This window comes from Tachyglossus aculeatus, chromosome 11 (genome assembly GCF_015852505.1).
Source record: "Tachyglossus aculeatus isolate mTacAcu1 chromosome 11, mTacAcu1.pri, whole genome shotgun sequence".
Lineage (NCBI taxonomy): Eukaryota > Metazoa > Chordata > Mammalia > Monotremata > Tachyglossidae > Tachyglossus > Tachyglossus aculeatus.
The window spans coordinates 32,024,085-32,256,230 of record NC_052076.1 but is presented as its reverse complement, the minus strand read 5'-3'; the positions used below and the strand labels follow the sequence as shown (position 1 = coordinate 32,256,230).

Genomic DNA, 232,146 nt, shown 5'->3' with positions numbered 1-232,146 from the left:
CTCTCCTTTTCTCCCTTCACTTCCCCTCCTCTCCTTTTCTCCCTTCCTTCCTCTCCTTTTCTCCCTTCCCCTTCCCTTCTCTCCTCTTCTCCCTTTCCCTCCCCTTTCATTCATTCATTCATTCATATTTATTGAACGCCTACTGTGTGCAGAGCACTGTACTAAGCGCTTGGGAAGTACAAGTCGGCAACATATGGAGACGGTCCCTACCCAACGGGCTCACAGTCTAGAAGGGGGAGACAGACAACAAAACAAAACATGTAGACAGGTGTCAAAATCGTCAGAACAAATAGAATTAAAGCTATATCATCATCATCAATCGTATTTATTGAGCGCTTACTGTGTGCAAAGCACTGTACTAAGCGCTTGGGAAGTACAAATTGGCAACATATAGAGACAGTCCCTACCCAACAGTGGGCTCACGGTCTAAAAGGGGGAGACAGAGAACAAAACCAAACATACTAACAAAATAAAATAAATAGAGTAGATAAAAAAAGATGAGATAAAAAAATAGACAAAAAAATACCATAAAAAAGGGGGCTTTGATGATAATGATGATGATGGCATATAGAGAAGTGGCGCGGCTCATTGGAAGGCGCCCGTGCTTTGGATTCCGAGGTCATGGGTTCAAATCCCGGATCCACCAGCTGGGTGACTTTGGGCAAGTCGCTTTACTTCTCTGGGCCTCAGTGCCCACTATATGCACATCGTTAACAAAGTAAATAGAATAATAAATATGTACAAGTAAAATAAATAAAGTAATAAATCTATACAAATGTATGCAAGTGCTGTGGGGAGGGGAAGGAGGTAGGGTGGGGGGGATGGGGAGGAGGAGAGGAAAAAGGGGGCTCAGTCTGGGAAGGCCTCCTGGAGGAGGTGAGCTCTCAGCAGGGCTTTGAAGGGAGGAAGAGAGCTAGCTTGGCGGATGGGCAGAGGGATTGGGGACATTCCAGGCCAGGGGGAGGACGTGGGCCGGGGGTCGACGGCGGGACAGGCGAGAACGAGGTACAGTGAGGAGGTGAGCGGCGGCAGAGGAACAGAGGGTGCGGGCTGGGCTGGAGAAGGAGAGAAGGGAGGTGAGGTAGGAGGGGGCGAGGGGATGGACAGCCTTGAAGCCGAGAGGAGGAGTTTTTGCTTGATTCGTAGGTTGACAGGGAGTCAGTGGAGATCCCCTCCCCTCCTCTGCCTTTTTCTTCCTTCCCTTTCCCTCCTCTCCTTTTCTCCCTTCACCTCCCCTCTCCTTCCCTCCTCTCCTTTTCCCGCTTCCCCTTCCCTTCTTTCCTCTTCTCCCTTCCCTTTCCCTTCTCTCCTCCTCCCCCTTTCCTTCCCTTCCCCTTCCCTTTCCTTCCCTTCCCCTTCCCTTCTCTCCTCCTCTCCCTTTCCCTCCCCCTTCCTTCCCCTCCCCTTTCCTTTCTCGCCTTCCTTCCTCTCCTTTTCTCCCTTCCCCTCATCTTTTTCTCCTTTCCCCTCCCCATCTTTCCCTCCTCTCCTCCCTTCACCTGCCCTCTTCTCCTTTTCTCCCTTCCCTTCCCCTCCCCTTTCCTCCTCTCATCTTCTCCCTTCACCTTCCTTCCTCTCCTTTTCTCACCTCTCCCCTCTCCCTTCCCTCCTCCCCTCTTTTCCCTAACCCTCCCCTTTCCTTCCTTCCTCTGTTCTCCCTTCCCCTCCCCTTTCCTTCTTCTCCTCTTCTCTCTTCCCCTCCCCTTCCTTCCTCTGCTCTTCTCCCTTCCACTCCACTCTACTTCCCTCCACTCCCTTTCCCCAGGAGTCTTTCAGTCTTTCAGTGTCCTTCAGTCTTTCAGTGTCCCCCAAACACATACACGTGTACACACAAACATACACACACTTGCCTCTGAGCTGCACCTGCCTACACCAAACTCATTGAAACCTACAAGACATCTGGACATCGTCGAGTTCCTCTGGTCTAACCTAAATCCCTCTTGTATTGAGGCCCCATTCCACCAGTCTTCAAGGAAATTGCTCTCCCCATCCAGAGGCCTGAAGCCCTTCTGTACACTGCACGAAGAGCAGCCCGGGCGCTCTACTAGGCACACAATGTACTGTGCTGATGTTATCACCCTCCATCTGGGTAAGAATGCCAATTTATTGAGCGCTTACCATGTGCAAAGCACTGCACTAAACACTTGGAAGGGTAAAATACACCAGAATTGGTAAACAGTTTCCTTGCCTACAAGTCACTTACAGTCCAGAGGGAGAGACGGACGTTAAAATAATTTACAGTTAGGGACAAATGCTGTGGGTGCTCAAAGGGGACAGATCGAAGTGCATAGGCAGTGCAGAAGGGAGAGAGAGTAGAGGAAATGAGGGCTCAGTTGGGGAAGGCCTCTTGGAGGAGATGTGATTTTAATAAGGTTTTGGATGTGGGGAGAGTAGAGCTGCGGGACTTGGACTTCACACAGGTGTGCTAGTGTGGAGTTCACCTGTACCCCACATTTAGGCACTGGAAGCCAGAGCCCAACACAAACAGCCTAGCTGGGGTTCTCCTCATTCATTCATTCATTCATTCATTCATTCATCCATTCATTCGTATTTATTGAGCATTTACTATGTGCAGAGCACTGTACTAAGCACTTGGGAAGTACAAGTTGAGCCATGAGCCTCAGGAGAGAAGGCTGGGGAGGCCCAGGATCATAGAATATATATATATATATATAATATATATTTGTGAAAAGTTCTCAGGAAAAGAATTCCATGTGCACACACAGAAATTCATTCATTCGATCGTGTTCATTCATTCATTCACTCATATTTATTTTTTAGACTGTGAGCCCACTGTTGGGTAGGGACTGTCTCTATATGTTGCCGACTTGTACTTCCCAAGCGCTTAGTACAGTGCTCTGCACACAGTAAGCGCTCAATAAATACGATTGATTGATTGATTGATTGAGCGCTTACTGTGTGCAGAGCACTGTTCTATGTGCTTGGGAAGTACAAGTCGGCAACACATAGAGACGGTCCCTAGCGCTTACTGTGTGCAGAGTACTAAGCGCTTGGAAAGTACATACTTGTGTATATTGGTACATATTCATTATTCTACTTATTTTATTAATAATGTGTCTATATCTATTATTTTATTTATTTATTTTGATGCTATTGATGCCTGTCTACTTGTTTTGTTGTCTGTCTCCCCCCTTCTAGACCGTGAGCCCGTTGTTTGGTAGGGATTGTCTCTACCTGTTGCCAAATTGAACTTTCCAAGTGCTTAGTACAGTGCTCTGCACACAGTAGGAGCTCAATAAATACGACTGAATGAATGAATGAATGAATACACACACAAACACAACATCCTCCCCATCAAGCCACATCTGACCCTTCTCCATGGGAGAAGAACACCAGGCCACTGGAACTAGCTCTCTTCCTCCCTTCCAAGCCCTACTGAGAGCTCACCTCCTCCAGGAGGCCTTCCCACACTGAGCCCCCCATTCCCTCTGCTCCTCCTCCCCTCCCCATTGCCCCACTCCCTCCCTCTGCTCTACCCCCCTCCCCACCCCACCGCACTGGGTGTACATTTGTACATATTTATTATTCTATTTATTTTATTAATGATGTGTATATATCAGCACTTAGAACAGTGCTCAGCGCTTAGAACAGTGCTTGACACATAATAATAATAATGATCAATCAATCAATCAATCGTATTTATTGAGCGCTTACTGTGTGCAGAGCACTGTACTAAGCGCTTGGGAGGTACAAGTTGGCAACATATAGAGACAGTCCCTACCCAACAGTGGGCTCACAGTCTAGAAGGGGGAGACAGAGAACAAAACCAAACATATTAACAAAATAAAATAAATAGAATAGATATGTACAAGTAAAATAAATAAATAAATAGAGTAATAAATATGTACAAACATATGTACATAATGATGGCATTTGTTAAGTGCTTACTATGTGCAAAGCACTGTTTTAAGGATAGTAAGCACTTAACAAACACCATCATTATCATTATTATCTATAATTCTATTTATCTAGTTTGATGCTATTGACGCCTGTCTACTTGTTTTGTTTTGTTGTCTGTCTCCCCCTTCTAGACTGTGAGCCCGTTATTGGGTAGGGATTGTCTCTATCTGTTGCCAAATTGTACTTTCCAAGCGCATAGTACAGTGCTCTGCACACAGTAAGCGCTCAATAAATACGATTGAATGAGTGAACTACAGGCCACTGGGCCACCGGGCCACTGGAACAGCCTCTCCCAACTCAGTAAGCTACACATGCCGGGAAGATTTCCTTACTGCATCAGCCTCCTCTCTGATCTCCCATCCTCCTGTCTCTCCTCACGTCAATCTATACTTCACGGTGCTGTCCGGATCATCTTTGTGCAGTCACGCTCTGGGCATGTTACTCCCCTCCTCAAAAATCTCCAGTGGCTACCAATCAACCTACGCATCAGGCAAAAACTCCTCACCCTGGGCTTCAAGGCTGTCCATCTCCTTGCCCCCTCCTACCTCACCTCCCTTCTCTCCTTCTACAGCCCAGCCTGCACCCTCCGCTCCTCTGCCACCGCTCACCTCCTCACTGGGCCTCATTCTTGCCTGTCTCGCCGTCGACCCCCGGCCCACGTCCTCCCCCTGGCCCGAAATGCCCTCCCTCCCCACATCCACCAAGTTAACTCTCTTCCTCCCTTCAAAGCCCTACTGAGAGCTCACCTCCTCCAGGAGGCCTTCCCACACTGAGCCCCCTCCTTCCTCTCCCCCTCCTCCCCCTCCCCACAGCACCTGTATATATGTTTGTACATATTTACTACTCTATTTTACTTGTACATATTTACTATTCTATTTATTTTATTTTGTTAATATGTTTTGTTTTGTCGTCTGTCTCCCCCTTCTAGACTGTGAGCCCGCTGTTGGGTAGGGACCGTCTCTATATGTTGCCAACTTGTATTTTCCAAGTGCTTAGTACAGTGCTCTGCACACAGTAAGCGCTCAATAAATATGATTGAATGAATGAATGAAGCCCTGGGGAGGTTGCCCGCAAGTCTGTAAGTAAGGACTCCTCCACTTGTCAGCTGTGTGACTTTGGGCAAGTCACTTCACTTCTCTGTGCCTCAGTGACCTCATCTGTAAAATGGGGATTAAGACGGTGAGCCCCCCGTGGGACAACCTGATCACCTTGTAACCTCCCCAGCGCTTAGAACAGTGCTTTGCACATAGTAAGAGCTTAATAAATGCCATTATTATTATTATTATTACATGGGTGACTTCCATATCTACCTGTTCTGACCTCTCACTTACACTACAATCTCTCCTAGACATCACACACATGGCTGTCCCATCGGCACCTTGAGCTCAGTGTGACTAAAACCTAACTCCTCATCTTCCCTCTGGAATCTTCTCTATCAGTCAATCCATTGTATTTATTGAGCACTTTCTGCGTGCTGAGCACTGTACTAAATGCTTGTGAGTAACCTGAGGGAGAGAGACCATGTCGAATTGCCCCCTGTGTAATAATAATAATAAGAATATTTATGGTATTTGTTAAGCGCTTATTATGTGCCAAGCACCATTCTAAGTGCTGGGGTAGATACAAGGTAATCAGTTTGTCCCACGTGGGCTCACCGTCTTAATCCCCATTTTACAGATGAAGAAACTGAGGGACAGAGAAGTTAAGTGACTTGCCCAAAATCACATTCATTCATTCAAGTGCATTTATTGAGTGCTTACTGTGTGCAGAACATTGTACTAATCAATCAATCAATCAATCAATCGTATTTATTGAGCACTTACTGTGTGCAGAGCACTGTACTAAGCACTTGTAAAGTACAATTCAGCAACTAATAGAGACAATCCCTACCCAACAATGGGCTCACAGTCTAGAAGGGGGAGACAACAAAACAAAACAAGTAGACGGGCGCCGATACCATCAAAATAGATAAATTGAGCTATAGATATAAACACAATATAGATATATACACACAGCTGATAAGTGGCAGAGCCAGGATTGGAACCCACAACCTCTGACTCTCAAGCCTGTGCTCTTTCCACTAAGCCACGCTAATTACACTAAGCCATTCTAATTACAATCTCACCCAGTGTTTATTACAATAAAGGCTTAGTAAATTCTCTTACTACTGCTACAACTACTACTACTACTACTACAACTATTATCTAGTTTTCTCACCACAGTTGATGGGAAGCAGCATGGCCTGGTGGAAATAGCCTGGAGTCACGGGACCTGGGTTCAAATGCTGTCTCCTCCACTTGTCTGCTGTGTGACAATGGGCAAGTCGCTTCACTTCTCTGGGGCTCAGATACCTCATCTGTAACATGGGAATTGAGACCGTGAGCCCCAGGTGGAACACGGACTTGTCCAACCTGATTAGCTTGTGTCTACCCCAGTGCTAAATAGAGTGCCAGGCACACAGTAAGTGCTTAACAAATACCACAAAAAAAAATTCCTTCGTTCACTCATATTTTTGAATGCTTACTGTGTGTAAAGCAGTGTACTAAGCGCTTGGGAGAGTACAATATAACAATAATCAGACACATTCCGTGCCCACATGAGCTTACAGTCTAGAGGGGGGAGACAATTGATATAAATAAATTACAGTTAGGTACATAAAAAGTTCATAAAAAATACAACCCCCACCCACCCAAAAACCATACAACCTTGGTATTACCCCTGACTGCTCCCTCTCTTAATAATAATAATAATAATGATATTTGTTAAGAGCTAACAATATGCCCAAGCACTGTTCTAAAGCGCTGTGGTAGATACGAGGTAATCAGGTTGTCTCACGTGGGGCTCACAATCTTAATCCCTATTTTACAGATGAAGTAACTGAGGCAAAGAGAAGTTAAATGGCTTCCCAAGGTCACACAGCAGACAAGTGGCGGAGCCAGGATTAGAACCCACATCCTCTGATTCCCAAGCCCGTGCTCTTGCCATTAAGCAACGCTGCTTCTCTCTTTCAACTCTCATCTCCAGTCTGTAGCTAAATCCTGCTAGTAATTGTATTTATTGAATGCTTACTGTGTGCAAAGCAGTGTACTAAGCGCTTGAGCGAGTACAATATAACAATACAGACACATTCCTGCCCACAGCAAGCTCACAGTCTAGAGGGGGAGACATTCGTATAAATAAATAGATAAATGAATAAATTACATATATATATATATATATATATATATTTTGCTCCACAACATTTTCCAGCTCCAGCTCTTCCTCTCCATCCAAAAGATGGAGAAGCAGCGTGGCTCAGTGGAAAAAGCCCAGGCTTTGGAGTCAGTGGTCATTGGTTTGAATCCCGGCTCCACCGCAAGTCTGCTGTGTGACCTTGGGCAAGTCACTTAACTTCTCTGAGCCTCAGTTACCTCATCTGTAAAAATGGGGATTAAGACTGTGAGCACTACGTGGGACAACTTGATCACATTGTATCTCCCCCAGAGTTTAGAACAGTGCTTTTCACGTAGTAAGCACTTAACAAATGCCATTATTATTATTATTATTGTTTAAGGATCACCACCCTGGTTCAGTCCCTTGTCATATCCTGGCTGGATTACTTTATTCACCTCCTCCCTGCCTTCGGCCTTTCCCTTCTCCAGACCATACTTCATTCTGCTGCCTGGAACTTTATTCTACAGTGTCATTTTGGGCACTTTTTGCTATTCCTCAAAAACCTTCAGTGACAATTCATCCTCTCCGTATCAAGCAGAAACTCCTGGCTGCCAGCTTTATAGCATTCGGTCTGTTCTCCGTTGCGGGTAGGGAATGTGCCTACCAACTCTGTTGTTTTGGACTCTCCCGAGCGTTTAGTACCGCACTTTTCACACAGTAAGAGCTTAATAAATACCATCGATTGATTTTGTTATCTCTTTTCCTCTTCCACCATACCCCAGCTCAGATAAGCACTTAGTACAGTGCTCTGCACACAGTAAGCACTCAATAAATACAATTGAATGAACTATTCTCTCAAACCTACCTACACACCATGCCTCCTTGATCTCTTCCATCCCAATGAACCCGTTGCTGGGTAGGGACTGTCTCTATACGTTGCCAACTTGTACTTCCTAAGCGCTTAGTACAGTGCTCTGCACATAGTAAGTGCTCAATAAATACGATTGAATGAATGAATGAATGGACCCCTTCCTCAGCACCTTTCCTCCTACCTCCACCTGCCTCCCCCTTCAAATAGCAAACAAAAGACCTGAGGTGCCCTACTACTACTAATAATAATTGTATTTATTATTATTATTACTACTACTACTACTACTGATAATAATAATGATGGTATTTGTTAAGCACTTACTATGTGCCAAGCACCGTTCTAAGTCCTGGAGGAGATACAAGTTTATCAGGTTGTCCTATGTGGGGCTCACAGTCTTAATCGTCAATCGTATTTATTGAGCGCTTACTGTGTGCAGAGCACTGTACTAAGCACTTGAATCCCCATTTTACAGATGAGGTAACAGAATAATAATAATAATAATAATAATGATAATAGTGGCATTTGTTAAGCGCTTACTATATGCCAAGCACTGTTCTAAGCGCTGAAGTAGATATAAGGTAATCAGGTTGTCCCATGCGGGGCTCACAGTCTTAATCCCCATATTACATATTAGGTAACTGAGGCACAGAGAAGTCAAGTGAGGTGCCGAAAGTCACACAGCTGACAAGTGGCAGAGCCAGGATTAGAACCCATGACCTCTGACTCTCAAGCCCGTGTTCTTTCCACTAAGCCAAGCTCCTTCTCGATGATGATGATGCTGCTGATGGTATTTGTTAAGCGCTTACTATGTGCCAAGCACTGTTCTAAGCACTGGGGGGATACAAGGTGATCAGGTTGTCCCACGTGGGGCTCACAGTCTTAATCCCCCTTTTACAGATGAGGTAACTGAGGCACAGAGAAGTTAAGTGACTTGCCCAAAGTCACACAGCTGACAATTGGCGGAGCCGGGATTTGAACCTGTGACCTCTGACTCCAAAGCCCGGGCTCTTTCCACTGAGCCACGCTGCTTCTCAAGCTAAGTGCTTCTATGTGGCAGGCATTGCACTAAGCGCTGGGGTGGATACAAGCAAATGGGGTTGGACACAATTCCTGCCCCACATAGGGCGCACAGTCATAATCCCCATTTTTACAGATGAGGTAACTGAGGCCCAGAGAAGTGAAGTGATTCTCCCAAGGGCACACAGCAGCACTTACTCAATGCACACTTTTCTTCTTCCTCATCTTCTAGCCATAACATTTGTGTGTGTCTGTCTCCAGCTCTAGATTGCAAATTCCTTGAGGGATCTTCTGGGAAGGGGAATTGTCTTTCCCTCTGGCCTGCAGTTTGTAGTCATTCATTCATTCATTCATTCAGTCAGTCGTATTTATTGAGCGCCTACTGTGTGCAGAGCACTGTACTAAGCGCTTGGGAAGTACAAGTTGGCAACATATAGAGACAGTCCCTACCCAACAACGGGCTCACAGCCTAGAAGGGGGAGACACACAACAAAACAAAACATGTGGACAGGTGTCAAGTCATCGGAACACATCATTAACAAACCAAATAGAATAGTAAAAATGTACAAGTAAAATAAATAGAGTAATAAAACCGTACAAACATATGTACAGGTGCTGTGGGGAGGGGAAGGAGGTAGGACGGGGGGATGGGGAGGGGGAGAGAAAGGAGGGGGCTCAGTTTGGGAAGGCCTCCTGGAGGAGGTGAGCTCTCAGTAGGGCTTTGAAGGGAGGAAGAGAGCTAGTTTGGTTGTCCCCAAGCTATGTCCTGTAAACTTGTTACAGACAATGTGTAATTCTGTTGTGTTGTATTCTCTCAAGCTCTTAGTACAGTGCTCTGCACATAATAAGTGCTCAATAAATAGCAATGATTGATTGATATGTGGTACTCTCTGAAGGGCTAGTGATCAAGGAATATTATCTACTGAACTCGTATTGAGGGTAATTCATTTATTCAATCGTATTTATTGAGCGCTTACTGTGTGCACAGCACTGTACTAAGGTGATATGTTGTACAAAATATTTGGGCAAGGACAACTTAAGTAAGGGACGCGGTCCTGGCACTTTAATGCAGGAGGCAAACATAAAAGCATTTGTCAGAAGTGGGGGCAGAATATAAAATTGAGTGAATAATTAAATGCATAGAAACACAAGTGTGGCAGATGGGTACAAATGAATTCATATGTGTGAAAGTAGCTGCTGTTGGCTTGATAAAGACATGGACTGTTAGGAATAGATTGGGGAATTTAAAATAATAATAACAATAATAATAGTAATACTAATCATCCCCCGGGCCTGGAATGCCCTCCCTCTGCCCATCCGCCAAGCTAGCTCTCTTCCTCCCTTCGAGGCCCTGCTGAGAGCTCACCTCCTCCAGGAGGCCTTCCCAGACTGAGCCCCTTCCTTCCTCTCCCCCTCGTCCCCCTCTCCATCCCCCCCTTCTTACCCCCTTCCCTTCCCCACAGCACCTGTATATATGTATATATGTTTGTACATATTTATTACTCTATTTATTTATTCATTTATTTATTTATTTATTTATTTATTTTACTTGTACATATCTATCCTATTTATTTTATTTTGTTTGCATGTTTGGTTTTGTTCTCTGTCTCCCCCTTTTAGACTGTGAGCCCACTGTTGGGTAGGGACTGTCTCTATGTGTTGCCAATTTGTACTTCCCAAGCGCTTAGTACAGTGCTCTGCACATAGTAAGCGCTCAATAAATATGATTGATGATGATAGTAAGCGCTCAATAAATACGATTGATGATGATGATGATAATAATGGCATTTTTAAAGTGCTTACTATGTGCCAAGCCTGCTCTAAGCGTTGAGGGGAGACAAGGTTGTCCCACGGGGGGCTCACAGTCTTAATCCCCATTTTACAGATGAGGTAACTGAGGCACAGCGAAGTTATGGAGCCAGGATTAGAACCCCTGACCTCTGACTCCCAAGCCTGGGCTCGTTCCACTGAGCCACGCTGCTCCTCTTTAAGCACTTACTATGTGCCAGGCACTGTTCTAAGCGCTGGGAAAGATACAAGATAATCAGGTTGGACACTGTCACAGTCTTAACCCCCATTTTACAGATGAGGTACCTAAGGCAAAGCGAAGTGGAGTGACTTGCCCAAGGTAACACAGAGGGCAAGTGGCAGAATGGGAATTGGAACGCGGGTCCTTCTGACTCTCAGGCCCCCGCTCTAGCAGAATGATCTTTTTCTCTCTTTTAAAAAATGGTGTTAAGCACTTCCTTCATTCAATCATATATATAGAGTGCTTATTGTGTGCAAAGCACTGTACTAAGCACTTGGGAGAGTACAATACAACAATAAACAGACACAATCCCTCAGGGGAAAAGAGCCCGGGCTTTGGAGTCAGAGGTCATGGGTTCGAATCCCGGCTCCACCACATGTCTGCTGTGTGACCTTAGGCAAGTCACTTCTCTGAGCCTCAGTTACCTCATCTGGAAAATGGGGATAAGACTGGGAGCCCTACGTGGGACGACTTAATCACCTTGTATCCCCCCCAGTGCTTAGAAGAGTGCTCTGCACATAGTAAGCGCTTAACAAATGCCATTATTATTATTATTATTATTATTATTATTATTATTTACAGTCTGTGCCAGGCACTGTACTAAGCACTGGGTAGATACAAGAAAATCAAGGTGGACACAGTCCCCGCTCTACATGGGGCTCACAATCTTGCATAACTTAGTGGAAAGAGCCCGGGCTTGGGAGTCAGAGGACCTGGGTTCTAATCCTGTCTCTGCCACTTGCCTTCTGTGTGACCTTGGGCAAGTCACTTCACTTCTCTGTGCCTCAGTCCTTCATCTGCAAACTGGGGATGCAACATCTGTTCGCCCTCCTACTTAGACCGCGAACCTGCAGCGTGGCTCAGTGGAAAGAGCCCGGGCTTTGGAGTCAGAGGTCATGGGTTCGAAACCTGGCTCTGCCAATTGTCAGCTGTGTGACTTTGGGCAAGTCACTTCACTTCTCTGTGCCTCAGTTCCCTCATCTGTAAAATGGAGATTAAGATTGTGAGCCCCCTGTGGGACAACCTGATCACCTTGTAACCTCCCCGGTGCTTAGAACAGTGCTACGCACCTAGTAAGCACTTAATAAATCCCATTATTATCATTATTATTGTTATTATTAACTTTAGCCCAGAGCTCAGTATGGAGCTTGGCATATGATGATGATAGCATTTGTCAAGCGCTTACTATATGCTGAGCACTGTTCTAAGCACTGGGGGTAGTTACAAGGTAAGTAGGTTGTCCCACTTGGGGCTAACAGTCTTAATCCCCATTTTACAGATGAGGTAACTGAGGCACAGAGAAGTGAAGTGACTTGCCCTAAATCACACAGCTGATCAGTGGCGGAGCTGGGATTAGAACCCATGACCTCTGACTCCCAAGCCCAGGCTCTTTCCACTAAGCCACGGTGCTTCTCTATATAGTAAGCGCTTAACAAATACCACCACTCTGATTATTATTAATCCTCATTTTATAGGTGAGGTAACTGGGAACAGAGAAGTGAAGCGACTTGCCCAAGGTCACACAGCAGACAAGTGGCAGAGCTGGGATTAGAACTGAGGTCCTCCAACTCCCAGGTCTGTGCTCTTTCCATTTATTCATCCAATCGTATCTATCAGACGCTTACTGTGTGCAGAGCACTGTACTAAGCTCTTGGGAGAATACAATATAACAATAAACACATTCCCTTCCCGCAACAAGCTTCCAGATTAGAGTGGGAGACATGCATTAATATAGATAAATAAATTACAGATACGTCCATAAGTACTGTGAAGATGGAAGGGATGAATAAAGAGTAGAGAAGCAGCGTGGCTCAGTGGAAAGAGCCCGGGCTTTGGAGTCAGAGGTCATGGGTTCAAATCCCGGCTCCGCCAATTGTCAGCTGTGTGACTTTGGGCAAGTCACTTCACTTCTCTGTGCCCCAGTTACCTCATCTGTAAAATGGGGATGAAGACTGTGAGCGCTTATCATTATTATTATTATCATTATTATTATAAAGGCAGCAAGTCAGGGGGACGCAGAAGGGAGTGGGAGAAGAGGAAAGGAGGGCTTAATTAGGGAAGGAGGAGGTGATATGCCTTCAATAAGGCTTTGAAGAGGGTGGGTAGTAATTGGGTGTCGGATTTAAGGAGGGGGGGCTTTCCAGGCCAGGGGCAGGACTGGGATGAGAGATAGATGAGATTGAGGTAAGGCAACCAACATGCCTGGAGCAGTAGCTGGCCAGTGCCCTATAGAATAAGCTAGCCCACTGCGGAGGGGAGAAGCAGCCTAACAGTGTGTTAGTGTTCGATCAATCAATCAATCAATCAATCAATCGTATTTATTGAGCGCTTACTGTGTGCAGAGCACTGTACTAAGCACTTGGGAAGTCCAAGTTGGCAACATATAGAGACGGTCCCTGCCCAACAGTGGGCTCGCAGTCTAGAAGACCGCGTTCAAGTGCTCGCTGGGTCGGCTGGAAACCCGTTTGCCGTTGGGCTGGAGAATTTCCAGCCGACAAGCCTGAGTGACATCACTGGAAAAATCAAAGACAAGTCGGAGAGTGGGTCCTCGGTGTGAAACTCTGGGTTCGGTGCTTAATACAGTGCTCTGCACACAGTAAGCTCTCAATAAATACGATTGAATGAATGAATGGAACTCGCACTTGGAACCAGGAGGCAACTCTGTTCATCCAGCTGTTCATTCCCCTCGAACAGTACTTGGCACATAGTAAGTGCTTAGCAAATGCCATCATCATCATCATCATTATTATTATTGTTACTATTATTATTTCCCTCCACTGGGATGGAGAGTGCGAGGCTGCTCCCAGGAACAGGCACTGTAGGGACAATCACTCTCCCCGACTTCGAAGCCTTACCAAAGGCTCATCTCCTCCAAGAGATGAGACTAAATCCCACTTTTCCTTATCGCCCACTCCCTCCTGCGTCGCCCTGACTTGCTCCCTTTACTCTTCCCCCAACCCCCAGTCCCACAACACTTACGTATATGATCTGTCATTTTATTTGTTTGTATTCACTCATTCAATCGTATGTACTGAGCGCTTACTGTGTGCAGTATACTCAGTGCTTGGAAAGTCCAATTTAGCAATAGAGGCAATCCCTGCCTACACAGGGCTTACACTCTAGAAGGGGGGAGGCAGACACCAAAATAAGTAAATAGGCATCAATATAAATAAATAGAATTATAGAAAGATTTATATACTCATCAATATAAAATAAACAGATATATATATATATATATATATGAGTGCTGTGGGGAGGGGGAGCTGAGGAAAAGTGGAGCTTAGTCTGGGAAGACGTCTTGGAGGTGCGCCTTCATTAAGGTTTTGAAGGGGGGAAGAGGGATTATTTGGAGGATTTGAGGAGGGAGGGTGTTTCAGGCCAGAGGTAGGACGTGGGCCAGGGGTCGGGGGTGAGATAGGCGAGATGGAGGCACAGTGAGAAGGTTAGCATCAGAGGAACGGAGTGTGTGGGCTGGGATGGAGAAGGAGAGAAGGGAGGTGAGGTAAGAAGGGGCAAGGTGATGGAGAGTTTTGAAGCCAATGGTGAGGAGTTTTTATTTGTCACAGAGGGTGATAGGCAAACACTAGAGATTTTCGAGGAGGGGGTGACATGCCCTGAATGTTTCTGTAGAAAGATAACCTGGGCAGCGGAGTGAAGTATGGACTGAAGCAGGGAGAGGCAAGAGGCTGGAAGGTCAGCGAGGAGGCTCTTGCAGTAATCCAGTCGGGATAGGATGATCAATCAATCAATCAATCGTATTTATTGAGCGCTTACCGTGTGCAGAGCACTGTAGTAAGCACTTGGGAAGTACAAGTTGGCGACATATAGAGACGGTCCCTACCCTACAGTGGGCTCACAGTCTAGAAGGGGGAGACAGAGAACGAAACCAAACATATTAACAAAATAAAATAAATAGAATAGATATGTACAAGTAAAGTAAATAAATAAATAAGTAGAGTAATAAATATGTACAAACATATATACATAGATACAGGTGCTGTGGGGAAGGGAAGGAGGTAAGACGGGGATGAGTGATTGTATTAACGTGGTAGAGGTTTGGGTGGAGAGGAAAGGGTGGATATTGGCGATGTTGAATTGATGTCGGTTCCGCCACTTGTCTGCTGTGTGACCTTGGGCAGGCCATCTATCTTCTCTGTGCCTCAGTTACCTCATCTGTAAAATGGGGATTAAGACTGTGAGCCCCACGTGGGACAACCTGATTACCTTGTATCTACCCCAGCGCTTAGAACAGTGCTTGGCACATAGTAAGAGTCTAACAAATTCCAGAAGAATAATGTCTGTATTTGTATTGATGTCGGTCTCCCCCCACCAGGCTGTAAGCTCATTGTGGGCAGGGAGTGTGTCCGTTTATTGTTGCATTGTAGTCTCCCAAGCGCTTAGTACAGTGCTCTGCACCCAGTAAGTGCTCAATAAATACTGTCCCACCATTGACCCCTGGCCCACGTCCTCCCCCTGGCCTGGAATGCCCTCCCTCCACACATCTGCCAAGCTAGCTCTCCTCCTCCCTTCAAAGCCCTACTGAGAGTTCACCTCCTCCAAGATGCCTTCAGAGATTGAGCCCCCTTTTTCCTCTCCTCCTGCCCAACCCCCCCGCCCTACCTCCTTCCCCTCCCCACAGCACCTGTATATATGCTTGTACAGATTTATTACTCTATTTTACTTGTACATATTTACTATTCTATTTATTTTGTTAATGATGTGCATTTAGCCTTAATTCTATTTGTTCTGACGACTTGACACCTGTCCACATGTTTTGTTTCGTTGTCTGTCTCCCCGTTCTAGACTGTGAGCCCATTGTTGGGTAGGGACCGTCTATGTATGTTGCCAACTTGTACTTCCCAAGCGCTTAGTCCAGTGCTCTGCACACAGTAAGCGCTCAATAAATACGATTGAATGAATGAAATACGATTGAATGAGCTCTCTTCCCCCACTTCAAAGCCTTACTGAGAGCTCACCTCCTCCAAGAGGCCTTCTCAGACTGAGCCCCCCTTTTCCACTGCTCCTCTGCTCTACCCCCTTCTCCGCCCCACAGCACTTGTGTATATATTTGTACATATTCATTAGTCTATTAATTTTATTAATGATGTGTATAGATCTATGAGAAGCAGCGTGGCTCAGTAGGAAAGAGCACGGGCTTTGGAGTCAGAGGTCATGGGTTCAAATCCCAGCTCCACCAATTGTCAGCTGTGTGACTTTGGGCAAGTCACTTAACTTCTCCGGGCCTCAGTTCCCTCATCTGGAAAATGGGGATTAAATCTGTGAGCCCCACGAGGGACAACCTGATCACCTTGTAACCTCCCCAGCGCTTAGAACAATGCTTTGCACATAGTAAGCGCTTAATAAATGCCATCATTATTATTATTATTATTATCTATACACATAGATATGTGTATAGATCCTTCCTCTCCTTCCTCTCCCCCTCCTCCCCCTCCCCATCCCCTCCGCCTTACCTCCTTCCCCTCCCCACAGCACCTGTATATATGTATATATGTTTGTATGTATTTATTACTCTATTTATTTATTTGTTTTTATTTGTACATATTTATTCTATTTATTTTATTTTGTTAATATGTTTTGTTTTTTTCTCTGTCTCCCCCTTCTCGACTGTGAGCCCACTGTTGGGTAGGGACCGTCTCTATAAGTTGCCAACTTGTACTTCCCAAGCGCTTAGTACAGGGCTCTGCACACAGTAAGCACTCAATAAAAACGATTGAATGAATGAATGAATCTATAGCGCTCAATAAATACGAATGAATGAATGAATCTCTAATTCTATTTATCTATTTTGATGGTATTGTTTTGTTTTGTTGTCTGTCTCCCCCTTCTAGACTGTGAGCCCGTTGTTAGGTAGGGAGTGTCTCTATCTGTGGCTGAATTGTACTTCCCAAGCGCTTAGTCCAGTGCTCTGCACACAGTAAGTGCCCAATAAATACGATTGAATGAATGAATGAATGAATGAATGAATGAATGAATGGGACGGGAGGGAGGTGTGAGTGAAGGGCTTTGAGAGCCGGCAGTGACCCCATAGGGCCACGAGGGGGCGCTAGAGGTCCATCAACCGGGCGGCGTTGTGCCCCCTGGTGGCTTGGAGCAGCCTCTGCAGCCCTCATTTCCAGGTGATTCATTTCCTTCAATCGTCATTCATTCATTCATTCATTCATTCATCCATCCATCCATCCATCCATTCAATCGTATTTATTGAGCGCTTACTGTGTGCAGAGCACTGGACTAAGCGCTTGGAAACTACAGTTCGGCCACAGACAGAGACAATCCCCACCCAACAACGGGCTCACGGTCTAGAAGGGGGAGACAGACAACAAAACAAGAAGACAGGCATCAACACCGTCAAAATAGGTAACCAAGAATTGTAGCTATATACACATCACTGATCAAATAAATAGAGTGATAAATATGTACAAATATACACAAATGCTGTAGGGGGGAAGGGGGTAGAGCAGAGGGAGGGAGTAGGGGCGATGGGGAGGGGAGGAGCAGAGGAATTAAATAAATAGACAGATAAATAAATTACAGCTACACATTTGGGCTATGGGGATTGGAGGGAGGATGAATGAAGGAGCAAGTAAGAGCAGTACAGAACGGAGTAGGAGAAGAGGAGAGGAGGGCTTAGTCTGGGAAGGCCTCCTGGAGGAAGTGAGCTTTCATGCCCATCATACCCATCAGCTCTTCTGTACATTTAACTCCCTTCTCAGGTCCCCTGTTCCTCCCCCTCCTCCCTCCCTCACCCACAACGACCTGGCCTCCTACTTCATTAGTAAAATTAACTCCATCAGGTCTGAGCTCCCTAAAGTCACTCCCCCCGTTCTCCAACCCCCCCAGCTCTCAACCCTCTCGGCTACTCTCCCATCCTTCCCAGCAGTATCCTCAGATGAGCTCTCCTCCCTCCTCTCAAGTGCTACTCCGGCCATCTGTGCTTCTGACCCCATTCCCTCTCATCTTATGAAATCTCTCGCTCCGTCCCTCCTCCCCTCCTTAACTTCCATCTTCAACCGCTCACTCTCCACTGGTTCCTTCCCCTCTGCCTTCAAACATGCCCATGTCTCTCCCATCCTAAAAAAACCCTCTCTTGACCCCACCTCATCTGCTAGTTATCGCCCTATCTCCCTCCTACCATTCCTTTCCAAACTCCTTGAACGAGTCGTCTACACGCGCTGCCTCGAATTCCTCAACACCAACTCTCTCCTCGACCCCCTCCAATCTGGCTTCCATCCCCTACATTCCACGGAAACTGCCCTCTCAAAGGTCACCAATGACCTCCTGCTTGCCAAATCCAATGGCTATCCTAATCCTCCTTGACCTCTCAGCTGCCTTCGACACTGTGGACCACCCCCTTCTCCTCAACACACTATCCAACCTTGGCTTCACAGACTCTGCTCCTCTAGTGCTAACCTTCTCACTGTGCCTCCCTCCATCTCACCTGTCCCGCCGTCGACCCGTGGCCCACGTCCTACCTCTGGCCTGGAACGCCCTCCCTCCTCAAATCCGCCAATCCCGCTTCCTTCTTTCAAAGCTCTACTGAAGGCTCACCTCCTCCAGAAGGCTTTCCCAAACTAGGCCCTCCGTTTTCCTCAGCTCCCCCAACTCTCCGCCCTGCCACCTCATATCCAACAGACCACCTCTCTCTCCACCTTCAAAGCCTTAAAATCTCATCCCTTCCAAGAGGCCTTTCCCAGCTAAACCCTAATTTTCCCTACCCTCTTCCTCTCTGTGTCATCTATGCACTGGGATGTAGAAGGAGAGAAGGGAGGTGAGGTTAAGAAGGGGCAAGGTGATGGAGAAGCAGCGTGGCTCAATGGAAAGAGCCCGGGCTTGGGAGTCAGAAGTCATGGGTTCTAATCCCGGCTCCGCCAATTGTCGGCTGTGTGACTTTGGGCAAGTCACTTAACTTCTCTGTGCCTCAGTTCCCTCATCTGTAAAATGAGGATTAAGACTGTGAGTCCCCCATGGGACAACCTGATCACCTTGTAGCCTCCCCAGCACTTAGAACAGTGCTTTGCACATAGTAAGGGCTTAATAAATGCCATCATTATTATTATTATTATGGAGCGCTTTGAAGCCAATGGTGAGGAGCTTTTGTTTGATAAGGAGGTTGATAGGCAACCACTAGAGATTTTTGAGGAGTGGGGTGACATGCCCTGAACGTTTCTGTAGAATGATAATCCGGGCCGCAGAGTGAAGTATGGACTGAAGCGGGGAGAGACAGGAGGATGAGAGATCAGAAAGGAGGCTGATGCAGATTGTTTGACTGATGAGATACACACTGGTCCCTACTCTTCAGAGCTGGCAGCCTGTTGGGGAGGTGGTCAATCAACCAATCCATGGTATTTATTGAGCGCTTACTATATACTGAGCGTTGTACTAAGCACTCGGGAGAGTGCAGTACAACAGAATTAGCAGACGTGTTCCCTGTCTATAACGAGCTTACAGGGCAGGGCCCGATGGAAGCAGAGCTGGAGCCATGAACTCCCAAACTTGCCAAATCTAGCCCATGCCAGCCAACTGAGGAGTGTCTCCCTGGGGAGGCTTTCAGCATCATGTGGGGCCATCAAGAGAGGCAGTGTGGCCCAGTGGAAAGAGCCCGGGTTTGGGAGTCAGAAGTCATGGGTTCTAATCCCGGCTCCTCCAAATGTCGGCTGTGTGACTTTGGGCAAGTCACTTCACCTCTCTGTGCCTCAGTTACCTCATCTGTAAAATGGGGATTAAGACTGTGAGCCCCCCGTGGGACAACCGGACCACCATGTATCCTCCCCAGCGCATAGAACGGTGCTTTTGCACATAGTAAGCACTTAAAAAATGGCATCATCATTATTATTATCAAGGCATAGCGGATAAAGCATGAGCCTGGGAATCAGAAGGTCATGGGTTCTAATACCCGCTCTGCTACTTGTCTGCTGTGTGACCTTGGGCTAGTCACTTCACTTCTCTGTGCCTCAGTTCCCTCATCTGCAAATTCTGTAAATCTGTTCATTCTCGGTCTCCTTCGTGGGCTCTTCCTCTGCCTCCCTCCCCATCAGTGTGGGGGGTCCCTCAGAGTCCAATTCTGGGTCCCCTTCTATTCTCCACGTACACCCATCCCCCTGGAGGAGGACTCATTCACCCCTGTGGCTTCAACTACCACCTCTACACAGACGATCTCCAAATCTCCATCTCCAGCCCTCCCTCTTTCCAGTCTTGCGTCTCCTCCTGCCTTCAGGACATCTCTACTCGGATGTCCTCCCGTCACCTCAAACTTAACATGTCTAAAACAGAACTCCTTATCTTCCCACCCAAACCCTGTCCTCCCCCTGACTTTCCCGTCACTGTAGACAGCACTAAGCCCGTAACCTTGGCGTTCTCCTTGACTTCTCTCTCTCATTCAGCCCACGTATTCAATCCATCACTAAAGCCTGTCGGTCCCACCTTCACAACATCGCTAAAATCCACCCTTTCTCTCCATCCAAACCATGTTAACACAGTCTCTCATCCTGTCCTGCCTGGATTACTGCATTAGCCTCTTTGCTGACCTCCCAGCCTCCTGTCTCTCCCTAGACCTGTCCATACTTCACTCTGCTGCCCCAGACAGTTTTCTTCAGAAACATTCAGGACATGTCACCCCGCTCCTCAAAAAACTCCAGTGGTTGCCCATCCACCTCTGCATCAAACAAAAACTCCTCACCATTGGTTTTAAAGCACTCAAATCACCTTGCCTTTGCTCCTCTAGTGCTAACCTTCTCACTTTGCCTCCATCTCACCTATCTCGCCGCCGACCCCTCGCTCACGTCCTGCCTCTGGCCTGAAAAGCCCTCCCTTTTCAAATCTGAAAGACAGTGGCTCTCCCCTCCTCCCAAAGCCTTACTGAAGGTCCATCTCCTCCAAGAAGCCTTCCCTGACTAAGCCCTCCTTTCCTCTTCTCCCATTCCTTTCATGTTTGTACATATTTATTACTCTATCTATTTATTTATTTATTTTACTTGTACATATCTGTTCTATTTATTTTATTTTGTTAGTATGTTTGGTTTTGTTCTCTGTCTCCCGCTTCTAGACTGTGAGCCCACTGTTGGGTAGGGACCGTCTCTATATGTTGCCAACTTGTACTTCCCAAGCGCTTAGTACAGTGCTCTGCACACAGTAAGCGCTCAATAAATATGATTAATTGATTGCCTCGCCCTGACTTCTTCCCTTTGTTCTCCCCCCCCAGTCCCACAGCATTTACCTACAAATCTGCAATTTATTTCTTGGCATTGATGTCTGTCTCCCTGCCCGCCCCACCGCGTGTAAGCTCGTTAGAGGCAGGGAATGTATCTGTTTATTGTTGTATTGTACTCTCCCAAGCGCTCAGCACAGTGCTCTGCACACAGTAAGCGCTCAATAAATACGATTGATGATGATGATGCTCTGCACACAGTAAGCGCTCAGCGTGGCTTCGTGGAAAGAGTTCGTGCTTGGGAGTCAGAGGTCGTGGGTTCTAATCCCGGCTCGGCCACTTGTCAACTGTGTGACTTTGGGCAGGTCACCTAACTTCTCTGGGCCTCAGTTACCTCACCTGGAAAATGGGGATGAAGACTGTGAGCCCCACGTGGGGCAACCTGCTCACCTTGTAAACTCCCCAGCCCTTAGAACAGTGCTTTGCACATAGTAAGCACTTAATAAATGCCAGCATTATTATTATTAATAAATATGATCGAATGAAGGAAGGAATGAATAAAATGGGGATGAAGAGCGTGTGCCCCGTGTGGGACAGGGACTGTGTCCAACCTGGTTAATTTGTACCTACCCCAGGGCTTTGAACACTGCTCAGCACATAGTAAGGTATATATTCATTCATTGATTCATTCAAATCATATTTATTGAGCGCTTACTGCGTGCAGAGCACTGTACTAAACGCTTGGAATGTACATCGGCAACAGATTGAGACAATCCTTACCCAACAATGGGTTCGCAGTCTAGAAGGGAAATCAGAGGTTGTGGGTTCTAATCCCGGCTGTGCCACTACCTATAATTCTATTTATTCTGATGGTATTGATGGTGGTCTGTCTCCCCACTTCTAGACTGTGAGCCCGTTGTTTGGGTGGGGACCGTCTCTATCTGTTGCCAAATTGTACTTTTCAAGCGCTTAGTGCAGTGTTCTGCACACAGTAAGCGCTCAATAAATACGATTGAATGGATGAATGAATAATAATAATAATTGTGGTATTTGTTAAGCGCTTACTGTGTGCAAAGCACTGTTCTAAGCGCTGGGGAGTATACAACGTCATCAGGTTGTCCCCCGTGGGGCTCACAATCCTATTCCCCATTTTACAGATGAGGGAACTGAGGTCCAGAGAAGTGAAATGACTTGTCCAAAGTCACACAGCTGACAATAATAATGTTGGCATTTGTTAAGCACTTACTATGTTCTGAGCACTGTTCTAAGCACGAGGGTAAATACAAGGTAGAGAAGCAGCATGGCTCAGTGGAAAGAGCCTGGGCTTTGGAGTCAGAGGTCATGGGTTCGAATCTCGGCTCCACCACTTGTCAGCTGTTTGACTGTGGGCAAGTCACTTTACCTCTCTGGGCCGTTGTTGCCTCATCTGTAAAATGGGGACTAAGACTGTGATCCCCACTTGGGACAGCCTGATAACCTTGCATTCATTCATTCAATCGTATTTATTGAGCGCTTATTGTGTGCAGAGCACTGTACTAAGCGCTTGGGAAGTACAAGTCGGCAGCATATAGAGACGGTCCCTACCCAACAACGGGCTTACGATCTAGAAGGGGGAGACAGACAACAAAACAAAACATGAAGACAGGTGTCAAAGTCGTCAGAACAAATAGAATTAAAGCTATAACATCGTTAAAATAAATAGAATAGTAAATATGTTGCTTAGAACAGTGCTTGGCACATAGTAAGCCCTTAACAAATATCATCTTTATTATTATCGCCAAAATCCGCCCTTTCCTCTCCATCCAAACCGCTTCCATGCTGGTTCAATCTCTTATCCTATGTTTGTTTTTGTTCTCTGTCTCCCCCTTCTAGACTGTGAGCCCACTGTTGGGTAGGGACCGTCTCTATATGTTGCCAACTTGGACTTCCCAAGCGCTTGGTACAGTGCTCTGCACACAGTAAGCGCTCAATAAATACGACTGATTGATTGATTATCCTATCCCGACTGGATTACTGCATCAGCCTCTTCTCTGATCTCCCATCCTCCTGTCTCTCCCCACTTCAGTCTATACTTCACTCTGCTGCCCGGATCATCTTTGGGCAGAAACGCTCGGGGCATGTTACTCCCCTCCTCAAAAATCTCCAGTGGCTACCAATCAACCTAGGCATCGGGCAAAAACTCCTAACCCTGGGCTTCAAGGCTGTCCATCCCCTCGCCCCCTCCTACCTCACCTCCCTTCTCTCCTTCTCCAGCCCAGCCATCACCCTCCGCTCCTCTGCCTCTATTCTCCTCACCGGGCCTCGTTCTCGCCTGTCCCACCGTCGACCCCCGGCCCACGTCCTTCCCCTGGCCCGGAATGGCCTCCCTCCACACATCCACCAAGCTAGCTCTCTTCCTCCCTTCAAAGCCCTACTGAGAGCTCACCTCCTCCAGGAGGCCTTCCCAGACTTATCCCCCTTTTTCCTCTCCTCCTGCCCTACCTCCTTCCCCTCCCCACAGCACCTGTCTATATGTTTGTACAGATTTATTACTCTATTTTACTTGTACATATTTACTATTCTATTTATTTTGTTAATGATGTGCATCTAATCAATCAATCAATCGTATTTATTGAGCGCTTACTGTGTGCAGAGCTCTGTACTAAGCCCTTGGGAAGTCCAAGTTGGCAACATATAGAGACAGTCCCTACCCAACAGTGGGCTCACAGTCTAAAAGGGGGAGACAGAGAACAAAACCAAACATACTAACAAAATAAAATAAATAGGATAGATATGTACAAGTAAAATAAATAGAGTAATAAATATGTACAAACACATATACATATATACAGGTGCTGTGGGGAAGCATTTAACAGATACCACAATTATTAATACGATTATGAGTACATCCACACAGACCCCCACTCTTCCTACTTCCAAAGCCTTTTTAAATTAATTATCTAGCTATAATTCTCTATGTTCTGATGATGTTGACACCAGTCTCCATGTTTTGTTTTGTTGTCCGTCTCCCCCTTCTAGACTGTGAGCCCGTTGTTGGGTAGGGACCGTCTCTATCTGTTGACGACTTGTACTTCCCAAACGCTTAGTGCAGTGCTCTGCACACAGTAAGCGCTCAATAAATAAAGAGAAGCAGCGTGGCTCAGTGGAAAGAGCCCGGGCTTTGGAGTCAGAGGTCATGGGTTCAAATCCCCACTCCGCCACTCGTCAGCTGTGTGACTCTTGGCAAGCCACTTAACTTCTCTGGGCCTCAGTGATCTGATCTGTAAAATGGGGATTAAGACTGTGAGCCCCCCGTGGGACAACCTGATCACCTTGTATCCCCCCAGCGCTTAGAACAGTGCTTTGCACATAGTAAGCGCTTAATAAATGCTATCATTGTTATTATTATTTTTATTCACTGTGCCTCAGTTCCCTTATCTGTAAAATGGAGATTAAGACTGTGAGCACCATGTGGGACAACCCGATCACTTTGTATCCCCCCAGCGCTTAGAACAGTGCTTTGCATGTAGTAAGCGCTTAATAAATGCTATTATTATTATTATTATTATTATTATTATTTGCTGTGCCTCAGTTACCTCATCTGTAAAATGGGGATGAAGACTGTGAGCCCCCCGTGGGACAACCCGATCACCTTGTATCCCCCCAGCGCTTAGAACAGTGCTTTGCACATAGCAAGCACTTAATAAATGCGATCACTATTATTATTATTTTTATTCGCTGTGCCTCAGTTCCCTCATCGGTCAAATGGGGATGAAGACTGTGAGCCCACGTGGAACAACCTGATGACCTTGTTTCCCCCCAGTGCTTAGAACAATGCTTTGCACATAGTAAGTGCTTAATAAATGCTATTATTATTATTATTATTATTATTATTATTATTATTATTATTCGCTGATCACCTTGTATCCTCCACAGCGCTTAGAACAGTGCTCTGCACGTAGAAAGTGCTTAACAGATGCTATCATTATCCCCTTCTACACTGTGAGCCCGCTGTTGGGAAGGGACCGTCTCTATATTTTGCCAACTTGTACTTTCCAAGCGCTTAGTCCAGTGCTCTGCACACAGTAAGCGCTCAATAAATACGATTGAGTGAATGAATTCGCTGTGCCTCAGTGATCTCATCTGTCAAATGGGGATGAAGACTGTGAGCCCCACGTGGGACAACCTGATCACCTTGTATCCCCCCAGCACTTAGAAAAGTGCTTTGCACATAGTTAGCACTTAATAAATGCTATGATGATGATGATTATTTGCTGTGCCTCAGTTACCTCATCTGTTAAATGGGGATGAAGACTGTGATCCCCACGTGGGACAACCCGATCACCTTGTATCCCCCCCGGCGCTTAGAACAGTGCTTTGCACATAGTAAGAGCTTAATAAATGCTATCATTATTATTATTATTATTATTCGCTGTGCCTCAGTTACCTCATCTAAACTGTGAGCCCGCTGTTGGGTAGAGACCGTCTCTATGTGTTGCCAACTTGTACTTCCCAAGCGCTTAGTACAGTGCTCTGCACATAGTAAGCGCTCAATAAATACGATTGAATGAATGAATGAATGAATCTGTAAAATGGGGATTCAGACTGTGAGCCCCCCGTGGGACAACCTGATCACCTTGTAACCCCCCAGCGCTTAGAACAGTGCTTTGCACATAGTAAGTGCTTAATAAATGCTATCATATTATTATTATTATTATTATTCGCTGTGCCTCAGTTCCTTCATCTGTAGCGTGGCTCAGTGGAAAGAGTGAGGGCTTGGGAGTCAGAAGTCATGGGTTCGAATCCCAGCTCTGCCTCTTGTCAGCTGTGTGACCTTGGGCAAGCCACTTAACTTCTCTGTGCCTCAGTTCCCTCATCTGTAAAATGGGGATTAAGACTGTGAGCCCCCCCACCGTGGGACAGCCTGATCACCTTGTAACCTCCCCAGCGCTTAGAACAGTGCTTTGCACATTGTAAGCACTTAATAAATGCCAACAGTATTATTATTATTAAAATGGGGATGAAGACTGTGAGCCCCCCGTGGGACAACCCGATCACCTTGTATCCCCCCCGAGCGCTTAGAACAGTGCTTTGCACATAGTAAGCACTTAATAAATGCTATCATTATTATTATTATTATTATTTGCTGTGCCTCAGTTCCCTCATCTGTCAAATGGGGATGAAGACTGTGAGCCAACCGTGGGACAACCCGATCACCTTGTACCCCCTCCCAGCGCTTAGAACATTGCTTTGCACATAGCAAACGCTTAATAAATGCTATCATCATTATTATTATTATTCGCTGGGCCTCAGTTCCCTCATCGGTCAAATGGGGATGAAGACTGTGAGCCCCACGTGGGACAGCCCGATCACGTTGTATCCCCCCCGGCGCTTAGAACAGTGCTTTGCACGTAGTAAGCGCTTAATAAATGCTACCATTATTATTATTATTCTCTGTACCTCAGTTCCCTCGTCTGTCAAATGGGGATGAAGACTGTGAGCCCCACGTGGGACAACCCGATCACCTTGTATTCCCCCCGGGCGCTTAAACAGTGCTTTGCACATAGTAAGTGCTTAATAAATGCTATTATTATTATTATTATTATTCACTGTGCCTCAGTTACCTATTTATTTGATTTTGTTAATATGTTTTATTTTGTTCTCTGTCTCCCCCTTCTAGACTGCGAGCCCACTGTTGGGTGGGGACCGTCTCTAGATGTTGACAACTTGGACTTCCCAAGCGCTTAGTCCAGTGCTCTGCACACAGTAAGCGCTCAATAAATACGATTGAATGAATGAATGAATGAATACCTCATCTGTCAAATGGGAATGAAGACTGTGAGCCCCCCGTGGGACAACCTGATCACCTTGTATCCCCCCCAGCGCACGTAGTAAGCACTTAATAAATGCTATCACTATTATTATTATTGTTATTCGCTGTACCTCAGTGACCTCATCTGTCAAATGGGGATGAAGACTGTGAGCCCCCCGTGGGACAACCCGATCACCTTGTATCCCCCCCGACGTTTAGACAGTGCTTTGCACATAGTAAGCGCTTAATAAATGCTATCATTATTATTATTATTTGCTGTGCCTCAGTTCCCTCATCGGTCAAATGGGGATGAAGACTGTGAGCCCCCCGTGGGACAACCCGATCATCTTGTATCCCCCCCGGCGCATAGACAGTGCTTTGCGCATAGTAAGCGCTTAATAAATGCTATTATCATTATTATTATTATTATTATTATTATTATTATTCATCAATCGTATTTATTGAGCGCTTACTATGTGCAGAGCACTGTACTAAGCGCTTGGGAAGTACAAATTAGCAACATATAGAGAGAGTCCCTACCCAACAGTGGGCTCACAGTCTAAAAGGGGGAGACAGAGAACAAGACCAAACATACTAACAAAATAAAATAGAATAGATATGTACAAATAAAATAAATAAATAAATAAATAGAGTAATAAATATGTACAACCATATATACATATATACAGGTGCTGTGGGGAAGGGAAGGAGGGAAGATGGGGGGGATGGAGGGGGGGACGAGGGGGAGAGGAAGGAAGGGGCTCAGTCTGGGAAGGCCTCCTGGAGGAGGTGAGCTCTCAGCAGGGCCTTGAAGGGAGGAAGAGAGCTAGCTTGGCGGGTGGGCAGAGGGAGGGCGTTCCAGGCCCGGGGGATGACGTGGGCCGGGGGTCGATGGCGGGACGTTCCCTCATCTGTCAAATGGGGATGAGGACTGTGAGCCCCCCGTGGGACAACCCTATCACCTTGTATCCCCCCCCAGCGCTTAGAACAGTGCTTTGCACATAGTAAGCACTTAATAAATGCTATTATTATTATTATTATTATTCGCTGTGCCTCAGTTCCCTCATCGGTCAAATGGGGATGAAGACTGTGAGCCCCACGTGGGACAACCCGATCACCTTGTATCCCCCCCGGCGCTTAGAACAGTGCTTTGCACATAGTAAGCGCTTAATAAATGCTACCATTATTATTATTATTCGCTGTGCCTCAGTTCCCTCATCTGTCAAATACGGATGATGACTGTGAGCCCCCCGTGGGACAACCCGATCACCTTGTATTCCCCCCGGCGCTTAGAACAGTGCTTTGCACATAGTAAGTGCTTAATAAATGCTACCATTATTATTATTATTATTATTCGCTGTGCCTCAGTTCCCTCATCTGTCAAATACGGATGAAGACTGTGAGCCCCCCGTGGGACAACCCGATCACCTTGTATCCCCCCCGGCGCTTAGAACAGTGCTTTGCACATAGTAAGTGCTTAATAAATGCTGTCATTATTATTATTATTATTCGCTGTGCCTCAGTTCCCTCATCGGTCAAATAGGGATGAATCAATCAATCAATCAATCAATCGTATTGATTGAGCGCTTACTGTGTGCAGAGCACTGGACTAAGCGCTTGGGAAGTATAAGTTGGCAACATCTAGAGACGGTCCCTACCCAACAGCGGGCTCACAGTCTAGAAGGGGGAGACAGACAACAAATTAAAGCATATTAACAAAATAAAATAAATAGAATAGACATGTACAAGTAAAATAAATAAATAGAGTAATAACCGCTGAATAAATGCCATTATCATTAACTTCTCGGAGCCTCAGTTTCCTCATCTGTAAAATGGGGATGATGACTGTGAGCCCCGCGTGGGACAACCTGATCACCTTGAATCCCCCGGCGCTTAGAACAGTGCTTTGCACATAGTGAGCGCTTAACAAATGCCATTATATATTATATTATCTATCTATATATATATATTATCAAGGCCCTACTGAGAGCTCACCTCCTCCAGGAGGCCTTCCCAGATATTATATTATCTCTCTCTATATATATATTATCAAGGCCCTACTGAGAGCTCACCTCCTCCAGGAGGCCTTCCCAGACTGAGCCCCTTCCTTCCTCTCCCCCTCGCCCCCCTCTCCATCCCCCCCAACTTACCTCCTTCCCTTCCCCACAGCACCTGTATATATGTCTGTACATATTTATTACTCTATTTATTTATTGATTGATTTTACCTGTACCTATCTATTCTATTTATTTTATTTTGTTAGTCTGTTTGGTTTTGTTCTCTGTCTCCCCCTTTTAGACTGTGAGCCCACTGTTGGGTAGGGACCGTCTCTATGTGTTGCCAATTTGTGCTTCCCAAGCGCTTAGTACAGTGCCCTGCACACGGTAAGCGCTCAATCAATACGATTGAGGATGATGATGAAATACGACTGAGGGACCGAAGGGATGATTACGGCTATGCCCCGCCGGGGGGCGCCCGCGAGCGGCCCGGCGGTCGGCGCGGCTGACGTCACGGTCGCCATGGCGGCGGGCGGTGACGCGCGTCGGGCACGTGACGCGGCGTTGCCATGGCGGCTGCCGGCCCCGCCCCCGTGCGGGTGACGCGCTCCCCCTGCGGCCCCGCCCCGCCCCGCCCCCTGGCGGCCCGGACCCGGCTGTGCACAACAAGATGGCGGCAGCGGCGGCGGCGGCGGCGGCGGCGGCAGCGGCGGGAGGAGGAGCGGCGGGAGGAGCGGGCACGGCGGCCGGCGGGGGCACGGCGGCGGGGGGGCGGCGGCGGCGGCGGCACGGCGGCCGGGGGGGGCACCGCCGCCGGCCCGGCCGGGGCGCCCGGGAGGCTGCTGCCCCCGGTGCCCGCCGCCGCCGCCTCCGCCGCCGCCGCCGCCGGGCAGCCCCCCGGCCCGGCCCCCGGCCCGGCCCCCCGCGGGCCCCTGCCCGCCCGCATCGGCTACTACGAGATCGACCGCACCATCGGCAAGGGAAACTTCGCCGTCGTCAAGCGCGCCACGCACCTCGTCACCAAGGCCAAGGTCGGGGGGCGGCACCGGGGGGGGGGGGGGCACCGGGAGGGGGGCGGCGAAGGACCCGGGGTCACCCGGGGTCATCCGGGGTCAGCGGGCCGGGCCGGGCCGGGCAGGGCAGGGCAGGCGACAGCTGGAGCTGGGGGCTGGGGGGGAGCAGGAGATGGGCAGGGGCCATCAGGAGGTGGACCGGGGGGTGAGCAGGAGGCAGGAGGTGGGCAAGGGGCGATCAGGAGGTGGACCGGGGGGTGATCAGGAGGCAGGAGGTGGGCAGGGGGGCAGGGGGTGATCAGGAGGTGGACCGGGCAGTGATCAGGAGGTGGGCAGGGGGCCACCAGGAGGGGGACAGGGGGTAGGCAGGAGGCAGGAGGTGGGCAGGGGGCAATCAGATGGTGGACCGGGCAGTGATCAGGAGGCAGGAGGTGGGCAGGGGGCCACCAGGAGGGGGACAGGGGGTAGGCAGGAGGCAGGAGGTGGGCAGGGGGCAATCAGATGGTGGACCGGGGGGTGATCAGGAGGCAGGGGGTGGGCAGGGGGGCAGGGGGTGAGCAGGAGGTGGACAAGGGGGAACAGGGGGCCACCAGGAGGGGGACGGGGGGGCGATCAGAAGGTGGGCCAGGGGGTGATCAGGAGGCAAGAGGTGGGCAGGGGGCGATCAGAAGGTGGACCGGGGGGTGATCAGGAGGCAGGGGGTGGGCAGGGGGGCAGGGGGTGATCAGGAGGTGGACAAGGGGGAACAGGGGGCCACCAGGAGGAGGACGGGGGGCGATCAGGAGGTGGACCGGGGAGTGATCAGGAGGCAGGAGGTGGGCAGGGGGGGATCAGGAGGTGGACGGGGGGGAGCAGGAGGCAGGAGGTGGGCAGGGGGCGATCAGGAGGTGGACCGGGGGGTGATCAGGAGGCAGGGGGTGGGCAGGGGGGCAGGGGGTGATCAGGAGGTGGACAAGGGGGAACGGGGGCCACCAGGAGGGGGACAGGGGGCGATCAGAAGGTGGACCAGGGGGTGAGCAGGAGGCAAGAGGTGGGCAGGGGGCGATCAGAAGGTGGACCGGGAGGTGATCAGGAGGCAGGGGGTGGGCAGGGGGTGATCAGGAAGTGGACAAGGGGGAACAGGGGGCCACCAGGAGGAGGACGGGGGGCGATCAGGAGGTGGACCGGGGAGTGATCAGGAGGCAGGAGGTGGGCAGGGGGGGATCAGGAGGTGGACCGGGCAGTGATCAGGAGGCAGGAGGTGGGCAGGGGGCCACCAGGAGGGGGACGGGGGGGAGCAGGAGGCAGGAGGTGGGCAGGGGGTGAGCAGGAGGTGGACCAGGGGGTGATCAGGAGGCAGGAGGTGGGCAGGGGGCGAGCAGGAGGTGGACCAGGGGGTGATCAGGAGTTAGTTAGGAGGTGGGCAAGGGGCGATCAGAAGGTGGATTGGGGTGATCAGGAGTTAGTTAGGAGGTGGGCAAGGGGCGATCAGAAGGTGGACCGGGGGTAATCAGAAGGCAGGAGGTGGGCTGGGTGGGGGGGGGGGCAGGGGGCGATCAGGAGGTGGACCAGGGGGTGATCAGCAGGTAGACTGTGGTGGGGGAAGACAAGGGCTGATGAGGAGGGGGGGGCAGGGGGGCACCAGGAGGCAGGAGCTGGACCCGAGGGACAGGCGGTGATCAGGAGGCAGGAGCCCGGCCGAGGGACCGGGGAGAGGGGGCGGTCAGACGATGGACAGGGGGGTGATCAGGAGGCAGGAGCCCGACCTGAGGGACGGGGGCGATCAGGAGGTGGACTGGGAGGGACAGGGGCTGATCAGGAGGCAGGAGCCGGACCGAGGCGGGGTGAGGGGGCCATCAGGAGGTGGACCGGGGGGTGATCAGGAGGCAACAGGTGGGCCGGGGGGGACAGAGTGTGATCAGGAGGGACAGGGGGCCACCAGGAGGTAGGAGCCTGACCCCAAGGACGGGGGTGATCAGGTGGCAGGAGGTGGGCCAGGAGCACCGGGTGCTCAGGAGGTGGGCCCGGGGTGGACGGGGAGGTGATCAGAAAGTGGACCAGGGGGTGATCAGGAGGCATGAGCTGGACCCAAGGGATAGGGGGTGATCAGGAGGTGGCCCAGGGGAGACGGGGCCACAGGGACAGGGGGCCACCAGGAGGCAGGAGCCGGATCGAGGGGGCAGGGGGTGATCAGAAGGTGGACCAGGGGGTGATCAGGAGGCAGGAGGTGGACCAGGGGGTGATCAGGAGGTGGGCCAGGGGGAACAGAGTGTGACCAGGAGGGACAAGGGGGTCAGCAGGAGGCAGGAGCCGGACCGAGGTGGGCAGGGGGCGATCAGAAGGTGGACCAGGGGGTGATCAGGAGGCAGGAGGTGGGCCGGGGGCACAGGGGACGATCAGAAGGCAAGAACCGGACCCAGGGGACAGGGGGCAATCAGGAGGTGGGCCCCGGGGATGGGGCCATCAGGAGGCAGGAGCTGGACCCCGGAGACGGGATGATCAGGAGGCAAGAGCAGAAAGGCTGACGAGAGGGCAGCTGTGGAGAAACCTTAGCCCCAGGGTCTTGGAGGAGGGGGAGTACCGGAGGCTGACACACTTGGTACAGAGTAGCTGCTGACCTGAAGAGAGGTCTCAGGCTCTGAGCAGCTTCAGGCTGGGCCAGATCGGGGGCCGGGCAGCGTGGGGTTCTGGCTGATGGCACCCCCAGAGCAGGCTGCGGGGGCCTGGAGGTGACAGGGCCGGGGCTGTCGGGGGTACTGATGACCAGTGTGGTGTTTGGGGAGTCATAGGGCCTGAAGGAACTGGGTCTGTTGGCTGGGAGCAGAGCTGAGGGAGGGCCAGGTGTCTCTAAGCCCTTGGTGGCAAACAGAGGGAGGGTCTGGGGAAGGGCAGAGATGACCACCGCCAGGCAGCGAGGCCGATCCGTGGGCCAGGATGCCAGGCGGGTGAGGTGCCCCCAGCCAGAATCCTTGTGTCTCCCTGGAAGGGAGGTGGACAATGCCTTCCTTTGGCTGACTCTGTCGAGCCCCCGGAAAGGGCCTGAAAAGGGACTTTTGAGTTTGCCCGGACCCAGGGCCAGTGTCTCCCTCACAGGAACCGCATCTCTGAGGGGTTCGGGCCCACCCAAAAGTTCAGTTCCTGGGCGACAGCTCCCGCTGGGCTATTGGGTGGCCAGAGCTGCTGCTAGTCCCAGGGCTTTCTCGTCTTTCTTCTCTGTCTCCCTCTCCTTCTCCTCTCGTTCCCTGGCCGCAGTGAAGCCGTTCAGTCCGCAGGAGCTGGTGGCTTCTGTGAACTTCTGTCTGCTTCAGTGCAAAAGGAAGTTCCTTTCTTTTTTTCCAGTCAAAGAATCCAAGGGGCCTTTGACCCCAGGGCATGCGGCCAGAAGAGGGTGGACGGTCAGTTTTCCTACACCCCCTTCCCCTCCTCTCTCTGCACATGGGTCTCGGGACTCAGGCCCCGTGGGTCTCAGGGCTCAGAGCCCGCTGCTCTTGACCGGACTTGGCTCGCTTCCCCGGCTTTTGGGGAGATGCAGCACCCCCGTGCGAGTGTCCGATCGAGGCACCGCCCTGTGGAAGACTCCCAGCTCCCGGCCGCTCCAGTGGCCCCACCATCTGCACCCCTGAGGGCTCACCCTCTGTACCTGGGGCACGCTGGGCTGCCTGGTCAGCAAGGACACTAGGCTCCTGGGCTCCTGACCCCCCGGGGGGGTGGACCCTTGGTGCCGCTGTACTGTGGAAGGCAGAGTTGTGGACTGGCTCTGTCCCGACAGCTGGGCGTGTGTCAAAGAGTTGACTCTTCACCCTCGGTGAAGCAGCCTTGTCTGAGGAGGCAGCCCAGCCAGGGACCCATTCCGGCCGCTCGCCGTGCTCCCCAAAGTCCCGGGAGGGTTCGAGGTTTCCAGGGAGAGTCTGAGGTTCCCGCAACAATCGAAGCCGGGTTCTCCGCGTAGGTGGGCTTTCATCCTGGCCGCCCCGTGCCGTGTGGTTGTACCGCTCCCCGGAATGGGAATTTCCCAAGCCCCGTGGGAAGTCGAATTGGCTCGCTCGAGCGGGGAGGGCGCCCCGGGCAGAAGTACCGGCCGATCGGCCAGCTCAGGGGTTCCTGGGCTCGGCAGCCTCCCTCAGAGACGGTGATCAGGCTCACGTGACTGGCCCTCGGCTAACGAACGCGACCGAAAGCAGCGACCGGCAGGCTTGGCATCGGACGTGCTGAGCTCCCGGTGCCACCGCGCTTTGTCGAGTGGCCAGGTTTTCCCCTCTGTGAGCTTCCGTTTCGAGCGGTGAGTGCCGGCTTGCCTTGATCGTTCTCTGTGGGTGGAGCCGGAGGAAAGCGAAGCACCCCTGGGTCTGACGGGCACAGGACCGTGCCCCATCCCGCAGCCCATCCCTCCTCTCCGTCGAAGGGGGCTTGTCCCGCACGGGGGCGAGGGGCGGGAGGCGAAAGTCACCTCTTCACCCGCTGACCGAACCGATGACCGGCAAGCAGAGGGCCGATTGACTTTCTGGGGGTTCCATCTGGGTGGACACAGGACCCCTCCATCGATCGATGGAGGAGAGGGGTTGGGTTTTCCACTGGTCACCGCTCCCCCAGCTTGAAGGTCGATCGGTCTGGGGTCTGGGCCCAGGTCGCCTCTGCATTCCCACCTCCTCCCGGGTTTTCCCCAAGACCTGTCCAGCCTAGGGGGAGAACCTGTGGCCGGTTGCCAGCTGGGCTGGCTGGGGAGCCAGGGGCAGGGAGTGGGGGGCCAGGGGGCGGGGAGGGGGTCGCTTGCCGGCTTTTGAGAGCCTTGTGTGTTTTGGTCGTCTGGATTGCATAGCTGCAGAAGCTGAGGCTCAGGCTGTGGTTGTGTGAATGACTGGAAATCCACATCCCTTGCTGGCGGCCCTGGGGAAGGTGTGAAGAAACCTCTCACGGGGGTGTATTGTAACAGCTTTAAGAACACATTTCCACCGGGGCATCACTCAGTGCATATCTTTCTAGACTGTCAGGGAGCTGAGTGACAGAGTGATGAATGGCCTAGCTCCCTTTGGGCCGGCAGCCCTTTCTTCTGGCTTGTTAATTGTTGGTTGGGCAAAGTCTCCGCCCGACTCCTGACCCCTTCCTTCCCAGCTGCCTGAGCTGGGGCCCCCCGGGGGGAGCTGTGCCTTCCTCTCCCCCCCGCCGCCCCCCCAACAGTCCTGGAGCCATTCCCCTCCCAGAGAAAGGAAGATCCGGGCCAGCGTAAACGCAGTCCTGGTGGAGGATGCCTCCGGATAACGGACACAGGGCCAGCTTGGTTGGGGCAAGGGGTACCCACTCCCGTCCCAACATCGCTTCTTGTGCCTGTTGGGCTGAGCCTTGGTTCTTCAGTCCTGGGTTCGACTCCAGGCTGGTCCAAGGCTCTCAGCCTGGGCAGTCTCCCCGGGGGAGCCTCGGGGGCTTCTGTTTGGAGAGGAGAGGGGCTGCCCATCTCCCTGCCGTGCAGCAATCAATCAGCAACGGTATTGAGCAGAGGTGGCTGCCCCCCGAGGAGACTGGTGTCAGCTTGCCGTGGGGGTGAGAGATGGTCTTGGGGGGGGTCATTGGCCCTTTTGATGGATTAAAGGGGCCACCACCTGCTATACACTGTGCTTGGGCCCTGGGGGAGATGCACCGCAAATGAGCGGATACCATCCCCGCCCCCAAGGAGCTCAAAATCTAAATCAGGTCTGAGGAACACATGTAGAAAAATCCAACCTTCCGATGTTACCAGCAACCTCCATGTGCTAATGATGATGATGATGGTATTTGTTAAGGGTTTAATATATGCCAAGGACTGTGCTAAGCGTTGGGGTGAATAAAGATAATCATATCAGACATGGATCCCTGCCCCATATGGAGCTCCAACGGGGCTCACTGACAAATAAGGAGAGTGTAGGCGGGCATTTTACCCCTACTTTACAGATGAGGAAACTGAGGTACAGAGAGGTGAAATGACTTGCGCAAGGTCACACAGCCAGATTAACGTGGCGACTGCCATCATCAGGGTACAGCAGAAGCAGCTCAAACAGGCCGCAGGCCCTCGGGGCCAGTCGAGATACCCGTTGTCGGTGCCCGGGCAGGTGAGATAGATGGGAGGCGAGGGAAAAATTCCTTAGATCTTCCTTGTGAAATGAACGATGAAGAGACACGTCCCTTGCCCAGAAGGGGCTTACGGTCCAGAGGGACTCCCAACAGTCCAGGGAGCCCACTTAGTGTGTGCCCAATGGGAGGGGCAGCTGGCCGGCCCCCCGAGCCTGGAGCTGGCCCGATCCTAGTCCTCACGAGGGACGATGTGCGGAGCCCAGGACAGAGGGCAGGATCTGAGCCGGGTCTCCGGGGAAGCCAGGCGCTCTGCAGGCTGTCCTGCCCCTTCGCGGGGCTCTAAGCGAGGAGCCCCTGATCAGTGAGGAGAGGGTTTCCTCCCTGAGATTCTGATGAGTTAAGGAAGACGATGCAGACAGCGAACGTGAACCGAACCCTCCTTTCCAAGAAAGCAAAACAAAGAAACAAGCCACTCTCCCGTCCCTGCTCGGGGAAAGGCCGGGCCCTCACTCCGTGGCGGCTTTTGGCCAGTGATCTCTGGCTAAATTTAGACCGGGATTAGGAAGCGTAGCCCTAGCCCAGTTGCCGCCCAGCCCGGTGGCCTCAGCGGGGGCTCTCCTTCCCGCTCTCCTTCCCCTGGCCTCTCCCCCACGGATCGTGCTCCGGGAAGGCTCACGTGAGCCAATGGGGGAACCGTTGGACGCTCGGAATAAACCTGACTCTTTGACCCTCTTTTTTGGAAGACGGCATATTTGTTTCTTGGTAATGCTTTGACTAAGTGTGTCCTCTTCCAAGAAACATTAATCACATTGGGGGAAAAGGAAGAAAACCCAAAAAGTAGAAGGAACACCCTTTTCTGCTCTTCAAGAAAGATCCACCCGGAAAGGAATTTCAGGGTCCTTTCACTTGTCGTCCATGGAGGCCAAACCAGAAAGGTCGCCCTTCACGTTTTTCTCCCCCACCTCTGGAAAAGCAGCTCCCCCATCCCAAGCGTCTTTATGACGTTAAACGGCCAATCCAGAGAGGTTCATATCAGTCTTAGTTCTGACTCTCAGGAAATTCTTCCTGGCGTCTAAACCAAGTTCCTTTCATCGTATTGCCTCTTGCTCTGCTCTGGAGGGTGGCCAGTTTCCATCCTCCCCTGCCCTCGAGGCTTAGTTCACTGCCAATGTCACCCTTTGGAAAACAGGGCAGCGGCTATCACCCTCTCCATCATTATCATCCTCCACTCTCAGGGGCAGGTACCGCGTGTCATCCGAGGAGGGTTTGGGAATGAGGAATGACTGCGAAAATCAGAATGAGGCTGGTCATTTTTTCCTTCCCAATACTCCTTTTTCGGTCATTCAGTCAATCGATACGTGGTATTCTTTGAGCGGTTACAGGGCACCGTCGTGCTTGGGAGAGTACAACGCAATAGAGTTGGTAGGTATGATCCTTGCCCTTGAGGAGCTTACAGTCTAGAGGCGGATCATCTCATCAACAGCAACATTTATTGAGCAGGTGCTGTATACAGGCTACTGTTCTAAGAGATTGGGCGTTAACAATAGACGTAAAAGATGCAATTCCTGCCCTCAAAGAGTTTGTAGTTCAATGAGGGGAAAAAAGCGGGCCTAGGTTGCCAGAAGTTCAACAGATAAAAGAGCAAGAGCATAGGCAGAAGTAATAAAAAAATTATCCGTGTGGCCTAGGGGAAAATGCACGGGCCTGGGAAGTAAAGAGACTAGGGTTCTAACTCCGCTACTTGCCTGCTATGTGACGTTGGGCAAATCATTTCACCTCCCTGGGCTTCAGTTGGCAGAATACGGATTAAACACTTGCTCTCTCCCTCCTCCATAGACTGGGTCCCGGGTGGGACGGTGAGATGTCTGATCTGATTATTCTGCATCTACCCCCGCGCTGAACACAGTGCTTGGCACGGGGTAAGCACTGAGCAAATGTCACAATTGTAATGATTGAATCAAGCAATGAAGTCACTAGGAAAGAAGCGGGTGTTGCACTCGAGGGCTAAGATGGCCGATGGGGTGACCTGGCCAATAAGGAGGAGGGTTAGTGGCGGGTCGTCTTTAGAGGGCTCTGGAGACCGCGCCGTCCCCGGGAGCCGGGGTGGCGGTCACGGGATGCTCTCAGAATCAGAAGTTTCTGCCAGACGTAACGGACGGCACGGAGAGCTGTGAAGTCACGGCCCGGAATTAGCTCCAAGCCTGCCCACCCGTCAGCTCCGCGTCCAGAGTCTATTTGTTCTTCCCATTGCCCGCCCCGGGTCCATTAGGTCAGTGCCGGCGAAAACAAAGCGATTCCAGCCGTCTGGGGGAACTCGGGCCTCACTTGCCACGGGGCTCGATGACCCGGAGGGAGGAACTGCGGCCGGGTGGAAGCAACGGGCCTTTCCCGGCTGTACCGAGTCCATCGCGCTGAGCGACTTGGTCAGCGGCCACTCTGCCGCCTGGGGCTGTCCCCTCGGCCCAGAGAAGTATTGTGGGGACACCCCCTACCACTCAGCTCCACTGTTTGGAAACGTATGATGCGAGTGGCGCCAACTTGGATCAGCCCTATAGTCAATCCAACCCCAGATTCTGGCTTGGATAGGGGCCAGATTCATTCATTCGTTCATTCAGTCGTATTTATTGAGTACTTACTGTGTCTAGAGCACCTTAATAAACACTTGGGACAGTACAATAAAGAGTGACAATAAAGAGACAATTGTCTCTTGGGAAAGTGCAATAAAGAGCGGCAATAAAAAGCGACATCAATATAAATAAAGTTGCAGATATATACAAAGTGCTGTGGAGCTGGGAGAGATGGGAAGAGCAGGTGATTCCCCTTGGAAAAGTGTAAGAGTGGCCCTCCCTGACATCCATCCTAAGGGTTAGGGATGGATTCATTCATTCATTCATTCAGTCGTATTTATTGAGCGCTTACTGTGTGCAGAGCACTGGACTAAGCGCTTGGGAAGTACAAGTTGGCGACATATAGAGACGGTCCTTACCCAGCAGCGGGCTCACAGTCTAGAAGGGGGAGGCAGACAACAAAAGAAAACATATGGACAGGTGTCAAGTCGTCAGAACAAATAGAATTAAAGCTAAATGCACATCATTAACAAAATAAATGGAATAGTAAATATGTACAAGTAAAATAGAGTAATAAATCCGTACAAATGTATATACAGGTGATGTGGGGAGGGGAAGGAGGTAGGGTGGGGGGGATCTCTGGACAGTAAGCTCACTGTGGGCAGGGAATGTGCCTGCTAACTCCGTTGTATATGTTCTCTCAAGTGCTTAGTACAGTACCCCGCTCATAGTAAGCACTTAATAAATGTCAGTGATTGATCGATCAATTGATTGGAAAGCCCAAAGGAGGGGGTCGCTGTTTGGGAGGCTTTGAGGGGAGACTGTGGGGGAAGGCACGGTTTGGCGGATTTGAAGGTGTTTGTTCCCCACAGAGGGAATGGCGAGGGCAGGTGGGAGAGTCGGGGGCAATTAAGGCGCAATGAGAATACTTGTTTAGAAAGACTAATAATAATAGTATTCGTTAAGCACATACTATGTACCAACCACTTACGAAGCACTGGGGAGGTACAGGATAATCTCTGTCCCATGCGGGGTTCACAGTTTAGCGGGATGAGGAACAGATATTGCCTCCCCATTTGACAGCTGAGGAAACGGAGACCCAGAGAAATGAAGTGACTTGCCTAAGGTCACACAGCAGGCAAGTGCCAGAGCTGGGAGTAAAATCCCGGTCCCCTGGCTTTGAGGTTTGGGCTGTTTCCACTAGGTCACACGGCTTCCCAGAACAGCTCGAGTTGGGGCATCAAGGGAGAGAAGAGCCCGTTATGGAAGCCGATCATTAGAAAGGTGTGTTTTATGCCAGGAGAGGTGGGGAGACCTTGGGGGTTTTTGAGGAAGAGAGTGCTGATTTTCAAATGGTGCCTTAAAAGGACAAGAATTGGAAGTTGTGTTGTGTGCTAGACCAAAGCAGGAGGAAGCCTGAGGTGGAGGGACTGGAGGGGGAGTTACTGCGTCTCTCTTCATCTTCTCTTCTCTGGCTACCTAACCCCAGATACTGCTACTGCTATTAATAATAATAATAATGATGGCATTTATTAAGCGCTTACTATGTGCAAAGCACTGTTCTAAGTGTTGGGGAGTTTACAAGGTGATCAGGTTGTCCCACGGGGGGCTCACAATCCTAATCCCCATTTTACAGATGAGGCAGCTGAGGCACAGAGAAGGCAAGTGACCTGCCCAAAGTCACACAGCTGACAAGTGGCGGAGCTGGGATTTGAACCCATGACCTCTGACTCCAAATCCCGGGCTCTTTCCACTGAACCATTCTGCTTCTTGTTAATAAGACTTTTAGACTGTGAGCCCGCTGTTGGGTAGGGACTGTCTCTATATGTTGCCAATTTGTACTTCCCAAGCGCTTAGTACAGTGCTGTGCACACAGTAAGCGCTCAATAAGTATGATTGATGATGATAATAATAACAAGAACAACAACAACGGTATTTGTTAAGCACTTTCTCTGTGTCAAGCCCTGTTCTGAACACTCAGACAGATACAAGACAATAGGGTCGGACCCAATCCCTGTCCTCAGTAGGCCTTACAGTCAAAGTAGAATAATAATAATAATGATGATGGTATTTGTTAAGCGCGTACTATGTGCAAAGCACTGTTCTAAATGCTGGGGTAGATACAAGGTCATCAGGTTGTCCCATGTAGGGCTCACAGTCTTCATCCCCATTTTACAGATGAGGTAACTGAGGCCCAGAGAAGTGAAGTGACTTGCCCAAAGTCACACAGGTGACAAATGGCAGAGCCGGGATTAGAACCCGTGACCTCTGACTCCCAAGCCCGGGCTCTTTCCACTGAGCCACACTGCTTCTCCTGAAGGGAGAACAGACCTTGAATCCCTGTTTTACAGTTGAGGAAACTGAAGTGCAGAGAAGTAAAGTCACATGGCCAAGGTCACCAGCCAGCAATCAATCAATCAATCAGTCAATCGTATTTATTGAGCGATTACTGTGTGCAGGGCACTGCACTAAGCGTTTGGGAAGTACAAGTTGGCAACATATAGAGACGGTCCCTACCCTAGAGTGGGCTCACAGTCTAGAAGGGACTGTGAAGCAGTGACTGTGGAGGGACTGTGAAGCAGCAGAAGCAGCCGGCAGAGTTGGGATTAGAACCCAAGTCCTCTGACTCCCAAGCCTGGTCTCTTTCCAGTAGGCCACACTGCTTGTCTAGTCCTGAATTCTCCCCCTTTTAGACTGTGAGCCCACTGTTGGGTAGGGACTGTCTCTATATGTTGCCAACTTGTTCTTCCCAAGCGCTTAGTACAGTGCTCTGCACACAGTAAGCGCTCAATAAATACGATTGATGATGATGATGATGATGAATTAAAATGCCTCTGGGCCCTCTGCATCGTCTCCACAGTACTGATTGGTTCCAGGTAGTTTCCAGGTACCGAATCAATCAATCCATGGTACTTATTGAACGCGTAAGCACTGCCCTGAGCGCTTGGGAGAGTACAAGAGAACAGAGTTGCTAGACACGTTCCCTGCCCACAAGGAGCTCACAGTCTAGAAGGGGATCATCATCAACAGCGACATCAGGGTGTCCCTTCAACTGAATAGATTGTTCCTGTTCTGTCTCCATCTTTCCCTGACAGATTTTCCCAGGCCTCTACCATTCCTTCTCGAGAACACAAGCGTGGGTGACTGGGTCACCCAGTGGTTCAGGAACTCACGGTCGGTCTGCCAATCCACTAGACTGGAAGCTCCTCAAGGGCAGGGATCATGTCTACCAACTCTGTCGTATTGTACCCTCCCAAGCACTTAGTACAGTGCCCTCTCCGTGCGCAAAAAGCGCTCAAATCAATACCATCGATCGATCGATTTGTTTCTCTCCATCCCCCCCATCTTACCTCCTTCCCTTCCCCACAGCACCTGTATATATGTATATATGTTTGTACATATTTATTACTCTATTTATTTATTTTACTTGTACATATCTATTCTATTTATTTTATTTTGGTAATATGTTTGGTTTTGTTCTCTGTCTCCCCCTTTTAGACTGTGAGCCCACAGTTGGGTAGGGACTGTCTCTATATGTTGCCAACGCGTACTTCCCAAGTGCTTAGTACAGTGCTCTGCACACAGTAATCGCTCAATAAATACGATTGATTGATTGATTGATTTTAGAGCAGAACAAAAGGGGTCCCGATTCTAGTTTGTGTGGGGCAGAGCTTCTCTGAATGGGAAATGTCTGTTTCAGAGACCCTAGTGGGTAGGGAGTCGGGGGGACAGCCAGCCCCCCGGGATTTAGGTGGGTTTGATCTGCACACTCTCCGGGTAGAAATCTACGGAACAATTTGACATTCTCTTGGAGTAAGCTGTTTTCCGTTACTGGCAGCCAAAGGCTTGTTTTTTTTTCTGCCCGAGGAACAGAATTGTTTTGATTGTGGAGGACAGGAGCGGAGCTGTGTGTTTCTTCTTCGGATTAGTCGGGCCCCTGCGGGATAGAGCTTGTTACTTTTCTCCCTCCCTTTCTGTTTCCTGGCTCCTGTGGTCTCTTCCTTCTGTCAAAATGTTTTGGTGCCACACAAGCCGCCCTGGGCTGGAGCAGACTTTTCTAGTGGCCGCCCCTCATCCTCCTCTGGTTTTTCTTTTTCGGGGTCTTGAGAGACCGGGAGCCCTTTGCCTGCCGTGCGATCTCGGGTAAGTCATTTAACTTCTCTGAGCCTCCGTTTCCTCATCGGTTAAACGGGGCTAAATAGCCATTCTCCGTCCTCCTTCGACCGTGAGCCCCGAGTGGGCGGGAATTGGGCCTGTTATGCCGCTCTTGTATCAACCCCAGTGCTTAGTGCAGTGCTTGGCACCTAGGAGGCGCTTAGTACAGTGCTTTAGACTATGATCTAGTCCCTCTAGACTCCAAGCTCATTGTGGGTCAGGGAATGGGTCCATTTCACTGTTATTTTGTACTGTCCCGAGCGCTTAGTACAGGGCTCTGCACACAGTAAGTGCTCAATAAATATGCCTGATTGACTGACTTGCCCTGCACCCAGTAAGTGCTCAACAAATGCCATTAAGGGATTGATTGGGTAGCTAATACCACAACTGTCATATTTCTGATCACCAGCCTGCCATCAGGCTTTTCCCTGACAAGCAGTGATCCCGCCAGCCCGGTCCTGTTCCCCAGTCACGGCTCCTCCACGGTTCTGGGTCACTCGGCCTCTCGGGGGTCAGTCTCGGGGCTGGTGCTAGATGCTCCCGCCCACCCCCCAAATCGCCCTGAGCCTCCCGTGGAGCGGAGATGGTTCCCTGGGGGCCAAGCAGAGCGCCCAACGGCTGCCGGCCTCCTCGCGCCGTCCCCCGGCGTCCAGCTAAGTCAGCAGCGGGGAACGGGGACCTGCTCTGTTACTGGACTGGTCCTGTTCCTCCGAGGCACAGGGAATTGTTCCCGCCTGCCTGCCTGCCTGTCTGTCTGTCTGTCTGACTGACTGACTGCCTGTCTACCCATCATCATCAATCGTATTTATTGAGCGCTTACTATGTGCAGAGCACTGTACTAAGCACTTGGGAAGTACAAATTGGCAACATATAGAAACAGTCCCTACCCAACAGTGGGCTCACAGTCTAAAAAACCCACTTGTCTTTCCGTTGCTTTCAGAGCTTGCCTGCCAAGGTCCCGCATCAACTTGAGATGGTAGACTGTAGATAGACTGTAAAGCTCATTGTGGACAGAGAATGTGTCTCCCAACCCTGTTATCTTGTTGTATCGTACTCTCCCAAGCGCTTGGTACCGTACTGTGCACACAGTGCACAATAAATGCGATTGATCGAGACTCAGTCCAAGGACCCCACGGTCAGCTCCAGTCGTAAATTTGCCCTCCACTCACTCTTGATTCAAGGCAGCCTCCAGGCTCTCCTGGAGCTGACTTCAGTCAGTGGTATTTATCGAGTGCTTACAGTGAGCACTGTTCTAAGCGCTTGGAAGAGTACAGTACAAGAGAATTAGCAGACCTCTTCCCTGCCCATAATGACATTACAAGTCTACAGGAATGTACAATCTACAGTCTTTGCCCCTCTCCTCTCTCTTCAGGATATATCCTCTCTGGCGCTTCCTTCTTCTTGTCCCTCGCTCCTTCCCCCCTCCTCCACCTTTCCCCACAACAATGCCTGAAAATGCCCAGGCTTTGGAGTCAGAAGTCATGGGTTCAAATCCTGGCCCCGCCACTTGTCAGCTGTGTGACTTTGGGCAAGTCACTTCACTTCTCTGGGCCTCAGTTCCCTCATCTGTAAAATGGGGATGAAGACTGTGAGCCCCCCGTGGGACAACCTGATCGCCTTGTAACCTCCCTAGTGCTTAGAACAGTGCTTTGCATATAGTAAGCGCTTAATAAATGCTATCATTATTATAAGACCCCCAACTCACCTCACCAAGACTGGTTTTCTCTGATTATTGTCTTGGAAGGTGTCTCAGGGGAGCGGCTTTCTGCTTTTGGAATCTAGTACCATGGGCCACCCCCACAGGTTCCTTTCCCTACCCCAGTTAACGCAGGGACACCGAGGTCAGGAGCTCTTAGTAATAAAAATAATAATAATAATTACGGTATTTGTTAAGTGCTGCTATGTGTCAAGCACTATTCTAAGTGCTGGGGTGGAAACAAGGTAATCAAGTTGGACACTGTCCCTGTCCCATATGGGGCTCACAGTCTCAATCCCCATTTTACAGATGAGGTAACTGAGGCACAGAGAAGTGAAGTGACTTGCCCAAGGTCACACAGCAGACAAGGGGCAGAGCTGAGATTAGAACCCATGACCTCCAACTCCCAAGCCTGTGCTCTTGCCACTAGGCCATGCTGCCCTTGGAGTTGAAGGGCATTTGGAGGGGGTGGGAGGACATCAGTCAGTCAATCCATGGTATTTATTCAGCGTGGCTCAGTGGAAAGAGCACAAGCTTTGGAGTTAGAGGACATGGGTTCTAATCCCGGCTCCGCCACTTGTCAGCTGTGTGACTTTGGGCAAGTCACTTCACTTCTCTGTGCCTCAGTTACCTCATCTGTAAAATGGGGATTAAGACTGCGAGCCCCCCCGTGGGACAACCTGATCACCTTGTCACCTCCCCAGCGCTTAGAACAGTACTTTGCACATAGTAAGCGCTTAATAAATGCCATCATCATTATTATTGTTATTATTTGGGCAAGTCAGCTTCTCTGTGCCTCAGTTAACTCATCTGTAAAATGGGGATTAAGACTGTGAGCCCCCCGTGGGGCAACCTGATCACCTTGTCACCTCCCCAGCGCTTAGAACAGTGCTTTGCACATAGTAAGTGCTTAATAAATGCCATAATTATTATTATCATTATTATTGAGCACTTACTATCTGCAGAGCGCTGTGCTAAGCACTTGGGAGAGCACAGTATAACAGAGTTGGTAGAAATTCCCTGCCCACAAAAAGGTTGCTGTCAGGAGCTTACATAAGCCCCTGGAAGAGGGGCTGGGAAAAATAATAATAATAATGGTATTTGTTAAGCTCTGACTGTATGCCAAGCACTGTTCTAAGCGCTGGGGTAGATACAAGGTAGTCAGGTTGTCCCACGTGGGGCTCACAGTCTTCATCCCATTTTACAGATGAGGTAACTGAGGCCCAGAGAAGTTAAGTGACTTGCCCGAAGTCACACAGCTGACAAGAGGCAGAGCCGGGATTTGAACCCATGACCTCTGACTCCCAAGCCCGGGCTCTTTCCACTAAGCCACGCTGCTTCTCATGGGAATGAACCTAGGGCTTGGGGGTGCCCTGAAGCCCCATCCTGTGTAGCCTCGAGGTCTGAGCCAGTGGAGAAGGCGAGGAGAAGGGTAGAAATGGCCTGCTGGGCCCTGCCTTAGCCTGGGGCAGAGCTCAAGCTCAGACTCCAGAGAATCCGGAGAGGGAGGGAGAGGGAGCGGGAGCCCAGAGCCACTGGGGGGGTGGACAGGGCCTAACTTCCCACAGGAATTCTCTCCAGGCCCACCCCCTGGACAGGTTGCAGCTTACTACTGGCGTGTTTCTTCTCCCGCGGCTGGCAACGCGGGAATCGCGGGCAGGGCGGCCAAGCAGAATCTGACCCTTCCTCTGCATCCGGATTCTGCGCCTGCTCTTTGAGCCGGCTCTTCTCTCAGCTGAGCCCAAGGAAGTGCTTAAACCCTGCAGGTCAGAGCATTCCTTTGGCCTTGACAGGAATGCCAGCGGAGGAGCGGAGCCCGGCCCGACCTGGCATTGTGGGAGCAGCCTGGGGAGGGACTGAGGGCTAGAGAGCCGGGAAGAGGCCCCTTGGCCGGAATCTGTTACCCTGGTGACCTCTGCTTGCCCTGCTGGCCAGAGGCATCCCGGAATAGAGAAGCAGTGTGGTCTAGTGGTTAGAGCAAGGGCTTGGGAGTCAGAAGCACCTGGGTTCTAATCCTGGCTCCGCTACTTGTCTGCTGTGTGATCTTGTGCAAGATCACTTCTCTGTGCTTCAGTTACCTCCTCCGGAAAATGGGGATTATGACTGAGAGCCCCATGGACCGCGTCTAACCTGCTTAGCTTGTATAATAACTAATAATAATAATAATGATACTTGTTAAACACTGTGTGCCGAGCACTATTCAAAACACTGGGGTAGATGCAAGTTCATTCATTCATTCAATCATATTTATTGAGCGCTTAATGTGTGCAGAGCCTTTTCATTCATTCATTCAGTCGTATTTATTGAGCACTTACTGTGTGCAGAGCACTGTACTAAGCGCTTGGGAAGTACAAGTTGGCAACATATAGGGACGGTCCCTACCCAACATCATAGTCCCTGTCACACCTGGGACTCACACTCTTAATCCCCATTTTACAAATGAGGTCTTTAAGGCCCAGAGAAGTTAAGTGACCTGCCCAAGGTGACATAGCAGACATGTGGCAGACAATTATCTGTCTCAGCACTTAGTACAGTGCCTGGCACATAGTAAGTGCTTAACACATGGCATTAAAAAAACCCCAAAACTGCCCCCACCCCCGGTCACCTGGAGAATGGGATAAATTCCTCAGAACCTGCTTCCAGATGGTGACTCCCGGGCTCCTACTGTTGGCATACTAGCCAAGGGTTCCTCCTTCACATGATCCAGGCCTCTTGGAAGCTTCTCACGATGAGTGGAGCTGGACTTTATCAGCGCTCTTATGAAAAAATATCCGCTTAAATTTCCACTGAGCTCTCTTCCTCCTCCGCCGAATAACTGGCTCTCGTCTGCTGAATGCTGTGCACACAGTAAGCGCTCAGTAAATACGACTGAATGAATGACTCAATCTCTGCACCACCTTGGGTCTGACCCAGGAAAATTCCCTTATGAGGGTCCGGTCCCCCACAGCTGCTGATTGGACCAGGAGCCCAAGCCCAGTCCTGCCTCTGCCCCCACCCGAGGTCGAGGACCTGTTTCTCCTCATCCCCCCATTATCGATCAATCAATTGGTGGTATTTATTGAGTACTTACTATGTACAGAGCACTGTGCTAAGCACTTGGGGGACTCCAACAGAATTCATTCATTAATTCATTCCATCGTATTTATTGAGCGCTTACTGTGTGCAGAGCACTGTACTAAGCACTTGGGAAGTACAAGTTGGCAACATATAATCCCTACCCAAAAGTGGGCTCACAGTCTAGAAGGGGGAGGCAGAGAACAAAACAAAACATAGTAACAAAATAAAATAAATAGAATATGTACAAATAAAATAGAGTAATAAATACATACAAACATATATACATATATACAGGTGCTGTGGGGAGGGGGAGGAGGGGGAGAGGAAGAAGGGGGCTCAGTCTGGGAAGGCCTCCCGGAGGAGGTGAGCTCTCAGTAGGGCTTTGAATTAGCAGGCACAATCCCTGCACATACCGAGCTTACAAATAAATCAAGGTCACACAGCAGACAAGTGGCGGGATTAGAACTCACACCCTCTGATTCCCAAGCCCGTGCTCTTTCCCCTAAACCACGCTGCTTCTTAATCCATCCCAGTCGCTGTCTGACCGCCAGTGTGGCACTCTCACGGCCAGAAGCTCTCGCCTACGGGTTCATTCCTTGATTCTAGACTGTGAGCCCGCTGTTGGGTAGGGACCGTCTCTATATGTTGCCAACTTGTACTTCCCAAGCGCTTAGTACAGTGCTCTGCACACAGTAAGCGCTCAATAAATACGATTGAATGAATTCACTCATTCAGTCATTTATTGAGCGCTTACTGTGTGCAGAGCAGTGTACTAAGCACTAGGGAGAGTATGCTGCAACAATAAGCCGACACATTCCCTGCCCACAATAAGTCTACAGTCTAGGGGGGAAACAGACATTAATATCAATGAATAAATCAATTGCAGTTATGGACATAAGTGCTGTGGGGCTGGGCTGGGGGATGAATAAAGGGAGCGGGTCCGGGCAGTGCAGGAGGGAGTGGGAGAAGAGGAAATGAGGGCTTAGCAGGGAAGGCCTCTTGAAGGAGGTGTGCCTTCAATAAGCTTTGAAGAGGGGGAGAGTCGTTGTGCCCCTCTCCACCCTCCGACTGGACAGCTACTCAGATGGAAACGTGTGTCCAGGGGGAGGTTTGCCAGAAGGGAAGTTGGCCCTAGGAGAGCGCACCATGATGCCCCGGAATTTCCCAGTGAGAGAGCTCTTTTCTCCTTGACCTCTTAGCCCTAAAGTCTCCCGGCATTTCGCGACGGATTCCGTTGAGGTTTTGGAGCCGAGCGCCAGCGAGCGAGAACCCAGGTTGAATGTGAAAAGGGGTATTCAGAGGGGTGGGGGAAGGGGGGAAGCCGACCCGGCCAACAAAGCGCCGTCTCATAGACCCCGTCCAGAAATAACCGACGTGCGGCCGGAAGGCCGGCCGGCCGGCCAGCGGAGACCGCTGCCCCCAGCACCCGACTTTCTGGGCTTTGCTTTCACGGAAGACGGAGTTTATCCAGGGGGAAGCAGTGTGGCTCAGTGGAAAGAGCACGGGTCAGAGGCTATGACCTGGGGTTCTAATCCCGGCTCCCCCCGTATATCTGCTGTGTGACCTTGGGCAAGTCACTTCACTTATTTATTACTCTATTTTACTTATCTATTCTATTTATTTTATTTTGTTAATATGTTTGGTTTTGTTCTCTGTCTCCCCCTTCTAGACTGTGAGCCCACTGTTGGGTAGGGACCGTCTCTATATGTTGCCAACTTGTACTTCCCAAGCGCTTTGTACAGTGCTGTGCACACAGTAAGCGCTCAATAAATACGATTGATTGATTCACTTCTCTGTGTCTCAGTTCCCTCATCTGCAAAATGGGGATTCAAAACCTGTTCTCCCTCTTACTTAAACTTTGAGTCCCTTGTGGAACCTGATTATCTGTATCTGCTCCAGCATTACTACAGGGTTTGGCACATAGTAAGCACTTAATACGTACTATTATTATTATTAATAATATTAAGAAATTCCAGCAGAAAGAGCACTGGCCTGGCTTTAAGAGACTTTAACTGTAATCCAAGCTCACTGGCCTGCCGAGTGACCTTGGGCAAGTCTCTCTGACTGTGGGTTCCCCACCTGGAAAATGGGCATGAAAGACCTGTTCTCCCTCTCCCTTAAACCGCGAGCCCCACGGAGGACAAAGACTGCGATCTGATTGAATTGTGTCTAGCACAGTGCCTGGCACAGAATAAGCGTTTAGCAAATGGCATCGCCATCTCCCCCGAACTGGCAGTGGCGTCCCAGTGCCCGCCCTCCGAAGCTGGGCTGTGGTCACCGCTGCAGTTAGTTTGGGGCCAGGGGGAATTAGTGGAAGCAGCTTGGCTCAGTGGAAAGAGCATGGGCTTTGGAGTCAGAGTTCATGAGTTCGAATCCTGGCTCCGCCAATTGTCAGCTGTGTGACTTTGGGCAAGTCACTTGTCTATGCCTCAGTTACCTCATCTGTAAAATGGGGACTAAGATTGTGAGCCCCCCGTGGGACAACCTGATCACCTTGTAACCTCCCCAGCGCTTAGAACAGTGCTTTGCACATAGTAAGCGCTTAATAAATACCATCATCATCATCATTATTATTATTATTAGTCCAAAGTCCTCTTGGGCATCGGAGGGGGTCTCCAGGTGTGGCTCCCGGAAGCCCTCTCAACCCAGGAGGTGCATTGGAGAGTTGTAAATAGCATGGACCGTGGAAGAGCAGAGCAAATAGACACATCATTAACCAGCCAGGAAGTTTGACTAGAAGGAATATATTAACTGGAGTCATTTGACAGAATGAGATCATGCGAGGAAGCGCAGTTGTTTGTGTTTGGTGGTGGTGGGGTGGTGGTTGGAGTTCCGAGGCCATCCTGGGATTTGCGTTCGTTGCCACCCGCTCCTGCCAGTGGCCCAGGTTGTCCCTTCATCCCTGGTTCGTGGCTTCTCCCGGCTTCCCTCTGGTTTCCAGGGAGCCCTGTCACGGCAGTTGGGGGTAAAGGGGGAGGTGTGACCCACTCCTCAGGGCTGATCCTGGCATCCCCGGGCTAGGCTTCGACTGTCCTGACCAGCCCCTCTCCTCCCGTGAAGTTGGCCAAAGGAAAGGTCTCCTGAGTCCTTCAGTCAGTCAATTGTATTTATTGAGTGCCTACCGTGGGCAGAGTGCTGTATTGAGTACCTGGGAGAGTCCAATAGAACAATATAAGGAGGTATAAGGAGGAGCAGTGTGGCCTAATGGATAGAGCCCGGGCCTGGGAATCAGAAGGACAGGGTTCTAGTTCCGACTCCACCACTGGTCTGCTCTGTGACCTTGAGCAAGTCACTCGACTTCTCTGTGCCACATCTGTAAAATGGGGATTACGACTGTGAGCCCCACGTGGGACGTGGGCTGCGTCCAACCTGATCACCGTGTATCTACCCCAGCGCTCAGAACAGTGCCTGGCACAAAGTAAGCGCTTAACAAATACCATAAAAAAAAGAACACATTCCCTGCCCACAGTGACCTTACAGTCGTTTCCTCCAGGTTTTGGTGCTGGCATCAGCTCCGTGGTTGGGGGCGGATCTTCAAATGTGAGGTCCTAACACTTTGGGGAACCTACCACCTGGAAACTGGTATCCTCCTGATGGGCCGCCGTGCCTCCCCTCCTCCACAAAGCCTCCTGGCTCCTTTTCCACACTCGAGGCCGAGCCTCAGCCCTCTTCTCGGTAGGCTGGGAGCTGCAGGCTGCCCTTGCCTGGTTTCCAAGTGGCGAAAAGATCATCCAAACATTTTGGCCAAGTGCCTACCCCGTGCCCCCCGGGACATTAGCACACTTCCCGGCCGGGCCCCCAAAATAGCACTGGGTTGAAGGGCTTTCCCAGAAAAAGCGGCTTCTCGCCTCTCTCTTGCAGACGGCTGTCTAGGGGGAGAGGTGGCCGGGGATATTTCGGGGAAGGTCACCGGGCTTCCCCAAAATGTAAAGGTGGGGTGAGCATTCAGGGTGGTGGCCAGGGCAGCGATGGGGTGGTTCTGGAGGGTGGAGTGTTCTCCTGTTGCCGGGGCCACTGCCTTGTGGGTGGCATCTGAACCGGGGGACAACAGGGCTCAGCGAATTGGGAAGCAGCGTGGTCTAGTGGATAGAGCACGAGCTTGGGAGTCAGAAGGACCTGTGGGCTAATCCCAGCTCCGCCCCTGGTCTGCTTCATGACCTTGGGCAAGTCACTTCACTTCTCTGGGCCTCGGTTACCTCATCTGTAAAATGGGGATTGAGACCGAGCCCTATGAGGGTCAGAAACTGTGTCCAACCCAGTTTGCTTAAATTACCATTAAATACCATTGATTAACCGACTGATGGATTGCCATGTGGCGTGTCAGTGGCGGCTGATTTGGCCGCACGATTTGAAGTGACAACAGCTGGTTCCTCGGGGCCTCCTAGTGCCCTTGGCGTGGGGAGGAGTGGGGCCGGCAGAGTTTGCCGCTCTCCTTCCCCAGATGGTGAATCTGAAACTTTCTTTTCTCTTTGGTATTTGCTAAGCGCTTACTATGTGTCAAGCACTGTTCTAAGCGCTGGGGAAGATAAAAGGCAATCAGGTGGGACACGGTCCTTGTCCCACATGGGGCTCATAGTCCAAGTAGGAGGGAGAAGAAGCATTCAATTTATATTTTACAAATGAGGCACTGAGAAGTTGAGTGACTTGTCCAAGGTCATATAGCAGGCAGTTGGCGGAGTCAAGATTAGAACCCAGCTCCTTTGACTCGCAGATCCGTGCTCTTTCCCCATGGCCACACTACTTCTCAGCCTTCCTCCCTGGTCTCCCAGCCTCCTGCCTCTCTTCCTTTCAGTCTATACTAGGTCCTGCTGCCCAGATCATCTTCCAATCCATGCCTCCCCCTCCTCTAATGCCATCTGTCCTCCTCATTAAGCAGAAGCTCCTGACCATTGACTTGGAGTCTTTTCACCAGCTTTTGTTATCTTTTATAATAATTACGGTATTTGTTAAGCGCTTACTATGTGCCAAACGCGGTTTTAAGCACTGGGGTACGTACAAGGTGGTCGGACTGGCCGCAGTCCCCGTCCAACATGGGGCTCACAGTCTTAATCCCCGGTTTACAGGTGAGGTACCTGAGGCACAGAGAAGTTAAGTGACTTGCCCAAAAGAAAGCTTCACCCAGCAAACAAGTGGCGGAGCCGGGATTAGAACCCACTTCCTCTGAATCCCAAGTAGGCCATGCTGCTTCTCATCTTATTTTCCATTCTCTTTACCTGCTACTGTTCACTTCTACACCCGTCTTCCAGCTCTTGACTCTCTAGCTTCCAAACCCTTGGTCACACCATGATTTCTTCCGGGAACTCGCATCTGTCTTTAAATCTTCCAGGCCACTCTTCTCCCCATTGTCAGAGATCTCCTTAAGTCCCTTCTCCCCCAAGCAGCTCTCCCAAATCAGTTAATCCCTCAGCGGTATTTATCAAGTACTCCCTATATGCAGAGCACTGTACTAAGTGTTTGGGAGAGTACACTACAGTAAGGTGGGAAGACACGATTCTGTCTCCCCGCCACCATCCCCCAACACGAGAAGCAGCGTGGCTCAGTGGAAAGAGCACAGGCTTGGGAGTCAGAGATCATGGGTTCAAATCCTGGTTCTGCCAGTTGTCAGCTGGGGCAAGTCACTTAACTTCTCTGTGACTCACTTACCTCATCTGTAAAATGGGGATTAAGACTGTGAGGCCCACATGGGTCAACCTGATCACCTTGTATCCTCCCCAGCGCTTAGAACAGTGCCTTGCACATAGCAAGCGCTTAACAAATCCCGTCATTATTATTATTATAATATTTTTATGATATTTGTTAAGCCCTTTCTTAGGTGCCAGGCACTGTACTAAATCCTGGGTTAGAGACAGGATAATCAGGTTGTACAGAATCCCTGTCCCACCTAGGGCTCCCAGTCTTAACCCCCATTTTACAGATGAGGTAACTGAGGCCTAGAGAAGCTAAATGACTTGCCCAAGGTCACCTGCAGACAAGTGATGGAGCTGGGATTAGAACCCAGGTCCTTTCGACTCCCCAGGCCTATGCCCTATCCACTAGGCCATGCTGCTTCCCCTGCTTCTTGATCTCTGCCCTCAAGGAGCTTACATTCCCAACACTCCCGAGTCACGTTAACCCGACAGCCATCCCCAGAACTTATGTACAGTGCCTGTCCTCAAGACTTCCACGTATGTCCATTCACTCACAGAGTCCTTGATTTATTTGTAAATCATTACGGGCAGGGATCTTGTCTGCTAATTCTGTTGCATTGTAGTCTCCCAAGCGCTTAATACAGTGTTCTGCATATAGTAAGTGCCCAATAAATGCCACTGACTGATTGATTTAGATATCTCATACTGATCTATTTGTTCTTCTCACTGTCCTTTGCTTGTTCTCCCTCCCGATTTCACTGTTAATAATGAAATAATCATAATCATAGAGAAGCAGCGTGGCTCAGTGAAAAGAGCACGGGCTTTGGAGTCAGAGGTCATGGGTTCAAATCCCGGCTCCGCCAATTGTCAGCTGTGTGACTTTGGGCAAGTCACTTCACTTTTCTGGGCCTCAGTTACCTCATCTGTAAAATGGGGATTAAGACTGTGAGCCCCACGTGGGACAACCTTATCACTTTGTAACCTCCCCAGCGCTTGGAACAGTGCTTTGCCCATAATAAGCGCTTAATAAATGCCATTATTATTATTATTATAGTCTGTTTGTCTCCCCGATTAGATTGCAAGCACCTTGAGAGCAGGAAAAGTCATGTGGCCTACTGGATAAAGCACGGGCCTGGGAGTCAGAAGGACTTGGGTTCTAATCCTGGCTCTGCCACCTGTCTGCTGTGTGACCATGGGCCAGTCACCTAACTTCTCTGTGCCCCAGTTTCCTCATCTGTAAAATGGGGATTAAGATTGCGAGCCCCATGCGAACGTGTCAATTTATTGTTATGTTGTACTCTCCCAAGCACTTAGTACAGTGCTTTGCACACAGTAAGCACTCAATAAATACGATTGAAAAATGAGTGAATGAATGAATATGGACATGGACTGTGTCCAACCTGATTATCTTGTACCTACTCCAGCGACTCCAGCGATTAGTAAAGTGCCTGGGACTTAGTAAATCGAATATTCTATTTAAAAGCAATAACAACAACCTTGAGTTTGTGGTGTCCTCGCCAAAGCGTCTAACTGAGTGCTCGTCAACTCAGTAGGCACTCAATAAATAACCCCGATGATGACGGCGTTTTCTTTGAAACTTTTCCGCCAGTTTGTTAAGAGAGCCCAGATTGGCATTCTCCTCAGTGTCCCTGGAATGAGGACAAGTTGGGAAACTATTGTGTATTTAGTTAACTCCTGGAGTCGCCGCGCGACAGTGACGGGTGGGAACAGTAACGTTGCCCATGCGCGTGTTTCCTTGGGGATTTGTGTTTTGAGCCCCTGCCCCCTCATTGTCGTGAGGAAGTTCTACAGGATTGGAAAGCCCATCCTTTCCGAGGGCTGCCGCCATGTTCTTGGTAAGTCACAATTTTGGCTTTGTCTTTTTGAGGAAAAAAAAAATAAAACGCCTGTAAATCTGCAGAGGCGGGCGATCTTACGAATGTGGGACCAGTGCTTAGGTTCCTCCAGATTCCAGGCCTGGTTCGTGTGACCCTTTTCTGGTCTCTTGAAGAAAGCAGCGAGAGCTGACCCACTCGTGACGTTTGCTGAGGCCCAGGGCCCAGGAGCCTTTCGAGTCGGGGAGAATCGAAACATTTTTGCAGAGAGGGGAAAGCGTTTTTCATAGGGAAAGCGCAGCTCGTCGGGTGGAGGCGACTGGTGCCTGCTCATTTAATTAGGCGCAGTAATACGGGGCCCGACGCTCTTGAGAGTCCTCCTAATTAATTGGTCACCTTGGGAGTCTCGACAGTCGACAGAAGTGATTATTTTTGAAAGGGATCTGATAGAGATCCCGGTGGGAAGGAAAACCCTTCAGACACTTGAGTATTAGCTGGTCAGTGGATTCATAAATGGCATTTTAGCCCAAGAAATCCCTTCGAGGGGTTGGTTGGCTTGGACTCCGTAGATAAAAATAGGCTTGAAGTGTGGGTCCCCCTGTCCCCCCAAAGAAGTCACCAACCTGCCCAATCCAGAAGGACTCCCCCACTTTCCTGCTTCCCTCAAACAGTCAGGCGTCCCCAGTGTTGAGTGCGCATGTACTAAGTGATGTGCATTACACCAGGTGCTCAAATCCACAGAATATAATAATACAGTGATATTAGTATTTGTTAAGCGCTTACCTATGTGCCAAGCACTGTACTAAGCGCTGGGGAAGATACAAAATAATTAGGTAGGATACAGACCCTGTCCCAGTTTAAGTTGGAGGGAGAACCAGTTTCCAACACCCATTTTACAGATGAGGACACTTGTTATCATCAATCGTATTTATTGAGCGCTTACTGTGTGCAGAGCACTGTACTAAGCGCTTGTTATGAGCAGGGAAGCTTGTTTTGATCAGGGAACAAGTCTGCATACTCTCTTTGTACTCTCCCAAGTGCTTAGTACAGTACTCTGCACACAGTAAACACTCAATACATATCATTGGTTGATTGAGGCACAGAGAAGTCAAGTGACTTGCCCAAGGACACACAGCAGGCAAGTAGCAGAGCCGGAATTAGAACCTCAGGTCAGGTCCTGTGGTTCCCAGCTTGGGATGTTTCCCCTGGGCCACACTCCTTCCCTAAAAGCAGACGAGGTCCCTAGTCACACTAGCATTTATCCAACTCCCACTCGGTGCTCATGCAGCCACTGTACCCAGCATGCGGAAAGTACAAAATAAAGTGACACATTTCCTGTCCACAGGGAGTTACACTCTAATGGGGGGAGACAGACCCCCCGCCCAAATATTTACAACCCATGTAGTCAGTCAGTCATATTTATTGCGCGCTTACTGTGTGCAGAGCACAGTACTAAGTACTTGGGAGAGTCCAAATCAGTCCCTTCAAGGCCCTACTGAGAGCTCACCTCCTCCAGGAGGCCTTCCCAGACTGAGCCCCTTCCTTCCTCTTCCCCTCGTCCCCCTCTCCATCCCCCCATCTTACCTCCTTCCCTTCCCCACAGTACCTGTATATATGTATATACGTTTGTACATATTTATTACTCTATTTATTTTACTTGTACATATCTATTCTATTTATTTTATTTTGTTAGTATGTTTGGTTTTGTTCTCTGTCTCCCCCTTTGAGACTGTGAGCCCACTGTTGGGTAGGGACTGTCTCTATATGTTGCCAACTTGTACTTCCCAAGCACTTAGTACAGTGCTCTGCACACAGTAAGCACTCAATAAATACGATTGATGATGATAGTTTGGATGTGGGCCACCCTCAGGAAAGCTTTCATTCTAGTGGGGAGGACAGGCTGTCCAAAGAGGGACGTATTCATTCATTCAATCGTATTTAATGAGCACTTACTGTGTGCAGAGCACTGTACTAAGCTCTTGGAAAGTACAATACAGCAATAGAGACAATCCCTGCCCACAGTGGGCTTATAGTCGAGAGGGGGGGAGGTTGGGTTCTGCCATTCTAGTCGATTTCAGAGGAAGACTCAGCAGGCCTGGGAGACAGAGTCAGTGTTGCGGGGAGAGAGAGAGTGGAGAGACACAGAGTCAGACAGTGAGAGGGTCAAGATGACACCAAGGTTGTGAGCTTGAGGGACAAGGTAATTCAGGGTCAGGGGAGGTGGTGGGGATTTCAGAGGGAAGATCAATCAATCAATCAATCGTATTTATTGAGCGCTTACTGTGTGCAGAGCACTGTACTAAGCGCTTGGGAAGTACAAGTTGGCAACATATAGAGACAGTCCCTACCCAACGGTGGGCTCACAGTCTAAAAGGGGGAAGATGAGTCGAGGCGCTAGAGAGGGAGTCAGCCAAACCCAGTCACCCCACCTGGCTTGGCTGTAGGAAACCCCATTACAGTGCTGAGTCCTGGAGGTGTTTAAGATCTTATCTTCCTCAACTGCAACAAAGCCGCTTGCTGTGCTTTTAGGGAGACCCCCGTGTCTCCCCCAGAAGGTGGCCAGCGTGGGGAAAGGTCCACGTTGGGGTTGTGGGGTTATGGGGCAGCCCTTAGGCGGTCATTGTGGCCAAAGCAGGGCTGTCCTCCGCCTCCTCTTCCTGCCTTCTTTCCCCCCCTCACCCCTCCGGCCTTCACGGTTTAGTGATGTTGAGGTGGGGTGGGGGTGGGGGTGTGTGGGGGAGGTGGGGGCGCGTCTTCAGCTGCTTCTTGAATGTACCTGTCGCTGCAGCGTGTTCTTCAGTAATTACCGGGTTCGGAAAATCATTTAGGAGGAAAAGAATTTGCGTAGGCTGCCAGCAGGCATCAGGGGGACTAGGGGAACAGCAAACATGGTTTGTCAGAACCCTTTGTCACTCCCCCTTGATAAGGCGAGCTCATTCTGGGGGCTTCGGGCCGTCCCACAGGGTGAAGCTTCAGGTATCTGAAGCAGCATGGCTCAGTGGAAAGAGCCCGGGCTTGGGAGTCAGAGGCCATGGGTTCGAATCCCGGCTCTGCCACATGTCTGCTGTGTGATCTTGGGCAAGTCACTTCACTTCTCTAAGCCTCAGTTACCTCATCTGTAAAATGGGGATTAAGATTGTGAGCCCCATGTGGGACAACCTGATCACCTTGTATCCCTCCCAGCGCTTAGAACAGTGCTTTGCACATAGTAAGCACTTAACAAATGCCATTATTATTATTATTATTAAGGGTGAATGAAAGTCCTCTTGTCTCTTGGGGTTGATTGGGGAAGGTTGTGTCCAAACTTCTGGCATAGAGATGGGCCCTCCCTCATCTCCTCTGTTGGCCGGGCGAAGGGAGGAGGGAATCCAGCCTGTGGGCAACTCCCACCCCATCCCTGCACTCCCCCATCCCCGGGAAAACTGGCCTGGAGCTAAAGGAGTTGTTTTCCAGGCCATTACCAAGGGGTAGAGAGGTCTGCATGAGCCAGGAGTCCTGGCACCAGGATGCCAAACCGGTTTCTTCCCTTAACTCTGTCCATGGCCGAATTGGGGGTGGCTGGTGGCTGACTATCCCCCAGTGAATGGAGATGATGGAACCAATCAATCAATCAGTCGCATTTACTGAGCGTTTACTGTGTGCAGAGCACTGTACTAAGCGCTTGGGAAGTACAAGATAGCAACATATGGAGACAGTCCCTCCCCAACAGTGGGCTCACAGTCTAGAAGGGGGAGACAGAGAACAAAACCAAACATATTAACAAAATCAATCAATTGCATTTATTGAGCGCTTATTGTGTGCAGAGCACTGTACTAAGCACTTGGGAAGTACAAGATGGCAACATATAGAGACAGTCCCTCCCCAACAGTGGGCTCACAGTCTAAAAGGGGGAGACAGAGAACAAAACCAAACATATTAACAAAATAAAATAGAATAGATATGTACAAGTAAAATAAATTGAGTAAAAATATGTACAAACATATGTACAGGTGCTGTGGGGAAGGGAAGGAGGTGAGATGGGGAGGATGGAGAGGGGGACAAGGGGGAGAGGAAGGAGGGGGCTCAGTGTGGGAAGGCCTCCTGGAGGAGGGGAGCTCTCAGTAGGGCCTTGAAGGGAGGAATCAATCAATCGTATTTATTGAGTGCTTACTGTGTGCAGAGCACTGTACTAAGCCCTTGGGAAGAGAGCTAGCCAGCTGGTGGGAGGGAGGGAGGGCCGGAGAGGAGCAGGCGGCTGCGGCTGTTGTGGGGGTTTTAACCAGCAGAGAAGCAGCATGGCTCAGTGGAAAGAGCCCGGGCTTTGGAGTCAGAGGTCATGGGTTCAGATCCCAGCTCCGCCAATTGTCAGCTGTGTGACTTTGGGCAAGTCACTTTACTTCTCTGTGCCTCAGTTCCCTCATCTGTAAAATGGGGATTAAGACTGTGAGCCCCATGTGGGACAACCTGATCACCTTGTACACCCCAGTGCTTAGAGCAGTGCTTTTGCACATAGTAAGCGCTTAACAAATGCTATTATTATTGTTATTAACCCTGATAATTCTTTTTTTTTTTAGCCGGGGGGGGTATTTGGTAAGCACTTGCTATGTATCAGGTACTGTATTCAGCACTGGGGTAGATACAAGTTAATCAGGTTGAACACAGTCCCTCTTACGCAGAGGACTCACAGTCTTAATCCCCATTTTACAGATGAGGGAATTGAGGCCCAGAGAAGTAAATTGCCCAAGGTCATAGGCAAACTTGTGGTGGAGCTGGGATTAGAACCCAGGTCTTTCTGAATCCCAAGCCCACGCTCTATCCGCTAGGCCATGCTGCTTCTCATTCATTCGTTCTCCAACGTGAAGTCGGGTACTGGGAAATCAGTCAGTCAGTCAGTCAATTGTATTTATTGAGGGTTTGCAATGTGCAGAGCACTATTCTGAGCACTTGGGAGAGTACAGTAGAACACTGTAATAGACATATTCTCTGCCCCCAATGAGCTTGCAGTCTAGAGGGGGGCAGGGTCAGAAGGCTGGACATAAATAGGCTTCCCCTCGGGTAGCCACCACCCGGCCCTTCAAGAACGGTCGTGTGGGAAAGGCAGTTGTGTGGCCGGCCTCTCCTGGGAGTCTACCTTGGTAGGGATTGGAGTTGGGGAAATCCAGGCTAGACCCTTGCACTGGCCTCCAAAGCAATAATAACCGTAATAATCGTGGTACTTGTTAAGTGCTTACTATGTGTCGGGCACTGTAGTAAGCTCTGGGATAGAGCCTAGATAATCAGTTTTGGACACAGTCCCTGTCCCACATTGGAGTCTACAGTGTAAGGGGGAGAGAGAGCAGGTATCAAATCCCCATTTTACAGCTATGGAAACTGAGGCCCTGAGAAGTGAAGCTACTTGCCCAGGTTCACCCAGCCGGCAAGTGGCAGAGCTGGGAGTAGAACCCAGGTCCCTGACCTTTAGGCCTGTATTTATAAGCAGTGTGGCTCAGTGGAAAGAGCCTGGGCTTTGGAGTCAGAGGTCATGGGTTCAAATTTCGCCTCTGTCAGCTATGTGATTTGGGGCAAGTCACTTGACTTCTCTGGGCCTCAGTTCCCTCATCTGTAAAATGGGGGTGAAGACTGTGAGCCCCCCGTGGGACAACCTGATCACCTTGTCACCTCCCCAGTGCTTAGAACAGTGCTTTGCACATAGTAAGTGCTTAATAAATGCCATTATTATTATTATAATAATAACTGTGGTATTTAAGTGCTTACTATGTGCCAGGCACCGTACTAAGCGCTGGGGTAGATACAAGAGAATTGGATTGGACACAGTCTCTGTCCCACATGGGGCTCACAGTCCTAATCCCCATTTTACAGATGAGGTAACTGAGGCCCAGAGAGGTAAAGTGACTTGCCCAAGATCACCCAGCAGACACAGGCAGAGCCGAGATTAGAGCCCATCCCCCTCTCCACCCCCCCATCTTACCTCCTTCCCTTCCCCACAGCACCTGTATATATGTATATATGTTTGTACATATTTGTTACTATTTATTTATTTTACTTGTACATATCTATTCTATTTATTTTATTGTGTTAGTATGTTTGGTTTTGTTCTCTGTCTCCCCCTTTTAGACTGTGAGCCCACTGTTGGGTAGGGACTGTCTCTAGATGTTGCCAACGTGTACTTCCCAAGCGCTTAGTACAGTGCTCTGCACACAGTAAGCGCTCAGTAAATACGATTGATGATGATGATGATGAGCCCAGGTACTTATGACGTCCAGGCCTGTGCTCTATCCACTAAGCCGTGCAGCTTCCCATAGCCCACGGTGCTTCTCTGGGAACTGTGGACACCGCCAACACCCCTCTGCCTCCACCTCCCTAGCCTCCTCGTTCCCTCTACTCCCACCCCTCGCCTTCCAGAGCGAGCACCAAGACTCTCAGGGACTAGAGCCGCTCACTGGCTCACACTGCCTGACGCGGGCCCCGGCACTACCAGTCATGAATCCAGTCTGGGGCAGATTTCCAAATGGGCTCTCAGAAGACTCACAGTTGACAAAGGAAGATCGGGAGAGCAGCAGGTAATTACGTACTAAGTATAAAGTCTGGAAAGCTAATGTGCTAAATTGCAGTGTTAATTCTAATTTGTGGCAGGGCTTACCGGGAGAAAAGAAATGGGATCTGTGTGGAAACCCCCCGTTACGACCGAAGGTAAAATACGTCTCGAGGGTGAACGGAGTGAAATCGAACCACTCTTTATCCCCCAGCCGGGAGAGGAGAGAGAGCGTGTTCGCTCCCTGGGAATAGCACCCAAGGAGGTGCAAGCCAAGTCGGGGAGATTTCTCTCAATATCTTTCTGTCTCTCTGCATCCTTCACTTTTCTCCACCGAGAACTCTTGACAATCAATCAATCAATCAATCAGTCGTATTTATTGAGCGCTTACTATGTGCAGAGCACTGTACTAAGCGCTTGGGAAGTACAAATTGGCAACACATAGAGACAGTCCCTACCCAACAGTGGGCTCACAGTCTAAAAGGGGGAGACAGAGAACAGAACCAAACATACCAACAAAATAAAATAAATAGGATAGAAATGTACAAGCAAAATAAATAAATAAATAAATAAATAAATAAATAGAGTAATAAATATGTACAACCATATATACATATATACAGGTGCTGTGGGGAAGGGAAGGAGGTAAGATGGGGGGAAGGAGAGGGGGACGAGGGGGAGAGGAAGGAAGGGGCTCAGTCTGGGAAGGCCTCCTGGAGGAGGTGAGCTCTCAGCAGGGCCTTGAAGGGAGGAAGAGAGCTAGCTTGGCGGAGGGGCAGAGGGAGGGCATTCCAGGCCCGGGGGATGACGTGGGCCGGGGGTCGACGGCGGGACAGGCGAGAATGAGGTACGGTGAGGAGATTAGCGGTGGAGGAGCGGAGGTTGCGGGCTGGGCAGTAGAAGGAGAGAAGGGAGGTGAGGTAGGAGGGGGCGAGGTGATGGAGAGCCTTGAAGCCCAGGGTGAGGAGTTTCTGCCTGATGTGTAGATTGATTGGTAGCCACTGGAGATTTTTGAGGAGGGGAGTAATTTTTGAGGAGGGGAGTAATATGCCCTGAGCGTTTCTGGACAAAGATAATCCGGGCAGCAGCATGAAGTATGGATTGAAGTGGAGAGAGACACGAGGATGGGAGATCAGAGAGAAGGCTGGTGCAGTAGACCAGACGGGATAAGATGAGAGCTTGAATGAGCAGGGTAGCAGTTTGGATGGAGAGGAAAGGGCGGATCTTGGCAATGTTGCAGAGCTGAGACCGGCAGGTTTTGGTGACGGATTGGATGTGAGGGGTGAATGAGAGAGCGGAGTCGAGGATGACACCAAGGTTGCGGGCTTGTGAGACGGGAAGGATGGTAGTGCCGTCAACAGAGATTGATGATGATGATGATGACAAGGAATGTCTGCACCCCAGATGAAGCGGGCATTGCATTCATTCATCCATTCATTCATTCATTCAGTCGTATTTATTGAGCGCTTACTGTGTGCAGAGCACTGTACTAAGCGCTTGGGAAGTACAAGTTGGTAACATATAGAGACGGTCCCTACCCAACAGTGGGCTTACAGTCTAGAATTCAAAGAATAAACCTTACTTACCTCTTGGTAATTATGATCCAACTGACCAGTTCTTCTCAGGAGCAAGTGGAGAGCGGGGGGCCTGGGATTCAGGAAAACCCAGCTCCGCCACTTGCCTGCTTATCCAGGGTGACCCTGGATAAGTCACTTCACTTCTCTGGACCTAAGTTTCCTGATCTGTAAAATGGGGATTCCATACCCATCCTCCCTCCTACTTAGACTATATTGGACAGAGACTGTGTCCTACCGGATTATCTATTAGTTACCCCAGTATTTAGTACAGTGCTTGGCACATAGTAAGCACTTAACAGATACCATACTTATCATCATCATCGTTATTATTATTATTACCGTTTGAGGCTCCAGTTTCAAGCACTACTGGATAGAGCCTGGGAGTCAGAAGGTCAAGGGTTCTAATCCCGGCTCCACCACTTGCCTGCTGTGTGACCTTGGGCAAGTCACTTAACTTCTCTGTGCCTCAGTTACTTCATCTGTAAAATGGGGATTAAGACTGTGAGCCCCACATGGGACAGTATGATTACCTTGTATCTACCCCAGTGCTTAGAACAGTGCTTGGCACATGGTGCTTAACAAATATCATAATTATTATTACCCCAGCCACACAATACTTTCGTAAATATTCTTATACTTTACTATTTCCCCTACCCATAATCTATTTTAATGACTGTAGATTAGCTCCTTGTGAGCAGAGATCGTGTCTGCAAACCTGTTTTAGTCTTCCAAAAGCTTAGCGCTGAGTGCGCCACATACAGTAAGTGCTCAATAATATCAATGATTAATTGTTGATAGGTTCATTCATTCATTCATTCATTCAGTTGTATTTATTGAGCGCTTACTGTGTGCAGAGCACTGTATTAAGTGCTTGGGAAGTACAAGTTGGCAACATATGGAGACGGTCCTAGCCAACAACGGGCTCACAGTCTAGAAGGGGGAGACAGACAAAAAAACAAAACATGTGGACAGGTTTCAAGTCACCAGAATAAATAGAAGTAAAGCTAGATGTACATCATTAACAAAATAAATAGAATAGTAAATATGTACAAGTAAAATAAATAGAGTAATAAATCTGTACAAACATATATACAGGTGCTGTGGAGAGGGGAAGGAAGTAGGGCGGGGGGATGGAGAGGAGGAGAGGAAAAAGGGGGCTCAGTCTGGGAAGGCCTCCTGGAGGAGGTGAGCTCTCAGTAGGGCTTTGAAGGGAGGAAGAGAGCTAGCTTGGCGCATGTGCGAAGGGAGGGCATTCCAGGCCAGCGGGAGGATGTGGGCCGGGGGTCGAAGGCCGGACGGGCGAGAACGAGGTACAGTGAGGGAGGTTGATTGGAGGAGTCAGCCCCAGGCTGCCCTTGAAAGTGGGGAATATGGCTGCCAGACTCTCTTGACCAAAAGAAGTGATGGGCAGACTGAGGGATATTTGCCAGTTCAGTTGCGTATTCACATATTCATGTCGATGACCCGATTTGTAAATATTTTTTATGTCCGTCTCTCCCTTTAGAGTGGACATTCCTTGTGGGCAGAGAACGTGGCCCTTCTTTATTTTATAATAATAATAATTGTGGTATTTGTTAAGTGCTTACTGTGTGCTGGCCACCATACTAAGCACTGGGGTGGATACAAGCAAATCAGGTTGGACACAGTCCCCGTCCCACATGGGGCTCACAATCTCAATCCCCGTTTTACAGATGAGGTCACTGAGGACCAGAAAAGTGAAGTGACTTGCCTAAGGTCACATAGCAGACAAGTGGTGAGGCCGCGATTAAAACCACGACCTTCTGATTCCCAAGCCTGTGCTCTCTCCATTATGCCATACTGCTGTACTTCCTGAGTGCTTAGTCCAGTGAATTGTATCTGGTGTCACCCTAAGGCTTATTTCAGTGCTTAGTGTGGTGCATATGTGTTGCACGCAACACATCTGGTGTCTACCCTAGTGCTTAGTAAAACGCTTGGCACACAGTACTACTTTTTAAAAAAGCGCTTACTCTGTGCCAGGCACTGTACTAAGTGCAGTGGTAGATTGAGAAGCAGCGTGGCTTAGTGGAAAGAGCACGGGCTTGGGAGTCAGAGGATGTGGGTTCTAGTCCCTTCATCCACCACTCGTCTGCTGTGTGACCTTGGGCAAGCCACTTAACTTCTCTTTGCCTCAGTTACCTCATCCGTAAAATGGGGATTAAGACTGTGAGCCCCACGTGGGACAACCTGATTACCTTGTATCTGTCCCATTGCTTAGAACAGTGCTTGGCACATAGTAAGAGCTTAACAAATACCATTATTATTATTGTTATTATACACAGCTGTCAATCAATCAATCAATCAATCGTATTTATTGAGCGCTTACTGTGTGCAGAGCACTGTACTAAGCGCTTGGGAAGTACAAGTTGGCAACATCTAGAGACAGTCCCTACCCAACAGTGGGCTCACAGTCTGAAAGGGGGAGACAGAGAACAAAACCAAACATACTAACAAAATAAAATAAATAGAATAGATATGTACAAGTAAAATAATTAAATAGAGTAATAAATATGTGCAAACATATATACATATATACAGGTGCTGTGGGGAAGGGAAGGAGATAAAATGGGGGGATAGGGGGACAAGGGGGAGAGGAAGGAAGGGGCTCAGTCTGGGAAGGCCTCCTGGAGGAGCTGTCAGGTTGGACACAGTCCCTGTCACAAATGGGGCTCAGTCTTAATCCCCATTTGACAGGTGAGGTAACTGAGGCCCAGGGAAGTGAAGTTACTTGCCCAGGGTCACACAGCAGACAAGTGGCAGGGCTGCGATTTGAACCCAGGTCCTTTTGACTCCTACACCTGTGCTCTATCCATTAGGCCCAGCTGCTTCTCTAATATTAGTATTATTATCATCATTATTCTTAGCGAGCACTCCCTCGGTAAATGCTCTTCCGGCCAAGGCTCATCCAGCGGGCATTTCCCCTCTGAACCGAACGCTCGATCTCCCAGCCCCACGGGAGCGTTCCAAGCCCGGAACCCGTGCCTGCCAAGCCCGGAGCCGAGGGTGGGGGGCGGGAGGGAAGTGGGAAGTGGGCTGGGGGACGGCGCATGTATTGAAAAAGAGAAACCAGGTCCCAAAGCTTCATTTCTGCGGTAAACATCCTGCCAGCTGACGTTTGAACCAGAGTCCGCGGGTTGGCGGGGGTGGGGATAGGGGCTGGGGGTGGGTCGAGGAAGCAGTCCGGCTTACCACAGAAACGTGGGCACGCCGGGCACCGATGCAGGAGAAGCCTGGCCCTATGCTGGGAATGCTTTCCTCCTCCCCGGGCGGTCGCCTTTCCAGTGTAGCGGGGAGCCGGGGGTTGGGGGGCAGCCCACCGCAGACCCCCAAAGCCCGTGGATCATTCCGCCGTTTGAAGATTTAGCCTAGGCCCTCGTCCTCAGCCAGCCCGTTTGGGTCTGAGATAAATCAGTTGATCAGTCGGTGGTATTCAACGCTCATCGTGTGCAGATCCCAATATATTAAATATTGGGGAAAAGACAGTACAATGGAGACATGTTCCCTGCCTGTGAGGAGCTGACAAGCTGGGATGTTTCAGGGGAACGGGAGTCAGAGGACCAGGGTTTGAATCCTGGCTCCACCATTTGCCTGCTGCGTGACCTTGGACAAGTCACTTCTCTGTACTTCAGTTTCCTCAACTGTAATATAGGGATTGAATACCTGTTCTCCCTCCTGCTTGAACTGTGAACCCCTTGTGGGACAAAGGACTATGTTGGCACCTGATCTGCCCTAGTGCTTAGAACAATGCTTGACACATAGTAAGTGCTGAACAAATACCATAATAATAGTAATGATAATGGGAGTGTCAGGATGCAATAATAATAATAATAATGATGGTATTTATTCAGCGCTTACTATGTGCCAAGCACTGTTTGAAGCGCTGGATTATATACAAGATAATCAGGTTGCCCCATGTGGGGCTCACAGTCTTGATCCCCATTTTACAGATGAGGTAACTGAGGCACAGAGAAGTTAAGTGACTTGCCCAAGGTCACACAGCAGACAAATGGCAGAGCTGGGGTTAGAACCCATGACCTTTGACTCCCAAGTCAGTTCTCTTCCCACTAAGCTATGCTGCTTCATGTAGCAGGGCAACCTTGCCTCAATCAATCAGTAAGTCCATCAATGGTATTTATTTTACTTTATTTACTAAGTTACTTTTTAAGGTATTGGTTAAGCCCTTACTATGTGCCAGGGACTGTATTAAATGCTGGGGTAGGTACAAACACAGTTTCTTTCTCCCATGGAGATCACAGTCCTAATCTCCATTTTACAGATGAGGTAACTGAGGCCCAGAGCAGTGAAGTGACTTGCTCAAGGTCATACGCTTACTGTACTGTAGTAAGCACTGGCAAAAAGGACATGGACAGGAACATGGGCAATAAAATGTAATATTTTTTTTTTAATTGTATTTGTTAAGTGCTGACCTGTGCCAGGCACTGTCCTAAACTGTGGACAACACAATTTAATAGTTTTTTTTTTAAATGGTATTTGAAGAAGCAGCATGGCTTAATGGAACGAGCACGGGCTTGGGAGTCAGAGATCGTGGGTTCTAATCCCACCTAGGCCACTTGTCTGTTGTGTGACTTTGGGCAAGCCACTTAACTTCTCTGTGCCTCAGTTACCTCATCTGTAAAATGGGGATTAAGACTGTGACCCCCTTGTCGGACAACCTGATTACCTTGCATTTACCCCAGCACTTAGAAGAGTGCTTGGCACATAGTCAGCGCTTAACAAATACCATGATTATTATTCAGTGCTGACTGTGTGCCAGGAACTGTACTAAGCTGTGGACAATACAATTTGACAGTTTGCTTTTTATTAATGGTATTAGTTAAGCACATACTATGTTCTAAGCGCTGGTGAGCCCACTGTTGGGTAGGGACTGTCTCTATATGTTGCCAACTTGTACTTCCCAAGCGCTTAGTACAGTGCTCTGCACACAGTAAGTGCTCAATAAATATGATTAATTGATTGATTGATTGGTGTAGTTACTAGCTAATCAGTCGGGTTGGACACAGCCCCTGTTCCACAGGGACTCACCGTCTTAATCTCCATTTTACAATTGAGGTACCAGGTCCAGAGAAATGAAGTGACTTGCCCCAGGTCACGCAGCAGACGAGTGGTGGAGGCAGGATTAGAACCCAGGTCCTTTTGACTCCCAGGCCTGTTCTCTGTCCACTAGGCCACACTGCCAGTCCAGTTGGACAGTACAATCCAATGGAGTGGGTAGACGTGATCCCTGTCCTCCAGGGGCTCCTAACCCTTGGTAAAACCAAGGAAGTCCATTTAATCCTTACGCCTTCAGGGCACTCTGCCCTTTAGATCGTAAACTCACTGTGAGGAGGGAATGTGTCTGTTATATTGTTAAATTAGTAGTCTCCTAAGTGCTTAGTACAGTGTTCAAGGCCCTACTGAGAGCTCACCTCCTCCAGGAGGCCTTCCCAGACTGAACCCCTTCCTTCCTCTCCATCCCCCCATCTTACCTCCTTCCCTTCCCCACAGCACCTGTATATATGTATATATGCTTGTACATATTTATTACTCTATTTTACTTGTACATATCTATTCTATTTATTTTATTTTGTTAGTATGTTTGGTTTTGTTCTCTGTCTCCTCACTTTTAGACTGTGAGCCCACTGTTGGGTAGGGACTGTCTCTATATGTTGCCAACTTGGACTTCCCAAGCGCTTAGTACAGTGCTCTGCACACAGTAAGCTCTCAATAAATACAATTGATTGATTGATTGATTGTTCTGCACACAGTAAATGCTCAACGAATATGATTGCCTGACACTGCCCTCAAACTTAACGTGTCCAAAACAGAACTCCTCCTCTTCCCACCCAAACCCTCCCCTCCCCAACCCCCGACCTTTCCCATTCCCATAGACAGCACCACTGTCGTCCCACTCTCACAGGGCTTTGAGAGTGGGCTTTGATCTGTGCCCTTTGGATATTTGATGTTTGCTCCACTCTCAGCTCCACAGCACTTAGGTACATATCTATCAATTATTTATTTTCGTGTCTGTCTCCTCTAGACTGTGGGCTCGTCGTGGGCAGAGACTGTTCCTACCAACTATGTTGTGTTGTAATAATAACAGCAGTGTGGCTCAGTGGAAAGAGCCTGGGCTTTGGAGTCAGAGGTCGTGGGTTCAAATCCCGCCTCCTCCAATTGTCAACTGTGTGACCTTGGGCAAGTCACTTAACTTCTCTGGGCCTGTTACCTCAACTGTAAAATGGGGATGAATACTGTGAGCCCCCTGTGGGACAACCTGATCACCTTGTAACCTTCCCAGCGCTTAGAATGGTGCTTTGCACATAGTAAGCACTTAAGAAATGCCATCATTCTTATTACTAATAATGATGGCATTGGTTAAGCACTTATTATGTGCCAGGCACCTTACTAAGTGCTGGGGTGGTTACAAGCAAATGGAGTTGGACACAGTCCCTGTCCCATGTGGGGCTCACAGTCTCAATCCCCATTTTCCAGATGAGGTAACGGAGGCACAGAGAAGTGAAGTGACTTGCCCACAATCACGTGGCAGAAAAGTGGCCTATCCACTGCGCCATGCTGCTTCTCTACTACGTCCTGCTGCTTCTCTGATGTACTCTCCCAATCTCTTAATACACTGCTTTGCACGCAGTAAGTACTCAGTAAATACCATCGACTGATCGATTATCCTCATCTCATCTTTCTCGTTCAATCCACATATTCAATCTGTCACCAAATCCTTTCCATTCTACCTTTACACCACAGGTAAAATTCACCATTTCCTCTCCATCCAAACTGCTACGATACTGATCGAAGCAACTCTCATATCCGGCCTCAACTACCGCATCAGTCTCCTCGTTGCTCTCCCTGCCCCCTGCTCTCCCCATTCCGGTCCTTATTTCACTTTTCTGCCCTGATCATTTTTCTGAAAAAGATTTTCACTTCACATCATCCCACTCCTCAGGAACCTCCAGCGGTTGCTCATCCACCTCCGCATCAAACAGAAACTCCTCACCACCAGCTTTAAGGCACTCAGTCAGCCCTCCCCGTCCCTCCTTATCTCACCAATTTCTTACTACAACCCAGGCCTCCAACAGAGAAGCAGCATGGCCTAGTGGAAAAAGCAGAGGCCCGGGAGTCAGAGGACCTGGGTTCTAATCCCAGCTCCTCCACTCGTCTGCTGTATGACCTTGGGCAGGTCGCTTGACTTCTCTGTATCTCAGTTACCGCATTTGTAAAATGGGGATTAAGACTGTGAGCCCCAATTGGGACATGGATTGGGTCTAACCTGATTAGCTTGTATCCATCCCAGGACTTAGTACAGTGCCTGGCACATAGTAAGCGCTTAACAAAAATCATTAGAAGGCAAAAAAAGCCGACCCACTCTCCGTACCTCGATCTTGCCTGCCTTGTCAATAATCCCTTGTCCAGGTCTACTCTCTGACCTGGAACTCCCTCCCTACTTCATATCTGACAGACTGTGCACACAGTAAGCGCTCAATAAATATGATTGATTGATTGATTGATCACCACTCTTCCCACCTTCAGAGCCCTACACATCTCCTCCAAAAGGCCTTCCCTGACTAATTCTACATTTCCCTTACTCCCTCTCTCTTCTGTGACATCTGCAGACTTGGATATGTGCTGTTTAAATCCTTGATACTTATTCATTCATTAATTAATTCATTCAATCATATTTATTGAGCGCTTGCTGTTTACAGAACACTGTATAATAATAATAATAATAATAATGGCATTTATTAAGCGCTTACTACGTGCAAAGCACTGTTCTAAGCGCCGGGGAGTTTACAAGATGATCAGGTTGTCCCACATGGGGCTCACAGTCTTCATCCCCATTTTACAGATGAGGGAACTGAGGCACAGAGAAGTGAAGTGACTTGCCCAAAGTCACACAGCTGACAAGTGGTGGAGCCGGGATTTGAAATGATGACCTCAAAGCCCGGGCTCTTTCCACTGAGCCACGCTACAATTCAGCAGTAGAGACAGTCCCTGGCCACAACAGGCTTACAGTCTAGAAGGGGGGAGACAGACATCAAAACAAGTAAACAGGCATCAGTATAAATAAATAGAATTATAGATATGTACACATCAAAAGTAAACAGGCATTAATATATATAAATAGAATTATAGATATGTACATATATAAGGGCTGTGGGGCGGGGAGAAGGAGGTAGATCAAAGGGAGTGAGTTGGGATGACGCAGAGGGGAGGGGAAGCTGAGGAAAATGGGGAACTTAGTCTGGGAAGGCCTCTTAGAGGAGGTGAGCCTTCAGAAGGGCTTTGAAGGGGGGAAGGGTGATTGGCGGATTTGATGGGGGAGGGCATTCCAGGTCAGAGATGCTCACCCCTCCCTTAGCCCCAGACCACTCCTGTTTTTATCTGTAATTTATTTTAATGTCTGTCTCCCCTTCTAAACTGTGAAGCTCCTCGTGGGCAGGAATTGCATCTGCCTATCCTGTTGTGTTGTACTCTCCCAAGCATTCAGTTCAGTCCCTTGCATGCAGTAAGTGCTCAATAAATGCCACTGATTGACTGATTGATAGGGCTCTTAATGGATTCCAAATGTCATTATATGGGAAACCCAGGCAGTTCACTTCTGATTCAGCCTCAGTCCAAGAATTTCATTTTCCAACGGCAACAGAAAGCTGGGCTTTTTCTTTCCTTTTTAACTTCAACTATTCTGTGGTCTTCCGATAAATGTGTGATTTTTTTTTTCTTCATTCTGGGTCTCATACTTCAGCTCTGAGTCACAGGACTTCCAATCATTTCCCAACCGATGGAGGGAATTCAAGTAACAGCCAAGTTACCTCCCCGGGGTTCCCTGCCATGGGGGAGCACCCTCCATGCCGGAGATACCCCCTTTCCGGCTGGCTCCCCGGGGGGATGTGCCCACTTCTCCCACCCTCTTCCATGTGGAAGGTGGGAGACTTGACGTTTAGTCAGCAGTGCCACATGGCAGATATTATTCTTCAGGATGGCAGGGTGCCAAGGCACAATTCTCGGTTGGAGCTGAAGCAAAATTATGGTCGTTGGAGGCGTCATTAAAGGCACTAGTCAGTCGGTTGTACTTGTCGAGTGCTTACTGTGTGCAGAGCACTGTATTAATTGCTTGGGAGAGTACAATATAGCAATATAACAGATACATTCCCTGCCCACAACGAGCTTTCAGTCTAGGGGGAGGTGGGATTAAAGACCTCAGCTTTATCAGGGAAGCAGCATAGCCTAGTGGATACAGCACAGGCCTAGGAGAACCTGGGTTCCAATCCCGTCTCCGCCATTGTCTGCTGTGTTACCTTGGGCAAGTCAGTCATTCATTCATTCATTCAATCGTATTTATTGAGCACTTACTGTGTGCAGAACACTGTACTAAGCACTTGGGAAGTACAAGTTGGCAACATATATAGATGGTCCCTACCCAACAACGGGCTCAAAGTCTAGAAGGGGGAGACAAACAACAAAACAAAACATGTGGACGGGTGTCAAAGTCGTCAGAATAAATAGAAGTAAAGCTAAATGCACATCATTCACAAAATAAATAGAATAGTAAATATGTACAGGAAAATAAATAGAGTAATAAATCTGTACAAACATATACAGGTTCTCTGGGGAGGGGAAGGAGGTAAGGCGGGGGGATGGGGAGGAGGAGAGGAAAAAGGGAGCTCAGTCTGGGAAGGCCTCCTGGAGGAGGTGAGCTCTCAGGGCTTTGAAGGGAGGAAGAGAGCTAGCTTGGCGGGTGTGGGGAGGGAGGGCATTCCAGGCCGGGGGAGGACGTGGGCTGGGGGTCGAAGGCGCGACAGGCGAGAACGAGGCACAGTGAGGAGGTTAGCGGCAGAGGAGCGGAGGGTGCGGGCTGGGCTGGAGAAGGAGAGAAGGGAGGTGAGGTAGGAGGGGGCGAGGTGATGGACAGCCTTGAAGCCCAGGGTGAGGAGTTTCTGCCTGATGCGCAGATTGATTGGTAGCCACTGGAGATTTCTGAGGAGGGGAGTAACATGCCCAGAGCATTTCTGCACAAAGATGATCCGGGCAGCAGCGTGAAGTATAGACTGAAGTGGGGAGAAACAGGAGGATGGAAGATCAGAGAGGAGGCTGATGCAGTAATCCATTCGGGATAGGATGAGAGATTGAACCAGCAAGGTAGTGGTTTGGATGGAGACGAAAGAGAGGATCTTGGCGATGTTGCGGAGGTGAGACCGGCAGGTTTTGGTGATGGATTGGATGTGGGGTGAACGGGAGAGCGGAGTCGAGGATGACACCAAGATTGCGGGCTTGTGAGATGGGAAGGATGGTAGTTCCGTCTATAGTGACAGGAAAGTCAGGGAGAGGGCAGGGTTTGGGAGGGAAGATAAGGAGTTCAGTTGTGGACATATTGAGTTTTAGATGGCGGGCAGACATCCAGATGGAGATGTCCTGAAGGCAAGAGGAGACCTGAGCCTGAAGAGAGGGAGAGAGAGCAGGGGCAGAGATGTAGACTTGAGTGTCATCAGCATAGAGATGATAGTTGAAGTCGTAGGAGCAAATGAGTTCACCAAGGGAGTGAGTGTAGATAGAGAACAGAAGGGGACCAAGAACTGACCCTTGAGGAACCCCTACAGTAAGGGGATGGGAGGGGGAGGAGGAGCCTGCAGAGGAGACTGAGAATGAGCAGCCGGAGAGATAAGAAGAAAACCAGGAGAGGATGGCCTCTGTGAAGCCAAGGTTGGATAGTGTGTTGAGGAGAAGGGGGCTCAGTATCTCTATGCCTCAGTTACCTCATTTGTTAAAATGGGGACTAAGACTGTGAGCCCCATGTGGGATAGGGACAGTGCCCAACTTGATTAGCTTGTAGCAGTATGGCATATTCGATAGAACTCGGGCTTGGGAGTCAGAGGTCATGGGTTCTAATCCCAGCTCCGCCACTTGTCAGCTGTGTGACTTTGGGCAAGTCACTTCACTTCTCTGTGCCTCAGTTACCTCATCTGTAAAATGGGGATTAAGACTGTGAGCCCCACGTGGGACAACCTGATCCCCCTTGTATCCTCTCCAGCGCTTAGAACAGTGTAAGCACTTAACAAATGCCATCATCATTATTATTATTGTACTGTCCCAAGTGCTTAGTACAGAGCTCTGCACACAGTAAGCGCTTAATAAATATGATTGAATGAAGACCGTGAGCCCCCATGTGGGACTGGGGACAAGGACTGTGTCCGACCTAATTAACTCGTACCTTCCCCAGCGCTTTGAACAGTGTGACAGAGAATAAGCGCTTAACAAGTACCCTAAAACAAACCGTAAAACAAAACCAACCCACCTTGCCACCAGCCTGCCCTGACTCTGGCTCCTGACTTGGCCCTCCTCCATCCCCAACTCTCGAATCTCTCCAAGCCAGCCAAAATGGCAGCGGGATGGGAGGTTAGGATTACGGGATGGGAAAGCCTGAGCGATTGTCGTCTCTGCTGACATTTCCCGGATGTTTTTTTCCGGCACTGGGCCCGAGAAACAACAGGGCCAGACCAGAATCGTCAGCCACACCTGCCTTGAGGAGTTCTGCTTCAGAGGGTGTGATTGAGGGTGAGAAGCAGCATGGCATAGTGGATAGAAGCCCGGGATTCAGAAGCTCATGGCTTCTAATCCTGGCTCTGCTACTTGTCTGCTGTGTGACCGTGGTCAAGTCACTTCACTTCTCTGTGCCTCAGTCACCTCATCTGTGAAATGGGGATTGAGACTGTGAGCCCCACGTGGGACAGGGACTGTGTCCAACCCGATTTGCTTGTATCCTCCTCAGTGCTTAGTGCAGTGCCTGGCACGTAACGGATGCCACAATCATCATTAATTATTAGAACTTGGGGGACCTGGGCTGGCCAGACCCGCTAATGTTGTTGTTCGGCTTCGGGGAGAATTGGGCTGGGCCTCCAACAACTGCTCTGCCCACAGCGTGGTCCGACCCCGGAGTGTGAGTGGAAAGTAGGACGGGTTCCCTTTGGCGCGACTCCACGCCAGTACTCAAGGGCTTCGCGCTTTCACATCAGGCTGAGAGAGAAGAATGGTGGTTGCGAAAGGGCCGCAACCCTGTCGTCGACGGATAATAATAATAAAAATAATGGCATTTATTAAGTGCTTACTATGTGCAAAGCACTGTTCTAAGCGCTGACAGCTGGCGTCCAATGTGGGAGGCCACTGTTGGGAAGGTGCAGGCTCCGCGCTTGATCCATCATCCCCAGGAGGTCCTAGCATTCCTTGGGTGCTCCAAGTTCATTCATTCATTGTATATGTTAAGCGCTTAGTAGTTGCTAAACACTGGGGTAGTTACAAGATAATCAGGACGGACCCCCCCCACAACCCCCCGGGGGGTCACAGTCTAAGGGGGAGAGGGGATTGGTTTCGAAACCCTGTTTGGCAGATGAGGAAACTGAGGCACAGAGAAGTCAAGTGACTTGCCTAAGGTCACTCAGCAGGCAAGTGGCAGGGCTGGGCTAAGAGCCCAGATCTCCTGACACCCCTGGGTTTCCAGGGACTCCTTGCCTTCCCCTGCCCCAGACGGGATGAGAGGTCAGAGGAAGGAGTTCAGTCGGGTCACCCTTCCCCACGCTCCACAGGAGAATAGTAATAATTGTGGTATTTGTTAAGCATTTACTGTGTGCCAAGTGCTGTTCGAAGCACTGAGGTAGATGCAAGATAATCAGGTTGGACACCATCCCCACCCCACATGGGGCCCACAGTTTTAATTCCCATTTTACAGATGAGGTAAATGAGGCCCAGAGAAGTGAAGCGACTGGCTCAAGGTCACACAGCAGACAAGTGGCGGAGCTGGGATTAAAGAACTCAGGTTTAATGACTCCTAGGCCTGTGTTGCCGCTGCAGCATGGCCTAGTAGAAAAAGCACAGGACTGGGGGTCAGGAGACATGGGTTCTTTAATCCTGACTCCACCAGTTGTCTGCTGGGTGACCTTTTTTATGATGGCATTTATTAAGCGCTTACTATGTGCAAAGCACTGTGTAGGTCACTTATCCTCTGTTCCTCAACTCCCTCATCCGTCAAATGGGAATTCAGTGTCTGTTTCCCCTTAGACCATGAGTCCTGTGGGGCAGGGATGGTGTCCAATCTGACTCTCCCGTATCCACCGCAGCGCTCATCACAGTACTTTGGTACTCAGTGAATACTGGTGATGGTGGGGATGGCTCCCTTGGTCCTCTCAGAAACATGTGGCTTTAAGATGGCTTATGTTTTTCAGAGAAGCACCAGCTTTGTCCCAGCGTTGTGAGTTGAAAAGGTAACAGGGCATAAAAATGATTTTATAATCCCAAGGGCTCTGTTGACATAGAGAAGCAGCATGGCTCAGTGGAAAGAGCATGGGTTTGGGAGTCAGAGGTCATGGGTTCTAATCCCGGCGCCGCCGCTTGTCAGATGTGTGACTTTGGACAAGTCACTTAACTTCTCTACAGAAGCGGCATGGTTCAGTGGAAAGAGCATGGGCTTTGGAGTCAGTGGTCATGGGTTCAAATTCCAGCTCCGCCCATTGTCAGCTGTGTGACTTTGGGCAAGTCACTTAACTTCTCTATGCCTCAGTTACCTCATCTGTAAAATGGGAATTGACTGTGAGCTCTCCGTGGAACAGCATGATCATCTCGTAGCCTCCTCAGCGTGTAGAACAGTGCTTTGCACATAGTGAGCACTTAATAAATTCCCCTTCCAGACTGTCAGCCTGTTGTTGGGTAGGGACCGTCTCTATATATCGCCAACTTGTACTTCCCAAGCGCTTAGTAGAGTGCTCTGCACACAGTAAGCATTCAATAAATATGATTGAATGAATGAATAAATGCCGTCATTATTCTCTGGGCCTCAGGTACCTCATCTGTAAAATGGGGATTAAGACTGTGAGCCCCATGTGGGACAACCTGATCACCTTGTATTCCCACAGCGCTTAGAGCAGTGCTTTGCACATAGTAAGCGCTTAACAGATACCATCATTATTATTACTTGATCACTGAGAAAGCAGGAACACATTGAAAATGAAGCAGGCCACAGCCCTCCCTCCCCGCCCTCATCAGCTCTCAGTTCGGCTCAGCTCTCCGCATTCTGAATCGGACAGGGCACTTTCCAGAGCCTCGCTGAAGGAGACTCACCTGCTGAGAAGCGGTGTGGCCTAGTGGCTAGAGCACAGGCTTCGGAGTCAGAAGGACCTGGGTTCTAATCTCGGCTCTGCCACTTGTCTTTTGGGTGACCTCGGGCAAGTCAATTCACATCTCTGGGCCTCAGTTCTCTCATCTGTCAAATGGGGATTAAGACTGTGAGCCCCAAGTGGGACAGGAACTGTGTCCAACCTGATTAAATTTTTTAGTCAGAAGGACCTGGGTTCTAATCTCGGCTCCGCCACTTGTCTTTTGGGTGACCTTGGGCAAGTCACTTCACTTCTCTGGGCCTCAGTTCTCTCATCTGTCAAATGGGGATTAAGAATGTGAGCCCCAAGTGGGACAGAGACTAATTAAATTTGTGTGTGTGTGGTATCTGTTAAGCAGTTACTGCGTGCCAGGCACTGTACTAAGCGTTGGGGTAGACCCAGGCTAATCAGGTTGGACACAGTCCATGTCCCACATAGGGCTGACAGTCTGTATCCCCATTTTACAGATGAGGTAACTGAGGCATGAAGAAGTGAAGTGATTTTCCCAGTGCTTCCCTGGTATCTACCCCAGCACTTAGAACAATGTCTGGCACATAGTAATAACTTAACAAATACCATTAAAAAAAAAACCTGGCAGCAGAACATGTGGGGCAGGGTGTAGTGAAGCAAATTGAATCCCATTCCCGCAACGTGGAATGCACTTTGTCATTGACATCCAGAGTCTAAGAGTTGAGCGTTGGTTATGTTGGAAAACTGGCAAGGGTTGGAAGACATATCCCTCTGGCCTGATACTGTTTTAGAGGGAGGATAAATCCTTGCTTTCAGTACTTTTAAATAATAATAATTATAATAACACTGGTGGTATTTGTTAAGCACTTGCTATGGACCAAGCTCACGGTGCTTATGATATAAGGGGGAGAGGAAACAGATATTTAATCCCCATTTTATAGATGAGGAAACCGAGTCCAAGGGAAGTTAAGTGACTCACCCAAGGTCACCAAGCAATCTGTTTATACAGCATTCATTCATTCAGTCGTATTTATTGAGCGCTTACTGTGTGCAGAGCACTGTACTAAGCACTTGGGACGTACAAGATTTAACAGCAGATTTAACAGCCTTCCTCCCCCGCTTTCTTCCACTATCTCCCTCTCCACGCTGTGGGCTACAGGACCGCTTGTTTCAGTTCAAGAAATGGGAATCTGTACAAGCGGCTTTGGAATTGTGTTGACTTTGGAATTCCAGCACCGGGGCTGGCAGCAGTTCTTCCCAGGGATGGAAGTGGAAGGAGCCCGACAGCAGAGGCCTCCAGCCAGAGCTCTTTCTCGCACTCCCGTCGCCAGACGTGGAAGCAGATTAGGGTTTGCAGACGGCGCTAGGCCCTGGCCAGAGCAGGCCAGAGGTGGAAACCGATACGGCAATTACCGTTAGTTCTTGTCCCGGACCGGGCCTCTTCCAGGCTTTATGGAACTGATGGAGTGAAACCCTCTGGAACGATTCCACAGGCAGGGGTTTCTGGAGCTTACGAGGCTTACGTTTTGAAAACGATACCACTGTCACGCGGGGAGAAACTCCATACAGGAGGGGAGTTGGGGGCCTGAGAGGGCACGGGACTCCTGCAAACTCATATTCTTGCGAGCTTTTGGCAGGCAAACAGGGATTTCTTCCCCCCGTTGGCGTGCCATATTTGGTAAGCCATCAACTAATCCGTTTCCAACATCGGTAGCTCAGGATGTGAGAATGGGCTCCTGCCTTGCGCTTTTTGAGGGGTTGAGAATAATAATAAGAATAATTGTGATATTTGTTAAGTGCTACGTGCCAGGCGCTGTTCTAAGCCTTGGGGTAGATACAAGGTAACCAGGTTGGACACAGTCCTGTCCCACATGGGGCTCACAGTCTTAGTCCCCGTTTTTCAGATGAGGGAACTGAGGCACAGAAAAGTGAAGTGACTTGCCCAAGAACACCCAGCGGACAAGTGGCGGAGCCAGAATTAGGACCCAGGTCCTTGTAACTTCCAGGCCTGTGCTCTATCCACTAGCTTCTCTAGGAGAAGAAAACCCAACTGGGAAGCTTGGAAAAATTTGATGACTCAATCAGTCATATTTCAATCATACTTAATGAGCGCTTACAGTGGGCAGAGCACTGTAATAAGCGCTTGGGAGAGCAAAGTGTAACAGTATTGCCCACAATGTGCTTACAGTCTAGAGCCTGTTGGGTAGGGGCCTTCTCTATATGTTGCTGACTTGTATTTCCCAAGAGCTTAGTACGGTGCTCTGCACACAGTAAGTGCTCAATAAATACGATTGAATGAATGAATGCTCCTCTTACCAATAGAGTGTGTGCATGTGTGTGTGTGTGTGTGTGTTTAGACTCTGCTCTTCTTACCATTCATTCGGGTGTGTGTGTGTTTATGTGTGTATATGTAGCTTCCATCTTTAACTCTCCATTTCCAGAGGCCGGCTAACCTAACTCTCGATGACTCTCTGTGGCTACCTTGGAGATGCTATCAACAATGCTGAGTAGCCCCTCGCTGATGGCCTTAGTTAGATTTAGGCAGCTTGGACTCTCTTTCCCAGCTTTTATCATCATCATCATCATCAATCGTATTTATTGAGCGCTTACTGTGTGCAGAGCACTGTACTAAGCGCTTGGGAAGTACAAGTTGGCAACATATAGAGACAGTCCCTACCCAACAGTGGGCTCACAGTCTAATTTTATTTTATTTATATTTATTTATATTTTATGGTGTTTGTTAAGCGCTTACTATGCACCAGACACTGTTCTAAGCACAGGGGCAGATGCGTAATAATCAGGTTGGACACAGTCCCGGTCCCTCGTGGGGCTCACGGTCTTCATTCCCATTTTACAGATGAAGGGACTGAGGTACAGAAAAGTGACTCGCTCAGAGTCACACAGCAGACGAGTGGTGGAGCCGGGATGAGAGCTCAGGTCCTTCTGACTACCATTCATTCATTAATTCATTCAATTGTATTTATTGAGGCGCTTACTGTGTGCAGAGCACTGTACTAAGCGCTTGGGAAGTACAAGTTGGCAACATAAAGAGACAGTCCCTACCCAACAGCGGGCTCACTGGCCCGTGCTCTATCCACTAGGCCACACTGCTTCCCGTGTGGAAGGAACAAACTCAGATTTGGTGCCCTGGGGCACGAAGAAGATCCCGAGACAGAGGGTGAGCTCTTTCTGTGGGCGCCGGTGCCCGCGCCTGGTGATGTTCGACACCGAGGAGGGAAACACTGTTTCCTGGCAGACTTTATTATGTTTTTGTATCACCAGATCTCTAAGTCAGCAGTTTACTTTTTGTCTAGCAGAGTGCCCTGGCTTGCCGGAGTGAGTCATACTTAAAATACAGTCACTAGGGCAAAACATTCTTGTCTAAACAGGAGTTGCAGAAGAGAGACACCCCGGCCCGTGTCGAGGCGACGATCAGCTCCGATTAGCGAGGTGGCATTTGGAAAAATGACTTATCTCGGTTACAGGTGTGTCAGAGGGCATTTTAACTGCCTCAGAACGAGATCCAGAAAGGGCCGTGGTTTCCGTTAAAGCAAAAAAAAAATCGGTGGAGGCTGGAGTGACAGTCCCAAGTTGAGCATTTGTGGCGGCTTAACCTTTTTGCTTCAGGCTTATTATATGAGCACGCGAGGCGTGAACCCCAAGTGGGGCATGGACTGTGTCCAACCTAATCATGTTGGATCTACCCCTGCGCTTAGTACAGTGCCTGGGACATAGTAAGCGCTTAAGAAATAGCATTAAAAAAGAAGAAAAAAAAGGTGCTGTCTAGTGGATAGAGCACGGGCCTGGGAATCAGAAGGCCGTGGGTTCTAATCCCGGCTCCGCCGCTTCTCAGCTGAGTGACTTTGGGCAAGTCACTTCACTTCTCTGTGCCTCAGTTACCTCATCTATAAAATGGGGATTAAGACTGTGAGCTCCACGAGGGACAACCTGATCACCTTGTATCTGCCCCAGCACTTAGAACAGCGCTCGGCACATAGTGAGTGCTTAACAAATGCCATCGTTCTTATTGTCTGCCGTGTGACCTTGGGCAAGTCACTTCACTTCTCTGGGCCTCAGTTACTTCATCTGTAAAATGGGGGTTGAGACTACGAGCCGCATGTGGAGCAGGGGCTGTCTCCAACCCGATTTGCTTATATTCACCCCAGTACTTAGCCTGGCACATAGTAAGCACTAAACTAATACCACACTAATGAGGCCTGAGCTTCCTGGGGTCCAGACGGGGCCAGGTTGATCTCCAGGGGAAAGCCAAGGAGCCAGAGTTGGGTCGGCTGTCTCTACAGGCTGTTGGCTCCTTCTAGGAATGCGGTGGAGGGAAGAAGGCATGAAGAAGAACAGTGTCACACCTCATTCACTGAGCCCAGTCCCACTGGGATCAAGGTCCCGGGACTGTTGACAACCAGAATCTTGAACCACTAGGCCACACTGCTTTCCCCGTCTGACCTGACGGTCAACCTGACGGTTCAGCCTACGCATCAGGCAGAAACTCCTCACCCTCGGCTTCAAGGCTGTCCATCCCCTCGCCCCCTTCTACCTCACCTCCCTTCTCTCCTTCTCCAGCCCAGCCCGCACCCTCCACTCCTCTGCCGCTAATCTCCTCACCGTGCCTCGTTCTAGCCTGTCCCGCTGTCAACCCCTGGCCCACATCATCCCCCTGGCCTGGAATGCCCTCCCTCCCCACATCCACCAAGCTAGCTCTCTTCCTCCCTTCAAGGCCCTACTGAGAGCTCACCTCCTCCAGTAGGCCTTCCCAGACTGAGCCTCCTCTTTCCTCTCCCCGTCCTCCCCCCTCCTCCCCCCTCCATCCCCCCTGCCTTACCTCCTTCCCTTCCCCACAGCACCTGTATATATATATGTATATATGTTTGCACATATTTATTACTCTATTTATTTTACTTGTACATATCTATTCTATTCTATTTTGTTAATATGTTTGGTTTTGTTCTCTGTCTCCCCCTTCTAGACTGTGAGCCCACTGTTGGGTAGGGACCGTCTCTATATGTTGCCAACTTGTACTTCCCAAGCGCTTAGTACAGTGCTCTGCACACAGTAAGCGCTCAATAAATATGATTGATTGATTGATTGGTTAACTTAGAATAATAATAGTGGTATTCGTTAAGTGCTTAGTATGTGCCAAAATTCTGCTAAGCACTGGGGTAGATACAAGATAATCAGATCCCACATGGGGCTCACAGTCTAAGGAAGACAAATTTTTGACTCCCCGTTTTTCAGATTAGGGAACTGAGGAACCGAGAAACGAAATGACTTCTTCAAAGTCAACAGCAGGTATGTGGCAAAGTCAGGATTGGAACCCAGGTCCTGATTCCCAGGCCCATGCTTTTTCCACTAGGCCATGCTGCTTCTCTATTACTCCATGTATTTATTTATTTTATTTGTACATGTTTATTCTATTTATTTTATTTTGTTAATATGTTTTGTTTTGTTCTCTGTCTCCCCCTTCTAGACTGTGAGCCCGCTGTTGGGTAGGGACCGTCTCTATATGTTGCCAACTGTACTTCCCAAGCACTTAGTACAGTGCTGTGCACACAATAAGCGCTCAATCAATATGATTGAATGGAATGAATGGAATGGAAAGTGCTTAATAAATACCATAATAATAATAATAGTAAATAACTGCCTTGATAAAATGGAAAACTCCCTTTGGGGCAAAAACCGTGCCATTCCCTCTGTCATCAGCAATGCACTTGATTCTGTACCCTTTCAGCCCTTGATATTCACCCCAACCTCAGCCCCAAAGCACTTATGTAATTTATTTAAACGTTTGTCCCTGTAGACTGTGAACTCCTTGTGGGCAGGAAATGTGTCAACCAACTCTATTGCATTGTCCTCCTCCAAGCGCTTTGTACAATACACGGCATGCAGTAAGTGCTCAATAAATGCCATCGACTGACTGTCAGTTCAGAGCCATGGGAGGGGGCTTGCTAATGGCCACACATCTGGCTGTTTTAGGGCTGGGAATACGGGCCACTCTCTGTCTTAGAACCGGCTGGCGCGGGAGCGAAGCAACCAGGAGCTGGAGAGGGATGCGGCTGGAAAAGCGACTCCCGGCCCGTGGGCTCCATTTGACCATGGTCTAACCTGGAGCACTCTCTGAGCTGCAAGGTGACCGTGGGGATTTTGGAGGCGGAGTGAAACGAGGATGGTAATAGGGACATGGAAGGAATGAGAGTGAAATGGAGTTCAGAAATTGCTCTCATTCGCTTCTTCAAAGGCTTTTGTGTTTTGTTTTTTTCTTTTAGTCATGAGAATTCCCCCACCCCTGGTCTTCAGGGTAATTTTATGACATCCTTCAGAAGTCGCCCTTTCAGAGAGGGAGAGACAGAGATTGTGTATTTGTGTGTGTGTGTGTGTATATTTTGGGGGCTGCAGTGGGAGGGGCGAGCAGAGGCTTTTCTCTAGACTCACAACTGCTGGTAACTCTGCCAGCTACACAGGTGAGGAAAATCCCACTTGGTCATATGAACTTGGAGATAATTTTCATTTTTATAGTATTTGTTAAGCACTTGCTACGTGCCAAGCACTCTACTAAGCGGTGGGGTAGATACAATAATAATAATAATGTTGGTATTTGTTAAGTGCTTACTATGTGCCAAGCACTGTTCTAAGCACTGGAGGGGATACAAGGTAATCAGGGTTGTCCCACGTGGGGCTCACAGTCTTAATCCCCATTTTTACAGATGAGGTAACTGAGGCACAGAGAAGTTAAGTGACTTGCCCAAAGTCATACAGCTGAGAAGTGGCAGAGCCGGGATTAGAATCCATGACCTCTGACTCCCAAGTCCGGGCTCTTTCCACTGAACCACACTGAGTTTGGACACAATCACTGTTCCACATGGGGCTCCCAGCCTTAATCCCCATTTTACAGCTGAGGGAACTGAGGCCCAGAGAAGTGAAGTGACTTGCCCAAGATCATACTGCAGATGTGTGGCAGAGCCAGGACTGGAGCCCAGGTCCTCTGGCTCCCGGGCCCATGCTTTTTCCAGTAGGCCACTCTGCTTCTCAAAGGCCCATCTACACCCTGTGGCCCTGCCTTGATTTTTAAAGGAAAAAGCCAATTTCAAGCTCTGGGAGGTTGCAGGGGGTGTTTCAGAAATACAGCTTTATGGCAGTCTTTTCATATTTTATTGGCCCAACAGACAGCACTGAGGCACAATACATAATCTTCCACCACAGCAGCTAATGAGATCCGAAACGGCATAATTGCATCAACAGTTATTTTCCGTACAGGATTGTGAGACAACCAAGCAAACACAAATTTCGTACTTGTACGTTTCAATTAGCCCCGGTTAAATTCCCTCCGTGACTCAGCCCTGCATTCTCCCGCCCCTCCACAGCCGGGCCTTTGCGGCAGACGAGCGGAGCGAGGCCAAGCCGACGAGGAAAGAGGGGGTTCCACGATCACACTCTTCAGTCAGTCGTATTCATTGAGTGCTTATTGTGTGCAGAGCACTGTACTAAGCACTTGGGAGAGGATGCTATAACCATGAACAGGCGCAGTCCCTGCCCACAATGAGCTTACATCTAGAGGGGGAGACAGACATTAATATAAATAAATAAAATTACAGGTATAGACATAAGTGCTGTGGGGCTGGGACGGGGGATGAATTAAGGGGGCAAGACAGGGCGACAAAGAAGGGAGTGGGAGAAGAAGAAAGGAGGGCTTAGTCAGGGAGGGCCTCTTAGAGGAGAGGTGCCAGTGAAACACTTCCCGTGAACATCAAGAGAGCTGAGGTGGTGGGGGTGGAGGGATCTCAGGCCTTCAGATGTTTCTTAATCTTTCTTTGTCCTTTAAATAATAATAATAAAAATAATATTTGTGGACTTTGTTCAGCGCTTATTAGGTGCCAAGGACGAAGCGCTCGGGTAGATGCAAGATTGTTAGATCAGACCCAATCTCTGCCCCAGATGGAGCTTACGCTGTAAGGGCGGAGAACAGGTATTTCATCCCCATTTTACAGATGAGGAAACGGGCTCAGAGAAGTGAAGTGATTTGCCCAAGTTCACACACTAGCTAAGTGACTGAGCAGCCTGGCTTAGTGGATAGAGCGCAGGCCTGGGATTCAGAAGGACCTGCGTTCTAATTCTGGCTCTGCTGCTCGTCTGTTGTGAGGTCTTGGGCAAGTCACTTCACTTCTCTGTGTATATGTATATGCGTTTGTACATATTTATGACTCTATTTTACTTGTACATATCTATTCTATTTATTTTATTTTGTTAGTATGTTTGGTTTTGTTCTCTGTCTCCCCCTTTTAGACTGTGAGCCCACTGTTGGGTAGGGACTGTCTCTATATGTTGCCAACTTGTACTTCCCAAGCGCTTAGTACAGTGCTCTGCACATAGTAAGTGCTCAATAAATATGATTGATTGATTGATTGATTCTCTGAGCCTCAGTTACCTCACCTGTAGAATGGGGATTAAGATCATGAGCCTCATGTGGGACAGGGACTGTGTCCAACCCGATTTGCCGGTATCCACCCCAGCACTTAGTAATGTGTCTGGTACATAGTAGATGCTTAACAAATGCTATTATTATTATTAATAATAATAATAATAATAGGCAGGGATTTGAATCCAGATCCTCTCTCAGGCTAGGCGCTATCCCATAGCTTTGCTGCTTCCCGTATGGTCATATTCTCTCTCCAGCACTCTTCTAGGGGAGGGACTGTGTCTCCTAACTCTCTTGTGCTCCTGCAAGCTCTCAGACCAGAGGTCAGCACCCGGAAGGCATTCAATAAATATTACTGATTGACTGACTGGATTAGGGACCTCTGCCTGACAGTATATTTCTGGGGTGGCTCAGTGGTGTCCCCATGGGAGATAAAACCAGACTCCTGTCATTTCGCAGCTCTGCCATCGATCTCTGCTCCCTGCCCTCTCCCTTGCACTGATGGGGTTCTTGTCTCAACCGATAGCATGGAAGAAGGCAGGTGAACCGGGGGCAGAGATAGCGCTGGTCAAGGACTCCCTGTCCCATCTGCGGCGATCCTCACCATGGGGCCAGCTGGGAGAGAGGGAGAGAAGTCAGGGAACAGTAGAGAAGAAGGGACGCAGGGAGACAGGGGTGGAGGAGGGAATAAAGGGGGAAGATCTAGGGTAAGGAAAAACTGGCTCCATAAATCCTCCTTCCTGTTAGGTTCACCGAGAGTGCTAATGTCTAAATAGTGGAGAATGGAGAATTAATCCAAATGGCGTCGCTGCTCCTGGGGTCCGTTTCCGTGGAATTCTCTGTCCTCCCAAAAGGGAAGCAAGGATGGTCCACCTCTGGTCAGAGAAGCCACTGAGCCTAGTGAGAAGAGCCTGGGCCTGGGCGGGAGAGGATCTGGCTTTTAATCTCCGCCCTGCCACTTGTCTGTTGTGTGACCCCGGGCAAGCCCCTTCACTTCTCTGGGCTTCAGTTTCTTCTTCTGTTCCCTTCCCCTCAGACTTCGAGTCCCATGTGGGACAGGAATTGGGTCTGACCTGATTGTCTTGTATCTACCTCAACATTTAATGCAGTGCTTGGCACATAGTAAGCCCTCAGATACTGCTATTTAGTATAATCATCATTATTATTATTCTCTTAAATCACTTCAGTAGTGGTGAAATGAAAACATGATGATGGTATTTGTTAAGCGCTTACTATGTGCCAAGCACTGTTCTAAGTGCTGCGGCAGATACAAGGTAATCGGGTTGTTCCACATGGGGCTCACAATCTTAATCCCCATTTTACAGATGAGATAACTGAGTCACAGAGAAGTCAAGTGACTTGCCCAAAGTCACACAGCTGACAAGTGGCAGAGCCAGGATTAGAACCCACGACCTCTGACTCCCAAGCCTATGCTCTTTCCAGTACACTACGCTGCTTTTCTAAGAAATTATGGTATTTGTTAAGCACTGACTATGTGCCAGGCACTGTAATAATAATGATGGCATTTGTTAAGCGCTTACTATGTGCAAAGCACTGTTCTAAGCGCTGGAGTAGCTACAAGCACATCGGGTTGGCCACAGTGTCTGTCCCGTGGGGGGCTCACAGTCTCAATCTCCATTTTACAGTTGAGACTTTTTCCCCTGGGCTGGGTCATCACAACACTGTTAGGAAATATTTGGACAGTGTTAACAGCCATTGGAAAACGTTTAGTACATATTTACTATTCTTTTTATTTTGTTAATGATGTGCATATAGCTTTCATTCTATTTGTTCTGACGATTTTGACACCTGTCTACATGTTTTGTTTTGTTGTCTGTCTCCCCCTTCTAGACTGTGAGCCCGTTGTTGGGTAGGAATCGTCTCTATATGTTGCCGACTTGTACTTCCCAAGTGCTTAGTACAGTGGTCTGCACACAGTAAGCGCTCAATAAATACGATTGAATGAATGAATTTTACAGGTGAGGTAACTGAGGCACAGAGAAGTGGAGTGACTTGCCACAGAGCAGACAAATGGCAGAGCAGGGATTACAACCCATGACCTTCTGACTTCTAGATGTGTGCTCTATCCACTACGCTATGCTGATCTGTGTGAGTCAAGACTCCCAGGGAAACCGGGGCCCACCTGTCCAAGAGCATAGTTTTAGGGCTAAAAAGGGTCTGGAGAGGTCATCTAGAGGTCATCTAGTCCCTGCCTCCCCCAGGATCACAATGAAACCACTGAAGGCAAACATAAAGCCTTAGTACTGTGCTTCAGCACTTAGTACAGTGCCTGGCACAAAGTAAGGGTTTAACAAATACCATAATTAGACTGTGAGCCCACTGTTGGGTAGGGACTGTCTCTATATGTTGCCAATTTGTACTTCCCAAGCGCTTAGTACAGTGCTCTGCACATAGTAATCGCTCAATAAATACGATTGATGATGATGATGATGATAATTATTATAAAGCCCTCCCACCTTGGAGAGGACAGTAAATAAATAAAGAAATGGGCAATAAATTAGCAAGTGGACAATAAACCCCTCAATAAATGCAGTTGATTGATTTTCAAGCTCAAGTCCCAGGGGCCAACCACCATAATCAGTCAATCAATCAATCGTATTTATTGAGCGGTTACTGTGTGCAGAGCACTGTACTAAGCGCTTGGGAAGTACAAGTTGGCAACATATAGAGACAGTCCCTAACCCAACAGTGGGCTCACAGTCTAGAAGGGGGAAACAGAGAACAAAACCAAACATACTAACAAAATAAAATAAATAGAATAGATATGTACAAGTAAAATAAATAGAGTAATAAATATGTACAACCATATATACATATATACAGGTGCTGTGGAGAAGGGAAGGAGGTAAGATTGGGGGGGATGGAGAGGGGGACGAGGGGGAGAGGAAGGAAGGGGCTCAGTCTGGGAAGGCCTCCTGGAGGAGGTGAGCTCTCAGTAGGGCCTTGAAGGGAGGAAGAGAGCTAGCTCGGCGGATGGGCAGAGGGAGGGCATTCCAGGCCCGGGGGATGACGTGGGCCGGGGGCCGATGGCGGGACAGGCGAGAACGTGGCACGGTAAGGCACACCTCCAAGAGACTTTCCCTGACAAAGCCCTCTTTTCCTCTTCTTCTGCTCCCTTCTGTGTCGCCCTGACTTGCTCCCTTTGTTCATCTCCCCTTCCTGCCCCACAGCATTTATGTACATATCTGTAATTTCTTTATAGTAATGTCTGTCTCCCCCTTTAGGCTTAAAGCCCGTTGTGGGCAGGGAATGTGTCTGTTATATTGTTGTATAGTACTCTCCCAAATGCTTAGTATGGTGCTCTGCATACAGTAAGCACTTAATAATTAATATGAGTGACTGACCGACTGCTTCTGCTTTTCCAAAAATCTTTAACTGCCCAGTGTTTCTTAGTTTGTTCCCTGACCCCCTGGCATGCCATGGTTCTGTGGCGGTCAGGAGACGCCAAGGGGAGGGGCCACCCTCCAGGGGTAGAATGTGAATGGCCCGGGTTTGTTTAGATATTACGGATTTAATTGCTTCCTTTTCGTTTTATGGTTGGTGTCCAAGATCTTACTCTTTTTACTGACTGGAGAAGCAGCGTGGCTTAGTGGAACGAGCTGGGGCCTGGGTGGCAGAGGACCTGGATTCTAATCTCGGGTCTGCCACTTGTCTGCTGTATGACTTTGGGCAAGCCACTTCACTTTTTTGTGGCTCAGTTCTTTCATCTGCACAGTGGGGATCCAATACCCATTCTCCCTCCTCCTTAGACTGTTGTTGTTGATGGTATTTGTTAAGCGCATAATATGTGCCAAGCACTGTCTTAAGTGCCGGGGTAAATACAAGCTAAGCAGGCTAGACACAGTCCATGTCCCACATGGGGCTCACAGTTTTAATCCCCATTGTACAGATGAGGAGACTGAGGCACAGAGAAGTTAAGCAACTTGCCCTAAGCCACAGAGCAGACAGGGTGGAATTGGTATTAGAACCCAGGTCTTTCTGAGTCCCAGGCCTGGGCTCTTTCCACTAGGCCACACTGCCGCTCCCTTTCAAGAAGCAGCATGGCCTAATGGGCAGAGCACAGGCATGGGAGTCGAAAGGACCTGTGTTCTAATCCCAGCTCAGCCACATAGCTGCTCTGTGACTTTAGGCAAGTCACCTCACTTCTCTGGGCCTCAGTTACCTTAGTACAGTGCTCTGCACATAGCGCTCAATAAATGTGATAGAATGAATGAATGTAAAATGGGGATTTTACATTTACATAAAAGGGATTCCCCCTTTTAGACTGTGAGCCCACTGTTGGGTAGGGACTGTCTCTATATATTGCCAATTTGTACTTCCCAAGCGCTTAGTACAGTGCTCTGCACATAGTAAGCGCTCAATAAATACGATTGATGATGATGATGATGATGATGATTGACTGAGCCCAGTGTGGGACAAGTACTGTGTCCAAACCTGATTACTTTGTATCTGCCCCAGTGCTTGGTACAATGCCTGGCACATATTAAGCGCTTACCAAATACCATAAAAAAAAAGAGAGGGAGGAAAAAAAAGAAATCTGTTTTCAGGCCACAGCAGGATGACGATCCTGTAAGCAGAGGCTCCAGACAGGATGTTCCTCCTTCTAAAAATGGGCCTCGGTATGTCAGTTCACGTGTCGGGCCCAAGACAGCCTGGCTTAAGGTTACTGCCGCTCCCTCCCGCTTCAGGGAGGACAGGAGCCAGCGGTACCACTTCACCCCAAGGCGTGCGGTGGCCACAGTGGAACACAGAGCAGCCCGGAGACTTTTTCGGAAGTCCGAAGTGGCCCGGTTACCTGAAGATCGGTAGCTGTCCCGAAACGGGCCAGGGGTTCAGTGCAGGGGAAACTTGTTTTTTGGCAAAGAAGTGAGTGTTCGTCTCTGAACCGTCGACTTGGTGGTGCCATCTTTCTCTCTCTCTGTCGTCTCGCCCGCTGTCACACGTTAGTTCCAGTGCCTGGGACTACGTTAGCATCTGCGCTCTGGAAGGAGTGTCATTATCTAGGACAGTTGGCTGGCTTCCACAGAAGAGCGACTCAGAGCTGATAGCAGATCTGCTGCGGCTGGGCTGGCTTCTGACTCATCGAGGTTGACTTTAACCAGCCCACCGTTCTGGATGCCTACCGGGCCGGCGCAGGGGAGATGGGGCGTACATTGGCTACCTCAGTTTCCCTACCTCTCTGTGGTGCTAGTCCTCTGGACTGAGGGAGGAGGGAAGGTTTGTCTCTCTCTGGGAAACAGGACCGGACCAGAGTCCTGCCCGGGCTGGAAATCTACAGCCGCAACAGCTCGACTTCTCTCTGCCCTGGCCGCGGCTCGGTCTGGCCTGCACGAGGCTCCGGGCCTCAGCTTCAGCGTGACATAGTGCTGAACGCGGGCCCAGGAGTCAGGAAGTCATGGGCTCTAGTCCTGGTCCCGCCACTTGTCTGCTGTGTGACCTTGGGCAAGTCACTTCATTTCTCTGGGCCTCAGTTCCCTCACCTGTAAAATAGGAATTGAGACTGTGAACCACACGTGGGACAGGGACTGTGTCCAAACTGACTTGCCTGTACCCACCCCATCACTTAGTACAGTGCCTGACACATAGTAAGTGCTTAGCAGATATTATTATTATTATTATTATTATTAGCTTCCAGGAGTGGATCTGAACCAGTCAATCAATGTCAGTCGTATTTATTGACAGTGAGAAGCAGCTTCTCTATTGACATAGAGAAGCAGCGTGGCTCAATGGAAAGAGCACAGGCTTGGGAGTCAGAGGTCATGGGTTCAAATCCCGGCTCTGCCACTTTTCAGCTATGTGACTTTGGGCAAGTCACTTCACTTCCCTGTGCCTCAGTTACCTCACCTGTAAAATGGGGATTAAGACTGTGAGCCCCAGGTGGGACAACCTGATCACCTTGTAAGCTCCCCAGCGCTTAGAATAGTGCTTTGCACATAGTAAGTGCTTAATAAATGCCATTATTATTATTATTATTATTATAGGTTCTAATCCTGGCTCCCCCACATGTCTGCTGTGTGACCTTGGGCAAGTCACTTAACTTCTCTGAGCCTCAGTTACCTCATCTGTAAAATGGGGATTAAGACTGTGAGCCCCACGTGGGACAACCTGGTCACCTTGTATCTCCCCCAGCGCTTAGAACAGCGCTTTGCACATAGTAAGCGCTTAACAAATGCCATCATCATCATCATCATCATTGAGCACTTACGGTGTGTGGAGCACTGTACTAAGCACTTAGGAGGGTACCCTATAACATTTTATTCCTTGCTCACAACAAGCTTACAATCTAGAGTGTCCTTCTTGGGCACTGACACCAAGCGCCACCCTCCAGGCTGTCTTGTAGGCCGATGGGATTTATAGTCCCTCTTGCCCAGGGGACAACTGAGCGGATGCGGAAATGCAGCCCCTGGTAGAGGTGGAGAGAGACACGGGCCTCACCTCCCAGCCCTTTAACGTGGCAGGCGTGGCAGTGGATGCCCAAGCTGGAATCCCCCCGGGACCGCACCGACTGGAGGGCATCCCCTCCCTGGCTTCGGATTCGAGAGGCCAGTGCGTGGACTGGTGTGGAAGGGCCCTCTTGGTGGGGTGGGGAAGCAGCATGGCCTAGTGGAACGAGCACGGGCCTGGGAGTAAGTGGACCTGGGTTCTAGTCCCCGCTCCGCCACTCGTCTGCTGGGTGAACTTGGGCAAGTCACTTTGTTTCAGTTACCCATCTGGAAAATGGGACCCATGTGGGACTGGATTGTGTCCAACCTGATTAGCTTGTATCTAACCCAGTGCTTAGTACAATGCCTGGCATGTAGTTAGAGCTTGACAAATACCGTAATTTTTCTTCTTGCTGGGCTGGCCCAGTCCCCACTAGAGGGGTCTGCATAGGCTCCTCTCCCAAATGCCACAAAGGAGCCCTGGTCCGCCGGTCGGCTCCAACGTCGCCCATCATTTCCTCCCGACACCACTCAAAGCATTTCTGTGCCGCATGGCCATGGTAGCACTGCCAGTCACTCCCTCCGTGTGCCAGCTGAGGGTCCATCATGATGGGGACCCACCCCCTTCCCTGCCCCCTCCAATGAGCCCCACGGGAAGCTGAGCTTTCACAAGCTTGGTTGTCCTCCGGGCAAGAAGAACTACAAGCCCCAACTTAAATGTCCACCACGTGCCTGCCCTTGGCCCAGCCGATCAGCCATTAAAGGGGCACTCGGGCCTCTCCCCCGCCGAGGCCAGGGCTGCGGGAACCTGGGGGTCATCGGAGCTTGTTGGAGTCAGAAGAGGAGCAGTAGCCTTTGCTTTGGCCCCTCAGCCATGGTCCCGGGCAAACAGGCCAACTCATGGGATTCAGGGCAGGATGAATTGGGGCGAGGTTGGGCCATTTCATCCAATCTGTAGTATTCATTCATTCACTCAGTTGTATTTATCGAGTGCCATCTGTGTGCAGAGCACTGTACCAAGCGCTTGGAAAGTGCAGTACAGCAGTAAAGAGAAACAATCCCAGCCCACAACGGGCTTACAGTCTAGAGGGGGGGGAGACATCAAAACAAATAAACAGGCATCAGTATACATTAGTAGAATTATAGATATCTATTTGTTGAGCACTTACTCTGTTCAGAGCACGGTTGAGAGAGTTCAGTATAACAGAGTGACAAGTTCCCTGCCCACAACAAGCTTACAGTCTCGAGGGGAAGCAGCGTGGCTCAGTGGAAAGAGCACGGGCTTGGGAGTCAGAGGTCATGGGTTCGAATGCCGGCTCCACCACTTGTCAGCTGTGTGACCTTGGGCAAGCCACTCAACTTCTCTGTGCCTCAGTTACCTCATCTGTAAGATGGGGATGAAGACTGTGAGCCCCAGGTGGGACAACCTAATCACCTTGTATCCCCCCTAGCGCTTAGAACAGTGTTTTGCACATAGTAAGTGCTTAACAAATACCACCATTATTATTATTATTATTAATATAAATAAAAATTATGGATATTAATCAGTCAATGATATTTACTAAGTGCTTACTATGTGCAGAGCACTCTACTGAGGGCTTGGGAGAGTACAATGCAACAGAATTAGCTGACACGTTCCCTGCCCGTAACGAGCTTACAGTCCAGAGGGATATATACCGAAGTGTTGGGGAGCTGAGGAGGGGTGAGTAAAGGGAGCAAATCAGGGCAACGCTGACAGGAGTGGGAGAAGAGGAAAATGAGGGCTTAGTCAGGGAGGCCTCTTGGAGGAGATGTGCCTTCAATAAGACTTTGAAGGTGGGGAGAGCCATTGTCTGTCAGTTATGAAGAGGGAGGGAGTTCCAAGCCAGAGGCAGGATGTGAGCAAGAGGTTGGCGGAAAGATAGATGAGATCGAGGTACAGTGAGTAGGTTGGCATTAGAAGAGCGAAGGGTGTGGGCTGCGTTGTACTAGGAGAGCAGCGAGGCAAGGCAGGAAGGGGCAAGGAGATTGAGTGCTTTAAAGCCGATGGTAAGGAGTTTCTGTTTGATGCAGAAGTAGCGGTGAGCATTTTCAGTGCGTAAAAATGATAAACCAAGAAGATCCCACACTGCTTTCTTTTGGGGGCAGGACTCACTTGGTTCAGAGAGGTATTTTAAGGCTATAGCAATGGTGGTATTTGTTAAGCGCTCACCATGTATCAAGCACTGGGGTAGATAAAGTATAATCAGGGTGGGCACGGTCCCTGTCTCACATGGAGCTCACAGTCTAAGGGAACAGGAGAACTGATATTTCATCCCCACCTGATCACCTTGTAAACTCCCCAGCGCTTAGAACAGTGCTTTGCACATAGTAAGCGCTTAATAAATGCCATTATTATTATTATTATTTTGCAAATGAGGAAACAGAGGCACAGAGACGTTAGGTGATTTGCTCTAAATCAGCAACAGACACGTGACAGAGTCAGGATTAGAACCCAGGTCTCCTGACTCCCAAACCTGTGCCCTTTCCCCTGCCACGCTAGATTTGAAGCTCATTGTGGGCAGGGGACGTGTCTATTATATCATACTCTCCCAAATGCTTAGTCCAGTGCTCTGCATACAGTATGAGCTCTATAAATATGATTGACTGACTGACTCACTTCCTCTGACCAAGCAGATGTGTCTTTAATCCCAGATTCTAGGATTTTCTAGTGAATTTAACGCCCCGCTGGGCTCATGAGTCCTGAAAGCTCACCACTGTCCGGTGGGAAGTCTTTCCTAGCTTTTGGGTTATGGAACTGATTTGCCGTTTCTCCGTGCTGGGATGGGGCCCTGGGATGGCACGCAAGGTCCAGCACAGTCCCTGGGCACAGTCCTAACATCAGGGAGGAGTTAGGAATGAGAAGATGGAGAAATGTTCTTACTAGGAGCCATTGTGGCCCATCAGGGGCGTGCATTCGGCCCTTGGAAGATTGGCTGTTTTGCACAAATTCAGAGAAAAACAAACCCCAAGTTGTACTCCAAATATTTTCACAGTTTGTTGCATGATGCCCACCCTCCCCCTGCCATCTCCTGCTTCCACGCAGCTTCCCTCAACATGGGAAGCAGCGGCCTCCCCCTTGGGGAAAAAGTTCCCGTCTTCGGGAGCGTCGGTCTTTCCAGAAATGCCGTTGTCAGGCAGCCTCTCCCCGGCCAGTACGAGGTAGCGACGGCTTGCCGAGGCAACCCAAGCCTCCTCTGGTTTCCCCCGAAAGCTAGACTGCGCCAGGTTCCTTCGGCTGCAGAGATAATATCCCCCCGTGAGCGTAAATCCGGGTCGCAGGCTCCACCCCACCTGATCGACGGTGCCCGTGGGGCTTGGGAAGATCCTGGGGAGTTTCTAGTCTGGGGAGGGGGCTTGCGGGCTCCAGGTGGGACAAGGTCTCTGGCCAGAGTTGACTTCGTCTTGGCCCTGGAGATCCATCTTAATCCGTCAGACTGAGGGCAGGAGGATGAGGGGAGTCTGGGCCCTTGGTGCCACACTGTCATCTTGGGGGTTCTAATCCCAGCTCCCCCAACTAGTCTGTGTGACCTTGGTCAAGATACTTCACTTCTCTGGGCCTCCGTTTCCTCAACTGTAAAATGGGGATTTAGACTGTGAGCCCCCACATGGGACAGAGACTGTGTCCAGCCCGTTGCTCGAATCCACCCCATCGTCTAGAACAGTGCCTGGCACACAGTAAGCGCTTCACAAATACCAGAATCATTAAAATTATTATTATTATTATTATTATTATTATTATTTTGCCTGCAGGGATGAGAAGGGGCAGGGATTTCAGCGGGGTGGGCATCAGGTGGGATTTCAGAGAGCCGCCATTTTGGGTCTTTTGGACCCAAACTGGAAACTCTTAGAGATGGACAGGGCCAGGTGTCCAGCCGAAAAAGCTGTGAAAAAGCCACCGTCTCCGGCTTCCAAATCGCCCCCTGTAGCGGGCATTCCCTGGAGATCAGTCACACGTATGACAGTTCATTCAGCTGTCCTGGAGCTGGTAAGGAAGGCAATGACCAGCCCAGGATATGGATTGAAAACAGGAGGAGGAGGAGGAAGGAAGGGAGGGGACCGGTCTCGTGGTCGAGGTGTCTGGAGCTCCCAGAAGAGGTAGTACTGGCGGCAGCATAGTTTCCATGGACCCCGGAATCCTCTTCCTGGAAGGGAGGTACCCACCCACCCCCACCATCCTCCTTCCCAATTTGGTGACTGCCTCCTGGGCTTGGTCATGAAATCTCTCCTGCGTTCTGGTGCCAAGGCGCCAGTGGGGCCCAAAAGGCTCTGGTATTTCTGCGATGGTTCCCGTTGAGTCTCCTATGGCACCCAGTAGATTCACTCTCACATCTCCAAAGGGAGTCATTCCAGTCCCCAAACAGCCGGCAAGTGGTAACCACTTTCAGTTTCTCAGTGATCAGTTTGGCCCCCATTCAGACCAGCAGCAATAATCGTTATTGTCATTATCGTGTGGTCTAGTGGAAAGGGCACAGCCTGGGGATTAGGAGGACCCTCGTCCCCCTCTCTGTCCCCCCCATCTTACCTCCTTCCCTTCCCCACAGCACCTGTATATATGTATATATGTTTGTACATATTTATAACTCTATTTATTTATTTTACTTGTACATATCTATTCTATTTTATTTTGTAGTATGTTTGGTTTTGTCTCCCCCTTTTAGACTGTGAGCTCACTGTTGGGTAGGGACTGTCTCTATATGTTGCCAATTTGTACTTCCCAAGTGCTTAGTACAGTGCTCTGGACACAGTAAGCGCTTAATAAATACGATTGATGATGATGATGATGATGACCCGGCTTCTAATCCCGGCTCTGCCACTTGTCTGCTGTGTGACCTTGGGTAAGTCACTTAACTTCTCTGTGCCTCAGTTCCCTCATCTGTAAAATGGGGACAAAGACTGTGAGCCCTCTGTGGGGCAGGGACTCTGTCTGATCCGGTTATCTTGTATCTACCCCAGTGCTTAGTACAGTGCCTGGCACGTAGTAAGCGCTTAACAAATGCAACAGTTTTTATTAATTATTATTAATAATAATGGTATTTTGTTATGCAGTTATTTTGGGCCCAGACTGTGCTAAGTACTGGGGTAGATGAAACGTAAGCAGATCAGGCACAGCACGGTTTTTTTTTTTAAAGTCCCTGTCTCACATGGGGCTCACAGTCTAAGAGGGAGGTAGAACCAGTATTTCACCCCCATTTTACAGATGAGGAAACTGAGGAAACCGAGGCCCAGAGAAGTTAGGTAACTTGCAAGAGGTCACAGAGCAGGCAGGTAGGGGAGCCGGGATTAGAACACAGGTCCCCGGACTCTCAGGCCCATACGCATTCTATTAGGCTATGCTGCATCTATTCAATTATTTATTCAGGAATTTCTTCATGACATATTTGTATTCCCACCAGATATTTCTTTGAACTTCCTTCTGCTCCTGTAATTTGTCAGGAATTTTTGTCCCTCTCCCCTACTGTCTCTCTCCGCCACCTGTCTGCCATGTGACCTTGGGTAAGTCACTTCTCTGGGCCTCAGTAACCTCATCTGTAAAATGGGGATGGAGGCTGGAAGCCCCATGTGGGACAGGGATTGGGTCCAGCCAAATTCTCTTGTATCTTTCCCAGCACTTAGTACCGTGCCTGACATTCATTCCTTCAATTGTATTGTTTGAGCACTTACTGTGTGCAGAGCACTGTACAAAGCGCTTGGGAAAGTTCAATACAACAATAAACAGTGACATTCCGTGCCCACAGTGAGCTTACCATCTAGAGGGGGGAGACAGATATCAATGCAAATAAATCAAGTTATAGATATGTACATAAGTCCTTCCTCTCCCCCTCCTCCCCCTCCCCATCCCCCACGCCTTACCTCCTTCCCCTCCCCACAGCACCTGTATATTTGTATATATGTTTGTACGTATTTATTACTCTATTTATTTATTTTATTTGTACATATTTATTCTATTTATTTTATTTTGTTAATGTTTTGTTTTGTTGTCTGTCTCCCCCTTCTAGACTGTGGGCCCGCTGTTGGGTAGGGACCATCTCTATATGTTGCCAACTTGTACTTCCCAAGTGCTTAGTACAGTGCTCTGCACACAGTAAGCGCTCAATAAATACGATTGAATGAATGAATGAATGAATGAATGGGGCTGGGAGCCGGGAAGAGCAAAGGGAGCAAGTCAGGGCGACGCAGAAGGGAGTGGGAGATGAGGAAAAGTGGGGCACATAGTAAGCGCTTGACAAGTACAATTCTCATTATTACTATTGTACTCTCCCAAGCGCTTAGTCTAGTGCTCTGCATGCAGTAAGCGCTCAATAAATACCACTGATTGATAGTCCCCAGCAGAGCTCTGGGGGAGTGGGAAATGGGGAAACCACCAGAGTGGTGAAGATGACTTCTGGCCGGGGTCCCCCTCTTGCCCTAAGTGGTGTGTCTGCAGAGGGACCGACCTACGAAGCAGACACCCGCACTTTCTACGCTGGCTGGAACTGTGTGGTTAGAGATTAATTCGCTTTCAAGAACTGCTCCCCTTAAACATCAAGGCTGGTTGGGTAAAGACTGGATGTTTTTTAAGCTGTCACTTTTCCCTTGCAACTGGGTGACTGTAAGGCGCTCCCAAATGAATCACTTGATGAATATGCACGATGTTTATAAGCACAACTGTTTTTGAAGACTCTCCTGTTCCAAAACAAAACAAAATTCGTGATCTTTTCAAAGTTTTCGATTCAAAGCAGCTCTCCGCTCGTCCCGGAAACAACTTGCTAGTGGCTGCTTTTTTCCTGCTTCTTCTTTTTTCCTCTTTAAAGTTGCATTCCATCCCAGTGACGTCAGTCTGTGGCTTTTTTTTTTCCTCTCCCCGTTCATTTTCTCCCTCGCGTTTCTGAGCTCAACGGTTTTCCCGACAGCCAGGGCCAGCTTCCCCTTAGAGAAAGCGAAGATGTCTCACTTTTCAGGGCAATGAATGAAGGAGATGAGACCCCGACCGGGGGATGTGCACTGGACACTGGGCCATGAAAGCATCTGAGGGGAACGATGGGCCAGCCTCTACCCCCTCTTTTTTTAAAATAGTATTTGTTAAGCACTTACTATGTGTCAAGCACTGTTCTAAGCGCTGAGGTAGGTACAATTTAATCAGGTAAGACACAGTCCCAGTCCTCCATGGGGCTCAAAGTCATAACCCTTATTTTACAAATGAGGGAACTGAGGCCCAGAGAAGTGAAGTGACTGGCCCGAGTCACAGAGCAGACAAGTGACGGAGTCAGGATTAGAACCCAGGTCCTTCTGACTCCAGGCCAGTGCTCTAGCCACTAGGCCGTGCTGCTAGATGCCCAGTTTTCTGCCTGCAGGCCGGAGCAGACACACTGGAGCCTCTTCTTGGGCCTCACCTACTGCTTCTGACATGCAGTCCGGCCTGGTTTTCTCCTTGAGAGGCAGGGGAAGAACCTGCCGTAGGACCAGGATTTGGGAAGGAACTTTAGCAGTCTCGGTGGCGGTGCTCTCTTGGTCAGAGTCCTGGGTGATTTGACTTCCGGATGCCTCTCACAAACTAATAATAGTAATAATTATGGTATTTGTGACACACTTACTATGTGCCAGGCACCGTGCTAATAGCTGGGATGAATCCAACCAAATCGGGTTGGACAGAGTCCCTGTCCCACATGGGGCTCACAGTCTTAATCCCTGTTTTATGGAAGAGGCCCACAGAAGTGAAACGAATTGCCCAAGGTCACAAAGTGGTGGAGCCGGGATTAGACCATAGTCAGTCAGATTTACTGAGCACTTACCATATGTAGAGCACTGTACTAAGCGCCTGGGAGAGTACAGTACAACCTTAAAAGGCAAACATTCCCTGCCCACAGCGAACTCACAGGCCCCCAAGACACGGGCGCCGCCCGGCCTACTGTTCAGAAGAGTCCGTCTGCCCGCTCGCCAAGGACACTATATTTAGTTGCCTGTTGGGAAAGCGGGGAAATGTCAGAAAGCAGCCTGGGAAATGGGTTGGTTGGAGCACTGGTTAGGGGCTGCATTTTTGCACGAGCTGCTGCCGAGTGGCTGAGAGTGGAGCTATTTTCCAGAGGGAACACGCCGTTCCCCAGCGGGCACGAATTACCTCAGGCGGCGCTGATCTTGTCCCTGGTCTGCCCCCGGGGCGCCAAACCAGCACATTCCAAGTCCCCCGGGGGTCGTGTTTCCCCCCACAGTTAGGGTCCATAGCTGGGGTTTTTGGAGGCCTGTTGGAACAGGCAGCCTCCCCTCCCCAAACAAAAGAACCCCGGCTCTTGCGGCTGAAGTAATTGCGCTTTCCCTTTGGAGCAGATGAAAGGGGCAATTTTCTTTCATAGCCTAGATTCTTTACATCTACACCAGCTGACTTGTCGGCACCCGCCTCCCGCCCCCATGTCAGATGTCGAACTAACACACGCAGGTGGTTTTGTTAATGAAGGGATCGCTCTTCAGGAGCCCAGCACCACGCCTGCTAGGGAAGCTGTGTTTTGGACTTGGCTGGGAGATTTCAGAGATGTGTTGCAGGGGGTGGGGAGGGCTAGTCAGAGGAGAGGAAGCAGTGTGGCCTAGCGGATGAAGCAAGGGCCCGGGAGGCGGAGGACCTTGGGCAAGTCACTTCTCTGTACCTCAGTTTCCTCATCTGCAAAATGGGGATTCAGTACCTGCTCTCTCTCCGACCTTGACTGTGAGCCCTGTCGGGGACCGGGACTGTATTTGGCCCGATTAACTTGTATCTACCCCGACGCTTAGAACAGCGCTTGACACATAGTAAGCGCTTAACGAATACCATTAGGGGGAAAAGAAAAAAAAAAGGAAGTGCCAGAAGGTGACTTGGCGCCCTTGGCCGGGAGCCCGGGCCTGTTCTCTTCTCCGCCGACCGTGGGAACAAAGCAGCCCGGTCGACCTCCCCGGCTGGAGGCTGCGGTGGCGGCAGGGCATAGCTCAGCTGCCAGCAGCCGGTCACCCCCCTGCACCTCCCCACATCTGCTGCCACTCCCCAGTCCCTTATCATTTAACTGGGGGGGGACACAAGTTTCCAGCCAAGACCCTGGGTAGACATGGCTCCTTGACGCTATCTGGTCCACAGCAGGTTCATTCATTCATTCAATCGTGTTTATTGAGCACTTACTGTGTGCAGAGCACTGTACTAAGCGCTTGGGAAGTACAAGTTGGCAACATAGGGGTTAGGGGTTTGGTGTTGGAAATAGGGGTTGGGATTGAGGAGGGGGTTGGTGAGATTTGAGCTTCCACTCCTAAAGGGGCTTCTGTTCTTGGGGTTAGTTAGTCACGCTTGGAACAGATTTGCACCCATTCGATCAATACGGTAGCTAGCTCTTTGTGGGCACGGAATGTTTACTGCTGTATTGTGCTCTCCCAAGCGCTTAGTACAGTGCTCTGCAAGCACAGTAAAGACTCAATATATACGATTGAATGAATACGGCCGAGTGATTAATCTCACCCTATTTCCCTCCCGACTGCACCTTGCATGCACTTGAGTCCATATTATCATTTTATGTACAGCTTAGTACAGTGCTCTGCACACAGTAAGCGCTCAATAAATATGATTGATGATGATATTATCATTTTATTATTATTTATGACATTTCATTCATTCATTCATTCATATTTATTGAGCGCTTACTGTGTGCAGAGCACTGTACTAAGTGCGTGGGAAGTACAAGTTGGCAACATATAGAGACGGTCCCTACCCAACAGTGGGCTCACAGTCTAGAAGGGGGAGACAGAGAACAAAACAAAACATTAACAAAATAGGATAAATATGTACAAATAAAATAAATAAATAGAGTAATAAATACATACAAACATATATACATATATACAGGTGCTGTGGGGAGGGGAAGGAGGTAAGGCGGGGGGATGGGGAGGGTGCTCAGTCTGGCTAGACATTTGTTAAGCACTTAATGCCAGACCCTGTCCTAAGCATTGGGATAAATACAAGATAGGTTAGACACAGTCCATTTTACAGATGCGACCCAGTCCCTGTCCCACATGAGGCTCACATTCTTAGTCCTCGTTTCACAGATGAGGTAACTGAGGCACAGAGAAGTGAAGTGACCTGCTCAGGGTCACACAGCAGACAATGTGGCAGAGCCAGATTAGAACCCAAGGTCACAGAGCAGATAAGTGGCAGAACTGGGATATCAGGTTGGACACAGTCCATTTTACAGTTGTGACCAGGGATTGTCTCTCTCTATTGCTGAATTCTACCTTCCAAGCGCTTAGTACAGTGCTCTGCACATAGTAAACGCTCAATAAATACAGTTGAGTGAATGAATGAAGGAAGGACTGAGTCCCTGTCCCAGATGAGGCTCACAGTCTTAATCCTCATGAGGTAACTGAGGCACAGAGAAGTGAAGTGACCTGTCCAGGGTCATACAGCAGATGTTTGGTGGAGCCAGGATTAGACCCCAGGGTCACAGAGCAGATAAGTGATGGAACTGGGATCGGAACCCAGGCCCCTCCGATGCCCAGGCCTGTGCTCTACCCACTAAGCCAGGCTCCTTCTCAAGGCAGTTAGCCTCTTTTGGGTTGCCAAAGGGAAAGTGTTCTCAGCCACAGCAGGAAGTCAGTCAGTCAGTTGTATTTATTAAGCACTTACCGTGGGCAGAGAACTGTACTAAGCACTTGGGAGAGTACAGTACAACAATAAACAGACACATTCCTTGCCCATGACGAGCCTCTCTCAAGCCCCTTCCTCGTCCTGCTTTTGGCCAGCGAGAGTCCAGCCTGACTCATCCTGTTGCCCACCGAGCATCTACCCCAGTGCTTAGTATGGTGCCTGGCACATAGTAAGCGCTTAACAAATGCCATAAAAAATAAACGAAACTGCCGGTCACGGCAGGCTGACCAGAGGCCTGTGAGCTGACCTAGGGCCAGGACTCTCTCCTTGCCCCAGCCCAGGGGGCTGTGGGCCCAGCGGGCTCCCCGATATAAGCAGTCCTCAGGCTGGGCAGAGTTCCTGGCTAGTTAATGTTTGAAGGCATCTTGGCCCCTCACTGGCCCGCCAGCCCTAAGCAATCTCACAGGGGACGGTTGGACTTTGTGAGTGGCTCTCCGCCTTCCCCCTCCATCTCCCCCACCCCACCATTTTCCTTTTGTATAGACACTTCCACCACTTTAGCATTTGACTTTTCACCCCTCATGCCAAGGGCACCTGGAGTCCACGTGACTCTGTATAGACTCTATGCCGGGAGCTCGCTATGAGCGGCGGATGGGCCTGCTGATTCTGTCGCATTGTATTCTCCCGAGCGCTTAGTATAGTGCTCTGCACTCAGTAAGCACTCAATAAATACCACCCATTAATTGATCTGGGGGCTGAAGACCCATGTAAGAGTAATAATAATAATAATAATAGTCATATTTCTTAAGGGCTTACTCAGTGCCAAGTGCCACGGTAGATGCACTTCCTCCCTTCAAGGCCCTGCTGAGAGCTCACCTCCTCCAGGAGGCCTTCCCAGACTGAGCCCCTTCCTTCCTCTCCCCCTCGTCCCCCTCTCCATCCCCCCATCTTACCTCCCTCCCTTCCCCACAGCACCTGTATATATGTATATATGTTTGTACATATTTTTATACTCTATTTATTTATTTATTTAATTTATTTGTACATATCTATTCTATTTATTTTATTTTGTTAGTATGTTTGGTTTTGTTCTCTGTCTCCCCCCTTTTAGACTGTGAGCCCACTGTTGGGTAGGGACTGTCTCTATATGTTGCCAATTTGTACTTCCCAAGTGCTTAGTACAGTGCTCTGCACATAGTAAGCGCTCAATAAATACGATTGATGACGATGATGATGATGATGCAAGATAATCAGGTCGGACACAGTCCCTGTCTTTCACGAGTCTTGCAGTTGAAGTGTCGGGGGAGAGTGGGTGCTTTATTACCATTTTCCTGATGAGGAACTAAGGCCTGGAGAAATGAAGCGACTTGCCCAAGGTCACCCAGCAGACAACATAGTGATTAGGCAGCAGCAGTGTTAGGCGTGCCCTCCTCAAGGACCACGCACCCAGCCTCAGTGTGGCACCTCTAAGTGACGTCAGCATCAGCCCGCGAGCTGCCGAGCTGCCTTGGTTCCCCAAAGCTGTTAAAGATAAGCGATCCTGTTTGGTCAGCCATGAAGCCAAGGAGAGGCTCCATCAGTGTGCTGGGGTCCCGCCGAGTGGAGCCCCCAGTCCTGTTTCCGTTGCGGGGGAATCAGAACGTCGTGTGTCGGCTTTGGGTAAAGCCTGTCCCCGGAGGATGAGGCCCCAGCCTGATGAGACAATAATAATAATTGTGGTATTTGTTAAGCACTTCCCCCGTGCCAGGCATCTTACTAAGTGCTAGGGTGGATGCAAGCAAATCGGGTTGGACACAGTCCCTGTCCTGCATGGGGCTCACAGTCTCACTCCCCATTTTGCAGATGAGGTAACTGAGGACCAGAGAAGTGAAGTGACTTGCCCAAGGTCATACAGCAGATGTGTGGTGGAGCTGGGATTAAGACCCAGGTCCTTCCGACTCCCAGGCCGGGCTCTATCCACTAAATTACGCTGCTTCTACCACCCTCTGTCCCTGAGCCCAGGGGCGAGACATAATAATAATAGTAATGATGGTATTTCTTAAGCGCTTACTAAGTGCAAAGCACTGTTCTAAGCACTGGGGGGATACAAGGTGATCAGGTTGTCCCACATGGGGCTCACAGTCTTAATCCCCATTTTAGAGATGAGGGAACTGAGGCACAGAGAAGTTAAGTGACTTGCCCAAAGTCACATAGCTGGCAATTGGCGGAGCCGGGATTTGAACCCATGACCTCTGACTCCAAAGCCTGTGCTCTTTCCATTGAGCCATGCTGCTGTTGAATCACTTCACTTCTCTGGGCCTCAGTTACCTCATCTGAAAAAAGGAGGATTAACTGTGAGCCCGATGCAGGACAAGGACAGTGTCCAACTTGATTAGCTTGTATCTACCCCAGTGCTTACTACTGTGCCTGGCACATAGTAAGCACTTAAGAAAGACCAGAATTATTCTTGTTATTTTTTCGTGCCTACCAAGCCCAGAGACTAAATTTCTCCAAAGGCAAAACCATGGCTGAGGTTCCCTTGCTGGACAGCACCGGGTGAGTCCCGCCTCCCTCCCCAGCTTCTCATCTGCCCCCAAGATCAGGAAGTGACCCCCTCCTTCCCCCATGAGCAGAAACTGTTTATGAGAAATTCCAGCAACAGCCTGGTTCATTAATCAGTTAATAATAATAATAATCATGATGGCATTTATTAAGCGCTTACTATGTGCAAAGCACTGTTCTAAGCGCTGGGGAGGTTACAAGGTGATCAGGTTGTCCCACGGGGGGCTCACGGTCTTAATCCCCATTTTCCAGATGAGGTAACTGAGGCACAGAGAAGTTAAGTGACTTGCCCAGAGTCACACAGCTGACAATTGGCGGAGCCAGGATTTGAACCCCTGACCTCTGACTCCAAAGCCCGTGCTCTTTCCACTGAGCCACAGTCTTAATCCCCGTTTTACAGCTGAGGTAACTGAGGCCCAGAGAAGTGAAGTGACTTGCCCAAAGTCACACAGTTGATAAGTGGCGGAGCCGGGATTAGAACCCATGACCTCCGACTCCCAAGCCTGGCCTCTTTCCACTGATCCATGCTAGCACTTACTATGTGCAGAGCACTGTTCTTAGCCCTTAGGAGTCCATTATAACAATATAGCAGACACATTCCCTGCCCACAGTGAACTTACAGTCTAGAGGGGGAAACAGACACCAATATAAATAAATAAATTATGGATATGTACATAAGTGTGGAGTTGGGACGGGAGGTGAATAAAGGGAACAAGTCAGGGTGAAGCAGAGGGAAGTTGAAGAAAAGAAAAAGGGTTTAGTCAGGGAAGGCCTCTTGGAGGAGATCTGCCTTCAGTAAGGCTTGAAGTGGGGGAGAGTGATTGTGTGTCAGATATGAAGAGGGAGGGCGTTCCGGGCCATAGGTCGGACGTGGGCGAGAAGTCGACAGCGAGATAGACGAGATTGAGGTACAGTGAGAAGGTTAGCATTAGAGGAGCAAATTGTGTGGGCTGGGTTGTGGGAGAGTAGCGAGGTGAGGTAGGAGGGGGCGAGGGGACTGAGTGATTTAAAGCCCTTTAAAGCATCCATCCCTCTCCCATCCCGTCCGCCTCTCCGTGGCCTCGCTTGGTGCCATTGCCGGCTGGGCCGAGGCCTCACTTGGTCATTACATCTGTGAAATGACCATGAGGCAGCATCACACTGAAAAATCAATTCTCGTCCTGCGCAGGAGGGAAGGAGGGAGGGAGGGAAGGAGGTTTTCTGGCTCGGGGTGATCTTTGCCTTTTTAAGTCAGGAGGAGATTCGCAGGCTCAGAAACTGCAACTTGTGGTCGGGTTGCTGCTTTCTGAGTCACAAGAATCATGGAGGATTGAGTGGCTGCTTGGTACTCTCTCTCCTTCCCCTCGCTGACTCCCTTGGGGATCGTACGACGCCTGGCGCATATTTGGAATTGGGCCGCGGGTCCCTTTCGAACCCTCTGATTCCCACAGGCCGTCCTGTGCCCGCCCTCTTTGCTTGGCAGCCGAGCCGGCAGGTTGGCAGAGCAGAGGGTCCCCAGCACCGCGGTGCATCTTGGGGGTGAGATCCCAGCCAGTTTTGACTCTAAAGGAGCAGTGGAGGTTGAGCCGTCCCTCGTCCCTTAAGGCGACCCTCCCTAAATATATATATATATATAATGGCATTTTGTTAAGCTCTTACTATGTGCAGAGCACTGTTCTAAGCGCTGGGGGTGGATACAAGGTGATCAAGTTGTCCCACATGGGGCTCACAGTCTTAATCCCCATTTTACAGATGAGGTAACTGGGGCTCAGAGAAGTTAAGTGACTTGCCCAAGGTCACACAGCAGACGTGGTGGAGCCGGGATTCGAACCCATGACCTCTGACTCCAAAGCCCGTGCCCTTCTCCACTGAGCCACGCTGCTCCCAATGGCGAGGCCGCATCCCGGACAGAGAGGGAAGCAGCATGGCCTAGTAGATAGAACATCAGCCTGGGAGTCAGAGGGACCTGGGTTCAAGTCCCGGCTCCTCCACCTGTCTGCTGTGAGACCGTGGGCATGTCACTTAGCATCTCCGTGCCTCGGTTACCTCATCTGTAAAATGAGGATTAAGACTGTGAGCCCTGTGTAGGACAGGGACTATGTCCAATCTGATTAGCTTGTATCTGCCCCAGTGCTTAGTAGTGCCTGGCACATAATAAGCACTCAACACATACAACTGAAAAAAAAAAGAGGGGTGGCCCTCACGCAGCAGGACACCACCTTGCCCATCCTGGGGGGCACCAGCCTGCCCACTCACGCTGCCTGTTCCAGATTTTGCACCGACTGGTAGTTGCCGCTCGGGATCGTCCCGTGTGCAGGCCCTGTGCTGGAAGGAGGATGAAAAAAAAATGTTAGAACAGGGGAACGTGGAGCCCAGGGGGCCTGAGAGCATTCTTGGCCCGGCCGCCATGCCCACAGTGCCTGGAGGGGGTTCCGGGGCCAACCGCCTGCAGTGCCCAGCACAGGATGCTGTGGTCAACCGCCCATGCTGCCCATGAAGGGGTGCCGGGGCTAACCTCTTGTCGTGTCCAAGACGGGATGCTGGGGCCGACCGCCCACAGTGCCCAGAAGAGGGTACTGGGCCATCTGCCCGCGGTGTCTTAGACAGGATGCTGGGGCCAACTGTCCACAATGCCCGGGAGAGGGTCCCGGGGCCAACCACCCACGGCGCCTGGGAGGGGGTGCCAGGGCCGACTTCCGTGCCCGGGACGGGATGCCGACTGCATCCTTCAATGGGCCAATGGTCCTGGTCCTGGTTTCCCGGACAGGGCCAAGCTCTCGCCAGCCGCCAGTGCCAGAACCTCGCCAAACAGATTCCTAGTAATTGAGGTATTTGTTAAGTGCTTACTCTGTGCCAACTACTGTACTAAGCGCTGAGGGAGATACAAGATAATCAGGTCCCACATGAGGCTCACAGTCAAAAATAGAAGGGAGAATGTGAATTGAATCTCCATTCTGCAGATGAGGAAACTGAAGCACAGAGTATCAAACAATGGTATTTATTCAGCACTTACTATGTGCAGAGCACCACAGGAAGCATTTGGGAGAGTACAGTACAACAGAATTAGCAATGGAGTGACTTGCCCAAGGTCACACAGCAGGCGAATGGCAGAACTGACATTAGAACCCAGGTCCTCTGACTCCCAGGCGTAGGCTCTTTCCGTCGGGTCACACTTCTTCTCCGCTTCCTCGAAAAGATAAGGCCAGGGATTAGCCGATTTCTCCTTTCATCTCCTATAGCCTCCGCCACAGAGGTCGGCAGGGATCGACAGCTTGGATTGATTAAGTGTCGGGCCACCGTCTGGCCCATCGGAGCGGTTGCCCACCTCGACCACCTCACATGGGGCGGGAAGGTAATTGAATCGAACCCAGGGCCTGGGGGCGATTTAGCCTTCTGGTCCAGGGGCCTTTCGGGATGGGTTGTGTCTCGCAGCCAGGCTCGTCTTCGCTCATCCTTCCAAGGAGCTGCTTGGGCTCCCTTCTCTCCCCTCTCCTAACCAACGTTCTCCTGCTCTCCCCTCCCTACCTTAGCACCATAAAGTTAAATCCTTTGACGCCCCGTCTCCTCCAAGAGGCCTTCCCTGATTAATCCCTCCTTGCCTCTTCTCCCACTCCCTTCTGCGTCGCCCTGACTTGCTCCGCTTTTTCATCTCTCCTCCCAGCCCCACAGCGTTTAGGAAATAATAATAATGGCATTTATTAAGCGCTTACTATGTGCAAAGCACTGTTCTAAGCACTGGGGAGGTTACAAGGTGATCAGGGTGTCCCACGGGGGCTCTCAGTCTTAATCCCCATTTTACAGATGAGGGAACTGAGGCACAGAGAAGTGAAGTGAGTTGCCCAAAGTCACACAGCTGACAAGTGGCGGAGCTGGGATTTGAACCCATGACATCTGACTCCAAAGCCCCTGCTCTTTCCACTGAGCCGTGCTGCTGCTTCTAGGGTACATATCTTAGTTTATATTAATGCCTGTCTGCCCCGCTCTAGACTGTAAGCTCATTGTGGGCAGGGAGTGTGTCTATCTACTGTTGTACTCTCCCAAGCGCTTAGTACAGTGCTCTGCACACAGTAAGTGCTCAATAAATACGATCGACCGGCCGACTGAAAATAACTCTTTGGGGCATTTGCCCACTCCAACTTGGCTATCATTCAAGAAGCAGCATGGCTCAGTGAAAAGAGCACGGGCTTTGAAGCCAGAGGTCATGGGTTCAAATGCCGGCTCTGCCACTTGTCAGCTGTGTGACTTTGGGCAAGTCACTTCACTTCTCTGGGCCTCAGTTACCTCATCTGTAAAATGGGGATTAAGACTGTGAGCCCCACGTGGGATAACCTGATCACCTTGTACCCTCCCAGCGCTTAGAACAGTGCTTTGCACATAGTAAGCGCTTAATAAATGTCATCATTATTATTATTATTACTACGTACCAAGCACTGTTCTAACCACTAGGCAGAGTAAGTACAGTAGGAACTTAGAGTGTAATAGGGGAAACAGACATTAAAATAAATGACAGGTGAGGGAAGCAACCAGAGCCAAGTGGAAAGAGCACATATGGAGGAGTCAGAGGACCTGGGTTCTATTTCCGGCTCCGCCAGTTGCCTGCTCTGTGACCTTGTGCAAGTCACTTAATGTCTCTGTGCCTCAGTTACTTCATCTGTAAAATGGGGATTTGATATCAATCAATCGTATTTATTGAGCGCTTACTGTGTGCAGAGCACTGTACTAAGTGCTTGGGAAGTACAAGTTGGCAACATATAGAGACAGTCCCTACCCAGCAGTGGGCTCACAGTCTAGAAGGGGGAGACAGAGAACAAAACCAAAGATATTGACAAAATAAAATAAATAGAATAGATATGTACAAGTAAAATAAATAAATAAATAGAGTACTAAATATGTACAAACATATATACATATATACAGGTGCTGTCGGGAAGGGAAGGAGATATCTGCCCTCCTTCCTAGTTGGACTGTAGCACCTTGTGGGACAGGGACCGTGTTCTGCCTAACTGACTTGTATCTACCCCAGCGCTTAGAATAGCACTTGACACAGAGTAAGCGCTTAACAGATAGGATAAAATAAAAGCAAGGAATAAAAAACCAAATACATATAAGGATAGGGACAGGACATAAGGGCTGTGGGAGAGTCCAGAAGAAACATCCAGGCTGGAGGCTTGGGCATGTCAATACCTCGGTTCCAGAATGGGGAGGAGCACTCTGGGGTCATAAAGGCATGAGGACAGAGGTCAGCTCTAGAGCTCCACTCTAAAATGCTGTCTTCGTTGTGACTCAAACAGGTTGGAACAGATTATGTAATAATAATAATGGCATTTGTTAAGCGCTTACTATGTGTGAAGCACTGTTCTAGGCGCTGGGGGGATTACAAGGTGATCATGTTGTCCCATGTGGGGCTCACAGTCTTCACCCCCATTTTACAGATGAGGTAACTAAGGCTCAGAGAAGTTAAGTGACTTGCCCAAGGTCACACAGAAGACATGTGGGGGAGCCGGGATTAGAACCCACGACCTCTGACTCCTAAGCCCTGGCTCTTGCCCCTGAGCCACGCTGCTTCTCAGATGGTGAGGGGCAGGGAGGGCTAAGGGATGGCGGGAACCAGACATGTACCAGGGGTGCCCACGAGGGCTTGACGAAAATCTGGAATTTCTCAGAACAAACCACTTCCAAGTCCACAGCCCACACTGGGCCACCCGGCCTCTGGTCTCTTAATGGTAGTATTTTTGGGGCATCTACTGTACGGCAGGCATGGTGGTAAGCGTTGGGTTAGCTACCAGATAACCAGATCAGGCACAGTCCCCACCCCGAGTGGGGCTCACAGTCTGAGGGAGAAAGAACGGGGATATCATCCCTATTGTACAGAGGAGGGAACTGAGGTCCAGAGAGGTTACGTGACTTGCCCAAGGTCATACAGCAGGCTGGTCGCAGAGCTGAAATTAGATCCTGGTCCTGTGCTCTTTCCGCTAATCTACCATGCCTCTTCCATTGCACCACCCCGTCCTTCATGGGCACAGGGACTATGGCCAAAATCTCCGTTTTGCACCAGGGCAAACAAGTCATAACATCGCCCCAGCTCATTTTTCCACTGTGGTAACAAGCGGTCATGAGAGGCAAATGTTTGTAGATTCCCCCCAAATGAATGCCTGAATTTGAGCTTTTTAAAATTGTTTTATGGAAGCCTCTGATATGCCCCTGCAGCTAGATTTGTTTGTATGGGGCATGTTTGAGTTTGCTCTCTGTATCTCTGGCTTTCTTCATCTCCGTATCTCTGCCTCTGCGTCTTTGTCCCTCTCTGTCTCTATATTCCTCTCTGTCTTTCTGCATCTGTCCCTCTTTGGGTCGTGATCTCTCTCCGTCTTGGCTTCTCTTTGTCCGTCTCTCCATGTGGCTTCGTCTCTCCGTCCTCTCTCTGCGTCTCTGTCCCCCGGTTGGTGTCTCTGTGTCTCTCAGTCTCTCCTTCTCCTTCTGATGTTCGGTCCGCGTCTGTCGCTCGGCCCAGTATAAAGGGGCTTTGTCCCAGGCAGGCCCTGTAAGGAGGGTTTACAAGGGGAGCCATTGAGCAGATTCCAGGCCAGGGCCATGCAGCCACCCAGTCACGCAGTCACACAGTCATGCAGTCACGCAGTCTTGCAGGGGTCTCTTCCCTCCCCGCCCCCGCCTCCTCCCCCACCCACCTTCTCTCTTTCCTCCCTCTTTTCCTCACTCACTGTACCTCAGTCTCATCTATTCCTCCGCTACCCCCTTGTAAGCTCATTATGGCAGGGAGCTTGACTGCTAGTTCTGTTGTACTCTCCCCAGTGCTTTGCACATAATAATTGTGGTATCTGTTAGCGCTTACCATGTGCCAAGCACTTTTCTAAGCACTGGGGTGGGTACAAGGTAATCAAGTTGGACATGGACTATGTCCCTCATGGGGCCACAATCTTGACACCCATTTTACAGAGGAGGTAACTGAGGCACAGAGAAGTTAAGTGACTTGCCAAGATCCCACAGCAGACTGGTTGGCGGAGCAGCCTGGATTAGAACCTCAAACTCCCAGGCCTGTGCCCTTTCCACTAGGCCACTCTCAAGCGCTCAATAAATATGATTGATTACCCATGTCCTCCCTCTGGCTTGGAACACTCCCAACCCCCTCCTCCCTATATGACAGACCACGACTCTCCGCACCATCAAAGCCTCATTAAAGTCACGGGCTTCTCCAGGAGGTCTCCTCTGAAGTCTTCATTTCCCCTACTCCCTCTCCCTTCTGTGTCACCTGTGCACTTGGAACCGTACCCGTTAAACACTTGACATTCACCCCACCCTCAGCCCTCCAGCACTTACGCAAGTAGCCGTAATTTATATTACCATCTCCCACTCTGGACTGTCAGCTCCTGCTGGCAAGGGAACCTGTCTGTCAACTCTGTTGTATTGTCCTCTCCCAAGCACTTAGTACAGTGTGTTCTGGACCCAGTAAGCTCAGGGAAAGAGCCCGGGCCTGGGAGTAAGAGGACCTGCATTCTAATTCTAGTTCTGCCGTGTGCCTGCAGGATGACCTCGGGCAAGTCTCTTCATTTCTCTGTGCCTCAGTTTCCTAATCTGAAAAATGGAGATTCAATCCCTGTTCTCCCTCCTACTTAGACTGTGAGCCCCAAGTGGGATGGGGACTGTGTCCAACCTGATTAACTTGTATCTATCCCAGCGCTTAGAACAATGCTTGATGCGACTGCTTGATGCGCAATAAGCACTTAACAAATACCATAAAAAAGTCCTTAAAAAATACCATTGTTTCTTCTCTCTTCCTTTCTTTTTTTCTGTCTTGTCTCTCGCTTTCCCTATCTCTCCCTTTCCCTTTTCCTCTCACTTCTCTTTCCATCTCCCTCCCTGTATCCCTCCTTTCTCCCTCCCTCTCTCCCTGCTCCCCTGCTTCTCTCCAGCATTTCTGAATGTATAACTGCTGACCAAAGCTGCTTGATTGAAATCTCCTCAAGGGCAAGGATCATGTCTACTAATTCTGTTGTCCTCTTCCAAGCATTTAGTCCAGGGCTGCCCTCTGTCTATAGGAGGTGCTCAATAAATACCATTGACTGATTAAGTCTGTGAGCCCACTGTTGGGTAGGGACTGTCTCTATATGTTGCCAACTTGTACTTCCCAAGCGCTTAGTACAGTGCTCTGCACACAATAAGCGCTCAATAAATATGATTGATTGATTGATTAAGTGCAAGTGGGAGAGAGAGGGCGAAAGATAGAGATTTTCCATCCTCTCCCCTTCTAGATGGTAGCTACTTGTGGGCAGGGAACATGTCTACAAACTCTGTTGAATTGTACTCCCTTAAGTTGTTAGTACAGTGCTCGGCACCCGGTAAACGTGCAGTAAATACCATTGATTAAATGATTGATTGATTGATCCTCTTTTAGCTCACCCACCTCTGCCCTGGTGTAGTCATGGTTGAACGAAGGACTAGTCACTTTGGCTTGAGCAAGGTAGGCGCTCCCAACAACCATTCCACTCTCCTCTAGTGCCCTGGATCCCTCTGGGCCGTGCCTGGAGGCGCCCCGAGGCCCCATCAGCCCATCTGCTGTGTCGGAAAGGAGGAGGGAACCTGGGGGTCCCCTATGCCCCCGCCAAGAACTGCGCTGGGGGCTGGTCCCAGCTCAGCCGCTCAGAAACAGGGTCCTTCGACCGACTCGGTGGTGCCATGCCCAAATGCCACTCCTTCCACCTCTGACCGGCCCGCGGACTACCTGGCTTCCCCGTCGGGAAGACGGGACCGGCAGCCGGATTCAGGTCACAGGTGTGCAGCCCGGTCCCGTCACGGGTGAAACACCTTGAAAGCCTGAAGCGTGATGTCAAAGCCTTAATGAGCACCTTGGTTCCCAGCCATCACCTGTCCCCCGTGATTAGTTAGGGCGTTGCTGCTCGTAGGAACACAATCCTGGCGCTGGTGATAATGAATTTATTTGCAGGATCGACTAATCAGCGGTTGTGAAATCACTGGCCAAGAAGGCCTCTTGCCATAAGGCCAAATACCGGGGAGCACGTTGCTCGTTATAAATCACGCCCGTGCCAGGCTGCTCGCCCCGGGTGTTTCAGGCCTTGAGTCGGGCAGGGCGTTCTTCCCGAGACACAGCACGAGCCATGAGGCCTGATCCCGGCCCCCAGTCGGCAGACCTTTCTGTCAGTCACGCAGCAACAAGGTCAGAAGGATCTGGGTTCTGATCCTGACTCTGCCACTTACTTGTCTGCTGCACAAACTCGGGCAAGTCACTCAACTCCTCTGGACTCTAGTTACCTCATCTGTAAAGTGGGGATTAAGACTGCACGTCCCATGTGGGAAATGGACCGCATCCAACCTGATTAGCTTGTATCTACTCCAGCACTTAGTACAGTGCCTGGCACTTAGTAAGTACTTAACAAATACCCAAACCCCTTCCCCCGCCTTGCAAAAGAAACAAAAAAAAACACAGCCCGGCCTATTGGAAAGAGTCCAGGACTGGGAGTCAGGGGACCTGGGTTCTAATCCCGCCTCTACCAATTCCCTGCTATGTGACATCGGGCAAGTCTCTTCACTTCTCTGTGCCTTAGTTCCATACCTTTTCTTCCTCCTACTTAGACTGTGAGCCCCGCGAAGGACAGGGACTCTGCCCAATTTTATTAATTTGTATCTTCTCCAACGTTTAGAACTGTGTTTGAAACATAACAGGCAGTTAACAAATACCATAAAAAATCAATCAGTGGTATTTATTGAGCACTTACTGTGTGCTGTGCACTGTACTAAGTGCTTGGGAGAGTACAGTAATAATAATAATAATGATGGTGTTTGTTGAGAAGCAGCATGGCTTAGTGGAAAGAGCCAATCAATCAATCAATCGTATTTATTGAGCGCTTACTGTGTGCAGAGCACTGTAGTAAGCGCTTGGGAAGTACAAGTTGGCAACATATAGAAACAGTCCCTACCCAACAGTGGGCTCACAGTCTAGAAGAGCCAGGGTTTGGGAGTCAGAGGACGTGGGTTCTCATCCCAGCTCCGCCACTTGTCTGCTGTGTGACCTTGGGCAAGTCACTTAACTTCTCTGTGCCTCAGTTACCTCATCTGCAAAATGGGGATTTAAAGTGTGAGCCTCATGTGGGACAACCTGATTACCTTGTATCTACTCCAGCACTTAGAACAGTGCTTGGCACATAGTAAGCGCTTATCAAATACCATAATTATTAAGTGCTTACTATGTGCCGAGCACTTTTCTAAGCATTGGGTGCAACAGAGTTGATAGAAATGTTCCCTCCCCAAAACGAGCTTACAAAAAAGAAACCAGAAAATCACTTGGTGTTAAGCAAGGCCCCGGACTGGCTTTCTCCTGACTAGGTGCGGGAGCCTTCGGGGGGTTAATGTTCTGGTGTCCTGAGTTGCCTCCAGGGTATCGAAATGGTAATAATTAATAGACACGTGTGAGGCCCAAGAAGTCAGAGCCACCTTGTTAGTATAGAAGGGTCTTTGTCCCCGGGTGCACGATTAGGTAGTGTTTGAGAAGTGGGGTGGAGGCCAGGGTTTCATCAGCTGCTTCTCATTGCTCCACCTCATCCTCAGGGACCACCCTTCCATTCCCCAACCCATCTTGGCCACCGGTTCACAGGACCGGGAAGCTCCATATGGGTCAGAGATTGCATCCGCCCTGATTGCACTGATCTACCCCAGTGCCGGGTGACCTAATGAGAGCTTAACCAAGGTCGCCATTATTCTTACCGTGATTATTGAGACTCCTTGGCTCTTTCCCTGGAGTGGGGCTGTTCCCCAGAGGATGCTATTTTAGGGAATCGTTGTTTTCTCTTTTAAGTTTCCTCTTTTGGAAAACCAAGAAAGAAAACTCTAATTGTTCCCAGAAGGCTTTCCCTCAAGGCTTCCCCCCAGGCACCATTTGCATGAAACCTCAACAAGATCAGAGGCCGGGAGAGCCTGGAGGCCGGGGGTTGAGGCCACCAGGCCTGCCGAACTTCCAAAATCACTGTGGGGAATATCTTCCCGAAGGGGTTTGTTTGAGGTCCTGCTTTATGGTGCTTCAGGAGAAGCAGCATTGCCTAGTGGGTAGGGCATGGACTTGGGAGTCTGAAAGACCTGGGTTCTAATCCTAGCTCCTCCACTTATCCATTGTGTGACGTTGGGCAAATCACTTCTGTGCCTCAGTTGCCTTATCTGTAAAACGGGGGTTAAGACTGTGAGCCCCATGTGGGACATGTACTGTGTCCAACCTGATTTGCCTGTACCTTCCCCAGCTCTTAGAACAGTGCCTGGCACAGAGTAAGTGTTTAACAAATACAATAAAAAAGAAAAAAGGCAGGGGGTGGGACAGGATCAATCAATCAATCAATCATATTTATTGAGCGCTTACTATGTGCAGAGCACTGTACTAAGCGCTTGGGAAGTACAAATTGGCATCACATAGAGACAGTCCCTACCCAACAGTGGGCTCACAGTCTAAAAGGGGGAGACAGAGAACAGAACCAAACATACCAACAAAATAAAATAAGTAGGATAGAAATGTACAAGTAAAATAAATAAATAAATAAATAAATAGAGTAATAAATATGTGCAACCGTATATACATATATACAGGTGCTGTGGGGAAGGGAAGGAGGTAAGACGGGGGGATGGAGAGGCGGACGAGGGGGAGAGGAAAGAAGGGGCTCAGTCTGGGAAGGCCTCCTGGAGGAGGTGAGCTCTCAGCAGGGCCTTGAAGGGAGGAAGAGAGCTAGCTTGGCGGATGGGCAGAGGGAGGGCATTCCAGGCCCGGGGGATGACGTGGGCCGGGGGTCGATGGCGGGACAGGCGAGAGCGAGGTACAGTGAGGAGATTAGTGGTGGAGGAGCGGAGGGTGCGGGCTGGGCAGTAGAAGGAGAGAAGGGAGATGAGGTAGGAGGGGGCGAGGTGATGGAGAGCCTTGAAGCCCAGGGTGAGGAGTTTCTGCCTGATGCGCAGTTTGATCGGTAGCCATTGGAGGTTTTTGAGGAGGGGAGTAATATGTCCAGAGCGTTTCTGGACAAAGATAATCCGGGCAGCAGCATGAAGTATGGATTGAAGTGGAGAGACACACGAGGATGGGAGATCAGAGAGAAGGCTAGTGCAGTAGTCCAGACGGGATAGGATGAGAGCTTGAATTAGCAGGGTAGCGGTTTGGATGGAGAGGAAAGGATGACCTCTTGGAGTCCCTCCTGCCACTGAGATTTGAGAACTGCAGGGCACCAGGGTTCCTGACCAAGAAGCCCTTGGGAATCTCAGCTCTGTCTTGGTCCTCACTGAATTTCCTGGAGGGAAACGGCAAAACTCAAGGTCACTGACTTCACGGACCCAGCACACGGGATCCCGGGCCAATTTCAGCCACCAGGGATGCTGCAGGGGCCGAGCCAGAGTGCATCAGATTGGGCCGTGTCCTTTGGCACATTTAAGCCAAATCCCAGGGTGGCCCGTGGCTCAGCCTGGCCAGCGGCTTCCCGGGTTTGTAGTTTTGGCCTGGTCAGCTGCTCCTTGGCCCTGCAGTCTCGGCCCGGCCGGTGGTTCAGCGGCCTTGCGGTCTTGGCCACGGCTGGTAGTTCCCCAGCCCCGCGGGCTCGGGCTTGGGGGAGGGTGGGCCGGGGGTGGGGGGTGGTGGGGAGATGTTAACGTATTAAGGAATGCATTCCTGGCGATCCGGCCCTGGCCTGGCGACCATTTGGAAAGTTTCCGCTTGTTTTGTGAGGATGGCTTGTGAAGTCTTACAGCGAGGCCCTATAGCCTCTCAGGGCCGAGGTGCAAAACCCCGAAGACCCAGGCAATCAGGGCCCGGGAATCACATCTGGGGTCTTGGAGGCTCTGGGGTTCCCGAAAGAACCCCGTATTTTTGCATTTTTTTGAAGTCACTCACCGGGCCAGACAAGAGGACCTTCGGGTGCTGGTGCCCGGTGAGGGGAGGGAGTGGGGAGGAAGAGAAAAATAAGGTGGAAGACTTTGGTTTGGTCACGAAAGTCTAGATTTTGGCCCCATTTTAGGGAACATTACAACTTCTGCAAAGCAACGATTTCTCTGCACCCACCAGTCATTGGAGCACTTCAGCTCTCTCTAACCCAAGTTACCAGGTCTGGAGGGGCAGAACAAGCCCTAAATCCTGGCCAAAATGCCCCAAAATGTCACCATGGGCTTTAGTGTGGAGGTTCTGCAGAGGCCCCCCCGCAAATCAGCCACTTTCCCAGGGACAATTCTGCCTTGAGGGAAATGGCCCCATGCATAATAATAATAGTTATGGTGTTTGTTAAGTATTTACTTTGGCCAAGCCCTATTCTAAGCACTGGGGTAAATACAAGGTAATCAGGTTGTCCCACATGAGGCTCACAGCCTCAATCCCCATTTTACAGATGAGGTAACTGTGGCCCAGAGAAGTAAAGTGACTTGTCAGAGGTCACACAACAGACAAGTGGCAGAACCAGAACAAGTGGATGCTGGCTTGGTTGGTTAGTCTTTTTTTTTAATCGTATTTGTTAAGCACTTATTATGTGCCAGGCATTGTTCTAAGAGCTAGAGTAGATACAAGCTAATCAGGTTTTTGTATGGTATTTATTAATCAATCAGTCAGTCATATTTATTGAGCGCTTACTGTGTGCAGAGCACTTTACTAAGTACTTTGGAGAGTACAATACAACAGAATTAGTGGACATGTTCCCTGCCCATAATGAGCTTACAGTCTAGAGGGCATAAGTGCATACTATGTGCCATACATACTCTGTACTAAGCTCTGGGGTTAATGAGCTAATCAGGTTGGACACAGTCTATATCCCACATAGGGCTCACACGCTCAGTCCCTATTTTACAGATAAGGGAAACTAGGGCATAGAGACGTTGAGTGACTTGCCCAAGGGAACACAGCAGATGAGTGGTGGAGCCAGGATTAGAACCCAGGTCCTTCTGACCCCTAAGCCCATGCTCTATCCATTAGGCCACCTGGCTTCTGGTACTTAGGTCCTGGGTATTTGTGTAGGCTAGGAATGGTGAGGGGCTGTTGTCTGTGAGTCTCTTGTAAACTCATTTTTCACAAATCTGAGCTTCAGGCGGCCCCTAGTAATAATCAGAATTATCGTAATTGTATTTATTATATGCCTACTACGTGCCAAACACCATGCAAAACACTGGGGTAGATACAAGGTAGATCGGGCACAATATCTGTCCTTCGTGGGACTCACATTCCAAGGGAGAGGGAGGAATTTAGTCCCCCATTGGCAGATGAGGAAGCCGAGGCCCAGCGACTTGTCCAAAGTCCCACAGCAGGCAAGTGGCAGAACCGGGATTAGAACTCATGAATTTTGACTCTCAGTCCTGTGCTCTTTCCCCTAGGCCACGCCACTCCTCCCTCGGTAGAATCTGCTAACCCCGGATCTCCAGCCCCTCCACGGGTCCCGCTCTCCGCTGAACTCGCTTTCCTTTCCTCATGGGCTTCCGTTTCAACACCCTGCTGTCAGCTAGCTGGGTGGGTCACCCTGTGAGGGTGACCCTGCCCACCGCGGCGATGGTTCTGCCTGGGCCTCGCACTGAGCTCTGGACATCTCGGTGCCCGGGAAGCTGGCTCACTCTCTTCTAGACTGTAAGCTCATGTGGTCAGGGCATGCGTCTGTTATATTGTACTCTCTCCAGTGCTTAATACAGAAAGATATGTGATTTATAATAATAATAATGATGATGGTATTTGTTAAGCGCTTACCATGTGCAAAGCACTGTTCTAAGCACTGGGGAGGTTACAAGGTGATCAGGTTGTCCCACAGGGGGCTCACAGTTTTAATCCCTATTTTACAGATGAAGTAACTGAGGCACAGAGAAGTTAAGTGACTTGCCCAAAATCACACAGCTGACAGTTGGCGGAGCCAGGATGTGAACCCATAACCTCTGACTCCAAAGCTCTTTCCACTGAGCCACGCTGCTTCTCATTATGATAAGCGCTCAATAAATACGACTGCCTTTCAGGCCTGCGGATCACAGCCGCCCTGCCATGGGATCCCGTTCCCATGGAAACGGCCAGGCAGGGCGTGCGGGGCTTTGACAGCCGCAGCCTGCAGCCTGCCCCACTTCTAAAGGCATCCGACAGCAGCCGCGTCCTCCCCACAGCTTCAGCCCAAGGCTCCCTCCCCGCCCCCTCCCAGGCCTCGGGGGGAGTCGACCGGCTGGGACCCCAGAATGATCTGTCCAGAATGACCCTAAGAGTCAATCAATCAATCAGTGGTATTTTATTTAGCACTTACAGCAGAATTAGCAAACTCCACCCCTGCGCATAACGAGCTTACAGTCTAGAGGGGAAGACAGACATTGATCAATCAGTCAATAAATAGTTTTTGTTAAATACTTACTGTGTGCTGGACTCTGTGCTAAGAGCTCGGGAAGTACAGTATGACAGAATTAGCAGACACGTTCCCTGCCCATAAGGAACTTACAGTCTAGTGGGGAAAACGGATGTTAATGTGAATAAATAAGTAATTTATAGTATATAATTTAAAGATAGGTACATCAGTGCTGTGAGGGTGGGGCAAATATCAAATGTCCCTAGAGTTTTTCCTGTCTGCTTCCATCGCTAGCAGGGCAGCTTCTTAGGGTGAACTGAGGGAGATGAGGACCTATCCCCCCGACTCGGGATGGTAGCAGATTCATTCTCAGGGAGCCCCCAGGGCTCAGTCTTGGTGGTATAATAATTGTGGTGTTAGTGAAGTGCTCACTATGTGCCAAGCACTGGGGTGGATACGAGATAATCGGGTTGGACACGGTCCCTGTCCCAGTACTCACAGTCTAAGGGGGAGGAGGGACCGTCTCTATATGTTGCCGCCCTGTACTTCCCAAGCGCTTAGTACAGTGCTCTGCACACAGTAAGTGCTCAATAAATATGATTGAGTGAATGAATGAACAAGGATTTCATCCTCTTTTTGGTTGGGAAGCAGTGTGACCTCGTGGAAATAGCAAGGGCCAGGGAGTTAGAGGCCTTGAGTTCTAATCCTGTCTCCCCCACTTGCCTGCTCTGTGAACTTGGGCAAGTCACTTCACTTCTTTGTGCCTCAGTTTCCTCAACTGTAAAATGGGGATTCAATACCTTTTCTCCCTCCAACTTAGACTGTGAGCCTCATGTGGGACAGGGACCGTGTCCAATCTGATCAACTGGTCTCTACCCCAGAGTTCAGAACAGTGTTCGGTGCATAGTAAATGATTAACACATGCCATAATAACCATTATAATAATTTCACAGATGAGGAAACTGAGGCTCAAAGAAGCTTCAATAAAAAAGATTGACTGACTGACTTAGCGATGAGTCCAAAGTCACACAGCAGGCCAAAGGCAGAGCTGGGATTGGAACCCAGATCTCCTGACTTCCAGTCCCAGGCTACACTGCTTTGTGGCTCCTTTAGGAAGGTTGCTGGGGGTTCTCTTGAGACCTCCAAGGTGGAAAGACATAACTGGGGTAGGGGATACCAGTACTTAGAACAGTGCTTTGCACATAGTAAGCGCTTAACAAATGTCATTATTATTATCATCATCATCATCCCCTTCTAGACTGAGAGCCCACTGTTGGGTAGGGATTGTCTCTATATGTTGCCAACTTGTACTTCCCAAGCACTTAATACAGTGCTGTGCACACAGTAAGCGCTCAATAAATATGATTGATTGATTGATTATTATACCAAATCCTTTCCCTCATCCTCCTCTTCCTTCTCCTCCTTCTCTTCATCTTCCTCCTCCTCCTCCTCATCTTCCTCCTCTGAGCTCCAGTCAGGCTTTGGCTGGGGGTCATGGGCAGGGCTAGGCTAATGTTGAGAGGGGCCAGAAGCCCAGATGGCCCTCTCATCTGCCTCAGGGCCCGCTTTAGCAAAGCAGAGCCAGCTTCCAGGCGGACCATGCCACTACTGGGGGCATCTTCCTTCTTCTTCTTGGTTGGTTACCACCCTTGCCCTAGCAACGATGAGGAGGTGGTGGGTATCTGACCATGGGGGGGATGTTTCTAGCCAGAATGCTGGCAGATGTTTCTAGCCAGAATGCTGGCAGCTTTTCACGCTGGCATCTCGTGACCATGCTAAGTCGAGGCTTTTTAACACCTCACTTTTAGAGAGCACTTTTCTTCTTTTCCTAAGGACCTTCCACGTTGACCATCTCAGCTTAACCTCCACTGTCTCTGGGAGGTAGGGAAGGGCTGGCATTATTGACACCAGTTTACAGATGAGGAAACTGAGGCCCAGAAAGACCCAGTGGCTTTCGCCGGGTGAGACTAGAACCCGGGTCCCCTGCCTATCTCAGCTTGTGCTCTGTCCACTAGACCTATCTCAAGTATGGAAGGGACTTTGGAAAAACAGAGGCTCCACCTCACTGTCCCACTTCTTGGGAGGCGGGGAGGCCTAGTGGAAAGAGAATGGAAGTCAGGAGGCCAGCTGGGCTCCTGGCCTGCTGTGTCACTGGGGATAAAATCCATGCTCCCTCTCCCCCTTAGTCTGAAACCATGCACTGGTCGGGGAGAGTATCTAATCTGATGATCTGTTTCTACCCAGCGCTTAGCCCAGTGCTTGACACTTAGGAAGTGCTGAATAAATGTGAGCATTATCTTCCTTAAGGAAGTAGGATTCATGTATGTAAGGGGGAGAGGAGGAGGGGGAGTGGATTGCGGAGGAGGGCAGCCAGGGGAGAGAAAGGCAACGTTGGCTGACTCCTCCTGCTCCTTGCTTCTGATTCTCGGGATAAGGCCAACGGGATATATTCTCATCCGACAAGCCTTTCCCACAGGCTCTGTCTGAGAGAAATGTTGCCGTCCAGTGCTTCTGGGATGGAGAAGATCATACTTGTTCAAGAACCTCACGAGCCTGGGCGATGTCACAGAAGACATGGAAGACGTTCGGTCATCCAACCGTGCTGGGCTCCCCGGCCGAGCCAGAGTGGGGAAAATGACGCCGTTAGCGGCGGGAGGATGCTGGGAGTGGTGGGGACTCTAAGAGGGTCAATTTTCTGAAAATGGCTGTGGTCAGGGTAAGAGAGGTAGTGGAGCTGCTGTCCACCTGCCTTAGTGGCTGAGCAGTTGCGGGGTTCAGTAAATCTCTCCAACGGTGCCGATGCTGTGATCACCGCCTGCCGAGACCCCCGTGAGGCAGGCATGTTAGCTGAGCCCCCAGCTCCTTGTTCTTGATGGGGAATAGCAAACCATCTGATGAGCTTGGGGGCCTGCCTATCTCCTCCAGGCTGGGGATGGCCTCCTCCTCCATTCTTAGTGAGGGTCAGCAGAGAGTTTGGGGCCGGAGAGAGTGGACGCCTGCTGCCAAGGCCCAAGTCTAGGGGTCCAGGCAGGCCCAAACCTAGGCCCTGGGAGCAATTAGTCATCCTACTGGCGGCTTTCACTCTCAAGGGTGTTGATGGGGGGGACCAGAGCTAGAGGTAAAAACATTTTCCAACCAGAATGGCACCGAGAGGGCATTGCACAGGGCATGGGCGAGGGATAGGGCATGGGGCAGCCCCCGGCCACCTTGCAATCAGATGTGGTTCACCCCACAGACTCCCACACCAGCTGGGGAAGGAGGGGGCCTGCCACCTCGGCTTCTCCTCCAACTCAAACTCCCCAGCTCTTCAGCTTTGTCTCCGGGCACTGGAGACCAGGAGACCAGCCCGGGACTGGGTGCCACATCCCCTACCCGGGTGCCACCCTCTTGTCTGCACCTGGGTCGTGGCAGCGACCAAATGATTTTCATGGTTTACTGGAGCCAAGCAGCACCCAGGAAGGGGCCAGGCCCACGTGCTCAGTGATGCGGGGTGTCACGTGCGGGCACACCATGTGTGAGGCACTGTGGCAGCTGCTTCACCTCCACTCCCCCAGCCTCAACTGGGCCCGGCCCTTCCTCTTCCGTAGCCCAGCCTGATGGGGCTCTGCCCTCTCCACAGTGGTGGTAAGGGAAGCTGATGTGGCATGGTGGGATTGGGCTTCTTCCAGCACTCCACTCCCCTGCACTTTCTCTTGCTTTTTAGTTCGTAGGGATATTTGTTCGGTGCTCACTAGGTAGCAAACATCGTGTGCTAAGCACTGGGATAGGTGCAAAGTCTTCAGGCCAGACACAGTCTGGGAGGGCTGCAGGTATATTATCTCTATTTCCCAGTAATAATAATAATAATAATGATGGCATTTATTAAGCGCTTACTATGTGCAAAGCACTGTTCTGAGCACTGGGAACTGGGCCCCAACTAGGTCAAGTGACTTGCATATGGATTAGGGCATAGAACCCAGGTCTTTTGACTCTCCATTCAGGGCTCTTCCTCCTAAGCCAGTCAGCCCCTTATTTCCCCCAGCCAGATTCCCGGCCAGCACTTTGGACCCCACGTCCCCGGACACACACGGGATTCAAAGGCAGTCCACGTCGGAGAGCTTGTTTGAAGCCTGGATCTGGGCCGGGGGAACTTGGGCTAGCTCATTATGGGGAGGAAACACGGTCTACCAACTCTGTTATACTGTCCTCTCCCAAGCACTTAGTACAGTGCTTGGCACACAGACAGTGCTCAATAAGAACCATTGATTGAAGATAATGATAATGGCATTTATTAAATGCTTCCTATGTGCAAAGCACTGCTCTAAGCGCTGGGGAGGCTACAAGGTGATCAGGTTGTCCCTTGGGGGGGCTCACAGTCTTAATCCCCATTTTACAGATGTGGTAACTGAGGCCCAGAGAAGTTAAGTGACTTGCCCAAAGTCACCCAGCTGACAAGTGGCGGAGCCGGGATTTGAACCCACGGCCTCTGACTCCAAAGCCCGGGCTCCTTGGACTGAGAAGCAGTGTGCCCTAGTGGAAAGAGCTGGGGCCTGGGAGTTAGAGGACCAGTGTTCTAATCCTGGCCCCACCTCGTACATGCTGTGTGACCTTGGGCAAGTCACTTCTCTATGCCTCAGTTAACTCATCTGTAAAATCAATCAATCAATCAATCGTATTTATTGAGCGCTTACTGTGTGCACAGCACTGTACTAAGCGCTTGGGAAGTACAAGTTGGCAACTTATAGAGACAGTCCCTACCCAACAGTGGGCTCACAGTCTAAAAGGGGGAGACAGAGAACAAAACCAAACATACTAACAAAATAAAATAAATAGAATAGATATGTACAAGTAAAATAAATAGAGTAATAAATATGTACAACCATATATACATATATACAGGTGCTGTGGGGAAGGGAAGGAGGTAAGATGAGGGGGATGGAGAGTGTGAGCCCCATGTGAGACATAGATTGTGTCCAACCTGCTTAGCTTGTATCGGCCCCAGCACTTAGTATAGTACCTAGCACGTAGTAGGTGCTTAACAAATACCACTTAAAAAAAGGATTCCTGATTCAGATTTGCATGTTGTCTGTCTTGGCCTGTGAATACATTTGCCAGCTGGGCCGAGTGGATGGTCCTGGCATCATTCCTGGCGTCGTTCTTGGTATTCATCGCCGGGCCAGTGGTGTCCTAGGGCCGGTGGCAGCCGTTCCTCAGCCACGTTGGCGTCCACAGGGGCAGCGGGGGCTTTGAGGACTGGGTTCAGTGAGCCCTTCAGAGCCAGGCCTGGCAGGGCCTCTGGAGGCATCAGGCGGGCTAGTGAAAGCCACCTCCCCATCCCTTGGGCCCAAAGTGAGGCGGCATCAGGAGAGTCAGCTGTGATTTAATGGGATCCGCTTCTCCTTTTATAAGCTATCCTATCACTTTAATATGATGCTTTATCATTACTGTTTCAGCGATCTGACAGTATTAAAGAGACAGTTGGGGTTTTTTTCTCGTTTTATTATTGCTTGGCACCCTGACAGAACGCTGCATTAAAATGCACTTAAGATTTTAAAAGGGATATCTGAGAAAGTAGTTAAAAACAAACAAACACAAGCCCCATGTGGGCTAATCTAACCTATAAAGTTTAATCATGTGCGGCAGATTGCAAACACATTTCATTATTGAAAGCCCTGCTCCGGCCAGCCTAGGCGCCCGCCCTGGGAATGGCAGGCAGGGCACCAAGATGCCGTCCTGATGCCGGGTCCAAGTGGACGGTGCCCAAGAGAGGCAGACTAGCCCAAAAGTGTTACAGTGTTGCCTAGTGGGAAGAACTCAGGCCTGGGAGTGAAAGGACCTGGGTTCTAGTTCTACCTTGGCTGCTTGCCTGCTCTGTGACCTTAGGCAACTCATTTCACTTTGCTGGACCTCAGTTTCCTCATCTGTAAAATGGGGATTAAGTCCTACTCCTTCCAATTTAGATGGTGAGCCCCATGTGGAACAGGAACTGTGTCTGACCTGGTTATCTTCTGTCTACTTCAGTTCTTAGTACGGTGCTTGGCACTTAATGAGCGCTTAACAAATACCACAGTCATTACTCGTGTAGCAGTTGTAGCATGATGCGGTTCTTATTGTTCCCGCCAACGTGTCAGAGGAGGTTTATGGTGTTGGTCAGGTGGAGCAGGGGTAATCAGTGAGCCCTGAGATTGGGTGAGGCCCCTAGGGAAAATTAAACATGAATCTTCCTCTAGTTGCCTTTCCACGTTAAGATTCTGGTTTACCAATCAGTCAGTCAATCAATGGTATTTATTGAGCGCTTACTATGCACAGAGCACTATACTAAGTGCTTGGGAGAGAACAGTACAGCAGGGTTGGTAGAAATGTTTCTTGCCTACAGGGAGCTTACAGATAAACACTATAATTACGGATATGTACATAAGTACGTACGTGTACATGAGGGTGGGGTGAATATCAAGTGCTTAAAGAGTATACAGAGCCAAAGGTGTAGGTGACGAAGAAGGGATAGGGAGTAGGGGAAATGAGGGCTTAATCAGGGAAGGCCCCTAGGAGGAGATATGATGTTAGTTAAGTTTTTGTAGGGGAAAATGGTGCTCCGTCATATAGGAAGCAGCGTGGCTCAGCGGAAAGAGTGCGGGCTTGGGAGTCAGAGATCAAGGGTTTGAATCCCAGTTCCACCACTTGTCAGCTGTATGACCTTGGGCAAGTCACTTCACTTCTCTGGGCCTCAGTTCCCTCATCTGTAAAATGGGGATGAAGACTGTGAGCCCCCGTGGAACAACCTGATCACCTCGTATCCTCCCCAGCGCTTAGAACAGTGCTTTGCACATAGTAAGCGCCTAATAAATGCCATTATTATATAGGAAGGGGGAGGGAGTTCCAGGCCAGAGGGAGGCTGTTAACAAGGAGCTGGCAGTGAGATAGTCGAGGTTGAGATACGGAGAGTAGGTTGGCCTTAGAGGAGCGAAGTGTGTGGGCTGGGTTGTAATAGGAAATCAGTGAGGTAAGGTAGGAGGGGATGAGCTGATTGAATGCTCTAAAGTCTTTGGAAAGGACTTTCTGTTTGATGCGGAGGTGGATGGGCAACAACTGGAGGTTCTCGAGGAGTGAGGAGACACGGACTGAATGTTTTTTTTAGAATCTCCCAAGCTGTGCTGCCAGATGTCTGACAGCGTATACCCACAGCCCTGGGGATACGTGAGCTCATTATAGGCAGGGAACGTGCCTGCTAATTCTTTTGTGTTGAACTCTCCCAAGAGCTCAGTAGTGTGTTCTGCACTTAGCGAGTGTTCAGTAAGTACCATTGATTGATTGGTTGCTGGGAGCCTCCCCAGTGGCTGATCTGGGGCTTGCTAGTAGTAATAGTATTTATTAAGCACTTATGGTGTGCAGACCACTGTAGAAGGACAGACCACTTGGAGGAGTGTGGCTCAGTGGAAAGAGCCTGGCCTTTGGAGTCAGAGGTCATGGGTTCAGATTCTGGCTCTGCCAATTGTCAGCTGTGTGACTTTGGGCAAGTCACCTAACTTCTCTGTGCCCCAGTTACCTCATCTGTAAAATGGGGGATGAAGACTGTGAGCCCCCCTGTGGGACAACAACTGGATCACCCTGTAACCTCCCCAGCATTTAGAACAGTGATTTGTACATAGTAAGCGCTTAATAAATGCCATTGTTATTATGATTACTAAGCCCGCCTCTTGGTAGACCTCAGCTCCCACCCAGGGGCATGGCTGGGGGCTGTGGCAGAGGGAGGCGGTTCTCCCAAGAGGTCTGGCCCCACGATGGCCACACTACCCTCCTTCTGGCACCCCTGGGGTGGAGCGACCATGCTGGGCAGTGGGTGAGCCGAAGTGGAGGGTGGCCGTTGGACTCATTTCTGGATGGCCTCTCCCTGAGATCTGACCATTGGCATCCTTCCAACCATCAGCATCACCGGAGTAAGACATAGCTGGTGTCCCTTTCTACCCAACTGAGCTGGAAGAAATAGTCTCCGTTGTGCCAGGGAGCATTCATTCATTCACTCAATCATATTTACTAAGTGTTTACTGTGATCAGAGCACTGTACTAAGTGCTTGGGAAAGTACAGTACAACAAAAAACAGTGACATTGCCTGCCCACAACGAACTTACAGTCTACAGCATCCAATGTGTCTACCAACTCTGTTAAATTGTACTCTCCGAAGCACTGAGTGTAGTACTGTGCACACAGTAAGCACTCAATAAATGCCATTGATTGATCCCGCCATTCAGTCATATTTACTGAATGCTTAATACTGTACTAAGCGCTCGGGAGAGTACAATATAATATAACGCATTCCCTATCCACAATGAGCTTACAGTCTAGAGGGGGAGGCAGATATAAATAAAGAAATGACAGATATGTACCTAAGTGCTGTGGGGCTGGGAGGAGGGATGAATAAAGGCAGCAAGTCAGGGTGACGCAGAAGGAAGTGGGAGAAGAGCTACGGAGGGCTTAGTCAGGGAAGGCTTCTTGAAGGAGATGTGCCTTCAATAAGACTTTGAAGAGGGGGAGAGTGATTGATAGGAAAAGAGAGTGTGTTCCAGGTCAGAGGCAGGACTTGGGCAAGAGGTTGGCAGCGAGATAGATGAAATCGAGGTACAGTGAGTAGGTTGTCAGAGGAGCAAAGTGTGTGGACTGGGTTGTAGTAGGAGAATAGTGAGGTGATTGATTGATTGATTGGTTTTGGGTGGCTTCTAAGGGGCTGGCGGAGGTGTCAGGTCAGACAGTGAGCCGGCTCCTTTGGTTCGACTCCTCAGGCTCACGATTGTCTGGGGCTTGTTCCCCCCAAGATGTTGTGAGTGGGGCAGAGGCTGGTCCCATCTGTCCCTGGGTGATGAGAAAAGGGAGCATACTGCTGTAAGCACTCTCTCCTCTGGCTAATTCCCACCTCCCAGGCAGTTCAGGCATCAGCTGACAAAAGATGGAGCATCAATTTCTTAATGCCCAGGCTTTCATTTGGCCATCGGAATTAAGGCCCGATGTGCCACCGGTGCCCTCTGGAAATGGCGGTTGCCTGGTAGCGGGCCGCGGGCACCCGAACAACTGGCCTTGCCGTCTCAGTGCCTCCGGCGGGCCCCGGGATTGAACTCCTGTAAAAGCATTTCACGGCTCTTCCAACTAATGACTTTTCCTCTTATTCTTCCCCATTCGGTTTCCAGGCAACCTGTCCTCCCTCAGCACCCTGCTGACGTCTTTCCAGCCCCTCTTCCCCGTTCCCCCCTGCCTCCCTCTGCCCTCCCCCAGCTCCCCCGCAGCCCCCCACCCCCACCCCACTATAGTTCATTTCCACTGCTATCTGGGTGCGGAGTTACGCAAACACGCAGGTTTCTTTTCATGTCGACTCCCCCGGGCCCTTCTGGGGGTGGGCCGGTGGCCTGGGCACCAGGGAGGGAAATCGCCTATAGATGCCACCTGACCCGGGTTTTGGAGAAAATCAGAATTCCGTCCCCTGTAGGGTTTTGGTTGAAAAGTGGGAAATGCCATTATTCCGCATGGTATCTGGATTGACCAGAGGCAGCAGGAAGGGGCTGTGAAGGGTGTGAGAGCCTGGATTGGTGGGCAGCGGTTAAAGGCTCGGCTGGGGGGGCCTCCATTTGCTGACTGCTTCCCAGTTCCGAACAGGACCCAGACTTCAGATCTCTATAAATGAGACTGTCTGGGGGAAAATAATCATTAATAATGATAATAATGGTACTTGTTAAGTGCTTACTGTGTGTCGAGCACTGTTCTAAGCACTGGGGTAGTTACAAGTTAATCAGGTTGGACACAGTCCCTGTCCCACATGGGGCTCACACTCTTAATCTCCGTTTTACAGATGTGGTAACTGAGGCTTAGAGAAGTTAGGTGACTTGCCCAAAGTCACACAGCAGACATGTGGTGGAGCCAGGACTAGAACCTAGGTCCTTTTGACTCCCAGACGTGAGCTCTATCCACTAAGCCACATGTCCACTGTAGCTCAGACCCTTCAAGGGATTTGGAAGGGATGTGGAATCCGTGGCTGACTCTGGTGAGGATGGATGCCACTCCTTGTCATCCTCGTTCACCTCCTCCTCTTGGCAGAACACAGTACTAAAAGCTTGGGAAAGTACAATATAGGAATAGAAAGAGACAATCCCTGCCCACAACAAGCTCACGGTCTGGGGGGGCGGGGAGACAGACATCAGTAAATAGGCATCAAGGCATCAGTACAAGTAAACAGGCATCACCAACTCTGCTGTCCTCTCCCAAGTGCTTGGGCCAGTGCTCAGCAATCAATCAGTCAATCGTATTTATTGAGCACTTACTGTGTGCAGAGCACTGTACTAAGTGCTTGGGAAGTACAAGTTGGCAACATATACAGACAGTCCCTACCCAACAGTGGGCTCACAGTCTAAAAGAACTCGGCACTAAGTAAGCACTCAGAAGATACTGTTGAGTGACTGGGTTGAGTGTTGAGTCTTTAAGACTGTGAGCCCATTGTTGGGTAGGGACTGCCTCTATATGTTGCCAACTTGTACTTCCCAAGCGCTTAGCACAGTGCTCTGCACACAGTAAGCGCTCAATAAATACGATTGATTGATTGATTGATTGGGGGCTCTTCAGTTCGCATCCTCAGGGAGAGGCACAACCTCCCTCAGCAGCCTCTAGGAAAATGCAAAAGGAAAATCCACCGCCACAGATGTTCCTTGGGGGCTCCTGCCTGGATCTTTCAGTAAGCCCTGGGCACCCCAGACTCTACCCAGAAATCGGGAAGCATTTGGTTTGCGGGGAGGATGAGAAAGCACCTTATTCCTTTGAGCTTTTGCCCGGGCGTGGCACAGGGGTATTAGGCCTTTTGTGAAAAGAGCAACATGAGAAGCAGCATGGCCTAATGGATAGAGCACAGGGGCCTCGAAGTCAGGAGGATCTAAGTTCTAATCCTGGCTCTGTCACGTGTCTGCTGTGTGACCGTGGGCCAGTCAGTTCAGTTCTCTGGGCCTCAGTTGCCCCATCTGTAAAATAAGGATTAAATCCTACTTCCTCCTACTTAGACTGTGAACCCCATGTGAGACAGGGACCGTGTCTCACCTGATTGACTTGTATCCACCCCAGTGCTTAGAACAGTGCTTGCCACATAGTAATCAATCAATCAATCGTATTTATTGAGCGCTTACTGTGTGCAGAGCACTGTACTAAGCGCTTGGGAAGTACAAGTTGGCAACATAGTAAGCACTTAACAAATACCGTTAAAAAAAACCTACACCCAAAAGCTTAAGGATCCTTTCCAAGCCTGCAAGCAGGATTCGTTCTTCCTCAGAGAGTCAGTAGTATTTATCGAGCGCTTACTATGTGTGGAGCACTGTACCAAGCACTTCGGAGAGTACAGTACCACAATATAACAGACATATTCCCTGCCTACAACGAGCTTACAGTCTAGAGGAGACAGACATTAATATAAATATGTAAATTGCAGATATGTGCTGGTAGTGCTTTGGGGCTGGGAGGAGAGATGAATAAAGGGAGCAAGTCGGTGACGCAGAAGGGAGTGGAAGAAGAGGAAAAGAGGGCTTACAGGGGAGGCATCTTGGAGGAGATGGGCCTTCAACAAGGCTTTGAATGGGGGGAGGCATTGTCTATCTGCTGTGAAGAGAGAGGGATTCCCAGGCCTGAGGCAGGACGTGGGCGAGAGGTTAGCGGTGAGATAGAGGAGATGGAGGTTACAGAGGGAAGGTTAACGTTAAAGGAACCCTGTCTTCCCCGCTCCCAATTCCTCTATTACACCTATACACACACACCTTCATACATATACTTGCACGTACACACGCACAGGCAACCATGCCCGTTTGTCAGCCCGCCTCTCCTCTGGGGTTGCCCTTCCATTCAGGCCTCCTCGGCTGCGAGCCAGCAGGCCGGAGCATCGGCTTCAAGCGATGATTCTGCATACCGGGAACCAGAGAGGCAAGCCCCCCGCTGCCTCAGCCGGTCAGGGTCCGTGAAGCCCATCTTCAGGATCCTCTCTGGGCTTCCAGGTTGAGAGGTGGGGTCCTGGGGTGAGACGAGATGGCGGGGATGGGGCGCCGGACGAGCCCCCACCTCGCTCAGCTCCTCTCTGCCCTGACGCCGCCAGCTTGGTGGGGCAGTGAGCACTTTTTTTTTAATGGTATTTGTTAAGCAGTTATTGTGTGCCAGGCACTGTATTAAGCACTGGGGTAGATACAAGATAATCAGATTGGACACAGTGCCTGTTCCACAGGGGGCTCACAGTCTTAATCCCCATTTAGAGATGAGGTTTTAAGTGAGGTACAGAAAAATTAAATGACTTGCCCAAGATCACATAGCAGACAAAATGTTAGAGCCGGGATTAGAACCCAGGTCCTTCTGACTCCCAGGCTCGTGCTCTATCCACTAGGCCACACTGCTTATCAATCACTTTCTCAGACCGAGCTTCTCCCCCGGAAAGCCAAAGCAAATGGAAATCACCCAGAAGTTTTCTCTCAAGATTGGGGTTGGGGGAGGGGGGAAATTCCCTGCATTTGGTGGTATTTCTCAGGCAGTCATCAAGGCTCCCAGAGCTCCCCGTCCTGTGCAGGGTAATTCCTCACACCATACAGCTGAGTGCAAATTGGCTGGTAATTGGCCGGGCGAGGTCATTAAAGTGATTGGTGTTCCAGGAGGCCTGACCCACCGCCAGGACCTGCCCACGGTCACCGTGTTCAGCTGGCGTCCCTCCCCTCCCAGCAGTGCTGCCAGAATACAGAATCCTCTTGGTGCCTTTTCACAGATTGCCTACTGTTTCCAGTTTTTTTTCCTGGTTTTTCTTTTTTTTTTTGGTCAAAAAAGAGAAAGAATGAGAGAAAGGAAGTTTAATTGCCAACATCCCCAAGGTTGAGCGTCGGGTCTTCTCAGCTTGGGTTCCCGAAGTTAGCACGGGGACTCCGTTGCAGGAGGAGTTGTTTTGTTTTTCTTCACATTTTATGGCCCTGCCCCCCATCCCCACCCCGGACCTGTTTCCCAACCCAGTTGAAGCCCCTTTTTGGGCCGTGCCTTTTTGGAAGCAATTTCTTGGCCAGTCAGAGTTTGGCTGATATCGATCACCTTGTATGTGACCCATTGGTATAGTCTGACAGGCTTTTCCTTTCATCTTTTTCCACATCAGCCTACTTAATTCTTACACACCCCCTGCTCTACTTTCTCCTCTCGACGATGTTCTCTTCCACCCCCTGAGGATCACTCCCCTCCTGCCCACAGTAAGCGCTCAATAAATACGATTGAATGAATGAGTGAATGCCCCGTCCCATCCCAGCTAGTGTTGGCCTGTTTTCCAGAATCACCTCTCCTCTCCACATGGGGCTACTCCTCGGGTGAAGCAGTGTGGCCCAGTGGATGGAGGGTGGGCCTGGGAGTCAAAAGGACCTGGGTTCTAATCCAGACTCTGCCACTTGTCTGCTGCGTGACCTTGGGCAAGTCACTTCACTTCTCCGGGCCTCAGTTATCTCATCTTCTATACTGTGAGCCCGTTGTTGGGTAAGGACTGTCTCTATATGTTGCCGACTTGTACCTCCCAAGCGCTTAGTCCAGTGCTCTGCACACAGTGCTCAATAAATACGATTGAATGAATGAACGAATCTGTAAAATGGGGATTAAGCCTGTGAGCCTCACGTGGGACAGGGACTCTGTCCAACCTGATTAGCTCGTATCTACCCCAGTGCTTAGAACAGTGCTTGGCACATGGTAAGCACTTAACAAATACCATCATTATTACTATAGGGACAGGGGCCTGAGTTGAATCTTGGTAGGACCTCCAACTTCAAAGCCTTATTGAAGGCACATCTCCCCCGACTAGGCCGTCTTTTCCTCTTTTCCCACTCCCTTCTGCGTCACCCTTGCACTTGAATTTGCTCCCTTTATTCATCCCTCTCTCAGCCCCACAGCACTTATGAAGCACTTAGAGAAGCAGCGTGGCTCAGTGGAAAGAGCCCGGGCTTTGGAGTCGGAGCTCATGGGTTCAAATCCCGGCTCGGCCACTTGTCAGCTGAGTGACTTTGGGCAAGTCGCTTCACTTCTCTGGGCCTCAGTTCCCTCATCTGTAAAATGGGGATTAAGACTGTGAGCCCCCTGTGGGACAACCTGATCACCATGTAACCTCCCCAGTGCTTAGAACAGTGCTTAGCACATAGTAAGCGCTTAATAAATGCCATTATTTTTTATGTATATACCCATAATTTTTTATTTATATTAATGTCTTTCTCCCCATCTAGACTGCAGACTCATTCATTCATTCATTCAATCATATTTATTGAGCGCTTACTGTGTGCAGAGCACTGTACTAAGTGCTTGGGAAGTACAAGTTGGCAACATACAGAGATGGTCCCTACCCCACAGCGGGCTCACAGTCTAGAAGGGACAGACAGACCACAAAACAAAACATATTAACAAAATAAAATAAATAGAATAAATGTGTACAGATAAAATAAATAAATAAATAGAGTAATGAATATGTACAAACATATATACAGGTGCTGTGGGAAGGGGAAGGAGGTAAGGTTGGGGGGATGGGGAGGGGGACTCATTGTGGGCAGGGAACGGGTCTACCAACTCTGTTCTGTTGTACTCTCCTGAGCACTTAGTACAGTGCTCTGCCCACAATAAGTGCTCAATAAATACCATTGATTGATTGATTGCCCTCCCCTTTCTTGGGTGCAAGGAGCCTCATCGGGGGTTGAACGTGCAGGAGCTGCCAGACCATGAAAGATATGAAGTCTCTCCGCCTCCCTCCCCTCCCTCCCCAGAGGAAGCTAGATGTCACCTGTCAAGCCATCAGATCCCTCTTGCTCGCTTCCTCCCCACCTCCCCCGCCTCTTCCTCCCTTCCTCCCCCTCCCCACCCTTTCCATCTGCTGCTCCAAGCCTGCCCAGAAGGTAATTTGAGTTGTCAGGACCGTGAACTGGTGCCGGTCCTTTCATTAGGGTTTCTCGTTCTCTGGCCTTTTGGACCTCTGCTGAGAGGCACCGGAGAGCTCAGAGCCTGGTAGAGCGACCCTCTGGACGGTTTCCACACCTTAGGTGGGTCATCTTGAGAGAGCTCTGGAGACCGCACCATCCTTGGGGGCCGGAGAGGCGGTCACGGGATGCTTTCCGAATCGGAAGTTTCTGCAGACGTGATGGAAGGCACAGAGAGCTACAAAGTCATGGCCCGAAATTAGCTCCAAGCCTGCCCACCCGTCAGCTCCACGTCCAGAGTCTATTTGCTCTTCATGTTGCCCGCCCCTGGTCCTTTAGGTCAGTGCCGGTAAAAAACAAAGCGATTCCAGCCGTCTGGGGAAACTCGGGCCGCACTTGACATGGGTTTGATAACCCGTAGGGAACCGCAGCCAGGAAGAAGGAATGTGGCTTTCCCGGCTGTACCAAGTCCATCGCACTGAGCGTCTTTAGTCAGCGACCGCTCTGCCTCCTGGGCCCGTCCTCTTGGCCCGGAGAAGTGGTTCAGGAACACCCCCTACTGCTCCGCTCCATTTTTTAGGATCATAGACAGCGAGACATCTTGGATCAGCCCCATCCAACCCCATACTCTGGCTTGGGCAGGGCCAGTTGACTCCAATGAACAGTGGCTCTCCTGATATCCATCGTTTGCATTAGGGTTGGATCTTCTAACATCCCCCTCTAGAATGTAAGCTCACTGTGAGCAGGGAATGTGTCTGCTAACTCTTGTGTGTACTCTCCCAAGCACTTTGTAGAGTGCTCTGCACATAGTAAGTGCTCGACAAATACCATTGACCAGTCCCTAAGGATCTCTCATTTGGTTAGGCATCTAATGCTTTTTGAGCTCATAATAGTCATATCCTTTCCCGCTGACATCTCTCCCTTTTCCTTCTAATCCGTCCTGGACTCGCCATCCAAACCCTTCTTGAACCACCCGATCCTTCCAGCATTTTCTGATGTTTAACAGAGGGTGACCTAAGGGATCAGATCGATTTACCCCCATGCCGATCATAGCGATTTCCAAAGGGAATTGGTTTCCCCAAGAGAAGAAGCACAGGCCTGGAAATCAGAGGCCCTGGGTTCTAATCCTGCTTCTCCAAATTGCTATGGTAATAATAATAATAATAATGATGACATTTGTTAAGCGATTACTATGTGCAAAGCACTGTTCTAAGCGCTAGGGAGGTTACAAGGTGATCAGGTTGTCCCATGGGGGGCTCACAGTCTTCATCCCCATTTTACAGGTGAGGGAACTGAGGCACAGAGAAGTTAAGTGACTTGCCGAAAATCACACAGCTGACAATTGGCAGAGCCGGAATTTGAACCCGTGACCTCTGACTCCAAAGCCCATGCTCTTTCCACTGAGCCACGCTGCTTCCCTTCTCGCCACGCTGCTTCCCTTCTCACTTGGTGGTCACTTAACTTCTCTGTTCCTTAGTTACCTCAACTGTAACATGGGGATTCAGTGCCTATTCTCCCACCTACTTAGACTGTGATCCCCAAGTGGGATAGGAGCTCTGTCCGACCTGATTAACTTGTATCTACCCCAGCTGTTAGAACAGTGCTTGGCACATATTAAGCGCTTAACTAATACCATAATCATTGTAATTTATTGTCATTATCGTTTTGACTTGAAATACAGTATGGTGTTGGCTGGATTTTGCCACAAGGCCAAAGCAGACTTCAGGTTGGTTGTTTTGTCTCCACCCAAGATGGGCCTCCACCCCAAGCACAAGCATCACAAGATGGGGTGTGGGCAATAGATTTGAGGATAACCTGAATGAAATCATCATTGGTAGTTTTGGGGGTCACTGCCTGGGGCGCTGTGAAAAGAGGAATAGTGGTGGCCATAATGGGGCTTACTGAAGCTGTGCACTGTACTGAGCGCTTGGGAAGTACAACAGAAACACAAGTCTTTTTTCCTTGCTCGAAAGGAGCTTCCACTCTAGCCTGGAAGACAGGGATATTCCTAAGTGAAGGACCCTGAGCAAATGTTCTGTCGAATATGCATATACCCGTCGATCAGTCGATTTGAGAAGCAGCATGGCCTGGTGGCAAGAGCATGGGCTTGGGGGTTAAAGGATGTGGGTTCTAATTCTGGCTCTGTCACTTGTCTGCCGTGTGACCTTGGACAAGTCACCTAACTTCTCTGTGCCTCAGCTATCTCATCTGCAAAATATTTGTTCATTCATTCATTCAATCGTATTGGGTGCTTACTGTGTGCAGAGCACTGTACTAAGTGCTTGGGAAGTCCAAGTTGGCAACGTATAGAGACGGTCCCTACCCAACAACAGGCTCGCAGTCTAGAGGGGGAGACAGACAACAAAACAAAACATGTGGACAGGTGTCAAGTCATCAGAATAAATAGAAGTAAAACTAGATGCACATCATTAACAAAATAAATAGAATAGTAAATATGTATAAGTAAAATAGAGTAATAAATCTGTACAAACATATACAGGTGCTGTGGGGAGGGGAAGGAGGTAGGGCCGGGGGGATGGGGAGGAGGAGAGGAGAAGGGGGCTCAGTGTGGGAAGGCCTCCTGGAGGAGGTGAGCTCTCAGTAGGGCTTTGAAGGGAGGAAGAGAGCTAGCTTGGCAGATGTGCAGAGGGAGGGCATTCCAGGCCAAGGGGAGGACGTGGGCCGGGGGTCGACGGCGGGATAGGTGAGAACGAGGCCCAGTGAGGAGGTTAGCGGCAGAGAAGCGGAGGGTGCGGGCTGGGCTGTAGAAGGAGAGAAGGGAGGTGAGGTAGGAGGGGGCGAGGTGATGGACAGCCTTGAAGCCTAGAGTGAGGAATATGGATTAAGACTGTGAGCCCCATGTGGGACAGGGACTGTGTTCAACTTGATTATGTTGTATCTACCCCAGCACTCAGAACAGTGCTTGGCAAACAGTAAGAGCTTAAAAATACCATAGTTATTATTATTTATTAAAACTCAGTAGGTATTATTTATTATTATTTATTGAGCACTTAACTGTGCAGAGCACTGTACAAAGCACATGTATCCCTAAGTTCCAAGGGTGGATGGCTGTAGATGAATAAATACGTAAGTGCAAGAGAGAGCCGAGAGGTTTGGGAAGGTCTGGGAGCTGAAGAGTAGTCGGGGAAGTCTAATTGGAGGAAATTTATCTGCCTTAGCAGTGGATGGGAGTGTTTATCAGAGTGGCACCCACATTGGTGCAGCTCGGAGAGAGAATTTATTGAAAATGCCAGGTCTCTCCAGAAGGGTTTGACCGTGGCCACCGGGAGCGGAACTCGGCGACAGAAACGTTCTGGGGGAATCCAATCCAGTCCTGACATTTGCAGTTTGACCTTTCCAAGCCAGTGGAGGCAAGATCCGGCCCCTTGCTCCCCTGCGCTAAAATTCAGGGAGGGAGCAGCTGCGGCTGTGCTCTGCTCTAAAATGTCTTCAAACGGAGCAGCCGTTCCCTCCGGCTGCCCTCTGGACCGGGGCTGGGGGTGCCTGCAGAGGGAGGGATAGGGGTCTTCGGTGACCCTGGAGGCGTAAAGCCCGGCATGGCAGCAATGCTCATAACAAGAATTATTAGTATTTGTTAAGTGCTTACTACGTACCAAGCACTGGGGTAGATAGAAGATAATCAGGTTGGGCACAGTCCCTGTCCCATGAAGGGGCTCACTGACTAAAGGGGAGGGAGAAGAAATTGAAGCCTAGAGAAGTGAAACGACTTTCCCAAGGTCACAAGTTGACAGAGCTGGGATTCAAACCCAGCTCCCCTGACTCCCTGACACAGCTTGGCCCTGTGGAAAGAATGCGGCCTGGGAGTCAGAAGACTTGGGTTCTAATCCCAGCTCCCTTGCCTGCGGTGTGACCTTGGGCAAGGCACTTCACTTCTCAGACTTCAGTTTCCTCGTCTGTAAAATGGGGATTCAATACCTGTTCTCCTTCCCGCTTAGACTGTGAGCCCCAGGTAGGACAGGGACTACATCCAACCTGATTAACTTGTTTCTACCCCAGCGCTTTGAACAGTGCTCAGTATGTAGTAAGTGCGTAGCAAGTGCCACATTTAATAACACCTGTAGGCCACACCACTTCTCTGTCCGTTGTCCAACACCCCATGGGTCAGCTCTTAAATGGTTCGGAATTTTTAGGCCCATTTTTTGTAACTAATAATAATAATGATGGCATTTGTTAAGTGCTTACTATGTGCAAAGCACTGTCCTAAGCGCTGGGGAGGTTACAAGGCGATCAGGTTGTCCCACGGAGGGCTCACAGGTTTCATCCCCATTTTACAGATGAGGTAACTGAGGCACAGAGAAGTTAAGTGACTTGCCCAAAGTCACACAGCTGACAATTGGCAGAGCTGGGATTTGAACCCATGACCTCTGACTCCAAAGCCCATGCTCTTTCCACTGAACCACGCTGCTTCTCAGCCAAATAACTCTGCCAAAAAGGTATTGCAGGTGATAGAATTAGTAATACTTGGAGGGTGAATGGACTATTTCAGAGTTTTGTGGCAAGCTGAGTCTGCCTTCCTACAAAGTCACTCTCTGTTATCGACTTTTAGACTGTGTGCAAATGCAAGTGTGTGTGTGTGTTTGTGTGTGCCCAGGAAGAAATGTCTGCTTCAATGGTGTTTTATTAGCAGGGGGAAAGAAAGCTTTCACAGTCCCCACCCCCTTTAATCTGTCATCACCGTAATGGTTTTGTTGGAGCATAGAGTCCCACACCGCACATTCTCCCAGCGAGAAGGCAAAAAAAATGGACTGTCTAAACCAGGATGCTTAAATATTTACATTTCTGTGTAACCCTCCAGCCAACACAGCCTTTGATAAGGCTGGCGCGGTGCCCCTTCAAGGCCAGGCTGGGTTCATCGTGCTTTCTGGTTCCTGCCCTTGGGTCTGGGGTTGCTTTTTGTTTTTTTCTCTCACGCCTCCTCTCTGTGGCATCGGAACATCCCGCGGGGGGCCCGGCCGGCTAGCTGCTGCGGCAGATGGCTTGCTCTGGTTTCAGGCAGGTGCTATGCAAAGCGTGACCTCCACAAGCTCCCAGCAACCTCAGTCCCGCCTTGCCCTCAGCGGCAGCTGCCCCGGTCGGTCGTGGGGTCCCTTCAGCTTGCGGTGGGTGACCCTGGGGCTGGTCAGAGGCTGGACAGGCGCCCAGTGCGCAGCGATAACGGGGCGAGCAGCCTCGTCTCGGCTCTGATCCGATTCCAAGGTTTTCAGGGATGCGATGGAGTGCGTCAACCTCTCTGCTCCCTGCCCCTGGGCTGAGACCTTCTGAGACCGGATGCGTGGGGCGGGGAAGGGGATTGAGGGCTGGGTGGGGGTGGGGGGGTGATGCCGACAGGGATTTTGGCCTCCCGGGAGTAAGGTAAGGGCCAACGCTGAAGGTTTTTGTGGCCGTGGGCCTGAGAAGAGAGCCTGGACCCGAGTTCCCGTGTATCCTTCTGTTGTTATTATTATTATTATTCTCCAAGTCAGTGAGTTTGCGGCTGGGCCAGAGCATCGGCTGGTGCCACCTGTTGGCTGTCGCGGTGCGGGAGGGGACGCCGAGGCTTTTGCTCAAGATTTCCAGGGCCGGGAATACCGTCTCCCGCGAGGAGGGGACCGGCTGCCAAAGGTGGAAGCCGTGCCAATCGCTTGCCCCAAATCTGCGTGTCTTGGGGACCCGGCTGAGGGTGTGGGAGAGTGGTCTTCACCCGCTCCAGACCCTCAGGAGGCGCTGAGGCCCTTAGGCGTTGGTGACATCAGGCGTGCTCACCCAGCTCCCGTCAGTCAGTCAGTCAGCCGAGTGAATTGATCGAGTGCTTACGGTGTGCAGAGCACTGTACTAAGCGCCAGGGAGAGTACAACACAATATAACAGACACATTCCCTGCCCACAGTGAGTACGGTCCAGAGGGGCATTCCTGCCATCCCCTGCCAGCTGGTCATCGAGAGAGTGAAGCACCTATCCTTCCAGGCCAGGGCGGCAGTGATGCAGTGATGCAGTCACGCAGTCTTGCAGGGGTCTCCCCCTTCCCCCCACCTACAGGCACCTTCTCTCTTTCGTCCCTCTCTTCTTCACTTACTCACTGTGCTTCAGTCTCATCTGTTCTGCCGCGGATCCCTTGTAGGCTCATTATGGGCAGGGAACGTGACTGCTTGTTCCATTGTATTCTCCCAAGTGCTTAGAACATGGTAAGCACTCAATAATTACCATTGATTGATTAATCGAATTATCGATACAACTGCTCGGCTCTTGGACTGCCTGGCTCCATTCCCGTTTGCGTCCTTTTGATGGGTCTTTAGGCCGGAAGGGCTGAGGCCGGTTCGGCCCCAGAGCGGAGAGTGCGGTTGGTCCTGCCGCCACTCTGTCGCTGCCACACTTCCTCCGGAGGGCACGGGGACAGTGGGCATATTGTGCCGGGCCAAGGACTCCGCTGGCACCACGGGCGATCGGGCCAAGTTCAAGGCCAGGGTAGGTGTTAAGGAATGGAAGGGTCTGAGAGATGCTTTGGGAGCAGGGAGGACTGAGAGACAGAGGGACCAAGAGATAATAATAATTATAATTGTGATATTTTTTAAGTGCTTACTATGTGCCAGGCACTGTACTAAGAGGTGGGGGGAAATACAAGCAAATTGGGTTGGACAGAGTTCCTGACCCACGTTGGGGTCACTGTCTTAATCCCCATTTTACAGATGCCCAGAGAGAGGGAGGGACTGAGAGACACTTATCTATAAAATGGGGATTATATGCCTGCTCTCCCTCCCCCACAGACTCTGAGTCCCCCTTGGGACATGGACTATGCCTTTTTTTCTTTTTTAAAAAATGGATTTGTTAAGCACTTACTATGTACCGGGCACTGTACTAAGCACGGCGGTAGATGCATGCTAATCAGGTTGGACACAGTTCCTGTCTCACACTGGGGCTAGCAGTCTTAATCCCCATTTTACACAGGCGCTAACTGAGGCCCAGAAAAGTGAAGCAACTTGCCCAAGATCACACAGCAGACAAGCGGCAGAGCTGGGATTAGAACCCAGGTCCTTCTGATTCCCTGGCCCGTGCTCTACCCACTAGACTATACTGCTTCTCACCAGGCCATGCTACCTGATTACCTGGTATCTCCCTCAGCACTTAGTAAAATGCTTGGCATATAGTAAGTGCCCAACAATCCCACTATGATGCATATAAGTAAGAAGTTCCCTGCCCTGAAACCTTCAGGCAGGTCAGCAGGCACCCGGATGTTAATTTCCTGTTCTCTTATTCATTTACAAGGGTCAATTCAACTAGGGGAATTCATGAATTTTTAAGCCGTAATTCATTTACCCTGGGTCTGATTACTATCCAGATGCGGAACTGCACGAGGGCATGGTGAGCTCGCCGGGCTTCGCCTGTGACCGTCCGTCTGAACGTTTCCGGGACAGGCTGGACACTTTCCCTCTCTCCCCCTTTACCTCTTCAGTTTGGGGGCCAGGCAGAGCCCAGCTCCCCCAAAATCCCCACCCGGTCTGATAGCCGGGCTCCCGGAGCAAAGGCCAGCGGGAGGGAGGGTCCCAGGAGCAGAGTGCTCAGCTTTGGGGCCCGGAGAGCGAGTTCCCCCCATCGCCAACCTTCTCACTGTGCCTCCATCTCATCTGTCTCACCGCTGACCTCTCGCCCACTGCCAGACAATTACTCTCCCCACCTTCAAAGCCTTATTAATAACAATAATAATAATGATGGCATTTATTAAGCGCTTACTATGTGCAGAGCACTGTTCTAAGCGCTGGGGGGATACAAGGTGATCAAGTTGTCCCACGTGGGGCTCACAGTCTTAATCCCCATTTTACAGATGAGGTAACTGAGGCACAGAGAAGTTAAGTGACTTGCCCAAGGTCACACAGCGGACATGTGGTGTAGCGGAATTCAAACCCATGACCTCTGACTCCAAAGCCCGGGCTTTTTCCACTGAGCCACGCTGCTTCTCTTCTCTTATTGAAGGCCCATCTCCTCCAAGAGGCCTTCCCCGATTAAGCCGTCATTTCCTCTTCTCCCACTCCCTTCTGCATCACCCTTGCACTTGGATTCGCCCCTTCCTTAGCCCCACAGCTCTTATGTGAATACGTGCAATTTATGCATTCATTCAGTCATATTTATTGAGCACTACTGTGTGCAGAGCACTGTACTGAGCACTTGGAAAGTACAATTCGGCAACAGAGACAGTCCCTACCCAACAATGGGCTCAAAGTCTAGAAGGGGGGAGACAGACAACAAAACAAAACAAGTAAACGGACATCAATACCATCAAAATAGATAAACAGAATTATAGATATATATACATCATTAATAAAATAGAATAATAAATGCATACAAATATACACAAGTGCTGTGGGGCAGGGACGGGGGTAGAACAGAGGGAGGGCTCAGAGGCGATGGGGAGGGGAGGGGGAGCAGAGGAAAAGGGGGGCTAAGTCTAGGAAGGCCTCCTGGAGGAGGTGAGCTTCCAGTAGGGCTTCAGTATTTATTTATATTAATGTCTATCTCTCCCTGTACACTGTAGGCAGGGAATGTGTCTGCTAGCTCTGTTATATTGTACTCTCCCAAGCGCTTAGTACAGTGTTCTGCACCGAGCAACGCTCAATAAATACAATTGATCGAAAGCTTGAAAACCTCACCCGCCGCTCCTTCTGCTGGTCCCCGGGTAGGGCTTGGTCAGAGCCGCCGGCTGAGGAACCGGGACCATGGAACCTGGGAGGCTCCTGTCTCTCCGGCCGGAGGCAGAGGCGGGAAGAGTGGGGATCCATCAGCCATTAGAGAAACAGTGTGGCTTAGTGGATAGAGCCCAGCTCTGAGAGTCGGAGAACCTGGGTTGTAATCCTGGCTCCACCGTGGGTCTGCTGAATGACCTCAGGCTAGTCACTTCTCTTCTCTGTGCCTCAGTTACCTCATCTGTAAAATGGGGATTAAGACTGTGAGACCCATGTGGGACATACACTGGGTACATCCAACCTGATTAGCTTGAGTCTACCTCAGAACTTAGTACTGTTCCTGGCACATTATAAGTGCTTAACAAATACCATTAAAAAATGAAAAAGAGGGGGAAAAGCCAGCCACTGGCCCCCTCTCCCCCTTCTCCCCCTCCCCATCCCCCCCGCCTTACCTCCTTCCCCTCCTCACAGCACCTGTATATATGTATATATGTTTGTACGTATTTACTACTCTATTTTACTTGTACATATTTATTCTATTTATTTTATTTTGTTAATACGTTTTGTTTTGTTGTCCGTCACCCCCTTCTAGACTGTGAGCCCGCTGTTGGATAGGGACCGTCTCTATATGTTGCCAACTTGTACTTCCCAAGCGCTTAGTACAGTGCTGTGCACACAGTAAGCTCTCAAATAGGGACTGTCTCTATATGTTGCCAATTTGTACTTCCCAAGCGCTTAGTACAGTGCTCTGCACATAGTAAGCGCTCAATAAATACGATTGATGATGATGATGAATAAATACGATTGAATGAATGAATGAATGAATGAATGAATGAATGAATGAAAAGAAGCCCCTTCTCGCACTGCTCTCCTCTTCTCCATAAGCCGGATTTGCTTCTTTCTCCACGGGCCCAGTGTTTGCCATGCTTGACCGTAGTGGGGATGGAGTTGAGGGATCAGAGGTGGGTCTGCCCAAAGACCCCAACAACAGAACAAATAGGGGATGGAACCTGCAGCCGCAGCCCTCCCCTCTTCCAGGGAGCCCCCCTGGGATCCTGTGCTCTCCCCCACCCCTCCCGGGGTTGCTGGACGGATTCTCTAACTCAAGACATTGCAGAGAAGCAGTCTGGGATGCTCTTGCCCACCCAGCTGCCTGCTGGCTTTGTTTTCAGTTTGGACCCTTGAGTTTTTTCCCCCGGGTGTTGGTCAGGTTCTCTTCATCACCCACTTTCTCTGCTGGGCCGGAAGTGCCAGCGGGGGGTTCAGCATGGTTCAGCGTACAGAAGCAGCGTGGTTCAGTGGAAAGAGCCCGGGCTTTGGAGTCAGAGGTCACGGGTTCAAATGCTGGCTCCACCACTTTTCAGCTGTGTGACTTCGGGCAAGTCATTTAACTTCTCCGGGCCTCAGTTACCTCGTCTGTAAAATGGGGATTAAGACTGTGAGCCCCACGTGGGACAACCTGATCACCTTGTAACCTCCCCAGTGCTTAGAACAGTGCTTTGCACATAGTAAGCACTTAATAAATACCATCATTAGTATTATTATTTACTCGGTTGGAATAAATGTCTCTCAAGAGCAGCTGCTTCAAGGAAGCTTGTCCAAATATTAACCGCACTTTATTTAATGAAGGAACATCCTGTTTATTGATTTTCATTTCCCATTGAGCCAGCGAGTTTTCTGTCCTTTGCCAAGGGTCCAGCCTGGGGCCAACCACCTCTTCTGTCAGTCCTATGTAAACAAAAGGTCTTCGGCTCCTGCCTATTAAAAAGTGGTATGTATTGAGCGCTTACCATGTGCAGAGCTCGGCATTAAGCACTTGGGAGAGTACAGTATAACAGAATTAGCGGTCACGTTCCCTGCCCATAAGAAGCTTACAGTCTAGAGGGGTGAGAGGTTGGAGCTATGTGCTTCGCCTCCAAATAGGGCAGCCAAGAGAGTCATGTGAAGCCGTGTGAACCCGGAGAACAATGTTAATAATGACAGTTGTGGTATTTGTTTGCTTTTTTCTGCGGACCAAGAACTGTAATAATAATGATGGTATTTGCCAAGCACTGTTCTAAATGCTGGGGTAGATACAAGATAATCAGGTTATCCACGTGGTGCTCACAGTCTTAATCCCCATTTTACAGATGAGGTAACTGAGGCACAGAGAAGTTGTGACTTGCCCAAAGGTCCCACAACCTCTGACTCCCAAGCCTGTGCTCTTTCCACTAAGCCACGCTGCTTCTAAGCACAGAAGTAGATAATCAGTTTGGACACAGTCCCTGTCCCCCCGGGGCGCACAGTCTAAGTGGTAGAGAGAATGGTGGTCTTCACACAGTAAATGCTAAATAAATACGATTGAATGAATGAACAGTTATTTCGTTCACATTTGACAGATGAGGAAACTGAAGCCCAGAGAGATTATGTGACTTCTTCAAGGTGGCACAGCAGGCAAGTGGGCAGAGTTGAGTTAGAATTCAGGTCCTTTTGACTCCCAGGCCCTCACTCTTTTTTTTTTTTAAATGGCATTTATTAAGCGCTTACTACATGCAAAGCACTGTTCTAAGCACTGGGGAGTTTACAAAGTGATCAGGTTGTCCCACGGGGGGCTCACAGTCTTAATCCCCATTTTACAGATGAGGGAACTGAGGCACAGAGAAGTGAAGTGACTTGCCCAGAGTCACACAGCTGACAAGTGGAGGAGCCGGGATTTGAACCGATGACCTCTGACTCCAAAGCCCCTCTGACTCTTCTCAGTAGGCCCCACTACTTCTCCGCAGTTCATCACCCTGGCGGCTGGGGAGCTTGGGTTATCCCCTTATTACAGAAGGGGAAGCTAGGGTGAGGTGACTTGTCCTCAGCGTGGCCCAGTGGGTAGAACACAGGCCTGCGGGTCAGAAGGACCTGGATTCTAATCCTGGCTCTGCCGCTGTCTGCTGGGTGACCTTGGGCAAGTCACGTCACTCATTCATTCTTTCAGTCGTATTTGTGCCTCAGTTACCTCACCCATAAAAGGGGATTAAGACTTTGAGCCCCAATGGAACAGGGACTGTGTCCAACCCAGTTTGCTTTTATCCACCCCAGAACATAGTAGAGTGTCTGGCATATAGTAAGCGCTTAACAAATACCACAATTATTAGTAGTATTATTATCTACCCCAGTCCTTAGTACAGTGCCTGGCACATAGTAAGGGCATAATAAATACCATTAAAAAAAAAAAAGCTGGGTTCTGGGGTCAGAGATGAGTCCTCTAACCTGGAACGGTTTGGCTGTTGTGGCAGAACTGTTGAAAGAAACTTTTTTTATGGCATTTTATAAACGCTTACTTTGTGCCAGGCACTGTACTAAGCTCTGGAGTAGGTTCAGCTAATCAGGTTGGATACAGTCCCTGTCCCACATGGGGCTCACAGTCATTCATTCATTCATTCTTTCAGTCGTATTTATTGAGCACTCACTGTGTGCAGAGCACAGTACTAAGCTCTTGGGAGAGTACAATATAACAATAAACAGACACATTCCCTTCCACAATGAGTTTACGGTCTAGAGAACGAGCTTATAGTCTTAATCCCCTTTTTACAGATGAGGTAACTGAGGACCAGAGAAGTGAAGTGACATGCCCAAGGTCACACACAGCAGACAAGGGGCAGAGCCGGGATTAGAACCCAGGTGCTTCTGACTCCCAGTCTCGTGCTCTATCCTTCCGACCACACTGCTTCTCACTAGGCCACTCTACTTTTTGTGCTGCAGGGTTTTCTGGGGTCTGGTGGAAAGGCCTCCTCCTGTTCCAGGGGTCCTAGCTGGGCTTCTGGGCCTCTCTGTCCGGTTGGGTGCAGTGGGTTTCCCCTTCCCCATAGCCCCTTCCCTGAGCCTAGAGTGTGCTCAAAGGCTGACTGCGCTGACGTTTCTTTTCCTTCTCTGGGGGAAAGTGAAACCCAATAATTACACCCAACACTGACCTACTTTGGGGCCGCCTGAAGCCAGAGAAAAACCCCAGCCATTCCAACCCTCCCGGCCCCCTCCTGAGGCCCCGGGGATCTGAGTCGGCCGCCCCCGGAACTTGGTCGGCCTGTCAGCCTCGGAGGGCTCAATGCCACCCCTTCTTCCTCCTGCCCCGTGGGGCAGGGGATCCTGAGCTGGGGGCCTGGCACCTGAGTTGGACTGCAGATCTGGAAAGGCTCTGCGCTCTCCCCCCCGGTCTCCCCATCTCCCTTCCCAGAATCTCGCCCTTCTCTGCCGGGCCACACATCACCCCCGCCTGCTGCCACCCTGTCCTTGTTAGTCCTCTACCCGCCCAGACTCCTTTCCCTCAAACTTGGTGCTCCCCGCCTCCTGTTCTCTGTTCTGCTGGATCAGCAGGCTCTGCTCCTCCTTGCTGCTTCTGCTTCTCCTCCACCTCCTCCTCCTCCTCCTCCTTCTTTTATCCAGGCCTGTAAAAAAAGCCACCCAGGCAGAAATACTCCACTCTGTGGTCTGACACAGTGGCCGTCTCGGCCGCCCAGCCAGCTGGACTCCGCCACAGTCAGCAGTTGGGGCGCTCAGGCTCGGGGGTTGAGGGGGATGCCCTCAACAGCCCGCCTGGCAAGGGGCAACGGCCTTTCCTGTGGCCCACACGCTGGCACCACCGGCCTTCTGGGGGCCCTGCCGTCCCAAGCCAGGGAGAGGCCCCATCCCCCGTCCTGTGGGAGCCCTAGGCCCCGTGGATGCCGGCAAGCTTTTAAAAGGAACCCACGAGCGAGTGACCCATGGCCAGTTTGGGGCAGCCAAGAGGACAGAGCCGCCCAGGTCACCACCGCAGAGCACCCCTTCCGGAAAGTGGTTTGGACCAGCCCGATCGGTCCCCCGGCGGGCCTCAGGAGACCAGAGTCCAATGGGCCTCCTGCCTTTATCCCCGCAAAGGCACAGAGTGATCCTGATCTCCCTCTGCGGCACGACACAAAAACAAACTGCCGCCGACCAATCAATCCATCAATCAGTGGTATTTACCGAGCGCTTTCTGTGTGCAGAGCGCTTGATTAGGCGCTCGGGAGAGTCCAATACAGTGGAGTTGGTTGCCGTGTTCCCTGCTCAAAACAAGCCGACAGGCCAGAGTTCACCAACACCAAGTCTCTCCCGGCTCGGAAAATCAGGGACGCAAGTGAGCGCCACTCTCCAGAGCCTGCGGTGGGCGGCCTGAGGTATCTCAGCCAGACTGAGGGAATGGTGGTTGTGGGTATACTCCGCCCCACTCCAACTCAAGGAGTGCTGGATCCCGGAAAAGGGGTTTTCAGAGGGCCCCTCAATCACTCGATCAATAAGTGTTATTTATTGAGCACAAAGCACTATAGTAAGCACTTGGGAAAGTACAGTACACTAGAGTTGCTAGTCACTATCTCTGCCCTCAAGGAGTTTATGGTCTAGTGGAGGAGCTTACACCTAATCATTCACCTGTCCCGCCATCGACCCCTGGCCCACGTCATCCCCCGGGCCTGGAATGCCCTCCCTCTGCCCATCTGCCAAACTAGCTCTCTTCCTCCCTTCAAGGCCCTACTGAGAGCTCACCTCCTCCAGGAGGCATTCCCAGACTGAGCCCCTTCCTTCCTTTCCCCCCATCCCCCTCTCCATCCCCCCCATCTTACCTCCTTCCCTTCCCCACAGCACCTGTATATATGTATATATGTTTGTACATATTTATTACTCTATTTATTTTACTTGTACATAGCTATTCTATTTATTTTATTTTGTTAGTATGTTTGGTTTTGTTCTCTGTCTCCCCCTTTTAGACTGTGAGCCCACTGTTGGGTAGGGACTGTCTCTATATGTTGCCAACTTGTACTTCCCAAGCGCTTAGTACAGTGCTCTGCACACAGTAAGTGCTCAGTAAATACGATTGATTGATTGATTGATTGATTGATTCAATCAGTCATTGCTATTTATTGAACACCTACCATAGTGGATAGAGCACGGGCCTGGAAATCAGAAGGACTTAGGTTCTAATCCTGGCTCCACCATGTTTCCATTGTGTGACTCTGGGCAACTCACTTCACTTCTCCGTGCCTCAGGTACCTCATCTGTAAAAATGAGGATAAGAGCGTGAGCTCCATGTGGGACAGGGACTGTGTCGGGCCTGACTAACTTGCGTCTACCCCAGTGCTTAGAACAGTGCTTGGCACTTAGTAAGTGCTTAACAAACACCATGATTATTATCAGAGCAGTGAACTAACCACTTGGGAGAGTCCCGTATAACAGAATTTGTAGACCTGCTCCCTGCCCACAAGGAGCTTACAGGCTAGTAAGGGAGGCAGATATAAAATGTTGATAGGTGAGGTGTCTCTTTGAGTAGGGGGGCTGCTCGGTGTTGCCACCGAGGGCGGAAGTGCGTCAGAGACAGCTGGACATTCCTGGAGCGTGAGGCTTTCCGTTGGAATTAGGCTTGGCCCCTGGCATGCAAGGCGCTACCAGAAGCATCTTTGCATTAAGTGGGCTTTCTCACCGGGGAGGACATGTCCTTCCCCACAGGCTTGGGGGAGCTGCCGTGGCGAAGGGCGAGAACGAGCTCGGTGTCGGGGTCACTCGTTTATAGAGCCGGGGGCTGGCTGGGCCGAGCACAACACTCCCTGCGCCGGAGGTTGATTCAGTTCACGTGGAGCATTTTCGGAATCGTTATGGCCCTAGTGGATAGGACACGGGCCTGGGAATCAGAAGGTCATGGGTGCTAATCCCAGCTTGTCTGCCACTTGTCTGCTGTGTGACCTTGGGGAAGTCACTTCACTTCTCTGGTCCTCAGTTACCTCATCTGTAAAATGGGGATTGAGACTGGTTGCCCCGCACGGGACACGGACTGTGTCCAACCCGATTTGCTTGTGTCTAGTTCTCAGTATAGTGCCTGGCGTATAGGAAGTGCTTAACAAATACCATTATTAGTATTGTCCCTGAATGTGTGCCTGCCGACCCATTGTGGCCTCTGGTTTTGTGATATTGCTTGGTGCTTCTGCCAGTCAGTCAGTCAGTGTATTTATTGAGCGCTTATTGTGTGCAGAGCACTTGGGATAGTACAGTATAACAGTAAACAGACACATTCCTTGCCCACAGCAAGCTTACAGTCTAGAGGCCTAGACAGACATTAATATAAATAAATAAATTGCAGATCTGTTAATAAGTGCTGTGGGGCTTGGGGCGGGGAATGCCATGGGCTCTTACTAGGTGTACCTGCCCAGGGCTTTGAGAAACTCACTGCCTGCCTTCCTCTCCCTGCCCTGGGAACTCCAACGTGGGCACCACTCCCGCCTCCACCACTTCACTTTCCCCAATGTGGGCACCCACACCTCCCCACCGGCATGACATCACTTTCTGTTCTCTGTTTCCACACCCCATTTCCAGCAAAATTTCCCATTCTATTTAGGAGGTACTCGGGGCAAAGACAAGACCTAAAAATCTCCAGTGGCTACCAATCAATCTGTGCATCAGGCAGAAACTCCTCACCCTGGGCTTCAAGGCTGTCCATCCCCTCGCCCCCTCCTACCTCACCTCCCTTCTCTCCTTCTACAGCCCAGCCCGCACCCTCCGCTCCTCTGCCGCTAATCTCCTCACCGTACCTCGCTCTCGCCTGTCCCGCCATCGACCCCCGGCCCACGTCATCCCCCGGGCCTGGAATGCCCTCCCTCTGCCCCTCCGCCAAGCTAGCTCTCTTCCTCCCTTCAAGGCCCTGCTGAGAGCTCACCTCCTCCAGGAGGCCTTCCCAGACTGAGCCCCTTCCTTCCTCTCCCCCTCGTCCCCCTCTCCATCCCCCCATCTTACCTCCTTCCCTTCCCCACAGCACCTGTATATATGTATATATGGTTGTACATATTTATTACTCTATTTATTTATTTATTTATTTTATTTGTACATATCTATCCTATTTATTTTATTTTGTTGGTATGTTTGGTTTTGTTCTCTGTCTCCCCCTTTTAGACTGTGAGCCCACTGTTGGGTAGGGACTGTCTCTAGATGTTGCCAATTTGTACTTCCCAAGCGCTTAGTACAGTGCTCTGCACATAGTAAGCGCTCAATAAATACAATTGATGATGATGATGATGATGGATGGACAGAAGCTGATCAGGAGGGATGCAGTTCATGTCCCACATTGAGCTCACAGTCTTAATCAAATGAGGGAATTGAGGCCCAGAGAAGTTAAGCGACTTGCCGAAGGTGTCACAGCAGACAAATGAAGGAGCTGGTATTAGAACCCAGGTCCTCCTGACGCCCGTGCCCTAATAATAATGATAGCATTTATTAAGCGCTTACTATGTGCCAAGCACTGTTCTAAGCACAGGGGAGGTTGCAAGGTGATCAGGTTGTCCCACAGGGGGCTCACAGTCCTAGTCCCCATTTTACAGATGAGGTAACTGAGGCACAGAGAAGTGGAGTGACTTGCCCAAAGTCACAAAGCTGGCAGTTGGCAGGGCCTGGATTTGAACCCATGACCTCCAACTCCAGAGCCCGTGCCCTATCCACTAGGCCACACTGCTTCAGCACTTAGTACCGTGCTTGGCACATAATAAGGACTTAACAAAAACCACAGAGATTATTTTTGTTCAAGTTAGGTTTGAGATTATCCTCAGACATGGATGCTTGGTTTTGTTAAAGCATCTCAATGTTTAAAAATTAATTTGTGGTTTAATTAGCTTGATTCTAATTGCATCCTGAAGTGACTTCATTTAACTTCCTCTCAGTCGCCCTGCGCCTGTTCTGTTAGTGAGGCTGGGGATTGCTGTCCATGTGGACGATCTTCGGGGGTGACTGACGTAAGCGGGGCCGGGCTTTGTGAAACCTGGGCCTGGAAGGAATCAATCAATCAATCAATCGTATTTATTGAGCGCTTACTGTGTGCAGAGCACTGTACTAAGCGCTTGGAAGTACAAGTTGGCAATATATAGAGACAGTCCCTACCCAACAGTGGGCTCACAGTCTAAAATCAGGAATCAGGCAGGTCAGCCGGAGGCTGTGTGGGGCTAGTGCGGCCTAGTGGAAGAGTCACGGTTCTGGGATTCAGAGGACCTGTTTTCTAATCCCACTAATAATAATAATGCTAATAATAATAATTGTGGTATTTCTTAGAGGTTTACTCTGTGCCCAGCACTGTGCTAAGCACTGGGGTAGATACAGGGTAATCAGTTTGGACACAGAGTCTGTCCCACATGGGGCTCACAGTCTTAGTCCCCATTTTACAGATGAGGGAACTGAAGCCCAGAGAAGCCAAGTGACTTGCCCAAGGTCACACAGCAGACGTGTGGCAGAGCTGGGATTAGAACCCACGTCCACCTCTCCCACTTGCCTACTTTGTAACCTTGGACAAGTCACTTCGCTATGGTGGGCCGCGATTTCCTCCTCCATAGAATGGGGATAAAACACATGTTCTCCTTCCCCTTTAGACTGTGAATCCTACGTGGGACAGGGACTGTGTCTGACCTGATGATCCACCTCAGTGCTTAGTACAGTGCTGGGCACTTAGGAAAGACTTAGAAAAGAACCCAGGTCTCTCTAACTCCCAGGCATGTGTTCTATCCACTAGGCCATGCTGCTTCCATCTGCAGCGTACTTTAATAATAATAATAATGACATTTATTAAGCGCTTACTATGTTCAAAACACTGTTCTAAGAGCTGGAGAGGTTACAAGGTGATCAGGTTGTCCCACGGGGGACTCACAGTTTTAATCCCCATTTTACAGATGAGGTAATTGAGGCCCAGAGAAGTGAAGTGACTCGCCCAAAGTCACCCAGATGACAAGTGGCGGAGCTGGGATTTGAACCCATGACCTCTGACTCCAAAGCCCGGGCTCTTTCCAATCAATCAATCAATTGTGTTTATTGAGCGCTTACTGAGCCATGCTTCTTCTCATACTTTAGTGTCTGTCTCCCCACCTTAGAATATATTGCTCCTTGGAAACAGGAATTTTTTCTACAAACTCTGTTCTCCCAAGAAACAGTGTGGCTTGGTGGAAAGAGCACCAGCCTGGGAGTCAGAGGATCGGGGTTCTAATCCCATGCTGCCACTTGTGTCCTTAGACAAGCCCCTTAATTCTTAATTAGGAGGCCTTCCCAGACTGAGCCCCCACCTTCCTCTCCCCCTCCCCCCAGCCCTACCTCCTTCCCCTCCCCACAGCTCCTGTATATATATTTGTTCAGATTTATTACTCTATTTATTTTACTTGTACATGTTTACTATTCTATTTATTTTATTTTGTTATTATGTTTTGTTTTGTCTGTCTCCCCCTTCTAGACTGTGAGCCCATTGTTGGGTAGGGACCGTCTCTAGATGTTGCCAACTTGTACTTCCCAAGCACGTAGTACAGTGCTCTGCACACAGTAAGCGCTCAATAAATACTAATGAATACTGTGAGCCGCCTGTGGGATCTGATTATCTCGTATCTTCCTTAGTCCTTAGTACAGTGTTTGACCGTCTCTATATGTTGCCAACTTGTACTTCCCAAGCGCTTAGTACAGTGCTCTGCACACAGTAAGCGCTCAACAAATACGATTGAATGAATGAATGGCACACAGTACGTGCTGAACAAATAACACTATCGTTATTATTATTGTTGTTATTAAGGGCATAGTACAATGCTCTCCACACCATAGGTGCTCAGTAAATACCATTGACTGACTCCCGCTTTCTCCTTTTTCTCCCTCCCTTTTTGTCTTCCCAAGCATCTCTTTTCTTTCTTTGTCCCTGCAAAGACTGCAAACTCATATTTATTTATTTATTTTACTTGTACATATCTATTCTATTTATTTTATTTTGTTAGTATGTTTGGTTTTGTTCTCTGTCTCCCCCTTTTAGACTGTGAGCCCACTGTTGGGTAGTGGCTCTATATGTTGCCAACTTGTACTTCCCAAGCGCTTAGTACAGTGCTCTGTACACAGTAAGCGCTCAATCAATACGATCGATTGATTGATTGATTGATCTGCATGGCCTAATGGCAAGAGCACAGGCTTGGGAGTCAGAGGGCATGGGTTCTAATCCCAGCTCCGTCACCTGTCTGCTGCGTGACCTCGGGCAAGTCACTTAACTTCTCTGAGCCTCAGTTACCTCATCTGTAAAATGGGGATTAAGACTGTGAACGTTATGTGGAACAGGGACTGTGTCCAACCTGATTACCTTGTATCTCCCCCAGCACTTAGGACAGTGCTTGGCACATAGTAAGTGCTTAACAAATACTATCATTATAAGCTCACTGTGGGCCGGGAATGTGTCTGTTTGTCTTCTAGACTGTGAGCCCACTGTTGGGTAGGGACCGTCTCTATATGTTGCCAACTTGTACTTCCCAAGCGTGTAGTGCAGTGCTCTGCACACAGTAAGTTCTCAATAAATACGATTGAATGAATGTTTGTTGTTGTATCAGACTCTCCCAAGTGCTTAGTACCATGCACTGCACACAGTAAGCGCTCAATAAATGTGATTGACTGACTGTTTCCCTCTCCATTTCTCAGCCACCCTTCCCCTCTCCTTCCTCCCTCCTTCTCTCCCTCCCTCCCTCTCAGGTCGGGATACATCTCAATTTCTATTTCTTAGGTAGACAATACGTTTCCATGGCAGCTGGGACTTGTGACCCAGCATCCGCCTCCCGGCTGCCATGGCTTCGGAGATGTTCTCACTTGTCCCATTCACTTTCTGAAGAGGTCGGAGAGCGCGGTGAGGCCGGGAGGGACAGAGCGGCGTGGCCTAGCCGAAAGAGCCCGGGCTTGGGAATCAAAGGGACCCGGCTTCTAACGCCGGCTCCGCCACTTGGCTGCTGCCGTGTGACCTTGTGGGCGAATCACTTCACTTCTCTGGGCCTCAGTTACCTCATCTGTAAAATGGGGATTAAGAACGCGAGCCCCCTGTGGGACGGGGACCGCGCCCAACCTGTTAAGCTTGTATCTATCCCAGTGTTTAGTACAGTGCCTGGCACATAGTAAGCGCTTAACAAATACCATAAAAAAAATTGAATAGTTTTGACTTCTCAGGATTAGATCCTTAGACCTCACAGTATGGAGAGATGAGAAGTGACACGGGAGAGTGTGGCCTAGTGGATAGAGCCTGGGCCTGGAAATCAAAAGGGCCTAGGTTCTAATGCCCTTTCTTAATCAATCAATCAATCGTATTTATTGAGCGCTTACTGTGTGCAGAGCACTGTACTAAGCGCTTGGGAAGTACAAGTTGGCAACGTATAGAGACAGTCCTTACCCAACAGTGGGCTCACAATCTTTCTTGCCAATCCACCGGCTCTTTCATGGGCAGATTTCAAGTGATCTCCCAACACTTAATTCCCCAGTTCTCTGATGATGCAGAGGTGGTGGTTCAACGGAATCCCCTTGCCAAGCGCTAAGAGCGTGGGACTGGGCGTCAGGAGACCTGGGTTCTGATCCTGACACCGCCACTTGCCGCCCGCACAATCTCAGACAAATTGCTTCGCTTCTCAGGGTCTCAGTTTCCCCGTGTGGGAAACGGGCATAAAATATCTGCCCTTTTGCTTCCCTGCCCTAGATTGCGAGCCCCTTGTGGGTCAGGGACTGTGTCCGATCTGATGACATTGCATCCCAGCGCTTAGCTCGTAGTAAGCACTTAACCCATTCCACAGTTGTTATTCTGGGGAGAAGAGAGTGGTCAAGAGGGAGAGTGAGAGGTGATTGAGTTCCGGAATGCCGCTGCTGAGTTATTTTGGCTTGATGTGCGATGGCATGGGTAGACTTTGGAATTTATTAGGAGTGGAGAGATGGGCACAGAATGAGGTTTTACAGTGTTCCCCTCTAGACTGTAAGCTTGTTGTGGGCAGGAATCATGTCTACCAACTCTGTTGTACTGTCCCAAGTGCTTAGTACAGTGCTCTGCACACAGTAAGCGTGCGATAAATCCCTTTGATAGATTCAATACCTAGAGAAGCAGTGTGGCTAAGTAGAAAGAGCACGCGCTTTGGAGTCAGAGGTCAATGGGTTCAAATCCCGGCTCCACCAATTGTCAGCTGTGTGACCTTGGGCAAGTCACTTAACTTCTCTGGGCCTCAGTTACCTCATCTGTAAATTGGGGACTAAGACTGTGAGCCACCCCCCCGCCCCGTGGGACAACTGATCACCTTGTAACCTCCCCAGCACTTAGAACAGTACTTTGCACATAGTAAGCGCTTAATAAATGCCATCATTATTATTATTATTATTATTATTATTATTATTACCTGCTCACCTTCCGCTTTAGACTATGAGTCCCATGGAAAACAGGGACTGTGTCTGATCTGATTGTATTGTATCTACCCCAGTGCTTAGCCCCGTGCAACACACACAGTAAATGCTTGAAAACACTGCTTTCCTTATTATCATTGTCATGATTATTATTATCATCGTCATTATTATTATTATTATCATCGTCATCATTGTTATTATTCCTAGCCTTAGTGCCTCTGCCTTTAGGGTAAAATATTTGGGAGGCTGGGATGGGGCAAGTGGGCCTCCTGCTATTTTGTTGGACCGTTCACTTGACATCCACACTTCCCTGTGGTTTTCACATGTCAGTAAGAGCGTCTCACTGAAAGAGGTGGCTAAGCACCCTTGGGCAGGGAGCACTCTTTGTGAGCTGGTATTCTCTTGATGGGTCTGTTTACCCTTTGCTATGGAAACTTTTAATTCTGCCTCGCAGCATGACTCGGCCTCGTGACCATTGCTCTTCAGGGCCTGGGATGAGCGGCGGTGACCAGGGAAGTTCTGGGCCAAACGAGTCCCCAGCGCACGCTCATTATTTTTTTTCTTTTACGGTATTTGTTAAGCGCTTACTATGTGTCAGGCACTGTTGTAAGCGCTGGGGTAGATGCAAGTCAGTCAGCAAGGTGTAGTGGAGAGAGTAGTCAGAAGGTCGTGGGGTCTTATCCGGGCCCCATCACTTGTCTGCTGTGTGACCTTGGGCAAGGCACTTTACTTCTCTGAGCCTCAGTTACCTCATCTGTAAAATTCATTCACTTATTCATTCAATTGCATTTATTGAGCGCTTACTGTGCGCAGAGCACTGTACTACTCGGGAAGTACCATTCAGCAACAGAGACGGTCCCTGCCCGCAACGGGCTCACAGTCTAGAAGGGGGGAGACAGACATCAAAACAAGTAAACAGGCATCAGTAGCATCATTATAAATAAAAAGAATTATAGATATGCATACATCATTAATAGAAATAAATAGAATAGAAAATAGAAATAATAGAAAATATAAATATAAATAGATTTAATATATAAATATACATATATTATATATATATTTATATTTCTGTTTTCCATTTATATAATTTAAATTATATTTATTTATTTACTTCTATCATATATTTATATATAAATGTAATATAAATATATATATTATATAAATAAATATAATATAAATTATATAAATAGAAAATAATAGAAATAAATAGAATTATAATGATAAATATGTACATATATGCATAATTGCTGTGGGGCAGGAAGTGGGGTAGAGCAAAGGGAGAGAGCAATGGGGAGGGGACAGGGAGCAGAGGAAAAAGGGGATTGAGACTGTGATCCCCATGAGGGACAGGGACTGTGTCCAACCCAGTTTGCTTGTATCCACCCCAAAGCTTAGTATAGTTGCTGGCACATAGTAAGCGCTTAATAAGTACCATCATTATTACTATTACTAGGTGTGGGGCACAGTCCCTGTCCCGCATGGGGCTCACAGTCCAAATAGGAGGGAGAATAGGCATTGGACCCCCATTTTACGGATGAGACAACTGGGACACTGAAAAGTTAAAGCGGCTTGCCCAAAGTCACACAGTCCTCTGACACCCAGCCCCGTGATCTTTCCACTAGGCCATGCTGCTTCTCAATGATGGGCCATTCCCGTCTTCTCTCTCACTGGCCAGTCATTCCTGTCCGCCCTCATACCCTCAATCGACCAATCAGCGGTATTTATTGAGCACTTACTGTGTGCAGAGCACTGTACTAAGCACTTGGGAGTGTAGAATTTAACAGAAATGGTAGACACATCCCCCGCTGACAATAAGTTTACAGTCTAAACCCAATTGAGTTTGACCCCCATGACCCCTCTGGGCTGTAAGCTCGTTGTGGGTAAGGAATGTGTCTGTTATATTGTACCTCTCCCAAGCACTCTGCACAAAGTAAGCACTCCATAAATATGATTGACTGACTGACCCTTTGAGGAGCAGAACACTATGAGACTCGCGACTGTGAGCTCATTGTGGGCAGGGAATGTCACTGTTTATTGTTGAATTGTACTTTTCCAAGCCTCTAGTACAGTGCTCTGCACACAGTAAGCACTTAATAAATGCAAGTGAATGAATGAGACGTTGGGCCCCCAGCGTTGTCACGAGCCAGTTTTGTTTAGGCAGGTCTCGTCCTCTTGGGAGCCGGGCTGGGTCGTGTTTAGGCTGTTAGAGTCAGCCGGGCAGGGTCAGTTTGGGCTCCTGGGGTGGGTCCCGTGCCCGGCTGGCTGGTTTCCCTCCCTGGGCGGTGAGTTTTCCCAGACTCCCTCCTGCGCTCCCTCTATGATGCCTGCATGGGCATCCCGTCGGCTTCCATGGTAGTCTAGTGTGGCTTCCCTCCCTAGGGTGGCAGGGCGGCCAGGGAGATCTTGGCAGTGCTCTCAGTCAGGTAGAGAGTTGGGGACAGGTGCCAAATGCTGCTTGAGGGGAACAAGAGGCTTTAGAGGTTGGGAAGGGAAAGAGAAAAATCCAGCAGACAGCAGGCAATCCACTGGGGAAGCTGCCATGCTCCCTTCACACCTTTGGTATCTACTGGATGGCAAGCAGACCTCCAGGGGAAGATGCCATGCTCTCTCCCTGCCCTGAGTATCTGTTGGAGTGTCCTGGATGGTGGCAGTCCAGCAGGGGATGATGCCATGCTCCCTCCCCGCCCCGGGTATCCACTGGAGGGATCCAGATGGCAGGGTGCGGATGTACCGCTGTTTGTGGATACTCTCCCGACCTCTGGATGCAGTGCTTCACTCAGCTGGCACGGCACCAATGCACAAATGACTTGCACAAGGTCACGCAGCTGACAAATGGCAGAGCTGGGATTAAAACCCCCGTCCTTCCGACTCCCAGGCCGAGCTCTATCCACTAGGCTTGCTGCTTAAATTATAAATAATTTGTTAGACTATAGGTAGTATTATTACAATAATAATAGTGATAACGGTGAGAAGAAGCCTGCCCTCTGGCTAGGTTTCCCAGATTATTATTGGGGAATTATCATTAGGGAATTATTATTTCCCACAGTATTATTAGGGGAGCAGCATGGCGTAGCCTGGGAGTTAGAAGGTCATGGGTTCTAATCCCGGCCTTGCCACATGTCTGCTATGCAACCTTGGGCCAGTCACTTCACTTATCTGTGCCTCAGTTACCTCATCTGTAAAATGGGGATTGAGACTGTGAGCTCCAGGTGGGACAGAGTGTGTCCAACCCGATTTGCCTGTGTACACCCCAGTACTTGGTACAGTGCTTGGCACATTGTAAGCCCTTAACAAATACCATTATTATTAGTAGTGGTATTGTTTATCCACATCATCAATGGATACTTCCAGGGTCCAGATGTGCGTACTTTCCTGCCATCGCCACTTAATCAATCAGTGGTATTTATTGAGTGCTTACTATGTGCAGAGCACCGTATTAAGCACTTAGGAGAGTACTATATGACAATATAATAGACACATTCCCTGCCCTCAACGAGCTTACTGTCTGGAGGAGGAGACAGACTTTAATATACATTAATAAATAATATATTCCTTTATGTAAAAGACGAGCCCTGGTCTTTCAGCTGCAGACCTGAACCCGGTCCCCCATAGGGGATCCTGGGCGACCCTCTGCTTCCTCCTCGGGGCTCAAGGGCAGTGCAGGTTTATTCAGCGCTTAGAACAGTGCTTTGCACATAGTAAACGCTTAATAAATGCCATTATTATCATTATTATTATTATTATCATGTGCAGGCCTTGGTGAGTGGCGGGTGACCCCCGTCAGTCTTTGAGGGTGGGGCCCGACACCCTCAGGGTGTAGAAGGGGTGTGTGAAACCACCACCGGCACCCTGGAAGGCCTCTTTTTTGGTCCGGCCCAACCTGCGCCTGATGTGATTGTCTTCCAGGCGAACCAGGCTCGGGTACCGTCTGAGCCCCTTTTTCGGTTCCTGTTTCATTCAGGTGGGAGAGGAGGGTCCGCTCAACCGGCTAGCGCAGTGTGGTTCATCCTGAAACTTCTTCTGCGTTAACAATTTGCCCCGAGAAAGTAGGTGGTTGAGACAGTCACTTTTCACTTCTCGTCTTTTCTTGGGGCCAGATTCTTAGAACCGGAGTGAACAGTGAGAGATCATTCATTCATTCATTCATTCAGTTGTATTTATTGAGCACTTAGTATGTGCAGAGCACTGTACTAAGAGCTTGGAAAAGTACATTACAGCAATAAACAGGCACATTCCCTGCCCACAACGAGCTTACAATCTAGACTAGGGAGAGGGGAGACGGACATCAATACAAATAAATAAATTACAGATATATACATCTGGTCCAACTCCCCTGCCTCCAGATGGGTAACTGACTAACCCTCATAGAATGGATGGGGTAGTCAGCAGGCAAGTGGCTGTGTGACCTTGGGCAAGTCACTTCACTTCTCTGTGCTCAGTTTTCTCAGCTGTAAAACGGGGATTCGATACCTATTTTTCCTCCTCCTTGAACTGTGGGCCCCATGCAGGACAGGGACTGTTTCCAACCTGATTACCTTGTACCTATCTACTTAGTGCAGTGTTTGGCACATAGTAAGCCCTTACCGATTAACCATAATAATAATTATTACTGTTGTTATTGTCATTATTATTATTATGAGGGTCCCAGGTGGGGAGCTACCCCTCCACAATTAAGTATTGAGTGAACATCTATGTGTAGGGCACTATACCAAAAACTAATAGAGTCAGTAGATGGGAGATCCCTGCCCTCAAGGAGTTAACTGTCTAATGGGGGCGGCACCGGCAAAAATAATTTATGACAGGAAGAAGGAAAAAGGGTCTTTGTGGATGATTAAATGCGTAAGTAGTGGGGAATTAGACTGTAAACCGAGGACCCTCTAGGCTGTAAGCTCTTTGTGGGCAGGGAACGTGTCTACCGACCCTGTACTCTCCAAGAGCTTAGTACAATGCTCTACACACAGTAAGCACTTAATAAATAAGATTGATTGATTGACTGACTGACCGACTGATTGATCTGATTTCCTTCCCAAACGCCCTTTAAAAATGCACCAGAATGATGTACCGGTCTGTGTCTCTTCCAGGTTGCTATAAAGATTATAGACAAGACCCAGCTGGACGAGGAAAACCTGAAGAAGATATTTCGAGAAGTTCAGATCATGAAGATGCTCTGCCACCCACACATCATTCGGCTCCACCAGGTAGGAATGAGACGGGTGGGGTGGGGGCGGCGAGGGGGACCTTGACTGCCTGGGAGAGGAGGGTCTGAGCTCCAGCTCTTAGAACGAGGATGTCTTGAGAGGTGGTAGTGATGATCCATACCATAGCTATGCATTTTTGTAGATAGCTATATATTTTGTACATATCTATAATTCATATATTATAAATCATTTCTATATATTAATGTCTGCCTCCCCATCTAGACTGTAAGTTCGTTGTGGACAAGGAATGTGTCTACCAATTCTGTGGTATGGTACTCTCCCAAGCGCTTCGTACAGTTGCTCTGCCCAGAGTAAGCACTCAATAAATAGCACTGAAGATGATGATGATGAGCAAGTCCACGGCCTTAAAGCTGCAGGCCGGAGCCGCTGCCTCCCTACTAAGCTGCATCAAATTGGGAGTTGGGGGACCCTGGAGCTGAGGAGCACATCCAGGGAGACAGTTTTGCCCAGTGGAAAGAGCATGGACCCGAGCGTTGAGTCCTGGCTCCTTCACTGGCCTGCTGGGTGACTTTGGGCCAGTCACTTCACTTTATTAAGCATCAATTTCCTCATCTGTTAAATGGGGATTCGAGACCTGTCATCCCACCCCTTTAGATTGTGAGCCCCATGTGGGACAGGGATTGTGTCCGGCCTGAATATCTTATCTCTTTCCCAGCGCTTGGCACATAGGAAGTGCTTAGTACCATTTTCATTATTACTACTAGAGGCGCAAGGATGCGATCTGGGAACTTGTTTGGTCTTCCAAAAAAAACCCCAAAATCTGGATTTACAAGTACAGGCAGTTAGACCCAAGCAGGGCCCAGTCCCCCAGGAGGGGAGGGCAGATCTAGGGAGAAGGTGAGTTGGGCAGGAACAGGCCGGTAGAAACTACTGCTCTCCACCCCCGACTCCTTCCAGGAGCCCCCCATCTCATCCAGAAAGTGGAGCTCCTGAGGCCCCCCAGCAGTGACCAGCTCTCTGTCCTCCTCTCCCACACTGGTGAAGTTTGATTTTCCGGGGCCTCCCCCAGGCTTCTGCTCCTTCATCCTTTAGTGCAGCGCAGCCTGGGTGGGGTGGAGGTGGAGTGGGTGTGGGGCTTCTGAGCAGCCTGAATAGGTGGAGGCAAGGAGAGCTGTCGTTTTGCTTCAGGGTACAAAGCAGAGCCCGTCCAACTTTTCACTGCTTCTAATGCTGGCCTGTCCCCCACCCCCTACCCAGGTCATCGGTCACCCAGATTGACGGATGATGGCAAAAACCTTCCCTCTCTATGCCCGTCTATCAGTGGAGGTGCCCAGGGAGCCGCTGAGCACCAAGAGAAAGGAAACTTCCTTCTTCCCTTCTCCCTCCCTCCCTTCCTTCCCCACACTCTCCTTCCCTCCTTCCTTCCCTCCCTCCTCTCTTCCTCTCTTCCTTTTTCTCCATCTCTTCCCCCCATCCCGTTTCCTCACCCTCCCTCCCCAACTCTCTCCTTTCCTCCATCTCTACCTCTCTCCCTTTCTCTCTCTCCCTTTACTATGATATTTGTTAAGCGCTTACTATGTGCCAGGCACTTTTCTAAGCACTGGGGTAGATACAAGTTAATCAGGTTGGATCCAGGCCATGTCTTCATCCCCATTTTACAGAAGAGGTCACTAAGGCACAGAGAACTTTACAGATGAGGTCACTATGGCACAGAGAAATGAGGTGACTTGCCCAAGGTCACACAGCAGACAAATGGCAGAACCAGGTTAAGAACTCAGGTCGTTTTGATTTCCAGGCCCGTTCTTTATCCACTAGGCAACACTGCTTCTCCCTTCCTCTCTCCCTCCCTTTTTCCCTGCTTCCTTGTTTCCACCCTCCCTCTCTCCACATGTCATTTCTCCCTCCCTCCCTCCCCTCTCTCCCTCATTCCATGTCCACTCCTCTCTATGTACCTCCCAATCAGGAGGGGCAATCATAGGTGAGTCCTGAGCTGGGCTACGAGGTTGGTCTGGTTCTCCCTGAATGGAACCTTTCAGCCTCGGCCTCACTCAGCACCCAGGTCTGTCGTTGCTCGGCGGCTCGAATTGAGAGCCCTGTGTGGGGAGTGAGCGGAGAAGCTGTCTCTCTCGTGTAACAAACACTTCCCAGTTTGAAGAACTCTGATTCACTCCTCCTCCTCCTCCTTCTTCTCCTCTTCCCATGCCCCCGCGGCCCGCCTCAGTCACAGCCATTCGAGAAAAGCCCACGTTGTCAGTTTCCTGCGAGCAGTAACGGGTGTCGGTGATGGCCAGAGAGGGAGCGTCAGTGGCCACTCCCACACCGAGCAGCGCTAGTCCGCCTCTGATGCCCCTCTCTCTCCTTTCTCTGCCCCTCACCCAGGTCATGGAGACGGAGCGGATGATTTATCTGGTGACCGAGTACGCGAGCGGAGGGGAAATATTTGGTAAGTTCTTTCATCGTCTTCCCTAATCATCGAATGAGTTTGGCCTCCCACAGTCAACTTGGAATAACTCCTCAGGGTATTATTGTTTCCCAACGGCGCGGCTGATCGAGGAAGAGGGGGGGCTTCCACCGGGAAGCATTTTGGGGGCCGCCGTAGCGATGGAGATGCCTGAGTCAGGGGAAGGAGTTGGCTTCTCTCAACCAGTTGTCCGCTTTTGAGATTGTGGGCCAGGCATCCGTGTGGACCTGTGTCCTGGCAAGTCACCACTGAGGCCAGGTCATGGCTGAGAAGCGGTATGGTCTAGTGGAAAGAGCCCAGGCCTGGAAGTAAGAAGGACCTGGGTTCTAATCCCAGCCCCGCCACTTGTCCGCTGTGTGACCTTGGCAATCACTTCACTTCTTGGTGCCGCAGTTACCTCATTTGTAAAATGGGGATTAAGAGTGCGAGTCCCACGTGGGTCAGGGACTGTGTCCAACCTGATTTGCTTGTATCCACCCCAGTACTTAGTACAGTGCCTGGCACGTGTTAAGCATTTAACAAATACCATTATTATTATCGTTATATTATCACTCCAAAACTGCCCCAGACCCTATGAGCCAGGAAGGCCTAGTTTGGTCAGGGGCAGTTGCAGATGACCGTTAGGCACCAAGGTTCCTAGGTTCCTTCCCCTAGGCACCAAGACAGAAGGAACCCAGTGTCCCGTGCTTGGGATCCTCCCAGCCAAAGACTTTCCCTCTTTATCCTGCCAGTTGTCCTACCAGAAACCCTCTTATTATGATTATCAATAATATCAAAATCATTATATTAACAGTATTTGATATGTGCCAAGCACTGTGAGAAGTACAAATCAATCAGATCAGACCCAGGCCTTTTCCCACACGGGGCTGACGGTCTAAGGGAGAGGGAGAACGGGAATTGAATCCCCATTTTACATATGAGGAAACTGAGGCCCAGAGAAGTTCAGCCACTTGCCCCAGGTCACACAGCAGTCAAGTGGCTTTCCACTAAGCCACACTGCTTCCTCAGGGTGACTTTGTCATTAGCAGGTGGTGACTAATTCCGCAGTAACTGTGGTAATTTTAAGCTCTTACTTTGTGTCAAGCGCTGTACTAAGCGCTAGGTTGAAACAAATAATCAGGTTCCAAATGGGGCTCACTGTCTAAATAGGAGGGAGAACAGGTATCAAATCCCCATTTAATAGATGAGGAAACTGAGGCCCAGAGAAGTTCAGCCACTTGCCCCAGGTCACACAACAGACAAGTAGCCGAGCCAGGGGGGAGAACCCAGGTTTCTTGGCTCCCGGGCCTGGCCTTTCTGCTAGACCATTCATTCATTCATTCAATCGTATGTATTGAGCACTTACTATGTGCAGAGCACTGCACTAAGCGCTTGGGAAGTACAAGTTGGCAACATATAGAGACGGTCCCTACACAACAGTAGGCTCACAGTCTAGAAGTCTAGACCATGCTCACCTGTCCCGCCGTCGACCCCCGGCCCACGTCCTCCCCCTGGCCTGGAATGCCCACCCTCCCCACATCCACCAAGCTAGCTCTCTTTCTTCCTTCAAAGCCCTACTGAGAGCTCACCTCCTCCAGGAGGCCTTCCCAGACTGAGCCCCCTTTTCCCCCTCCTCCTCCGCATCCCCCTCGCCGTACCTCCTTCCCCTCCCCACAGCACCTGTATTTATGTTTGTACAGATTTATTACTCTATTTATTTTTCTTGTACATATTTACTATTCTATTTTGTTAATGATGTGCATCTAGCTTTAATTCTGTTTGTTCTGTCGACTCGACACCTGTCCACCTGTTTTGTTTTGCTGTCTGTCTCCCCCTTCTAGACTGTGAGCCCACTGTTGGGTAGGGACCATCTCTATATGTTGCCAACTTGTGCTTCCCAAGCAGTGCTCTGCACACAGTAAGTGCTCAATAAATATGACTGAATGAATGAATGAGCCCAGCGAGTCCAGGACTAGCCTGCCTGCAGAGTGACCCCGGAGGCTTATCTCCCAGGAAATTGGGTTCCCCGGTCTTACCATTAGTATTACCGCAGCATGAAACCCTCCCCTCCGCCCCTTATCTGGAACCAGCACTAGGAGTGAGGGCTCGTTAACAGGCCACACTTGTCAAGAGCGAGGAACCTGCCGGCCCACCCGGCGTTCGGCTGACAGCGGCCAGCTTCCCGGGGCTCCGGACAGACATCCTGCGGCCGCCCACCAGAGAGCCCACAGCCAGACCCACGGCCCCCTCTTCCCTTTATCACCCCCAAAAGCCCCAGGCAGGATGTAGGGAAGTGGTTGGACACAGCTCACCACGTTAAGCCGAGCTCCAGAGCTGCTCGGGAAACTCCGGTTTCACATTCATCTCTCGCCTCTTCCGAGTCTCTCTGGAATAAGAATTATTATTGTTCATTCATTCATTCGTTCAATCGTATTTGTTGAGCGCTTACTGTGTGCAGAGCACTGTACTAAGCACTTGGGAAGTACAAGTCGGTAGCATATAGAGACGGTCCCTACCCAACAACGGGCTCACAGTCTAGAAGGGGGAGAGAGACAACAAAACCAAACATGGAGACAGGTGTCAAAATCGTCAGAACAAATAGAATTAAAGGTACATGCACATCGTTAACAAAATAAATAGTCAATATGTACAATTCATTCATTCAGTCGTATTTATTGAGCGCTTACTGTGTGCAGAGCACTGTACTAAGCACTTGGGAAGTACAAGTTGGCAACATATAGAGATGGTTCTTACCCAACAACAGGCTCACAGTATTGTTGTTGTTATGGTATCTGTTAAGCCCTTACTCTGTGCAGGGCTGGGGTTGATACAAGCTGAACAGATTGGACACAGTCCCTGTTCCACAAGAGGCTCACTTTCTAAGTAGGAATCCCCGTTGAATCCCCATTTCACAGATGAGGAAACTGAGGCCCAGAGAAGTAAAGTGACTTGCCCGAGGTCACACAGCAGGCAACTGGTGGAGCCAGGATTAGAACCCAGGCCTGGGCTGCCCCTTCCGTCCAGCTGCCCCTTTCCCCCTGCCCCCCAGAACTGTTTACCCCAGCCCCACATCGCAGGTTTTTATGGTTAAGTGGTACAGCCTCGCTAAAAGGTGTTTATTCAGTGCTTGCCGTGTGGAGAGCGCTGGGGAGAGCACAGTACAGCAGGGTTGATGGAAACCATCCCTGCTCTCAAGGAGCCTCTAGTCTACTGGGGAAGGCAGACATTAAAATAAATGACAGCATTGTGAAACCCCCATTGAAGGCAGACCCTGAGGCTGGGGGGTAGGACCAGGGATCTCACCCAGGATGTCACAGTTCCTTCCTTGCTGGCTTCCTTCCAGTCGGGTTCTAATCCCGGCCCTGCCACTCATCTGCTCTGTCACCTTGGGCAAGTCACTCCATTTCTCTGTGCCTTAGTTATCTCGGCTGTAAAATGGGGATTAAGACTGTGTGCTTAATGTGGGACAGGGATTCTGTCCAACCTGATAAGCTTGTATCTACCCCAACTCTACATATAGTAGAGAAGCAACGTGGCTCAGTGGAAGGAGCGCGGGCATGGGAGTCAGAGGTCACGGGTTCAAACCCCGGCTCCGCCACTTGTCAGCTGTGTGACTTTGGGCAAGTCACTTAACTTCTCTGTGCCTCAGTTACCTCATCTGTAAAATGGGGATGAAGACTGTGAGCCCCAAGTGGGACAACCTGATCACCTTGTAACCTCCCCAGTGCTTAGAACAGTGCTTTGCACATAGTAAGCGCTTAATAAATGCCATTATTATTATTATTATTAATAAGCAATTAACAAGTACCATTAAAAAAAACAGACTAAAAGGTCAATTGGCTAATGATATTTATTGAGCACTTACTGCATTCAGAACATTGGAATAAGCGCTTCCAGGATGGGGTGGTAACTTCAGTCCACGAGACAGAAACCAAGACAACTATGGGGTATTTCTCTTTCTCCCCCTCTCATCCTCTACTTATTTGCCTTCTGCCTTCGTTTTTTCCTCCTCAGCCCTGCTCCTTCTATTTTTCCCGGTTGAATTCATTCCAGGAAAAAATAATGTCACCTTAGTTCCTTTGGTGTCCAGGGCACAGGAGGGCATCTGGATTTATGGCAACAAAGACAATCCCATCTTCTCCGGGTGGGATTCTGCTCCCAAATCATTTGCTGTCTCTCCCATACTTGGAAAGCAGTCAGGGGCAGAAGTAGTTGTGTGTGTGGGCGGAGGGGCGAGGGGGTGGTGTTTCTCAAAGGAGTGATCCCCAAAGACGTCGGAGCTGGCCTGTGACTTGTGAACACACAGGCAAATCAAGTCACATAAAGAACACTTTGTCACCAAATTAGAATGATTCCATTTCAGTTCCCTGGACTGCAGGCTCTCTGTGGCTTCAAAGCATTTTCTGGGTTTCAAATGACATGAAACGGCCAGTTCGCCTCTTATAGGCTTTTCATAAGTGAAAAACTCCAGCCTACCTGGCGATGGTAACTGTTACCACCAAGAAATTGTGAGGGAGGCAATATTATTTGCAAGTGAAAAGAACAATACTCTAGGGGAAGAGAGTTATGCCTTCGAAGGATCTCAGCCACATTTTTCCCAAAATGCCGGTAAAAGCCTCGTCTTCTTATCGTGTGGGACCTCCAACTAGGTGGTGAGTAGTTTTACTTGACTATTGTTCTGGGCACCGCCTTAAGTCAGACCCATGGCCTGTCTTCTCCACAACTCTGTGGTCTCCGATAGTGGCACCAGAATGCTCGGAGGAACCATGTGCTCAGTGCCCTCCTGGACACCCATCCTTCATGGCTGGGGACGGACCCTCCAATCAATCAATCAATCAATTGTATTTATTGAGCGCTTACTGTGTGCAGAGCAGAGCAGACCTATTGTGCACCTTTTATCCGTTAACCGGTCTTCAATCGATGCCATTTATTGAGTGTTTACTGTGTGGAGAGCACCACATTAAGTGCTTGGGAAGGCATACATTACAGTAGAGTAAGTAGCCATGATCCCTAAAGCAGTGTGGCCTAGTGTGGTCTAGTGGATAGTGCACCGTTCTGGGAGTCAGAAGAACCTGGTTCTAATCCTGGCTCTGCCACTTGTCTGCTGTGTGACCCTGAGTGAGTCACTTCACTTCTCTGGGTCTCAGTTCCCTCATCTGTAAAATGGAGATTAAGACTGTGAGCCCCATGTGGGACAGGGGACTGTGTCCAACCTGATTAACTTATATCTACCCCAGTGCTTATTACAGTGCCTGGCACATAGTAAGCCCTTAACAAATACCCATTAAACAAACAAAAAAAAGTGTGTATATACTAGAGAGAATTTAAATCCCCCTTCCAAACACTATTCCACCTAAACCAGGCATGCCAACAGGGGATGAGTCTGTTTATTGTTGTATTGTACTTTCCCAAGCACTTAATACAGTGCTCTGCACGTAGTAAGCCCTCTATAAATATGATTGAATGAACACCATGATTTTCCATGCCGGAACCCAGTGAAATCCTCCATCAGTCCACCAACGGAGTCCTTTGCATGAGTTCTCCAGCGTCCTGGCCGTTATTCTAGTCATCATCAATCGTATTTATTGAGCGCTTACTATGTGCAGAGCACTGTACTAAGCGCTTGGGAAGTACAAATATGTACAAACATAGTCAGAGCGCCTAGTTATCCTCCAGGGTCCCCAGCTGTCAGAGATGGGAAATCCTTTGTTTCTGAACTCCGGACGGCTGCTGGGGCATCGGCATTCCTGAACACAACCGACTCCATGTGGAATTTGCAGCCCTGATGTCCCCCGAGGCCGGCGGCCCAGGCTTCAGAGATGAACTTTCAGAGACCAAAGGGGCCAGAGGCAGCCCAAGGATCCAGAAGAGTCTAGGTCAATGAGTCAGTCAGTCAGTTGTATTTATTGAACTCTTACTGTGCGCAGAGCACTGTACTGAGAGCTTGGGAGAGTACGGCATAACAGTTTAACAGACACATTCCCCACCCAACGAGCTTACAGTCTAGAGGAAGACAAGAGCTCACTCAGTGATGCTCATACCTGCTTCTCCCTTTCACCTTTCCTCGGGTGGAGTCTCCTGGAAGGAATGAGTGTGGTTTGGGAAAGGCCTCGTGTAGCGGTGGAGCCCCAGCGTGGCACCAGAGGCACAAGGACGCTTGGCAAATAACTCGGAAGGTGACTGAGCCAAGGACGGCCACCTCCTTACTCTCCTGGCCCCGTGGGAGCCGAGTTCTGCCTTCCTTCCCAACCTGGAGAGCGGCAGAGAGGTGGCAGCTAGTTCTTAAGGAATGTTAGGGTGGAGTGGGTAGGGCCCAACCTCTCACCCCTCCAAGCCCCATTTTAGCCCCTCATTTTAGTGTTGTTGCTCATATATTTTGAACTGTTGGATTTTTTTCATTGATTATTATTATCACCACTATTATCACTATTATTATTGTATTTTTTAAGAGCTTACCATGTGTCACGCACTATTCTAAGCTCTGGGTAGGTACAAATTAATCAAGCGAGACACAGTCCCTGTCCCACAGGGGGCTCAGAGTCTAAGTAAGAGGGAGAACAGGCTCTGAATCCCCATTTTACAGAGGAGGAAACTGAGACCCCCCTGCTGCCCAAGAAGTGAAGTGACTTGCCCAAGGTCACACAGGAGGCAATTGGAAGGACTGGGATTAGAACCCTGGTCCTCTGATTCCCAGACCCGGCCTCTTTCCACTAGGCCATGCTGCTCTCATTTGCCCTTATTTGTAATTTACCATCTGAAATTGATTCTTAGTGTCCTACATGTCTGGCTTCCCCCAGCTTGGACTCTGAGCTCTTTGTGGGATAGAGCTGGGGCCCGAATTGTTGCTCATCTTGCATTGTTGGGAGGGACCGTCTCTGTATGTTGCCGTCTTGTACTCCCCAAGCGCTTAGTACAGTGCTCCGCACAAAGTAAGCACTCAATAATACAATTGAATGAATGAATGAATGCATTTACCCCAGCACCGAGCACACTGCCGAGCACATATCAGCCGCTTGATAGATACCGTTACGAAAAAGAACAATAGTAATACTAGCCTGAGTTCTGCGGGCTCTCCCGTGGGGTGGTCAGTAGAGATGACTTCCTAGTCTTGTTCGGGGCTGTTAGGACCGAATTAAGGAGTCGCTGCTCAAGAGGTCAGGGTCAGAGGCAGGAAGAAGAGGAGCTGGTTGAGAGAGAGAGGACCTGTGATCAGTCAATTGATCAATCAGCCAGTTGTATTTATTAAGCACTTACTGCATAGCTCTTGAGAGAATACAATATAATAATATAACAGTCACATTCCCTGCCCACAGTGAGGTTACAGTCTAGACGGGGAGGTAGATTTCAATACAAATAAATAAATTACGGATGTGTATATAAGTGCTTGAGGGCTGAAGGTTTGGCAGTGAATGAAGGGAGCAAATTAGGGTAATGCAGAGAGAGTGGGAGAAAAGGAAATGAGGGCTTAATCAGGGAAGGCCTCTTGGAGGAAATAGGCCTTCAATAAAACTTTGAAGGAGAATAATAGTAATAATGATGGCATTTATTAAGCGCTTACTATGTGCAAAGCACTGTTCTAAGTGCTGGGGAGGTTACAAGGTGATCAGGTTGTCCCATGGGGGGCTCACAGTGTTCATCCCCATTTTACAGACGGGGTAACAGAGGCACAGAGAGGTTAAGTGACCTGCCCAAATTCACACAGCTGACAATTGGCAGAGCCAGGGTTTGAACCCATGACCTCTGACTCCAAAGCCCGGGCTCTTTCCACTGAGCCACTGAGAGCAGCAGGCAGGGGAGCCTAGAGGGGGGTCCCCACCGTTTCCCTCTTCTTGGTTGCCAGGGTTGGGGGTCCGGGGCTGTCTGAGGGAGCACACGCCCCTTCGTGGACCCCTCTTAGCCCCCTCACCCAGGAGCCTGCAGAGGCTTGGCCCTGTCCCAGCTCGGGTGGAAAGGAGGGCTTGTTTGATAAACAGGAAGTCGTTTCCATGGGCACCGGGGGCAAGAGGTGGCCGGACTGAGTGGCAGCAACGGAGGACCGGTCCCCGGGGGTGTGACCGAGAGCGGATAGGAATCCGCCTCAGCTGGCGGCCCAGCCAAGAGTGGACGCCCACCCCCCACCCCTGGTGGGGTGGTCTCTGGCAGTGAACAATCAGGAGCTCCCACCCTGACGCCTGGCCTGTCATGGGGGTCGATTGGCCTCAGGTCAGCCTCTTAGAATGTTGGAAGTTGGGAGGAGTGCCGGGGAGTGGAAAAGTGGCTTGTTTTGTGCCAGGACCCAGCTCTCTCTTCCCCCTCGATGGCTGGGGTGCGTCTCTGGGACCCTGACAGCCCCCGCTGTGGGTTTCTCTAAGCCTCTGTGGTTCTGGGTTTGTTCGATGTCCTCTCCCTTTCTGAAAGACATGACTGGCAGCTGGCCCTCACTGGGCACTTCTGTCTAGGCACTCAATTTAGTACTCTGCCCGCAATAAACTCTCAGTATATCAGTCAATCCGTCAATCAGTCAATCTGTTAATCAGTGATATTTATTGAGCACTCTAAGTCCTTGGGAGAGTTTGGTGCCATTGAATTGGTAGTCATGATCCCTGTCCTTTGACTGATTTATTGATTTTTTAATGGGTATTTGTTTAGCACTTTCTGTGTGCCAAGTGCTGAATCAATTGATTGATTGATTGACCAGTCTTTGGTTTGGGAACACGATTTCCAGCAGAGGGTATTCATCTATTCATTCATTCAGTCGTATTTATTGAGAGCCTATATGCAGAGCACTGTTCTAAGGGCTCGGGAGAGAACAATATAACAATAAACAGGCACATTCCCTGCCCATAAGGAGCTTACAGTCTAGAGGGGGAGACAGATATTACTATAAATAAATTATGATATGTAAATAATGATAGTATTTATTAAGCACTTGCTATGTGCAAAGCACTGTTCTAAGTGCTGGAGTGGTTACTAGGTGATCAGGTTGTCCCGCGTGGGGCTCACAGTCTTAATCCCCATTTTCCAGATGAGGTAACTGAGGCCCAGAGTAGTTAAGTGACTGGCCCAAAGTCACACAGCCGACAATTGGCGGAGCCGGGATTTGAACCCATGACCTCTGACTCCAAAGCCCGGGCTCTTTCCACTGAGCCACGCTGCTTCTCTAAATATGTGCTGTAGGACTGGGAGGGGGCATAAATAAAGAGAGCAAGTCAGGGTGATGCGAAAGGGAGTGGGGGAAGAGGAAAGAGGGACTTAGTCAGGGAAGGCCTCTTGGAGGAGATGGCCTTCTGGGCCATCCTGCTTTATAGACTATGGCGGTGCCAGGGAAGCCCAGAGAGGGAAGGCCCAGCATGGGGAGACTCAGTCTAGGAAGGCCCAAACAGGCCGTGCCATGTCGTCTACAGAGTCCCAACTGGGCAGAAGTGCCCCCCAGCCCCCGCAGATATGGGGGCCGTGCATCTGATTCCATCCAGAATAACCCGAATCTGCCAGCTGGTCTGCCCCCTCTAGTCCTGGCACATTGCCACTGTACAACACCTTTATGTCTGGTATTTTTACTTCAAATGTCTGCCTCAACTTCTGCCTCTGGATCCCACGGCTCAGAAACGGAGCCCCTGTTTACGGGACCTGCGGGGGTGACCCACTGCTCTGGAGATGAGGAGGCAGGGGCTCCCGGGGAAACCCTCTAGGTGCCGTGGATTTCTGTCAGAGGTCCCATAAGACATCATTCCAGCCCAGAGGCAGGGTAGCCTAATGGAAAGAGCATGGGCCTGAGAGCCAGGAAGCCCGGCTTCTACTCCTGCCTCCGTCGCTCACTTGGGCAAGTCACTCAGTTTTTTCTTCTGTAAAAATGGGGATAAGATACCTGATCTATTTTCCTCTAAGTCTGTGAGCCTTATATGGGACAGGGACTGAAGCCGATCTCCTTCATTCATTCATTCAGTCGTATTTATCGAGCGCTTACTGTGTGCAGAGCACTGTACTAAGCGCTTGGGAAGTACAAGTCGGCAGCATATAGAGACGGTCCCTACCCGACAACGGGCTCACAGTCTAGAAGGGGGAGACAGACAACAAAACAAAACATGTAGACAGATGTCAAAATCGTCAGAATAAATAGAATTATAGCTATATGCACATCATTAACAAAATAAATAGAGCAGTGAATATGTACAAGTAAAATAAATAGAGTAATAAATCTGTACAAATATATACAAGTGCTGTGGGGAGGGGAAGGAAGTAAGGCAGGGGGAGTGGATGGGGAGGAGGAGAGGAGAGGAAAAAGGGGGCTCAATCTGGGAAGGCCTCCTAATATTGTATCCACTCCTGCGCCTAGTACAGTGCTTTTTGGCACATAGTAAACACAGGGTTGATGGCATTCAGGAGCTGCGTGGTCCGCCTGCCTTCTCTGGCCTGTCTGGAGACAGCCAGGGTGGGCGGGGGAGGCCATCACTTTTCTCCAACTGCCGCGCCAGCGGGAGCAACGCTCTCTATTCGAGCCTTCTTCCCTGCAAGTGAAATCTCACATCTGAACTGGAGGAATATTTGTAGCCATTTGTGTGTGTGTCTGAGTGCGCATAAAGCGGTTGTTTGTCTGGGGGCAGCTGAAAGGAGATTTTCACCGGGGACTGAAGGCGGCCACAAACCACTGGCCCCTTGGAACCCGGCCATATGAGCCTGTGGCCTGGCGCTGAAAGCGGGCTGCCTCCAAGGAGCGAAGCCAGGACAGGCCTAGCGTCTGGGCTGAGCAATAATAATAATAATAATGATGATAACAATGGTACTGGTTAAGCGCTTACTATGTGCCAGGCACTGTTCTAAGCTTTGGAGTAGATACAAGATCATTGGTTTGGACCCGGTCCCGTCCCACATGGGGCTCACGGTCTTAATTCCCATTTTGCAGATGAAGTAACTGTGGCCCAGAGAAGTGAAGTGACTTGCCCAGGGTCACACAGCAGGCAAGTGGCAGAACAGGGATTGGAACCCATGACCTCCTGATTCCCAGGCTCATGCTTTATCCACTAGGCCACACTGCTTCTCCTGTCCCCCCAGCACACCCCACACAGGCAAGCCCTCGGCTCCCCCGGCCGCTATGGTCTGGCAGCCGAGAGACTGTAGACCCCCCCGCGTCCCTTCTTCTGTCAGCCCTCATTCTGTGGCACCTCCCAGGAGGCTCAGGCAAGCAGCTCAAACTCAGTTCCTGCCCCACAGTGGACTCACAGTCTAAGGGGGAGGGAGAACAGCTATCGCATCCCCATGTTACAGGTGAGGAGACTGAGGCCCAGAGACATTCAGCGACTTGCCCAAAGTCACGTAGCAGGCAAGCGGCTGAGCTGGGATTAGAGCCCAGGTCTCCAGTTTCCCAGTCCTGCAGTCTTTCCATTAGGCCACGCTGCTTATGAATAACAAATGTAAACTTATTTAGGCTGTCCTCGGCACTCATGTAGCTATATCCGCCTAGTTTATTTATTTTGACCGCCCTCGTTGTAGATATTTTTAAGTGTTTCTCTTCCAGTAGAGTTTCATCACCATGTGGGCAGGGAATGTGTCATTTCTTTATTCAGGAGTCCAAGTGCCTAGTACAAATGCTGTTACTACTATTACCACCACCTCCACTCCTCATCACCCCCACCACGACTACCACTACTACTATTACTACACTACTACTACTACTACTTCTACTCAAATCGAGCTAGAAATCCAGAAGTTAATCATTCAACCTTAATGCTTTGATGTGTGTTGGTAATTAGCATGTACCTCCAGGCAATTGTCTCCAGCGTTCTAATTAGTGGGTGGCTTGGCCACAGAAGGTCCTATTGATAAACCTTCATGAGGGTTTATTTTTATGCTTCTTGAGAAGGGCTCTCTCTTCAAAGCTCCCTAATTAAACCAGCAAAAACGTGTTTTTGTCCATGGAGGATGATCCCTTGAAATAGAACAGGGCAGTCCGGGTGATATGGTCTCCCATCTCCCTGGCAGGGGTGAGAAGTCCCCACCCCGGCTTGGGGATGTTGGGGTGGGGGAGGTTGTCTCGCCCACCTGTCAGACCCGCAAAACCTCCTGTGTTTCCCCACTCTTCAGAAACCTCCAGAAACCTATGCCTCCCTGCATAAAGCAGAAACTCCTGCAGCTGATTTTTAAGGCCCTTCAATCAGCTCTCTCCTTCATACGCATCCATTCTCTTCTCCCCTTCCACTTCAGCTTTCTCTCTTCATGCCTTTCCCATTAGCCAACACACTGTACCTCGTTCTCGTCTCTTCCGCCGGCGACCTCTTGCTCAGTCCAGCCCTCCTGCTCTCTCCCCTCTCATGTCAGGCGGACCACCCCTCTCCCCATCTTTTTTTTTTTTTTGGTATGGTATTTGTTAAGCACTTACTATTTGCCAGGCACTATATTAAGCCCTGAGGTAGATTCAAGCTAAGCGCTTAGTACAGTGCTCTGCACACAGTAAGTACTCAATAAATACAATTGAATGAATGAATGAATAATCATATTGGATACAGTCCATGTCCCACATGGGGTTCACAGTCTTAATCCCCATTTTACAGGTGAGGTAACTGAGGCACTGAGAAGTTAAGTGACTTTCCCAAGGTCACACAGCAGACAAGTGGCAAAGATGGGATTCAAAGCTCTTCTGGAATCATGTCTCCTCCAGGAAGCCTTCCCTAATTACGCTCTCTCGTCCTCTCGCCTTATATCATCCAATTCTTACACCAGGATTTGGGGTACCACCAAAGCCCTCAAGTTCTCACACACACACACATGCACGCATCCAGCATCCAGCACCCAGATCTTTATGCTCTGTTTCTTCCCCCTTACTGTCATTTATTTTACTGTCTATCTCCCCTCTAGATTGTAAACTTCCTGAGGACAGGGATTGTGTCTGCTTGGAAGAGTTTGGAGTTACGATCCCTGCCCTCAAGGAGCTGACAGTCCAGTGCCCAGGTGCCGATCTCCATGTAGTCCAAGAATCTCAACTGAACCCTGGGTCACCACACCGGGTTTCTCCCCGCAGACGGATCGGACCTGTCAGCCCCCAGACCGACATGATAGATTGCTCTAATTCTGCCATTCGATTTCTCCTTGAACCCAGGAAAAGCTTCTGACCTTTCCTTTATCAATCCATGCACATGTGTGTGCTTAGTACCCCAGAATGGGAACAATTATGGGGCTTTTAGTCCTTCGAATTTACAACAGACTGGCATGGCATTCTTCCACACAGGGCATCGCTCTGGAGTTGGTTGCTTTCTTAGTGGCGTCCCTCCTCCCCGCCACACTGCAGCCTCCCCAGAGGCACCTCACTGTGGGTGGCCACCCCAGCTTCCGCGGTTACAGCTGCTCTCTCTCCTCCCTCTTCTCTCCCTATCCTCGTCAGATCACCTGGTGGCCCACGGCCGGATGGCCGAGAAGGAGGCGCGCAGGAAGTTCAAACAGATCGTGGCCGCCGTCCACTTCTGCCACTGTCGGAACATCGTCCACCGGGACCTGAAGGCGGAGAATCTGCTTCTGGACGCCAACCTGAACATCAAAATAGCAGGTGAGGCCCCCGCTGGGGGTGTTGGGAGGGGTTGGAAGGGGGCGATCACAGGGGAGCCACCCCGTGGGCTCCTGGTAGTGGGTGGCTGGCTGCTTCTAATTCTTCACAGAGTCATTCCAGTTATGCGTAATTATGTGCAATTCCAAGATGTTTCGGATTTCTGCACAGCCTTCAGCCCCAGGCAGGCTTTCTAAGCTCGGGTTTCCCCTCCACTGTCCTGCCCACAGCCTCAGGAGGCCAGTCTGAGGGGGCAGAGGGCCCACATCCGCCTGTTTAAATGGGTTCCAGGCTTCTGCGATGGAAGCACCTCACCTTAGAGCATCGGAACCTTGAAAGGGAAGTTAGAATTGCACTGGGGACTGGAGAAAGAGGAGTGGGGTAGGTCGAGGGGGAACCCATCCTCTGCTTTCCCTGGACTCCCGTCACCCCTACCCTCCCGTGGTTGGACTGCGGATTCTTGCCACCCATTTGGATGTCAGTTTGGGCATGGAGAGACCCAGCCCTGAGGGAAGGGGGTGTTTGTGCCAGGGCTGGAATCTGGGTAAGAGGTGGCTCGGTGGTTTTCTTGGTTAACATTTAACACAAAGCCAGGTGATCCCAATCACGCAGAGCCACCGAGACACCCGGAGACTCACGCTGGGGTGGAATTACACACTCCCCGTGGGGCTGGCCACCCTCCGGCAGCAACACCCCGAAAGGTGATCCAAGCCACCAGCCCGCCCTCAACCAGCTTTCCGATCCCATTCCGAGCATGGAGCCAGGGATGTTCAGGTGGTCCTCATCTTGCCAGCCCCTCTCTTGCTCCTCTTCATGTTGGAGTCTCGTCACCCCTTCCCTGCTTCCCGGGAATTCTCCCCTGCTCCAGGCGTAGGAGTCCCTGGGGGAGTGGAACCAGGAATGCATTTAGAGGGCAGGCCAGGTGGCGGAGGAGAGAGAGACTGTCCATGGGTGCCCACCCCATGGGCTCCTTCTGACCCCCTCGGGGAACTCCTTGGCTCTTGTGTTTCCCATTGGTCAAGGAGCCGCCACGTGAGAGCTGGGATAGGAGAGATTTGTTTTTTGTTTTTCAATAGTATGTGCCAGGTACTGTACTTAAGCACTGGGGTGGATACAAACAAATCTGTTCGGACACAGTCCCTGTCCCATGTGGGGCTCACAGTCTCAATCCCCATTTTACAGATGAGGAAACTGAGGCCCAGAGAAGTAAAGTGACTTGCCCAAGGTCAGACAGCAGACAAGGAGCTGGGGTTAGAACCCATGACATTCTAACTTCCAGGCCCATGCTCTATCTGCTACGCCATGCTGCTTCACATGAAAATATCTGGGCTGTCAGTGCTCAGATCGCTCATCTTCCCTCCTCACATCTGGTGCGTGGGTTAGTATTTCCATTAGTCTCCCCAACGTTAGCATGTGCGAACCCTGTAAACTCCAGGTGAGAGGTGTGCAGCGGTGACTGGGGAGTGACTCAGGGCCAGGTCCCATACTAGCCCGTTGGCCATCTGGATGCATCCAAAGTGCCAGAGGTAGCAGGCTCCCCCATCTTGGTGTTGGCCATTTTTCATGTCACCGCGGACGCGGCTATGCACACCTCAAGGTTGGAGCAGCCCGGCCTCCTGCTCCGGCCATTGTTTTGTCCGGTCCACCGGGGGTGGTGGTTGACCTGTGGCGGTAGTTTTTTTCTAAAGCCTCCTTCCCAGAAACTCCTCCGAGCCAGGCCAGCCCCCCTAAACCGGCCCCCGTGGACGTCTCAAACCGGAGGTCAGCACCTGGGCAAGGGAAGCAGGAGGCGCCGGGAAGGAGAGACTGCATTCCTGCCACATTTTTGTGTTCAAAATAAGACAGGAGCCCTGGGCTCCGGCCTCGATTCAAGAAGGACAAAACTGGGATTACATAATTTCAACCCAGGAAAGAATGACCTATTTTCAGGTTGTGGTCCTTTTTTTTAAAAAAAAGTGGTATTTGTTAAGCTCTTACTATGTGCCAGGTACCGTACGTATCACTGGGGTAGATGCAAGATCCCACGTGGGGCTCACAGTCTTGCTCCTCGTTTTACAGACGAGATAGCTGAGGCCCAGAGAAGTGTAGTGACTTGCCCACAGTCACCCAGCAGACAAGAGGCAGAGCCGGGATTAGGACCCAGGTCCTTCTGACTCTCAGGACCGTGCTCTATCCACTAGACCACCCTGCTTCAGGGGGAAGAGCTGGCTGAGGCTCTGGAAGGGTGGAGAGGGGAGCCCGGCCCAGCCCAGCCACAATTGCAGGAAAGGCGCTCCCGAGAGAAGCCGCAGGACCGAGTCGTTGAGCTCCTCGAGAGGGAAAAATTCCATCATTGAACCTCTCGCAACGGCAGCATAGATGGGGCAGCGGGTACTCAGATTCACCCGACTGCCACGGAAAGGGAACAGCATCAACTGTTGCCCCCAGACCCACCTCCAAAAGCCACGTGAGCCCCAATGTGAAAAGGAGACGTTCCCACATTACAAGTTTCTGGAGGAGAAGGCCCGGCTGTCTCACGGCTTCCTGAAGAAATATCATTCCAGACACACTCGAGTAATGTGAATGTTTGGAAAATTATGGAAGCCCTTTTTTTTTCCCTTTCTCTCTCTCTCTGTTTTTTAACCTGAGGAAGTTGGAAACTATTCGCTTTCCAAATGTCGACTCTCGAAAAGAGCTGCGTGAGATCGTTCCCACCCGGGTGCTATTGTTGTTGTTGGCAGGCCTACCGCACAGAGGTTGAAGGGGAGCTCCTGGGACTCCAGTGCCGGCGGCCCTAGCGGGGCTTCCCAAGGCTTTTGGGCCTCCAGCAGATAGTAACTATAATAATAATTATTATGGTACCTCTTAAGTGCTAACTATGTGACAAGCGCTGTTCTAAGCCCTGGGGTGGCTACAAGGTACAAGTCCCTGTTCCACTTAATAATGATAATAATAATAATGGCATTTATTAAGCGCTTACTATGTGCAAAGCACTGTTCTAAGCGCTGGGGAGGTTACAAGGTGATCAGGTTGTCCCACAGGATGCTCACAGTCTTCATCCACATTTTACAGATGAGGTAACTGAGGCACAGAGAAGTGAAGTGACTTGCCCCAAATCACACAGCTGACAATTGGCGGAGCTTGGTTTTGAACCCATGACCTCTGACTCCAAAGCCCAGGCTCTTTCCACTGAGCCAAGCTGCTTCTCTAATAATAATAATGGCATTTGCTAAACGCTTACTATGTGCAAATCACTGTTCTAAGCGCTGGGGGAATACAAGGTGATCAGGTTGTCCCACGTGGGGCTCACAATCTGAATCCCCATTTTACAGATGAGGTAACTGAGGCTCAGAGAAGTTGTGAGTTGCCCGTGTGGCAGAGCCGGGATTCGAACCCATGACCTTCTGACTCCCAAACCTGGGCTCTTTCCACTGAGCCACGCTGCTTCTCCCAGGCCCAGGCACTTGGGGCTCACAGTCTAAGACGGAGGGAATAGGAATTAATCCACATTATCCAGATTCATTCAGTTGTATTTATTGAGCGCTTACTGTGTGCAGAGCACTGTACTAAGCACTTGGATAGTACTGAGGCCCTGATTATCCCCTGCTCGTAGTACATATAATGCTGAACAAATTCATTATAATTAGTAATGAATATCATTGTTCATAATTATAATGATGGTGGTGATAGTAATCTTGAAAGGGCTGCAGAAAGGGAAAGTCATATCCAGGGCCTATTCTAACAGAGTTCCCATCCGGACCCTACAGCCCACCAGCTAAGGGCAGGTAAACTGAGGTAGATATACTTCCATGCTGTCAAACCCAAAGCCACCAATAAGACTGGAAATCCAACTCAGTAATTTTTTTTATGGTACTTGTTAAGCGCTTACTATGTGGCAGGCACTGTACTAAGCGCTGGGTTAGACGCAAATTAATCAGGTTGGACACAGTCCATGTTCCACATGTGGCTCACAGTCTTAATTCCCATGAGGTAACTGAGGTCCGGAGAAGCTAAGTGACTTGCCCAAGGTTGCACAGCAGGCAAGTGGCAGAGCCAGGATTAGAACCCAGGTCCTTCTGGCTCCCAGGCCTGTGCTCTACCCCCTAGGCCACAATGACCTCAGGCCGGTGTCCTGACAACCAAGAGTCACATGGTCCCAAGGAAAGCTTGCTGGAGAAGCTGGCCAGCTCTTATTGGATTCTTTATTGGCCTGTGGGGAGGGGCGTCTTCTGAATTTTTCTTCTTCATGTCTCTTCTGATTTGGGTCCTTACGAGTGGGTTCTACACAATCATCATGAGCACTTAGAGAATGCCACCTCTCCGCCCCCCAAGCCATCTCCATGCACAAGGAATTTTGCTCTTCCCTGGGCCAGTTGAGATTATTCCATTTTTCACTGAGCTACCAAAACCTTTCAAGTGTTTCAGGCGGTCAGCATATTGTGGCCCCAGGCCCAGGTGGTCTGAAAGAGTGACTGCCCCTCCCAAAAGGCATTTCTCCCCGTCTGTCAGCAGAGTCTCAGGCCTGTTATCCTGGGTTCCCCCCTAGAGGAACCTCATTGATTCAGGCCATTCCTGTTTCTCCCGATCCTTTAAACCTGGGGAGTTGAGGTCAGACTCAAGTCAGAGCTCAGGTGTCCCATAGTCGGTTGGTGCCCACAGAATCTCTTTCCAGCTGGCCGGAGTTCCGGAGAGGAATCTCTCCTGACTCGGGCCCCTGAGCTTTTCCCCTTCTAAGGGCTGTGGTACAGACCAGAGGCTGTAGCTTCTTCCATCCAGGGGCCCACCAGGGTTCAATCAGTCCTATTTATTGAGTGCTTACTGTGTGCAGAGCTCTCTACTAAGCACTTGGGATTTTGGGGGGTTTTTATGGTATTTATTCAGTACTTACTATGTACCAGGAACTGTACTAAGCACTGGGGTAGATACAAGCTAATCAAGTTGGACACAATCATTGCCTCACATTGGGCTCACAGTCTTAATCCTCCTCATTTTAAAGAAGTAACTGAGGCCTAGAGAAGTGAAGCGACTTGCACAAGGTCACCCAGCAGACAAGTGGCAGAGACGGGATTAGAACCCAGGCCTGTGCTGTATCTACTAGGCCATGCTGCTTTTCCAGTGTGGGAATGTTGTTGGGATTCTGCTTGTGTCTAAGACCTGCCGGGACCCATTAGGATGAGACTGTAGCAGCCACAGAAGGCATTGGAGGCCGCCATGGCCCTGGGATTGTTTTGTGGGGCCGGTCTTGGTGGCGGCTCTGACTTGGGCCTCCCTATCGGGGTGGTGGTTTGATGGAATACAGCTCCGGCTACTGAGGACCAAGCGCAGGAAAGCTGTGAGGACAGACACTACTGAAACCCCAGCCTCTTCCCAGACAGGGCCTCCAAACTATCCCCGTCCCCCTCCAAGTAAGCCAGTGCTGCCCGTGGGGTCTGCTGCGAGGAATGTTATTGCTAAGATGGGGAGCACTATGCGCCCCTCTAGCGCCTGCCATAGGAGGCCGGGCTCAGACTAAGACCACCCTACCATTCCCTACCAGCACCACCGTGCTCGTCGTTTCCTGATGATTGCAAGAGGAGTTGGGATCAAACCGCCTTTCCCAGGAAGGTTTTTCTCCAGCGCGTGCGCTTGGAGGCTGAGTCAGGAGCCGTTGGCTGGGATCCGCTGCTTAGCTCCTAGGCCGAGAGTTCAGCCAGGGGCCGAGAGGATTGCCAAACACCCAGGGCTTCCCAAGACCTGGGACAAAAACTCATTCTTCATCGCTCCCCTTAGTCCCAGGCAAACCGGCTGGGTCCCTCGGGGCTCAGGGGCTGGCCGTGGCCTACAGGTCACCCAGTTCCCGGGGCAGCGCCGGCCCCCTGGAGAGGCAGAAAGGGACCCGTCGGGGACCCGTCCACCGGTTGTGCGCCGTCTCATTACTGGGCCCTCTGACAACGGCATTGCTCTTTGGTCCTCTGGACCCTTTGAGCCGAGAAGTGTGAGTTATCCAGACTCGAATTTTGCAAGCTCAGGGCTATGGAGCCTTTGAACTCCTCACTTGGGGTCAAATCGCAACACCCGGGTCATGGGCACTGGGCCGTCCCCGCTGGGGACTGGGGGACCGGATTGTGACCGTGAACCCTCCCACACGGTTAATCTTCGATGAATTCACCAGCACTCTGTGGAAGCAGTTGAATCACCCATTCAATCCCCCTGCCCCAGCAACAGCAGCAGTGAGCTACCATCCCGCCCGCCCTCCCACCCCCTTCCCTGCCGCATCACAGACAGCATTAGCCTTAGAAATGTGGACCACTGGTAAATAAATACCATTGATTGATTGGGTCAGGCTGTGCCCTGTTTTCCCCAGCGAAGCAGATGGGATATCAAAGTGGTTGTATTATGTTCGTGTTGGAGGGCACTTGTGAGAGAGCCCCCAAACATCTGCAGTTTGTGGAGGAGGTAAGGCCAATCCCATTTCATTATTCGTCAGGGGCCAGGTTTGTCGTCATCATATTGGCCCTTCAGCATTTGCTACCCGACTCTGAAGCCTCGAGGGGCATCGCCCTAAGCCGCAGGACCCCTGCCAAGCATCAGCTGCTTGACGAGTTTGGCTGTGCCGTTCGTTGCCGCTGACTTTGTCTTGAATGTCAGCCCCTCCTTCCCGATCCCACCAATGCGAGGTCTTGTGGAAAGAGTATAGAGCCGGGTGCCAGGAGAACCAGACTCTACTCTCAATCAGTCAGTCGATAGTATTTATTGAGTGCACACATTGGCACTGGCCTGCCGTGTAACCTTGGACAAGTCATTTAACCTCTCTGGGCCTCAGTCGCCTCCTCTGTAAAATAGGAAAAAGCTCCCCTCCTTAGGTTGGGAGCCTCGGCCCAATTGTCCTGATTCTACTCCGGAGTCACCATCCTAATTGTTAGAGCCAGGTCTCTGTCTCCTGGAGGGGAGGGGAGGGTTCCTTCACCGGGGGCCCCAAGTGGCAGCTGTTTGGGTTTCTCTCCAACAGCCCCATGAGGCCCACAGTCCGGCATCCCACCCGTTGTGTCCGTGGTCATCGGACACTGAGCGGGGACCGGCCCGGCCTCAGCCACCAGACCCACCCTGGAGGTTGCCAGCGGGGTTGGTGCAGCTTTAAGCCAACCTGAATATACTTAATTCCCAGGGACTGACCATTTTGAGGCAGAGAGTTGCCCCATAGTTCCCCCTCTACATTGAAAGCTCCTTGTGGGCAGGGATCATGTCTACTAACTGTGTCATAGTCATTCATTCATTCATTCAGTCAGTCAGTCAGTCGTATTTAATAATAATTTTAATGATGGCATTTATTAAGTGCTTACTATGTGCAAAGCACTGTTCTAAGTGCTGGGGAGGTTACAAGGCAATCGGGTTGTCCCACGGGGGGCTCACAGTTTTCATCCCCATTTTGCAGATGAGGTCACTGAGGCACAGAGAAGTTAAGTGATTTGCCCAAAGTCACACAGCTGACAAGTGGCGGAGCTGGGATTTGAACCATGACCTCTGACTCCAAAGCCCGTGATCTTTCCACTGAGCCACGCTGCTTTATTGAGTACTTACTGTGTGCAGAGCACTGTACTAAGCGCTTGGGAAGTACACGTTGGCAACATATAGAGACGGTCCCTACCCAACAACGGGCTCTCACAGTCTAGAAGGGGGAAACAAATAACAAAACAAAACATGTGGACAGGTGTCAAGTCGTCAGAGCAAATAATATTGTATGCTCCCAAACTCAGCACAGTGCTCTGCGCACAGTAAGCTCTTAATAAATACCATTGATTGATTGATTCATTCATTCATTCAGTCGTATTTATTGAGCGCTTACTGTGTGCAGAGCACTGTACTAAGCGCTTGGGAAGTACAAGTTGGCAATATATAGAGACAGTCCCTACCCAACAGTGGGCTCACAGTCTAGAAGAGTTCCAGGCTCTCTGGGGCTGGTTCCTCTCAATAATAATAATAATAGTAATAAAAGTAATAATAATAATAATCACTGTGCTGAGTGCTGGGATAAACACAAAATAATCAGGACAGATTAAAACCCCCAGGGCCACAGTGGAGCCCCAACCCAAAAGAAGCTGATGGTTTGATTGCCAAACCCACTTCCCCATGGGCTCCAAACTGGAGGGCCAGCGCCTGGTCTGGGGGTTTGATTGCCAAATCCACTTCCCCAAAGACTCCCTGTGGACTCCAAACTGGAGAGCCACTGTTTAGTGTGGGGATTTGATTGCCAAACCCTCTTCCCCATGGGTTCCAACCGGAGAGCCAGCGCCTGGCATGGGCGTTTGATTGCCAAATCCACCCGCCATGGACTCTCCGTGGGCTCCAAACTGGAGCAGTTGGTGTGGGGGTTTGATTACCAAACCCACTTCCTCAAGGACTGCAGGCAGAAGTGAGATGCCCCATCTTGCAGTCGTGACCTCTGACCCCACCAAGCAGGAAGGAGAGGACAGGAGGGGCTACAGTTTCTTGTGCCAGAGTTCGGCGTCTAAACACAAGCCCCACTATGTGTAGCTCTGTCCGCGACTTTGCTTTCCTTCTTGGTCTGATTCTGTATTTGTAATATTAGTAATAGTAATAATAATAACGATGGCATTTATTAAGTGCTTACTATGTGGAAAGCACTGTTCTAAGCGCTGGGGAGGTTACAAGGTGATCAGGTTGTCCCATGGGGGGCTCACAGTCTTAATCCCCATTTTACAGATGAGGTAACTGAGGCACAGAGAAGTTAAGTGACTTGCCCGAAGTCACACAGCTAACAATTGGCGGAGCCGGGATTTGAACCCCTGACCTCTGACTCCAAAGCCCGTGCTCTTTCCACTGAGCCACGTGCCAAGCTCTGTGCGCTGTGCTGGGGTAGATATAATGCAGTCAAATCGAACCCAGTCCGTGTTCCACCCGCCCTGTACCACAGGGACTCGCGGTCTTAGAAGAAGGGAGAACTGGTATTGAACTCCCATTTTTCAGGTGAGGAAACTGAGACCCAGAGAAGTTAAATGATTTTCCCACACAGTCACAGCAGGCTTGTGGCAGAGCCGGGATTAGTGCTTTTTCCCCTAGGCCTGCTGCTTCTCTGTTCTCTCAATGGTACTGCGGGCTTTGCTGTTCCCTTACTGGGTCATGAGAAACACATCTTCCCCTGCTCCGGGTGCGGCCCGGTCACACGTGAAGCAGTTCGGTGGCTAGTGGTGATGGGGATGAATGGTGACGCTTCAAATGGCCGGAGCCCCGTCGGACCCGAGCGTTTGCTCCGAGCACCCCTCCCTGCCACCTGTTGGAGCCGGAAAGATGAACCTTTCCCAGACGCGGGTGCCCAGCGCTGCCAGCTGCTTGGCTGGAAAGCTGTCAGAAAACATTGTGCTGTCCCTGACGCGTCCCATCCCCGCCCCCACCCACTCCGCCTGCCATAATCGCGTCATTCATGCACGCGCAAGCAGCTTTTGCATAAACAGTGTACGGTAAACAGAACTGGGAGCCACCTCCCCCCGCCCCTTTGATTCCGCTCCACTCGGGTAGGGCCCTTGCTCGAGGACGGGTAAACAGACTTGGAGGAAAAAGCAGAAAAACAAGTAGCCATGATGGGGGCTGGGGGCCGCCCACTCTTGAGAGAAACCCTCCGTCCTGTCTGACCCACGGACCCAGCCTGCCGGTGCGCCTATCCTCTCCCTCCCCAAAGTGACGGCTGAGAAGATGGGGCTCCCCCGGGCTGCAGGCCGGGCATGTGGTCCCCTCCCAGAGCTGGCCCTGGGAGGAAGAGGCCGTTGGCGCTGGCCCTGAGTGGAGGTTGACCACAGCCAGTGTCTCCTTGCAAACCAAATGGGTTCCAGAACTTTCTCTGTGCAGACTCCCTCTGCGTATTTAGCCGGTCACCAGATCTTTTCAGTTAATCAATCAATCAGTAGTATTTATTGAACTTACTACATGCAGAGCACTGTGGCAAGCGCTTGGGAGGGTACAATACAACCGAGTTGATAGACGCGTTCCCTGCCCACAAAGAGCTTACTGTCGGTTCTACCCTCACAGCATCTCCAGAAACCACCCAACCTCCCCATCCGAACGGCCACCATACCGGTCCAGGCAGTTGTCATGTCCCGCCTCAACTACCGCACCAGCCTCCTCGCTAGCCTCCCTTGCCTCCAGCCTCTCCCCTCTCCAGGCTATACGTCACTCACTTCCCATTCACCCTTGGTGGGATTTATAGGATATCATAATAGTGATTATTTAACCTCACCATGGACCAAGCACTGTGCTGAGCATTGGGTGAATACAACATTGTCAGAGTGAACACAGTCCCTGTTCCATGTTGGGGAGGGACAGGGGAGAAAGAGGGAAGAGTAGATATTTTATCCCTAGTTAAATAGATGAAGGAACTGAGGTCTGGAGAGGTTAAGTAATTTGCCCAAACGCACTCAGGAGGCAAAGCCGGATCCAGGACCCAAGTCTTCTGACTTCCAGTTCCATGCTCTTCTTACTAGGCCACACTGCCCTTTCAGTTGAGTGGAAGTCTCCTTCGTTCTTGCCCAGAAGAATGTCTCTCTGACACCAGGTCAGGTTTTCCCACCTGGCCGGGCTCCTTTCTTCCCAGCACTCAGCCCTCCCCCAGTATGCCAGGAACTAGGAGCTACTGGAGATGCTTTGGGTGGGGCTCATTCCCTGAACTGGAAGCCCTAATGTTGGACCAGATGTGAATGACGTTGTTAATGTCACATAGTCTAATCACCAGCCTGTCTGTTCCAGAGCTGATCTTCAACCTGTCCATTGTGAAGGACAGTAATGAGATTCTGGTATCCAGTTGGTGTATTGACTGACACTGAGATCCAGGTTTAGCATCACCAATCCAGTGATTACGCTGACATTCCCGACAGGACCGACCCGGACCCCCTTCTCTCCACTGCCCTCCATCTGGGACATACCAGTGCTGTTCCCGTCAGGACCGGGATGTGTCATTCATTGATTCAGTCGTATTTATTGAGTGCTTATTGTGTGCAGAGCACTGTACTAAGTGCTTGGGAAGTACAAGTTGGGAACATATAGAGATGGTTGTACCCAACAACCAGTGGGCCACTGACAGGCAATTGGGGCCATCCTGCCAAGGGGAACCGGAGGAAGCTGACTGCTTGGTTGTGGTCAGGTGGCCACCCTTGCCTCGGGTAGTGCAGGGGGCAAGTTAGCAAGGAGTCCAGAAGTTCTTCTCACAGCAGTCAGAAACCCCCTAATGTCCTGACATCTCCCGGCACCTGTTGGCCTGTCGAAAGTAATGGCTGATATGTTTCTCTCAATGACCTTGCAGATTTCGGGTTCAGCAACATCTTCACGCCGGGACAGCTCCTGAAGACCTGGTGTGGGAGTCCACCGTATGCGGCCCCGGAGCTGTTTGAAGGGAAGGAATATGACGGGCCCAAGGTGGACATCTGGGTAAGCCGCTTGCGCCGTTTCCACGGACATCCCAGGTTCGTGAGCATCTGGCCGGGCGGCAAGTGTCCCTTCCCGCCCCCCGGGGGTGTGCCGGCCCGGGGCTGAGAGTAGGGGGAAATGGTAGCAGCTACTCATGCTCCCTCTCCTCCGGGAATCATGGGGGCCCATGAGGCCCTCCTCTCCTGGCTCCCTTCCTCGCCCCTCTCCTATGGTTCCCGCGAGCTGCAGGCAGTCTGTGGCTACAGTGCGCTCCCAGATGGCAGCCAGGATGGGTCAGTGCCCGGGCCAAGATCTGGATTTCCCCTCCTGCCGGAGGACCTGCAGTCAGGGACTGTCCCAGGGTTTCTCAAGGTGTGGGGTGGGGAGTGGATGGAACTCATTCTGGAATGGCCCGGCCCGGTCGGGGTCCTCAGTTTCCAGCATTTGATCTGACACGGGGTCTGAGCCCAGGTGGCCTTCCCACTCCCCTGGGTGCTCACGATGGGACAGCCCCTCCGCTGACCTCTGTGCCTGACGCGCCGCCGGTGTGTCCGCAGAGCCTGGGTGTGGTCCTGTATGTGCTGGTGTGCGGGGCGCTGCCATTTGACGGCAGCACGCTACAGAACCTGCGGGCCCGCGTGCTTAGTGGCAAGTTCCGGATCCCGTTCTTCATGTCCACAGGTAAGGCGGGCCAGAACCCCTGGCCGGAGTCCTCATCACTGGGTACCTATGGGGAGAGCGGGCATGGAAGCCCGGGGGGTGTCAGGTGCCACCCCTTCCTCTCCACACACACTCTGGCCTGGGGGCTTCTCTGACCCCAACACCACCCATTCTCTGGCTCAGAGAAATCAGTGTTCTCTGGACAGGTGTCAGTCACTAGTGGGTGGAATCTGGAAGGAATCTTCCACCCCTTCAACCTGTTGTATTTCTTGAGTCCGTACTGCGTGCAGAGCACCATACCAAGCACTTGGGAGAGTACAGTCCAACTAGAATCAGTTTACTCCTTTGCCTGACCATTAAGTGGGGAGCTTCTCAGTGTCTCTGCAGTGAGTAGCGGGTCTAGCCCCATTAACTGACTTGGATTCTTCCCGGGGTCGTGCCCCCAGGGCCAACCCATTGGTTGGGCAGCCCCAAAGCAAAGCCACTATTGGATGAAACAACTGGGATTAGTTCAGGGGGGACGTTTTGCTCATCCCTGGGGTGTGGAATGCCCTGGAAGGTGACCAGAGGTCATTTAGTCCCCGCTTCTGCCTTTGGGCAGGTCTGCACGCCAGCCAGCTGAGGGGCACCTTGGAGCTGTTTGCAGATTAAAGGAGGAATGTTTGAGGGCGCAGGCTGTCGGGCCCTGCCCCAGGACTCCAGGGTCCCTCAGAGGGCTCTGCGGGCAGGGGGCTCCCCTTGGCTTAGCCCAAGTGTGGGCCAGGAGAGCTGTGGCAGCATTACCTTTCCCAGGTAGCGTCCTCCAAGCGGGCAGCCTGGGGCTCTGGAGCTACAAGAGGCCCCCCAAACCAGTGTCTCAGGGCAGGCATGGAATTCCAGCCCCTCTTGCTCTTCAGAAATGTATGGAACGAAGCACCCATGCAGTGAGCCAACCGTTCTCTCTGCCTGGTTTTGCTGGTCCCTGAGAGAGTCGGGTGGAGAAGGGAGAGTCAGCAGTGTTGGATGGTCTGTACCGGGCCAATGGAGGGGGAGTCAGGGATGGAGAGGGGAGAGTAAGGGGTGTTGAGTGGTCCATTCCTAACAATGAGGATGACTGTTGAGGAGGACAGCCAGCTCCAACCCTGTTTCCCCTGTTAGAGACAGACTGCTGGGCTGGGGACAGAATGCTGGGTCATTGGAAGGAAAGTTGGCTCTGGACGGGGGAGTCATGGGTGTTGGATGGTTCTTCCTGGGGAGCCTGTAACCCCGTTCTATACCTGCCCCGTCTCGGCCCGGCCTGGGCCCTACTGTGGAGTCCTCAGCTCCGTGTGGCTTAGTGGAAAGAGCCCGGGCTTGGGAGTCAGAGTACGTGGATTCTAATCCCGGCTCTGCCATTTGTCTGTTGTGTGACCTTGGGCAAGCCACTTAATTTCTCTGTGCCTCAATTACCTCATCTGTAAAGTGGGGATGATGACTGTGAGCCCCAAGTGGGATAACCTGATTACCCTGTACGTACCTCAGCGCTTAGAACAGTGCTTGGCACACCGGAAGCCCTTACCAAATACCATAATTATTATTATTGTTCAGGGGACCCGCCCCCATTCCAAAGTGTCTCCCCCAAGCCCGCAACTGGACAGATGCATGAGATGTGTCAGGGGAGGGGGGGTCCCCAGGATGGCTGGGATCAGGTCGGGTTTCTGCATCCGGCATCCGTTATCCCCAGGATTTCTGAATTTCTCCCCGGGCTCCATATGGCTCCCAGTCCTGCCTGCTCTTCTGCCCATCCTCGGCCTGCTGGACCTCGAGGCTCCTCATTGCCCCGGCTTGGGCCCAGGAAGACAGTGCTTGAGGGCTGCTTTTCTAAGCAAGTAGCCGGAAAAAAGGCCTCCTTCTGCAGCCCAGCGCTGGTCAGTTGGCGTCCACCATCAGAGCCTCACCTCTGGGGGCGAGCGCCCTCTAGAGGCCCTGGACATCCCGGCACAACTTCCATCGCTTGATCAGGAGAGACAGCCCCGTCCTTGCCTTGGCTTCACTGCCTTTTCTTCCTCCAAAACAAAGCAGACCTCGCAGGGGAGACTTGCAGAGGATTGATCCACGAACACCATTCAGTGGCTACCAATCAATCTGCGCATCAGGCAGAAACTCCTCACCCTCGGCTATAAGGCTGTCCATCACCTTGCCCCCTCCTACCTCACCTCCCTTCTCTCCTTCTACAGCCCACCCCGCACCCTCCGCTCCTCCGCCGCTAATCTCCTCACCGTGCCTCGTTCTCGCCTGTCCCGCCATCGACCCCCAGCCCACGTCATCCCCCGGGCCTGGAATGCCCTCCCGATGCCCATCCGCCAAGCTAGCTCTCTTCCTTCCTTCAAGACCCTACTGAGAGCTCACCTCCTCCAGGAGGCCTTCCCAGACTGAGCCCCTTCCTTCCTCTCCCCCTCGCCCCCCTCTCCATCACCCCCATCTTACCTCCTTCCCTTCCCCACAGTACCTATATATATGTATAGATGTTTGTACATATTTATTACTCTATTTATTTATTTATTTTACTTGTATATATCTATTCTATTTATTTTAGTTTGTTAGTATGTTTGGTTTTGTTCTTGTCTCCCCCTTTTAGACTGTGGGTAGGGACTGTCTCTATATGTTGCCAACTTGTACTTCCCAAGCGCTTAGTACAGTGCTCTGCACACAGTAAGCGCTCAATAAATACGATTGATTGATTGATTGATTAGTCACCATAAAGGCTTAACATTGCAGGAAAGGCAGGCATTCTATTTTGGAGGCTGCTCCGACTCCCTCTACCTCTTCATTCATTCAGGCCCTGGACACCCCGACACAACTTCCATCGCTTGTTCAGGAGAGACAGCCCCGTCCTTGCCTTGGCTTCACTGCCTTTTCTTCCTCCAAAACAAAGCAGACCTCGCAGGGGAGGCTTGCAGAGGATCGATCCACAAACACCATTTAGTCACCACAAAAGCTTAACGTTGCAGGAAAGGCAGGCATTCGTTTTTGGAGGCTGCTCCGACTCCCTCTACCTCTTCATTCAATCAGGCCCTGGACACCCCGGCACAACTTACATCACTTGTTCAGGAGAGACAGCCTTGGCTTCACTGCCTTTTCTTCCTCCAAAACAAAGCAGACCTCACAGGGGAGGCTTGCAGTGGATTGATCCATGAACAGCATTTGGTCACCATAAAAGCTTAACGTTGCAGGAAAGGCAGGCATTCTTTTTTGGAGGCTGTTCCGACTCCCTCTACCTCTTCATTCAATCAGGCTCTGGACACCCCGGCACAACTTCCATCGCTTGTTCAGGAGAGACAGCCTTGGCTTCGCAGCCTTTTCTTCCTCCAAAACAAAGCAGACCTCGCAGGGGAGGCTTGCAGAGGATTGATCCATGAACACCATTTGGTCACCATAAAAGCTTAACGTTGCAGGAAAGGCAGGCATTCTTTTTTGGAGGCTGTTCTGACTCCCTCTACCTCTTCATTCATTCAGTCGTATTTATTGAGCGCTTACTGTGTGCAGAGCACCTTACTAAGTACGATTCGGCAATAAATAGAGACAATCCCTACCCAACAACGGGCTTATAGTCTAGAAGTGGGGAGACAGACAACAAAACGAAACAAGTAGACAGGCATCAATAGCATCAATATAAATAGAATTATAGATATTTACACATCATTAATAGAAATAAATAGAATAATAAATATGTACATATCTACACAAGTGCTGTGGGATGGGGAGGGGAGTAGAGTAGAGGGAGGGAGGCAGGGTGATGGGGAGGGGAGGGGGAGCAGAGGAAAAGGGGGACTCAATCTGGGAAGGCCTACCTCTTCTGCCTGTTCTCTTACTCTGACTGGGAGACCTGTGTGGAACAGGTTGGCCAACCTGATTATCCTGTATTATTTACCCCAGTGTTTAGCACAGTGCTTGGCACAAAGTGCTTAACAAATGTTAGTATTATTATTATTGCCATTATTACTCCATCGCTTAGCACTATGCTTGCCCTTTAGTAAGCATTTCATATGTACAATCATGATTATTCAGGCAGTCAAAACCATTCAGCCCTCTGGGTCAAAGCACTGTCTGGCTGAAGGCTGAATTATTATGGGCAGGGAACGTGTCTGCTGATTCTGCCATAATGTACTCTCCTGAGCACTTAGTTCGGTGCTCTGCTCATAGTAAGCACTCAATATCATTGATTGATTGATTGATTGATTGAACCCTGAGCAAGGATGACATCCAGGTAGAGCCATCAAGGGGTCTCAGTAGCCAGTCTGGCCTGGTGGAAAGATCCCGGGGGATTGGATTTTGAGCTCCACCTCCTCCTCCTCCTCCTTTTCCTCCTCCTCCTCCTCCTCTTCTTTTCTCCCTCTTCCTCCTCTTTTCACTCTCCCAAGCATTTACTATGGTGTTCTGCATACAGCAAGCACTCAGTAAATACAATTAATGGTGGGGGAGGGTGCTGGAAATGTGTCTGGTAGGTCAAGAAGCCACTCATGCACCGTGGCAAGCCCCTGTCCCGGGGCTTGGTTGTGGAGCGGAGGGCTGAACCGAGGCAAGAGGGTGGCTCTGGACCATAGAGAGAGGTTTATGGGGCTGCAGCTGGAGCCTTCCTCCTTCCTTCACTGGGCTGACATGGACGACATCTGGGGGCCTGGTCCCCCCACTCTCCTTGATGAGCAGCACCATTGGGATGACAGGAAGTCCACCACCGCTTTCCAAAACTGCCATTGCAGCAGCCTAGAAGTGGCAGAAGGGACTGATTGGAGGGTCCCTCTCCTTGCCCCACCTCTGCCCACGCTACCAAGGAGCGATGGAGGGCAGCTGGAAGGGGCGGGGAGGGGGAGGACTGGGTCTGGACTGTCCAGCCCCGGTTGATGGAGGTCCTGCCGGCCGGCCCCCGGCCTCCACTGTCTTGCAGAGTGTGAGCACTTGATCCGCCACATGCTGGTCCTGGATCCCAGCAAGCGCCTGTCACTGGAGCAGATCAGCAAACACAAGTGGATGAAGCTCGGGGAGCCCGATCCCAATTTCGACAGGGTGAGCCCAGCCCGGCCCCTCATGGGGGGATTTGGCTTCATCCCCAACCTCGATCTGGGTCAGCGGGGCTGCCAAGCACCCAAGCCACCAGGGGCAGGAGCCTGGGAGGAGGCCGACAATGGCGAGGCACTTCAGACTGGTGCCAAAGCAGCTGAAAGTCCTAGGGAGCTCCGCCATGTGACTCCCTGAGCCCCCTCGGGGCTCCCTCCTCAGCTCCTCAGGGGCAGCAGGGTTGCAGACTACCCATCTTGGCGGGGTCACCCGAGCGCCGCTGAGTCTGTGAGCCCGGGGAGCCACGGACGGGCATCTCGGCGGGGTCACTTTGGGTGCGGCCTGGTGGGCATCTCTACTGAGGCCCCCATGTCCCCCACAGCTCATCGCCGAGTGTCAGCACCTGAAGGTGGGGAGACAGCTGGAGCCCCCGAATGATGATGTGCTCTTGGCCATGGCGGAGATGGGACTGGACAAGGAGCGGACGTTACAGGTGACGGGGAAGTCCCCCGCCGCTCCCCGGACCCTCCCCTGCGTGGCGGCATTCAGTGGGACTCCCCCTCACGGGCTCTCTCTCCCCATAGTCCCTGAGGGCAGACGCCTATGACCACTACAGTGCAATCTACAGCCTCCTGTGCGACCGCCTCAAGAGACACAAGAACCTGCGTGTCGGAGGTGCCCCCGGCACGCCCAGGACCATCGCCTTCCCTGCGTCCACCAACATCCAGGTGCGAGGGGCCCCCGGTGTCTCCTGCAGACCAGACCCAGAAGCCCTCGGGTCAGGCCCGAGCCCTGGACGGGCTATTGACAGGCCGGGGCAGCTGGGCCAAGCTGGGGCATCCCCGCTTCCCCCGTCCTTCCTGTCTCTCCCTTTGTTCTGGGCTGGGGCGTGCTCGAGGGGCAGGAGGGGCAGGAGAGCCAGCAGGGCCAGGTCATCCACAGGAGCCCACCCCTTGAACGCCATTCCCCGGGGCCTCCGCCTACCTTTTCCAGAACCCATTCTACGCTGACGAGGCTGGCATCATGGCCAGCGCTTTTTTCCACACTTCTGCTGGGTGACCTTGGGCAAGTCACTTCACTTCTCTGGGCCTCAGTTTCCTCATCTGTTAAAATGGAATACCTGTCCTCCCTCCTGTGAGCCCCTGCCTGACCTAATTATCTTGTATCTTCTATCACCGTAACTCGTATCTATTCCAGCACTTGGTACAGTGGTTGGCACTTAGCACTTAACAAATACCGCAATTTTTATGGCCGTTATCATTTCCAGACGGAGCCGACGGGCAACACCGTGAGCCTCAGCGTTCCCCAGGTGCAGCTCATCAACCCCGAGAACCAGATCGTAGAGGTGAGAGAGCCGCCGCCGCCCCCCAGATCCAACCCCGGCCTGGTCCCCCTCCAGCCCCCACCTCCAGTTTCCCAGTCAGTCATGTGTGGGCATGTGTATGTCCAGGTATGTATGCATACATGTATTCACGTGTGTGTATGTGTGTGTGTCTCTCTCCCCCACCTCCACAGACTGACGGGACAATGAATCTGGACAGTGACGAAGGGGAGGAACCGTCCCCAGAAGCCCTAGTCCGATACCTGTCCATGAGGAGACACACCGTGGGCGTGGCCGACCCCCGGTGAGTGTGGGACCCCCAAACTCCCAACCGTCCTCCCCTCCGGGGTCCCAGCTCACCCAGGCCGGGCGGAAGGGGGTGTCACGCCAGCCTCAGTTGAAATCATTACGAAAAGGCAAGTCCCATCCACCCTACCCCCTCCAGCCGCTCTCCACCTCTGAGCCCTGGCTAAGCGAGCACCTCTTGGGGACAGTGTAGATAACCCCTGCGGTGTGACCCGCTTTAGCTAATGTATCCTGGGGTTGTGTAGACACCCAAACCCAGCCAGGGATGTAGCTGAGAAAGTCACAGCCCCGGGAGTCCCGAGGAGACCCTCTCTGCCCCTTCCTTCAGCGGCAACACTGACACATCCAAATGACCCGGGTCTCTCCGTGCCAGCAGGCCTTCCCAGCCCCCAGCGGCCCGCTCTGCTCCCGAGCAGTGAGAGATCGGGTCAACCCCAGGCTCCGGCTCCAGGGACAACGTCAGCTGCCTGGGGCTGGGGAGGCGTGCGTCATTCAGCCCGCAGAAAGGTCGCTGGAAGAGCATTCTCACGTGACATTCTTCCCCCAGTGAATCAGCGGCCACTTTGGGCTGCCTTCCTATCTATCGCTGGCCACCCCCACCATAGTGGCCATAGTGGAGAGATGGCCCTGGGGCTAGATCATCCCCCCAAGATCCCTCCCAGATGATGATGATGGCATTTATTAAGCGCTTACTACATGCAAAGCAGTGTTCTAAGCACTGGGGAGGTCACAAGGTGATCAAGTTGTCCCACGGGGGGCTCACAGTCTTAATCCCCATTTCACAGATGAGGTAACTGAGGCCCAGAGAAGTTAAGTGACTTGCCCAAAGTCCCAGATCCCATCCCCAGAGGGGCCATGGTCAGCGTTTCCCTTTCAGAGCCCGGTGAGCACCCGGATGAGGAGAAAATGAACTATGCCAGACCTGCCTGGGATCCCTTGCCCGGCGCTGACCTGTGCATCCTGCGGCGAAAGTGGAGGGCAGTCGGGGTGCAGGGGGAGGAGCTGAGGGCCTGGGCTCCTAGGAAGACTAAGGGAATTGGGTTTGGGGAAGCCAAGGCTGAGGAATGGCAGGGTCTCAAGACACGCTAGGTAGCTTTGCTCTCCCCAAGTCCCTGTCAGGGAAGAAGAAGGAATAATTGAGAAGCAGCGTGGTTCAGTGGAAAGAGCACAGGCTTTGGAGTCAGAGGTCATGGGTTCAAACCCCGACTCCGCCAATTCATCATCATCATCAATCGTATTTATTGAGCGCTTACTATGTGCAGAGCACTGTACTAAGCGCTTGGGAAGTACAAATTGGCAACGTATAGAGACAGTCCCTACCCAACAGTGGGCTCACAGTCTAAAAGGGGGAGACAGAGAACAAAACCAAACATACTAACAAAATAAAATAAATAGAATAGATATGTACAAGTAAAATAAATAAATAAATAGAGTAATAAATATGTACAAACATATATACATCTATACAGGTGCTGTGGGGAAGGGAAGGAGGTAAGATGGGGGGGATGGAGAGGGGGACGAGGGGGAGAGGAAGGAAGGGGCTCAGTCTGGGAAGGCCTCCTGGAGGAGGTGAGCTCTCAGTAGGGTCTTGAAGGAAGGAAGAGAGCTAGCTTGGCGGATGGGCAGAGGGAGGGCATTCCAGGCCCGGGGGATGACGTGGGCCGGGGGTCGATGGCGGGACAGGCGAGAGCGAGGTACGGTGAGGAGATTAGCGGCGGAGGAGCGGAGGGTGCGGGCTGGACTGTAGAAGGAGAGAAGGGAGGTGAGGTAGGAGGGCGTGAGGTGATGGACAGCCTTGAAGCCCAGGGTGAGGAGTTTAGCCCAGGGTGAGGAGTCCAATTGTCAGCTGTGTGACTTTGGGCAAGTCACTTACTTTATCTGTGCCTCAGTACCTTCATCTGTAAAATGGGGATTAAGACTGTGAGCCCCCCGTGGGGCAACCTGATCACCTTGTAACCTCCCCAGCACTTAGAACAGTGCTTTGCACATAGTTAGCACTTAAAAAATGCCATCATTATTATTATTAAGGAGCAGGGAGTGAAGGTCACCCATATCCCAAGTCCAAACAGGGGGCTTTGACCCCTCAGAAGGGTCCTCCAGAGCCTCTCTAGGTTACAGGAGGTAACACAGTGGGTGAAATCAGATGAACGTGGTGCTGGGAGTCCAAGGGCTGAGGGGACCGGGGGCCCCCACCCCCAGCGACTACAGGTCTGGGGAGGTCTTCTGGGGGCAGCTGTTCTCCTCAGCAAAAGGAGCCAAGGACAGTCCAGGGGGACGTGAGCATCAACACTGGCCCGATGCCCAGGGGAGCCAACCTCTGACCTGCCCTCCTGGGTGGACTGGTCATTTGTGGCTGGAGACAGAGGGCTGGGCCTCTCTCGGTCCCCTCTGGCCCGACGGGGGTGGTTCAGGCCCACCCCGGTAGGGCGATCTAACCTGGCTTCCCTTCCCCGGCCAGCACGGAGGTGATGGAAGACCTGCATAAAGTCCTGCCCGGCTTCCCGCGGATCGCCCCGCAGGCCCCGTTCCTCCAGGTGACACCCAACATGAACGTCCTGCACAGCCTGCTGCCCGCCCAGAACCTGCAGCCCGCCAGCCAGCTGGAATACAAGGTGACCGGGCTTCCCAGCAGCTGGGCTGGGGACACCGCTCCAGAGGCTGGGTGGGGATGCATCACCCGGCGCGGGCCGGGTGAAGCTTTCCCGGGCTTTCCCAGGCTGCCCAGAGTGGGGAGAGAGGGCAGCCCCTTCAGTCTTTGCTCATCTGGCCCCCTTCGTCCCTGATCCCCGCACCAAGCAGTCTGTCTCACTGCCTCCCCCGCCGCAGGAGCAGACCCTCCTGCAGCCTCCCACCCTGCAGCTGCTGAACGGGATGGGCCCCCTCGGACGGCGGGCCTCGGACGGCGGAGCCAACATCCAGCTGCATGCCCAGCAGCTGCTCAAGCGTCCCCGGGGGCCATCCCCCCTCGTCACCATGACACCAGTGAGTAGCCGCAGGGGCCCCAGATTAGCAATAGTAGGAACGGCAGGAGTAGCAGTCGTAGTGACAGCAATCGAAGTACTAGTTGTAATAACAGCAGTAGAAGAACTAGTAGTAGCAGTAGTAAGACAAGCTTTAGTAGCAGTAATAATAGTAATAGCAGTAGTAGCAGTAGCAGCAGTATTTATCAAGCAACCATTTGGAGTGCTGCGCTCTGCTGAGTGCTGGAGAAGTATAGAATAAAGAAGAATAAATAAATAACATTCCCTGCTCAAAAGAGGAGACAGACAGAAAAACATTTACAAGCAGAGAGGTCAAAATAAGTAAAATCGAACAGACGCTTTTACTGGAGTGCTAAGGAGGGTGTGAGTAAATTCCCAATATTAGAGTTGACAGAAAGGACGATGGGGCTTTGCGGGGTTGAGAGATTCACCGGGGAAAGTTTGTTGGAGGAGGCGGGATTTCAGGAGGGCTGTGAAGGTGGGAATAGTTGTGGGTCATCCAGTGTTGGGGAGGGAGGGAATCCTGGGATGGAGGAACAGCGTGAGCGAGGGAGGGGAGGCGGGAGAGTCGAGAGTGAGGGATGGCTAATAATAATAATTGTGGTATTTGTTAAGTGCTTACTCTGTGGCAGGTACTGTACTAAGTGCAGGAGTGGATACTAGCAAATCAGGTTGGATACAGTCCCTGTCCCACATGGGGCTCACAGTCTTATCCCCCATTTTTAGAGATGAGGTAACTGAGGCACAGAGAAGTGAAGTGACTTTCCTGAGGTCACACAGCAGCTATGTGGTGGAGCTAGGATTAAAACCCAGGTCCTTCTGACTCCCAAGTCCATGGTCTTCCCATCAGGCCATGTTGCTTCTTAGGTTGACTTGGGAGGAGCTTAGACAGGGGGCTCGGCAGGGTCCCCGACTCTCCGCAGGACTAAGTTGAAGAGACGAGAGGTGTCCGGAGTAGAGGCAAACGTCCTGGGGTCTTCCTCCCTCAGCTGGCTCCACCTCCACGGAGCAGGGGCCTTGACCTTCTCAGGATTTGTCCCTGGAGAGGCTGCCCCCCATTACAGGTCCCAGCTCCCAAGGCCCTAGCCAGCGGCTTCCCTGCCTGGCACTGATGAGCAGAGCAGAATAGCAGCAACAGTGGCAGAGCCCCGGGCCCTCACCCCGGGACCCCCCCCAGCACCTCGGCCCTGGCCTGAGGTAGCAAGTCACAATGCTCTTTTCTCCAGTTGGACAAGTCGTTGGTCTGGCGAGTCTGAGGGCTGTCCTCACGGATGGATGGCTTTTTGGTCTTTCTTGGACTCAACCCCAACCTGTTCTCCAGAAGCCCCAGGCCCACTCCACTCAGCTGCCAGGCTCAACTTTCGTCCGGGTCACCCCCAATGTAGTGCCCCGGGCCAGTCCTGATGCGGGCCCTGGGGGTTCAGGCCTGAGAAGAGGCACAGTCCGGCCCTGGTCAGTAGGGGGATAAAGGCAAGCAGGCCATGGACAACTAGAAACAAGCCCCTTCGGAAAGGAGGGTGGCCGGGGTCAATCAGGGAAAGCCCCATCTGAGGCGGCCTTGAGCTGTGCTCTTGTGCCATTGAGAAACAACAGAAAGAATGTGTGTGGGCGGCTGGACTTCCCTCTCTCTCTCGCTTTCTCTCTCCCCCTCACCCTCTCTCTCTCTATCCTGTCCTTGCTTCTCCCTTCCTCCCCCCCACTCCCCTCCTCCTCCTCCTCCTCCTCTTTTAAGCCAATTAGTTGGCTTGTTTCCCGCCAAGCTGGAAATTTAACTTGGAGACCTCCCTCCCTCCCCGCTTCCCTCATGAGGTCAAGGACACTCTGTCTGCCTGTCAGCATCGATGCCCTTCGGGCAGCTGGCGAGGCCCAGGGTGGCCCCGGGCTCAACTCCTTAAGCCCCCTGAGCTCCTCCTTCTTGTTCCCCTGCAGGCAGTGCCCGCTGTGACCCCTGTGGATGAGGAGAGCTCCGACGGGGAACCGGATCAGGAAGCCGTGCAGAGGTAACGGGCCCCGTGGCAGATTCACCCATGCCCTTGGGGTGCCCCCCAACCGCTAGCAAAAAGTCACCTATGCAGAACGTGGAGCAGAGTGCTGGTCGGGGCACCGCTCAGGATTTACAGCTTTCATTCCCCTGTCAGACTGCATAGCCAATCAGTGGGATTTATGGAGCATTTATCCTGGACAGAGCACTGTACTAAGGGACTGGGAGAGTATGTTAGAGTTGGTAATCACAATCCCTGCCATTAAGGAGCTTACAGTCTAGTGGTGGAGACAGATGTTAAAATAAACAACAAGTAGAGGAAGTAAATGAGTCTAAGGATTTAGGGATGGCTTCCTGGAGGGGATAGGGCTTTGAAGATGGGGAGGATGTTGGACTATTGGCTATAAGGTGATCAGGTGGGACAACCGGATCACCTTGTAACCTCCCCAGTGCTTAGAACAGTGCTTTGCACATAGTAAGCGCTTAATAAATGCCATCATTATTATTATTATAAAGGGGAGGGGAGTTTCAGGCAGGAGTGCGGGTGTAAGCAAGGGGTCCAAGGTGAGAGGGATGAGAATGAGGTAGAGTTGAGCGGGTTAGTGTTAGAGGAGCAAAGTGTGTAGACCGGGCTGTAGTGGGAAAGGAGGATAAGGGGAGAGAAGGGTGAGAGGTTTCTCTTTAATGTGGAGATGGATGGGCAACCTCTGAAGTTTCTTGAGGCGTGGGGAGAGATGCATAGTTTGACGTTCTAAAAGAATGATCCAGGCAACAGTGAAGTAGGGACTGGAGACAGGAGAGGCTGGAGGAAGGGAGGTCAGCGAGCAGGCCACCGCAGCAGTCGTGGCAGAATATGACAAGTGCTCGGGCCAAGGTGGATGCAGTTTGGGTGGAGAGAAAGGGGCAGTTTCTGGAGATGTTGTGGAAATAATAATAATAATAGTACGTGTTAAACGCTTACTGTGTGCCAAACACTGTTCTAAGCCCTGGGGTAGATAAAAATTAATCAGGTTGGATACAGTCTCTGTCCCACATGGGGCTCCCTGTCTTAATCCACATTTTACAGTTGAGGTCACTAAGGCACAGAGAAGTGAAATGACTTCCCCGTGGTCACATAGCAAACATGTGGTGGAGCCAGGATTAGAACCCAGGTCCTTCTGAATCCCAGGCCTGTGCTCTATCCACTAAGCCACGCTGCTTCCAGTGAACTGGCAAGATTTGGGTGTAAGAGGGTCAGAGGAGCACGGATCTGTACTGATGTAGCTGTTTTCAAAGGAAATGTTTTCATTTCCCTCCTGGGGAATTGAGAGAAGCAGCATGGTGTAGTGGATAGAGCACAGGCCTGGGAATCAGAGGTTCATGGGTTCTGATCCTGACTCTGCCATTGGTCTGCTGTGTGGCCTTGGGCCAATCACATCACTTCTCTGTGCCTCGGGTACCTCATCTGAAATACGGGGATTGAGACTGAGAGCTCCATGTGGGATAGGGACTGTGTCCAACCCAATTTTATCGCCTGTCTACTTGTTTTGTTTTGTTGTCTGTCTCCCCCTTCTAGACTTTGGGAATGTTGTTGGGTAGGGACTGTCTATATGTTGCTGATTTGTACTTCCCAAGTGCTTAGTACAGTGCTCTGCACACAGTAAGCTCTCAATAAATATGAATGAATGAATGGTGACAGACCACATACTCAGATTGAAGGAGAGGAATGAGTCGAGGATAATGCCAAGGTTGCAGGCTCCTCCCCTCGTTACCCGTGAAATACGGCGGGCAGCTAGCTGGGTCCCACCACCAGATCTGTGGGCACAGACCCTCCCCATTATAGCACCTGCTGAAGCCCCCCTCCTCATTCTCCTGCCCGGAGCCTCATCTGCAGCATGAGCAGAGAGGCTGGGTTGGGTCAGCCCTGCTGGCTGGTGGTGGTCCCCCCATGGTGCCCTTTCTTCTACCCTGTGGGCCGTTTCCGCCCCTCTCCCCCTCAACACCCCATTGCCACGCAGTGACTTCCGGATTGGCAAAACCACTGGAATGCAAGCCTTCCCTCGTCCGCCTCTCTGTTTGTTAGGAGCCACTGCCTGGGGTCTCAGGGTTTGGGCAGCTGGAAGCCATTTGCCCCAAGAGGCAGGTGGAGCTGAAGATGGTGTGAGGTTCCCTCTGGCCCCTTGACCCTCTCTAGGACTGGGGAAATAAGATGATCTCTTCAACCTGCCAGTAGAGAAGAAACGGAGAACAAACCATTAAAGATCCTGCCCTTGGCCCAGCTCCCGCCCCAGGAATCCCTCCCATTTTCTTATTAACGAACCAGGGAGGTGGGAGCCAGGCCAGACTCCCAGAACCGCCTGTGCCCTGCGGTATCCCCTCCTCCCCACTGTGCCTGGCATCGCCTCTGGGCGGTTTGGTACTGGCCTGCCTGGGAACCTGAGGGTAGTGGTCGGGGCGGGCGGGGAACCAGAGGTCATGGGCAGAGGGCGTCTGTGCATCTCAGGACAGTCAGATAGTTGCCTCCCCTTGGGGCCCTCGGCCTTCCCACAGACCATGACAATGGCGATGAGCCAAGAGGAGATGAGAAAGCCTGGAACCAGCCGCTTGTCCTCCTTGACACCTCCCTCCGTGTTCTCCTTGGGCTCGTATTCCCCTGCTTCTCCACCCAACACTTGCTAGGGTGGGGCCACATGGGGCCGTGACTACTGACAGTGCCCTTGGGGTGCTGCCTATGGAGGGGACAGTTGGGCTGGTGCCCCCCTACACCTCACCAAGCCCCATTTTTCTGAGAGGGCAGCCGCCGGGTCACCTGTGACACTCCTTGCCGGCCAGTGGTCTCCATCCCGGTTTTTCACCGGGCACTGTCCCCCTGCTTGTTGTAGGTACTTGGCAAATAGGTCCAAAAGGCACACACTGGCCATGACCAACCCGGCCACAGAGATTCCTCCGGACCTGCAGTGGCAGCTCGGACAGCAGCCCTACCGTTCCCGCGTCTGGCCTCCCCACCTGGTCCCCGATCAGCACCGGTGAGTAGGCACAGCCACAGTCGGGAGCCACCCCCGAGTGGGCCACCGGGCACCGGACTGAAGGGGAGATTCAAGCATCTCTTGGCCACAGAAGGAACCCAGGCACCCTGCCGGCCCACTCGCCTTGTCAGCGGCTCATTCCCACATTCCCGGGACCTCTTTCTGGTCAAACCCATGGTTTGCCGGGGGGGATGCTCCCGGACACCATTCGCCAGGTGGAGGAGGGCCTGCGACTGGCCTGTACGCCTGGCCTTCTGTGGTTGGCCTCGGGCAGGAGAGGAGTTGGCGGTTGAGGCGACACAGAAAGACACAGCCCCCCACTCCGTCCCTCATGAGTGGGCAGAGCCAAGAGCTCTTGTCCATCTGCAGTGGGCATATTTAGAAAAATGCCCACATCAGGCTGTTTATCAAGGTGCCCGGTCGCCAAGGGCGCCCCGAGTAAATCCCGCTGCAGGCTGGACTTGGCAGAGAGGTGGTGAGGCAGAGTCTATCTGAGTCCCCAGTCCCTTAGGGAGCTGAACCAGGGGGTCTGACCTCGCTCCTCTAGCTGCACTCAGGGAGGGGAACCCAGTGGCCGCCCCCCAGTCCCTAGGAGTCAGTCATTCAGTCGTATCTATTGAGCGCTTACTGTGTGCAGAGCACTGTACTAAGCGCTTGATGTTCGAGACCAGGAAGCTGGGCCGTGTCATAAGCAGCCGGCCCCAGCCGTGCGGGGCCCCGATGCTCTCAGCCAGGCCGGTGAACTCTGAGCAGCCCAGGCAGGGTCAGTGCCACGCTGGAACTCTGTGAGGCAATCTCCATGAGAGATAAGCCCACCAGCAGCCTGAGGTAACTCCTGGGGACAGCCAGTTCCCGGGGCAGGCGGCATTAGGCCTCTCCGAAGAAGAACGTAAGCACCTCTCCAGAGGGACTCCATTGGATGCAATGGCCTGAGTTCCCTGCCATCCCACTCTCCACCAGCAAGCTTAGGCACTGCTGCTCATCAGATGCCACAAAGCCTTCCTCTTCCCACCACTTCTGCCCCATCCCGAGGGAAATCCTCCCCGTGGCTGCCCCCAGGCCCTCGATCCTGGACTCCCGTCCCTCCTGGATGCCCAAGGCCTGACCTCTTCATCCCCATTTGCCCCCACTTGTCTTGACAAAGAGTCTCAGCCGGGTTCAACTAGAGATCACCCGCCTGAAGCCAGCCCCGTCGCCTTCCAAAACCCCGTATGCCCGCCAGCTCTGGGCAGCTTTGCAGATTTAGCCCCCAGAACCCAGTGGGATCAGCTCCCTGGGTTTCCCCTCCCACAGTGCCCAGGTCTCCCCTGGCCCCAGATGAGAAAAGTTGGACACAGGAGCTCAGAATTGTCCACTCAGGCTATCAATCTGAAGTGGTCAGCTGGTGCCAAGGTCAGTCTGGCCCCAGGCTGGGAGTCCAGGGGCCTCCAGATACCTCCATGCTCTGGGGACCTCATGGCCCCGGGGCCCTCAGATGTCATCAGGCGGCGGAAGCCGATTCCCCGACCGACCATCTCTGTGAGCGGCAGCGCCTTTAGAAGAGGGCAGAGTCATTAATTTCCCTTGGAGAAAGACTGGGGGTTATTCATGGTGGTATTCGTTAAGCACATACTATGTGCTAAGTACTGCCATGAACACTGGGGTAGATACTCTTCAATCAGATCGGAAACAATCTCTGTCCCACATGGGGCCCACAGTCGGAGGAAGAGGGGGACCAGGAACTTATTGTCCATTTTACAGATAAGGAAACTGAGACCCAGGGAAGTGAGTGACTTGCCCAACAAAGGTGACGCTGCAGACCAGTGGGGAAGCCAGGATTAGAACCCGGGTGCCCTGACTCCCAGGGCTGTGATTTTTTTCACCGGGTCACGCTGCTTCCATTGTCGGAAGAGAGCCGAGTGGAACTGGGTCCCAGTCCAGGGCAGGAGGAGAGACTGAGCTTTTAGTCCGGGAGAGTGGGGTATTCCGGGAGCGGGTTGATGGTGCCTAGCAAAGCCGAGCGAGAGGCCCAGACGGAACTGGCCTGTACAGGGCAAGGCCTTCTGGACTCTGGCTGTCAGACTTGCCTGAAGCAGTCCTACCGAGCCAGCACCAGACTGAGTGCAACTGGGGTCATCCCACCCCGCACTGGGCCCCTCCTGCTGTTCGCAGGCAATCAGCTGCCTCGGCAGTCTTTTATCTACACACCTGAGGCTCACAAATATCTCCCGATTAGGCAACCGGGCTGTGGTCAGCTTCTTACCTTCAGCCCTCCTCCTCCTCTCGGGCCGCTCCTCAGGGATCAAGCGAGGGGGTGGGAAAATGGAGCATGCCGTTGCTCCTGTGGGAGTGGGGAGTTGGGGGCACGTGCCAGTCCACACCAGAACCTCATTTCCAGGGAGGGCTGAGGCTTTGGCAGAGCTCCCAGGGTTCTGCCCAGCCCCTGGGTGTTGGTGGTCCCATCTGCCGCGCGCCTCCCCCGTCCCAGTTCCCATGAGGTTCCCCCAGGTCGGGTGAGGGGGGACACCGGCATGAACCAGCCCCCGTCTCCCTGTACGGCAGCTCCATCTACAAGGACTCCAACACCCTGCATCTCCCCGCTGAGCGCTTCTCCCCCGTGCGCCGCTTCTCTGACGGGGCCGCCAGCATCCAGGCCTTCAAAGCTCACCTGGAGAAGATGGCCACCAACAGCAGCATCAAGCAGCTGCAGCAGGTAGAGGGGAGTGGGGCAGCCCATTGGAGCCCTCTGGCCCCCTGGGCCCTCGAAGGGGTCTTCAGCAGGCGCAGCCAGCGACTGGGGTGGCCCGGTGCCCCCCAGGGAGGGGGACGCAGTCCCGGGGCAGGGAGAGGGGCCCGTCTCCTCTCGGCCTCCTTGGGGCTGCTCCGCCCAGACTTCTCCCTTCTGCCGCCCCCTCCCCAGGGGTTGCCCGGCCCCCAGCCCTCTTCCAGGGAGCGGATCTTCTCTACCCCCATCCCTGAGCCCCAGCTCTCGCAGGCCCCGGCCGGGCACCCGCACCCATTGCGTCTGTTTCAGGAATGTGAGCAGCTGCAGAAGATATACGGGTGCCAGATTGACGAACGGGTCTTGGAGAAGACGCAGCAGCAGCACATGCTGTACCAGCAGGAGCAGCATCACCAGATCCTCCAGCAACAGATCCAGGTAGCCACCCCCAGTCTCCCCCAGCCCCAGGGCAGCCTCTGGCAACTTCGGGGCTGGCCGAAACCAGAGGAGGCCGAGGGGAAGGGTCCACAAGTCTCTGACGACGGGCTTGTTGGGAAAGGACCCTGACCTGTGGATGTTCTCTGGGCCCGTAGCAGACTGAACTCGAGGAAACGGGCTGAAAGCCGAAATTGCAGTGAGAGCGGGAAGGGTGAGATATAAGGAAGAGCATCCTGACCGTCAGGGGGATTGAATTGAGTCGGGGCGGGGCAGGAGGGAAGGGATGTATGAGGCCCCCGGCCCTAGGCATCTTGAAACAACCAACAGGCACCCACTGGCCCGGAGTGGGTCACTGTTCTGGTGTGGAGGCAGGGGGCTGGACCAGATGACTTCTTGAAGGGCCTCGAGAATCTTGAGGGATTTCACCCTGATGGAGCTGGGCGTCGGGGCGTGGTTCCCCACCTCTGACGCTCTCCCCGTTCTGGTTCTCCTAGGATTGTATCTGCCCTCCTCAGCCTTCTCCACCACTCCAGTCTGCCTGCGAGAACCAGCCGGCCCTCCTCACCCACCAGCTCCAGAGGTACAGAGCCCTTGGCCAAAGCCCCAGCCCCGGGGGAGCCAGAGCCAGTGTCGGGCACCCGCCCCTCAGCAGAGCTCGCTCGCTCGGACGGGAGGTTCTCCGCCCCGCAGAGGGTCTGGGTCTCTGCCAGCGAGAACGGCACCGGAGGTTGGGGAGGCCAGAGGGGACGCCGGGCAGAGCAGGGACCTGCCCGTCTGGACTTGGCCTTGGCGGACCGAGATGCGACCCTGAGGCTCACATGTGCGGGTTTGTCCTTGGCCTTTGTAGGTTACGGATTCAGCCCTCCAGCCCCCCGCCCAGTCACCCCAGTAACCACCTCTTCAGGCAGCCCAGCGACAGCCCTCCTCCGGTCAGCAGCGCCCTGCTGCAGTCCCATGGTGAGTGTAGGCTGAGGCTGCGCAGGGCCGGGGGTTGGAGGCTCACCGCCCTGTCCCTCCCAAGCCATTCCCAGCAGCAGGACGGCCTCAGGCCAGACTGTGGGACCCTGGGTCCTGGGCCTAGCGGATCTGTGTTGGGTGGGACTGGACACCAGACGGGGGACTCCCTGCAGGTCCAGGCGGCCGGGAGTCCCACCGCCCAACCTCAGGATGACCCCCTCCCCATCACTCCCGCCGTGCCTCCGGGCAGGCCGCCAACCTGGGGCCTGGGGGCTCAGAATTGCCCTCCTCCCTAGGTGCCGCCACCCCATCCTCCCAGTTCCAGGGCCTGCCTTCTCGCAGTGCCATCTTCCAGCAGGCCGGAAGCTGCTCCCCTCCCCCCAGCCTGGCGCTGAGCTGCGTGGCCCAGCAGGTGACCATCCAGGTCCAGGAGCCAGCCGACATGCTCGGCGGCCTGCCGGGGGCGGCGGGGGGGCGGCCTGCCGGGGGCGGCGGTGGGCGGCCGGGGCACCGCCCCCAGCCCCTGTGCCAGCCAGATCCAGATGCAGCAGCGCGCCAGCCTAGTGGCCTCGCTGCAGTATGGGCACCGCCCGCTGTCCAAGCAGCTGAGCGCCGACAGCGCCGAGGCCCACAGGTGAGGCGGGCAAGGGGAGCAGGGCCCTGGGGGCGGGGGCTGCCCATCGCTTGTTGCCATGCCCCTCCCCTCTCCCCCCCCGACTTGGGCCCAGGTCTCTGGCTTCTTTCAAGACCCCGTCCAACCCACCTTAGGGGCCGCAGTCCTCCAGCCAGATCAGGAGCCGGACGAGGGCTGGGCAGGGGCGTTTGGTGGCTGGGGGGCTCCCCCCCGGCCCCCGCCCACCCCGGGGGCCTTTTGTCTCCGCAGCCTGAGCGGGAGCCGCTTCCCCCCTGCCAACTATGACCAAGCGCACCTCCACCCCCACCTGTTCCCGGACCCGGCCCGGAGCTCACCCGGCGGCTACGGCCCGGCGGCCGGCGTGGCGTTTCCGCCCGTCCCGGCCCTCGACCAGTTCCCGCCCTTCCCCGCCGGCACCCAGCAAACGTCGCCGTCGCAGCCGCCGCCCCCGCCGCACCACCATCGCCACCACCACCACCACCACCACTACCCGGCTTCCGCCCTGCAGCAGGCCCTCCTGTCCCCGACGCCGCCCGACTACTCCAGACACCAGCACGTGCCCCACATCCTCCAAGGACTTCTCTCCCCCCGGCACTCGCTCACGGGCCACTCGGACGCCCGGCTGCCCCCCGCCGAGTTCGCACAGCTCATGAAGCGGCAGCAGCAGCGGCAGCAGCAGCAGCAGCAGCAGCAGGAGCTGATGAGGCACATGAGCCAGGGGGATGCTGGGAACCTGAGCCCGAGCCTCGGCGGGCAGAGTTTGGCCGAGCGCCAGGGATTGTCTTTGCCTTATCAGAATGCGGACTACTCCCCAGCACACGCCCACGGCCAGGCCGCCAGCCCCCAGCACCTCCTGCAGATCCGAGCCGCAGACTGCCTCCCCCCGGGCCCCTCGCCCTGTCCCAGCCCAGGGTTCGGGCGCCAGGCGCCGCTGATGACCTCAGAAAGCATGGAGGACTGCTCGTGCGAAGGGGTCGGAGGCAGCTTCCCGGACAGAAAGGACGCCGGCCCCACGGCCAAGGGCTGCCCCGACCGGCCCCTGCTCTTGAGCACGGGCCGGCCGGCGGGCGTCGAGTCTCTGTTGGGGCCCGGGGGTGCGGCGCAAGACCCGGGGCCGCGTCACTTCCACCAGCAGCCCGCCATTGCGTTTGGGAGGAGTAAGGTGCCCAGCAGAGGTAAGGGCCGGCGGCCCCCGGGGCAGGCACCCCAAATCGACGTTACGGTGTCATGAGGCCAGCCACGGACCTCACCCCCCACCCGGCGCAGCGGGCACCCAGGGGCGTCGGGAGGGCCCGCCAGACCTGGCCTTTTCCACTGATCTGCAGGGATCGCCGCAGTCCATCAATCAGTAGTGTTTACCGAGCGCCCAGTGGGCACAGAGCATCGTGCAAGGGCTTGAGAGGGCACAGTAGGGTTAGTAGACATGAGCCCGACCCCCGAGGAGCCTAAAGTTGAGCGGGAGGATCGACACGGAAATCATTAAATGGATGAAAGGGAAAAGAGGTCCAGCGGGCAGGGGTTTGCATTTGAAGACCCCACCCTGCGAGGCTTCTCACCCCCAACTCCTCCCTAGAGAGTCCCAGAAGCAAAGAGGGAGGGAAGAGGCGAGGTGGAGAGTGCGCTAGGGTGCGGGGGGACCGGGGCGGAGGAGGCGCTCAGCAAGGGCACCGTCCCGCAGCCAGAGCTAGGGCAGAGGGGAAAATTGGACGGGGACACACCCAGCTTGCTGCTGTTCCAGCTGGACCCCAGCCCAGGAAGACTAGCACACCCCTCCCCAGCTCAGTCCCGGGGCTACCCTGAGCCCGGGAGCCCCACACCGAGTCTCAGCAGTGGATAAGGGGGCGGGCGGGGGCGACGGAAAGCCGTGGCCCTACTTGGCTGATGACTCGCCCCAGGCCCGCTCAGTGGATCAGATCCGCATGGATAATAATAATAATGGCATTTATTAAGCGCTTACTATGTGCAAAGCACTGTTCTAAGCGCTGGGGAGTTTACAAGATGATCAGGTTGTCCCACGGGGGGCTCACAGTCTTCATCCCCATTTGGCAGATGGTACTGAGGCCCAGAGAAGTGAAGTGACTTGCCCAAAGTCACACAACTGACAGTTGGCGGAGCCGGGATTTGAACCCATGACCTCTGACTCCAAAGCCCGAGCTCTTTCCACTGAGCCACGCTGCTTCCCCCCGTCCCAGTGGCTAGCCAAACTTGGGTGGTCCCGAGACCCTGCAGTTCTATAAGGCCCCAACCTTCTGCCATCAACGTCCCCCGGCCAGGAGTCCTGGGGCTCCACCGGCACACTGCACTGCGTGCTCTGGCCTGTGTGCGGGTACGTGCACAGGTGCATGCATGCGCACGTGTGTTTGTGTGTGTGCGCGCTCACCTCCTTGTCCCAACGGTAGCCCTTTGGCCTCTGATGCCTCATAAATGGGGCTCTGTCCAGGCTTCCCCTTCAGGAACAGTCCAGGGTGCCACTACCCTGTCATCTTTGGGAGCCCCCTTCCCTTCACCCCCATCCCTCCCCCACTGAACCCCACTTGTCCTCCCATGCGAGGACCCCACCAGCCTCGGCTCTGAACCCTGCAGTTTGAGTGACCCGTCAGCCCGACACGTGGCCTGGGAAAGGGCAGAAGGCAAAGACCTCAGTGGCCCGCAAGTGCCCTTAGAATGCCCACAACTACCCCGGCTGAGGTGTTGGGCATCCAGTGGACCAGGCAGGGTGCCGGGAGTACTCTTTGTGACCTGCTGGAGCCTTCTGCCATTCTGGGAGCAGAAAGAGAGAGATACGGCGGTATCTGCAGCGGCTCAGCAGTCTGGGCAGGGGAATGGCTCTCTGGGCGAGCGATCCCACCCCTCTCCCCCACCCAGTCTCCTAATCTCAGCCCTGTCTTGGACCCCACTCGAGCTGGACTCACCCTAGCCAGGGGCCAACAGGGTCAAAGTTCCAGGGGACCAGCCTGAGATCCCTCAGCTCCAGGCTCAGCCAAGAAGACACCCCTCCCCCGTCCTTGGACCTGGGCCTGGGAGCAGGTCAGGGAACAAAGTCAGAGTACAGCCCGGCTCCCAGGTGGGAGAGAGTGTGCTGAAATCAGGCCTTTGTCTCAGAGGGACTTTAGCCCCTCAAAGCTGCGAGGGGTGGGCGGAGGGAAAGAGGGAGGGTGGGTGGCCGGGGCTGAGTCCACCCAGGCAAGCCTGAACAGCTCCCGCACCCCCAGCCCTCCTCCTGTTCCCTCTGCAGAATCCCCTCTCTTCTCTTGGTGCCCCCCCCAAACCCCCACAGCTGCCCCAAGGAGGATAGTGAGATCAGTCAATTAATCAATGGTGTTTATTGAGCTTTTACTGTGTGCAGAACACCATACTAAGCATCTGGGGGAATACAGTACAATAAAGTTGGTAGACACAGACTCTGCGAACAAGGAGCTTACAGTCTAGATCGGAGAGACAGACATTAAAATAATTACAGAGAGAGGAGATGGCAGAGTGAAAGGGCTGTGAGGCTGACTGGAGCAAATGTCAAAGGGTACAGATCTGAGTGCGTGAAACGCAGATGGGAGAAGAAGTAGAGGAAATGAGGGCTTGATTGGGGTAGACCTCTTGGAGGAGCTGTGATAAGACTTGGAAGATGGGGGAGAGTGATAGTCTGTCAGATATAAAAGGGGAGGGATTTCCGGGATGTGGGCGAGGAGCCTGCGGCGAGTTAGATAGGATTGGGGTTGGCGATAAGATAGGTGCGATCGGGGGAGTAGGTTGTGAGTAGGTTGGCGTTGGAGGAGAGGAGCAAGGGTGATCCGAGAGGCCGGCTGAGGTCCCTCATCAGGGCAGGGACAGCCGGCAGGTTGAGCAGGGTGGCCGTTTGTCCAGACCGTGGTAGAGTGGGGGCCCTGCCCAGGAGTTTTCACCCCCAACCCACTGCCGTTCCCTGGGGGTCAGAAACTGTATGTGTGCACGCATTTGATGGTGTCCTCCTGCATGGGTGAATGTGTTGGCAGGGGACGGGATGAAGGGAGGGGGTAGTAGTAGATTGTCAGGGCCTGCCACCTGGACCCAGAGGTTCCCAGATGGCCTCAGCCCAGGCCTCCCTCCCTCATCTCCCAGCCTCGGGGCTGTGAGCCATGCTGGGTGGGACAGGAGGTGAGTTGACTGCACCCAGCAAATCCCAAAGTGTACGTTTGGGCACGGGCCTGTGTGACCGTGGGCCCGCGGGTCCGTTGGCCCTCGGGCATGGGCACTCCGCATTTCCCTCTGTGCTCTGCCGGCCTTCAGCGCTGGGTTGTTGTGCACACCGGCTGCCCTTTGACCTCCCACCCAGAGAACTGTAAACAATTTCCCCACCGGCCCAAGTCCCCCTGTCCTCCCACAGGGCCACGGGATATGGTCAAGCGGCCATTCGCCGAACACAAGCCCTGCTGTGCCTGGGCCACCGTCCTTGGCTCAGCTCCAGGGCTCCCAGGATCCCTATCCCTCTTTCTCTCTGCCCTGGCTCTCCCGCCCTCTTCCCCATAAGAGTGTCACCAAGGAGAAGCCCAGATCTCCCAGGGGCAGAAGGTGACTGGGTAGACCAGGAGTCCTAGAGCCCAGGACTGGCAGGTCTAACCCAGTGTACTGCAGCCTCCTCTGCCCCCGCTGCCCCAGACCTGGTGGCTCCAGTGGGTGCCGGGAGGGGTGGGGATGGGTCCAGCCGTGTGGCCAGTACTCTCCTCCAGCAGGGCAGGGGGAGCTCAGCCCCGCTGAACCCCACTCTGCCCCCGCAGAGTCCGTCGTGGGGAACTGCTTGGACAGAAACCCGCCCAGCCCAGCGATGGAGCTGCCTGATGTCAACGGGTCAGGGTACCCGACGCGCCCAGCCGCCAGCCACCACCACAGGCCGCGAACCCTCCAGAGACACCACACCATCCAAAGCGGTGGCGATGCCTACGTGGGTTGCGCCAGGAGGGCGGGGGTGGGGGGGCACTGGCTCGTGAGGGGCGGCATCCCAAACCGTATCTCCAAGTGGGCATCTCTAAGTGGGCAGCAAAGCAATCCTCCCCTTCCACCAGCCAGGCCTCCCAGTCTTCTCCTCAGCCCCAACCCCACCTCTGTCAGGAGCCCCAGCCAGGGCTGTCCGCCCCATAGAGGGCTGGGAGCTGACTCCTTGGGGTCATTCGGGTCCCCCTTCAAGGTTTCACTTGTCTCCCCTGACACGATCCCCACGTGAGGTCTCCCTGGTCGGTCGGTTCAGTCCCCCAGAGGATCCCTCTAAGCCCCCGGACCCAGTCCCCACGGCTCCCCCACGCAGCTCACCGCTCTCCCCCTCCCCGCCCTCCCGCGGCTCCGCAGGTGCAGCTGGACGCCGTCCCCGGGATGAGCCTGATGGCCGGGAAGGTCTTGAGCTCGGCACGGATGGCCGACGCCATGTTCGGTCCGGGGTCGCTCATGGGCAGCCAGCAGCACCGTGAGGGCGAGGGTAAGGGGCGGTAGGGCCGGGGTGGGGACCCCAGGACCCCCCGGGAGAGGGGCCACAGGTGATGGGCAGCTGAGCCGCGCTCCAGTCGAGCCTGGGCCCTGCCCCCAATGCCCAACGTTATTTTGGTCTTGCAGACTGTGGGGAGAGTGTGGAAGGTCAAGAGGCCTCGGAGCCAGCCGGCAGTAACAGCGGCAACCAGCATTTAAACTCCTCTTGTTGTCAATCTACATGTGTTCCAGACATCCTGCTGGGCTACAAGCATCCCGAGGTGTCCTTCAGCATGGAGCCGGCCGGGGTGTAACGGGAAACTGGGGGTGAGTATCGCCCCAGGACCCCCCGACCCCCAGGGCTCGGGGCGTGTCCGGCATCGGGAACTTCTCATAATCCCGCCCTCCGCCCTCCGGGCAGGACTGATGTCAGCCTGATTGTATAGGGGAGCGTTGGAGGCCCAGAGAGGTTGAGGGGCAGGACAAAGGTCCCACAGCAGCTAATCTGGCATGGAGCCAGCCAGACAGAAAGGCTGTAAAATTTGGTTATCTAGAGTGCAGGGGACCAGGCCGGTCCAGCCAACCGGATCGCCGTCTGTTATCTGCTCAGTTTTCGGCCCCACTCGGGGTCCACAGAGAAGGGCTGGGGGCTGAGGGACCATTTTCTGCCTGCTCTGGGCTCCCGGGAGGCCCAGTACTCTCCCTACCCTCACAGGCCCTCGGGCCCCACTCCCTGGCTGGGTGGGGGCTCCGGTCCCCAACAGAGGCAGGGATTTGCCCCCGGGGCAGGGATGCTTTGAGGAGTCCTGAATCCTGACCGACTCGAACTCCTGGGCTCTGCCCCACCAGGCCTAGTGAATTCAGGGTCAGGGGAAGGGGCGACAACAGGGGTAGCTGAGCCAGCCCCCATCTCACTCTGCCTGTTCCCCATTCCAGCGTGTCCTCCTGGGGATGGAAAGACCCGTTTCAAACCAACAGAGTCGAGCAGCAGCAGCACGCCAAATCACCATTGCATCCCTCTCCCAACCCCCCTGACGGCACCCCCCGCCCCCCCGGGGTGGGCTCTGTCCCAACCAGCTCATGGCCCAGGAAATAAACCGGAAACCCGAGGCTTCCCGCGAAAGCAAACCCCAGTTTGGCTTTTTCTCTCGGAGGCCGCGTCTCTGGCCCGGGTGACCCAAGAAGCGAGGGGGTTCCCGGACGCCGGGGCCCTCGGAGCAGGAGGTACCCCGGGGGAGGGGGCCAGACCTCATAGCGGCTAAGAAGCCAGGCATCTGGTAACCCCGAGCCCGCTCCCACCCAGTGCCAGGAAGCCAGTCCTCCAGCTAGGCCTGCGGGGAGGAGCTCTGGTGGGGCTGGGCTGCCTCGGAATGGCGGGAGGGGACCCAACCTCCCCTCCACCCACAACACCGGTCCCCAACCCCACCTCCGCTTGGCTTTGCTTCCCTCCATCCCCTCCAGGGTCCGCGAAGCAGTCCACCCCCGACCCTCCCCATGGCTCCTCCCAATGGACGATGGGAACACGGATATACCGATGGTGCAGTATGAATTCTGGGTCTCCCCCTTCCCGTCCCTCCCGTAGCGTGCTAAATGATTGCTCCTTCTCAGGCTCGGCCTTTTCCTTTCCGACCGCCCCCAGCAGCCTCCCCTCCCCAGCCGGAGCTGGAAGGCTCTCTGGCCCGAGCGCCTCCTCTCCATCTCCCCACCTCCCCATCCCGGTTTCCTTCCCGATCATGTAGGAATTGTTTGGGGGAACTGATGTTGTTGTTGTTGATGTCGTCGTCGTTGTTGTTGTTATTATTATTATTATTATTATTATTATTGTATTATTATTAATAAAGAAAAAAGGATTTTTCTGTTTTACGAAGAGGAACGTTTAACCAGATCCTCCTCTGTTTGGATTGTGAACTTGCACCTTTGGTTCAAAGTGTTTTATTTCTTTTGGACGACCTTGTAACCGTGAGGCCCCGCCCCGGGCTGTGCCAGCTGTGACCATGTCCTGTCCCGGTCCTAAGCCAGCGGAGCACGGACAGCTGCTGTTATTAGCGTCGCTTCCCTCTCCATTTCTTCCCCGTTTGAAACCAAAGTCTTCTCCATGCTGGGTCCAGGGGGCCGGGGGGCCGGGGGCATCGCCTTTTGGACTTGGAAAAGCAAGAAGCAGCCTTTCCCACCCTCCGGTTGTGAGGAGAGGGGAGGCCCCCCCCCCCAACTCCCCGCCCTGAGACCCAGCCCTGAATTTGCACAGAAGAAAGTGTGAGACCAGGACACTGCCCCTCCCCGACCCACCCTCCACCAGAAAAAAAAATCCGCGCCTTCAGTCGGGGAAAAACCAACCACCAGGCCTTGGTGGGAGACCTCCCAGGAGTCGGGGTGGGAGTATCTCCAGCATCCGGACTCCCGGCTTCATTCCCAAGATCTGGCCCCTCGCCCTGCCCTCCCCTTCCTCCACTGCCCTCTGCCCACCCCAGGGAGGCAACAGGCAAACTCTGGAAGCCTCCGTGAGCTTTTCCACGACACCCCCTTCCCACCCTCCCCAGAATTCCCACGCACACACTTTGTTTACATGATGCCGTATTGATGGGAGACCGGACCGCCCCCCTCCAGGACCCCCGGACGGACACCAGGGAGTCTAGACTGTGCCATCCTGCGTCCCGCGCTGTTTATCATGGCTTTGTATTGTAGTAACCGATCCCCGCAGTATATGTTGGATGTATATTCAGCTACTCGGCTATTATTTCTGGTCTTTGGAAATGTCAGACGTATCTTTTCCTTTCTCATCGATGTTGGACTAAGAAAGGCGGAAAAAAGGACAGAGAAAGAAAGGCACCAGCAGACGCCCTGCGGAGATCTCTCGTCTGTATTTTTCCCTGGGGCGCTTCCAGCCAGTCACTGAGTTAGCGGTGGGGTCAGAAGAAATAAAGACCTGTGACTGACTACGATCTGCTGTCCGTATGGTGTTTGTCTGGGGGCTGAGCTTGTGGGGAGAGCTATCAGTCGCTCAACGGTATTTATTGAGCTTTAACTGTGTGCAGAACACAGTGTTAGGTGCTTGGGGGAGTCCAATACAGTAGTGTTGGTAGACAAGTTCCCTCGTGATGTAGAGGGCAAAATGGGCAGATCAGGGTGGAGCTCATTGGAGATGCCCGCAGCCCGGTCTGACCTCCACCATCCCCACCCACGAGAGCGGAACAAGGGCGAGGTCACTGGGAGGAAGGGACAAAGGACTGGGAGGGGCTGGGAGGAACTGGGGTCAACAAACTCGGGGAGAGAAGGTTGTGGTGCCCCATGGCCTCCATTAGAGGTTAGAAGGAGCCCGTTGTTGAGTAGGGACCGTCTCTATATGTTGCCGACTTGTACTTCCCAAGTGCTTAGTACAGTGCTCTGCACACAGTAAGCGCTCAATAAATACGATTGAATGAATGAATGTAGGAGGGCGGCAGCCAGGGAAGGGCTGGGCCAGGCCTGCAGCAGAAGGGCTTTAGGTTAGGCGAAGATAAGTGGCCCCTTGTTTCAAGGATGAAGCAGTAGCTGCCCGCCCAGAATGTATTTATTTATGTATCTGTAATTATTTAATGTTTGTCTACCCCTCTGGACTGTAAGCTCGTTGTGAGCAGGGAACGTGTCTTGTTTATTGTTGTACTCTCCCGAGCGCTTAGTACAGCTCTGCACGCAATAAGCGCTCAAAAAATTCATTCATTCAATCGTATTTATTGAGCGCTTACTGTGTGCAGAGCACTGTACTAAGCGCTTGGGAAGTACAAGTTGGCAACATATAATAATGATGATGGTATTTATTAAGCGCTTACTATGTGCAAAGCACTGTTCTAAGCACTGGGGGGGTTACGAGGTGATCAGGTTGTCCCACGGGGGGCTCACAGTCTTCATCCCCATTTTACAGATGAGGGAACTGAGGCACATAGAAGTGAAGTGACTTGCCCAAAGTCACACAGCTGACAATTGGTGGAGCCAGGATTTGAACCCATGACCTCTGACTACAAAGCCCGGACTCTTTCCACTGAGCCACGCTGCTTCTCTACATATAGAAATGGTCACTACCCAACAACGGGCTCACAGTCTAGAAGGGGAGGGGGATACGATAAATACAATAAATACGATTGAATGGATGAGTGAATAATAATCATAATGAATGGCATTTGTTAAGCACTCCAAGCACTGTTCTAAACCCTGGGTAAGAACAAGGTAATCAGGTTGGACACAGTCCAGGTCCCATTTGGGGTTCCCGGTCTTAATCCCCATTTTACAGATGAGGTAACTGAGGCCCAGAGAAGTGAAGTCACTTGCCCGAGGTCACACAGCAGACAAGCGGCGGAGCCTGGATTAGAACCCATGGCCTTCTGACTCCCAGCCTAGTGTTCTATCCACTATACCACGCCACGCTGAATGAATGGGTGAATGAATGATTGACTGGGGTTTGGAGGGGAACGGGGACGGGGTGGGATGATGTGTTCAGTCAATCAAAAAGGTATTTCTTGAGTGTTTGCTCTTTGCAGAGCACAGTGCAAACCCCTTGTTGGGGCACAGGACTACATCTGTGGCTATTGGTCTCTGGTCCCTAAACCCACCACCCCATCACCCCAGCTCTCCCACCAGGAGAAGGGGGCAGAATAATAATAGCAATAATAAGTTTGTTAAATGCTCACTATGTGTCAAATGCTGTTCTAAGCACAGGATTAGATACAAGTTGACCAGGTTGGACGCAGTCCCTGTCCCGCATGGGGTTAGCCACCCGAGTAGAAGGAGGAACGGGTAGTGAATCCCCATTTTACAGATGAAGAAACTGAGGCAAAAAGAAATTCAGTGATCTGCCCAAGGACACAGCAGGCAGATCAGCTTGGAGCCCGTGGGGGCGGCTGGACCCCCATCCCCAGGGGTCAGACAGCCTATTTGTCTCCAGCTCAATGGGAGGGAGGCCTTAGTGACCTTTGAACTGTAAGCACCACCAGATCATGACTCTGAGCCGGTTTGAGGGGGGCCGGGAAAGAAGGGCCGGGGGAAAGGGGGAGAAATGGGGGCGGGGCCGGGGGCAGAGCCGGCCTTATCTCTCCGGGAGCCCGGCCCCTGCCTGGCAGCATAAAGAGCCGGAGCAGGGGGGATGCGGGGAACGCGGTGAAGCGTTGCTGTCCAGAGAAAGTCTGGTGAGATTGCCCGGGCCCGGCCCCCGGAGAGCAAGGACCCTAGTCACGGGGCTGCAGGGAGGGATGAGGGCTAGGGGCTGGGCTGGGGCGGGGGATGAGCACTAGGGAATGGGCCTGGGGCTGAGGCTAGGGAAGGGGGCTAGGAGCTAGGGCTGAAAGCTGAGGACTAGGGACTGGGATTGAGGCTAGAGCTGAGGGCTAGAGGCTCGGACTGAGGGCTAGGGGCTGGAGTCGGGGCTAGGGGCTGGAGCTGAGGGCTAGGGGCTGGGGCTAGGGCTGGGACTGGAGCCAGGGACTGGGGCTAAGGCTGAGAACTGAAGGGGATGAGGCTGGGGCTGAGGGCTAGGGGCTCGGACTGAGGGCTAGGGGCTGGAGTTGGGGCTAGGGGCTGAGGCTGAGGGCTAGGGGCTGGGGCTAGGGCTGGGACTGGAGCCAGGGACTGGGGCTAAGGCTGAGAACTGAAGGGGATGAGGCTGGGGCTGAGGGCTAGGGGCTCAGACTGAGGGCTAGGGGCTGGGGATAGGGCTAGGGGCTGGAGCTGAGGGCTGGGGCTGGGGCTAGGGCTGGGACTGGAGCCAGGGACTGGGGCTAAGGCTGAGAACTGAAGGGGATGAGGCTGGGGCTGAGGGCTAGGGGCTCGGACTGAGGGCTAGGGGCTGGAGTTGGGGCTAGCGGCTGGAGCTGAGGGCTAGGGGCTGGGGCTAGGGCTGGGACTGGAGCCAGGGACTGGAGCTAAGGCTGCGAACTGAAGGGGATGAGGCTGGGGCTGAGGGCTAGGGGCTGAGGCTAAGGCTAGGGACTGGGAATAGGGCTAGGGGCTGGAGCTAGGGCTGAGGGCTATGACTGAGGATTAGGGGCAGGAGATGGGGCTAGGGGCTGGCTGGAGCTGAGGGCTAATTACTGGGGCTTGGGGCTAGGGCTAGGGGCTAGGGCTGAGGGCTAGTGGCTGGGGCTGGAGCTAGAGGCTAGGGGCTAGGGCTAAAATCTGGGGCTGAAGGCTAGGGCTAGGATCTGGAGCTGAGGGCTAGAGACTGGGGTTAGGACTAGGGGCTGGAGCCGAGGGCTAAGGACTGAGGCTGGGGCTAGAGGCTGGGGGCTAGAGCTAGGATCTTGGGCTGAAGGCTATGGGTTGAGGCTATGGCTAAGGGCTAGGGGCTGGAACTGAGGGCTAGTGGGGTTAGGACTAGGGGCTGGAGCTAGGGATAGGGCTGAGGGCTAGTGACCGGGGCTAGAGGCTAGGGGTCTGAGCTTAGGGTTGAGAACTAATGACTGTGGCTAGGGACTAGGGGCTGGGCTAGGGCTGAGGGCTAGGATCTGGAGCTGAGGGCTAGAGACTGGGGTTAGGACTAGGGGCTCGTGCTGCGGGCTAAGGACAGGCTGAGGCTAGAGGCTGGGGGCTAGAGCTACGATCTGGGGCTGAGGGCTAGGGGCTGAGGCTATGGCTAAGGGCTAGGGAGAAGCAGCGTGGCTCAGTGGAAAGAGCACGGGCTTGGGAGTCAGAGTTCTTGGGTTCGAATCCCAACTCCGCCACTTAGCTGTGTGACCTTGGGCAAGTCACTTAACTTCTCTGGGCCTCAGTTCCCTCATCTGTAAAATGGGGACTAAGACTGGGAGCCCCACGTGGGACAATCTTGATTACCTTGTATCCCCCCAGCGCTTAGAACAATGCTTGGCACATAGTAAGCGCTTAACAAATACCATCATTGTTATTATTATTAAGGGCTGGGGCTAGGGCTAGGAGCTGGAGCTGAGGGCTAGTGGGGTTAGGACTAGGGGCTGGAGCTAGGGATAGGGCTGAGGGCTAGTGACTGGGGCTAGAGGCTAGGGGTGTGAGGTTAGGGTTGAGAACTAATGACTGTGGCTAGGGACTAGGGGCTGGGCTAGGGCTGAGGCCTAGTGTCTGGGGCTGAAACTGGGGCGAGGGTTTAGGGGCCAAGGCCGGGACTAGCCCTGAGAGTTAATGTCTGGGGCTAGGGCTGAGGGCTGAGGGCTGGGCGCTGGGTTAAGCGGGAGCTCATGTGGGGTCTGGGACTCTGGCTACCAAAGACCCCTGGGGTCCCCGTCCAGAGACACTGGGCCCAGGGCCGACAATCTCTTCTCTCTCCCCCACAGCAGGCTGAGCTCAGAGTGGCCAGGATGAAAGCCCTAGTCTTCGCCCTCGCTGTTCTCTTCGTCACGGGTAGGTGACCCTAAAGACCCCCGGGGGCCGAATCTCTCACCTTTGCAAGAGCCTCCAACGCGACCCCCAGGGCAGCCCGGGGCTGGGCCTGGAGCCGGGGCCTGGGGAGAGGCCTACCGTGCGGGTGGGGCGGGGCAGCGGCTGACCAGACCCCTTCCTCCCCGCCGGACCTCGCAGGGAGCCAGGCGCGCCATTTTTGGCAGCGGGATGACCCCCAGACCTCCCTGGACCAGGTGAAGGATTTCCTCGCCGTCTACCTGGAGGCCGTGAAGGAGAGCGCCAAGGAGGCCGTGGCCCAGTTCGAGTCCTCCTCCGTCGGCAAACAGCTCGAGTGAGCGTGGGCCGGGGACCGTGGGAGGGATTGAGGTTAGACCCAGACTGGGCCGGAGGTGGGTCGGGGGGGTTACCCCAGGTGCCTGGGAGAGGGAGCCGTCTGGGCAGTGGTCTTCTTGAGCCATCTACACACACACACACACATATACCCCCACCACCACCACCACCCCGAGGGAGTCACACGCCCGTGCCCTCCCCCGCCACCCCGCAGCCTGAAACTCCTTGAGAACCTGGACACGCTGAGCACCAACGCCGGCAAGGTACGGGAGCAGCTGGACCCCCTCTACCAGGAAGCCCGGGAAATGCTGGAAAAAGACACCGAGGCCCTCCGCCAGGAGCTGACCCAGGACCTGGAAGAAGTGAGGGCCAAGGTCCAGCCCTTCCTGGACCAGTTCCAGGCCAAGTGGCAGAGCGATCTGGAGGACTACCGCAAGAAGGTGGCACCCCTGACCGAGGGCCTGCGCCAGGATGCCCGGGTGAAGCTGGAGGAACTGCAGCAGAAGCTGACCCCGCTGGCCGAGGACCTGCGAGACCGGCTGCGCGGCCACGTGGAGGAACTGCGCCAACAGGTCAAGCCCTACAGCGAAGAGCTCCAGACGAAGCTGAACCAGAAGCTGAAGGAGCTGAACGACAAGGGCCTGCCCTCGGCCACCGAGTACCAGGCCCGGCTGGTGGAGCACCTGACGGTCTTGCGGGAGAAGGCGGTGCCCGTCTTAGAGCAGCTGCGCCAGGACCTCAACCCCTTTGCCGAAAGCGTCAAAACCCGGCTGCTCAGCCTCCTGGAGGAAGTGCGCAAGAAGCTGGCCAGCTCCTGAGGGACTGGCCGGGAGGGCCGACCTCCTCCCCCACCCCTCGCCCCCTCACGCCCCCGGTCCCCCAAACTCCGCTGGGCGTCAGGTGACCCCCACTAGGGACCCCGTCCACTCTCAGGCGAGATCCACCTTGGCCCCCATCTGGCTGAGAGCCGGAGCGGGGGACCCCCATGGGGAGGGGTGCAGAGATGGGGGGCGGGGGCATCAGAGACCTCTCCTCCACCACCCCACCCTGTCCCCTCCGGCTCGTCCACCTCCGTTTCGGTGAATAAAGTGTTTAAGTTAACAGCGGTGACAAATGGGTGGCTTCCTGGGGGTCCAGGGAGGGGAGGGGCTTTCTGAGATGAAGGTCAGGCGCCTAACAGACTAACAGGCCCCTTCTAGACTGTGAGCTCACTGTTGGGTAGGGACCGTCTCTATATGATGCCAACTTGTACTTCCCAAGCGCTTAGTACAGTGCTCTGCACACAGTAAGCGCTCAATAAATACGATTGAATGAATGAATGAATGAATAACAGAGGCTCAGGGCTTTCCTGTCCAGATAGCTCCCGGGGTTGGGGTTGTGGTGGTGGGGGTGGGGGGTCTTCCCAGTGCTGGCAGGTAGGGCTTCTGAACCTTCCCCTGCCCCTCCCTGTCATCATCATCTTCATCAACAATCGTATTTACTGAGCGCTTACTGTGTGCAGAGCACTGTACTAAGCGCTTGGGAAGTACAAGTTGGCAACATATAGAGACAGTCCCTACGCAATAGTGGGCTCACAGTCTAAAAGTCCCCCTGTCCCCCTGCTCCTTGTAACCCCAGGATTAAGGGGGAGCCAAGATCTGCCATGCCTTCCGACCCCCACTCCCCCCACGCCAGGCTTTCTCTCTGCTGGGAGGAACTGGGTTAGAAACAGGAAGCACTTCCTGGCAGGGAAGGGGTTGAAAGTGGAGGAGATCGGAAAATCTTTGGGCCAGAATAGGTGATTCCTCCCCACATCTTGCACCACCTGCCTGCTCCAAGGCGTGAGACTGGGCGGAATAGAGGGGAAGGGGAGGGCAGACCGCTCCCCCTCGGGACTCACCAGGGAGGGACAGGGGCAGGAGAACCTGCAGGGGGGTGGGGGTGGGGGTGGGATTCGGCCTGTTGCCCAGCGAGAACAGGGAGCAGAGGCCTTCGGCGGGGATCAGTTGCTCATCGTAAGATTGGTTAATAACGGGGACACTCCCTCATCACCATCATCATCATCATCAGTGGTATTTATTGAGTGCTTAATGGGTGTGGAGCACCGTACTAAGTGCTTGGGAGAACAAAATACGACAGAGTTGGTAGACACGATCCCTGGCCGTGATGAACTTACAATTTAGAGGGGGAGACAGATAATAACATAAATAAATAAGGTGCCCATGTCCCTCCCCACCATGTGCTCACCTCCAGATGTGTACATACATACATGTACACCTAAACACATGCATACCGGTCTGTATATGCATGTGTGCGTTTGCTCACTCAGGGGCACACCCAACTGCATGGACATATGTCCTCAGAGGTACATGGAGACATTACATATTCATTCGATCGTATTTATTAAGTCCTTACTGTGGATATGTAATTGAACATCCATACAAACCAACTTGAACATATATGCCCCGGCCCACACTCTTATGACCACATGCAAAGGTGTACACAGATATGCCGCCACAAACACCCACCCACACAGGTCTGCATATAAATTCCATTCAATCGTATTTATTGAGCGCTTGCTGTGTGCAGAGCACTGTACTAAGCGCTTGTGCACCTAAGCAGACGTATTAGCCATATGCACAAACCCAGGTCTGTCCACGAATGTGCACCCTTGTGTTTATAGTCATGTTACATGCCGGCACCCGGGCCTGAATTCATGAACACGGGCCTATAGATACAAACACAAATGCCCAGGTGCAAGTGTAATTTTCTTTCCTGTAGCTATACATCTACCGTGTGGCTTGGCTGCCAGAGTCAGGGCTGGAGACTGGATTTGTTCTATTGACCCCCAGCTGTCCTCCCCTATCCCCCCCAATCTCCAGCACCCCCACTCCCCTGGGACCCGGGCGGGGCTCTCCCATCAATCAATCCATCAATCAATCAATGGTATTTATTGTGTGCTTACTTCGTGCAAAACACTGGACTAACTGTGAGAATAGGGACCATGGACCCTGAGCACAGGAAGCCCACTCTGTTTGGGACCCTTCCCCGCCCCCCCCGGACCCCCGACCCCCCCTTGGGACCCAAGCCCGATGACCTCAGCTTCATCGGCCCCGGAGAAGGGCCCGGCCTCGACCACCCTGCTCTGGTTCCGTTCCTCCGGACCGTGGTTTCCCTCCCTTGGGATTGCCCTATAAGGAGGGCACCGTGGGGGGTGCAGAGGGCACGGGGGTCTCGTCCCACAGGTCGGAGAACTTGTCCTTGAAGAGACTCAGGTAGCCGTGAAGGTTGTCGAAGCCGTAGACGACCCAGCCCCTGCGGGGAGGGATGATGGGCGAGGGGTGAGGACCAAGGCCGGGCCTGGGGGTGGGCCTGGCGAAGGGATGGGGCGGGGGCGGGGTTTACCTGGCTATCTGTGCGGCCTGGAAATCCTGCGCAGTGGTCAGCGCCTCCTTGGCTGTTTGGGCCACTTGCTGCACGTAGTCCTGGACCTGATCGACCAGCGACGGCTCCTCTGTCCCTGCGGGAGGGAAACGCGGGGAGCGCGGGAGCTGGGGGCCGAGTGGGCTGAAGGAAGCTCGAGGCAGCTGGACAGTCGGACGTCCCCTCCCTCTCCCCCCTTCCTCCTCTCTGGCCGTCCTGAGGACCGGGGCGGTGGGAGAGGGGTTGCCCCTGGGCCCGGGCAGGAGCGGAGGTGATTCGGCCAGGTTTTGCAAGGTTGAGGGGATCGAGGAGAAAGGAGAGGTCCCGGCCCCCAGCCCCAGGCCCCCAACCCCTGGCCCCCGGCCCAGAGCAGCGGTTCTTACAGGCGAAGTTGACCAGCAGCAGGGTCAGGAGGACAGCGATGGAGAATGCCCCAGGCTGCATGGTAGATCTGAGGTCTGGAGAGCACTACGGCCTAGAGTGGAGAGCAATCCGAGGTCTAGTCATTTATTCATTCATTCAATCGCATTTATTGAGGGCTTACTATGTGCAGAGCACTGTACTAAGTGCTTGGGAAGTACAAATCGGCAACATATAAAGACGGTCCCTACCCCACCACGGGCTCACAGTCTAGAAGGGGAAGACAGACAACAAAACAAAACATGTAGACAGGTCTAGAGAGATGTACTACAGTCTGTATCCCTTAAATACTCATTCATTCATTCATTCATATCTATTGAGTGCTTACTGTGTGCAGAGCACTGTACTAAGTGCTTGGGAAGTACAAATCGGCAACATATAAAGACGGTCCCTACCCCACCACGGGCTCACAGTCTAGAAGGGCAAGAGAGACAACAAAACAAAACATGTAGACAGGTCTGGAGAGATGTACTACGGTCTGTATCCCTTAAATACTCATTCATTCATTCATCTGTATTTATTGAGTGCTTACTGTGTGCAGAGCACTGTACTAAGTGCTTGGGAAGTACAAATCGGCAACATATAAAGGCGGTCCCTACCCCACAACGGGCTCACAGTCTAGATGGGGAAGACAGACAACAAAACAAAACATGTAGACAGGTCTGGAGAGATGTACTATGGTCTGTATCCCTTAAATACTCATTCATTCATTCATCCATATTTATTGAGTGCTTACTGTGTGCAGAGCACTGTACCAGGCACTTCGGAGAGGGCAATACAAGAAACAGACAACAGACACATTCCCTACCCACAATGAGCTTACAGTCCAGAGAGGGGAATAATTGTAGTACTTAAGCACTTACTATGTGCCAGGCACTGTACTAAGCGCTGAGGTGGAGTCAAGCAAATCGGATTGGACACATGTCCTGGGTGGGGCTCACAGTCTCAGTGCTCAGTGCTCAGTGCTCTTGGCACTAGGCCATGCTGCCTCACTACAGCAGGGTGGCTCAGTGGAAAGAGCCCGGGCTTTGGAGTCAGAGATCATGGGTTCAAATCCCGGCTCCGCCGCTTGTCGGCTGTGCGACTTTAGGCAAGTCACTTCACTTCTCTGGGCCTCAGTGACCTCATCGGGAAAATGGGGATTAAGACTGTGAGCCCCACGTGGGACAACCTGATCACCTTGTCATCTCCCCAGCGCTTAGAACAGTGCTTTGCACGTAGTAAGTGCTTACTAAATGCTATCATTATTCTTATTATTATTACAGCATGTACTTCTACAGTATCTGCCCCCTGCCCTGACTCCAGTAACCTAGGATTCTCCCACCCATCCAGCTCCCACGGCCCCGGCCCACCTGTCACCTGGAGAAACTGAGGCTCCGGGGTAGGACTGGGCCCGGAGGGGCGGAGACCGAGGTGTCCCCGTCAGCCTTCCAGCTCTGCCCTCGGCCTAGGGTAACCCCTGCGCCACCTACTTCGCCCCCAGCCTCCCCCGGCCCAGACTTACCTGGGACAGCTGCTGTCTGCACAGAGCTGCGGGCGCGGCGGGGTACGGCCTGCTTTATACCTGCCCTGGGCATGGGGGGCCGGGGTGGGGGGAGAGGCGCCAGGACAAAGGTCAGCGGGTGACCCGTCCGGTGGGCTGACCGGACCCAGCTGAGGCCGTTGAGAAATCCCCCAGCAAACCAGGGTCCGAGGTCACCACCTCCCTCCCCCCACAAACCCAATTGGAGGGTAGTGGGGGGATGTGTCCCTGCTGGAAGGGAGACTCTCCCCCTCCCCGGACCCATGGGAGCGGAGCCGATTGGGGGGAGATCCGGGAGGAACTGGCAGAGACAGGGAGGGAGGGAGGCCCAGTTGAGACAGGGAGAAGCAGGATTCTCCCTCCTCCCAGCAGGGACAGGGACAGTGGGGGGGCAGGTGGTCCTAAAATGATCCTAGCGGGCAGCCGGCCAAGGCCTGTCTACTTGTTTAGTTTTGTTGTCTGTCTCCCTCTTCTAGACTGTGAGCCCGTTGTTGGGTAGGGATGTCTCTGTTGCCGGATTGTACTTTCCAAGCATTTAGTACAGTGCTCCGCACAAAGTAAGCACTCTGCCTCTAACCTCCTCACTGTACCTCATTCATGCCTGTCCCACTGTCAACCCCCGGCCCACGTCCTCCCCCTAGCCTGGAATGCCCTCCCTCCGCACATCCGCCAAGCTAGCTCTCTTCCTCCCTTCAAAGCCCTACTGAGCGCTCACCTCCTCCAAGAGGCCTTCCCAGACTGAGCCCCCTTTTTCCTCTCCTCCTGCCCTACCTCCTTCCCCTCCCCACAGCACCTGTATATATGTTTGTACAGATTTATTACTCTATTTTACTTGTACATATTTACTCTTCTATTTATTTTGTTAATGATGTGCATCTAGCTTTATTTCTATTTATTCTGACGACTTGACACCTGTCCGCATGTCTTGTTTTGTTGTCTGTCTCCCCCTTCTAGACTGTGAGCCCGTTATTGGGTAGGGACCATTTCTATATGTTACCAACTTGTACTTCCCAAGCATTTAGTACAGTGCTCTGCACACAGTAAGCGCTCAATAAATACGATTGAATGAATGAATTAATAAATAAATACAATTAAATGAATGAATGAATGAATGCAAGCAGCAGCGTGGCTTAGAGAAGCAGCATGGCTCAGTGGAAAGAGCACAGGCTTGGGAGTCAGAGGTCATGGATTCATGGGTTCAAATCCCGACTACGTCAATTGTCAGTTGTGTGACTTTGGGCAAGTCACTTAACTTCTCTGTGCCTCAGTTACCTCATCTGTAAAATGGGGAGTAAGACTGTGAGCCCCACATGGGACAACCTGATCACCTTGGATCCTCCCCGGCTCTTAGAACAGTGCTTTGCACATAGTAAGTGCTTAACAAATGCCATTATTATTATTACTATCATTATTATTATTATTATTATTAGTGGAAAGAGCACGGGTTTGGGAGAAGTCGTGGGTTCTAAACCCGGCTCCGCCACTTGTCAGTTGTGTGACTTTGGGCAAGTCACTTCTCTGTGCCTCCGTTACTTCATCTGTAAAATGGGGATTGAGACTGGGAGCCCCACCAGGGACAACCTGATTACTTTGTATCTACCCCAGCGCTTAGAACAGTGCTCGGCACATAGTAAGCGCTTAACAAATACCATCATTATTAAAGCAGCGACAGAGCTGGACCCACCGCCCAGCCCCAGCCTCTGCCCTTGGCCCAGCCCCTGCCGCTCACCCACTCCTTTGCCCCTCACCCCTTCCCTCCATAGGTGCCGCCTCCATGGTCCGTTGGTCCAGAAGCTCCGAAGCCCAGGGGGAGGGACGAGGGGAGGTGGCATTGCAGGGCCTTTGCCCTCTCAGGGCCATGGATCCGCCTCGCCCTGTGGACTTGGCCGCTGCCGAACAGGCGCCAGCCACGCGCCCCTCCTCCCCACAACACACACACACACACACACACACACACACACACACACAATTTGCCCCTCAGCCTCCTGGCAGGCTGGGGTCGGGGTGGGGGGAAGCAACTGGACTGATGTCCAGGGCCCGGATATCAGAGTGGCAGCCCAGCTCCTGCAGAACCTCCGTCTGGAGGTCAGGGCGCCTGGGTCCCAGGCCACGAGATGCGCCGGGTGTCCTTGGACCACTTACTTCACTTCTCTGTGCCTCGGTTACATCATCTGGAAAATGGAGATTAAGACTGTGAGCCCCGTGGGGAACTTGGGTTGTGGCCAGCCTGATTAGTTTGTGTCTACCCAGCATGGCTCGGTGGAATGAGCATGGGCCTTCGAGTCAGAGGTCATGGGTTCAAATCCCGACTCTGCCAATTGCCAGCTGTGTGACTTTGGGCAAGTCACTTCACTTCTCTGGGCTTCAGTTACCTCATCTGTAAAATGGGGATTAAGACTGTGAGCCCCCCGTGGGACAACCTGATCATCTTGTAAGCTCCCCAGGGCTTAGAACAGTGCTTTTTTAGGAGGGAGCCCTCTCCATCCCCCCTGCCTTACCTCCTTCCCCTCCCCACAGAACGTGTATATATGTATATATGTATTTATTACTCTATTTATTTATTTTATTTGTACATATTCTATTTATTTTATTTTGTTAATATGTTTTGTTTTGTTCTCTGTCTCCCCCTCCTAGACTGCAAGCACACTGTTGGGTAAGGACCGTCTCTATATGTTCCCAACTTGTACCTCCCAAGCGCTTAGTACAGTGCTCTGCACACAGTAAGCGCTCAATAAATACGATTGAATGAATGAATGAATGCTTTACACATAGTAAGCAATAAATGCTATCATTATTATTACCCCAGTGCTTGGTACAGTGCCTGGCACCTAGAAAGCGCTTAACAAATGCCATTAAAAACAAACAAACATAATAAAGTACTCAACCTCTCTGGACCCATTTGCTCCTCTGGGGACTGGAGGAAGAACAGGAGGTAGGGGATGGGGAGAAGGGGAGATGGTTTCTACTACCCCAGGCCCTTTCCGAGGCTGGCCCTCTCCCTGACGATGCTGCTGGGGGGACTTCCAGCACGGGATTTTGGGCTGCCCACCACCCTGGTGTGAGAATCACGAGTGGAGGTAGGGGAGAGAAAGAGAGTGAGAGAGAGAAACTTGAGAGACTGAGAGACAGAGAACCACTCTCAGTTCTCTCCTCCTCCTCCTTCTCCTTCCCCAGCACTGGCTCAAGCGAAGCAGGAGCCATAGGGGCTTGTGGGAAGCCAAGAGGTCTTGGGTGTGCATAGGGGGTGTCCTCCTGTATCATAATTATTATTATGATTATTACTACCTCTACCCTCCCCCCTTCCCCCACCAACCCATCCTCTGGGACTTATACACAATGGCACAGACACCACTAAACACCCAGTTATACAAAAACACACACCGCGAGCCCACTGTTGGGTAGGGATTGTCTCTGTTGCTGAATTGTACGTTCCAAGTGCTTATTACAGTGCTCTGCACACAGTAAGCGCTCAGTAAATACGATTGAATAAATGAATACCCAGACATACACTGTACTATACAAACATCCATTCATTCATTCAGTCGTATTTCTTGAGCGCTTACTATGTGCAGAGCACTGTACTAAGCGCTTGGGAAGCACAAGTTGGTAACATATAAAGATGGTCCCTACCTAAGAACGGGCTCACAGTCTAGAAGGGGGAGACAGGCAACACAACAAAACATGTAGACAGGTATCAAAATCGTCAGGACAAATAGAATTGAAACCATATGCACATCATTAACAAATTAAATAGTAGATATGTACAAGTAATAGACTAATAAATCTGTACAAATATATATACAGGTGCTGTGGGAAGGGGAAGGAGGTAGGATGGGGGGATGGGGAGGAGGAGAGGAAAAAGGGGGCTCAGCACACTGCCACATTCACAGACATAGATTGCATACACTTGTAGTGGGCATGAAACAGGTCTACCAACCTTGCTCCTCCTCTTATCTCTCTGGCCTTTCATTCACAGTCTCCTTCTCGGGCTCCCCCCCCCCCCCACCTTACACCAATCCCCTAACTGTGGGGGTCCCTCAAGGTTCAGTTATGGGTCCCCTTCTAGTCTCCATCTACACCCATTCCCTTGGAGAACTCATTCGCTCCCACGGCTTCAAC

The 232,146-nt window shown here is 51.4% G+C and overlaps 3 protein-coding genes across 3 annotated transcripts; 2 read left to right on the top strand and 1 right to left on the bottom strand.

Moving 5' to 3' along the window:
* Nucleotides 1-29,850: 29,850 nt before the first annotated feature.
* Nucleotides 29,851-217,957, top strand: SIK3 (SIK family kinase 3). Its single transcript, XM_038753384.1, is given in 26 exon segments — nucleotides 29,851-29,972; nucleotides 162,197-162,313; nucleotides 164,654-164,717; nucleotides 178,066-178,227; nucleotides 189,491-189,615; nucleotides 190,152-190,275; nucleotides 195,158-195,276; nucleotides 195,650-195,760; nucleotides 195,852-195,995; nucleotides 196,535-196,612; nucleotides 196,783-196,892; nucleotides 199,353-199,506; nucleotides 199,721-199,876; nucleotides 201,805-201,875; nucleotides 204,718-204,861; nucleotides 207,403-207,553; nucleotides 207,875-208,000; nucleotides 208,495-208,580; nucleotides 208,848-208,957; nucleotides 209,254-209,453; nucleotides 209,455-209,591; nucleotides 209,841-210,766; nucleotides 214,340-214,503; nucleotides 214,905-215,031; nucleotides 215,166-215,345; nucleotides 215,955-217,957. Coding segments are annotated over 24 exon segments (3,798 nt in total). The 5' UTR covers nucleotides 29,851-29,972; nucleotides 162,197-162,271; the 3' UTR covers nucleotides 215,333-215,345; nucleotides 215,955-217,957.
* A 2,175-nt stretch (nucleotides 217,958-220,132) lies between these two features.
* Nucleotides 220,133-223,784, top strand: APOA1 (apolipoprotein A1). Its single transcript, XM_038754896.1, has 4 exons — nucleotides 220,133-220,174; nucleotides 222,290-222,353; nucleotides 222,531-222,684; nucleotides 222,898-223,784. The coding sequence occupies exons 2-4, from the start codon at nucleotides 222,311-222,313 to the stop codon at nucleotides 223,499-223,501; spliced, it is 801 nt and encodes a 266-aa protein (XP_038610824.1). The 5' UTR covers nucleotides 220,133-220,174; nucleotides 222,290-222,310; the 3' UTR covers nucleotides 223,502-223,784.
* Nucleotides 223,785-225,723: 1,939 nt separating this feature from the next.
* APOC3 (apolipoprotein C3) lies at nucleotides 225,724-228,033 on the bottom strand. The gene is made up of 4 exons (XM_038754366.1): nucleotides 228,010-228,033; nucleotides 226,469-226,560; nucleotides 226,068-226,182; nucleotides 225,724-225,977 (listed from the first exon to the last, which is right to left on the bottom strand). The coding sequence occupies exons 2-4, from the start codon at nucleotides 226,527-226,529 to the stop codon at nucleotides 225,854-225,856; spliced, it is 300 nt and encodes a 99-aa protein (XP_038610294.1). The 5' UTR covers nucleotides 226,530-226,560; nucleotides 228,010-228,033; the 3' UTR covers nucleotides 225,724-225,853.
* Nucleotides 228,034-232,146: the final 4,113 nt, after the last annotated feature.

What these genes read in the sequence shown, in the direction of transcription:
- APOA1 (XM_038754896.1), top strand. Translation starts at nt 222,311, where the DNA reads ATGAAAGCCCTAGTCTTCGCCCTCGCTGTTCTCTTCGTCACGG. An exon ending in CGCTGTTCTCTTCGTCACGG is followed by an intron (nt 222,354 to 222,530) that starts GTAGGTGACCCT and finishes CGGACCTCGCAG; the next exon opens with GGAGCCAGGCGCGCCATTTT. An exon ending in TCCGTCGGCAAACAGCTCGA is followed by an intron (nt 222,685 to 222,897) that starts GTGAGCGTGGGC and finishes GCCACCCCGCAG; the next exon opens with CCTGAAACTCCTTGAGAACC.
- APOC3 (XM_038754366.1), bottom strand. Translation starts at nt 226,529, where the DNA reads ATGCAGCCTGGGGCATTCTCCATCGCTGTCCTCCTGACCCTGCTGCTG. An exon ending in GCTGCTGGTCAACTTCGCCT is followed by an intron (nt 226,183 to 226,468) that starts GTAAGAACCGCT and finishes TCCCTCCCGCAG; the next exon opens with GGACAGAGGAGCCGTCGCTG. An exon ending in CAGGCCGCACAGATAGCCAG is followed by an intron (nt 225,978 to 226,067) that starts GTAAACCCCGCC and finishes CCCTCCCCGCAG; the next exon opens with GGGCTGGGTCGTCTACGGCT.